Genomic DNA, 286,201 nt, shown 5'->3' on the forward strand with positions numbered 1-286,201 from the left:
TATATTGGATCAATCGTTCACATGTAAACCTCAAGCATACAAAATATTTAGCGAACTCTATTCTTCTATTGAATAATTGAACTACTTATGGCATTCCTGGAGCACAGGTAGTGAGAAACTACCATCGCAATACAAATATTATATTATATTATATAGCCACGGTACAGGTAAATGCTAAAAAGGGCAACCACCTATTGATTTTTAAAAAGATGATAATTATTGTTATTTGTTCTATTTTCGTACCAGTACGACTTTCCACAACAAAAATGATCTGAATTCATTTTTCCATATAGAACAAAAGTAAATACCGGTGAAATTTGAGAATTTCTCGTATTAGACACAATATAATGCAACAGTGTGTTAAGATTTGCAGAATTCCGAAAGTTTATTCACTATATCAGCGTGCAATGTTACTGCCTATTTTCTCATTGACGTAATAAAATATAACATATCAAATTCCCATCGCCGTTGGATCTAATTTTGTGATGAGTTAATGTACCTTCAGTTGAATGTTAAAACCGCCGGCAAGATTTGATTAATTTTCTAATGCCTGACAAATGTATATATCTGGGAGCATTTACATAGGGCTGACAACAGCTTTAATTGTTTATGACCAGGTTGTTTACACAATTTTCCTCTGTTTATAGTGTCTATTTGTGTAATGAGACCTATATTTTAACATATCAGATCATGTCTTTCCGCTGCAACGAGATTTTGCATATCACAGACTTGTCTGGGATCATAAGCAGACAGGTTAATGTTGCCTCTAACCATTTATTGTTCCTACGTGATCCTTGAATACTCTCACGACCTATAACTGTGGATTTAGTTACAAGTGCAGGGAAACGCAAACGCATTTAAACAATTAAAGGAAAGCCGAAAGAATAGATAATAAGCAAAGCAATGGAACAAAAAAGAAACAAAAAACAGCAAACAAAACACGCCAAGAAAAAAATTGTCATAAAACAGTTATAGATTGTTTTAACCTATTAAAATAATCTATGAGCAGTCAAGAAAGCTTGTGCAGTCAAGTTAGCTCAATCGATAAGGCGTTCGACTATGGTGCGAGAGGTTGCAGGTTTGAACCCTGATTGTGGTTTAGTACGCTCTCGTGGAAAATTGAGTTAGCTTGAAATTCCCCTGGACAAGAAACTTCCTGCTAACTGGTTGTAATCTGTACGAAACTCGGGGAGCTGATCCTGGTTGCGATTGTTATGTGTGAAATGTCTAGGGTGTGTGCTCTTGAAGCTGCAAAATCCCTGTGTTGTTGTTAAATGGTTTATGGAATGATGTGGGGCCGTAGTGGTCAGCGACAACCTGTTAAGTGTGCTGAGGCTTGCTGATCAACGTCTAGGCGTTGTGCCTGCACGTAACGCACTATAAAGCACTGCGCTTTTTTTAATCGGTACATTCATATCCATCAGCTTTTGTAAGCTCCATGTGCCAATGGGCTATTCCAATTCAAATCCATACACCCCCTATGGAAGACATGACTTTAATCTTCCACACAGGTAGTGCGAATTTCAAATGAGGTTCCCTAAATGGGTGACTTCATTTCAAATCTACACCACCCCCTGTGTTGGAGATTAAGATCATGTCTTCATAGGGGTGTATGGATCTCAACTCTAATAGCCCAATTCCTAAAACTTCTGATTTCTACAGTTTTATGCCTCCATTTTGTCATTCAAGGATTGTTTGCCTTTTCGATGAAGCTAGTTCTGTTCGATTTCTATCCATTCGGTTTTGAAGAAACTATTATTTCTTATGTTTGACCTCAACTATTTTGTGATGAATTGGAATATGTTGTATCACCTGTTGGGAGTGAAATTGTACAAAATAATGCACGCGTACTGAGATGTTGATGCGTCTAATGCTCGAGCCCCGAAGGGGGAGTGCATTAGACGCATCAACATCTCAGTACAAGTGCATTGTTTTGTACAATTTGTCGAGCAACAAGTGATATGCATTTATTAACCTATTTCATACGTTTTTGCTATTTTTTATAACAAAATAATGGAAAATGCAAGCAAATATAAATGCATCCTCCCTCAAGAAAAATTGAACGCGTCCGAACACACTGCGAGTACTATGCATTTACTTACCTATAACTATGGTCAATATTCCATCAACAGGCAAAGAGCACATCATCATTATCACGGTACACATGGTAGAGGTTTTTCCAGTCCATGGAGCACCATTTTAATTTGTCTAAAGGTTTAACCTTTTAATGATAATTTGAACGCCAACTAACTCGATCAGATGAGCTACAAAAACGCTGGTCTTTACTTTAAAGTTTAAACCAGTTGAAAGTTCGTGACGAACATATTATCATCGAATCGTAATTATGTGTGCATGTTTTGATGCCCCAACCTTGATATTATAGATCTGATCATATTTCGTAATAAAATAGGATAGTGATAACATCAGTAGCAAAATGGAATTATCTGATTCAGTTACGTGACTCCTGACAGGGATTATAACACCTGGTGGAAGACTTATATAATGTTTTATGATATTTCGCTGATTATACACACGGTCCGGGTTATCAGTTTTAAGGGTGACGAATTCGTGCAAGTACCCAAGTTTGAGCGTTTAAACTATTACTACGTTAAGTCAGAAGATGCCAATGACATGCACCCAATATTGTTCTCTCTGGTATTACAAAAACAAAAAGGTTAATTACATTGTACATTTTTAAACAACTCGACTGATTTTCCTTTTCATTAAATAATCTAATGTGCGTAGCCCCTACAAGTGGCTACATTAAGTAACATCGGATGTTTAATTACATTCCCATAGCCAATGTGGTTTCTGACCTTGGTATATCTGCCTACATGTGGCACATACCTTGCATTAGGTTTGTGTGCAAATATCTGGTGCTTTCATCCTTTTATTTAACATTCAAATATATTGAGACTTATGAATATAACTAATGCAGTGGGACATTATGAATGTTTTCTCTAAGAACATCAAATTTAATTTTATAAGTTTTATAAGTCTCGACTATTAGCTCGTTGGCTGCAATTTTAAACTTACCATTAGTGTGTATGGCAACGGGGACTTTTCCTTTAAAATTAGGTTATATTGATCAATCATAGTGCTTTGTAGGAATGTCTTTAAGTCTCCTCTGGTTAAGTAAAGTCTGCATCACCTTTAGTTGCCACCTGCTAACGTTCATAAAACAGATGGTCTTTTTACTACTTTACTTCTGCTGTGATAGAGTGGTTGTATTTCAAATCAATTGTTAGACTATAGAATTAAGCCTTTTACATTCATATCTGAAGTACTGTCTTAGTTATGAAGTATCAACTTAGCAAATATGTAAGCAACAATCAAATCCTATGAAAATGTTTTGCTGCTCCTACTCATGGCTATTATATTACCTGTTTCACCTATTTGGGATACTGTATCTCCATTAAATAGCACAGAGACGCACATGGTGAAACGAAGAAGGCAAGCTTCAGATTTAACGACAATTTGTGGGGTGACCTTGCAAAGGAAACCATAGATTGTGCATTTGACATATAGGAAGTGTGAAATGAATTGAAAGTCATATTGAGCCACTTGTTGCTCAGGGGTTTGTTCCGACGCCGCTTTGCTTCGTCGTTTGTTATATTTACAAGTATGATCGTAATATTCTGATTTAAAAGGGCATTTCGTGATCCACAGCCTCATCCCCCCACTTTTCTCAAAAAAAAAAGTTGAGATTTTTTATATCACTGGAAACCTATGGCTACATAATGTTTATATACAAAAAAATGTCTTGCAGATTATTTCGTTTAGCAAAGATATCGTGAAATTTGAATTTCGTTCTGGTGCACCAGAACGAAATTACAACATTATAACTCGCAAACGCAAACGCAAAATCGGAAACAACTGAAATTGTGGGAATAAGCTTTTTTCGTGGATATCTACTGAAAAATGTCATAAAAAGGATGCTAGGATCACGAAATACTCCTTTAAATTAGAGAGCTGAACATTCTGAATATTGCAGCGTTTCCTGCAAAAACGTTAATTTGATTGCAATATGTAGAAAAAGAAAATCTCTACGTGTTCCAATTGTAGATGAGGAATTTGTTTACCTGCTCCCGCTTCAAGGATTTATAGTAGTTTTCACAGGGCCGAAAACACCAAGTAGAACTAGAAGCATATTCACCCTAATAGTGTGTTTACAAGTAGGCCCTACCTCGTCTACCATACTGGTAAAAACACGGGAAATAAGATTCGTAAGTAACGGTATTAACATTAATGCTGACACCAGAATATTGAAGTGTATAATCGTATCCCGAGATCACCGAAACTAGGTTTTGTAACCTGTTGCTTTAAGCAAGTGATTATATTTTTTCTACTTTTTGCTATGAGCAAGCGATCTGTATACCGTTCTCTGTGACAGATCGTATACAACCTTCCTGTGAAATGTATAGTCAGTGTGAAATTGGAGACAGCATCCAATATGTGGACTCGTATTAAATGAAAAGTTGAAACTGATACAGTTACAAGATCCAATGTAATGTTTATACTATAGGGGCATTTATGACAACATTGTTGTGATTTATGCAGTCTTGTGGTGGACATAAATGGACTTGTTTTGACAAAATGTACGGACATTGACATTCAAGTGTTTCATTTACGTATATAGTTTTTGCCTTGTAATTAAAAAAAGCGCAGTGATTTAGAGTACGCTACGCACATGCACAACGCCTAGACGTTGATCCAAAAGCATCAACACACTTAACAGTTTAATTTAAAAGTGTCTTTTTGATTCAAAGGCTTATTTAAATCATTGCTTTAAGGTTACACGAAGAAACGTATAAAAACGTATAAAAGACGTATAAAGTTGTTCTCTAAAACCGCGTTTTCTCAGCAATCAAATATCGCAGTGAGTCAAATGTTGGTGCATGGATGTATCTTTACATTATTTTTGTGTGTTTATAAAAAATTTAGAATCCGTTTGAAAATCCTTCGTTTAAATCATTTTTACGCACCATGTTCACAAGATCAAAAACACGTTCCATGTCGTTTTTTTTTTCAAATGTGCTCTCCGTATAAAACCACGCCGAGTAATTGTTTTCTTCTTTTTTGTATTGTACTACAAATCGATTAAAGAAATAATGTTGCCATGGGGAAGAACCAAATACAGTACCGATTAAATTTAAAAGCCCGTTTTGGGGAACATTTTCGAGAATCTTGTCTGAGAAAAAACTGTTTTGTGAAATTATCGATATCTTGATAACGGGGCGTTAATTTAGACATCTGAATACCTACATTATTTCTCAACATTCTGCCAATTGCTATCCCATTTGGTTTTCACTACAAATTGAAGCTAGTATTGAAAAAAACGAGGTTTTTCCTCCATCACTTCGTTCAAAATTTCAGCGCCGACATGCGTGTTTATTCTAAGAGCCATTGTGCGGACGCGATTGTAATCATTAAGTAATTGCATCAATAGTTACATATCCGCTTCGAGAACAAGAAATTTCGTAAGTAGATGTATGGTCGAGTGGATAGGGTGTTGGACTGGGAATCTGTTATGAACAATTTTTGTGGGTTCGAGTCCCCGTGTGGCTGAATTTTCTTTCCTTTTTTTTCTCTTTTCTCATTTTTACTTTCTTTCTTTCCTCTTTTCTTTCACTTTTTCTTTTTTCATTTTTTTATTTCTTTCTCTCTTTCTTCCTTTCTTTGTCGTTCTTTTTCTTTCTCTCTCTCTCTTTCTTTCTCTTTTTCACTATTTATTTATTCTTCCTTGCTCCTTTCTTTTTAGTTTTATTTGATTGATTCGCTGACTGCAGTGAATCGTGATTGATTGTTTTTCACTTTATATAATTCAGAAATTTGTAGGCCTGCTAAGTCTGTCTTTTTGAATATTCTTCCCAAATTCGATTTGCAAATAATTGCTTTTTGATACTGTTGTTGATGTTATATTTAAAATTTATAAAATCCTTATGAAAATTGCCGAAAACGGCTTGTGCCCCTCCCTCGGCATCCGACCCGGCATGCCGCCCCTCATGACACCCCCCTGCCCCCCCCGACTCACGAGCTCCGGGCACGAGCTAAGCCAAGTTTCATGTCTTGACCGTGGATCAATATTCTATTGTAAAGTAGGCCTACGTCCCAGTACGCTTGTTCATTTTCTGCATGGCTGTTTCTGTTATGAACTTACGCCCCTCTGAAATCAAGCGCATGAAAAACTCTCGGCTAACCTTAACTGTTGGCTTATACTGTGGATAAATAATTGGTGGAGCTACCTGTTACTAAATAACGCTTGTGGTTTACTTGTCATTGTTATGAGCCAAGAGAATATTTTAAACCAAGATTGAAAGCAATCCCTTTTGTTTAAGGTTAGCAATTATTTTAGACTGTTGCGATTTGGTAGTTCACAGCATCTTGCGAATGGTAGTGAGCTTTGGCAAAATTTGCATTGATCATTTCATAGCGAGCGTGTAGAAGAATTCAAATATCATATCACAGATATACGTTTGTATATAGTTCCTGTTGTTCTTGAGTTATGTTGTAAAGAGGGCTGAAACAACAACACTTTTGTAAAGCGTACATGACTCGTTGAGAACAATAATCAAGCAAGTTTTCAAAGTATAGAGGTTGTGCATATGACGTATCATACCGTAAATATGGCGGACTACTCAAATGCATTCAACAAAAGCATGATGGAATCTACTCTGACAGTTCGTCTCACACACAAATGCATTACGATCAAAATGTTGATGACAACATTTTATTGAATAGACTGCACTGCGCCATGATTACAGTGAAGGACACCGGTTAAAATCCTTTGTTTGGAGCCAATCTATAATTTCACGCACAACCTCTATATGATTTTTTTTTGCTGCTTTGACCAACAATACATAGTCTACCCTTAAGAGTAATGAAGTACAGGGACGTGCAATAGAGCAAAGAATCAATATTCATGTAAGAACCAAGTTGAACTTTCCCATTATTGAAAGTTTTTATAAATGCCACACTCAAGAGTCACCTTCTGTGAAAAAATGAAGTGACTCACTACTACCGATTAATTTTTATGAGTCCTTTTTGCTGCGATACCCAATTTCATTATTTGTCCACGAAGTACCATGTATTTTGAATGAGAGCACATATGCACGATAAAGGCACCAGCTCTGAAACTGACTTTAACTTAAATAAGGTTGTTTTTTGCGTTATTTTTTTTTTTTCCTGTTCAAACAAACTTTCTAACATTACTTTAAGTCCTTCAAACCTCATTCGAATCCAACTCCAGTTTCTTAATCCTAATATGTCTAACTTACTGGATATTTTGTAATTCACTCCACTTCAATTTGCGCGCATTTCATTTCGACATTTGAAAAAACCGCCTACAAATTTATATGTTTTTGATAGAGAATAAACATCTTTAAAGTAAAGGGAAAATGAAAAATAACAACAAATGTTTCTTCTCCTTACACAGGACACTTTTGGTGCTCCATTTTATTTCAATGCCAATGAGGTTAAGAAAATGGCAGTTGTTCCAAATCTACCTTGTGGAGTGGTCCGACATTCAAATTTTACATGTCTCTTGGATAAACATTAAAATTGGGTATCGCTATAAAATGTGTCATAAAAACAAAACAGTAAATGCTAATTCCATGATTTTTACACACAAGATCACCAATGGATATGTTATTTATAAAATGTTTTAAATCCTAAAAGGTTCAACTCGGTTCTTAAATAAAAATGGATTCTTTTCTCTATTGCACTTTTTTTTACTCACCCTGTAGCATAGTTATTTAAGGGCACTTTTCGAGAAAAAAGGTTCCGTCGATCGTGAAAATTAACACGGCGGAATAGTTCATAATGTACACTGTTAAATTGCGGGGTATTCTTTACCCAAAGTTAGACTAACCATGCACACCTGAGATTGAATATAATATAAATACCAACTAGTTTGCACCATACGTTAGGTGAAAATTACCCAACGTTTTAAAAAACGTGTTGGAAAATATTATGTTTCCCCCGCTTATTTTGAGCCCCGATGCTCCATCCTAGCAGGGCAATTTACAATCACTAGGATCCACAACATGCTCATCGTACATGGCACAATTCTTTAACCCCAATACATTTGTACATTCATTGAATGACCTTTGACAATTTGGGTACAAAACTCATACTCTGCAACTTGAGGTCAAATTTTGCACTATGATTATTTAATTGAGGTTATTGAACCATGCCATTGGGATGAGGCCATTGTGGTCCATAGTGAATACAAGACACATAATATGCAACAGTTCTTGACATCTTATAGCGATACGCGATATATGATTTAAAAGATTGAAATCGGTTCTCAAATACCCTCATTGCCCTATATCTTATTCTGCTGAATAATTTCATTCCAAAATTGAAACTGAACTTATGTTTCCTTATCAAGCTATAGTATTGTTTGTTGGCAAAGGATAGAAAATCCCATTGTTAATATCTCCAGTTGTTTGCAATACGCTGCTATGTTTGCTAAATTAAACTAATCAAATGTAACTCTACTATCATTTTAGCTTTGGGGGATTAGTTCCCGATGTTTTGTTTGTTCCACTTTCCTTAGAAATATACGAACCAAGTACAATTTATCTGTCTTTGAATAGCGTACCATGCTGTGTGCTAATATAAATTTTCAATGAAAACAATTCTGTTGAAATATTGGATAAGCTATCGAACTAGCGAAGGGATTGTTATTATAATGAAAGCATGCGTTGGATTATCATAATAATAAAGTGCCTTTTATGTGAATATTAAGATTCCTGCTGCGTGGGATCGTATTAGAGAATATAAGCCGGCTGGTACCAGTTGGGTTAAGACACTATAGTCGTGTTCACACGGTCGGATATAAGTGAGTTAATACCGGTAATAAGCGACTTACAACCGGTAATAGTGACTTATTACCAGTATTAAGTGACTTAAATCCGACCGTGTGAACACGACTTATGGTATATCCTACTATTCCATTGTGGTAAATTCACAATTCTTCATCCTTTTCAGGAATGGGTTGTCATTATTTTTTGTCAAATGTCAATAAAAGTAAACATATTCACGTATCTTCACAGTCTCGACAATGACGAATACCATTGGATGGGCAAATAGGTCCTTGGCGATATGTTTTGCACCGTATTTAAGGGATCCAAAATGAGCGTTTATTGCGTTTCGACAGTATTTTTTGTGGGACATGAGAGCACCTCAGACCTATCGAATTGCATTCTGAATACGAAGCATGTCTTTCTGATATCAAATAATTTTCATTTTTTTAATCACAATATAATACAAATTTTATGACAAATTATAAAATTTGATATTTTCAAATTTTTGATATATAACAGTCCTCGAAGTAAATTATATAAATCTAATGATATATTCTTAAAGTGTATGTAGCAGGGAGGAAAAGCCGACGGTCAATTGAAAATTTTGACCTTTCATATTGAAGATATGGATTTTTTCCCAAAAGACATAATTTTTTTGGTGTTTTGGGAAAAAAAATCCATATCTTCAATACGAAAGGTCAAAATTTTCAATTGATCGTCGGCTTTTCATCCCACCTACATACACTTTAAGTATAAATCATCAGATTTATAAAGTTTACTTCAAGTACTGTTAAATATCAAAATATCAATTTTAATGATTTGCCATAAAATGTGTATTAAATTGCGAATTTCAAAAATCAAAATTATTTGATATCAGAATGACATTCTTCATATTCAGAATGCAATTCGATATGTCTGATATGCTCTAATGTCCCAAAATAAATACTGTCCAAACGTTCATACCCCAGCCCTTAAGCAGTGGGTGATTTTAGTTAAGAGGTCGTTCTATTCTCATTGTGGTCGTGCTTTAAATAATTACTTCCAGTGTAACAAAAGTACTGCCAACCATGTGCGAACGTAATTAGTATTATTTTACTTCCAATGTTCCCAAGGTGCACCTTGCCGTCGTGGGCCGAACAAAAATATTTATATCAATGTCATATAATATTCTGCATGAAATGGATCTGGGTAACATAGCCTGTTAACACATATAATGTGAAACATGCATTCTAATGTAAAAACGATGGATGTTGTAAATAATAAATCTCTTATTATTGTTATTATTAATATTAACTTGAACTGATTGGTTAATTCCAATGTATAAACATCCATTCACGTACAGTAACGCAACCTTCAATATGATAAATTATTATCTATAGTGTAATATAAGTAAAAATATGTCAAATGTGAAATGTCCATGTGATTTTGCCTGCGAACCACATAGTCGTCCATAATGTGATTAGGAAGAATGCTGTCAATAGATTTAATCTTTTCCTTTTCCATCAGTGAACATTAAAATAAATCAATACTGAAAATCACACTGACCTGTTTACAAGTATATTCTGTCTTAGAATTTTATGGAAGAGAAATCCACTTGTGGTTCTTCTTCAAACACAAAAGATTTTACTCGTATCGAATGATACCAAGTAAACATCTCAAAGAAGTAAATACCCCCCTTAAATAATGGCCATTATTCAAAAACTATTGTATTACAAATCTATAAGATGCGTTGGAAGCAGAATTTCGACACCTCATTTGATACTATAGCCCATAAAACAATTAAACACCGGTCAATTTCATGTAGTGAGGTCCAGATTTGAAAGTCGCACCAGGAAAGTTGAGAAAGAACAACTTTCCTGGTTGCACTTAATACCATGCTTACAACCATACAAAAGCACTCAGATATTATTACACAAATTTCCTTCCATAAAATTATACTGACTACAAATCAATAGAATTTACTGCAACCTTCAAATCTTGGGTTACGTTGTTTTAAATGTACGCTGCGGCGTCAATATTTAGTCAATTGCTACAAATTAATTCTGCTTCCTACGCATTTAACAGATTTGTAATACAATCGCCCGTTTTTTTCATAATAGCCATTATTTAAAGGGGCAGTTACGTTTTTTTGAGATGTTTATAAGCATCATGCAGATTATACTGCTCGTGCTATCCCATGGAAGAACGATGTATCTACTTCATTAACTATTTATAAATACAGCGTGCTTCCATAGAAGGACAGCAACACATTGGGTGCATCAGTTTCCGGCTGGATACTGAAATCATACCGCTATGTATTACCGACTTCCGTTTTTTGATTAAAGTAAACATAATCAAAGATGAGATGGTTTTCTAAATGGTAAATAGGTATCAGTTACAAACGTGAAATTGACGCTCTACCGCCATGATTGGGTAAATGATTGTGAGTCGATTTCAAGTTTAAAATAGTCTTGTTGTATTCATGTCCTCAGTAAATTTGTTTTTTGGTGAAGAAGTAGCGCCTGACCCGGTTATCACCTTTATCGCCTTTTAATACCTGTCACAGTCTTGCTCCCGACGACATAGATGTTCCAGAGACAGGACCTTTTCAGTTTTAGTAGATGCACATTTGGCAAATGTGAAATGTTCATGTGTTTTGTGTTTTTGCATGCGAACCCCCCCCTCCCCGTTTGTTACTGGAAATATGCTGTCAATAGAGTTAATCTTTTTCCATCAACGAACATTAAAATAAATCAACACTGAAAACCACACTTACCTATTTACTAGTATATCTGTCTTCGAAGTTTATGGAAGAGAAAGCCACTTGTGGTGCTCCTTCAAACGCAAAACATTTACTCGTACGGAATGATAGGGTGAGGGTTTCACGGGGTGGCAATATCTCATTTCAGATATAAGACGCTTTTATGAAAGGTCGTCTATAATATAACTGGAATGATACCGATTATAAGCATCCATGCAGGATACTGTTCGTGCTATCCCATGGAAGAACGATGTATCTACTTCATTAACTATTTATAGATACATCGTGCTTCCATAGAAGGACAGCAACAGATTGGGTGCATCAGTTTCCGGCTGGATACTGAAATCATACCTCTATGTATTACCGATATCCTTTTTTTGATTAAAGTAAACATAATCAAAGATGAGATGGTTTTCTAAATGGTAAATAGGTATCAGTTACAAACGTGAAATTGACGCTCTACCGCCATGATTGGGTAAATGATTGTGTGTCGATTTCAAGTTTAAAATAGTCTTGTTGTATTCATGTCCCCAGTAAATTTGTTTTTTGGTGAAGAAGTAGAGCCTGATCCGGTTATCACCTTTATCGCCTTTTAATACATGTCACAGTCTTGCTTCTGACGACATAGATATTCCAGAGACAGGACCTTTTCAGTTTTAGTAGATGCACATTTGGCAAATGTGAAATGTTCATGTGTTTTTGCCTGCGAAACACACACTCCCCCGTTTGTGACTGGAAATATGCTGTCAAATAGAGTTAATCTTCTCTGGTCAAGATTAATAGGTAAATTTTTTACGGGAAAAGTTTCTGGACACGTGACCAATGCGTATCAATGTGAGTGTAATCTCGAGCCTGATCTCTGATCCCCGGCGGTGACCTCGCTATTGATACGATATCAAGTTCAAAATCCTCTTTTCAGTGGCTACTACTACTGCCATATGTGACCCGTTACAGCGAAAGGTACCTTATGTCGGCTGCTACAAGTGTCTCTTTTTCCCAATGTTGGCAGAAAATATCAAACAATAATGACAATCTGAAGTGGCGGTCATTTCAAATCATCTACAAGTCAACGAGGTTCAGGAATGTCTTCTCATTGTTAGTGGGTGGCTACATACCTATACAAATACAATACAATGCTTTTGTAACCCACCACTCACGCCACTTGAACAGGGATTAGCCATATCAAATAAAGACTAAAGCTGTATAACAAACAGTTCTATAGACAGGTACAAGCTTATTATCCTCTACAACAATAGGATTAATGATTGGTTTTAATAGAATGCATTTGTTACTAGCAAAATAAGGCATATGTAGCTCCCGACTTAAGGTACCTTTTGCTGTAACGGGTCACATATGGATTCACATAATGCTTCAAGTGCTTCATGATGTTTGATCTTATAATATGAAATTGGTTTTTTTAACTACATTTTTTGGCATGTTTGCATTGATTCACATGAAATCAACCAAATTTGTTGTGTTTGTCAGGTCAATGGAGCAATGTTGACATAAGTCATATTCAGACATTAAGTCCACCATAGCATTCTTTGTTCGTCGGCCATTCTTTGTTATTTCGGATTAAAATGGACATAAACCTATTCTTGACATCTTATTTCTGCATTTTGAGTAGAGAAGAACCAATAAAGATGAATATCGTACATAGTGGCTTTAATTTATTATTTATTTATTTTATTATTTTTTTATTTTTTATTTTTTTTTTTTTTTTTTTTTTATTTTATTTTTTTTATTTTTTTTATATTTTTTTTTTTTTTTTTTTTTTAATTTTTTTATTTTTTTATTTATTTATTTATTTATTTATTTTTTTATTTTTTATTTATTTATTTATTTATTAATTTAACTTTAACTTTCCCTAAAATACAAAATGGACAAAATGGTTTTTCGAAAACAAATAAACACGTTATGTTGTAAATTTAGCGATTCTTACTAACCATGATTTCGTTAACTGTGGAAACCATGGCACCTTCCTGGAGGCTACAATAAATCAAACACGAACAAATGGAAGGATTTTTTTAATGAAGAAAAACAGAAGAATTGTTACAATTCCTAAAACTTCAAAGTGGATAGGGAAAATACTTTTGTTTGCATGATATGATTCAAGTTTAAAACGAATAGACATGATTAATTTGACAAAGTTGCTAGTATCCGAGTTCAGCAACTACTAATGACAATGCCTACTTTCTAGTGAGGTATGATGTTCAACCAGTGCATATAGCTTCAATCCAATAAACAGCGTTTTTTTTACCCTAAGTAAAGACTTAAAACATGTCAGACAAGTAAGCATTATTGTATCTTCATCGGTTACTGACATTATCTTTCCATCGGCCTGCCAACGAGAACATAAAACTAATTTCAGTCGATCGTCGGCACCGACAATTTTAAACCTTTTCGGCAGTTGTAATATGTTCGCTAATATTCTAATATTTCCAACGTTTCCATGGTTTGAGGGAGCCTTCACTTGGCGCGTTTGGTTAAGGGGTGATAGTGTGTTACCTATTTATAGTAAACTGAGGGAGCAATGGAAGATATCCGCTGGTATGAAGTTGGTAGCATCAATAGGCACATCAGTATACATGTTGTACAAGGAAGAGCTGCTAGTTCATTAGTCTTTTGTTATTTTCCGCCATGTACGCTGTCAGCTGACAACTACAGGCTGTATCAAATGATTGGTACCCGTCAGTTTTTAGTGTTTATTGACAAACCTACTTGAAATGCCCAGGATTTACAGTTTTATAACCTTTTTTTATAACATTCATCTATAAAAAAAAAAAAAGGTAGCTCCTATGTTGTATTTTGTTGTGGCAGTCTTGTCCATAATTATCGGAAAGTGATGGGTAGCAATCATTTTGATACACCCTGTATGCACAAAAATGAACGAATACAGCTTGATTATTATAATTGTAATTATTATTAATATTATTAGTAGTACTATAATAATAATAATAATAATAATTATTATTATTATTATTATTATTATTATTATTATTATTATTATTATTATTGTTATTATTATTATTATTATTGTTATTGTTATTGTTATTGTTATTGTTATTATTATTATTAGTATTAGTAGTAGTAATCGTAGTAGTAGTAGTAGTATTGTTATTATTAGTATTATTTTGTTATTAATATTATTTATAATATTATTACTAGTCCTGTTATTTATTAGGTGTACGGTAGAATGGCAGTATACATTACAGAAGCAATAGTACATCTTTAAAATGAACCCAACTTGTATAAATCTTCTTGCTTGATCCATGGCTTATTTGAAGAGGAAGTAGTTTAAATATTTTATTACATATACTCAACGATCTGTAATAGATGACACAGTGTCTTTCAGCTTCAACCCCCGTTTGACAGGTGCTTCATGTTTTATTAAAAGACCAACTGATAGCCTACCTTTTACAATGTATATGCGTTGCACACCATCGACGGAGAAACCAGCCAGATTTCCCTATTTTAACTCACACGCGGCCAGCTTGTTTTTTGCTGTCTAATCACTTATAACTATAAACCGTGTATTTGAATGACCATAGAGGGCGACGCACAGTGTCATCGCCCCGATATCTTCATGGTAGAAATCGCCATGGTAGGTTGAATCCACAGCCACGCATGACCATTTTATTCCGACCTTACGAGCAATGATGAGACGCATAATTAGCCAAGTGACCTGACTAAGGCTACTGACAATAGCCGGGGTAATTGATTTCTCGCTGTGTGAGTAAGCTTGTATACGACATTGCGGTCAATGGTCATACTGCCTCCACTGGAGTAGTGAGTGCAGCTATAGCCTGCGCGCTGTAGTCCATACAGGACCAACGCAATATAAAATTAGAATTTTGGTCAGATTTTGAGTTCAAGACGCACGGCCTTTTCTCAAGACGCAAGCTAACGACTATCATATCTGTACAACACGTATTTTCAAGTGTATGAGACCAGATCTGGTTTCTTGAGACGAAATCATTTACGGGAGATATTCATCATTTTCTACCCCGGTATCCGAAGATTTTCGTCTGATATCAAAATCGTGCATAGCAATTCACGTGTATCGATCCCGGGTATTTATTTTAGTATCTCTGATGCACCAAATAATTATTAGCCAGGCGATGTCGGTGTGCGACGTTATCGACTTGTTCGTCACAAGCCGTTTTTACCCTTGTCGCTTCCCGCGCTCAGCGAATCCTGCAAGATCATTCAAGGGTTGTAATGTATAGAGACGGTTGAATGTGACGTCCCATGTCAAACCCAGACACTTTTGGGCAGGATCCTAAATGGAGAAATAGCCAAAATGCTGCCCGGGGTGATTTTTTGGGTTTGTTGCGAATGTGTAATGTTATTAATGTTTAAAATATTGTCTGATAGTTTCAGATCGGAATATAACTGGCATCTTGTCATTTTTCAGACATTTTTCAAGGTAATTCCTACTCTCAACATTGTTAATAATATTTTCAAAGGCCGTTATCTCAGTTTCCAATTTTATAATACCATAACTTACTAACTCAATATCTTCCCTTAGGAATGTCCGATTTCATTGGGGAAGACGGCGTTGTGGAGCAAAATATCTGTATATTTAAGATATGTAAAAACCTCAAAATTGATAACCTGCCCAAAAGTGTCTGGTTTTGACATGGGACGTCACATATAATAAGCTACCATTCGGCAGTATGTAGGAAGTCATGACGAGTTACACTAAAAGACAGGGTATGTTGCAGACTGTTAGGTTAGCATGGTTAGAACACATGTTTACATCTTTAACCAACTCGTTTTATCTGATGAATGAACCGCGCATTTGTTGGTTAAAATTTTAACCAACCATTTTAACGCACCCCATCAGAAGGTTAAACTTGTTATGATTAATTCCATAATACATTGAAGCGTTGGGGAAAGGTTAAAGAGCAATGGACCTCGACCATTGGTAACGGAATAACTGCATAGTATGGAGTCAGTAAGCCCGTCAATTTGATAACAGTACCTGCCCAAAAATATAAGGTTACTCCAAACAGTTGTGAAACGTATATGTCCTATAAACAGTGTTACGAAGCATATTAGCAGGTTAAAGGCGGGCGATACTATTGACAGACTCGGCATCCCACGTTACCCAATCAAAATTACTACTATTTCACCCAATTGCCATTTCGTTCCATTTCCCTTCGTTCAAGTGAAAAATTGGACAAAATGGCATGTGGATGAAATGACAATTGAACCATATTGCAATTTAACCAAGTGGCAATTCCAAGAAGTATGTATTGCCCAAATGGGATTGAACCAAATGTAATTGGACGAAGTGATAATAGGACGACATGGGTTTGGACATGTGGGCAATAAAACATTTAGGTATACGAACTGAATTTTCATTGTTTTGGCGACATCTTCATTCCGTTTCTTAGTTCAGCTAATGTTAGTATTTAGAAACGCCGTTATATTTTCTTACTGGTTCCTTCCTCACTGGTGTGGCAACGAGTATGGCAAAGACATTCTCGAATATGTACAGTTGACTTAAACATTTACGACGATTTCAATTATTTGAAGAGTGAAGCAAAAGTGATACTCGATCGCTGCGAAGGAGCAACTGAATTCTGACCAATCAGTTTCCTTCACAAAAGAATAAGGAGCACCAATATTGGTGCAAAACTAATCGCTCTTTCCTCAACGACCCGGTATAAAGTCAGCTTTATATGCATACAGATCTTGTGCGATTCCTTGGGTCAATATAGTCTGTGTGACTTGTGAAGATCCTGTTATAAATTCAATAATGCTTAAAAGCTTGATCAAAATGTCATCAATGTAGTCTCAATCCAGAGTGTGAGAGGCAACGAGGAATCTATTCCCTATGTCCCAAGTTGGTTAAGAGTATGCAATGACATACCTAATATGTTGCATGTGAAAAGTGTTGAGCCGGAAAGTAGATGCTAGTGTATAAAAGTAAACAAATTAAATAAAGTGCAGGGTAGAAATAAAGGGACGACTTCCCCCAAAAGTACTTTCTTTGGGAACTGCCATGATTTGAAATTGATACTACTGATTAAAGGCCCATTCAGTGATTTGCTAATCCGGATGATCGTAAAAATCATCAAAATTCAGATTTTGGTACCTTTGTCATTGTCATAGGTGTGCTAACATAGCCTGCGAGTGGTTCAGCCGAAAGCCGTGTATTTAAGACAAAATAAGACATTTTACACGAATCTGTAATTTAGATACTGACAGTATCTAAATTAGCTACATGTATTTGAATGGGGCTTCAACTTCAACAGTACTGCTGTTTTCTTCGTTTTTTGCCAAATTTCAAAAATACCAAATGACATATTTGAATGACTTATCCTTCACTTTGAAGCAATCTATAAACAATTTTAATTTTTTACACTTGCGCTGGGATAACTGAATGGGTCTTTAACCCAACACACACATTATTGATTTGACGACATCCATGGTGAAAACTTTTGTCATCACACAATGTTGGCATAGCCATATTGAATTTCACTAATAAGTTGTCAGTGAAATTCGTTATGACAACATATTGAGCAAATATCTAATGCGGCCCATACACGATCAAAATATTGATCAATATTAGGGACCCTAGATGCAGGAGTGGATAAAAAATCTACCATTGTGCGTGTTCAATGGTAGATTTTGTATCCACTCTTGTATCTAGTCTTTGATATTGATCAATAAGATTGAACGTGTATGGGCCGCATAATGGATGTAACTTTGGATTTATGATAATGTGGGCTATTCCAGTTGAAATCCACACACCATCTATGGAGAACATGACCTTAATCTTCCACACGGGAGTTTGAATTTCAAATGGGTTTACCTGAATGGGCGCCGACGATGTGTTGTGTTTCCTTTATATGTAGCATTAAATGTTGCCGTTATGCAATTATACTTTCGCATTATTTTCCTTTTTGTTTGTCCTCATCAACAACCGTACAAGGACAGTATCGTTCATCACGTTAATAATAGAACACGTTGTTAGAAGACAATTGGGCTATTCAATAAAAACCTTTGGCCTCTTCATCCGTTCTTCGGAGTATAGATCCAATTTCACACAGTCCTATACCTCAATGGCTGCCAAAGTTGGGTCCCCGTCGGCTCAATCTCACCTAAAATTTAAATAATGCGACCTTGGAGGGCATAAAACTGCATTATATCACCCGTGTTACACGTAGACAAAATAATGATGACAGTTTACAACACAAAAGAATGTAACATCGCTTTTTAAGCGGGTTTTTGGTGTTGCGGGGACCCAAAGATGGCCGACCAAATCCTGACCAAGACTTGGCTCGTTGGATTCGTCTATACTGTGCCTCCGTGTGGGTATATGATTCTCATATACCCGGTCGGTCAATGTATCAATTTAGCACAGGTTATTTTTTTGATTGGTTGGCAATAAGAAGATAAATTTTACAGCTTAGATTTTTGCCCCGAAAACGGTGCATATTTCACCTCACGGGACTTGACATTTAGTTCCAATTCAGCCTAAGCTGCAGTTTAAACTTTAATGCACATGCTGTAATGGGTTGTTTTATTCTATCATTTCATCTGTCAAATTCTGGTGAAGCTGCGTTCAATCTCTGTTCAACTTTCTGTCTATCAAAAATACCACTCACGTGTTAAATGAATGGCGTGGATGAACATGGATTGTCAGTTAATTTAACAACTGGGATCTTGATCGATCGAGAACAAAAGCTATACAATAAGGTACAGTATTGCTCCGCTGTCGGGTTATATAAAGGGTATAAAACATTTGAATAACATTGAAAACGTACTCCAAAGTATTCTAACATAATGTTATTTTAGTGTTGACGAAATGACGAAATAGTAGACAAAAACAAAAACATCATCAACACCGACTTATATCAAGATGGGTTCAATTGAGGTTTTATTGCGCGGTCAAATAGATGCGAGGCCCTCACCAGCAGGAATCTTAAATGTATCAAGTATCACCTTAAAACCATGTTAAAACTATGTAATAGTCTTTTATTTGATCAAATCTACACCAGATGTACTACTACTTTATAATCTTCTTTTTCAGCCATGTAAACACCTTGTTTTGGGATTGAATGGTGTGAGGTTGAAAATTGTCTGATTACAACGATAGTTAGATTCAATCACCATGAACATGTTGTTATTGTCGTCGTTATTGTTAACCTAATACAAGATAGAATTTAAAATTTAATCAACTAAAATTTTGAAATAATTGATAACCTGGTTAAAATCAGAAATTTGTTCAGATAAAAGATCTCGTTAGAGTGGGTTCCGATCAGAATAGTAAGCCCGATTGTTAGCTTGCATGTCGTGTTAAAATGCCCCGACCAGCTACTAGTATCTACGGCGGCCCACTTCACCAGGTCACTTGTGCCTGGAAGAAGTTTCGTCAACGTTATGTCCTACATTTCAGCTGTTAATGCCTAGATACCGGTATGTTTGACATTAAAAGATATATATGCAAAGAATTTTTTTTTATATAATATATTTTAAACTAAGTTCAAAAGTTTAAGCCTGTTCATAACGGTAACTAGTATTTGTTATGTTTTACTGTCACTTTGTTTCATCGGATTTCCGTCCTTATGGCGTGTCAGAGTCTTCAGGCCATATTTTTCCAGTTTTTGTTATTTTGCTTAAGGGATGGGATATGGACGTTTGGACAGTGTTTTTTGTGGGACATTAGAGCACATCAGGCATATCGAATTGCATTCTGAATACGAAGAATGTCCTTCTGATATCAAATAATTTAGATTTTTTTAAATTCGCGATTAAATACGCATTTGATGGCAAATGATTAAAAAATGATATTTTTGATATTTAACAGTCCTTGAAGTAAACTTTATAAATCTAATGATATGTACTTAAAGTGTATGTAGCTGGGAAGAAAAGCCGACGATCAATTGAAAATTTTGAACCCTCGTATTGAAAATTTAGGTCTTTGGGGGAAAAAATGTATATCAATAACATGAAAGGTCAAAATTTTCATCCCAGCTACATACACTTTCAGTATATCATTAGATTTATAAAGTTTACTTCGAGGACTGTTAAATATCACAAATTTAAAAATATCAAATTTTAATAATTTGTCATAAAATTTGTATTATATCACGAATTTCAAAAATTAAAATTATTTGATATCAGAAGGACATTCCTCGTATTAAGAATGTAATTCGATAGGTCTCAGCTCCCACAAAAAATACGTGAAAACGTCGCTTCTGCAGAGTAATACATTATACATTGATCTTACGGGAAATGAGTCAAGGAAGCCACTGGTCACATTTAGATTTTCATATGTGTTATTGAGTTTTGACAAATAATAGGTCAAAACAAAAGTTTTCGTTATATCCCCTCTCAGTGAAAATCATGCACATGGGGAAAATAAACCCATTACAATGAGCCTTGGGGTCTCACGTATCGAACCCATAACCTGGGAGTGCGAGCTTTATTTTGCTCAATATCTGAGCACAAACACCGCCAACTCAAACATCACTCCGACCTGCCTCAAAGCTGGCAATCGATTGTTCACTTCTTCCAAATCCCTCTACGGATACTATTGTACTATAATTTTCTATTTAATATATTTCCGAGTTGTATCGAGTGTCTAATATCAGCGATGTGTTATCCGAATGTCTAGTGTGGTACAACGCAACCTCTAGGGGTTCGATATCATCCGTCAGTATCTAGAAGCCACGGGACATCTTCACATCAATAATATTACCTTCCCATGATGCTTTGCTGTAATGCATTGAGCTATAATTGAAGACCGAATTAAAAAAAGACTAGTTTGCGTCTGACGTCAGGGCAAAACGGTGCGTGATTGGTTGCTGACCTGGACTTAATTAACCCTTACATTCTAGGAGCAGTTTAGTCTGCGGTGACATATGTCTTGATCGTCCCAGAGACACTAGGGGAGACGCCCAGGCCTATAATCGGAGACTGAATTTATATTACTCGTTTGCGTAACCTGACAATCCCCGTGATTGGAATTTCTGAACGCAGCGATAAACCAGCATGCCTTATGGTTAATTGTGTACGTTCAAATATACAAACCGTCTCAAAAGTTAGGTCTTAGTAATTGGAAACTTTGCTAGATTAATCAAGCTTTCTTTTACAGACTAATAACCAATCAAGGGGCTGTGAGGAGTTGATCGTCACACGCAAACTAGTCTTTTTGAGGTTTGGAATGGGGCATGATGGGAAGACATGATTTGCTCCTATGAAACAGCTCCGAGGTAATTGTAATGACTGATGGTACACCATAATGTGATTAGCAACGATTGATACTCAGCGTTACAGGTGTATAACCTAATGCTTTAAAAGTCAACATGTCATACGCAGCAAAATGCACAATCTTCCATCTTTGTGCTGTATTTTCTCTATCGTGGTCGACATGATCGATAGATAAATGTAATACACGCAGGGGAGGTGACAAGCATTGGTCGAAATCAAAGTATAATATAATAAGGACATGGGATTTTATAACTCTATCAAAGCAGGTTCTATCGACATTGGACCTGTCCATTACGTAAGATTTGGTTATAAAGGGTTCCAAAACGTAACTCCCCTAAAATTACATAACATTTCTTTAAATACCTTAACATACATTTCGTTGATTTGTCTGTTCGCTGGCGTAGCAACAACATTAAAACAATGATTTAAATCTGTTACTGCAAAAATGTTGTGCCGTGTTGTGCTCTTGAGTAAGGCACTTTATCTCGATTACTCCTCTCCACCCAAGTGTATAAATGGCTACCGGCATTCTTAAATGCTGGGATGTATAGGACTCGCTGTGGAGGAGGTGTAGCGATCCCCCTATAGCAATATTACATGTATGAGTCTGGCCCAATCACCAATGAAAGAGAGATGGGCACTCCGATCACCATGATCACTGTTTATACAGGATCGTCTCCTTTACCTTTACCTTTGGTAAGATGTTTGGCAAGTTTACAACTATCAATAGCAGAACAAAGCAAATATATAAGTCTGTCTTCTTCGATCAGGGTCATTCCAACCATGCCGATTTGGATCGAACGATTATCAACTAAAACCAAAAGTAAAAACACTTTGAAACTTTAATGAAAGTGATAGCGACATTGGGTAAATATGTTACAAAGAGCCGCTGAAGAAAGCCTAATCACAATAATGTACAATCACGTGACCAAAACTAAATTCAATAAATTGAGCATGTCGAGAAGGCCCTTTGTGTCAGTGAAGTCACGTGGATCTTTGATGGGATTGCTGTAGATCATGCCATTTAAATTTCGTTGTATTCAGTTCGCGATTTAGGCTATGATTATGTTGCAAAGGTGTGAGGCGTGTACACACAACAGGTGTATTTACTTATCAAAATACACATGAAATATAGACTAAACAAACAGTTAAGATGTCAATATCCAAGATGACGTCCCGGGGGGGGGGGGGGGAACTCAAGTTTGGTTTTGGTAGGAACGTGCCGCTGAAAATTTGAAAGTGGACCCATAAATATACCAATTTTTTCAAGAAATTTGGACCCATTGATATACCAATAGTCGAAATTTTCGGCCAAATTTAACCCAAATTGTCTTAGTTTTTACAAATTTCCCAAAAAAATTTGGGACAATTTTGACAATTTTGGCTAGATTAAGGAAAAATTGGGCTATTTTCCGAAAAAAGGGCCCATTCATATACCAAACTAGGCTTTGAAAAAGGGGTCATTGATATACCAAAAGGCTGAAAATGCTACCCATATTTGCGGCACGTCCCCGTATGGTTATTTGTACTGAGCCCCCCCGATGACGTCAACATGGTCAAGTGTATAAAAATGTGACTTAAGGTGGGATTTGTCTCCAACAAAGGTTTCTACAATTAATGAAAATAATCTTCTGATACGAAAACAGCTGTTTACCGCTCGGATGTCATTACCCGCTGTATTTAATATAAAATGAAATTACACTGTCCACTTAACCGAAGTTTAATTTCTCATCTATGAGTGATACAGCAAAGGCCATTGACCACCAGAATATGTTTGAATGCTACTTAAATATTGATGTTAATGTCCGGTGAAATTGCAAGTAGCATGAAAATACAACAATAAGTCTCTTTGTCCATTTTGATACGCACAGCTTCTGACATTTATGTAAAAGATTCATCAGAAGTGGTAATCATTTATTTAATAATACTTTTGAACGGTGGTGAATGTATAGTTATAGTTATATGTATACTATAGTTTTCACCACGCTCGTTGACATTGTAACTTAGATAGGGTAACGTTGCACAGTGATGTACTTACAACATCATTTTAACGTACCTGGACATGATTTTAAAAGCCTTTTGAAACATTCGGGTAATGGCGTAGGTATTTACGTCTTAAAAACGTACGAAGTTAACTTTCTGTAATGCATACGTTGTTACAACGTTTCAATCTTAATAGAGACGTTTGAATAATACGTTCACAACTTGACGTCGAAATAACGTCATAATGAAGTAATATCAACGTCCGAAAATCGACGTCCGATATAACGTTATCACAATATGAATACGAGTTCACAAATTTACGTACTTACAATGTTTATACGACGTTGTAATAACGTACAATTGTTTTCTGGGATAGTAGTTGTACTACGACTAACGTCGCAACTTTTGTTACACGTAACCGACGAAGTATACGTGAGAAGAAACTGCAAAAAGTTCAGGTGAAGATAAGATGATATCGGAAAAGTAATCATATGTTTAAATTTTTAATAAAAAATCAAATTTCACTTGAAACTTGCTTATTTAAAATCGCAGCGGACAGAGAATACGTCCAACAAGTTTTAAAATAATTTGCAAGCACAAAGGTAGGACTCTGATTGGTTATTCCAATCATGCCTCGAAAAACTCTCATTGGCTTAAATAAACTCGCCATCGTATGACTTGCCATGCATTCAGGGCAATTAGTGCGCTAGTGTTGAAAACTGGAAAGGATTATGAATGTACTTTAAACGTCATATTAGATTGTAATATCTGTACAAAAATAAGTTCATCAATTACCTGAAGCGCTTTTGTAAATCAGCCACAAAATCTTGTAGTCGCAAAAGTATAAGCGATAAAAGTCTGAAGTTAATGATTCAATATAATGAGATACTAGCCCATAAGTGACCTATTCTTTTGAAGCTCGAGGCAGCGAGATGCTACTAAACTCTTCACAAATCAAACTGTATTTGTAAATTCTCTAATCTGCTAATTACGCTGACAATATAGGATCTTGTAAAACGTCAAATGTAAAGTTTGAAAGCTGTACACATGCTCCCTTGATACAAATAAGTACTCCGTAAAATACCGCGAGTTAAAGGACACGAAGAAAGTGTTATCTTTACGTATTCAATGTGGCAATACAATAGCGTGACTTTGCCGCCATTTCAATGCAATGGTCATCCTCTTCATCGCAAACTGCCAATGGGATCTTAGTTTCCTTTTTCCTTCTTGTTGTTGATATAAACAAGCTTCTTGATATATTGGACGGATTGACTGACGCAATGCATTAAGGCGTTTTTACTGGATATTAAAATCCCATTCAACATTTCCTGACAGACATATACTCTATTCTGCATCACAGGATTTGTTATTATTTCTTCTGGTGTCAAGTATAATAGACCTGAGTAACCAAGGGCTCCGATTTTAGATAACACTTGTTTTGCTAAATTCGTAATGTGTTTGTTGAGATAGTAGTGAGGAGGCATTGCACCTAAATCTGAACGCGGAATGAATGTGGAAAACTTGTTGCGGGCTCGGGATAATAGACAATTTTGATCGAGCGATTGACGTTGCGAAGTTTCTCATTGTGCATGTTGTGTGGAGTTCCATGCAATAATAGATCGATCATACATACTATGTTGTAATTTAGACCTTGATTTATCTAATATTTCCCCTAATTCGTTTGTTTTAAATGCCCTTTCTGTCAATGTTAGACAATAATTTCTTTATATGCTTGTTCCACAATCATTCGTTCATAGCACACTGCTCCTATGGATCACGTGTAGGTTCTATAGTCACAGAACAAACTCTCTCACTTTTGTCAATTTGCTTGTCAAATAACATATGATAAATCAAATGTGAGATGCCACATTTTGGTAATCACTCAACCGATGATCCAAGCAAGTGCCATCCTTACTTTTTAATGTGACTCTGCTCACTACCGATACCCCTACAGATATATTGAACGCAAGTCATTCACTCGCGAGACCCACAAAACCATCTCTCGCGATTGGCAAATCAAGAAAATTATCAATTCCACCCGATGTATAGACTCGGTTAATTCGACACGATTTGAAGTGATCTCCACTCTGCGTTTTTTGCATGTCATATTTTCCCTTTAGTTGCCTAACTGCGCAGATGCATTTTTCACTTGGTTATAATGCTGTTGGAATGAGTTTTTCATCAGGCATCCAGTTTGAGTCCCCGGATTGTGGTGACTAGTTGATTTCTAACTATGCTTAAGGATAGGACGTCGCTAGTGACTATATGTTGGTGTTGTTGAGATTATATTGTGTTATTGTTGTTGTCGTTTCATGAACATTTCTATTTGATTAGCCTTGGGAATTCCTATAAATGACGTCGCTATGATTGGACAGGTGAAAATTGGAATCATGTTCGAAAAGTATGGGGTAAGTTGTCTTCAGCACAATGTAGTTATCATTTAATCATTTTACTTTTATAGGTCTCGTCACAAACTTCTGTTAGCATGGCTAGTATTATGATTGGATCATGTTGCGATCTTGTAGACATTGTGCATATAATTTTGATATTGGCTGTGCATCGCCGGCAATATTATCCATTACACACGCACAACACTATACACTTTTTTCAAGTTGCACTTTAAATTCTGATTTATTTATTCCCTACGGAACTTATCCTGTTTTGATTACTCGTGGGTTTTTGCAAGGATAACATCTTCATACAGCGCGATATTTTTTGTTAATTTTGTTTATAATGGCATGTTCCATGCACGGCCTAATAATACATTATTTTGATACAGACGGTTTGAAAATATTTTAAGCACGTCGCTCACTGCTACTACTGTTTTAATACCATGCAAATGGACACTGTTTAATATCAGATCACTTGCAATTGAATACGTTTAAACGGTATTTGCTCCCCAATACTGTATAAACAATATTACAGGTTGACATACCGGGCGGCTTAATTCCGATTTCAACATATTGTGGGTGAAAATGTAAATGATGGGTAAAATAGATGCACGATTATTAATTTAAACTCCTGGATCTGGCTTTTATATTTGTACTTTGTATATGAGTAATTTGAAACATGTTTTGTTATATGCAAGACGGTGTTTATTAAATAAGTCACCAACAAGTAGGACCACTTTGCAGTAAAGATCACTGTCTACTAAGTCCACTAACCGAGGCGTAGCCGAGGTCTTTACTATAGTGTCAGAGGGCATATGGCATGGTTTTTCATTTTTTCTTTTAATGGAAAATAGGTTGGCTTTGGAGCTAGTATTGGTAATCTCTTAGGTGAAGATAAAGGAACTATGCAAACATGGTTTATCACTCGTCATGATGTAGGGGCTTTCTCTGCTCTGGTCATTACTTCAGTAACTGCTTTACCAAGCGCTCGATGATCATAAATGTTGTTGACTTAAATTAAGGTTTAATGGAAAATGATATGTATGTATAAGAACGGCAGGATATTACATGTACAAGAGGAGTCTTATTCGTGACAATTACGAATAGCAATGAGAAGAATCTAGTAGGCGTGTTGCCTTTCTTTCTATGTATAAGATGCCAATGGATAAAATTCTACACATTCTTAGAAGTAAACAGGTGTTATCAAGATAGATAAATTATTGTCTTTGTTTTAGAATGAGACACTTAATGTATTGAATATATTGCCAGTTTATCACCTGCTCAATGACCCCACTACGTTTTAAGTGATGTTATAGACCATGTGGGGTAATTCAAGACCGCTTGGGTAATACCTAAGATACAGGGTGTCCCAGTATGTTTATTACAATCTATTTGATACTTTTCGTCGTATTTTGAAGTTTGAAATGAAGATTTATTAGACCATCAACATTTTTAAGATGTGTATCTTTTTCTTAACTTAATTTAAGATACCCATATGCTACTATTTAAACAAAATGAATACTGTCACTGATAACATGTCGACTAACCCCCCTTAAATATTGACCATTATTCAAAAACGGGCGATTGTATTACAAATCTGTAAAATGCGTTGGAAGCAGAATTTATTTTTGCGCATTTTGACACCGCATTTGTAGCAATTATCTAAATATTGACGCCGCAGCGTACATTTAAATCAATGTAACCCAAGATTTAAAAGATGCAGTAAATTCTAATGATTTGTATTCAGTATAATGGATGAAAATCTGTATAATGTTATCAGAGTGTTTTTGTATTGTTGTAAGTGCAACTTTCAAATCTGTACTGTATTAACTTGACCGGTATTTTATTAATTTCTGGGCTATCGTGTCAAATGAGGTGTCAAAATGCGCAGAAATAAATTATCTTTCCCACGCATTTTACAGATACAGTAATACAATAGCCCGTTGTTGAATAATGGCCATTATTTAAGGAGGGTTAGTTGCTTTTTTTGAGATGTTTATATGGACTTGTCCAAGTAAAACGTGGTATTCTGGCGTATATCATCATTATTATTTATTAATTAATGGATCATGATAAGGTGGTACTACACCACTTGCCAATTTTGTGCCTATTTTTGCATTTTTCTCAAAAATTATAGCGCATTGGTGACAAGTAAGATATGTATATTATAAGGACTACAACTACTGCACTGGAAATTTTATTTCAACACAGACAACAGTTGTGGAGTTACAGTCAAAAATGAGGGAAACCCAATATTTGATCAATAAATGTTACCAGTGTCTTATTAGTTTTTGAGAAAAATGCAAAAATAGTCACAAATTTATCAAGGGGTGTAGTACCACCTTAATATATTTAAGGGTTAAGGTTAGAGCAAGGGTTAGCTGTCAGACAGGCGTTTTACTTCTCCTTTCAGACAGACAGTCTACGTTCATTACAAGGGCAAGGACACTTCTCCTGAGTGTTAATAAAAACAAAAAATATACTCCGATAATAATCTAATGTGCTTGCTTAAACGAACTTGACTTTATAGATGTTACCCTTCACTATTCATAAATCAAATATTGAAAGCTATATACACACCGTCCCTTGATACAAACTCCCGCGTAAAATACCGCGGGTTAAAAGGCACGAAGAAAGTGTTATCTTTACGTATTCAATGTGGCAACACAATAGCGTGACTTTGCCGCCATTTCAATTCAGTGGTCATCCTCTTCATCACAAACTGCCAATGGGATCTTAGTTTCCTTTTCCTTCCTGTTGTTGATATAAACAAGCTTCTTGATATATTGGACTGATTGACTGACGCGATGCATTAAGGCGTTTATACTGGATACGAAAATCTCATTCAGCGTTTCCTGTCAGACAGACGTTTTACTTTCATCGCAAGATTTGTTGTTATTTTCTCTCAAAAGTTCAGGGTTCGTTTATCTCATTTTGAATAGCTCTAGTTTTATTAAATTCACGATGAGTTTGTTGAGAAAGTAGCGAAGATGTAACTCTAAATCTGTGGGGCGTTCGACCCTTGAACATTGGTTGAAAGTTTATCATTGTAGCATGATTGTAGGGAGGTGCAATAAAAGATCACATATGATGCTTCTAATTTAGACCTCGATTTATCTAATATTGTGTTTGTTTTAATCTGTCCTGTCATAGTTATAGATAATGGTTTTTTGACATTATATCAATCATTCATTCCTAGTAAGCTTTATCACATGTAGATTCTATCGTCACAGAGCAAACTCTCGCACTTTTGTCAATTTGCTTTTCAAATAATAAATGATAAATCAAATATAATATGTCATATTTTGATAATCACCCAACCGATGATCCATGCCAGTGTCATCCCTATTTTTAACGTGACTTTGTTCACTACCCCTACAGATATATTGAATGCAAATCGTTCACTCGCGAGACCCATAACATCGTCTCTCGCGATTCAAATCAAGAAAATTATCAATTCCACCCGATGTATAGACTCGGTTAATTCGACACGATTTGAAGTGATCTCCACTCTGCGTTTTTTGCATGTCATATTTTCCCTTTAGTTGCCTGACTGCGCAGATGCATTTTTCACTTGGTTATAATGCTGTTGGAATGAGTTTTTCATCAGGCATCCAGTTTGAGTCCCCGGATTGTGGTGACTAGTTGATTTCTAACTATGCTTAAGGATAGGACGTCGCTAGTGACTATATGTTGTTGTTGTTGTTGTTGGTGAGATTCCGTTATTGTTGTTCCGTAAACATTTCTACTTGATCATGTTGATTAGCCTTGGGAATTCACTAATAACACTATGATTGGACAGGTGAAAGTAGGAATCATGTTCGCAAAGTATGCGGTAAGTTAATTGTCTAAAACACAATAGCGTTTTATACCAAATAGTTGCTTTTACACGTCTGGTCACAAACTTATGTTAATATTTTGATAGGATCAGGTTCCAATCTTGTGAGCATTGTGCATGTTTGATATTGATATCGTCTGCTACAAGATTTTTATACAATAAAATGCATTTTTGTTAAGTTGAACTGTTTCAATTTATTTTCGACTGGTGTTATCATTTTATTATTATTATTATTATTATTATTATTATTATTATTATTATTATTATTATTATTATTATTATTATTATTATTGTTGTTGTTGTTATTACTATCCATCCTTGCAACTTAATACGTGTAAATGCTTCTCTAGCCTATGTAAACAATTGAAAGTTGACATAGCGGACCGCTTTATTTCGATTATAAAGTATTGTGGATGAAATGCAAATATGGGTGAAACAAATGTACGGTAATTAATAGGAAATTTTAATTTTGTACCTTTTTATTTATACTTTTTACTTACTGTTATATGATGGATTAATAACATATGTTTGCTTTGTTTGTCATCTACATGATAACGAAAAAATAATTAAATCGAAATAATACTTGAGATTCATTTTAGATAGAGTCACAAAACTTTAAAATTAAGTACATATAGTTGTTTCTTTCATGATTTTAGTGTTGATGTGTTTTGAGCGGAAATATTTGTTTTTTATTTCAATTTAATTGTTTTGTAGCAGACGACATCCCGTGTTATGCATTTGCCATCAATGGGTCTCTCTGTTGTGTTAATGTTTTCTCAGTACAATGTGTCTCCCCTAGGAGCTTTATCGATGCATGTTTTTGTACGAGGTTGTAGCTTTCATTATTCATGTCATTAATGATACGTAACTGTTTTGCAATCAACATTAAAAGCTATAATACTTGCGAAATAGTCAAATATAGCTGACGCGTGTTAGTATTTGATTTATTTAATATTGCAAAATATGACAAACTTGACAATCATTTCAATTTCAATTGTGCTTGGCCAAAAGAAGTGAATATATACTATAACGTTCCATCTTTTTCATCGGATGATTTCCTCCGCTATGTTCATCTGATCATATCAAGGCGTGACTCCTTCCTTCCTTCAAGATGCCGGTTATTCCTTCATGTAATTTTACACGAAATTAGGGTTAGGGGTAAGGTTAGGGTTGGTTTAGGGTTAGGATTAGGGTTAGGATTAGGGTTAGGGTTAGGATTAGCTTACACGAAATAATTACATGAAGGATCGACCAAGATGTGCAGATCACTTTCCGGTGTGATTAGTGTCATTTCCAGTCTCGATCCCCTTCTGCTGATTTTCATCGCTTCACCTGCTGTTCACTGCTATGCCGAAAATGATTAAGGGTGTACGAGGTAAATCGATTTTCATTATCTGAATCAATATATTATTGAAAAATAACACTTTGATATTTTGCAAAATTCATGCTACAAATCATATACTTTGAATACTTGCTTAATTTATTGTTGTTAATGAGTTATGTACGTTTTACAAAAGTGTTGTTGTTTCAGCCCTCTTTACAACATAACTCAAGAACCACAGGACCTACAAAAGTATATCTGTGATATTGGAATTCTTCTACACGCTCGCTATGAATTGAGCAATGCAATTTTTACTAAAGCTCACTACCATTCGCAAGATGCTGAGAACTACTTTTTTTCTGCTGTTTCGACCAACAATACATCGTATACCCTTAAGTCCTTCAATTAGGATGGACAAAATGTTTTAGTGAGTTAGCATTCTCTTGATTCAGACTAACAAATTGAAATTTCACTCTTACTTTCATGGGCATTCATGGGATTTGCTCAATAAACCGGACGAATCTCCATTCACCGACTTAATGATTGTTACTTTGATTTGAACGCGTGTGTTAAATGATCGTTCTAAACTGATGTTGCGACCATCGTAAATACCTGTTTTGGTTCAATTTACTGGCTACCTGTAGCGCTGATTTCAACATACACGTTTGAGTGCACCAATTAAGTAAAATTTGTATCATGTATTCCAAGGAAGATGTCACAATAATATTGCCAGATTACGTAACAAAATGAAGCTGTTATGCCCTATGCAAATGAACGCGTTCCATGTGTTCTGGCTAATTTACAGTGTAGCTATCTAAACTTTTAACCATTCGTAACTCAGGTAACCGTTCGTAAATTACGTAAATTTCACTCAACTGTACGAAGCTTAGTAAGTCTCGAAATCGTTCGTAACTTACGACTTTCTAGTATTGGTTATTCGGAACCTTACGAACGGTTACTTGAGTTACGAAGTGTTAAAAAGTTAGCGAAATGGACCCCAGGGCACTTGGACCTGGCCGAAGCTTCGTCAGCGTTATCTTCCAGATTTCAGCTGCTAATGCCTAGATATGCTTGCCATAATAAAATCAATTCGATTTTTACAAGTAAACAACCTGATAGATACTACATTGCTATTTTTGAAGCATAGTCATGAATCAACCTGCTGCAAAGTAACAGGCAGTACCTGCCAGAAACTATCAAAGCAGATACGACATTTTAACACTCTCCACGCGGGTGTCGAATGCAGACGACAAGTTTAATTTTTTTTAATTCAAAAATTATAAATTGTACATTTGTATGACCATCTTTGGAATCGGTGTGAAAAATCGTTTAAAATGAGTACAAACAAGCTTAATATTGGTTCAGTGGTTCTTGAGATAGCTCTTGATATTTTGTAAAATATCTCAAAACATTGGCTAGCAAGTAGAGCATGAAATTGGAGGCTACATTATGCAAACAGCATTTGGGATGGCCAGAGAAGCATTGCTTTTGACTTCCTGGGCTATTAGCCTATACCCGGGCTATATAGTCAGTTAACTTCTTCAGTAACTGACCAAGTGCTTTTACAAGAGTTTATGATCATGAATGGTGTTGAGTTAAATTAGGTATAATGGAAAGTAATATATATGGATACGAACAGCAGGATATGTACATCAGGAGTCTAATTTAGGATAGCAATGAGATGAACCTTGCAAGAACGTAGTAGGCAAGACGCCTTTTTTTTATAACAATGAAGCAAATTCTACTAGTAGTAAACAGGTGTTATCGAGATTATTATCATTGTTTCAGAATGAGAGACTTTAGGCCAAATAAAATAAAAAACATGTTTCACGTCCGGGTGTTTGAAAAAAAGGAGGAAGAGATGGCTTTTTATTTACTATTTTTTATCACAAAATCGGTGTGAATATCCATAAATAGAGCTGTTTTAACGTATACAATAATGCCTGGAAAAAGGAGGAGGCCTCTTTTTATTTCTTATTCTGAGAGATAGGCCCCCCTCTAATTATCACAAAACCTTATCAAAGTGTTTCTTGTATATTAGCAAGGCTATAATCTCAACTTCCCAAACATATTTTTTGAAAAGTTATAACTGAATTTCAAAAAATAAAAATAAAATTGAAGAAACCTCAAAAAAGGAAGCGGGAGGGACGTGAAACATGTTTATTTTTTTATTTGGCCTTATGTATTGAATATATTGCCAGTTTGTCACCTGCTTATTGGCTTCACTAATTAATAAAGTGATGTAACAGAACACGTGGGTTATAAAAGAGCTATTATGTAATGCTGAAATAGAGTCTGATAATTATTATTTAAAAGTAATGATATTTTACATACAGAAAAAATGGCATATCAATGAATATTAGGAAGCGTTTAATAAAAACAAAGTTGCTCACATAATAAGAGGCTTACTAAAATGAACTTGACTTGCAAAAAATGGATTTTGTGTGAATATAGGATGTTTCGAATTATTGTTTATTCAAAAGGCGTCATTGAATCGTCTCGTAAAGAGACAGACATGTGAATGTGTTTGCATTGCATTTGGAAAGTGAATGTTAAATCTGCTTAACATGCTTAAGTCAATTACTTGGGCAGCATTTGTCTGAATTGGTTGTCGCAAATTGGTCTTATTGTTTTGAATAAGTTAAGCAAGCTCAATGCAAATGTTGTTGTATATGAATTAAAAAACATGGTTCCAAAGTTCTGATTCTTTATCGCGGCAATGAGTACTGTTAGAGCTGAAAACATCTGAACAAATAAATAAAGTCCCTCAGCGATGTTTTAAGTGTCAAAAACGTATTACAACAATGATAATAATTCATTCATTATTTTCATTTATTGGCGGAAAATAGAGTTCATGACTTTCAGAGCAATCAACATTAAAACAATGCAATTTTATTTAACATATGTCTCGTCACCTATACATGCAAATAAATTAAAAGCTTGCACTATTATCTAAAATAAACAGACTGCTTTTACCACACTATGCTTGTACATTCATATAATAATCATTGAATATTAGTCCAAATTACCATCGTGCAAAACATGTTAAATTTACCATATCTAGCAGGGATGCAGTATTATAGAGCTGATCAGTATCAGGCTATGGAGGATTTTCAACATGTTCAACAGCACACTGATTTGGTTCGTTGAGCCTTTATACAGGGGTCAAGTTCAAAATTACTGCCGCCTTGGTTAAAAACAACACTAATGTGTATCTCTAATCATACGATGTCAGAAAAGTATAGTTTGACCTATCTATGATATATTTTTCTATGGGGAAAGAGGTAACATTATGACGTCATTGGTCTAATTTTGGCACCACAAGGAGTGAACATGAAAATTGCTCCAATATTTTTGAAAATTGTCTCTCAAACTATTCTTTTTCTGATTTCTTGCAACAGGACAAATAAGTTGACACAATTATTATCAAAATTAGAACAATATTCGCCCACTACATGGCTACAACTAGACGTCACAATATTACTCTTTTGCAAGCTTCATTGGGTAAGCATTTTTGGGACATGCGTTTTGGCGCATTTTGTAATTACGCCTTAAAAGACGTAAGATAAATGTAATTACGCCCTAAAAAGACGTAAGATAAAGAATAGGGTAAACGTTCAATTGTGCAAAATTATCCCGATGAGCATGGCATGTGTAAAGGGAGAAGAAAGATATTTTGGACACGTTGAAAGGGGAGTTGGAATATTTTTCGTACGTTTGGGACTTCCTTGTAAATAAGATCAATTGGGCTTACAGTATTGATGCACAGTACAGTTTTTGCTTTGATGGAAAGCTGTACAAAATGTTTAATGTTTTTAAATACTGTTCAAGTGTATATGATTTCTTTTGAAATTGCTATTTCGTGTCAGCTACTTCTGTTCATACATTTACGGACACGCACAGAGTTTACCTATTTCAACCCCAGGTGTTGCAAATAGTACGTCCAAAAGGTGTCATCAGACACATGACATCCCCAGGTAGTTCACTTGCCATTTTCTATTACACCTTGACGACGCTTCGTATAACCTTGTTTTCAAGCATATTTTCAGTAGCTATCGCTTGCAACATAAAATAAGTGATATAACTTTTCACATCACTTGTAGCCTTGTACGTACACCCCCGTAAACGCACGTGCATACGCACGCAACCTCACACCTATGACGACATTGGTTTAGATTGAGTTCACAGTGCTTCTTGGTTTCTTCTTCAAACGGTCATAAAAGAACTTGCGCGCATACATTCCCTTACGGTCTGAAATAGTTTTTCATATATTTTATTTCATCAAATTACATATGTATTACAGCTTTTTGAAAGGAAATCGGTATATTTATATCAACAGAGCCAAAAAAGGAAAAATATATTTATATGCAGACCAATTTAACTCTACTTCAAAATTCATCTACTCATATATGTACTGATTACCGGGAAAATATGTCATCGTTTCAACCGGGCGTTTCAATATTTCATAACATGCTCTTCGTGCTCTTTGCAAGCCTATTATGGGCGTATTGGTGCCTATCTATATGAAATAGACCATTTGTTTTACAATAAACATCATGACAACATTAATAAAATAAGATAAAGGAGTCCATAGCCATCAGACAGGAGAAACAAGTCAAGCTCAACAGAGACGGGGGCCGGGATCTTCCGATAATTTACGACTGTCTTCTAGAAACACCAACATCATCCAAGTGTGAAGAAGACAGTCAGCCATTCATCATGTTCATTACTGCCTGAGGATGGTAACAATTAGTTACCGAAAATATTATATTTATTTATTTGCCTTCAGTTTCCGTTGAAAGTTTTAAAAGTTTCTTGGTTAAAATATTGTTGTAGTGTTTTTCATATAAAATATTTTGGAAAAGTTTACATGACCTTTACAAAACGCGTCATTTAACGCTTATTAAAATGTTTTGACCAGCATCGTAAAAACGTTTTCGTATCTGGGTTAACAACCATCATGGCCGACTATGTTACGTCCAATATCCAGTATAATATTTTTCAAAAATGTTTAATATTTTCTTCTGAGATACCTTCTTCCATTTTCTTTTCAATCTGATATGGCCAGACTATGCTGATGATTACTCTTTCATTATTTTTGTTATTATTGTTCTCTGCAAAATTGCAAGTAATGAACGGACAGACTCAAACGTAGGATGTGATAGGAATATTCGGTAGTCTGCTATCAGATACATGCTCGCGCGCTAAAACGACTGATTAGAATTGAGGTATTTTACTCGTATAAATATCCGGTCATTGCCAGCAGTAGACATGATAACAAAATAAGATTTGATACAAACACGAAGGCGTGCGCCCAGACAAAACGCAAAGAGAAATAATTACATGATTTCTAGCATTTTCTCCTTTATTTCGATATGAAATACGAAAATAATATGAACCTCAACCGGTAGAAGGAATTACCGGAATTAAAGTAGATTGCCCTGACTTTAAAAGATGGATGAAAAAGGTTTTTAATTTTAAATCAATCAACGTGGTCAGTTTCTTGCATTTGTATCTTTTTCTGTGTCACATCCAGGTGTTACATTTTTGATTACAGTGTTATTTACACCTGAAAACTTCTCTTAAGTGTAACACCTTTTGTTGTGACAGCCAATACGTTACATATTGGTCAGAGAACATCGAACCGTGACTGAAACCAACTTTCTGCAATAAACACAATATAATAACTATGATTCCCCCAAGGGAACGAAGAAACGAAAAGGCAAAGAATATGAACAAAGAAGTCACTTGGTATACCCGCGAGATTAAAACCTTAGACCCCTCGCGTGCCGGGGACTGCTCTATAATCCGACGCTTCTATAATCCGAAGGTTCTTTAGTCCGAAGGTTCGCTAGTCCGAACATGTGTTCATATCATTCGCTAGTCCGAATTTTAAAAGAGGTTCTCTAGTCCGAAAAAAAAATTAAAAAGAGGTTCTTTATTCCGATGGTTCTTTATTTCGAAGGTTCTATAGTCCGAATTTTAAAAAAGGTTCCCTAATCCGAATATTAAAAGAGGTTCTTTAATCCGAATTTTAAAAATGGGTCTCTAGTCCGAATATGAAAATAGGCTCTATAGTCCGAATTTAAAAAGGGTTCTATAGTCCGAAATTGCAAAAGGGTTCTATAGTCCGAAACGGATACCGTGTTCTTTAGTCCGAATCAGTAAAAAGGCTCTATAGTCCGAATTTTTTTATATAACATTAACATTTACTGCGCCCAATAGCTAGATAATAGCAGAGTTTATGGTAAACGGGATGACGCTACTTTTAGACCCCCCTCCCCCTGTCATCAAAAACAAATCCTGCGTACGCGCCTGATATCCCCCAACTTACTGTATACAAAGATCCTAAAAATACGATATTTGCTCCAAAAATGTTGGCATAATTTTTACACCATCAGAAACGAAAAGAAATTAATGAATGGAACGAAAATATTAAAAAAAACCTGAAGAAGTGCAAAAGCACACACACAAACAGAACAAAAGAAGGAAAGACACAATGAAAGAAAATAAACAACTGAATAAAGATTAAAAGGAAGTCCAAATGAAAGAACAATGAATACAAAGATAATGAACAAAATAAATGAACATTACAGGAAGATAAGAATGAAGAAAATACCACCAGAATGAAGATAAACGTCAATGTATGCTACGTAAAATATCCAGAAAAAACAACCATGTTGAACTTCAGTGGATTTGTATTTAACAATTGATTTTTTGACAGTGAAACAAATGATGAAAATAAAATTCGGAGTATAGAACCTGTTTACCAATTCGGACTAAAGAACACGGTATCCGTTTCGGACTATAGAACCCTTTGCAATTTCGGACTATAGAACCTTTTTTTAAATTCGGACTATAGAGCCTATTTCCATATTCGGACTATAGAACCCTTTTTAAAATTCGGACTATAGAGCCTATTTTCATATTCGGACTAAAGAACCGTTTTTAAAATTCGGACTATAGAACCTTCGAAATAAAGAACCATCGGAATAAAGAACCTTCGTAATAAAGAACCGTCGGATTAAAGAACCTTCGGAATAAAGAACCGTCGGAATAAAGAACCGTCGGACTATAGAGCTTCCACCCGCGTGCCAAGGACAGGATCCCAGACCGGTAGACACGGGGGTTTCGCTGGCCCGGCCAGTGACTCCATGCATATTTATGACTTAGGGTTATTGCGCCAAGACATGGCATCACGTGGTATGAATGCGCAGTGGTTTTTCCAGGCGCGACTGTAAGCAAAGTATGGCGAATAACTTTTGCGAATAATTGATCACGTTTATACGCAATATCATTAATAAACATTATGATCTAATTAGCACTTCCTACTAATTTCAAGATGTCTGTTCACGGGAAACAATAATGTAAATTAAATATTTTTTTGTTTAGGACTTTTCCTATGTTTAATGTTTTATTATTGTACTTTTAAGTATTATCTGATTTATTGATTCCGTTCAATTAAATTTCATTTATTTTTATTTCGGCCACATGATACATTCATTGTACATATTATTTTTGTAACGTAAGTTAAATTTCCATCTTGTTCAGATTGGGTGCCACAAGTTTCACGCTCTGCGTCTTTGCGGCATCCACATCTCTTCACTTTTCATGTTCTTATTGTGTTTCTATAAGTTATCTCATTATGTTTTCCTTATCTTTAATTTCCATTTGTATAATTTTGTTGTGAATTGAGATGAAAACAAATAAACTTGAACTTGAACTTGAACTTAATTTAATATTTTTGCTGCGCAGAGCAATAAAACAAGAATAACATAACAATATTTAAGGGTAGCGTTTCAAATAATAGTTTTGATTTCAGCCCAGGCAAAACAAATCCGATGATTTTCCTGATACATATAATAAAGGCATAAACATCAAAAGTTATTTTCAAGATGTCTCCATGAAATCGATTTTGCGATCATGAGCATCTTCGTCAATTCATTCAGTTTCAAAACACGTTATGCCACGAGGAATCACTGCATTCGCTGTGCAAATATGCACATGTAAAGCTTCAATCGTTAGAATCCGTGAATCAATATATTTGAGATTGCTACCAATATTAGTTTTAATAATCGTATGTAACACCCAAGGTTTTTTTGAATAAATTGACTGAAGTTAAACACTCCTACTTCATCATGTCATGTGAGGATTACGCTGCTAAATATTTGAAATATTCGTGATGAAGTCCATGATTTTTATGGAAATTCATTAAATCCGTTCTAATCTCTTCGCATCACTTTAACTTTTCTGATAAAATGTGCATGACGTGACGGAATGTTGTATACGAATTACGATATCCGATTTCCTTCTATATTACATCTCATATTTTCGTCTTTTCCTACAACATGCCAAATATCATATCATTTTACAAACTTTATACATTAAGAAATGTTATTACTTATCCATAAAGATATATTATTACTTATACATACAGAAATATTATTACTTTTGTGGTGAGCGTACCATATGCAATCATTATAAGCTTCAGAAAACGGGAAATGCACATGGTTGTTTGTGAGGGGTATTCTACGATACTTTTTGTTGAAGAGGAAGTAAACTATAAGAATGTTACTTGAAGATACACCCATTAGTTGATCGACCAGATTCATCAGGATCGGTGTAGTAAACTCAGGCTCTTAGTATCTGATCCAGAATGTTCACTTGTGTACGTTTCAACAACACCTGTTGTCTTAATCAACACTTGATGGTTAGTTACTGCTATTGGCAAGCGACGCTAGATGTATATAGTTCCAGCGCTGATCTTAGAGTTGCCCTCTAGTGGAAAGAGGAGGGCCACCACCGTGAATATAGACAGTCCAAATTTTCTCACATATTTGACAAGTTTCTGGAACAGGGATCAAGAAAATCCCTTCAAGAAAACCCAACTGGTAACTCTAAGATTACACAAGTAAGTGAACATTCTGGATCAGATACTAAGAACCTGTCTAATGATCATCCTTTTACTGTTCGTATAATCAGTTATGACCACTCAAGCTAGTAGAGATTTCTTTATGGATGTATTTACTTATTGACCAGTCTGCTGCAAAGTAAGACACGGTATATGTAAACAACATTTAGGATGGCTAGCAGAAGCAATATTGGTCACTTCCACTTTACTCTCGGGCTATAGTCAGGTCACACACCACCACATTGGGTTCGTTACTTTTAATGCACTCGGTGTTTCTACCGTCCCGACTCAAACGATTCTAGAAGTTGTTCTCACAAGCCCCGCCTACTTTCCCTGCCTTCTCGGCAACCCGGAAGTAACTTTTTCCATTGGTTTGTGTGGTGCAAAATGAGGAAAATACCAATATTTGGCAACGAATTACAGGAATTCCAGTCATAGATCTCGACTGAAAATGGATACATTAGGTAAGTAACACTTTCATTTATGTCATATCAAAAAATTGTTGGAGATCTATGACCAGTTTGGTAGATAATCGAGTTGAAATGTGGGCATGTTTTTGGCATGGTCTAGGTGGGAATAACAGGTTCGTACATGTAAACTCAATGGGAATCTCTTACGACTAGGCTAAAATACAACAATATTTTGTAAATTTTCCTCGTAAAGAAAAGATCGGTCAAGGAAACCCATATGAATATGTTGTCAATACTTCACTTGACCCAAATATATGATTTATTTTTGTAATGAGAGAATCGCACATGGAATTTTAGAGGGATTTTGATAGCAGTTCCCGCACCGTAGAAAAGCTGCTCTGTCATGAGCCGGAAATTCCATCATGAGCCTAGATCCTGATTTGTTTTGCCAATTGAAGCTTCTAATGTTGGCTGAATGTTTTTGATGATATCATGAAAGTCAATCTGTGACAAGATGTAATTTTGCTACGGAAAGTGCTATGACAAAACGATTTTCAGTTTTGGCTTTCTTTATAATCAAGGAGTTTAATTTGATATAAAATGATGGCAAAATTTGACTGAATTCACCTTTCAGGGGGATGTAATTTTCTTCGGCAGGGGGTCATGAATATGTCTGTGACTGAAGTCAATTTTTTTTTTTTTTCCTCCATCGCGGATCGCAGGCTAAAATTTTACGACCCCCTATCGTGGGTCAAAAATTTTAGGACCCCCTTCTGTCAAAATTTTAGAGCGGAGTACACGAAACGCGTTAAAATTTTTGACCATAAGCGTAAAGAAGGCGCACGGAGAGCGCAAAAATCTTGCATTGTATAAAGATTGTGTGCACATTTTGTTCAAAAAAGTGTAAGAAAAGTTACACCAGTCGCCAGCCCTTAATAATTCTATAACCCCCTATTTTGATTGCTACAAAATTATAACCCCCTATTTTTGGTCTTAAAATTCTATGACCCCCCAGTATATTCATGACCCCCCTTCTGAAGAAAATGATAGCCCCTTATACCTATAAGGGGCTCAGCTGTGCAATAATTATGAGCCCTGGAAGGAGGGTAAAATTGGGGGGCAAGCAAGCGATCCGAGGGGGGGGGCAAGCAATTTTGGCACACATTCATGGGGTGCCTTTTAAATAAAATGCTCTAAAAAGGCTTAGGAAAACAGTATGGAAACGCTGAAATATGCAAATGTTCATGCTCGCTGTGCTCGCAACATATCTAGACCTTTTAAGGTTTGCAAATTGGGATCCCAAAAATTTGGCATGTGTTGGGGCAAAGATTTTTGGCAGGCCAAAAGAGGGAGGAAAGCGATTATTTTGCAGGCTGAGAGGGGGCAAGCTATTTTTGGTGGGTTGTTCGGACATTTTATTACCCCCGATAATTATTGCACAGCCCCTAATATGGCACATAAATGAACCCTGTGGTGTGCAACCGATGGTGGAGGGGGGATTGGGGGCACCAGTGGCAAAACTACACTTTCATTGCAATCAAGGGAACAGCTAGCTGGGGTAAATCTGCCACCACCGCCAAGGGGGGGGGGGGGGCTGGGGAATACAGATGCATGTGCTCATTTGGGGGAAGTGGGTGGGCAAGGATTTCAAACCAAGCCGCTGTAACAGCCCCATGCGGGGGATTGTGCCACTGTCCCAGCTTTACCCTGACAAATTTTCTAAAATCCTCTTTTTCTTTTTCAGGCCTACTAAAAGGTCAGAGCTACACTGTACAAGTAACAACCAACTGCCAGACACCATTAACCAATGCCACTGTGAGCCATTTCATGTCACATTTTGCAGCGGAGGCAGATGGAAGTCATGGAACAAATGAAATATTAAAAAGGACTGAAATAATGACCGGATTCAGAAACGCACTTCAATCTCACTAATTGAAGAACAATACTTGTGTTGAAAGTCGGGACTCATAAATTAGGTGTAACAGAATGTGTGAAAATTTATTAAGATCTATTAGAAATATTCAATCCAATAGATTAGAATTCAATCTAATTCAATTTTAATATATGGGATTAAAATTGCTTAGATTGATTTTTAACCCTTAGATTAAAATCAAATTAGATGTATTCAAATTAGATTTTTAAAAATCCATCCAAATGTTTTTTAGATTAAAAATCAAATAAGATTGAATTCTAGATTGAATATTTCTAATAGATTAGATCCAATTTTGGATTTGTCCCAGATCACAATCACTTAGAGGGAATATGCTGAATTGTATTATAAAATAAAGACTGCACAAAAAGTAACGCAGTTGTTATAAACATGCCTGTAGCGTTTGAACTAATAATTGTGTTCACAATATTTCAACATAGAAAGAAGGATGATTTATTTACGCGCATTTTGATACCCCATTAGTCCAATCTCGTTCAATAATAACAACACAGCAGTGTTTTTAAAGAAAAATACCCGAATTGAAAGTTGCGGTTATTTGTATTGATATGAAGTCATTGATTGAAACCATTGATTGCTGTAAATGGCAACTATTAAATTTGTGGTTTTTCTTTAAAAGCACTATGTACTGTGTTATCAGTATTGAACGACATTTCACAAATGGGGTATCAAAATGAGCGTAAATAAATCATCCTTCTTTCTATGTAGAAATATTGTGGAAACGATTACTAGTTCTGAACTTATAGGCATATTTCAGCTGTGTTACTTTTTGTGCAGACTTTTTATTGGATATCTTCCATCACACAATAGAGGATACATGTAGTAAAAAAATCCCCATCATTTATTATCTATTAAGTAGGTGTGTTCAACTGTTTTGGTTTGTTGGACTTCCTTCTTCATACTTTTTTAATGAAAAAAATAGTGCTTTTATTTTTTCACTTCCTTACAGATCTCAAAATAAATTAAAACAATGATCAAAGCTACATATTCACCATGCATTTTTGTTTATTTCATGAACTCTTGTCTTTCTAATAATTATGTACCAGAGAAATAGGTGTAAAAATACATTTAGTAATGAAGTATGAGATAATGAGTGAAAAAAGACCATTTATTTACAGTCTATTGGCAGCCACTAGTCTTTTGAGAAGGCTTTTGTTCAGACCTTCATTTGGGGGGGCCCTTTGTCAAGGCCATTTGGCACCACTTGTCAAGAGGAATGAAGAACACCTTGAAGTTAACAAAGATCAGGGGCACAAAGGCCAAAACTGAAAAACTGCAGGCAATGGCCCTGACTGAAATTCGAGTCCAGCTTGTGTGTTAATATGGTGCTTTCACAAAAGACTACATTGTAGCATTGACTGACATCGGCTAGTCTTTCCTGAAGGCTTTGGGTGTGAATGCATTGATGCACAGTCACAGCTTTCATGAAAGAAACAGTGTCTGCCAGTGCCAATAATAAACTATGAACACTTACACTCCTTTAAAAGCATTTATAAGTCAAGGGTTTACATGTAGGACCTTCTTTTATTTTAGTTTTATGTTAAGGGTTTACATGTAGGGTCTTCTTTTATTTATTCAATAAATAACAGACATTAACGAGGCCTTATCTGCAATAGCTGCCAAGTGTCATATTTTAGATAAATTATCAAAATGTCTATGGGGCAGCTATTGCAGTTAGGCCTTCTGGTCCTAAACCCTTGATTAGTGGACTGGATACTCATCATATTTACGGGGATGAAGGTAAACCAGTAGCAGCTACTAAACAATTTGGTCTACAATTACTCTATCCTGCATCCGCTAATCCTAAGGTGCGCTAGTCATAAATGTCACTAGTCCAAGAAAAAAATGGTCGCTAGTCCTAATGGCTGCAGATTTTCCATTGCTAAGGTCTTGTAAACCTTATTTATTTTTGGACTTGTGAACCATTTCCTATTTTTTCGGACTAGCGATCCGTATTTTTGGACTAGGGAACCTTGGCTATACATTGGTTCCCCTCAAGTTCAGTAGTGACGTAGGTGCATATTTTAGTGGGCGCCGTATTGAATCGTGTGCGTATAGTTAATTGTGTAGCAAAAAAGGGTGGTTCGTGTGGCGCAGCCATGAAAAGACATTGACGTCACTGCTGAATTTGAGGCAAACCAAAGAAAAGTGCCTAGAACATTTCCAATAATTCCATGCAACTTTTACAGCCTGTAAGGAACTATGCATTACGATTACATCACATGATGTCAGAGTCATTTGTTGAGGTCCTTATTATTTTAATAATTGGAGCAAACATTTACTAGTTAGTTTATGCACCACATAAATTACTATGCAAGTATTTAAGTTCTCATCAAATGTTCACCCTCCAGAAAAGATTTTCTTCAAAAAATTTAATTGTTGACATAATGTTGGGAAAGTTTTCAATGCATGCGAGTGATAGCCCTACTACGGCCTTTTGACTGTGGTGGTCCAAAACCATGCTATATCGTAAAACCTGGCTATATCCAGAGAACTGCTAAACCCAGACTGCTAATTCCCCCCTTTTGGGTGGAGCGGTTAGTGGGTTTTAGCAGTTCTCGGATATAGTGTGTTTAAAAAGCCCTATAGTACGGCTAGCGAGTGATGCGACAGATAACAGATGCCAGCTGTTGACTTCCAACCCATCATCCTCTTTGTCTTTCACGAAACCAGTATCCTCAGTAGTACTGCTGCACCTGGAAATTGGAATAAAATAAAATAATAGCCAATGATTAATTATTACACATTATTATCAGGATTATGGTATCTAGGTTGTTTGTGTGCCTTATAGGGTACTACACCTGCCCAATTTTGTGCCTATTTGTGCATTTTTCTCAAAATTATAGGGCATTGGGGACAAGTAAGATATGTATATTATAGGGGCAAGGACTACAACTACTGCACTGGAAATTTTATATCAGCACAGACAACAGTTGTGGAGTTACAGTCAAAAATGAGGGAAAACCAATATTTGATCAAAAAATCAATAACTACTTGCTTTGAGTTGCTGAATTTTCAGTACAGTAGTTGGGAGTCCTTGCCCCTATACATATCTTACTTGTCACCAATGTGCTATAATTTTTATGAAAAATGCAAAAATAAGCACAAAATTGGCCAGGGTGTAGTACTCCCTTAAAGCCTTAATGTACTATCTTTTTAAATTTTTAGATTTTCCTTCCAAAATGATAAATTATTGTAGCAGAGTCATGATATGCTATTTCAATAGGTGTGAGGTCAAAGGTCATAAAGTCAAAAGTAGTCACTTGCAATCATTTTGCAATTTTAATTTTTTATTATGAACTGTGAGAGCGGAGACAGATTTAAAGCACTAATCTGTAATTTACTAAGTCTACTAGTCGTGCATAGTTTCATGGGCATAGCCATCTTTTTTAGTAAGGAGGGCAAAATAAAACTTAGGTGGTACACAAAAAAACTCTGCATTGCAAAAAAAGTTGCATCATACAATTATACATAGAGAGGTTGTATGTCTTTGAGCTTCTAAAAAGGCTTTATTGGGACGTAGCACGCAAAAATTTCGTATTTTACACTATTTTCGGTCATGATCAGGTTAATTTCGGTAGAAAAGGGTTCCTTGTCCCTTTTCTTTTCTTTTGCCCTTCTGATTTTCTCTTTTATTTTTTTTTTTTTTTTCACTTTCATTTCATATATACCTGTCGTGCCTGAGAATTAAATATAGGAACACATAGGAATAAGGTATTGGCATTTTGTGTGGTGTGCTGCACCCGCTTGGCTACAACTTTGTAAATGAAATTACTTACATCCTCCTCAATAAGGAAAGCTGTGCTGTTCGGTTGCAGGTGCTTTGCTTCAGCGTGTGTTTATAGTTCAGATTTTTGGAAGATATGCCTTGCTGAATGGACCTTTCGTGTGCCAGTTTCTGGAAAGACAATACAGTATGACATTGTAATTAAAGCCATTGTAACATTTGCTAATATTTTTCAAAATTCTGTTTTTACACGATTGCTTTGTAAACATATAGTAGGCCTACATACTCTGCAAAAATCAAGACTTTATGTTTGCTCACTTGCTGTGGGTTGGGATTGAGACTGAAGATGAAGTCAAAATCATATTTTCCTATAGACGAATCAAATTTCACGCATTCCTGCACCTTAATGGCGGCCATAGCCGCGACGGGGACCAAACTATCTCACCTAAAATGTGAAATGATGCGCCCTTGAAGGATATTTTAAACTGCATTCTACCACCCGTGTTACATGCAGACAAAAGAATGATGACAGTTTACAACACAAAAGAATCTCACATCAAATTTTAAGCGGGTTTAATCCACCCAATTGGGCACTCACAACACCTGTTTGGTGCATGCAGGGACCCTAATAAGGCCAAATAAAAAAATAAACATGTTTCACGTCCCCTCCCGCTTCCTTTTTTGAGGTTTTCTTCAAATATATTTTTATTTTTTGTAATTCGGTTATAACTTTTCAAAATATATGTCTAGGAAGTTAGGATGCTTTCTTTAGCCTTGTTAAGATACAAGAAACACGTTAGGAAGGTTTTGTGATCATTTGAGAGAGTGTAACTCTCCTCCTTTTTCCAGGCATTATTGTATACGCTAAAACACTGAGCTCTAAGTATGGCTATTTACACCAATTTTGTGATAAAAATAGAAAATAAAAAGACCCTCTTCCTCCTTTTTTTCGAAAACCCGGACGTGAAACATGTTTTTATTTTACTTGGCCTAATGGCCGACCAAATCCTGACCATGACTTGGCTCGTTGGATTCGTCTATACTATAGCGAATCCTCACTGCCAGTTAAAATTAATGTTGTGTCGTTTAGTTTTACTTGTGCATTAAAAAAATTAATGAGTTATAAAAAGAAACTCACCTTGCAGAGTCGAGGTACAAACAACACACCCAACATACTCAGCCAGGAGAACGGTATACACATACACGACATAACACTGTATTGCAATGATCATGAATGTACAGTCATGACAGTGCATGAACAACAGATCTGTGTGATGCAGTGGTGAATGGGACAAATCTCGTCATGTTTTCGTGTAGTCCGAGGTGCTCTGACGATAACACTCCGATCGCCAGGCAATCTACGTGTAGTAGGCCAGTGGGACAACGAAAACGCTACGTGAACGAGCTAGTTTTCGTGGTATATTCGATGTCCGTGGCCTTAAACTGTCCTTATCCATCATGTCATTTGCTTCTCTAAATATTCAGTGAATTGAATACTAATATTACTATTGCAAACTAGTCCAAGCACGTCGCTAAAATGAGGCAAATAATTCGATTTTCGCAACTGGATACTTCTGTCAGTGTTATGACTGTCGCAAAAACAGCTGATCGAGGTCAGAGGTGAAATCTGTCAATCAAACTACTTTCGCGCATGCGCAAATGGCACACCTGAACTTAGGGAAATATTTTGCCGAAGGCATTGAGGTGGTGTGGTCAGGTCATTACATTAGTAACTGACCAAGTGCTTTTACAAGAGTTTTATGATCATGAATGGTGTTGATTTAAATTAAGGTTTAATGGAAAGTGATCGTGTATGGATGAGAACAGCGGGATATTACATGTAGGCTACATGGTGACATTAGGAAACGAATTTGGAGAATACCTTCTGTTAATAAAATACTATGCTGAGCCACCAGCCTGGGTGGCTCACGCTCCAGTAATTTCAGATGATTGAGCTCAGTAATACATCAAGGAATGTCTTTCAATTCATGAAAACAAATAGATAATCAGCTTATCGGATTAAAAGCTTAGAGGGAAGGTCTTGCTGCTCAGCGAGTGTTTGTAATTATCAGAAGGTTTTCTCCAAACTCATTCTCTAATGAGTACAAAACTGAACTGAACTAAACTGAACTAATTCGTGACAATTGCGGAAAACAATAAGAAGAATGTAGTAGGCGTTACGTTCTTTCTATAAGATGCCAAACAATGAGCAGTAAACATCCCAGCAAACACAAACACGTTTTTAAAACGTTTTAAATAAGTTATATTTTGGGTTTGGGTTTAGGTAAAAACGTTTTAATAACAATAAAATGTCGGCTTATATAAAGGTCATGAAATAATCGTTTTAAAACGTTTTGTATGAAAACACACTACAACAATATTTTTAATATGTTTTCGAAATGTCAATGTTAATTATTTTTACAAACATTTTTGGCCAAATATTTTGTCAACACTTAAGTAACATTACATTAAAATATTTGCACCCAGCAAACACAGAAATGTTCTTAAAATGTTTTTACAAAACGTTTTAATAACCTATGGTTATATAAAGGTCGTGAAAACATTTTAAAAACGTTATTGTAAATATTTTGGGCAAACTTTTTTTGCAAAATATTTTTTCAACCCCAAAATAACATTCTGTTTAGAATGATTTGTACCAAAAATGTTTTTGGAATGTTATTAAAACGTTTTTATACCCTTTATATAACCCGACATTTAAAAAATTTCTGTAAAACATTTGTGTTTGCTGTGCAGTAAATTACCAACAAATATTATTTAATGTTATAAAAACGTTTTATACCATTAACGTACCCTTTATATAACCCGACATTTAAACGTTTTCTGACAACCTTTTATAACCTTTTGCGAATGATGTCGAAAACGTTTTGTGTTTGCTGGGATGTCCCGGAAACAGGTGTTATCAAGTTAAGTAAATTATTGTCATTGTTTCAGAATGAGACACTTAATGTATTGAATATATTGGTCGTATGTCACCTGCTCATTGACCTCACTACAAATATAAGTAATGTTACAGGGTGCGTGGGGTAATGAACGGGCTATTGTGTAATGCCGAAGATACAAGTTTGGAATAAAATGTTACTAGATCATCTACATGATTCAAAGCAGTATTTTGTGAACCTAGCATCCTCTTTTTATGACATTTTTTCAGTATAGATATCCAAGAAAAAAAGCTTATTCTCAAAATGATAGTTGATTCCGATTTTGCGTTAGCGAGTTATGCATGATTATGTGTATTACATTGCCCCATAGGCCATTGTTGTAATTTCATACACCAGAACGTAATTCAATTTTGCTAAAATATTCATCTGTAAGAAATTTGTATGTATATAAACATTATATAGCCCGAAATTTCCAGTGGTATAAAAATCTTAACTATTTAAGTTGAAAATTACCGCTATTGTTGACACCTAGATACCCAGCAAACACAAAAACGTTTGGGTTTTAGTTTAGATAAAAACGTTTTAATAACATAAAATGTCGGGTTATATAAAGGCCATGGAAATGTTTTAAAACGTTTTGCATGAAAACACACTACAACAATATTTTTTAAATGTTTTTAAAATGTTATTGTAAAATATTTTTGGCATACATTTTTTTGCCAAGTATTTTGTCAACACTTCAATAACATTATGTTAGAATATTTGCAGTAAGTTGTCAACAAATGTTTTTGAATTTTATGAAACCATTTTATACCCTTTGTATGTCTTTTATATAACCCGACATTTAAACGTTTTCTGGCAACCTTTTCTAACCTTTTGCGAATGATTAGAAAACGTTTTGTGTTTGCTGGGATACACTATTATCAAAACTAAACAGAACTTACCGATTTCACCAAGAAAACTTGCTTAAAAAGTTTATGTCTTTCTTTCTGAAAAAAGAAACACACAAAACAAAAACAAACAAAAAAACATGTTGTATTCTGGCCTTTTAAAAGTAACAATACCGTAAAATTCCGTCTACAAGCATATATATGCCTCTAAACGAGGTTTTTTTGACACAAGAGACAAGAGGCAGACACTCTCAACAAAAACGTTATTTGGAGCTATTTTGGAACTATATTACTGATAAAGGCGGCTGTACAAACATGTATATTTGTAAGACCAATCTATTGCAATGTTTTTGAGAAGGGTATTGGTCTTTCATATCTTTCGTTAAAAAAAACCCTCGTTTAGAGGCATATGCTTCTAGACGGAATTCTACGGTATTTCACAAAATATCAATGACCATCAGGAAAGCGATCCATTTAAATACGCTAATGGATCGCTAATCGTCAGCGTTAATAAAAACATAGATGCTCACAAAATGTGAGGCAATGTGCTTAATTAAATTAACTTGACTTGCAAATGTGAATTTTGGTGTGAATTTAGGCTATTTCGAATTATTGATATTCAAAAGGCGTCATTGAATTGTCTCGTAACCAGACATCCATGTGAATGTGTTTGCATTGCACTTGGTAAGTGACTGCTGAGTCTGCTTAAGTCGATTCCTCGAGTAGCATTAGTCTGAATTAGTTGTCGCAAATTGGTCTTATTGTTTTGAATAAGTTATGTAAGCTCTTTGCAGATGTTGCTGTATACGAATTAAAAACATGGTACCATGTAATGTGTAAATTCCTAATGAGTAATGTTGTAGTTACAAATTTTAAAAATAATAAAGTCCTTCGATTACAGTTTTATTAAAGTTTGTTATGATAATGAAAATCATTCATCATCATCAGTCGGCTGCGGAGCAGGCGACTACAAGCTTTCTCCAACTATTGCGATCTTGGGCAAGCGAAACAATTTTGTTTGGCTGCAGCATCCCTTCAGTGTCTGCCAGGAGGTGCTGGACATACTGAAAATCGTTAATCATTTTAATTAAGTACAGTTCTTGACTTTCTGATCCATTTACGTTATGAATGTAGTTCTATTTTGAAAGAGTGCTGGGAGTGTGAGTGATGTCTCGTCATGTATACATGCAAATAAATTAAAAGCTTAATACTGGTATCTAAAACAAGGACACGGGGCTTTTACTACAATATGCTTGTACACTCATATATTAGAATCAGGGCCGGATTGACCTTTTTGGGGGCCCTGGGCCAGGCCAACATTTGGAGGCCCCAAAACTCACCGTGAGAAAGGCGATGATGTGCACTCGAGTCTTAGTATACAAATAGGGGACCTATACTATAAGATCGACTTTGGAGGCAGAAGCATTACAATTAAGAGGTAGACGAGTATATTTTGTTCAGATTTACTAGAATATTTGCTTGTGAAAGGCGCGAAAATGTTTCAATTTCAAACAATGAAGGTGAGTTTTACTTTGGAAAGAAAATTTACCATATTTTGGTCCAAAAGATGGTGTTTTCGGGCTAAAAGGAACATGCATAGGGCAATTTTGGGGGCCCGGGCCCATCTGGCCCAATGGGTAGAGTCGGTCATTATTGGCTATGGTGGTCCATTGGTGGAAGTTCAACAGCACACCCATTTGACGGGAAAAGTCTTTGAACTCTTACGCAGGGGTACAGAATACCGTTCAAGTGTTTATGATTTCTTTTTTAAATTGCCATTACATGTCAGCTATAAGCGTTTCTGTCCATACTGTTTTACAGACACGCACAGAGTTTACGAAATTCAACCCAAGTGTTGAAAATAGCACGTCCGGAAGGCGTCATCAGACACATAACATCTCCAGGTAGCTCACTCGCCATCTTCCTTTACACCTGCAGAACGCTTCGTATGACCTTGTTTTCAAGCACAGACTTACACAAGTATGCTATCACATGCAACATAAAATAAATGATACATTACTTGCAGCCACGGGCGTAAACGCACGTGCATACGCACCCCACACCCATACCAGCATTGCTTTTATTATGATGTTGAGTTGTTATTTAGGTTCTTGCTCTCTTCTGAAAACGGATTTTTAAGTACTTGCGCGCACACGAATGCGCTTGTAATAGGGTCTGAATTTTTTTGTTATCTTATTTCATCAAAACACACATGATTAGCTATATTTTTATCTTAAAATATTTAAAATTTAATAGAAATCATGTCTATGACACACCTTCGTCTGTACTGTACATATTGCACTTTTTGAAACAAAATTTGTATATTTTTATCAGCAGAGCCAACAGGAAAGACATATATGAGGACAAATTCGACACTAAAATTTCATTGACCCATATATGAACTGATTACTTAAAAAGGATGTCATCGTTTTAATATTTCATAGCATGCTCTTTGCGAGGGCGTATTGATGCCTGGCTATTGAAATAAACCCTTAATACAGGTGTTGAGTACCAAGGTAAAAAGTGCAACTCTGATGAGATCGCCATGCCATTCCATGCTATCTAGTCAAATTGTCTCACTGGCACGGTTTTAATATAAAAACATCTCAAATTCTTATTATTTTCTTTATCGATGGTTGAGAGCCAGAAACTAAACCTGATCCTACAAAATGAGAATAAAGTTGCTAGTCCATTAAACATACGATAAAAGATATTCCGGAAAAACATTGAGTTTTGAAGACATATTTGGTATGATTTTAAAAGGTATAAGGATTCAAATCTGGAATATCTCAGAAAGTTATTTCGTCAACTTTATGATCATTTTGTTCGAGCAGTACATTGTGAGCTAAAAGGGCATTTAGTGATCCATACCCACATCCCCACACTTTTCTTTTATGCCGCTGGAAACCTCTGGCTACATAATGTTTATGTAAAAAAAAACCGAAATTACAGCAGTAGCTTAATATGGAGCAGTGTAATACACATAATCGTGCATAACTCGCAAACGCAAAATCGGAATCAACTGAGATTTTGGAAATGAGCTTTTTTTCGTGAATACTAGTATCTACTGAAAAATGTCGTAAAATGAGGATGCTAGTTCTGAGCCCTCGTTATTTATTCTATTTTATTTTATATCTTGAAGAAAAAAACCCAATTTGCCGCAAAGTCCCTCCTTCTGATGTGCTGTATCACACATAAACCTCCATTCAACTGTTATACCTCAAAATTTGGTCACATGTTTTGGGCTACGAGTTTTTTGTAACCAATACATTCAAAAGTCAATTTGAGGTTAAGGAACTGTGTCCTGGCACATTTGAATGTTTTAGATCTTAGTGCATCCTGATTTCCAAAGTTTCAAACAAAGTATCTGTAAATATATTACAGAATAAATACTGTAGTTTTACTTATAGTTTGATCAGCTCATAATCGGCGGGCGGCCTTATAACATCGCGGATTAATATCAATATATCTTGTTTAGAGAATTGTCGTGAGACATGTCGCCAGAAGTATTACAAATTATTATTTGAAGTCATATACTTTGTGCAATTTCTTTAATACACAAAATATAGACCAGGCAGATCAATTATATCCTTCTTAACGTGGGTCTACTTTTCGGCGTAGTGGTAAAAGCCTAATAATTCCCGCCGATTACGAGCTGATCAAAGTATAGTATGTTTTGAATCAGTCTGCTCCTATAGGTCAAATGTCGTATTTACGTAAACAACATTGGGCTATTCCAGTTGAAATCCATACACCCCTATGGAAGACATGACCTTAATCTGCCACAGATGGGTTTTAATTTCAAATGTAATCACCCATTCAGGTAATCCAATTTGAAATTCATACTCCCCGTGTGGAAGATTAAGATCATGTCTTCTTTACGGGGTGTATGGATTTCAAGTGGAATTTTATTGTGTTTTTATTTGGGAACAAGATATTTTGAATGTTCTTGAAGCTGTCTGAGTGCACGGAAAGCAGAAGGCAGTATATACTAGTAGTTAAGGCAAAATAAAAAAAAATAACATGTTTCACGTCCCCTCTCGCTTCCTTTTTTGAGGTTTCCTCAAATATATTTTTATTTTTTGAAATTCAGTTATAACTTTTCAAAAAATATGTCTAGGAAGTTGGAATGCTTTCTATAGCCTTGTTAAGATAAAAGAAACATTTTAGGAAGGTTTTGTGATCATTGGAGGGGGTGTAACTCTCAGAACAACAAATAAAAAATGGCCTCCTTCTTTTTCCAGGCATTATTGTATACGCTAAAACAGCTCTAAGTATGGGTATTTACACCAATTTTGCGATAAAAAATAGAAAATAAAAAGCCCCCTCCTCCTCCTTTTTTTTTTGAAAACCCGGACGTGAAACATGTTTTATTTTTTACTTGGCCTAACAAAGCAAATACCGCAGGCCGGAATTCATCCACACGTTACATTATTGTGCAACTGGTTTTTGCGCGGCCTAGAAAAATATAGATAATCATGTTATGATGGCCGCAAAATATAGGCTAGACTATAATAACTATCACCTAGTTGATTCCTTCAGTGAACATGCCTCTGTCCTTAATCTTAAAATTATCTTCTTCTCTCTGGGGATGTGTTCATGTCAATAAATTCAATTTTAGTTACAAACAGTTCATATAATATGATCTGATTATAACATATTGAATAATATTTATGTTTTTTGAACTGCCATATGTCATGTCTGCTGCATCGTCATGTGATTTTTATCAGCGTGAATATGCTGTAAAGGCGCTATACGCGCTAGACGGTTCTCCCTGGGTAAAGATTTTACTGCTTTAATATTGTTCCAGTCTGCCTGTATGAAACTCGGGAAGCTCATCCTGGTTGCGATGGTTTATTGTGGTGTGTACAGAACGTGCGCTTCGTGATCTCCTGAGTACTTATTATCTTTTGTACATGAAACTAACTTTTTTGGGTCAACAACCATTATGGCCGACTATGACTCGTCCAATATCAAGTATAACGTTTCAAATATTTGTAATATTTTCTTATGAGATACCCGCTTCCAATTCAATCTGATATGGCTAGACTAGTCTGATACACTTTCATTATTTTCGTTATTATTCTTTGCAAGTTATAAACCGACAAAGTCAAACATAGAATGGAATATCCAATAGTCTCCTATATATCGGATGTCGCGCGATGATAAGAAATGTAACATTTTACTCGTAAAAACATCCGGTGATCCAGCAATAAAGTGACAACGAATTAGATTGAGAGAAACCTGAAGTCGTAAACATAACTCAAAAACAAATAATTACATGGCTTTTAGCATTTGTTTTCTCATTTTTTCGACATACGACCAAAAATCTTTATCTAAACCAGTATGAGGAATTACCGTAGAAACTCGATAGTTAGCATATGTGGTTACTATCGAGCGCTTTTAAAACATGCAAACAGGAAGTGCCCCATCCACGAAAGCGTGAAGGGTTTTGAACAAATCATCGATATACACATAGTTATATGCGAACAAGTGAGCCTGCAAATTTGTGTCTCAACCCCATTAACTCAGTTGGTAAAGCGCCGGACTTTGGTACAATTTCATGTTTTCAAGAGCGCTTTGATAGTAAGCACATAATTATTATGTTAACTATCGAGTTTGTACGGTATATAAACATATAAGTTCTTACTGACCTCAGTGCGCAGTCAACTATTTCAGTTTCTTCCAACATTCAGGTGTTACATTTTGTCAGAATTTTCTCACAATTTTGGTTACATGTTATTTACACCTGAAAACCACTGGAAAGTGTAACACCTTTTATTATGACAACCAATATGAATAATTAATGTAATATTAGTCAGAGAACATCGAAGCATGACCGAAACCAACTTACTTGCTCTAACACAATACGGTATATTAAAAGCACATGCCGTAAAATTCCCCAAGTCTATACACTGGGGTAACTTTTGTCTGTTTTACCTTGTCTGATACATCGGGCTTCTTTATTTAATGTGTTTCATTTTGGATGACAACGGGCCTTTTCAAGTTCCTGGTTTTGATTTGAATTAAGCGTCGGTGGGCAGGAAAAACCTCCTTTACTTACTGGGTTTTAACATGTTTAAAACAAAACTCCACGAGGTAATATAGGAAGTTTTGCTTTAAACATGTTCAGGGGCCACTAACACATAGGATGTTTTCCTGCCCGACGACGCACTGGTTGCCCATTGTCATAGTTACACTTCTAGGCGGAAGTTGTTGTGATAGCTTTGTCTCTCTTCTTTGATTCAAATCAAAAACGTGAAAAAAGTGTTTTCGGTTTTCCTTTTAATTTCTTACGTAATCGTCTGACCACATATTCGCGAACAGCGGGGCTGCCAGGTTACAGCTTGGAAGTGTGATATACAATGTTCAAAATAATAGGACTTCTTTCATTATGCGAATAATGTATTGCAGTGAAATATTATTAAGTTGCGATATAAAAGACGTATATAATGAGATGAGGAATTTCGATGTCAAACTATTACGTAATGGATAGGTTAACTATTGTTAATTCTAATATCTTGATCATTGTGTTAATTTTTAGTTTCTGATCAATAAAGAAACTACGACTGAAAACTAGAAAAGGCCCACGATAACAATACCATCATTTTCTGACTTTTGAAGGCCAATAATGTCTCAAAGCGATGCGCATTTGTATCGTAGAAATTTTATCAATTTATTAATTTTTTTGTTCCTGCACGATTTTTTTTAAATAATTATTATTATTATTATTATTTTTATATATATATTTAAGAAAATTGCCAAAATGGTTAAATTGTGTGATTAACGCTCTTTAAATTAGTGAAAGTGTTTCACTATGTATTGTAAGAATGTAAGTTTTGAAAGTTCGGAACATCTGAAGCTTATATTTACTGAGTTTTTACCGGAAAAATGGCCAATCAAAAGCCACTTTATAATGTGAATTACTTTTCCGATAGGCATTTCACACAATTTCCAAAATGTCTGCCAATGACCAAACGTAAGTGTTTAAATCAATCTTTTGCTGTGTTTAATGTTTTAATATAATATTAATAAGCAGGGCCAAACAACATGTTTGTTTTATGTAGCAGTCAAAAGCGAAATGCGGTTTTTTATTTTTATTTTTTTCTATAATCCGTATACCTTTTTTTCTGCAAATTGGAATGGGAATTTACAGTGGGTCTCTCCGACACACACAAAAAATCACATTTCTTCAAATTCAAGAATATTTATGATCCCCTTTCAACCTGCAGTAGTGTTTTATATTATTTTTTGCGATTTTTTCCGCTTTTGGGTTGTTTTTTTGTAAGTGAAAACAAAATTATAATGCGCAAAATAAGCCGTCAAAAACGTAATGTGCGCGCTACAGGAAACAAACTTGTTTTTGTTTTTTTGGCCTAATAACGCCAGAATAACATAAAAATCTATAAGTGTTTTCAGTGTTGAATTCAGTGTTAATTTCAATCCGGGCAAAAACAACGTGAATCGTCTTGTGCTTTTACTAATACTTAATAAAGACATGAACATGAAAAAGTTACTTCCTCACCGTCTTTCGGAAATCGATTTTGATCATGTGTAGTAACATCTTCTTCGATTTATTCAGTTTCAAAACACGTAATGCCACGAGGAATCATTGTATTCGATGTAGAAATAATACACCGGTAAAGCGTAAAATCGTTACAATCCGTAAAGCAATATGTTAGACTTTGCTACCAATATTAGTTTTAATAATCGTACGTTACACTCAAGATTATTTTAATGAATTGGCTGGTTAAGCCCTAGTACTTCAGCATATTATGGTCAGGATTACTCTCTTAAATATTTGAAGTACCCACGATGAAGTTAATGATTATTAAAAATAATTATGGAAATATATTAAATCCGTTCTAAGTTTTCTATTTTTTTCTAATAAATTGTGTATGATTTGACGCAATGTAGATATACGGATTATGATATCCGATTTCCTACTACGTAGAACTTTTATCTCATATTTCCGTCCTTTCCTACAATATGTCAAATATCATACATTAAAAAATGTTATTACTTATACATACATAAGTATGATTACTTTTTTAGTAGCATATCATTTGCAAGTATTATGAGCTGTAGAAGAAGAGAAATGCACATGGCTGGTTGCGATGCTCGTTTTTAAAGGAGTATCGCAGCAAATACAAAAATGTTTTTAACACGTTATAAACGTACTTTTTGTAATGTAAAAAAGAAGTGAATTGTATAGGATATTACTGAAAGATACACCGTTTTACCATATCGTCATCCTACTACGATAACTGCGTAAGTCATTTTTTGTACGAGAACAAAGTTCAAAGTGTTATTCTATCATGTATCAGTTACGTAATCACCCTAATTATTTCGGATTATTCCCCTAAAGTTGTATCATTACCACTTGTTCTCGGGCAGATATTGGTGAATAGATATGTTTAAATGCATGCTTCAACCACATTTTGTACTTTGTTTTCAAAATGATAAAAAATGAGTTATCGTTATGTCAAATGCAGCAAACCTTTGTCGAGCGCGACTCCCGTGATGTTGCAAATTCGGAGTTAACAACGCGTACGGCGCACAGTTCATTCATAAATAATTTCCACTCGGCAACAGCAGATTGCCTCAGCAGCCAATCAGAGACAAGTGTGTCCAACGCAGTAAATACGCGATGTATACTTAAAATACGCGCTCGTCAAAGGTTTACTGAATTTGATTATAGTAGGCTGACGATATCAGTGACGTCATGTTCATTTTAAGTTGCTACTTTTTTAGACAGATATAAACACATCACAGAAAAGATGTGCATCAAATTTTTCAAATGAAATTACAAGGAGAAGCTAAAGTATGGTCTGCTGCTTTTTGATACCTCATGTGTGTCAATAATCCCACAACTGTTGCCACGGCTGTCCTTTGAAAATATTAAATAAAAAGGGGAGCATTTTCAAAAGCTGCACTGAAACTCTACCCAAGCCAATGGTATATGACATCCTCTGATTTGGATGATGATAAAACACTCTAGTAAGAACTAAAGTCACTCTAGTAAGAAGTTTAAATGCAACATCTTTGGAATCTTCTGTTGTTTTCATTCAAAGATTTGTCAGGGCAACAACGCTAGGGCTACTGACACGAATGAGGTAGAACAATATAGAGAAAATAAATGGACTTCCTTTTTCTGATAAATTGAGTTGGAATCATTTTTGTGTCGTTGTATAAAAGGGGACAGTTGCTTTTTGTGATACATTATAAACCACATATCGTTGAGATTATTGTTATGTTAGCCTGGGCTAATGATATAAACAGTCATAGGTTGGATGAAGTTAACATAGAATATGCACCTTTAAGATGTCATTAGAAACCTAATGAAACCCATCAACCATGATGAAATTTTATATACACCAAGGTATCTTATGATTGAAAAAATAAGCCATGTTATCAAGTCAAATCCCGGGTTAACGTAGGAAGAGACAGTCTATCCACGGATATCTATAGCACGGGAACCATTTGTTTATTAGTTTCCGGGATTGATTTCAAACAAACTATAAAACAATATGGCGCAAAGTCTTGTCTGCTCCGAGTGTTGATCATGATGATAATATTATTAGGGTTGATAATCGTTTGGGTTTTAAGTCATGATCATGTCGTGTAGGTAAGTCTTTCGATATTACTATTTAGTCAGGCTGAAGTCTCTTTTCACCCTAGGGATATTGATTACGACATGACGTCAATATTTCGGCAGGTGATTCTGATAGATTTTCTGGCTAACTTAAATACAAGGTGAATAGGTTTTAACTTGTTCTTTTTTCTTAGATCAAATTGTTTTGCCCTTTCCGTGTTACATGTACAGGTGCATTGAAACTAAATTGCGAAGAGAGATAAAGAAATACGTGATATAGGTCTCAATTAGTCAGAATATTGTCCGTGTTCGCGACGTTAAAATGTCGAGGGTTGAGAGCCAGAAAGCCTTAACTCACAACCACCTGCTCCCACAAAATAAGCACGAAGTCGCCGGGATACTATAGAAAATACAGTCCATGAATCATGATAAAATTCAATAGAAAACAAAAGAAAATTTTGGACATATTGATTTTTGAAGAACAATGCAATGAGCAATGCTAACATGTTTGGTATGAATTTAAAGGGTATGAAATAAGAATTTCAAATCTGGAACACCTCGGGTAGTTAGTTTGTCAACTTTTTTGTTCATTTTGTGAGAGCTGGTCATTGTGAGTTGAGGCCTTCTGGTTCTCAACCCTGGATGTACCAAAATTTGAGGGTATTTGAGCGTGCCGCGCTGATTGGTCACAGAAAAATGACATCATATTGACGTCACGTGATACGCATACAAAAGTTTAATCCTCTCAAATTTACCGATTCGTGCTATGAATCTATAATTGAAGCATAATATTATTTTGCAAATACCTGAGGCAAACAATTTGTATTAGCTTTCAATATAGGTATAAAAATGTATAATGTATTTTAAGAAGCCATGTAATTTGATAAACGACGTGATTGTGGTCGTTTGAGTCAAATTGTGCTTGTTACGTTGTTTAAACACTTAGAGATTGACATAAGTAGGGCACTCGCTCGATCCGGTAATTGATATTGGTAGTTGCAGGAATTTGTTACTGGATGCTATACAAATTAAGGGGATGTAACGTATAGCTATCACTCATGAAAATACCAATATATAATGTGTTTTGAACATAATGTCAGAGTATAGTGTAATAGATTTGGCTGTCGGTATGGCAGGCATGAGTTTGATGTGCGAATTGACAATTGTGTGACACTTAAGGTTACACGAAGAAACGTATAAAAAACGTATAAAAGACGTATAAAGTTGTTCTCTAAAACAGAGTTTTCTCAGTAATCAAATATCGCAGCGAGTGAAATGTTGGTGCATTGGATGTAGCTTAACATTTTGTGTGTGTTATATACAAATTTTTAGAATAAGTTTGAAAATCCTTCGTTTAAGGCATTTTTACGCACCATGTTCACAAGATCAAAAACACGTTCCATGACGTTTTTTTCAAATGTGCGCCCCGTATAAATCCACGCCGAGTGATTGTTTTCTTCTTTTTCGTATTGTACTACAAATCGATCAAAGAAATAATGTTGCCATGGGGAAGAACCAAATACAGTACCGATTAAATTTTAAAAGCCCGTTTTTGGGGAAAATTTTGGAGAATTTGCTTGAGAAAAGCTGGTTTGTGAAATTATCGATATCTTGATAACGGGACGTTAATTTAGACACCTACATTATTTCTCAACATTCTGCCAATTGCTATTCCATTTGATTTTCACTCCAAATTGAAGCTAGTTTTGCAAAAAACGAGGTTTTTCTCCATCGGGTTCGTCCAAAATTTCAGCGCCGACATGCGTGTTTATTCTAAGAGCCATTATGTTGACGCAATTGTAATCACGTCATTGCGTCAAATTATAATTATATATCCTCTTCGAGGACAATCAATTGTGTAAGGTGGTGTGTGGCCGAGCGGATAGAGCGTTGGACTTTGAATCTATTATGATTTATTTTTGTGGGTTCGAGTCCCCGTGTGGCTGAAATTTCGGGGTTTTTTCCTCTTTTCATTTTTACTTCTGTTCTTCCCTCTTTTCTTTCTCCTTTTCTTTTTTCTTTTCTTTTCTTTCTTTCTTTCTTTCTTTTTTATTCACTATTTCTTTATTCTTTCTTGCTCCTTTCTTGTATAGTTTTTGTATATTTGATTGATTCGCTGACTACAGTGTTTGATTGTTTTTCACTTAATATAATTCAGAAATTTGTAGGCCTGCTAAGTCTGTCTTGTTGAATATTCCCAAATTCAATTTACAAATAATTGCTTTGTGATGTTGTTGTTGATGTTATTTATTTATTTCATCAAAGATATCAAGACTCTATAAATTTAATATCAACACATTTTCTAGACGGTGGCGTATCTTCATGAGGCGGGCATAGGGGCCAGAGGAAGTACCCCCAATCGATTTTAAAATTTATAAAATCCTCATGAAAGTTGCCGAAAACGGCTTGTGCCCCCCCCCCCCCCGCCGCATCACGAGCTCCGGGCACGAGCTGAGCCAAGTTTCATGTCTTGACCGTGGATCGATATTCTATTATAATTATTAAAGTAGGCTTACCTCCCGTTACGCTTGTTCATTTTCTGCATGGCTGTTTCTGTTATGAACTTACGCCCCTCTGAAATCAAGCGCATGAAAAACCTTTCGACTAACCTTAACAACGAAAGCTGGTGCAGGTTGTTTATAAGAAATCGAATATCACCATCTTATAGTGGTCAAATGTTTAGATTTGGAGTTACAGTTCAAATTACGTAGTCTTTTATTGACCGACAGACCAGCAACACTTCAGATATATCTGAATTCATTGTGCATGCCTCCTTCAATGTCTACGTCCTATAACAGATAACTATGATTCCCATCATGCATTGTGTCTGAATCTTAATAACCGCCAAATAATACAGTATGCTTCGACTTTATTTATAAATACGCACATGAAATCTCCGTGCTGCCATAACAGCTTGTAAACAATAAGTTTCGAAGTGACCTAAATAGCGGTTGGTCTTCCTGTACATTTGAATGCAAAGGCGGTAAAATCGTGAGACTGTGCAGCAAAATTGTCTATTTTGTTCAACTTTGTGATTACTGTTAACGTTTCCGTCGATAATTTTTTTTTCGTTGGAAAATACTTTCAAAATTTTGTTTTTGATATTATTTGATATCAATTAATACTTAAATTTGAAAAGTTCCTATCCTTTTCTGTATAGTGGCCAATGGCATGAGGATTTGGTCACGCTTACTGATCTTGGTATGTCGTGTCCATGGGTCATGTGCGTATAAATATAGACCAAGGTAGCTGGATGTATAACTGACCCTATTGGCAGTTCTATGACCAATGATTACACAATAAAGCAACAAATTATTATGTGACTGATATATGTGGCCTATACTACTTTTTGCAATGGAAATGAACTGTTTGCAATGCATCATGGGAAAACTACTACTATAACCTCTGCTTTGGCAGTATTCTATACAGCTCTTGAATTAAACGAACAATTCTCTATTTTAAGGATGCCTTAAATGTTTTGGATGTTATTCCTCACGAAATTGTTACTTGTGTTGAAGTATGTGTGTGAACTTTGATTGGTGGGTGGTTTTTACTGTTCAATATCTATACAGAATATAAAGGGACGTGGTCTAATATTTTCGCATTCTATTTGTAACTTTTAGACTATTTAAACTAGAATAAGCTTCCAAATTTTGGGTCATATTGCTCCAACTCTTTTGATATGAGAACCAATATGTATATCAGTGCCTTATAGGGTACCACAATTCCATACGTTTTTGTTCACACCAGCTAAACGAAACATAGCCAATCTTGGGCGTTAAATTTTCCTGGGAAAATTAGAAGAAAAAAATGTGAGGTTTCTCCTAATACCAAAACCTGATGAACAAACATAGGGATATTAAATAAAGGCTGTCGATCTGGTCAAGAACCTTTAAACAACGAGACTTATAAGAAAATCTCTATAGTCTATACATGTTATTTTGATTTATATTCACTTATTCGAATGGAAAATACCTTTATCTAAACATTCTCAATGTGAGGCTATACAGTCAACCCAAAGTCAAACTGTCTGGAATGAATTAGAATTCATACATCTGCTTCTTGATCAGACATTGAGTCTATCATCCGGCACCACACTATATGGTCGCATTGCCAATAGCATAGTTCAGTAACACCCATTGAACAATTATGTCCCCAAGAATGACCTTTGGTTGTAGAGTACGAGTTTGTGTACCCAACTCATTCAAAAGTTAACATGTGAATGTGTTAAACCATTGAGGCTAGAGAACTCTGGCCTGTCAGGTGAGCTTGTTTACCATACTAGTGTTAGTATTCGTGGACTTGATCATCGTGCCTCAAGCTTTCACAGAAAATCTATACTTTGCACTTTAAGCAGAAGTAACATAAAAGTTTAATTACGCCATACGACCACAACCCAAAAGAGATGCATTCTGTTTGTTCGGCACTCCTCCTTGTTGGACATGGTTAACCATAGCCCTAACTCTAATCCTTGCCCTAAATCCTAATCCTAACCATAAACATACTAGTGCCCTAACCCTAAATCTACTGAAAGTTATAAGCATGATAAGTAATCCAGTGTTTACTCGTATTCAGACTGGCTGAAAAGTTTTCGAACTTGAGTGTACGCCGCATACGATATAAATGTCCCAACAAAAGTTTTTCCCACAATTCTCAATAAAACAAAAAAAACCCACTTCTGTCTGAAACGGGCTTTAATTAACCCTCAAATATTGCGACACCTCCGTCTGAACACAACTTTTGTTATTGGTTGCGTGTCGGACAAGTGGATGAATGCGCCCAAAAGTTCATTTCGTGTTGCGGGGAACGATTTCGTATTCCCAACACATACCCAACACATGCAAGTACCTTCATATTTAGGCTACAGAACTATTTCATGACATATCTTGGGCATGCCTATCGCGCATCGCATCAAACTTTCACAGGTAGCCAAATGTAGATGAAGTACACTCTAGGAATTGAAACATGACCATCTGTCACGGCACAGTTCCCTAACCCAATATCTTTGTACACTCACAGAATGACCTTTACATTAGTTGGGTACACAATTTCGTGCCTAACGACGTGAGGTCAACTTTTGAGCTATGGTGACTGAACTTTGTAATGACACATGGTGCTGCTAGTTTGGCTTTTAGTGAGAAGTAGATCTGGTGTGATGTTCTCCTTAGTCACTCCAACATTCTCAATCTGACGTCATCGACGAAATATGTCCAGAACTATAGATTTGGCCCACTAAAGTCAATGTGTCGTTCCTTTTTTCTGATTGCTTTTACTCTGCTACACTTCAAGATAAAGTGGAAATAGAAATGTTGTATTGCTTTACCTTTGGAGTCAAGTTTTTAATAAAAACGCAAAGCAGCATGTAATTCGAAATAACTAAGATATTTATTTGCAATTTTCAAACAGGTAAAATTCCTTTTAGTGTAGATAGTACATTCACACAAGTCATCAATAGCAGTTTATCACATGTAATCAATTCTTCTCACTACGACATCCAGGTATACGAAATCTAAGATTGCTATGAATCCATGGTATTTAACGTGCAGGTGGTTCAAGTGAGCGTAGGATGTTACTAATACAAGGGTTTCTGTTGCTACCTGCGTTATGGGTATTTCTCTCTCCATTCAAATTTATCATCTCGACGAGTTTTTTATATACTTATTTTGAGATGATTGTATTTAGTAGATATTCTGCAAGAAAACGCATTTGCTTATAATTATAAATTCCAATGTAAAAAATAGACAGATAATCTTGTTTTAAGAATTGTCTCATGAGAGGTCTCAAAACATTGGCTTACAGCGGTTAGACCGCTTTAAACATGTACAAACATAGCCATACAGGTAGTGATCAGTCACGTATCCCCCTCTGGTTTTCATGTATACAATCGTTGTCTCGCTTACCTGCAGATTGGGAAAAAAGGTTATCGCAGCGGTTGGCGCAGCGGTACGGGCTCTGCCTTGTAATCGGTGGATTGCGAGTTCGAGCCCCGGTGGTGCCATCGTGTTTTAACAAGAGCAAAAAGCTCTTCGGCAAGGCGCTTTACATATACCTTACCTGCCTCTCTCTACCCAGGGGTGAAATGGGGAGCTGTTATGAATATTGTCCATTCAACGCCGCGCAGAGGTATGAGCATGCCTTGGGCATTGTATGGCAGCTGGCATATTCTAACGATAGCGGAATAAATGTAAAGCGCTTAAAGTGCTTTGGTACATGTGCACATGTGAAAGGCGCTGAATAAATACCAACAATTTTATTTAGCTTTTATTCGTCCGGACTGAAAACATCACATAGATAAAATTATACATCTTTCAAACTTGCAATGTATCAGACTCACTGCATTTTGCTATTTATTTTGGATCAGATCAGTAAACCAATAATTACATTGTCAATTTGCAGCTAGTTTCTAGGCAGATTAAAGTAGATTTCATTTTTTTCTTCCTATCATTTTAACATAGATGCGACTGTGCCTGAAGGAGTTAATTACTGACACTGTCAATATCTGTAATCAGTTATAGTTACTATGATTAGGTTATTAGTTTCGCAGCTAGCTCATCGGAAGAAGACGTGTCATAAAACTTCCATATGTAGTCGTAACACGAAAATTTTGGTTAGGTTATGATATATCCATTATAATGTTCTGGAATTGATGCATAATCATGGTAATTATGCATATGTCTATATCATGTATATTGTATGATAGCTGCTAGGAGTGTAGTTTCGGTAAATGTGTCAAATAATGATACCTAATTTTTATCAGGTTGATACAATATGGTAGAGAAACCTTTTGTCATTATAGGTGTGAGTGCAGTGTGATACTTACGTTATCACAAAGATAACGATACACAAAAAGTGACACTTAAAGGCCCTTTCAGTGATTTCACAGGAACATTAAAAAAATGGAAATTTGTCAGAGTTGCTTAGAAATAAAGAATAAGTCTACAGAATTTCATTAAACCACTTTTCCCCTGAATACATCGACAAATTAGTCAAAAAACAGAAGTTTTAGAAAGGTTTTCTACTTCAACTCTGAGAAAATCGAGATTTTCGTACAGTGCGCCACCAATCGACTGGAAAAACTTCCTAGTCCAGTGTTTCTAACACGGGGAAGTAGAGTCTAAATTGATTTAAAACAGACGCTTTTAAGCTACAATTTTGTAGTAGAAAACAAAATAAGCAATTAAAGATCACCGAGGCAAACTAACGGTCAATTCAAATATGAAAACAGTTAAAATTGTGTATTTTGTTTAAAATAGTAGCTACTGATGTAATAAGTAGTAGAAACAATACGCAACGCGTGTTGGTACGTGGAGAGTGAGCTTCTTTCGATCTCGAGTCGGACTTTTGTACTGTCAGTATCAAAAGTCCAGAATCATGCAAATGCTTTATTTTGTCTAAAATACACGGCTTTCGACCGAACCACTAGCAGGCTATGTTAGCACATCTATGCCAATTACAAAGGTACCAAAATCTGAATTTTGATGATTTTTACGATCGTCCGGATGAGCAAATCACTGAATGGGCCTTTAAAGGAGCTCGGTGCATGCATTGTTCTGTCTACTTGCATCGTATAAAAGGGATGAAAGCTCAAGTTCGGTCATTTATTCTTCATTCTCATTACCTTTGAAAGCAATCTGATGATTTCGCATGAGACTATGTCCCTTTTGTCAATTTTCTACAGCTCCTGTTTAAGGATATGACCAATCCTATTAAGCCTCGTAGATGATTTTGCTCATGAAATTGTTTTATGATACACGTACGTACGTTGTGTTGAACGTAAAGGATAGCATTTATTTGATAACTCGCTTTCATCTATTAAACATTAATAACAAAAATATGAATTGATTTATTTTTGATTTGTTCATTTTTTTCTTATTGAAAATTCTGTCATGTTACTAAGAACAAGAACTCAAGTCTATCACACGCCAACAGCAGCCTTTTGAACATACTTAATGCGCAATCGTTCACAGACAGCCACATATAGACGAAGTTGCCACTAGGAATTTATGTCCTCTATCAGGACAAGGGTCCTTAACCCTTTTATTTTTGTACACTACAATGACATATGAATGTGTGGGGTACAATATTACAAGAAATAGTACATGTTGTACAGTACGAGCCTCGTTTGAGGTTATCGTTATTTGATGGAGATACATTGAACTACGAATAAGGTGAGATGTTGTTTTAGCACATAGTGAGAAGCAGATTTGATGTGCTCTTTTCCTTGACACTCCTTTGTCACTTCAACATTCTTACATCATGGACAAAACAGATCGAAAACTATTGATCTCTCTATTCTCTTCATACTCAAAACGTCGTTCCTTGTTCACCCGATTTATATAATTAGGTTGTAACACTTCGAGATTAGGCAGTTAGGGGGACTGTAGAAGTGCTGTATCTTCGTAATTATTCTCTCCCTCTTGTTGCCTACAAGTGTTTGCCATCGACACATGTCTCTTGCCGTGTACCATACTTCCACATGCCATTTTCGCATTATCATCAGTCCGTGATGTTGTTGGACATCATCTCCCAACTTTCCTCAATACATGACTGAACTATCGAAGCTTTCTATATCTAATGGTATTCAATAGCATTAGGTATATTATTACCATTTTTTCCAATACCCAGTTGTTGGTCCTTCTGTCTTTCGAGGACACTCTGAAAAGTCGCATGTAGCATCACATTTAGAGGGCATTGATACGCTTACTCTCATTTTAGTCAACCCAATTTAGGGAGGTAAATAGCAAGTGAAATTCTTTTCATCTGGGTGAGCAGGTTCATTGCTTTTTACCCACGCAGTCGAAAAGATCTCAAGTGCTGTTTACCTGCCTGACGCCCATGACTTGCATCCATAGGCGGCAATCGCAAAATCTGTTGCTGTTAGATATCGTACTTTAAGCTCTGTCGACAGGCCTCTACCCCGGCCTCTACATTTCCAGATGTTGACCTATTTTGGGCAGTACTCCTTCTTATTACCAGTCTTTATATAATTCCGTTGGTACTATCACTCCTGATGTTAATGAGTGCTCCTAGATACTCAAACCCACCCACCTGCTCTATGTTCTGATTTTCCGTATTGAAATCATAATGAAACTTCCGTTTTTGTTGATGACCTTATACGATAGATAGTACATGAATATTCATACAAGTCATCAATATCAGTTTTACTATAAATGTATGCTGCACAAAACTATGTAATCAATTCTCACTACTACATCCAGGTATACGAAATCTAAGATTGCTATGAATCCATGGTATTTAAGGTGCAGGTGGTTCAAGTAAGTGTAGGATGTTAATAATACAAGGGGTTCCTCTGCTACTTATGTTTTAGGTATTTCCCACTTCTTTCACATTTCTCATCTCAATGGGTTGTTTCTACATGTATTGCGAGATGATAGTAGTTATCAGGTGTTCTCGTACAGGAAAGTATCAGTCAACATTGCATATACATCACCACACATGTCTTCTTTTATCATATTACTATAAACAGTATGAATTCCCTGGTAATGTTGACAGACGATAGTCTTGTTTCACGATTGTCTCCGGAGAAGTCTATAAACATTGACGCATAGTCGTGATAATGTAGCTTAAAGCGGTTGGACCGCTTTTAACATGTGCGAACATGGCCATGATGGCAGTGGCTATGTTTTTCCCTATAGATTTCAGATCCTTGTTACTATCCCATCATTGTCTGGCTTACACGTATAGATTGCATAGTAAAAAAGTTTCGAGCGTATATTAGAGCGTATATCAAATATCAAAGATACCTTTTTGAGTTGTTTGTTCAGTTAAAAACGTTGACCGTTGTAGAGAGCAACACCAAATATTTAATAGCATATGCCATTTCTTTAAAAGTTAAAATGAAACAAAACAAAACAAAACGTGCAGAGCAGTGGCATATCCAGGATTATTCCAGGGAGGGGGCAAAAGTGGGCAAGGTGACTGTCAGGAGTTGGTACGGTTTGACCCAAATGGTCATAATAGCCTTAAAATGTATGCATCCAGTGAGGGGCGCTCTGTGAAGTCGCCTGCAGTGCCCAATTTTGAAGGCATCATGCTCCTTGCTATTGCCAGTCTTCACTTTTAGTGGCATTTAACATTAACATCACTTCTGATGTTAATGAGTGATCACATATACTCAAACCAATTCACCTGCTCGATGTTCTGTCCATTCGTTTTTGTTGATGACCTTGTAGGATAACACTACTTGTACATGCAGTCATCAATTGCAGTTTTACTATACTAACTACTACATAAACATAATGTATTATCAATTCTCACTACGACATCCAAGTATACGATATGAATCCATGGTATAACGTGCAGGTGGTTCAAGTAAGCGTAGGATGTTACTAACACAGGGGTTTCCTTTGCTACTTGTGTTGTGGGTATTTCTCTCTTCGTTCAAATGTCTCATCTGAATGTGTTGTTTTAATGTGAAATGACTGTATTTATCAGGTGTTCTCGTCTCTTTTTGGCTTATAAATGGCATGAATTCCCAGGTAGAGTGAACAATCGATAATCTTGTTTGTCTCCAGAGAAGTCCATAGTGTAGTTACAGCGGATGGACTGCTTATAACATGTGCGATCATGGCCCTGATGGCAGTGTCGACTCACAATTTCCTCCTTGGATTCAAGATCAGTTTTGGTCCTATAGCGCTATCGGTGCCCGAAGAGGTACCGATGGCACATTTTATCGTACCCTGAACATTTGTACAGTGCATTTGTTTTTTATTGGTAATTATTATGCTTGACACAATTTATTATATCTCCAGGGAGTGATGTTAAGAGTCATCGGTACCTAACCGGGCACCGATAGTTCTATAGGACCAAGTTGGATGTGGTGCCTAATACTCTATCCCAACAATGCCCTGCTTACTCACAGATCGTATAAAAAATAAAATGACCGCGTACTAGAGGTTCAAATATCAAACATAATTTTTGGAGCTGACAATCAACATCCCGATTTCTTTAATACACAATATTCACAGAATAGTATATTATTGAAGACGTAGAAATTACAAAATACAACATACAGAGCCGGTACATAACCAGGATGTTCCAGAGAGGCGGAAAGGGGCGGGCAAGGTGACGTCACAGCGGCTATCATCCAACATGGTGGCCAAGATGCTCCATATGGGGTGGGAAAGCTTTACCCCTGTCTATGCAGCTGGGTGCAGAGCGTCATACAGTATTGACTATGGCTTGAATCATCAGTAAACCAATTGCACTGTTAAGTTGGAGACAGCTGGTGGGCGGATTAAGAGAGATTTCATTTTTCTTCCTATCACTTCAACTTCATAGATATGACTCTGCCTGAAGGGAGTTAATTACTTACACTGTCAGTATATAAATGCAATTAGTTACGGTTATTATGATAGGTTATCAGCTTCGTAGCTCATCGGAAGAAGATAATGTCATGGAGCTTTCATATCAAAGCAAATATGGATATAAATGCTAAAATACATCCGTTACATGTTATGTGTCAGGTATCTGTATAACAGGTGAAAATGAGTACAATTTAGGTAAATGTGTCAATTATGACTTACTCCTTGTCATATTAGTGCAATGGAGATTATAACTTGTTCTATCAATTTTGAGTTGGTTGAGATAAACTTTATATGACCACAGGGATGACGATAGACAACCGGACTTTATATATGGCACATAAATCTTTTATGGAAGGATTATACAGGTTTATTCGGTTAGCAGCTTTATTCCTCATTGAAGCGTTTAAGTTTACGCTATACTTGTCTTACTCATGAATATCTTGAACCAATGATACACCTAAAAGTGACACTAAAAAGCCGTATTTATGTCTAGTATTACATTTATGCCATTTCTGTTTACCAAGAATAATGTATAAAGTAAGTAATTTGAGCTACTTTAGCTCAAGTTAACTCTGACGATAAAGTTATCACAATGGTTACGCATGAGACTATGTCTCTTTTGATTATGCTAAAAAGTCATAGATGTTATTGCTTACGAAATTTGTTACATTTTGTTTGTGGACTTTGAGGATGCCATATTATATAAGTTCAATAAATATTGTAGCTTTTATTATTAGTGTTATGCGCTTGTGTCTTGTTCTTCAATAACATTGTCAGTCAGTCGATTTCAGGACTATCAGGTCAACCAGAATACTTCAACTTCATAATGTGCTTGAAAGGAGATAATTACCAATACTGTCCGTATATATCTGATTAAAGACTGTTATCTGTTCGGGTTAATATTATGATTAGTTTATCAATCCCTTGGTAATCCCACCAAAGTTGTAGAGATAGAAGCGGGCGATTACTGGATATTTAAATAGATTGAGAAGCACTTACATGAATTCACCGACGCATAATCCGATCCCTCGCTTTGGTCCATGCGAGGCAATTAATAGAACAACAGCTGTAAGTTGCCTTGATGACCACATGGCAGTTCACATTGATGCTACTCCGTATTTACGCCATTTGTATTTTATTTTCCTCATGAATAATTCGTCAATATTGATCACAGAACCTAGAGATGTGTTGGTCATAGAGCCATTAGGACACTTTTTTCCATGATTTGTTTTCGCCCGTGGATTACAGATTTTTCACGGATTTTCAAAAGATTACGGATTTGTGTCTCCTAGTGACATGCGCCAAAAGGTACAATCCTCTTAACTGGACAAAACACCAGGTTGCTCTACCGCTCGTGATTGGACTATAAATACAGCTTTAGATATATTGACACACAATGTCTCTATACTAATCGCATTAGAAACGCTACTGTTCATAAACGTCTGGTACCCTGTGCACATTGCATTCAAGGGCTCTTATCAGGACAATGAAGCTTCATACTACCCTGAGTCAATGACGCTGATATTGGCTACTCTTGACCTGAAGTGATATTTTGTGGATCACTTTTCGCCGTAGAAGTTAGGATGCAACAGAATTAACTACAATAGCAACAGGTTGAAACAATTTTTGAATAATTATATCGCACACTAGTACGTTCACGTGGTACTCTGCATTGAACCATAGATGTCAAAGAACACTAATAGTAGATTTTAAGTTTAGAATGTTAACTTTGCGAAGTTATTCATGTTATTATATTCTTCCCGGTACGTGGTACACTCATAGAAATTGTTCGTTGGCATTACTCAGTAAGTTGATGTAAGTCGTTGCGTCAACTTTCCGAGTAATGCCAACGCGTACAATTTTGAGTAACGCTGACTCGATATCATTATGTTGGTCGCACTCATTTGCACTTACTTTATTGAGTTGTTACAACTCAGAAAATGAAACTAGCCTAGGTTAGCATAATTTTCTAGAGGTGTGCTATAGGAATTTTGCACTGATTACAAAAATAAATATTTGAATACTGCTAATTGTGCAGAAAATGATCCAATTACGTGAATTAAGTAACAAAGTACCAAATTGGAATAACTCAAAACAATAAGTACCAGTAACTTAATATGAACGAGTTACATCAACTTACATGTTGAGTTACAATAACTCAACTAATTGGTTCTTTGAACCTTGTTTATTTTTCTAAGTTCCCTGAACTTGAATTCAGAAGTTGGCATTACTTAAAAAGTTGATGCAACGACTTACATCAACTTTTTAAGTAATGCCAACAAAGTTGATTAGTTGACGGGACTTTTTGAGCTTTTTCAGCATTTTTAAGTTCGGATAACTAAAATGAATTTTGTTTTGGCAACTTTTACACTATTTTTGAGTTGTCCAAACTTACTCCTTTTGAATTGCGCCAACAAGGCGAACAAGTCATTTCTATGAGTGTAAATGTCCAATTCGTCGGGTGTATTACATAGTGACGGATCTGCACTTTACGGTAAAATTCATAGTGACGGATGTTGAGTTCTCAAAAAAAAAATGCGCAAGACATAGTAACGGATAACTGTCAATCTGTTACATATATGAAATGTACGATTTTACTACATTTTAACGTTTTGACAATATCTTTCAAGGGTCTTCTTTTGATAGACGCATGAATTGCTGAACATTAATGGCAAGTTTATAATCTATGGCCAATTCAATTTACCAACTCAACGTTTTCCCGATGTCCATTTTTTGATATATTTGCGATCAACATCCGTCACTTTGTAATACACACTGGGTAACACTTTTCATGTGAACGAATACAGGAAAAATATTATAAGAAGTTACTTGTTAACCAGTTTGTTGTTTTAGGGGTAAGGTTATGATTATTTTAATAGTTATGGACTAATGCATCTGTGATTTCCTCTGTTTAAGATATAGTAAATTGCAATGTATGACGGGATTGTTTTAGTAATTAATTAATGTAATGATTTAAAACACAGGTGGAAGACATATGAATAAACTGCTGATGAGAGAGAACTTTGTTCGAAGCAGAATACTATTGAAACAATTAGAAACAAAAGGCGAAAAGAGCTTATTGTTTTATTGATGAGAATAACCTTTAAAATTGATACATGGTGAAATACCAGCTCTACTATAATAGTAGCTTCAAGCTTTTAATGTTATTTACTCATTAGTGTATGGACTGTGAAAATGCATTTTTTATTTTCAGCAAAGAAAAAAAAAGAGAGAAAAAAATACGTGATCAGAGATACTTTTTTCTAAGTTGCCGCACACTTCTTTTCTCCGTGTTCTCATGCTTTTAACGGATACTACATTTTAAGATAAACTACATTTTCAGATTTTGATTCACGGTGTTCCAGGAAGTGAAAAGACGATGTTCTTTTTCTTCTTGCATCAAATGCATGACACCCACTTAGACTTGCACAATTTAAAATGTGGTTGTTGTGTGTTTGTTCTTGTTGTTGTTGTTCTTGTTGTTGTTCTTGTTCTTGTTGTTAATGAAGATGTTGGTCAGATGATGATGATAACGATAACGACGATGATGACGATGACAATGACGATGATGATGATGATGATGATGATAATGATGATGACGACGATGACGATGATGATGATGATGATGATGATGATGATGTTGATGATGACGACGACGATGACGATAATGATGGTGATGATGACGACGATGACGATGACAATGATGATGATGAGGAGGAGGAGGATATCCGAACTTTAAAGCCCATCACAATGAAGAGACACTTGGTACATCAATCAACAATACGTACAATCTTGATTATTTTTTTATTTACAAAAACTCAAAATGCTAAATATTGCATTATTTCTCCATGATAGAATTTAAAGTAAAGGTGTATTATTAATTGTTTTCCCCTAAGACACGGTAAACAAGTTTCTTATACGATTCCTGTGATGGAATATATAGACTCCTCATATTGCATAGGGTTAACACAGAGAAAATATTGGCGACTTTCTATAAGCAAATAATGCGAGGGTAACCAACTCCTAAGAAAGATAAAGTTACATGTGTTTTGCCTTTGAGTATTTTACGGGAAAACATTTATAAGAGTAATAACCATTAAGCATGTTAACGTATCTATTTGTGGAGGGTCTCATGGATAAACTATGTGAGTCAATAACCTGATCGCATCATTGGATGAGGATATATATATAGTTGGTTGCGTCGCTAGACTGTACATGTAGTCCCTAGATGATGGATATAAATGGTTTAGTGTACAATTTTACAATGGAAATGTAACGTGTGGTATACATTTTAAAGTTTGATTGGTAAAATCGCCACTTACGAAAAAAATTATCAAGCTACAGAAACGTCAGGCATGGCTATAGTTGCTGTGATGTTGAGCAAATGAAATGTTTTAAAACTGTGCATCCATTTATGCTTACCCACAAATAGTTGTTTCGTCTCGCCGCCTAGATTCTATATTCCAAGAAGGTAACACTATCAATACCATTTGTGATAATGACAAATTAACAGTTTCATTGCTACTCAATAATAGGTTAATGAACGCGTATTACTTGTTGGGAGAGATATTAGACAAAATAATGAACGAGCCCCGATTAGATGCATCAGCATCAGCACAAGTGCATTATTTTGTCTAATTTCTTGAGCAACAAGTAATACGCGTTCATTAACCTATTTCATACACGAGAAGAAAAACAACACGAGATTTTTGACGTTTTTATTACAAAATAATCACTAAAAGTGTTGGAAAATAGAACCAAATATTAATGCATTAACCCGCCCGATAAATGAATCAATCCTACGGGACGCGAACGCGTGCGAAAGCACTTCGCGTAGTACGCGGAGTACATTAGACACAATCAATGCATGTTTTGGATTTTTCTAACGCTTGCTCTGATTGGTTCTCGCTATCAAAGAGTGTATGAATTGATGTTAAATTACGCAGCAAACCCTCAAACAAAAGGTCATTTGTTTTAGCTGTTACCAACTGTCAACATTTGGCAACTAATTAACCTTTTCGGTAAATCCTATAAACCTTTACAGGTAAAGGGTACACCTGAGATGTCGTCATTTGACGTCACGCCGAATTGCAATTCGCAGTAACTATGTTCGTTAAACGATGTGCGCGTCGGCATGACGACCCGCAAAGGCTGATGGGATTTACCGAAAAGGTGAAGGTCACTTTCTGGAAAGCTGGACTGAGCAAGGTCACCTGATGTAACTGATCCACCCAATATGGGTTAATGTTGCCATTGGTTTTAAGACAAACTGGTAAACTAGTCATTCCAAGGACAGGGAAAGATATCCTTTATGAAGAAAACCTGTCAAGAGGAATTGCTCAAAAACTACAAGGGGTCTGTAACGTATTGAATAGATATAATTTGAAGATGCTGAATACCTCGAGAGTGTAATTAATTTGTTTCATAACTTTTGTCATTTCAGATGATACTGGTATTATTGTTCGTCTTGGTGTCTTCTCAGACCTTCCCTACAGCAGCTCAAGATGAGTACGGCAGTGAAGAACCTCTTGCAGACGCGTCGTATATGAGCAACTCGGATATTTTACAAGAATTTGTTAACTGCCAAAACCAATACGCTAATTATACATTTAAACCACCGTATGATGCAGACGGTAAGTCTTTTATAATCGATATTTTATTATTCCACTTATCGTGGCCAATCGGCCATATTACATGTAACATTACATATTGCACCTAAAAAACATTCAAATATTTAAGAACTTTTAAAAGACATCAAATAGTGCATCTATTAAATTAGTTGGATGAAATATTACAAAGCAAACACATAGTAACAATACTGTGTGACGCTTTGTTTTCCCAAATGAGAACAATCGTCTGCATATTGTTATGCAGCATTATTATGGTAAATAATAGTACAACTCATTGTTGCTAATGTCAAACTTGTCAAAGTGATTACACAAGTAAATGAGAGCATGATACAGTGTCCGCTTCATTTACTTACGTCATCAGCCGCTGCCTTGAAAATTAATTTTGCTTCAAACTTTACCACACAATTTCTCTTTTTTCAGGAGAAATACGCATAAAAAAATTGCAACGAGTGTCAACTTGTAATGTAATAATTATTCTCTTCGAATAGAGATAAACTTGTTTTTGCAATAGACCTGCCCTTTAACTAAAATGCCTGAATGCCATACAACATTGGCATACTCAAGAATCGGTCTTACATAACTACTGTAAACGACTATCAAATCCAAATCTCCCGAAGGTCATCAGCATAAACAACCTCTTATTGACTTTTTAGCATGTCTTTGTTTATATTTGCAACATAGTGAGCGATTGGATTTTGACCAATAAGGTAGCGAGGTTTTCCCAACGGAACAGAAAGCACTTGACCTCATTGGTTAAAAGCGAATTGCTCACCGCCCAACGCCGGGGTGCAAATTTATAGCTTAACAAAAACAATACGTGTACACTGTAAAAATGTTATCTTAGCAAATAGTGTTTTGTAATTAGACATGTCTTCAACAATAGAGAATACAAGACATAGAGCCATACTTGTGTCTAATCTGAAATGATAATCTGAGACAGTGTTTTGCAATTAGGCAACTCTTCAACAGTAGAGAACATAAGACGTCACGAAGTCATGTCTACACCCAAGACACGTCTAAAATATAAGACATGTCATTCGAAGACAATCTTGAGACGCCGAGTTCATGTATGCCACTTGCTGTAGATTATCATTTTATTTGTTGTTTCTTTCAGCTGCTTTTCCCTTTTGTAGTAAATTGATTCGATATGACAACAGATTTTTAGTATATTAGGTCCAGAATAATACCACAGACCTTTGACTTTGACTGTACCGCAGCGTATGTGATCTAATTGAAAATTGTGTACATCAAGAAATCTTATTTTTCTCAGGAAGGCAAAACCAATATAATTTGGATCCACATAAATGCCTTAAGTTGGTTCTCCTCTTGGATTGGATCAATCTCCCAAAGTAAAGGATAGGGCACGTGTAGTGAATACAATGTGTATATGACCTGTGTGTGCCATGGGGGATATATAATGATATTAAATCAGTGCCTCCATAGGGTAAATGCAATTAATACAATATTATTTATGCCCTCTCCTGGACTTATAAAATCTTACCAAGTACCCACCTTAAATTTCAGAAGGATATTTCAGACCTAAACATTTCTTTTCAAAGCTTATTGAAAGTCCTTGAAACATTAGTATAAGTAAGCAATACATGACCAAGATTTTTGCTTCATTAGTTTGAAAAGCAACTGCAACAACAATACCTTTATGTCGATCGCGAAAAATCCCTACGGTGTCCAATGCTGCAGGTTAATCGCTTGAATGGGTCAGCCAATAGAGTAGAAGAGCTTGTAAAACAATCGTCCACGGAACTTAGTAATATTGAACTATTCCAATAGAAGTCCATACACCCCCTTTTAAAGACATTATTATGATTCCATACAGGTAGTGTGTTTTTCAGATGGGGTTACCTAAATGAGTGATTCCATTTGAAATCTACACCCTCTGTGTGGGAGATTAAGGTCAAGTCTTCCATAAGGGTATATGTGTGTGGATTTCAAATGGAATAGCCGATTGTGAACATGTTGTACTCCAGAGTACAGAATAACCAACGCCCACACCAGTTTATCACCATATTATGATACTGCGTACCTTAGATGAATGAACTGGGAAAGTCCTTGTACCTGCACAACCCTCCCCCCCCCCACACACCCCCAATACCCAAACCCCACCCCACCCCCACACCCACCCCCACACCCCCACACACACACACCCCCACCAACAAAGTTTGTATGCAAAGGCATCCCCACCAATTTAATTCGAAAGAAACCAATTTAGAAGCTTACATTTTACAAAGTTTCTACAGTTACATGATTTTACTCCATATGCAGCTCCCATGCATCCACTTTACTAGAAAGTTGCAAAATTAATAACGCTGGAGATAGAGCATTAAACGGCAAATGCTATTGATTTCGATTACTATACTTTGGACCTGCAGGGAACTTTCATCAAGGCCGTAATTAAATCAGTTTAATACATTTAGGCAAAATCTGCCATGGGAACATATTGGCCATTTTACTTTAATATCAAAGTAACACGTTACCATAACAAAATCAATTCGCGCTATATTATAGTTCTTTCTTTGCTGTATTTTATCTTTTTTTTTTGGAAATAGTGTGTTTGGTTAAGTAACGTGCAATACATGCCCTCTGGCATTTGTACATTTATTCAATATACTTCCAAATTGTTATAGAACGTGTAGTATTTTCTTAAAACTATTTAAAGCCCACTTGTTTTACTTACTTCGCTTTGAAATTAAGGTGCTGGAGCCTGTCAATTCTTAAATCAAGTTAATTGCTAGGAAGCGATAAAACAGCGAGTGTTGTTCACTGTAGCTTGATTTCAGTACCATGTTTTTATTATTCTCCCCCGCAGGGTAAGCTTTCTTTTTAAAAGATATTCATGAACTAGTGAATAAAAAGTTACATAGAAAAAAATATATATCTACAGGTTGAACGTATTATTTACATTTTGTAATAAATGAGTTTACTAAATGAAAATGAAATATTTCTTCACGCTGGATGTTCATGCAGCTCCAGCCTCGCAAAATATACCTGACACGTAGTTTTGGATTTGCTTTTAAGTAGATTCAGGACTACTTTGGAGATGTCTTTCGTAAATACGTGCTGACTTTGTGTCTTACAATACTGGGGAAGTGTCTTACTATTTCAGATTAGACACGTGATTTTATGGCTTATGTTTTTCTATTGCTGAAGACACGTCAAATTGCAAACACTATAAATAAAGACAACGTTTCTACAGTGTACGCGTATTATTTTCCTGAAGCTGAATTTACACTTTGTCGCTGATCGAGGAGCGATTACCTATTAACCAATGAGGTAGAGTGCTCTCAGTTGCGTTGGAAAAAAACGCGCTACCTCATTGGTCAAAAACCAACCGCTGATCGCTCAATACCAATTCAAATTACATTCAATATTTGGTCCTGTAATGTACGAGTTAACTAATAGACATTGCATCACCAGAAAATAAAATAAACACACTTGGGGAACGATTGCTCGCTACAAGAGGAAACTGACTAAAATTAATAAGACAGTTTACCAACACACACACACAAACAAATATGTGATCTTATAGGATAGGATAGTTAAAAGCATTTACAAATCTGGATTTTGCAGAAAACACCATTAGAATTGAACAACCAGTTCCAAAAATATGAGCAATTAAAGAGTTTCCAAAACAACAGGAAACAAAAGGAAATATTTCCTTTGTACGGCTATATCTCAAAATCAATATTTCCGAGTTCCGACTGATTTTGCTTGATTGCATCACATATTATGCAAGTAGATCGTTTCCCAAGCATAATACAAGTAAAGAAGGTAATGGGGCTACGCATCCTGTGCAAGAACAAATAAACTATCATATCCATTAGGCTACCACCTCATGGACCTCCGTAATATCTGTTTGTGTGTATATAATATACCTCGACCGCCTACATTAGTACTCAGTTTTAACCACCGTTTGTCAGTGGGAGTTGGTAGCCTAATGGATAGGATGTCCGTCTAGAGATCGGAAGGTCGTGGGTTCGAATCTCATATCTGCACATTCCCTTGTTGTTGTGGGGTTTTTTTGGGTGTTCTTTTTTTTCAAGTCGGGTTGTGTGCCGGTCGGCCTGGGAATTTGTGTTTATTTTGTTGTTTTGTTTAACTGTAACACTTTGGGTTGGTAAACTGTTCTTTAGTTTTACAAATTTCATTCGGCTAAGCTAATAGTATAGACAGGCTTGCACAGTGTGCTAATACAACACATGTCACCTTTAACAGACAACAACAAAGTACATACCATAGCCATGAGCACATCGTGGATAAGTAAATAATAGAATGTCTGTGTTTTCTTTTGATGTTTAGTTCGTTTGCTGTTTAATATAATGCGTAGACTAAAAGTTTAATAAACCATAAATAAAAAATGAAATAAGCAAAGATCCTCGTGATGATGAATATTTTAACACTTTGTAGGTGACAGTTTCTGGTGGCAGGCTTGCTGAACGATAAAGGTGCCGCACTTTTATCCTATAAGAGCATTGTATGATGCATTGTCGTGGAAAGGCTGAAACAGCTGACCCCAACATTTTACAATTTCACATGAAAATGTAAAACTTAAAACGATTTAGTTGGACATGGTTTATTTTAACTGATTGTTTGTACACTCATATACATTTGGTACTGTTAATATTAGAAAAACTCATGCTCAACAAGACGTAGCTTTCGCTGTTGATTGGAGGCTAATGAACTATGCAATTGGGATGAGGACATTCTGTTTCATGTTATTCTGAAACTCAAGGTGCACTTGTTCCTTCAGTGGTTGCATTATTAAAATATATGTCTTAAGGAGCTATCACTGTGTTAATGCAGTGTTCCGACATTATTTATTCATGTACATCTTCACTAATTTGGTGCGTATTGAATGTTAAAATATTACATGGGGCTTAGGGGTATAATAGTAATGAAGTTATTTCGTGGACACTATGTGAATATGGTCGGTATGTAAATGGGTGGCTGCAATGTAGGAGCGTAACTAGAGAAGGGGTGTGTCCATTGATCCCTGACGACTCCCAACCAACCAGATTTATTCCCCTGTGAGTGGTGTCCCACCTCCCCCCTTGTATCCCCGTCGTTTGCAAAGGGTTAGTTACTACGAATTGTTGGAACGAATTGATTGTTTAAATACTAAACATGCTAAACATGGTTAAATCGGATGACGGAATAAAAATTGCAAGTATTATAACAAACATCAAAACTCAAGTTTGTTTGTTTTTCACATCGATGATGGCTATCCGGGTGGCTATTTATCTGAAGAAAGAGAAATGTATAGAAAAATGTAGGGGACAGGATCAGAAATGAGTTGTGCATGTACGTAACCTTCCCAACTGAAAACATCGTGTAAGCTATATCTTACCGGGACATTATGTGTAAACGACCAGTTATGATCGTCCTCCTAATGGCCATATTAATTTTTAATTATAAAATGAAATGAGCATTCATTATTACCAATAACTAAATTGGTTATTCATTGCTATAAATAAACATGATAGAATATGGTTCATTGTGTCAATTGCTATAAACATGATAAAATATATCGGTTAATTGTGTCACCATAAAGCAGCCCTATAATATTACTGCGTTGATTTCAATATGAAATATTGAATAAAAACTTATTTTGCTATAAACATGATAAAATATATCGGTTAATTGTGTCAATTGCTATATAAACATGATCAAATATATCGGTTAATTGTGTCATCATAAAGCAGCCCGATGATATTATTGCGTTGATTTCAATGTGAAATATTACAATGAAAATATAATATGACATGAAAGAAACTGGAACATTTTAACATGATTAAATAAATATAATGACTGAATCCATGTGTAGTTTCTGTCAGGATACAGCATGGATCAATGATCCTGAATAGAACGCTGTTAAAAAGGCACGACAACAACCGAGGTTAAAAGCTGGTGGTGCGAAACCAGCTCAAATTTCCACCAAGCTATAGTCTAGAGTGTATGCAATAAACCAACCGGAACGGTATAACAATTGAAATGGCAGCCATGCTGGAGGATAGTTTTAAGATAACTTAAGATGACAGAGGGACAGGTCTCTAGATCGATTCCACAACCATTCATACCTATCACACGTTTTATTGTACTATCATGCGAATTGTCCCGTGGCACCTTATGGAGAACAGAATTTTATTTAAATGAGGATGACTCTGTTATGAGTGACGTCGTATTGCATACCCTCTATACTCCCACAAACTCTGTACCGGTTATACGCCGTCGAAGTGATGTAATAATCGGATTAACTACCATAACAATAGATTTTTGACTATATTGCCCTGCACTACAACGTTCACGCGGTACATTTGCATTAAACCATATCATGCTGATCACTCGCACCTGTATTATCTTTGAAAAGAGCGGTATTGTATTCAATCTATGATTGCAGACGTACACAGGTGTAGAGTGCAACCTGCTTTTTTTTTTTTTTTTGCAGGCTGGTATAGTCAAAATTGTATTCATCTATTGTTATGGTAGTTAATCCCATTTATTACGTCACCTCTACAGCGAATAGCGATAAAAGAGGAGTGGTCACTGTATGTTTCAATAGATAATTGAGAACCACTTGAGACGTATTATATTATATTCATTCATCCATGCATAATGTTATCCGTCGATAGGGACCATGCAAGACACACAACAACAACAGATTTAAAGGTGCCCGGATGGCCATATAATGTAGAGCAGTATTAATAGTAGTTATTTACCCATACGATGAGAGATCCTACCCCTATGATCTAACACTAACAGTACACCAACTCTAACTTCATGACCCTGAAATATATATAAATGTATCGTGGCGATTTAATCATTCATCAGTTAGTAGTATAATGGCCTTTCGATACACAAAGAACCATGTAGATAATACTCTGCTGACAAATTCTGAAATTTAGGAATCTAAACTTTTGATCTCAACGCAAAATTGTAGTACCTCACAACTTTGGCCTTCATAGGGAGACTGGCAACCTAGATTAGGCAACACAGACTGGGTTGCCATTCTCCCGATGAAAGTAAAAGTTGTTAATACCGAAACCGACAAGTTTGAGCTACGTCTAACCTTATGTTCTAATTAATGATGTCTACCAACACAGCTGAGCTGCTAAACTGATTCTGGTTAAAAATTTGTTGTATTATTTATGAGACGGCGTCTGAAATGATTGTGAAATAACATCGATAAAGACGCATATTTGGGTTACTATACCAAAGATTACATTGACCATCATATTGATATCCAGATGTACTCTAGTATTCACTGATATAGTCTTTTGTTTACTCACTCAACATGTAAATTATCCGAGATACAAAAGTGCAACCTTTATCTTCGGATCTAGATATGATATTGATATTTTATCATATGGGTATTTCTTAATCAATTCCATTCAGTTATATCTCACATAACAGATGCAATAACAGCGCGTAATTGGCAAAATCCAGTTTCTTTTACAAGGTAATGTAAGCAACCGCATCTTACTTTTCTTTTTCAAGGACACATATGATCTAAGTGTTTTTTTATTTATGTATAAAACATTTGCCATATTGAGTATTTGCAGTAGCGTATCCAGCGGGGGGGGCAGGGGGGACAGACTGCCTCCCAGACACCTAAAATGGGGACGGAGAAGAAGGGGATAAAAGAGGGAAAGAAAGGGAAGGAGAGGGAGAAAGAAAAAGAAAGGAAAGGGGAAGGGAAAATATAGACGATACTGACGTTTGGCCACCCGGACTGACAATCATGACAATGCTGGCTACGCCTGATTTTTTGCATCTGTCTCAAGGTTTATTTTTTTACCATTATAAAGAATTTGATTTTTATGATCATTTTTGAGAATGTTGCTTTAAACATATCCTATATTTGATTATTTTTATTTGTCTCAGCTCAAGCTCCATTTTGCATCATAAGTAAGGGATTCAATTTAGATTACTTCAGAGATAGTAACCTGCTGGATTAGCATCCTCACATCGTCGCCATTAAGAACATTTTCACGCCACGTAATTAAATTTCAGTGATTAATATCATTAATACAGTTATTTTCTTGCTTTGAGAGGATTGTGGAGATTCGAGTATGTGTGTGGAAGATATCATGGATTAAATCAAATCAGATGTATGATTATGTTCATGATACCCCTGTACAACGTCAAAAAACTTTTTTTGGTGTGTAATAAAAAAAAAAGTTGCACACTTTCTACTGGTGTCTACCAGTGATGACACAGACAGTAATGTCCACACATATCATCACACTTCATTTGTTTTCGCACTCAGCGCTCATATCATCGTAAAGACACAAAGTGCATATACATTAGGAAATGAATTTGGAGAAAACCTTCTGACAATAAAATACTATGCTGAGCCATCAGCCTGGGTGGCTCACGCTCCAGTAATTTCAGATGATTGAGCTCAATAACACATCAAAGAATATCTTCCAATTCATGAAAACAATCAGCTTATCGGATTAAAAGCTTAGAGGGAAGGTCTTGCTGCTCAGCGAGTGTTTGTAATTATCAGAAGGTTTTCTCCAAATCCATTCTCTAATGATCTTCGTAAGTGATATTGAAATCGTATTGTATAGATATTTCCATATGGATACTAGTCAGCTATATCACAAATTATGCAATAATACCTCGTATTTGACCAATTCTAGTTTCTCTGCAAACAAAGCGTTAATTTGTAATGCAATCGCACCTTTCCTTCTTCCTTCTAGGGACACATGTTTAGAAGATTTTCATCTTTATACATTAACCATATCCCATATTGATTATTTTCATCAGTCTCAAGCTCCATTTTGCATCATAAGTAAGGGATTAGAATTAGATTATTCAAAGATAGTGGCCTTTTTGGGATTAACGTCGTAGCTGCATATCGCTAAGTGGATTAACATCCGCACAACGTCGCCATCAAGAACAGTTTCACTTCCCGCAATTGAATCAGATGCTTTGATTTATTTATATTAATACAGTACTTGGTATGAAGGTGTGTGTAGATTCAGGAAAGAAAAGAAATCGAGTTCTTCCCAGTATGCAGTCTGCCCTTCAGCCTATTTACCTAGCTCCATATTGAGGGCTGAGAGCCAGAAAGCCGTAGCTCACAATCACCTGCTCCCACAAAATGAGCACAAAGCTGCCAGAGCACTATAGAAGATATAGTCCAATAATCATGACAAAATTCAATAGAAAACAAAAGAAATTCTGAATTAAATATTAAGCAAGGAGCCATCCTAACATACTTGGTATGATTTTAAATGGTATCAAATAATAGACTGTACACGTACAATTCTTACGCTACTGTAAAATACACCGTATAATTACCATCTCATGATTAAGCAGTTTATGTACTGCAAACCTATGTTGTAGAGAATAGCTGCATACCCTTTATTCGTAATTCCACAACCTTTCCATGATGACTGCTGAATTAAAATCCTGGTTTAAAAAACTCATTCAAACAGAACTTTGTTAGCTGAATAAAATTAATCTCAGTCAAAAACCAGAAACCATGACTGATACGAAATACTAAAGAGAATAATGTGATTTATATGTTTGATAAAAGCTTTTATCGTGAAGATTTTTTGATTGAAATTTCAGTCCCTTGTGGAAGTAATCTTGGAATTCTCGTGATTTTGTGAAGTAGCTCTCTATCTACTGCGTATAACTCATTATATACTAGTATTTATTTTTCCCCTTATAAAATTCACTCTTCATAGTTCATGATGTATTCAGGTAGTCATGTTCAAACATCATTTTCCTATGACTTGCCAATTGAATCTTACTATACAGCAGGGGAGTGTAGATTTTCAGTGCTATAATAGCATAACGTCCCTCGTGCTACTCCCTATGTAACAGTCTTTGAACATACGTCTCATTAAAGCAATGCAGTTCATTGTGATATTTTTTATCCATTCAATTCTTGTGTCTGTAAAGCATAATATTGTTTTGTCTCCTCGCGTCTATTTAATATAAATCTGCTATTTTTATCAACTCATTTTGTAAAGACAAAATCAAATTTCAATATACAGCGAGAACAATGCTGCATCAACGACTAAATATTGCTCGATATTGCCCGGGGACAATTGCAGATGATTATTTTAAAAACAATATTTTTTAGAGAAAACTGTCAACCTTTTTCATTAATTTTTTGAACAAAATTGATTTATATATTCACCTATTTATAAACGTTTCTATCCATTTATTTATTTGTATCTTAGAAACGTTATTTGAATATTAATACGACTTTATAATCCCAATGATAACATTAAAGTATTACTATCTATTATAGTGAGTTATGATGTTCAACCAGAGCTGAGCGTCAATCCAATAAACAGCGTTTTCTGACCCTGATGTAAACGAATAGTGACGACTTAAAACATGTCAGTTATAAGTTAGCAATTGTGTCTTGCTCGGTTACTGACATGCCTCCCCTTGGGCCTGACAACAACAACATAAAACTCATTTCAGTCGATCGTCGACGCCGATAGTGTCAACCCTATTGTGCAATTTCAATATGTGCGCTAATATGCTAATATTTCCAAACGTTTACGGGACCTTCATTTGGCGCGTTTGGATGCTAGTGTGTTAAATAAACCGACGTGGCAATAGAATATCGAGGGTTGAGAGCCAGAAGGCCTCAACTCACAATCACCTGCTCCCAGAAAATGACCATAAAGTCGCTTGGGCACTATAGAAGATACAGTCCACTAACCATTACAAAGTTCAATAGAAAAGACATTGTAGAGGAAATATTGATTTTTGAAGACCAAAGCAAGGAGCCAACTTTATTCTCATTTTTGTGAGAGCTGGTCATAGTGAGTTACGGCTTTCTGGTTGTAAACCCTCAAACGTCTATTGGTATGAAGTTGGTGGCATTATTATACATAAGAATATATGTTGTACAAGGAAGGGCCATTTATTGAATACTTCATTAGTGTTTTGTTATTTGCCTCCACGAACGCTGTCACCTAACGCACAAACTATGCACAGACGCGATCGACTAGCCTTAACGATTCATCGGTAGATTTTAAAGGTTCTGTATCCTGCCTGTAGCTGTTCACAATTTGAAGGTCTTAAATGGAATAATCCGGGCTTTGTCAGTTGGGCGTAGGTGTATTTTATTGGCTAAAAGGGAAGAATTTCATATATTAAAGGTCCTAGAAAGGTAATCACGGTTTTGTTAGTTGGGCGTAGGTGTATTTCAACGTCTAAATGGAATAAATGTATGTTGTACATTAATTCAAGTTGGTCCAATTTTATGTATCTTAAGTGGTGAGGAAAATATGAGCTATCTACAGAAGGATGAGGGGATTATTACATTACTGTTGGACTTGTAATTTTTTTTCGCGAAATTTTACATATGGCTTATTGCCATTATTAGATAAATAAATTACATTGCATTTCAAATATCAGGTAAATATCAAAGGCAACAGGTCTCGTGTTTAGAGTGGGGCTTAACGTAATTATACTGTTTGGATATTTCTGGCATCCATCATGTCCATTGGCAGCATACAATGGGGCATCCTTGGCTAACAATGTTAAGAAGTGGAGCAGTATGACACATCAAATTTTAGAATTTAACTGTAGCTGTATGGTCTTTATCTATATGAGATTCCACAAGTTTATAAAACTATTGTTTATCGTAGTAACAATAGCTTTGGATTTAGAAATAAGATTATCATTGCAATTAAACCTTCAAGTCCATAAAATATGTCTTCTTTCACCTGTTATCAAAATGCCCGTTCAAAACTGCGTCGGGAAAATTCGAAATCGATTCACCTCAGCTCATATATGTCAAATTTTAAGAAAACAAAGTAATTTCATGACGTGCTACTTTCCTAGTGACCTTGAATCGCCTCATATCATTACAAACACGAGATTTTGCTTCATTTTTAATGCTTCTTTGACATTTTTTCTTTTGAATGTACGACAACTGCACGGTTGACCAATTAATAATAAATCTCACTATAACTATAGCGGGCAGCTTATTTTCTATCTCAAATATAATTAAGGTTTAAGGTTAGGGTTAGAGTTTAGAGGTAGGGTAAGGTTTAGCATATTGCGGCCCGTTATGGTTGCATAAAATTAACACGCTAGCGAGCATACTATCTGTGAAGTTTGGACTAGTTTACAATCTCATCGCCTTTCACGTTAAAGTTCTTAATTGTGTCAGAATATCAGCACGTTCTTCTTAATGTTCATTCACCTGTGTCAGGAATGCCGTTGCAGGCGTAAAATTTTGAATGACGTTAGCATGAAATAAAGGGGGTAGTTCCCAAATGATGTGTGAATCTTGCAGAACACAACACATTTTGGCGGGTTAATCTCCCTTCCTGACAATTTTATCTTTTGATCAACTCTTGGTTTATAATACCAGAGGTATGACGCTTTAAAATGGTAGAGAAAGTTGAAATGGTAGTTTGAGCATCTTTGAGCATCTCAAAATAAAGATGAAACATCAAAGTTATTGAGATTGCGTTTATGTTTGTGACTACCAACATGGAAGTGTTGTCAAGTTTCACATTTTAACACGCTTTATGAATCAATGAGTAGCTTAATTAGGTTATATATTTGGGTTAAATACGTCGTGGTTGAAGGGAATAATTGGCATACTTTGAAATATGAAATAAATGAAGCATAATTGATAAATCGTAATTTGAGGCAATTGCGTTTTACATACCAATTTACGTTATCGATTGTTAAGTCAAATTATTCGTTGCCAGTAACGGATTTGTAATCATCATGAATTAAATTAAACCCATAAAATCATGTCAGGCGTTAGATCACATTGAAGCGTCTAAGTGGTCGTTGATTTCTATAGGCTTCAAAGAAATTTAATTATTACGCACCCAAGCTTACACATTAATTGCTCGTTCTGCCTCTGGTATTTGCCAATTGGTGACATCGAATGGATTAATCAAGGAATGAAGCTGAGAAGCCTAAAGCTCGTGGAAAAAGCGGCTAGAGTTCAGCCTAAAAAGCGACTAAGCTGGGAATCGCTTATAGTTTGTGTTAAATGATTTCGTCTTTCTTACTTTAATACCATACCTTTATTAGCCGTGTCGCATTCTCTCTAGAATTTAATTGTCGTTCTGTGTTTCCTTTTCACAGCTGTGGTCCCGCCTTTCTTTCATGGGTTTATGTTTGATGCTTTCAGATCAAGACTTTCAGTAAAGCCCAAAATTCAATTTCAATAATTTTTGACAACACTAGGATCAGATTTTAGTATCTTCAATGCTTTCATCTGTCTTACCGTAATACCGTACCATAAGTAGCTGTCTTTCATTCTCTCTGGAGGTAATTGTATTTCTGTGTTTCCTTCTCGAAAGTATTGCACCACCTTTCTTTTAAGGGTTTATGTTTTCATGCTTTCAGATCAAGACTTCGTGTAAAGACCAAAATTCTATTTCAATTTGTGCCAATGATAATACCAGGATCAGATTATTGAACGTTCCCTAGGGATCTCTCTTGTAGAGAATTGACACGCCTTGCATTTTGTTTCAATATACGCTTACTATAAATTCAGGTACCTCAACAGTCGTTTCTTTGTTTTTCTTATTTTTATATATACATTAGTATTTTTTGCTAAGAAAAGAGGTTATTTATGTACTAAATTAAACATTTAAAAAGTTGAAAATGGCAGGGTTATCTATCCCCTTGTTTGATTTAGTTTACTTATCATGCAAGCATATCAAACAAGATGGACAATCACTTGGATGATTCTTTACTTGTATATGAACTGTATGAAAACATCTGCCGGGAATAATATGTATCTTTTATGTGGCTTAGTCTTCGAGGTCCGGCTGTCAAAATGATCGTTGATTTCTATGGGCTTCAAAGAAAATTAATTACTACGCACCCAAGCTTACACATTAATTGCTCGTTCTGCCTCTGGTATTTGCCAATTGGTGTTATCGAATGGATTATTCAAGGAATGAATGCTGGGAAGCCTGAAGCTCGTGGAAAACGCTGTTAGAGTTCAGCCTAAAAAGAGAATCGCTTTCAGTTTGTGTTTAATGATTTCGTTTTTGTTACCTTAACAACACGGTACCATAAGTAGCTGGCTCCCATTATCCCTAGAATGTAATTGTCGTTCTGTGTTTCCTTTTCGAACTGTGGTCCCGCCTTTCTTTCATAGGTTTATGTTTGATGCTTTCAGATCAAGACTTCCTGTTTCAATAATTTGTGTCGATGACAACACTAGGATCAGATTTTAGTATACCGTAACACCGTACCATAAGTAGCTGTCTTTCATTCTCTCTGGAGGTAATTGCCTGTCTGTGTTTCCTTCTCGAAAGTATTGCACCGCCTTTCTTTTAAGGGTTTATGTTTTCATGCTTTCAGATCAAGACTTCGTGTAAAGACCAAAATTCTATTTCAATTTGTGCCAATGACAATACCTGGATAAGATTATTGAACGTTCCCTATGGATCTCTCTTGTAGAGAATTGACACACCTTGCATTTTTTGTCAATATACGCTAGCTATAAATTCAGGTACCTCAACAGTTGTGGTTTTGTTTTTCTTATTTTTATATCTAGTATTTTTTTGCTAAGAAAAGAGGTTATATGCACTAAATTAATCATTTAAAAAGTTGAAAATGTCAGGGTTATCCCCTTGTTTGATCTTAGTCATATTTAGTTTACTTATCATGCACGCATATCAAACAAGATGGACAATCACTTGGATGATTCTTTACTTGTATATGAACTGTATGAAAACATCTGCCGGGAATAATATGTATCTTTTATGTGGCCTAGTCTTCGAGGTCCGGCTGTCAAAATGATCGTTGATTTCTATGGGCTTCAAAGAAATTTAATTATTACGCACCCAAGCTTACACATTAATTGCTCGTTCTGCCTCTGGTATTTGCCAATTGGTGTCATCGAATGGATTAATCAAGGAATGAATGCTGGGAAGCCTGAAGCTCGTGGAAAACGCGGCTAGAGTTCAGCCTAAAAAGCGACATAAGCTGGGAATCGCTTTCAGTTTGTGTTTAATGATTTCGTCTTTGTTACCGTAAGTAGCTGGCTTGAATTTTTCCTAGAATGTAATTGTCTTGCTGTGTTTCCTTCTCGAAAGTATTACACCGCCTTTCTTTCGTGGGTTTATGTTTTAATGCTTTCAGATCAAAACATCCTGTAAAGGCCAACATTCAATTTTCGATCAGATTTTAGTATCTTCTTAATGATTTAGTTTTTTCTACCTTAACAAATTACCATAAGTAGCTGTCTCTCATTCTCTCTATGTAACTGTCTTTCTGTGTTTCCTTTTTGAACTGTTGCAACGCCTTTCTTTCTAAGGTTTATGTTTTAATGCTTTCAGATCAAGACTTCCTGATAAGGCCAAAATTCAATTTAAATTTATAACAAGCTATTGCACTTACCCAGTTCTGGCAATGAGCTTTGCTAGTTTACAGGTACACTCTCATTTCATACTTTTCATTTTTTTAATCCCAACTCATTTACTTTAAATCCTGTTCAATTCGTTTTGACGCGATATACTGTTCATTTTAAAAGATTCTGTTAAGTCGCCCTTTGACAAGACAAACTATTGGATATCTTTATTCAAAAATGAGTTGATTGCTTTAAGAGTATATCTGCCTTTCCAATTATGTCACTGTCCTCCGTATAACCCGAATTGTACCGCCTCTTAAGAAAATATTGCAAGAAGGCCCTATCTGCAATAGCTGCCCTATAGACATTTGACTGTTTCTGCAATCTATATATTGTACACATCTACAAATATGACTTCTAGCAGCTATTTCAGATGCCGCCTTCTTACCAATCCCTCTTTTTATATATATAAATACTGTATTTCAAGTAGCAATAAAAGAATCGTGTTGTAACCGTATATGCATGTCGTGATTTTTCTGGAAGGTAATAGTGAGCTAAAAACCTGATCCTATAAGGCAATAATACAAAATGTCAAGGGCGAAACCCCAAATCGATGTTATTATATAAAGTTGAAAACATAAAACCTTTTTCTTAATCGATGTATTTTACCTTTAGCCTTAAACGAAAACTGAGTTGGAATGGATGGTGGTTAAACCGCTTATAGCGAGAAATTATAGATTTTACTGAAGGGAATATATTGTATTGTCGTATTACTCCTTTACCGTTAGGTGATATTAGAGCGTTACGGTCGATAAGAATATCTCAGTAGCATGCATCTTCAGGAGAGCGGTCTTAAAGTATGACTTCGGCAATCACAACATTATGTCTGATATGTTAGAAAATTAATTATCAAGCACGAATCACGTGGTTTTGTTTGAAACAAACTCATACTGACCATAAAAACGACTTATTACAGCCGTCTCTCAACACGCGATATATTCAAAATTCCCGGGCATCGAAATTGCCAAGTGCAATGACGTCCCAGTAATACAGTGAAGGCTGACAACAATTGAGCACAAATAACCATGACGTCATTGCAGTAGAAAATTTCGGCGCGGGAATTTTGAATATTGCGTGTTGAGAGCCGGCTGTTTTTATTCATTTTTATGGTCAACATAAGTTTGTTTTAAATAAAGCTCTGTGATTCGTGCTTGATATTTGTTTTTCTAAAATATAAGGCATAATGTTGTGATTGCCGGAGACATCATTTAATGCTAAACGTCCGTAATATCATATAATTTCCTGTTAATGGTATTTCTCTCTCTCTCTGTGTCAGGTGGCGCTGTGTAGCGCTGCTGTGGTCTTCACAAGAGTACGCCATCTCACTCGATCCGATGCCAAGTGTGTTGCACCTTGCATTCCCTGGTTAGAAACCAGCTTCACGTCATTAGTCCAAGATGTTGGTGGACGTCCTCTTCCTCGTTTGCCTTCCATGGCCCCTTGCAAAATCTGTTTTTCTACACCTCCATGTTTCCTGACAATATGGCCAAAGTACTTCAGCTTTCTCTCCATTATGCCACTTCTGATGGTTAGACTTGTACCAATCTTGTCAAGGATCCAGGAATTTGTTCTCCTGTCTTTCCATGTCACTCGTAGAAGCCTCCTGTAACACCACATCTCAAAAGCATCTACTCTTTTCCTATCATTCTTGGTCATAGCCCAAGACTCGCATCCATAAGTGGCAATGGAAAACACAGTTGCACGAAGTAGGCGTACCTTGAGGTCAATGGATAGGCCTCTGCTTTTCCATATGCTTGACATGCCCTGCACAGTTGTCCTTGCAATAGCCAGTCTTCTCTTAATTTCAGTTGTGCTGTCACCACTGTTGTTAATCATTGAACCCAGATATTCAAATTGCTTCACCTCCTCAATCTGTTGTCCATCTATCACAAACTCATCACTTTTTCTCTCTCTGTCTACAACCATTATTTTTGTCTTCTTTGTGTTCAGGAGAAGGTGTTTTTCTTCACTGGCCTCTTTGATGCGCTTCAAAAGATCAATCAGCTCTACTCTGCTGCTACAAATAAGAGTGGTATCATCGGCGTACCTCAGGTTAGTAATTCTTGTACCGCCAAACTTCACTCCACCTTCAAACCCCTCCAAAGCTGTTCTCATTATGTCTTCAGAGTAGATGTTAAATAGGTTTGGTGACAGCACACAGCCCTGTCGTAAGCCTCTTCCAATCTTGAACCAATCTGTGTCTCCACTACTTGTTCTGACTGCCGATTCTTGGTCTTCATATAAGCAGCTGATCAGATCCACAAGATGACTTGGAAAACCCATCTTTTCATAGTTTCCCACATCTGAGGGTGGCTAACACAGTCAAAAGCTTTACTGTAATCTATGAAGCACATGTAAAGAGGAAGTCTATGCTCTCTGCATTTCTCAATCACATTCCTGATATTGACAATTTGGTCCCTAGTACCCCTTCCTTCACGAAATCCTGCCTGCTCATCAGATATTTCCTGCTCCATTTTGTTCTTCATTCTCTTGATGATGATCTTCAGAAGCACTTTACTTGCATGACAAATCAGGCTGATGGTCCGGTGATTGGCACACTCTTTCAAATTTCCCTTCTTTGGCAGTGGAATAAATACTGCCCTGCACCAGTCTCTCGGCCATTTCTTCTTTTTCCAGATGATACCACATAGACGCCACATTAGGTCTATCCCTTCTTTCCCAGTTGCCTTCCACAACTCAGAAGCTACATTATCAATGCCAGGTGACTTAGCATTTTTCATTTGTTCCATGGCAAGCTCAACTTCAGATCTCAATGGTGGAGGTTCTTCCTCACTCGTTTCACACTGTACATACACCTTGTCATCTTGTGCCTCAAACAGCTGGGAACTATACTGAACCCATCGCCTTTTGATGTCTACACTTTCGGTAAGAGTGTTACCTTTCTCATCATTTATAACATCCATCCTGGGGTCCACTTCTTGGTAAGTTCTTTGGCAATACCAAAAGCTATTTTTGAGTCACCCTTACATCTTTCCATTTCCACACACTTCCTTTCGATGTAGTTTCTTTTGTCCTCCTTAACACTTTTGGAGACCTCTTTGTTTAAGCGTGCCCATTCTTCCTTTCCTCCATCTGCCTTTGCTCTCTTCCTGTCATCAGCTAGGTTTAAGGTCTGCTGAGAGATCCACGGCTGTTTCCGTTTCATCTTTCTAGGGATGTACTTCTTTGCTGTGCTCTGGACTGCTTCTTTCATGTCTTCCCACAATTCATTTGGGGTCTGCTCCTCTTCATTAACTTTCAGTAACTCATCAAACCTGTTCTTCACATCTACTGAATATTGAGTGGGAATGTTGTCAACATCATACCTGGTAGGTGGTGCATTGTCTCTCTTAGCTCTCAGTTTTAGTTTTACTTTGGCTACAAGTAGCTGATGGTCACTACCACAGTCAGCGCCTGGTCGTGTCCTGACATTTTGGAGTGATGTTCTCCACCTCTTCCTGACCATGATGTAATCGATCTGGTTTCTTGTTCTATCTCCTGGGCTCATCCAAGTCCACAGTCTCCGTGGATGATGCTGAAATAACGTGTTCCCAATGACTAGGTTATTAACTTCACAAAATTCCTCCAGTCTGTATCCACGTTCATTTCTGATCCCAAGTCCATATTGGCCTATACACCCAGTTTTCTCCTTCATTTTGCCAATCTTAGCATTCCAATCCCCCAGTACGATGAGTAAGTCTCTTCTAGGTATACTATCCATAACTCCTTGTACCATCTCATAGAAGTCTGTCATCTCACTCTCTGATGCATCTGATGTTGGTGCATACACTTGTATGATAGATATATTTAAAGGATGTCCTTGCAGTCTTACAGTCATCACTCTTTCATTTATTGGATTATATCCCAAAACGCACTTGGCTGTGGTTCTTTCTATTATGAAACCCACACCTCCACGTTTCCTTCCAGTATCTTTTCCAGAATAGATAAACATACTTCCATCATCTGTAGTGAACCTCCCTTGTCCAAGCCACCACAACTCTGTTACTCCTAGGATCTTAATATTGTTTGCAACCATCTCCTTCTCCACAACTTCAATCTTTCCTCCTGACATACTGCGTACATTCCATGTAGCAATATTTATTGGCTTCCTTAAAGGGGTGCTGTTCCTTTCCTTCCTGGGACCGTCAAGAACAGGACTTCCTGTAGCAGGCTTTAATCCTGATCTGTCATCACCAACAGGTGTACTCTGAGCAGCATCTCTCTCTTCCCCAGTAGCCATTGACGTATCTTCCGGCCTGCGGGTCGCACCTTCCGATACCATCGTTTTCTTTTGACTTTGTACTCTCATGCTTACATTCAAGGCCAAATAGTACGGTGGGTGGCCAGGTCCTTCCGTACCAACAGTAGAGGGCCATTCCTGAGTTCTTACAGTACTAGCCTCCTCTTGACACAAACCATCTCCCTGGATGCCAGATGTGAGCTTTGTGTAATTGTGTTTTGTCGTTGACCATACGGTTGATTCCTCCGGCGCAACACATACATCAATGCTGTTGACCATTGACGACTATTTAAACCATAGCTAGTATGCTAATGGTATTTAGCACATAAGTATTGTATGTTTGATGCAGGTTAAAATTATTAATCATTTATTTATTTATTTATTTATTTATTTATTTATTTATTTATTTATTTATTTATTTATTTATTTATTTATTTATTTATAATCCAATTTCTTGTTTATTTATTTATTTATTTTTTATTTTTTATTTATTATGTATTTATTTATTTATTTTGTTTATATATATTTATTTATTTATTTTATTTATTTATTTATTTATTTATTTATTTATTTATTTATTTATATGTCTAAATATAATTGATTTATTATGTATTTATTTCTCTATAAACAGTAGCGCTTTAACTATACAAAATAATGAATAAATGCTTTGGGTTAGAATACAAATAGATAAATGCATTGCATATAAAACAAAACTAGTTATTTATCTATTTATATTTATTGACTTTCTGAATCTCTCGCCATCTTTAAATCGACCTGTCTCAACAGATACACAAATATTACATCACCTTGGTTTAATTTAAGGACATAAAAACCACGTGAGACGCCAAAGACCTTCCAATTTAGTAATATCCATATACGAAATGCCCATGGCTAGACTTTACTCTGTAGTTTCCTATAGTAGTTGCCTTGTATTGTATTTAGCAAAAGGCGTAACACACCAGGGATACTGTTTGCCCTTGGCTTACCTGTTCAACTAAATGGAAGTTGAAACGGGAATTTCTTTATTGATCGTTATATATACTGAATGCTTTATGGTGGGGTAGTTCATTGGTAGATCGCCAGCGCGGTCATCTTCGGAGTCTAATTTCACCCTTCTGAAGATGAGCACTCCTGGTGTAGTTCTCTCTTGGAAGATGACAAAATTGGAAAAATCACCTTGTTGCATTCTAACTAACAAACAAACAAAATCAGCTTGTTACACTAGCAAGTGCCACATCGTTGCAACGGGGTGATGTAAGGCAGCAGGCAGGACTAGTGTATAGCTATGAAAAGTGTCGTTGAGAAATAGTCGTTGGTAAAACATCAACATTGTCACCATCGAAGCCCATTTTCATAGTATAGTGTGCACTGGGGTCTCTGGACTTAGGACCAGACTTTGGCGGGTTAACCGGTTTATGAGCTCAACCTTCCCCATTCCCTCAGTGCATATCGATGGTGTTGGTATAAACTCTATCTGTCGAAATGCCTTTGTATTTCTGCATAGCCAGATGATGTAGCTGGCTCCCAAAGCTGCTGTTTTGGAGGCAGTGTCTAGGATTGGTTTTATTTTCCCCTTTGGGACTCCTAAGGCAGCTAAACACTTAGTTAGTGATGTGTTATAGAAACCTCTGCTTCCCACTTCTACTATACTGGGAAGTAAAACACAGTCCATCCTCTGTTTTCACATTCGGCTACCAGGTCTTCGTATTTACACTTTTTCCTGGTGTAAGCATAGGCTAGGTTCTCCTACGATGGTACTGTCAATTCTATGATGATTACATGTTCATGATGTTTGGTGATGGCTGAATAGAACGTAATATCATGCCGCTCGGCAGTTTCTGCTATTTCTGGAGGGAACACTATTGGCTTGTGCTCCTCATCCATCAGGAAGGTCCAGTCTCTAGCCTTCTTCAGGATGTTTTTTACTTCTGTCTTTGGAGTGCGTAGAGCTGGGTTCCTGTATGTTGTGCCATCGGCTGTACGGAAAGCAATGGTAGGGATGAAGTCTGGAATATACCCTGTTGTTTTGCTGTTGTTAGCCTCATCAATATGGTGCCAGGCCTGATGCTATTGTTCTTAGTGTTTGGTCATGGCGCCAGTTGTACCTTCCATTCTCAAGCTAGTAACTGCAACAATTCAGGATGTGGAGCAGAATACAGTTACGGTAGTTGCAGAGCTGGCACAGTCCAAGATTGGTTTTCCCCCACAATTTCAGATTAGCAGGTGAAGGAAAGATTGTTTTTTTAATTTAACAGATTAAATATTTAGACTGTACGCTTTTTGTTAAAATAGTGATTCCCGGTGTCAAAATGGTTAATAGTGTCCTTGTTTTTGGAAAACCTTCAATACTAGGAACAGCCAAAGTTCAGAAAAAACTCACTTGTCCATAATTTGTTTATTCCAGAGTCCCAAGTCAATAATTTTGGTCTAGAAATGTCATGATATGTTTACACATGCCATGATAAACACAATCATCAGTCACAGGCAGTAGCAGGAATTGTCCATAAATTCACTGTTTTTTGGACAGGTGGTTTCTGGTGAAAATATATTCTTTTGAATAAAACTTGTAAATTGCAATCTTCATTCTTCGTAACAGAATAATTTAGAAATGCAGGTTATGATACTTGCTATTGTTTTATTATGATATTATATTATGAAATATATAGAACCTTTCTTGCTCCCCAAATGAATGCAGCTACTCTCTCTGTAAATAATGTTCCAAGCTTGCAAAAGAAACCATTCACAAATTTACACATAATTTGGGGACTTACACTGTATGCCACAACGCAATTAGCATTCGAGTCACTTTGATGTGTCTCCGGGAAAGTTACAAGATTAGATAATAATAATAAACTCTTGACAACTGTAATTTTGAACCTGCATATTAATCTTATTTGTGTATATTACAATCAAAAGCATGTTTAATGGAATCTCAGCCTAAAATAAAAGCAATTCGTGTATTGTAAGAGATTAGACTCCGTAATAAGGATCAATAAAGCAGGACGGGGATAAAGCATGGGGAAAAGGGATTGTAATCTGAGCATTAAGGCAAGCAGGCGTATCACGACAAAGCTCACAGCTACATGAAACATTGATGAGTTCTGCTTAGCTTTCCCAATTTGTTCTGTAATATAGCCCCGATATAGGCCTACGTGAAGACTTTAAGCATGGTTGTACGACATGTAGGGATTGAATTCATCTTGGTACTGTATTAACCAATAATTTTTGTGATAAAGATAATGACACTGATATGGACCTAAATGTCTATTAAAACCGTGTTCCTGGCGAGGAAAAGAACATGGAACATGTAGTATTAATTAACTGCCTCGGGTGGTAACTTGTTAGTGTCATGTCTTTCTACCGTATACGACAATAAAAGCGCTGTCAAGACTCACATGGACAAGATGTGGGCGGTCTATAAGACATGTCCCCTCTAGGTTGTGTTTTTACTCATTAACTATTGAAATGGTATTTTGTAGATGAAGAATCCTATTTCAGAACTTTTCAGCTCACTGTTTTTGTTTTTGTTTGTTTGTTTGTTTGTTTGTTTGTTTGTTTTTGCTGTGAGACAGTATGCACAATCAACATAAATTTGGTACCAATAATTATTTGATATAGAATATTTTGCCAAAATGTGACTACATTATTAATATGATTATTACTGATATAGGTTAATTTTTCACGCTATTTAATTGTAGGAATTTGAGTCAATATATTCGAGAAATATCTGAAAATAGTCTGAAAAATTAAGTTGTCATTTCGAATTGCTACCATTGACAGTAGCATTCACAGGCAGTAGCAGGAATTGTCCATTAATTCACTGTCAATAATGGAGTTTTTTGGACAGGTGGTTTCTAGTGAATCTTTTGAATATTTAATTTGTAAACAGCAATCTTCATTCTACGTAACAGTATAAAAAAAGCAGGTTATGATTAATTGCTATTATTTTATGATGATATTATCTATATGTAATATGTGGAATATATGGTACCTTTCTTGCTCCCCAAATGAATACATCTACTCTCTGTATAATGATTCAGGGTGTTCCAAGCTTGAAAAGAAACCATCAACAAGGTACACATAACTTGGGACTTACGCTGTATGACACAACGCAATTAGCATTCAAGTCACTAAGGAGTGTCTCCGGGAAAGTTACAAGATTAGATAATAATAATAAACTCTTGACAACTGTATTTTTGAACCGGCATATGTAATCTTATTTGTGTATATTAGAATCAAAAGCATGTTTAATGGAATATCAGCATAAAATAATAGCAATTCGTGTAATATAAGAGATTAGACTCTGTAATAGGGATCTATAAAGCAGGACCAGGATGAAAAAGGGATTGCAATCTGAGCCATCAAGGCAAGCAGGCGTATCACGACAAAGCTCACAGCTACGTGAAACATTGATGAGTTCTGCTTAGCTTTCCCAATTTGTTCTGTAATATAGCCCTGATATACGTGAAGACTTTAAGCACGGTTGTACGACATGTAGGGATTGAATTCCGCTTGGTACTAAGGTTGCAAGAAGTTAAAAAGAATATTAACCAATAATTTTTGTGATAAAGATAATGACACTGATATGCACGTAAAAGTCTATTAAAACCGTGTTCCCGGCGAGGAAAAGAACATGGAACATGTAGTATTAATTAACAGCCTCGGGTGGTAACTTTTTAGTGTCATGTCTTTCCACCGTATATGACAATAAAAGCGCTGTCAAGACTGTTACTCACAGGGACAAGATGTGGGCTTCATGAGGTCTATAAGACATGTCCCCTCTAGGTTGTGTTTTTACTCATTAACTATTGAAACGGTATTTCGTGGATGGGAATCCTATTTCAGAGCTTTTCAGCTCCATGGCTTGTGCATGGCCTGAGAAACTGTAAACATGTAGTATATGTGGTACCAATAAAAAGGGGCCAGGTTTGTGTGGAACTGTTATAGTTTGGTTTGCTGTAAGGTTGTAATGAATGCCGAGCATAAACTGCAAAAATGTTTTAAACAATTACTATTTAAACAACTCGGGTTGTTTAAGTCCCACGTTTAAACCCATGCCACGAGTTGTTTATTTATTTATTTAATTTATTTATTTATTTATTTATTTATTTATTTATTTATTTATTTATTTATTTATTTATTTATTTGTTTATTTATTTATTTATTTATTTATTTATTTATGCATTTAATTATTTATAATGCAATTTAAATAAATATATAAATAAATAAATAAATATATATGTATATATATTTATTTATTTATTTATTTATGCATTTATTTATATATATAAATAAATAAATAAATAAATAATATATATATATATATATATTTATTTATTTATTTATTTATTTATTTATTTATTTATTTATTTATTTATTTATTTATTTGGTTATGATAATTGCTTGATATAGAATATTTTTTCACGCTATAAAATTGTAGATAATTTGGCAATTGCTGACTCGAAAAAAATATTCGGGGAGGGACTTGCCTTACAGACATCAAGAAACCCACGTCTTGTTCCTGTGGCTGTTTGAGGCTGTTCCATTCTACTCCGGGATTCTACTTTTCAAAATAAATGACGGTTTATTTTTTCATCAAAATATCACTATCAAGTTGGTCTTATGTTTTATGGTTTCGAAATTAAAGGCCCATTCAGTGATTTGCTCATTAGGAGGATCGTAAATATCGTCAAAATTAAGTTTTGGCACCTTTGTTAGTGTCATAGATGTGCTAACATAACCTGCTAGTGGGTAATGTGAAAGCCGTGTATTAAAGACAATAGGTGACATTTTGAGAAATTAACTACATGTATTTGAATGGGGCTTCAACTTTTTTTGTCAATACTGTTGGGTTTTTTTCCGTTGTTTTCTTGCACAATTTTTAAATTTCAAAAATACCTAATAACAATTTGAATGAGTTGTGCTTCACTTTTAGGCAATTTAGAAACAATTGTAATTTTTTACACTTACGCTGGGTGACTGTGTGTCCAATTTAAATGACTTTAAAATAAGTTTGCCAAGCCTTTTATATGCTGAAAAGCAACTGAAACCTAACTCGCTTTTATTACATATGGAAGCTATTGTTTCTGACTTGAATGATCAAATACCTTTTAAAGATATACGAGGGATAAGATGGGAGGCTGTTATCGTGTCTGCAATGTCTAAAATCATTACTTTTGATCTACTAGAAATGTGTCAAAGCTTAGTATCCAATAAGTTAAAGCTTTTTCAGGAACTTCAACTGACTATAGGATTTAAATAATGATTTCAAATACGACAAAAAAGATATCTTCTTCTTCTTTTTCTTCTTCTTCTTCTTCTTCTTCTTCTTCTTCTTCTTCTTCTTCTTCTTCTTCTTCTTCTTCTTCTATCCTCTGTTTTGTTTATAATGAAGTTTTCAATCTACACTTTAAGCATTTTAGCAATTACTAAAATACCCATTTATAATTTCCCTCAGCAAGTTTCTTGACGCTGTATTATTGTGTCCGTATTAGGTTCCCCATGGCCAGATGTCAGAGGACAATGTGATGGTCATTTAATCACCGCATTTTAATGTTTCGATCTCTCTGAAGTGATTCTTGATTATGTCTCAGCTACCTGCTCTCGCCAAAACAAAGTTAAGTACTTTTAGTGCATCCGCTCTGATGACAAAGTCCAGCTCAGTAATCCCAGATATGTACAAAATGAATATTATGTGTCTTCCTTGACTTCCGTAGTTTTGTCCTTTCCATCTCATGTTAATGGAAAGGCTTACAAAAGATTGTATACTTACTTCCACTAAAGTGCTTCGTCAAAGGAAATGAGATCTAATAGAAATGTGCTTAGGACGAAATTTGTATCAAATTGAGGAATAGAATTATTATGAAATGTAAATCCCTGAGATTCTGATAACTTCAATTCAGTTTGGCCAATGAACTTGTTACATCTATTATCTTGGAAGCATCACAGGTTGGACGCGTTATATGAGCCTGAACATGTGGTGAGGCAACAAAATCAATCATCTTTGGGCCCGCATTCAATAGGTAACCCTGAAGTTCTAGCCGTTTTTTTCTTCTTCTTCGCTAACTACTTGCATCATCCGGATGATGAATGTAATGTATATTTGTAATGTCTAATGTAAGGTTATGAAATTATTTATTGTATTAGCATGTTACAACACCTATTCCTTGTGCAGAAACACATCCCATCATAGACCCTCTGAATTCTCAGTTTTCAGACAGTTGCAAAATATTGCTAAACGTCGACGTTGTCATCACCTGTCAATCTTCCATTATACATGTAGTACGGGAACGGGAATGCATAATGCGATATACATTCTATTTTCTTTGCACAATAGAGGCCGTCAGCCTTTCGCCATCTTGTGGGTACAAATGATCTGTGTGTTCATGCGTCGGACACTACGCGCAGGGTGCAGCTTGCCACGCAGCTGTTATCGCGCATCAACGCGGTGATTTTGCTGTTCACGCATGGAGATCGAACGAACATCACAGCGTGTACCCACAAGATGGCGGCATATGACGTCACGCTGACGGCCTCTATATAACGTTTAGAGATATTTATTTCTTCCACTGCACCAAGTGGTCATGCTTTTTCACACTATACAGCAAACGATCCTCTTCTTTTCCATTTTGACTTTGGACACTAGATTTGACTATCTCATTCTATTTTTATAATACTTGAAACTATTTTAACAATAATTCCTTTCACACGGCCATGTGAAACCTCAGTCTCCTTACCGCTTAAGAGGGTGAAGCACTAACTGCAAAGAGAGGAAGTTCAGGATGGTCTTGGCGATGTGACACTCTAGGCGGAACACTCCACTTTGGATCATATACTATTAGCTGTAAGGGCAAGTAACGTAATATTTCTTAAGGATACACTATTCACAGAACGGATCCTTTCAGGAAATGCGGTCCTTTATATGTTTCCTCAAGCTCTCTTGATGTTTAAGGCGATGCTGGTGTCAGCTCTTTTATGAAAGTATTTTTGGTGTGTACTTAAATTAGTGATCAAAGCAATTTATTATTCCCATCTTTGAAAGGCTATAGCAGGTCAAATGTAAGATATTACGGTTTTACCCAACTGCTTCGATTATTATCAACATCATTATTTTTATAAGTGTTATTATTATTGTTATCTTTATTTCAATTAGTGTTATTATTATTATTATTATTATTATTATTATTATTATTATTATTATTATTATTATTATTATTATCATTAGTAGAAGTAGTAGTAGTAGTAGTAGTAGTAGTAGTATCAATAACATTGTTAGTATTATTAGTATTATTATTATTACTTGACCCTTTATTTAAAAAAAAAGGTTAAATAGCAATAGATCTACATCATACGTGGCATAACAGTATTTTAGAAAAAAAAGGCAGAAATGATGTCCGTTCAGTACAATTTTTCACGAGTTTGAGATATCCAAAGCAAATGTGTATACTCCACACTTCAGGGCAAGTCTGGGTCTTATATAATAGTTCAGATATTGTTTTTATTATCCAGAATTTTACTTGGCGTTCCCATCACCCTAGGCTTTTAGTTGCCTTGATGTAAGTAACCTGCCTCCATTTTCAAGTCAGCTTCCTTTATATCCTGTACTAATTCCTGTCATTTCTCATTTGTAGAAATTCTTCTGGATCGAGCTCTCTTGTCCCAAGCCAAGCCTCCTATTATTTCTTGCCACAAGCTTATCGAGGGGTTAGTCACGAAGACCCTAACTGCAATAGCTGCCCTATAGATAATCAACATTGTCTGCATTCAATATTGTACTTGTTTGACACATGGCAGCTATTGCAGATGTCCCCTTCTTGCACTAATTTCGCGTTGTAAGTTGTTAACTAAGATCTCTCATTAGAGAGACATTTGTTTGTGCTACTTATCGTATTTACAGACGGGACTTGAGTAAATAGCAAGTTGTTGTTCAAGCGTTGCTGACAGCCCGTATTTCATTACTTCAACCAGGCTAATGAAAATAAGTACAGGAAGGCTAGTTTGTATAGGGCTGACATTTAATTCTCTTTAATGCCTATGTCTGCTGTTGTTACATCATGGTTAGAAGTAACTGTTATTAACACAATTATCGTACATCGAAATCAAGAGGAGACAAAAGGGGTGTGTTGGTTAAGTTTGGTATAGATTTTTATATAGGCATTGGTCTCAGTGTGGTAAAATATTATAGGTGTTAATGTGGATAAAATGGCAAAGTGGACCCAAAAAATAAAAAGTTCTCTGTTTGTTGGTATGTTGTTGTGCAAAGCCTCGCAGAGTCTAAAATACCGCCAAATCCTGACAAGGTCAACGCACAGATGACATTAGCTATGGAGGCGGCATAAGACCCCATTTCCAATGTTTTCAGAAGACTTACGTTTCTAGTACACTTGTCGTTTCTTTGTCATTCCTTGTATCTGTGTACTATCATTCATCAAGTACTTGGGAATAATAACTTTCTTTTCACATCATGGGTTTTTATACTGCATCATGTCAAAGTACTCTATTTTAGAATCCAATATGAGTTATTCAAATAACACTTTCATGGTGGATTGAACGCACATTTTCTAGTTTAATAGAACACGACCGGACGGAATATATCCTTAAGTCTTCCTTCAGTAAAAGAGTCAGAGACGCAATGCATGGATGCCTTTCCGATTATAATAATTCTTGTCAGCATTAAGCGTATGATATATTATATACACTACTCAAATATTTAAAAGATCATAATCTGACAATCTGGATTTTACCGTATTTTTTGTATGGTGCTAACAAAAGTGTTTGTCAGTGTCACGGGACAGCAGTACTTGGTACCTGTTCTATTGCTTTATCATTGCTGAATGAAATGACACGTATCTGATCTAAAAGGTTAATGTTGTTTTTGCAAAATGCTAATAAATAAGTCTGAGCCTTTGATTTCTTTAAGTAGTGTAGTCTTTTAGGAAAGCTGAATCAATATTCTACTGTCATTATCGTCTGCATTTATTTTTTCACACTTTTTCATTTTACTATTTAATAGCTTGTGCGACCTTTGGGAGATAAAATGTTAGATAAAATGTGTCTCGTGATCCCAAATGATTTTTAGCCTTGCATATTATTTATTTATCTTTTATTGCCAACAATATCATATCAAAAAAAAAAAGTATGTACAAATATTGCCAATTAGTTTTCATATTTATAATGAAAATATTTAGAAACATCGCCGTTCAAGAAAATCAGGGTTGAAGAAATGCCAAAAGGTTTGTAAATCAGACATTCATAATAATATTTTGATGTGAAATTGCTGTTGTAAAATAAATAAATGAATAAAAAGAAAGCAGGACATATTATTACTGGCAAATTGAAAACAATAAGTACGTCAGTATGGGCAACATGCAAAACACACGTCCCTAACCTTACGCCACCTTGGTCACCGTGTAATCCCTATGATCCAGATGCACAAAACAAGTTAGACCAGGTCTAACTTAAGATCTGGACTAAACAATAAGGTAAAGCAAAGAGTACCAACTTCGCCATGTTTTTGTCACTTATGGAGAGCAGAATAGTGCACATAGCGAAATATCCGGTGGTGCACTATTCTGCTCTCCTGTGACAAACAAACATACATGGTTCTAACTTATTTTGTATACATACGAACCAAAGGCGTTTCTTTATGACGGCTTCATTCCACAATGGTATAAGGTCACCTTACGCCACTATGGAATGAAGCGACGGTGTTACGCCATTATGCTGTACAGTGTGTTTTTTGTTTTGTTTTGGGGTTTTTTGTTTTTGTTTTGTTTTTTATTTTGACGATATTTCATGGTTTGTTTACTATTATAAAATGTGTAGAAAAAGTGGCATAAGGTGGATACGCCACTATGGAAAACACAACATTTCACTTTTATAACCATACGACAAATTTAATTAATTGTCAATTAATTAGCTTAATGAAAGAGAGAACATCATTAAAAAACATATGTCCCAATTTATAAAACAAATTACAAAACATCACCTTGGGCCACTATAGAATGAAGCCGACGAATTCGTAAACACAACGCTGTTCTTAAAACTTTTATTTAAAACGTTTTTATAACATTTAAATGTCGGGTTATATATATAAATATCATGAAAACGTTTTAAAATTGTAAAGTTAGACATGTCTTGCATCATGTTTAAAAAAATATTATTTTAATATTAACACGTTTTTATAACCTTTATATAACCCGATATTTAAACCTTTCCTGTAAAATGTTGTGTGTTTGCTGCGATATACCGTAAATGTCTTCTCCCTATAGTATTCTTATGTCATTCTAAACCGGTCCAGTATGTCGAAAAAAACCCTAAAGAATTAAAGACAAACAGAGAATATAATAAAGACCACACAACCTTTTTCCAAAAGGCTATGTCTTGAATAAATAAAATTCATCATAGAGCTAAGTGTTAGAATAGCATTGCTAATTGGCTTGAATACTGTATGCACGATGCTTTGAGTAAAACTTGTTGCCTTCATAAATATTAATTGAACTGGAAAGAGATATTATTAACTATTTGCAAGTGACATTTGATAGATAAGGACTATCATTTAACATTTATTACAAAGAAAAAACACAAGGACTCATCAATAAGATCGCTTTAAATATTACCGTACGTCGATACATTCGCAATATTCCGGTAATATGGGTCAAACCGGTGAATTTAAAAACAATGTGATGGGAGAGTGGAGTTACGTAACTATTCAATTGTCTGTACCTAAGTCTAAACAATAGTCGCCATATTGCATGAAGGGGAAAGGTCATAGGGCGATGTTGATTGATTAGATCATCAGGCATTTCATATAATACAATATCTGATATAATTGGTGCAAAGTTAATTTATCAACATGTTTCCCATCCCTAAATACAAGCGTATGAAGTTTTCTACAGTAAATCGATCAAATATGAAACCGTCACAGACTGTCCGGTCGGTGGAAACTATAACGAACACGTACCATGCGTTAAAATGAACCTTATAAAGAGGGGATGTGGACACTGTCTGTCGTATGTACACCAAGTCCCCATTTCTTGCGATCTATTTGTCCCCACGTTGTCCAAAGCAACACTGATTTTCAGAATGGTCGCACGTTACATCCGTTCGGAACTCATTTTCTTCCCTTTTTACTGTTTAATGTTCACTCACCTGTATAATGCATACCATATGTTACGTTATATTCGGAAAGGCAGCATAACAAAAGAACCAGTATTCGAAATGCAGGACATTCTATGATTTAGATAGCAAATACCATTTTAGCAGGTTAACGCCTCTTTCTGACAATTTTGCGTACGTATGCACGTCATGCCATGCCAATTATATAAATGAAAAACCTCCATGTAGAAGCATTCGTAGTATTGTATCAAGAGACGTATTTTCAATTTGACTCTAATAAGCATGCGACGGACACTTTGAAGTCGTGGACATATCAGTCTAAAAGCATAATGTGATAAGAATGAACAAGTAAGTAGTCTTTCGACATAACCTGTCCATATGGAAGACTGTGCCAACGTATTCTCTCCATATGAAAGAAAATGTCAAAGGGGAAGAGGGAAACAAATTGTGTTAGATAAGAACGCTTTTTATGTTTTTACAATAATAACACCATCTCTATTTTTAGAGCTGCAAAACTTTCGAAACAGGTGTGGTTTAAAGGTGGGTAACCTGATCTACCCCCCCCCCCCCCTCCACTTTACCACATCAAAATGCAGATTTTGGCATCAGGTGAAAGCTCATATTTTTCTCATTAACACATTGAAATTAGGCGTTCGAATTGTAATTTCTAATTTTTATCTGGTATTGAGAAAAATAGAGTCTTTCACTTGAAATCAATATATGACATGATCATGGTGATTATCATTAATAAAACAGTAATGTAGACTATCAATATCACGCTGTATAAATGTCGGTAATTTCATAAGGAATTAGTCACATTAAAAAAAACATTGTTCTTTTTGCATGAGCGCTTGAAAGGGATGACATTTTATTTTATAAGTAAGTTTTAAAGAATTTGATTTTCCAAATATATCAGGTCACCTTCCTTTGATTGTAAATTTTGATGCCGTGTCTAGTTTACACTTTGAATACAGGACTGAATTTTTAACCTGATGTTCTCTTCTCTTCCATTATTCTGTAATAAAATCGACTCTGAATTATTTCGCAATCTTATTCACTGCTGTGAGCTATCTAAAATCAAGAGAAAGACAAATACCAAACAAATATGAGAGACATGTTGCATGCATAACACAGCAATCATACTCCGTCCGCATTCTGATTTCTGTATGAATTTTGTAAGAAGTCGGTCAGTACTGACCTGTGGGTCTTTTTGCACTCATATCTAAAATATTGAGTAAAATTTGGACAAATATTCAACAAACCGATATATGTAATCCTATGTATAATAAGTCATACCCGAGGGGATGGTTTATAATTGTCTGCTTTCCTGGATGTTTACTTCCTTTGTGCAGTATGCTTCGACTATATTTATAAATACGTATTTATACGCACGTGACCACCTCCGCGATACCATAACAGCTTGTAGACAGTAAGTTTCGAACTGACCTTCTATATAGTTTTCCTGTACATTTGAATTCAACAGCTGTAAACAACAGGAGACTACTGTGCAGAAAAATTGTCTATTTTATTCAACTTTGGGATTATATTGTAAACGTTTCCGTAGATATTTTTTCCGTTGGCAAATACTTTCAAAATGTTGTTTTTGATAACATATTACAAATTCGGAATCCCCCATGTGTAATAATTTTGCTATTTAATTAATACTTTGATGGTATTTATCTTAGGAGTTCCAATCCTTTTTTTTAAGCGTGACTCATGACAATTATATGATTCGTACCCACAACTTCCTCATTCACTTGCTTGATGTGATTGACCTCTAGATTGACTGACTTCTAGTATTCCTCTATACCTAATTCACCTGTTGTTCATGCCCTGAAACTGGAAAAATGCCCTGAGTCTACTAGTAAAGTCCTGAGTCTACTAGTAAAGTAGACTAAACTTGTCCGACGGCGAACCCGCTAAAAACCCACTAATTGTCTACTAGTAGGGATGCCCACTCTCAATACAGTTTCCACTAGAACGATTTTTCATTTACTGTGTGCGTGCTCTCACACACGTATTGTCTATGGAGAAACTGATCGATACAAGAAATCCCAGGCCTGTTAAATGGCGTACATACTTGTTTTGATCCAAATGTAGGCCTATATCAGGGTGTTTCAAGAAATTCCTGATTCCACCAGAAAACATTAACCAAACTTTTTCCTGTTTGGTCAGTAAATAGAGAGGACCTTCCTGCATGAAGAGATCAACTTTTTTAATGAAAAATTTAATGAGATGAGAACTACAACAGGTTGAAGTGACACCATTCCGTGCATCAGGTGTTCAAACGCAATTATCTCCGAATTTGGAGTGAATCAGACAAGCAAACTTACATACTCATAAAATTTAACTATTTATGAAGACAAAATGTGTAGGATGTTAAGAAATTTAAGAATGTTTAAGCCTACCGCGGCCCATCTCAAATCATGCACTTTCCCGTGCACTTCTCACTACCATGTCCATTTCATAGGGAGTATAAAAACCGGGGACCATCATGTCTTCCAGGCACACACAGTATTGCTCAATGTAGTAAAGATAACCTTTGAGTTGGAGCAAATTTCTCAAAATTGGTAGTGATTAATGTTACCAAACTTATGCCATGATGAAATATAATAATTTTTGAAGATAAAATGTGCTGACCTTAAAAGATTGAACAATGTTTAAGACTACCGCTTTTCATTTGAAATAATGCACTTATTGTTCATCTCCTCTATGGAGATATTTTCCATGGCGGCCATCTATGATCATGCTTGAGGTTTCACCAAACAAACCATGGGTTTTGAGGTCTTATATTTTTTGTTGTATGTCAACAAAATCGATAAAATTTTCAGGATGATCTTATTTTCATGTTGTTATAAGCAAATATAATGTTCCAGATCAGATAGTTAATAAATACATTAAGAAAAAGTACCTTAAAGTTGCACTTTCTGTTAGTATTCCTTTTTGGACTTTAACTTTTTAACATGTTCTAGCAGCCCTATATAAAACCGTGACACTCGAAAGGCCATATCTCTGGAATGAAACGTCCGATTAAGATTATTTAAACGCCAAAATGTTTCTTTCATCAATTCCCATCCAATAAGTTAGGTCTGAATCAATTTAAAAGTACTTCAATTTTTAGTGGACATGCCTACTACTAGTAACCCCAAGATGGCCACTGGGACGTCAATAAATATAGTCGAAGGTAGCTGTTATGTATAAATACTTGTACATTCTGTACATATTGCATGATTAAGAAAGCGATATGTTATGAGTATCAGTTTCACAACACGTTCCTCATTACGTAATAACAGATTTTTCTTCGTCTTCTCAAATGTCATTTAAAGTCACTCGTAACTCATCTTTATATTGCTTTAGCCGCCAATATCATGTTGTCACCAGGTATTCTACAACGAAAAACAACTTACTGGAGTACAAGACAATAACCTGGTACATTTATCAGTAGATATTTTCTAAATGTCAATGGCGTTTCACATTGGTGTGCCTGATCACGTAATGACAGATACCACTTCACTTCATCTCAAAGGCAATCTTTGTCATAATAAGATACGAAGGACCAACTTCTTTTACATTTTTCACTTGACAGTTTTATATTTTGTTACCTGGTCATTCCACGTAGCGAATAATTCATTTTATGCATTCATCACTCACTGAGCAAAAAGCCATTGAACCGTGTTTACTGAGCACTTTTACTGGCATTCTCAGCCATTAATACGTGACCAATCTCTCAAAACGATACACGATCGAGACCTAACATTTAGGACGGCAGCTTAAAGTTACAAGTCAATTAAAATTCCTATCAAGTGTAGTTTTTTTTCACGGGTTTATTTTGACCTTAAGACTGGAGTTGAAGTGGCAGAGTTGTATCAACGGTGCTGACTGATTACATCTTTGAATGGTTAAAAGTTTGAATTTGTTTTCTTACGTAAGTGTCTTAGAACCTTAATGGATTTTAGTAACTTTATCGCGTGTCTCACTCACTGCCTGCAACTTTTTAAATAACATTAGCGTTTTGTGTCACTTGGAAGTTGACACGTTCAATACTTTTGTTGATATTCAGAAGATATCAATAATATCATCATCAATACTTCTAGCTTTCCTCGCTACTTTTTGGACTTATTATCTTTGTTCCCTCAGTTTTATTGAGTTGACACGGTATCAATAAAAGCCATGGTACTCAAATGATCTCCTAACTGTGTTAAATAATTTGTTTCACTTTGTTGATTGTACGCTTTAATCACGGGTTTAATGTCTTTTAATGCTTTACAAGGGCTTTTTGAGAGTTATTTACCGTTGTAGTGTACTTAAATGTTGACAAATCTTGACAGATTTGAAAAGTTTAAAGGTCTTATCGGGTAAACGTGTCTAGTTCTATTACCTGTTGTTTCCAAGGGTATTTCTAAACAAATTCGAAACGTTCGTTCATCAGATTGTTCCAATATGCGTCCTTTTAATTGAGGAGAGAATTAAATACAAACAAGTGCCTAAGCTATTATAAATGCATCATTGTTTTTTCTTTGTATCCTTCATCTGTTCTTTCGTACCTACCGAAATAGAAATCACCTGAAACAACATTGATTTGTAATATTGTAATAGTTTTGTGCAGAATAGAATTTTGTTTAATTTTGGACTTGACTTACTTGACTTAACCGCACAGGACGTTGTGTCCCTTTGCCCTCTGCCGAGTAAGCCTCCTCCATTTAGTTCTGTATGTTGCTTGTGTCTTTGCTTCATGTGGGCCATTCCCAAGTCCCTCTGAATTTGGTCCTTCCATCTGGTTGGTGGACGACCTGTTGGTCTTTTCTTGCTGAAGTCATTAATGTAGGCTTGGTGGGGAAGCCGATGTTGAGGCATCCTGAAGATATGCCAAGCCCATTTCAAACGTCTCAGGCAGATAATATCGTTGACGGAGCTAGTGCTATTGATACTCTGTCTGATGGAATTGTTGTGGATTTGATCCCTTTCATAACAATTAGTATGGTGGTTTTTTTTTAAATTTTGGAACATTTTAATTTCTTGGAAATAGTCGTGTTCCATATTTTGTACACAAATCAAAACTGGACTGGCGGTTGAACCGCGTTCTATTGTTTCATGATGCAGTCATGTCTACAGTAGAATTCATCTCGACCTTTGCAGGACTTAACCCCATTAAAAGCTATTAAACCAAGATAACACTCATTGAAACAGCTCAACTGATTAAATCGGATCTTCTCTGGTTGTGCACAAGTGTCTGTTTTCATGTGCGATATCGCAATAAAGCTGGTATTATAGCTTCAGTTGGGTAACCGATTATAAAGGAAACGAAAGGAAACAATGGTATGTGTACCTTTGTTCACGAAATGAGACAATGGTCTGCTTTTTGTAAACCAGCATTCTTGAAAATGAGCAACATAATGATTGTTGACTTAACACGGTTTGGAAATAATTTCTTCATATTTTTGGTGTTATCTGTCGTTTACATATCCTTCCTAAAACACAAAAGTGCGACCCTCTCCAAACACCTAAATTAGCTAAAAATTTAGGACATGTTACAAAACTATATTGTCTAGAATTTTAGAAGAGTACTTTTAATATTGGCCGGTTATTTTTCACACAGCGACGTTAACTAGGCAATGTACTATTACGTATAACATTAACTAAAACACCAAAGTACGAATATTTCCAAACATCTAATTTAGCAAAAAATTTAGGACATGTTAAAAACTATATTTTCTAGAACTTTAGAAGAGTACTTTTAATATTGGCCGGTTATTTTTCACACAGCGACGTTAACTAGTCATATCCCCATACTTTTAACGTAGGGCTATTTGTAGAGGTCACGCGTCAATGGGAAAGAGCACTGTGTATTGTGTATATAGAAAACGGACAGTAACTGCAGTATGTAGAACAATAAAACCCGCTGACCGCCCGAAACCGGCGGTCAGCGGGCGGCCGAGTCTTGATTTGATCCCTTTCATAACAATTATATTAATGGCTTTACTCGTTTCCTTTGGGACCACGTTTCCTCCCGGTAAGCTTGCAAAAACAATTTATTTGATTCTTTACTGTGCAAACAAAGATGAGTAGCATGATAAATCAACTATCAACAGGATATTTATTCTCTTTATAAAATGGGTCTAGTTGCCTTGGTTTGATTACCTTAAATTGTTAACTAAACTAGGTAGACTAGGACACCAATTTTACATGAAAGCTTTTAATTAGGGACGGCATTTACAACAATATTGTATAACATGGGGCTCGTAATGACAATACAAAGTGGAAAGCTAGCTTTTCAAATCAAAGTGCATATTTTGATACGACAACGAATGATTCGGCGTCTTTATGCAAATCCATGGTGAACAAATGCTGATCGTAACGAAGCTTTTCGTATTTGCTATGTGGATGTATTGTACAAACTCTTCAATAATTTCAAGGATTCAAATAATTGACATTATGTACTTTGATTACATGCAGCAAGATCAAGCCATAGAGGTTTACGTTCAGGGAAGAAATATCAGTCTATTTCATACTCATGTTGCTCTGAGTTGGTTAAGAATCAATAACCAGCATGAGTAGTAGAAAATCGATTGTATGTTTTGCCCAAATGAAATGTCATGCTTGTCATGTTGTATATCGAGGCATTAGCAATGTGGTTATTGGTGATTCATCTGAGAGCAGTAATACCTTTCACTTATCAGATAGTGAGATAAAATAGTATATTTGGTTATGATACTGTTATATAGGGTCCACAACTTATAAGTTCCCCCCTAATACTTTTTGAAATAAGTGCAAAAATATGTTACGAAATGTAAAAATGTAAAGAGGTATGTATAGCCCTATTTGTTTTACACATGTGGACCAATTTATAGTGTCACACGTCATTGCTTTCAGTCACAATGGTTAATTGTATAAGAAAATAGGCCGTTTTAAAAGTTGCACCTGCGTCCATAGCAGTCAGGTTTTCTTTAACAAACACATGAATAAACCTGGTCTACTGTATTGTTGGACTCATATGCAAATTTTAACACTGTTTAAAACGGTCTCTTTTTTAACATAATGAACCATTGTGACTGAACGCAATGACGTGTGACGCTATAATTGGTCCATTGGTCCATGGGTGTAAAACAAATAAGGCTATCAATACTTTTTTACACGTTTGCATTTCGTCAAATATTTTTCGATTTATTTAAAAAAGTATTTAGGGGGAACTTATAATTACAATGCAATTATCACTTGTCAATAAAACCTGCATGCAATTTCAGTTTTAACTGATTTATCCGATGAAACAGATTCACCTTGTGGTCTTGTGGTTAAACACGATATAATGAAATGCACATTTTGAAATGAACTTCTTCTTTCATCTTCAATTGCAAAAATTGAAATTGAAAGTAAAATTGAAATTAACATAATTAATTTTAATGATTTTAATTAAAATTAGAAATGAAAGTTAGAATTATTGTAAATTGAAACTTGATTTCAATATTGTTTTCAATTAGAAATGTAAAATTGTAAATGAAGATGGGCTATCTTTCTCTTTGAAAAAGTAAACACACTTCATGAAATGACTTTTACAATACAGATTGTGGTCCTTCATCGATTTGAAGGAAATCGTTTCATAATATCTTATATTTGTTATGTCTCTCAAAAAATACAATGTTGTTAATTTCACGGCCGAGGAATGGGCTATTCCAGTTGAAATCCATACACCCCTATAAAAGGCATTACCTTATTCTCCCACACAGGAGATGTAGATTGTAAATAGAGTCATCCATTCAGGTAACCCCATTTGAAGTTCAAACTCCCTGTATGGGAGATTAAGGTCATGTCTTCCATAGGGGGTGTGTGGACTTCAAACAGAATAGCCATGTAATCGACAGATAATATGGCCTTCAGACGAGCACGTTGTGGATTTGTATTAAAGCGATGTAACATTTTCTTGAGCAAAAGGTATTGTGAATGTAAATCATAACGTAGGGAGATTTTTTTTTTTTAAAGCAGAAAGTCTGTCGCTTTTGACGATTGAAAATCCTTGGCTGCGATAGAAAGTCTGTAGCTTTTGACGATTGAAAATCCTTAGCTGCATGGATTATATGTTTGTGTCGCTATACATGTACCTTAAAATATATAGTCTGTTTATCTTCCTCGAAGCAGTAATTTAGATTTTTTCATTGTATCTCTAAACGTATTGATGATAAGTATATAAAAGTATACATTAAATTTTCAGAAAAGAAATAACGCATTAAATCCAACTAGCATAACAGGTTCCTGCTATAATGAGCAGTTTTTGAGAAAATTACAACATTCTATTTTACTTTATTGCCTCGAGGAAGGTATACGGAATATAGTAAGAAGTTTGTAAATTGTTGTGCCTTAGTAAGTATTGTACCCATCCGCCCTCAGATGAGAAGCCTTAACTGATAAAACAACAACACTATGTTCTTGTTTTTAGGTTACGTCAATAAAGGTACGCTAACTTAATGCTTAATACTTCGACAGATTTGCATTTGTGGTAAAAGAAGACCAAGTTTGGCTTATCCATTCCTGACCCAGATAAGCTGTTTAACTTTGTGTGGAGGGTAATTTATAAACACCACAAAGTGGGTTTGATATTCTTTAACACGAGCATGACATTTCGGTATTCTTGAAGTGAGATGATATGGTATCTTCTGGTTTCACGCCGGAGTTGAAATTTAAAGTGTTTTATGAATAACAAGTATATTAACGAATGGTGAATTGAAGTAAAGAGTATTAGTTAAATCGTACCGCCAGTTATAAGTCGTTGATCTCAGGAGCATAGTGGGAAAACTCGTTTACTTAAAATGATGTGAAACACCAACAATGGGAATCGGAGCACAATGGGCAACGTTACAATGCACACATAGTATCCCGTTGCCAAGTGCAAGTCCAAACTTACTATTTTACTTACTATGTTCATTTGATGCTTATAGTAATACAATTACCTTCAAGGTCAATCCATCATCAGGATTAGGCACCAATTAACTACATGGTATCTTATGCGTACAACATCATCACTCGATCAAAAACTCTTTACCGTATGCCGCATTTCGCCTGCTTCATTCGCTTTATGCAATCTGGGTACTCTCCGATAAAAACGTGCCGAAATATTTATGCTATAGTTAAAAGAGCTAGGCAAGACAGACAGACAGACAGCAGCTGGAATGGTAAGCTAATTGAACCAAAGCTAAGGTGTGTTTGCGAGATTCCATTAATGTAATTAATTTTACCCTAGAGTACAACAGCGCCATTAATCCCATTTCGTTTTCAAAAGATACCATAACGGATTTACCTTACAGAATTAGTTCAATTACTATACTCTGTGGAAGGTAAACAGGAAGAGTGCTTTAAGAGTAATTTGTTATGCCTGAGGAAAGTATTATTGTAATTATAGTTGTAGATATTATAAACCATTGTGTTTAAGTTGTTCTGTGATTATGTACACCTGCGTCTGAGCATACTAACTCAGGGAACAGCTGCAATAAATATTTAGGAGAACCAATCGAGATCGGGATGTACCTTAAGTGCCTCATTTCGCAGCTAACGTGTAACAGAAAACTTATTGTGTACAATCACGGGGCCTCCTTGGGCCTTACAGTTAAGAAATCCTGATAGAACGTCTTTGGTTGTGTTAGTGTAACTGAATATATTGAAACTATATATTCGGAAATAAAACAAAATTATTATGCGTGGCATTTATTTGTGTCACATTAAGCATTATTTCTGAAAACAAAGAACAAGTTTATATCAAAACTGTTTTTCTTGATCATTTTAAGTTGGAAATTAAGAAAAATATGAAACTGCGATGATATTCCTTGTGTGCCTAATAAAATTAACAATTTTTAGTTCAAAGATATTCGACGCATCTTGATTGATTCAGTAACTTAATACAATTAGTGATCCACAATTTTCATATAATATACAGATATCAAATGCAGCACACGTATTGCATTTTGGTGCTGCATTTAGCTGTATATGTGGCGACATTGCGATGTTGAACAATAATGATCATTTAGAATCGATCAAGTGGAAGTGCTCCCTACATACATGTGATGCATAATGTTCAGGTGTTACATTCACAAGAAAAGTGTTAGACTTTCATTTTACCCTTCTACTTACATTTACGTGTGTCATACAAACTACATTTACCAATCGTGCTCTTCATTATTTCATTTTGTTATGTGGGTTTTTAACTTTACCTGCGTCAGGAAATCGAGGGCTTAATTTATGAGAAACACTGATTAGTTCTTGCCCTGCGGGCCCATTATATATTGGAACTCCATTAGTTGCAAGTCCTCACTTCGGAGTTTAAGGCCTCATCTTAGACAGCCAAGGTTAGGCGTATCATTTTAGGCGTTTTTTGATGCCAGCGGCCATCTATATGTGGTCAGTGCGAGTGCTATACGCTTGCGTTTATCCGTGTTGCCATGGCAGCTTCGCGTGAGTGCAATGGAAAATAAACTATTGCACTTACTCGGGGTGCAATGGTCTTTTTTGCAATTCACGCTAAAAATAGCAAACATATATAAATAGTCATGAGTTTACAGATTTTCTTGATTCGAATTCCCAACTTTCTAACTTCAATATTTAGTTGAACATGGTTATAAAGTATTCCAGTTTTATGTGTATTTATAGTTGCGTTGTAGTGTGAAATTATTCTATATATGACATAACAATCAACATGAAAGGTTTTGAGTATTATTGTAGACCCATTGGCATTTAAGAGCAATCTAATCTTCAGGTTTGGTAATAACTGCCGCCAACTCTGAAAACTGGATGTAATTTATCTACCTGTTGCGATCGATATTAGATGTGTGGTAAAAGGTCTCGTTGGCACACATTACAAACAGGTGAAGAGACCAACTATACTAGACTGTCGTATGTACACGTTTGACGCATATAAATGAAGGGTAATATAAAGTGATTCTATATAAATGTAAGTGAAAAAAACAGATTAATGTGTTGTGCAAAATTGATAACCAATATAAAATCACATCATCTTCGTATGTGTTGTCCAGTGATATATAGCATCAACAGTTATCTGGTTGTGAATGTAGTCAGCAGTTTAGAACAAAATAAACATTATTTAAATTATTATTATTTTATGTTATGTTTATAGGATATTTCGCGTCTTATACACTATAACGGGCTTGAAACCATTAACCCTAACACCCACAAAAACCACAAAATACCACGATGAAAAATGCTGGGCATGCGTGAATCACAGGGTCTGCGATGACGCAATCACTCTAAATGTTATATGCTCACGGAATTGCTGCCCGGGCAGCGATAACCCGTGTGGCTACCGGTCCGTGATCTTGTGGTTGGCATGCGGGGGGTCAACGGTTCGAATCCCGGGGGTGCTAAGTGACTTCTTTCTTCATCTTCTCTCCTTTTTCGTATCTTCTTTAACTTCCGATATCAAAAAGCAGGTTTCGGTGTTAGGGTTAATAATCATATTCCGAGATACACCAAAAGCATGATGCCAAATGGCTGATGCAGACGCTACTTATACTCCTTGTCGGGGTCTTAGTTTGTTGCCATTAAAAGTCACTCGTAATTCATATTTGCTTTAACTGCCTTGTCCATGTCTATTAAGTAAATCGAGGGTCAAGAACCAGAAAGCCTTAACTCACAATGAAAACCATTGTGAGTTAATTCTTTTTGAACTGAACTCAACTGATACCATTTTGCTCTGTATCTCGTAAGGCAATCTTTGTTATTTAAGATACCAACAACTTACTTTCTTTGCATTTTTCACTTAACAGCTTAATACTTTACACGGTCATCCCACGTAGCGAATAATTCATTTTATCCATTCGTCGCTCACTGAGTAAAACCTATTGAACCATGTTTACTGAGCACTTTTACTAGCATTGGCCATTAATACGTGACCAATCTCTCAAACGATACACGATCGAGACCTAACATATAAGATGGCAACTTAAAGTTACAAGTAAATTAAAATTCCTATCAAGTGTAGTTTCATGCACGGGTTTATTTTGACTTTAAGGTGGGAGTTGATGTGAAGTGGCAGAGTTGTACTCAACGGTGCTGTCTTAATGCGTCTTTGATTGGTTAAAAGTTTGAATAATTTGTTTTCTTACGTAAAATGTCTCTAAAACCTTCATGATTTGTAGTAACTTGATCGCATGCAGCGCACTCTGAAATTTTCTGTTGATTGATAATGGTGTTTTGTTTCAGTGTTGTAAAGTTAAAATGATATCAATAATATTTTCATCAACACGTCTTTCTTCATGATTATTTTTTGCGGTAATTCAAACATTTATTTTCACTCGGTATTGAGTTGAGATTCAAGATATGATAATAGTAGAAGTTCTTCAACTAATATCGTACGTGCTTATTATAATTTGTTTCAATTTCTGGATTTTAATGTTTGCTTTTAAAAACACGAAATACGAGAGCTATTTGTCATTGCAGTGTACTCAACTGTTGACTTTAAATTGCTGGAAGATTTGAAATGCTTTAGGTAACAGTACATTAAGGTATTATCGGGTAGACTTCTCCAGTTCCATTAACTCTTGTTTCCAAGGGTGTTTCCGAACAAATTCGAAACGTCCTAATCCAGTTCACAAGATTGTTCCAATATTGTGCATGTAGAGAAGAGAATTAAATGCAAACAAACTGTCAATTGCCGAAGCTATTAAGTCATTGCCGTTTTGTCTTGTGTCCTTCATACGAACATGCTGAGCAATAAGTACAAGTGCTATAATGTTAAAATGCCTTGGTTTCTTTATTGTTTTGATAGGGAAATAACCTAATACAGTATTAACTTGTTCTATAATGTCCGGATTCGTGACATTTTCTAACATAAATTCATTTTGTTTGGTAAATTTGGATTTCTCCAATATTGGTTTTGTAAATTCGTATTTGTGACTGGACGCGGCGAATCAGCCGTAAAGTCGGCCCCGGTCAATTTTGTTTTATTTCGTGTTTAGAAAATATATACCATAATCTTTAAAATGGTATATCATTTGACTTCAAACGATATCCAAAAGCGGGGTTATGATTTGTTGAACTCTGTTCCTTCGACAAAATTGTATTTTTTATCGGTTCTACATGTGTCTCTTGTTCTACATTTCTGGTAATAAATATCTAACTAGTCATAATTGGCGGTCATTTCAAATCATCCCCAAGTCAACGAGGTTCAGAAATATCCTCTCATTGTTCATTGTTGATTATACATACCTAGACAAAATACAATGCTTTGTTATCTACCACTTGAACAGGATTTAGCCAAAGCAAACAAAGACAAGAACTATTCTATAGAAATAGGTAGAAGCTTATTATCCTCTTCAGCAGTAGTATTATTGATTGATTTAAACAGCGTTTGATAAGATACTTGTCGCAACGAATTGATACACCTATGAATACGACCTTCACATACATTTTACACTTTAACTCATAATACAATTTGCCGAGTTTACGGCTGATTCGCCGCGTCCACTCACATTTTGTTCTGGTAAATTCAGATTTCTCCAAAACTGTTCTACCCTACCTTTAGGAATTCCTTTTTGCACATCCCTTACGCAACAAAACGTGATTCGTACATATGTTAAGCTCATGTTGAATTTTCCTGCACACATTAATCTTAAATATGTTTTGTCATTTCCATTTTGATCTACATATCATATACAAATTGAAAAGGTGTTATTGTGGGGAAGCTTGAGACGGTAGAGGAGGATTATTGCATATTAATAGCTTCCTCGCTTCCTTTGGGCCATATTTCCTGAGATTAACTTTGCAAAAACATTTTCCTAGGTTTTTTTAGTGTGCAAACAAGATGAGTAGCATGATAAATCAACTATCAACAGGATATTCGTTCTATTTATAAATGTGGTGTAATTTTGGCTTAGTTTGATTACCGACAACTGTTGCCTAAATTAGGTATGCTAAAACCAAAATCTGTTGATTAGGGACGGCATTTAGAACAAACCTGAACAACGTGGGAATAGTAATGGCAATTCAAAGGTGAAACCATGCTAAGTTTCAAATCAAAATGCACACTCTGCAGTATTTTTCAAGGAACGTTATGAACTTTGATTTCAGCAAAATCAAGCCATAGGTTTTTACGTTCAAGAAAGAAATATCAGTATATTCATGTTGCTTTGAGTTGGTTAAGAATCAATAACCAGCATGAGTAGTAGAAAATCGATTGTATGTTTTGCCCAAATGAAATGCCATGCTTGTCATGTTGTATATCGAGGCATTAGCAATGTGGTTATTGGTGTTACATCTGAAAGTTGTAATACCTTTCACTTATCAGATAGTGAGATAAAATAGTATACCGTAAAACCTCGTCTACAAGCATATAGAGTGCTTCTGGTGAAAGCTAAATTAATCCCGGTGCCATTATGGAGTTTGAGCAATTATTGTAAGACTAATATTTTGTATTGGTATATTTACGTTAGTTTTGTATGAACTTAGCTTTCATCAAAAACACTATATATGCTTGTAGACGAGGTTTTACGGTATTTGGTTATGGTATTATTTATTTATTTATTTATTTATTTATTTATTTATTTATTTATTTATTTATTTATTAAACAATGTAGAAAGCAGGTTACAGAATTGATGTATAAAATCAACTGACAATACAACAACAAAATGCATACAATAGCAAAACATTCAAAGACAAAAAAAGAAATCACAGATTATTAAGACGCTGAACAACTTGAGGAATGGTATATTGCATGTACCTGGTTCGCTTACAGCGAGGGGGATCAATCTGTTGGGCATACCTAAGATTCCTACCGTGCCGATCACCTTTGGATTTAGGTCGTATTTGAGCAGACGCTTGAAAACCCTGGCCGAATCACACCAACAGCTGATCTCTCCTCTCATATAAGGAAACCAAACCTAGTTTCTCCAAAGCAGCCCGATAAGATGTGTAGCTCTGATGGCCCAGGATGATACGACGCGCCCGCTTCTGGACGAGCTCCATCTGCTCAGACTGTGCCCTGGAGATACTAGTATGCCATAAAGGGCTGACATATTCCGTGATAGGCCGAATATACGTTTGATAAACGGAAGATAAATCATCCCACGAAGCATTGAAGCATCTCAAAACATAAAGCATATACATTCGTCTAATACCAAGAAATTTCATATTGAGTGACAACTAAAACAGATCCATTGAGAGTCAAAGGATTGAAGGAATGTTCTCTTTTCAAAAAACCCATCCAAGATCTTTTTGCAGTTGTGAACAACCACCTGTCTTAGTATTTACAACTTCACCAAACGTCAGGTTATCAACATAATTCCATCTCAGGGGGCTGAGTACGATACTATTATATGAGTCGTGCCCGATTTGTGGCTGTGTTTTGGTCGTTAAACTGTTATCACTTGTCTGTCACGGCAATGCAGACATTTTGCCACCTTCAATTATAATTATAGTGACGCTAGTGGCTTCATTGTCAGTTAAACACTAATTTATCCGCTGAAACAGATTCATACTGCTGTCTTGTGTTATACAACAAAATATAATGAAATACATATTTCGTTTTTCGCATCGTGAATTGCAAAGGTTAAATTTCAAAGTGAAATTGCAATTAATATAATTGATATAAATAATTATTATTAAAATTAGAAATTGAGTTGAATTGAAAGTTATAGTTATTGTTAATTGAAATTTAATTTTAATAATATTTTCAATTTGAAATATAAATTTGTAAAGAAATATGCTATCCATTTCTTTCTGAACAAATAAGCACATCCATGAATTGATTGTCACAACATCGTAAATTTGTAGCCGTTTCATAATATCTTATACTTTATCTCTGAGAAACATACCAATTGCTAATTTCACAGCCGAGGAAAGTAATCGGGGGTGGGGGGGGGGGGGGGGTAATATGGCCTTCAGACAAACACGTTGTGGACAAACACTTTCTTGCAAAGGCTACTGTGACCTTAAACCTTGACGTATTGAAAAGCTTTTTACAGGCAGAAATTCTGTCACTTTTGGAGTTTGAAGAGCCTTCTCTGCATGGATTATATATTTGTTTCGCCTTACCTTAATATGAAGTTTTTAGCCTTTTGAACATTCCGCCCTCGGATGAAAGGCCTTGTCTAAAAAAAAATAACCAACACTGTACATTTTACATTACATCAGTAAAGTTATGAAACGTAATAAACGTATTCTACCATCACCATGATCGCCACTATCCACGACAATTCATGGACAGATTTGCATTTATTGCAAAAGAAGACCGAGTTTTGCTTTTTTATCCCTGACCCAGATAAGCTGATGTATAACTTGAGTTGAGTAATTTATAAATAACTTTAGCGTGTATAATATACTTTGATATGAGCATGACGAGCGTGACATTTCGTTCGGTGTTGCCTGGCGTGAAATGATATGGGTCATTCTGTGTCATCAGCTGGTGTATTGTGCTTCTGCATACTGGAGAAAGCGTATCTCCAGGTTTCACGCCGGAGTTGAAATTAGTGAATTCGAAGTGTTGTATGAATAACAAGTATATAAACGTAGTGTGTATCAAAGTAAGGAGTAGTTAAATCGTGCCCCAAATGATAAGGACGTTGATCTCAGGAGGAAACTTAAAAGAATGAGGTGACGTTTTAAGAAATCGATATTCTGTGGATCGGTGCCACGTCACTTCCGGTTGATGATGCGACTCACGGTCGAGTGAAAACAAATCCTCGATTCGATTTGTTGTTGATGATTGCAGTTATTGCTCTTGTGGACATTTCAATCACAAATAGTCCATGGAATCAAACAAGTTTCTAAGTCTGCAGAGTGGAAGTTACTTTCTTGATTTACCGTCAAATATACTGACAAACTTCAACTTAAATCAGTGTTGGTTTTTCCGGAATTGAATTTGGAGTGAACAACATCGCTATATAACCTCCTTCACAGCCGGTTTCAGTCGTTCATAACAAACCATGAGCCATGTGAAGCGTAGGCCCGAGACTAGAAATAGCCCGGATATCGGACCGACAGAAATTAAAATTTTGTATAAATCCCTTAGAAGTGAAGGATAAGTCGTTAATTGTCATTAGGTATTTCTGAAATGAAAAATGTGTGCAAAAACACAAGGAAACAGCATTATTGACAAAGTTGAAGCCCAATTGAAATACATGTAGCTAATTTATATACTGTTAGTATATAAATTACAGATTCATGAAAAATGTCTTATTTTGTCTTTCATAGATTACACAGCTTTCGGCTGAACTACTAGCAGAGTATGTTAGCACATTTATGACAATGACAAAGGTACCAAAATCTGAGAGAGATGATTTTTACGATTATCCAGATGAGCAAATCACTGAATGGGCCTATAAATAAATAAGCACTATCTTTGAACACATGCAATTTTACTGTTCCCTGCACAATATCGTTAAATTGAAATTTGTAAAATGCACATGGGAGGTTTTGTTGTCCAGAGACTCTACTTATCTTCCGTCTTTTTTCAGTCGACTACAGCATCACCTCCACTAATACTATCATTTACGCCTTCTACTGCTGCTACTACCAGGTGCTACCGACGTCTGACGTGTTGATAAATGTTAAGAGCACAGACAGACTACGAAACAGTTTGGGGAGGGCATTTAAATATGAGGTCCAGTCCATACAGGTGAAAGGCTAAGACTTTTGCACTAAGGGATATTCGGTGAGAGAGAAATGTAAACAAATATTGGGTATTTGGGTGAGACTTTTTAGACCTAAATTAAGAGGCATTGCGTGAGACACATTTTATTTATTTTAAATGGGGCCTTTTGGTGACACTCAAAACAGAAGTCATCCAGAAGTCTTGCATTGTAATTCCAAGTGGGTGAGACGGACAATGAAAGCGCGGGCTCGGAGAGAGGAAGAGGAATGGAACGAGACTCTGACGAGAAAGAGAACTCAAGTAGTTATAAATTGTAGGAGGAGCTGGAAATCGCCAGCCCGGGAGAAAGCATGTTGTTGTAACTCTTTCATGTGTTCATGTCAACAAAAGTGGGAGACCAGTTACCTAACTCAGTATCTTATCGATACAACGACATCACTTGATCAAGCACTCTTGCCCGTTTCCCGCATTTCGCCTCTTTCTTTCGCTTCTTAATTTCTGAGTACTCTCTGTTGAAACACGTTCTGAAATATTTGACTGTAGTAAAAAGAGCTAGGAAAGACAGAAAATAAGCCAGAATGTGTTAGTGGGAATCCATTAATATAATTAATTTCACCCTAGAGTACAACAGCGCCATTAATGCTATTTCGTTTTCGAAAGATACCATAACAGTTTTACCATACATAATTAGTTCAATTACTACTGCAGGAAGGAAGACAGGAAGAGTATCTTTAAGAGTAATTTGTATTGCCAAAGGGAACTGTAATTATAGTTGTAAATATTGTAAACCATGATTGTATTGAGCTTGTTCTATGATGATGTATACCTGCGTCTGAGTATACCAAGTCAGGGATCTGGAACAGCTGCAATTTAGGAGAAACAATCGAGATAGGGATGCACCTAAGTGCCTCATTCCGCGACTTACAGTTAAAGCCTTACAGTTAAGACATCCTGATAGAACGTCTTTTTTTTTGTGCTTGTTTTGAAACTTTATTGCGAAATACAGTACAACAAATCAATGTTACATCAACCATTTTTTTTCTAAAAACAAAGAACACGGTTATATCAAAACCGTTCGTCTTGTTCATTTTGGCAAATATGAACCTGAGATTTTTTTGTTTGACTAAGAAAATGAAACATTTTTAGTTGTATCATGTTCGACGTACCGTGATGGATTCGGGAACTTTATACAAGTAGTGATCCACAGGCTTCCTAATAATATACAAATAGTTTACATCAAATACAACACACGTATCGCATTTAGGTGCTGCATTTAGTTGTATAGGTAGACATTGCATTGTTGAACAATAAGAATCATTTAGAATCGATCAGGTTGAAGTGTTCCCTATATACATGTGATGCATAATGTTGAGGTGTTACATTCACAAGAAAAGTGCTAGACGTTTTTGACCTTCTTCTTCACATTTGATACTTGCATTACCTTTTTCATACAAACTATATTTAGCAATCGTGCTCTTTTTGTGTTGTTATTATGTGCTTAGAATTTACCTGCTTTAGGAAATCAAGAGCTTATTCGGCGAGAAACACTGAGGAGCTTAAAATATAAACTTTCTGAAAATCTGAAATTCTAGCAAAAATGTTGCTCTTTTTAATCAAGTACATGCTACAACGTGGACTTCAAAATAGGTAGCCTTAAATATCCAGTTCTAGTTCTAAGCCCACGAAGCTCATGTGTTTAGGATTGATACACGGTTGTTTGATGGTATGTAAAACTGAGTCGTTTTTAAGAAAAGTTGAACAATGAGGGAGCTATTTATCTTAAATCTCGTTTGCATCTTTACAAGGAGTAGACACTTGCATAATGGTATTAGAACATCAGCAAAATGACTAATGACAAGAAAACTTTCAACAAACTTTTTATCGTGAAATATAAGGTCAACTCATATTATTTGGCAAATTTGAATTTAAAATGTATTTAAATTGCGCCCTCAATTTGCACACAAATGTACAGTTTATAGACTAGAAATTACCACCAAAAAAACCCAGAAAATGATGAATAGTTTGATACAGAAACGAAAATTGCTACAAAATATGTGCATATAAAGTTTTAGTGTGGCAGCTGTTGGTATTATTCAGGTCTAGACTTGAACACTATATAATAATGTTTTGTTAGAAAAATTAATAAATGATCACATCAAACAACTGTGGATAAATATGGTATATCCCTTGTTGACCGTATCCGTGAATTATATAAGCATTATTGTGTTCACGGCCTTTCTGTATTAAAGCCATATTATAACATTTGCTGAGGAGGACGCCCTCACTGAATTTTTCAAATTCCTTTTTTACACGATTAAATTGTACTTTATTAAACCAATATACCCTGCAAAAATCAAGACTCTAGGTGCTGTAGTTTTGACAAAATCCGAGATTTTGAATAAAACGCCGGAATTCGCGCTTTATTATTACGATGGAATTATTAGTCGAACGCATACACGATGTTCATAACACACAGTACGTACACGGCATGCGGGACGGTGATATACACAACAAAAAGTCGTACTATAACATGACCGAAGGAGTGGTACGTATTGGCGACATGTGCGCTGGTAGTAAATTCCAATTTTCTTTGCTTTGCCGTAGTTGTTCGGCTCAAAAATAAAAGGGGATATATCTGACAGTAAAAGCTAACATTTTATGGCAAAGAAATGCTAATCTATTTTGTTTGAAAATGTTATAATATGGCTTTAAGCAAAGTGGATTAGTTATGATATTATTCTAGCATTGCCATTAAAATCTTTGGGGATGTTTTTGAGTATTATTTTACACCTACCGGCATTTATGAGCATCGTAATACACTTTTATGGTAGTAAATTGCAATTGAATTTCCAGGTTTTTTAATAACTGCCACCAACTCTGAAGACTCTTATGTAATTTATCTACCTGTTGCGATCGATATTAGATGTGTGGTAAAAAGGTCTCGTTGACACACATTACAAACATGTGAAGAGACCAACCATCGGGGCTTAAGATTGGAATTCCAATTTCCTTTCTCACGACGTAATGGCTAAGAGTAAAATCGTACAATTGTGTTTGGGAATGGCCTTCTCTCCTTTCTCCTTTTCCTTTCTATTTTCGTCCATTTCTTGCTTTGTTTATTGAAGCTATCTGGACCAGCATGCATCTTATTAGCCCACATTGTCCAGGCTTGTGCATTTTTATTGTATGAGCTTGGAACGGTCCACGGATTTCCAATGGATTAGCATATGTCCCTCACGGACCAACCTGGGTAAACAAACAAACAAACAAACAATTAAACTAGACTATCGTATTTACGCGTTTTAAGGGATCTAAAATGAGCGTTTATTGAGTTTCGACAGTATTTTTGTGGGACATGAGAGCACCTCGGACCTATCGAATTGTATTCTGAATACGAAGCATGTCTTTCTGATATCAAATAATTTTCATTTTTGAAAATCACAATATAATACAAATTTTATGACAAATTATAAAAATTTGATATTTTTCAAATTTTGATATATAACAGTCCTCGAAGTAAATTATATAAATCTAATGATATATTCTTAAAGTGTATGTAGCAGGGAGGAAAAAGCCGACGGTCAATTGAAAATTTTGACCTTTCATATTGAAGATATGGATTTTTTTCCCAAAAGACCTATTTTTTTGGTGTTTTGGGGAAAAAATCCATATCTTCAATACGAAAGGTCAACATTTTCAATTGATCGTCGGCTTTTCATCCCACCTACATACACTTTAAGTATAAATCATCAGATTTATAAAGTTTACTTCAAGTACTGTTAAATATCAAAAATATCAATGTTTAATGATTTGCCATAAAATGTGTATTAAATTGCGAATTTCAAAAATCAAAATTATTTGATATCAGAATGACATTCTTCGTATTCAGAATGCAATTCGATATGTCTGATGTGCTCTGATGTCCCAAAATAAATACTGTCCAAACGTTCATACCCCAGCCCTTAAGCTAATGGTGGTGCATTTAAATGAAAGGCAATATAAAGTGATTCCATATAAGAATATTAAAGTGAAAATGTGTTATGCAAATTTATAATCAATTATGAATTATCTCATCTCCATGTGTCGTGTCTAGTGCTATATTGCAAAAACACCAGCTTGTTGTAAAAGTAGCCGACAGTTGGAAACAAAATAAACATTATAATTACTTAAATTTTATATTAATATTTTTTATTTTAAATTAACAATGTATTTTATGTTATGTTTGGATGGAATATTTCGTATTTGATATACTCGACCTACATTGTAATGTATATATAACGGGCTTGATACACTTGATAACAACCATATTCCGATACTACTGAGATGCATCACAATCGTGATGCCAAAGGGCAGCGGCCGATGATACGTATTCTCCTCCCGTTTAGGCAATCATTAAAGAGTCACTCGTAACTCATAATTACTTTAATCGCATTTCCACGTCCATCTTCCACCCTAATGTAACAGTGATGTCAGTGTGTATTCCATTGGTCGCAGCTACAAATCGCTAGTGTTCGCTCAACTCGCACGCGCTTAAAAACGCCACATAGATGTGCGCGCGAAACAGCTGCCTGAACGCTTTGACATCACTGCCACATCAGGGTGGAAAATGCTTTAGTAAATCTTTAGTTTAAAACATTATCACCAGATATGCTACATTAGAAAACAACTTACGGGAGTACAAGACAATTAGCTAGGATATCTATCACACATTGGTGTGCCGCTCACGTAATTACATATACCACTTCACTCTGTATCACGTAAGGCAATCTTTGTCATTTAAGATACCAGGAACTTACTACTTTAGCCTTTCGACTTGGCAGTTTTATTTTATTTAGCCTGGACACACCACGTAGCGAATAATTAATTTTACACATTCACCATTGAGTAAAAGTGAGCTATGTTTACTAAGCACTTTTACTGGCATTCTTGACCAGCAATACGTGACCAATCTCCCAAACTGATACACGATCGGGATCTAATACTTAAAGTTACAACTAAATTAAAATTCCTATCAAGTGTAGTTTTTCGTACGGGTATAAATTGACCTTAAGACAGGAGTTGAGTTGAAGTGGCAGAGTTGTATCAACGGTGCTGTCTTAACACGTCTTTGAATGGTTGAAAGTTTGAATAAATTGTTTTCTTACGTGTCTCTAGGATCTTAATGGATTTTAGTAACTTTATCGCGTGTCACACTCTCTGCAACTTTTGTTAAACAACAAGTGTTTTGTGTCACGTGAAATGATGTTATTGATATTCAAATGATATCAATACTTTCATCATTAGTACTTCTTTCCCCATACTTTTTTGAGTTAAACAACAAGTGTTCTGTGTCACGTCAGAGTTGGTAAAGTCAATGATGTTATTGATATTCAAATGATATCAATACTTTCATCATTAGTACTTCTTTCCCCATACTTTTTTTAATTAAACAACAAGTGTTCTGTGTCACGTGAAAGTTGGCAAGGTCAATGATATTATTGATATTCAAATGATATCAATACTTTCATCATTAGTACTACTTTCCCCATACTTTTTTGAGTTAATCATCTTTTGTTCACTCGAAGGAAATCGCAATTTGTTTGAATTTGTGGATTGAAATGTTCCTTTAAACACGCTTCACGAGAGCTATTTGTCGTTGCAAAGTACTTAACGGTTGACAATTGCTGGCAGATTTGAAATGCTTTAGGTAACAGTGCATCAAAGGCCATATCGGGTCTAGACGTCTCCAATTCTATTAACTCTTGTTTCCAAGGGTGTTTCTAAACAAAATCGAAACGTCCTAATCCAGTTCACAAGATTGTTCCAATATTGTGCAGTGCATGTAGAGAAGAGAATTAAATACAAACAAACTGTCAATTGCCGACGCTATTAGATTCAATGTCGTTTCGTCATGTGTACTTCATAGTACTTATTATGTGGTGCAATAAGTACAAGTGTTATGACGTAAAAAGAGTTTGGTTTCATTTGTAGGTAGAGAAATAACCTAATTACTGTATTAATTTGTTCAAATTTGTCCGGATTTGTGACATTTTCTAACAAGAATTCATTGGGTTTGGTAAATTCGGATTGCTCAAAAATAGTTTCGTTCCCACTTAAAACAAAACCAATCCTATTTGCACACACCTTTACCAACATCGCTTGCATCTTGTATGTTTTAGGCTGTTCGTGAACTTTCTTGCACACATTAATTAACCTTAAATATACTTGTCATTTCCATTTCTATCGTACACAATATTTAATGTGTTGTGTCTCCTGCAGCCGGAATTTTGCGTATTAATGGCACAATTTATTCCCATCTCTCGTGGCCATGTAAAGCTTATCTTTATAGAAACATTTTTTCCGATTCTTTACCTTGCATATAAGATGAGTAGAACGATAAGTCATCTATCAACGGGATATGTATTATTGTTACAAAACGGTTGTAACGTTGCATTGGTTTGATTACTGTATTTGTAAGCTAAACGAGGTAACCAAATCGGTTGATTAGGAGCGGTATTTAGATCAACACAAGGCTCATAATGGCAAATCAAAGTTGAAAGCATGTTTTTCAAATCCAAATATGTATTTCAATACAAAAGAATACAAACAAATGACTCGGCATCTTTATACAAATACATGGTGAACAATCGCTGAAGATATCGTAACCAAGCTAAGGTATTTGATATTTTATATTGTACACACTATTCAATAGTTATCAAATGAATCATAAAATATCATTGACATGATGTACTTTGATTACAACAATATCAAGCCATAAGTGTTTACGTTCAGGGAAGAAAAATCAGTATACTTCATGAGTGGTTAAGAATCAATACCAGCATGAGAAGTGAAAAATCGATTGTATGTTTTGCCCAAGTGAAATGTCATGCTTGTCATGTTGTGGATCGAGGCATTCGTAATGTGGTTATTGGAGATACATCTGAAAACCGTAATACCTTTCACTTATCAGATAGTGAGGTTAAAATAGTATACTTGGTTATGATGCTATCGTATTATGATTGTGATACAAATCAAAGTCGTGTCCGATTTGTGGCTGTGTTTTGATCGTTGAACTTTGATATCACTTGTTTTGTCAAGCAAATACAGATGCTTTACCACCATCAACCGTAAAACTCGTGGATTAAGTTTCAATGTTCACTGATTATTCGATGAAACTTATTAAATCTGTTTTGTGCTATAAACAACAATTGAATGAAATAACATTTTTGAAACTCTTTTTTGTCGCTTATTAAATTCAACGTAATGTAACATTTAAATTTGATTGTAATTAATTTCACAAGTTGAATGTTTGATTTTTTTGCTCTGTGAACAATTACTAAACTGTTTTATAATTCACATTCTGGTTCTTCCACGGTTGTTTGATAGCATGTAAAACTACGTCATTTTTAAGAAAGGGTGAACACTGATGGCGCTATTTATCTTAAATCATGTTTTCATCTTTACAAGGGGTAGACAATGGTATAATGGCATTAAAACATCAGAAAAAGAGTAACAAATAACAACGAAATTATTTTAAAACTTTTTATCATGAAATGTTAGGAATAACTTATATTATTTGGCTAAATTAAATTTAAAATATATGTAAATAGCGCCCTCAATTATAGAATAAAAAATACCACATAAAAGCAAAAAAAGATGAATAAGTTAAGTTGGAAAAGAAACGAAAATCTATGTTAAAAAGAGCTGGAAATATATACATATTAGTGTGATAGTTGTTGGTATTGTCCAGGCCTAGAATTGAACATTATAAAATGTTTTGTTAGAAAATTTAATAAATGATCACATCATTCATTGATTTGAAGCTGTTTCATCGTATCGTATGTAAAATTTATCTCTAGGTAAAAAAAAGAAAACATCTTGCACCAATTGCTGCTAATTTTACATTCGCAAAAGGTAATCGGTATGTAATTTGGCCTTCAGTGAAACACGTTCGGATTTGTATCGTTAAAGTCATGAAATGTTATATGGTAAAGCTTTTGTTTTTTAAGCAGAAAGTCTACCTTTTGGTATAAGGATTATAAGGGTGGTATTTCGTCATACGTTGAAATGCGTCTTAAAGAAAATCTCGTTTTCAAGCTGATGGTCTTGTTCATATACGCCCTCCGATAAACAGCCTTGACTGGTGTAACATTATATTTTCTTGTTTTTAGATTACGTCAATAAATGACTACTAACGTAACGCATCCAGATCTACCATCACCACTAACCATGGCAATTCATTACGCGTGTGTCGACAGATTTGCATTTCATAGTAAAAGAATAGCGGGTTTGGCTTTACCATCCCTGACCTAGATAAACTGTTTGACTTTGTGTGCTGAGTAATTTATAAATACCGTACATACATGCCGTAAGTAGGGTTTAATATTCTTTAACACGAGCGAGGAATCTCCGTTCGGTATTCCTGACGTGACATGATATGGTTCATTCCGTGTCATCAGCTGGTGTATTGTGCTTCTGCATACTGGAGTAAGTGTATCTCCAGTTTTCACACCGGAGTTGAAATCAAGTGTTTATGAATAACAACTAAACTTAAGGCTGAATCGAAGCAAGGAGGTTAGTAAAATCGTACGGTGGCAAGGACGTTGATCTCTTGGTGTCATAAAACGTTTACCTAAATAAAAGAACGAAAAATCGGCATCGGGGTATAATGAGCAACGTTACAATGCATGTACGTGTAGTATCTGTTGCCAAATTCACCTCTTTTTCTGCTGCTGCTCCCCATTCTCCTTCTCTACTATATAATAGCAGCCATAGCTACTACCTTTTCTCCTTTTATACTCCTTCTCATTCCGCCTTACACTCCTCCTTCTCATCATCTCGCTCCTCCCCTCCTTCTACTATGCCACCAATACTACTACCACAACTACTGTATTACTCCCTCCTCATCCTGATCAATTTCTCCTGCTATTAACTAACACTACTACTGCATTACTCCTTCAACTCCTCCTTCTCATGCACCTGCTCCTCTCTCCTATTACTTTATACCACCAACACTACTACCACTACTACCACTACTACTGCACCACTCCTTCCATTTCAAACTTATTCATTGCAATTTTACATGCATACTGAATTATACGGACACTCTTATTTTCATCATGATCAATATTTCTTCTCATCTAGATTCTGGTACTTTACTGATTAAAGGTGCCCACTCTTTCTAATTATGCAAGAAGCAAATCTTTTGACAATTCTAAGCCTTTGTCTTCCAATGAAAATAATAATAAATTTACTATGTTGGTATGCCTCATTTCCGCAGTATAAAAAATGGTGTCCGCTTTGAGATAATGCCACAAAGCTTTTTGGTACGGTATATAAATCAAAAAATTATAAGCATTTAGTTTTAAGTTTGTGGTGTTAATAAGAAAGTTTGAAAAACTGAATATGAACAATAAAGCTCGTCCTTCCATTAATTTCAACCTATCTCCATTGCATCTATAAGACAGGATTAAGCGTAAGACCATTCTCTTTAAATATAACACTATGTTTAGTGTAGCTCAGTGTGAATGAACATTTGACTACTTTCTCTAAACCACTGAACTGGAAAACTGTGCAATGTGACCCATAGAATAAGTTTCTTATGCAACACATCCTACCCATCCTTTCCTACTAGTACATACCACAAACATTACTACCGCTACTACTGTATTCCTCCCTCATCTCCTCCTTCTCATCATTCAGCTCCTCCCCTCTTACTTAATATACCACCAACACTACTACTGCATTCCTCCCTCGTCTCCTCCTTCTCATCATTCAGCTCCACCCCCTCTTACTATTATACCACCAACACTACTACTGCATTCTTCCCTCATCTCCTCCTTCTCATCATTCAGCTCCTCCCCTCCTACTTAATATACCACCAACACTATTACCACTACTACCGCTGTTTCATTAAACGTTAAGAAAACAGCAAGATAAATAGAGAAAAGGAGATAAATAAGGAGACAGACAAATGAAAACAGAAGAGAGCGATAGAGTGAGAAAGAAATCGAGATGGGACAAGGACGGCGAAGGGAGGTTCAAGTAGTTGCAGGAGTAGCAGGAAATCACCAACCCGAGGGAGGAAGCCAACGCTTGTTATTTTAACTCTTACGTTTGTTCTTTAGGTACTTATATATAGTAATACAATCACCTTCTAGGTCAACCCGTCAACAAAAGTGGGGGAGAAGTTGACAAACTCAGTATCTTACGGGCACAACGTGATCAATCGATCAAGCACTCTTGCCCGTTTCCCTCATTTCGCCTGCTTCTTTCGCCTCATGAGTTCTGAGTACCCTCCGATAAAACACGTTCTGAAATATTTAGGTACTGTGGATAAAAGAGATAGAAAAAACAGATATGATTGGAGAATCCGGAATGGTAAGCTAATTGAATCAAAGCCAAGGTGTGTTAGTGGGATTCCATTACTATAATTAATTTTACCCTGGAGTACAACAGCACCATTAATCCTATTTCGTATTCGAAAGATACCATAACAGTTTTACCATACATAATTAGTTCAATTACTACTGCGTTGTACGTAAACAGGAAGAGTGCGTTAAGAGTAATTTGTCTTGCCCGAGGAAAGTATAACTGTAATTATAGTTGTCGATATAAACCATTGTGTTTAATTTGTTCTGTGATGATGCATACCTGCGTTGAGTATACCAAGTCAGGGATCCGTGGAACAGCTGCAATTTAGTAGAAACAATCGAGATCGGGATGTACCTTAAGTGCCTCATTCCGCAAATAACGTGTAACATACACTAATTGTGTACGATCGCGAGGCCTCCTTAGGCCTTATAGTCAAGAGAGCTTGAAAAAAATACTTTGCTTGTCAGTGTAACTGAATATATTGGAATGTTTTGGAAATACAAGAAATATTATGTGTAGCATTTATTAGTCTTAAGGGGGTACTACACCCCTGGCCAATTTTGTGCCTATTTTTGCATTTTGCTCAAAAATTATAGCGCATTGGTGACAAGTAAGATATGTATATTATAGGGGCAAGGACTACAACTACTCACTGGAAATTTTATTTCAATACAGACTACAGTTGCGGAGTTACAGTCAAAAATGAGGGAAAACCAATATTTGATCAATAAATCAATAACTACTTGCCTTGAGTTGCTGAATTTTCAGTGCAGTAGTTGTAGTCCTTGCCCTATAATATACATATCTTACTTGTCACCAATGTGCTATAATTTGTGAGAAAAATGCAAAAATAGGCACAAAATTGGCCAGGGTGTAGTACTTTAAATTATCCAATATCCTTGAAAACAAAGAACAGTTATTATCTGAGGGAAAAAATAATACGTAGATATTCTTTTGCTTGTTTCAAGAAACTTGAATATTTTTTGGTTAAATCGTATTCGATGTGCTCGTATAAATGGATTCGGAAACTTGAATTAATGGAAGCAGTGATCGTCAACTTACAAGTGATACTGTACAAAAAGTTTACACCAAATGCAATGCATGTATCGTATTTAAAGCCACAGCTCGAAACAACAGATGTGGAAATGAGAGAATAAACTGACCAGTAGATATCAGTTTTAGTGCTACTAATTCATGGCACATTGGATGGCCAAGGGGAAAGATGAAAACCCATATTTGCAAGACTATATCCATGCCTTCAAGGTGAAAAAACCTACTCATGAATACTGTCTGGCCTGCCATGGTCTGGTCTGCTGTCTGATCTTTTCCAATTTGGGGCTTTAAGTGCTTCATTTAGCTCTAAAGGTAGACATTGCGATGTTGGACAAAATGTTTCCCTCCATACACTTTATGCATGATGTTGAGGTGTTAATGTGCTATATACATTCACAGGACAAATGCTAAGGCTTTATTTTGCCCTGCTACTTCACATTGAAATCTTACATTCAAATGTCAAAGTACTTTACTCAATCGAGCCTTTCCAGCTTCAAAAATCTAGGACTGCTTTTAGAGATGTAGGAGTTTAACAAATGCGTATGTTTGAGAAATCATAAAAATGGTTGTCTTCGTAATACATGTGTATCTTTTTAAACATGTTTAATTATCAATTATTCTGAAACATATCATTTATAATTATGTAAATTTAAGGTGGGTAGTACACCCCCTGATAAATTTTTTGACTAATTTTGCATTTTTCGCAAAAAAAAACTACACACTGGTAACAAAAGTTATGTATATTATAGGGGCAAGGATCCAATAATATTTCACTGAAATTTCAGTGATTCAAGACAAGTTGTTCATTATATATGTTAAGAAATGAGGTACATTCTAGCGATACCTCTTTTCTTATCATAAATAAGTACCGCTTGTCTTCAGTCACTGAAATTCCAGTGTAGTAACTGGATTCCTTACCCCTATAATATACATAACTTTTGTTACCAAAAAAATGCAAAAATAGTCACAAATTTATCAAGGGGTGTAGTACCACCTTAAAATTGTGGATTTAAAAATTTCAGTTCCAGTATTAAATTTAATTTACAAAATAATATGTTTAAATACTGTTTGTTGGCAATAATTATTATACTTCGCATGCTTAGTAGACATAGGTCGCGTCTTGCTTTAATCAAATAATTCACGTGTCTTACTTCCATAGCTGAACATACCTGCTTTCTGTACTGAAAATGGGTTGTGTTATGATATTATTCTACCGATGCTATAAAAATCAACATATTTGGAGATATTTTTGGGTATTATTTTCCACCTACCGGCATTTATGAGCATCGTAATACATTTTTATGGTAGTGAATTGCAATTGAATCTCCAGGTTTTTTAATAACTGGCACCAACTCGGAAGACTCTATGTAATTTATCTACCTGTTGCGATCGATATGAGATGTGTGGTAAAAGGTCTCGTTGGCACACATTACAAACAGGTGAAGAGACCAACCTGACTAGACTGTCGTATGTACACGTTTACCGCTAAGGGTGGTGCATGTAAATGGAAGGCAGTGAAAAGTGCAAAGTGATTCCATATAAGAATAAAGGGAGCAAACCAATTAAAGTGTTGTGAAATTCATTGTCTCAATTCAGAAGGGAAATTGATAATCAATATACCATATCTCACTTCTATGTAACGTGTCCAGTAATATATAGACCGCAAAAGAATTAAGGTACCATTTATTTTCACACAAAGAAAAATATGTCAAAATTAAAACCATCTGCCAATATCTGTACCTTTTAGCTGTAATTTAAGACCTCGTTTGTTGAAATCAGTTAAGAATTAAAGAAACGGTGATCTAAAACCCAAGAAAGGAACGAAATCAAAAGTTGCATTTTAATGTTAAAGAACGCTTTATGTACAAAGCAATAGAGCATCCAATGGAGCAAACTGCCTCTTGATTGGGATTTTTGATCATCCTATATTTCTTGACCGGTTTCAACGATTGAGGTCTGAATCCGAGCTAAAAGATGCAGCTATTAGCTGCTGGTTCTAATTATCAAAAATACCTGTCTTTGGGGGATATACAGGGGTGAAAATAACTTATTTATTTTGCTCTATGTATTTCAAAACAATATGTTAATCCCCGCCTCGGTGTAAAAGTAGCCGAGATTTGAAAACGAAGTAACCATTTCATTCGTTTCAGTCACATTAATTTGGAATCACCTGGGTGTTATTTCCTATTAATGGAATTGAATTCCACGCTGCCAATAAATAAATAAATAAATAAATAAATAAATAAATAAATAAATAAATAAATAAATAAATAAATAAATAAATAAATAAATAAATAAATAAATAAATAAATACCAATCCCTGCAGCATAAGATAAGTCGCATTATTATGCTTATGTTAATTAAAATCTCTATTTTGGGTATTGGTCGAGGTCCAATAATTGGAGTATTTGAAGGACAATTATAAGTTCCTGGCTTAAAATGGGGGAGGGGGTCACAGGACGGAAACAAGTTAAGAACAGGAGCTTGAAAAGAGAGTACTGAGGGCATCTCGTAGTGAAAGGTATGCGGAGTAACCCCCCCACCACCACCACCACCACCGCAGTGCAAGGTATACGGGGTAACGCCCCTCGACCTATTTCGCCTCTTTATACCCCGCAGAATTTCTAGCCTGCTGTATAGTTAATCTTAATTTGATAAATAAACCTCATAAGCTGATGCTGTACAAAGTTGAACAACATTTGGTGTTTAGTTTCCTCACCAGGGCATCCATTATGGACGAGTATGCAATGGTCATAATGATCAATGGGTTGTAGAACCCATTTGAATTAGACCGCTATGGCAATTAGCCTCCAGATGACGCTTTGATGTAGTCGCAGCTCTTGATGTTAGCATTTTGTTTGTGTACTCTAGATACCGAATAGCTGCGAAGTTAAGAATTATTGCAATGGACTGTTAAGCAGTATGCAGACTTTTTATTGTACGTAAAATATTGTATGCAACATATCTACGTTATTTAATCTATTGCCATTCTATTTCCAGTAATGTTTAAGTTCTAACGAATGTTTGAACGTAAAATCGATAATATATTTCTGCTAGATATTATATGTAACATATTATCGATTTTTCGTCATCAAACATTCGTTAGAATTTAAACATTACTGGAAATAGAATGGCAATATATTAAATAACGTAGATATGTTACATACAATATTGTACGTCTAATACTCGGAGTCTGTGGAGCGCTTTATAGTATGAATGATCGTTCTGTGAGCAGTTAATGAGTTAGTTATAGATAATGTGATTAAAAACTTAACGTTTATTCAGTTTGTTGAATGTTGTTTCATGGAATCAAGAAGTGCTTTTTAGTCAACTGAACAGTACATGCCGTTACATGCCGTATGATTTAAACAGTCTTACTTAAAAAGACAATCAGCGATCAGTTGATCAAAATCCAGATTTTGACCATTTTTGAACTAGGATAAATGTATAAACAAACCAAGCAAGTGCGAATAAATCAATGTAATAAAGAACGCATCTGCTATATTGGACATTAAGGTATGATAAATTGTAAATGAGGTTGCCGAATTCGGAAGCCATGGTAAATAAGAACGTGGACAATCGACGCAAAGGACACTAATTGTTATGATACTCGGATTAGTTATTTGCAAAGCCTTATGAAATGAGCATGACATATCAATTTGTAAGCGCTCTTTAGCGAAATCATAGTTCATTGAATTTACAACCGTATGACAAAACAGGCGAAAATAGTAACTTTTTGCACAAGATTTGGAATTTAAAGAGAATTGGCCATTGTTCATTGAAATAAAGCTAGGACAATATGAGAGTGCTTTTTCATTGGACATAAAACTTGAACAATATTGTAAGTATCACTTGAGGTTCTGACTTTAAAAACATTAAAATAATAGGTTATTTTTAACAGATATACCACATTCGCCTTGCAATTGCGTCTGTTGACCTACTGACAAAAAGTATTTTTAGTGGGAAATGTTAGCTTTCGTTCGATGATGGATGAAGGCAACGCTTGAGGTTTTGACAAAAACAACCACAGATGCCTATTTTCCAGCTAGAAGCTCACGCAGCTCTTATGATGCTATGCACTCAACCGTGTAGAGTAAACACAGACTGTGTTCTCTACAATATACTGCTGCTTGGACGAAATTGTGTGCTCAGGTGTATCGAGGTGGAAACTGCGCATAGATGCGTTTATACGAGACTCGTTTTGTAGCCAAACCTTTCTATATGTCTGAATAAGTATTTTGATCACAAGGTGGAGTAGTAAATCAAAATATTTTGTACAGAAATCTCCGATAGTTGCTTTCTTAACCATTGAGACATCAGAATCATGATGCCAAGGGGCAGCTACAAACGATGTAAGCCTACTTATTCAGCGAGACTTTCAATTCCTTACCAAATATGATTGATTTCAAATCTACTAGCCCTCTCACTTGAGGCAGTTCAGGCCATGCCTGATCACTCTTGCTTGTTTGCACAGGAATTTACTCAGTACCCGGCTTGAAATGGCAGCTTGGAGGAGACACATATATGCCACTCAATGAAACTCATCATTTAGTAATGTCTATGTGCTTCATGTGATTAGATTAGAAAAGGATGATGCAAATTGCTCGCTGTTATACTGCGAAGGAATGAAAAGTGTATTGATTAAAAATGTTTTTCAATTATGTTGATATCTTGGTAGAGATAGTTTGTTTTGAATGTATGTAATATAAAACTTACCCCAAGGCGTGAGCAATGTTGAATTTCCGATGTAAACTGCGATAGGCTATTGGATATGCCCAATATTTTCGTAAAACGCTACCTTTATATGTATAAAACGGCGATGTATTAGCTATAATGTATGTAGTGTTTTTGTTATTCAGGCTTGATCAAATAACGTCGTTTAAGTATAACAACAGAATTTTCGTATCAATCACTGCAATGTTATCATATCCTCAAGACAGCTATGTAGTCTGCCACATTCTTTGCCGCTTAAAGGGACATTCGTTGATTATTAGGCACTTGATCGACCTTATTTTGAGGAATTATCATTTCAGCATATTACGCGGATCAGTTTCCCATTCTTGTATCCTTCCACACCCCTACTGTTCTTTATGAATACTATACTATATATTAATTTCCAAAAGTTGCAATGATGTTTACGGTGAAATATTATTTTAAAAAATGCAGATAAGCGCCATACTTGCTGCGATACGAAACCATACTTTAATTCTTCAATTCACAGATATCCTCAACGTTGTAAGCAAACCTAACCAAATAGGGTACACAATACACTTGAGATAAATGATAGCCTTAACCTCGATATTTCAAATTCCATTAAGTGTTACATGCCCTCATCATGCCTTAAGAAATGTTACACACAAGGGGATCTCGTCTTTAACATTCTACATGATACATGTATATGTCTTTGTTAATTCCATTAACACAACCAGCTGACGGGGTTTTTACTCGTATCAACAAGACTGATTTAGTTGTAAAATAAGCACAACATTGTGAAACACGCAACAGACTCATTCCTCGAGTATGTCGAGAGAAGCACAACATGAAAGAATTTCCTCAACATTAAAACATCCTACAGCAAACTTTTCCATTGACAGTTTACAAACAAAATACTCTTTCTCTTACTTGAAATATTACAACATTTTTTATTCTATATAAAGATGTGTTGCTTTACGCCCCTCTTACGGAAAAACCAGAATTTTTTATGTCTTGTTAAATTACAACAAGAGTTTTGTTTCAGGTTAATTTGAAAATGAAATCTGACACAAACTGTAAAGATGCACCGTTGTGAAATTACAACACAAAGTTTCACCACGGAGTTCTTCCCTGATTCGCCGCGATGTCTTAATGAATCTTTAATGCAGCAATTATTCTTTACATTGAATTTATATCGAATTTACTCGGAATAATTGCAAGACTACACAAGAACATGCAAATGTCAGGTGAATTCAGATCCCACGAAATGTTGCGTCTCTGTAGACTAGCTTCGTTTTTCAATGTCTGCGCTAGTCGATAAACATGAATTCGTTGGTTGTGTTATGATGTGCGCTGTAAGAAGTCGTGATTGCCACACCTTTTATATGCTTAAGTGATACAATGGATTGGCATAGATGGCTATAAACTCGACGCATAATCCATCAAATCTGAAGATAGATCAACACAATCATTTGCAAAAGCTGTCCGGCCTCTGTTCTGATTTCTTAAATAGTCTTGTATGATCCAGACTAGTGGTTTTGTATGTTATGTTGGTGAAAACCTTAAGTGACATTATTGTAACATTACGTCGATAAACGTTTTCTGGCCGTGCCAGAATAGACATGATAAACACTCACAAACAGCGTTGTTTAATGCAAAATCTTGTCGATAAAAGGTGCTAAGTGGATCATGTGATGTCACGTTAAACCTCGTAGGTTTAAAGTTTACAAGTTTCAGTTAGTGATGTAACTACGGTCCATGCAATGCAGATAAAGCAATGTCTGACAACAAACTCGCGAAGGTCTGAGGTAAAGAACACGCTGATACAGTTTGAAATTAGAACTAGTTCTAGTTCCTCGAGGGGGTGCGCGCAAAGCGGCCAACGAGGCGCTTGCGCCGGACTGGTGGATTTTGTAATGTCAGAGAGGGTTTGTCATGCTCCCATACAGGCACTGAACAAGTGCTAGTTGAAATAACAGGTCTGTAGGGAGACATATACAATAACAAGAATTCAAACAGGGTGTCTTTTGTCTTAAAGCAGGTTAAAAATGGATTTAAGATTAGTAACCAATAATCAGCTATTCAAATGTAAGCCTTTCCTAATTTTTTTCCAGCATTTTTGAAAAAGCATATGCCACTTTTACCTGTTTTCTTTAACTTGAGCAATCTTGAATTAGATTTCAGCGAGTGCAGAGGATTTTCTTTGACAATTGGGCTAAAACAGCGTAATTGATATAGCTGTTATCTATAGTTTGTGTTATTGCCGTTTTAACTGTTATTCAATACTCTTTCTCTTACTTGGAATATTACAACATTTTTTATTCTATATAAAGATGTATTGCTTTACGCCCCTCTTACGGAAAAACCAGACATTTTTATGTCTTGTTAAATTACAACAAGAGTTTTGTTTCAGGTTAATTTGAAAATGAAATCTGACACAAACTGTAAAGATGCACCGTTGTGAAATAACAACACAAAGTTTCACCACGGAGTTCTTCCCTGATTCGCCGCGATGTCTTAATGAATCTTTAATGCAGCAATTATTCTTTACATTGAATTTATATCGAATTTACTCGGAATAATTGCAAGCTACACAAGAACATGCAAATGTCAGGTGAATTCAGATCCCACGAAATGTTGCGTCTCTGTAGACTAGCTTCGTTTTTCAATGTCTGCGCTAGTCGATAAACATGAATTCGTTGGTTGTGTTATGATGTGCGCTGTAAGAAGTCGTGATTGCCACACCTTTTATATGCTTAAGTGATAAAATGGATTATGAATTCGTATTTATTTGGCATAGATGGCTATAAACACGACGCATAATCCATCAAATCTGAAGATAGATCAACACAATCATTTGCAAAAGCTGTCCGGCCTCTGTTCTGATTTCTTAAATAGTCTTGTATGATCCAGACTAGTGGTTTTGTATGTTATGTTGGTGAAAACCTTAAGTGACATTATTGTAACATTACGTCGATAAACGTTTTCTGGCCGTGTCAGAATAGACATGATAAACACTCACATACAGCGTTGTTTAATGCAAAATCTTGTCGATAAAAGGTGCTAAGTGGATCATGTGATGTCACGTTAAACCTCGTAGGTTTAAAGTTTACAAGTTTCAGTTAGTGATGTAACTACGGTCCATGCAATGCAGATAAAGCAATGTCTGACAACAAACTCGCGAAGGTCTGAGGTAAAGAACACGCTGATACAGTTTGAAATTAGAACTAGTTCTAGTTCCTCGAGGGGGTGCGCGCAAAGCGGCCAACGAGGCGCTTGCGCCGGACTGGTGGATTTTGTAATGTCAGAGAGGGTTTGTCATGCTCCCATGCAGGCACTGAACAAGTGCTAGTTGAAATAACAGGTCTGTAGGGAGACATATACAATAACAAGAATTCAAACAGGGTGTCTTTTGTCTTAAAGCAGGTTAAAAATGGATTTAAGATTAGTAACCAATAATCAGCTATTCAAATGTAAGCCTTTCCTAATTTTTTTCCAGCATTTTTGAAAAAGCATATGCCACTTTTACCTGTTTTCTTTTACCTTGAGCAATCTTGAATTAGATTTCAGCGAGTGCAGAGGATTTTCTTTGACAATTGGGCTAAAACAGCGTAATTGATATAACTGTTATCTGTGTTATCTGTGTTATATGTGTTATTGCCGTTTTAACTGTTATTGCAGTTTTAACCATTTAAAAATGGTTGAAAAGCATTATGTAATCCACTGCAAATGTTCGCCACAATTTTCGATCTTAATTTGAACAAAATTCATTTCAACATGTTGTATGGATAATTCTGGCATTTGATATCCTCCCACACACCTGCTGACAAGGCGTTACGATAATGGGTTAGGATTAAGAGGCTAGTGTTTGGATTATACTATTACTATTAAGCTTCTCGAGCTTTCCTTTTACTGAAAACCCCCTCTGTACAGATTAAGGTTAGCAGCTATTTTAAACTGTTGCGATTTGGTAGTTCACAGCATCTTGCGAATGGTATTGAGCTTTGGCAAAAATTGCATTGATCATTTCATAGCAAGTGTGTAGAAGAATTCAATATCACAGATACTGTATACTTTTGTAGGTCCTGTGGTTCTAGAGTTATATTGTAGAGGGCTGAATAAACAACAATAAATCAAGCAAGGTTTCAAAGTATATGATTTGTACAATGAAGTTTTGCAAAACATGAAACTGTTATTTTTCAAAAATCTACCCTTAAGGATAAGCGAGTAGACACAATCTACACATATTCATAAAGTAGCCGGCCACAACCATAAAATCGTCCTTATCCGTCAAAACTCTGAACGCCTCTTTAATCGCTAACACAGTGTTTCTCCTTTTAGGATAGCGAAGCATGGTATTCCAGGAAATGAAAAGATGACAGTGTATTTATTCTTATAATCAAATAAGAGTCCATTCCACACCACTCCAGACTTGCACAATTTAAAACGTTGTTGTTGTTGTTGTGGTTGTTGTTGATTGTTGTTGTTAATGGTGTGATGCTGGTGTGGTTGTGGTGGTGGTGGTGGTAGTAGTGGTGGTGGTGTTGTTGGTTTCGGTGGTGGTGGTGTCGGAGAAGAAGAAGAAGATTGTACGTTGTAGATTAAGAATTCTTAGTCAGTAGGAGTGGTCTAGTTCGTAGACACATTTCTGATTGGATAATCGCATGATTTCGGGTGCCGTCTATCAGGCCGTAGACGACCCCACGTCATCATGCGTCTTGATAATGCGTAACACTTTTGTAGAGGTGCGCTGTATGCGTAGACAAGTGCGGAATACGCAAACGCGCTAGCAGTACGCGCAACAGAATATGTGAAGTTGTAAACAAGTTTCGTTCATTTGATAATGAGGGGAGTTTTTATGACGATAACTTAGTTTTTGCTTTAAAAAATAGTTTACAGTTATTAAAATAGTATTTAACTGACTAAGAATGAGAATAAAAGATAGGAAATTTTATTTTGCCTTTCCTCTACCGTGTGATAGACGACAGGCAGGTCCAATATTTTGAGTAGTGGATGCCGGCGCAAATTGTTTTGGTTTATTAAAGCAAAATTCCTATCGTTTATTCTCTAATTATCAACACCTATACCTTAATTTTAAAAGGTTCAGATGCAGTGACGGTGAATTATTATAAGGATGATTGAGTGATTTAATGTTGTATAACAAAAACAACGCAGACATTAGAGCTTGTTTTTAATAATCTTTCAGTTGCTTATTTCGTTAATGTTATATGGAAACCCACCCGACAGGGTACACATTCACTTGAAATAAATGATCGCCTTAACCTCGACATTTCCAATTCCATTAAGTGTTACATACCCTCATCTTGCCTTAAGAAATGTTGCACACAAGTGGATTTCGTCTTTTACATGTGTGTCTTTGTCAAGGCCATTAACAAAACTAGCTGACGGGGTTTTTGATCGTATCAACAGGACTAAAGCCGAATTTCTACTCGATCGCCGAGCGATTGCGATACACCGCTTTTGAAAAGCGATTGGCAATCGCCGAATTTTGCGATACATTGCTCGTCACTTTTACATTTATACTTAATGGCAATCGCGATTGCAGACGACAATTAATATATTCAAGTGGCCACAAAATACATTTTTAGAACAATCATTGCTGAAAGATAATGATCGAGAAAGGTAAATTGATTAGCAAAATAATTGTCCAGTTGGAAGGCGATGATTGGTTGAGGCATTCACGTGTCAAGCGAGGACGCTCGGGAGTTGAAATTTCCTCAAAAACGACGTTATTTTTGCCTCAGCGATTTGTATCGATTGATCGGCTTGACACTCTGAAAACGTAAGTAAGCACTGAGCATGCGTGAGAATCGCTTTTCTGCAAAAGCGATTGAGTATAAATCCAGCTCAATCAAGATGTAAAATAAGTATACCATTGTGAAACAAGCAACAGATTCAATGATTGAGTTTAACGAACACAGCAAAGTATTTCCTCATCACGAAAACACCCTACAGCAAAGTTTTCCATTGACATTCTACAAACAAAATACTCCTCTTATAAAATTACAACATTATTTTATTCTATATAAAGATAGATTGCATTACATTTCTAAAAGAAAAACAGAAATTGGTATTTTCTTGTTAAATTACAAAAAGAGTTTTGTTTCAGAGTTTAATTTGAAAATGAAATCTGACACATATTGTTAAGATGTACCGTTGTATTAATATCAACAAAAAGGTTTCAGCACGGAGTTCTTCCCTGATTCGCCACGATGTCTTAATGAATCTTTAATGCAGCAATTATTTTTTTACATTGAATCTATATCGAATTTACTTCAAAACGTTGTAAGACTACATACACAAATGCAATCACCTTCACAAGGACCTCAAGCATGATCATCTCCGAGAACACAATTATCTGGTCCAATGTATGAACATTATCAGAACTGCCTTTAGATGTTTTGGGTACAAAAACTCATACTCCACAACTTGAGATCAAATTTTGAGCTATGATTATTGAATGAAGGACACTGAACTGTGTCTTTAAAATGCGGCTATTTTGAAAACGTGCAAACGTGAAGTGAATTCAGATCTCACGAAATGTTGCGTCTCTATAGACTACCTAGACTAGCTTCGTTTTTCAATGTCTGCGCTAGTCGATAAACATGAATGCATTGGCTGTGTTTTGGTGCGTGCAGTAAGAAGTCGTGATTGCAACACCTTTTATATGCTTGAGTGATAAAATGGATTATGAATTCGTATTTATATGGCATATATGGCTATAAACCTGACGCATAATCAATCAAATCTGAAGGTAGATCATCACAATCATTGTAGAAACTTTCCTGTTTGTGTTCTGATTTTTAAATTGTCTTGTTTTGGGTAAGGTACAGATCGTTGTGTTTATATTTTATATTCGTGAAAACCTGTTAGCGACATTATGATAATAGTGTGTCGATAACAATTTTTGCAACTACTGACTTTAAAATGTGCTGTCCGTGTCAGAATAGATCAAATTTAGTCTATAGACGAATCCAACGAGCCAAGTCATGGTCAGGATTAGGTCGGCCATTTTCGGGTCCCCGCTAGCACCAACCTGGTGTTTTGAGCACCCAATTGTGCAAATAAAAGCCGCCTAACACCTAGAGAAGATGCAAGGACGAGGAGAGTTAATAGAAGCAGGTTGCACTCATCACTTGTGTATGTCTGCAATCATAGATTGAATACAATACCGCTTTTTTCAAAGATACTTATCGTACAGGTGCGAGTGATCAGAATGATATGGTTCAATGCATAGATACCGCCTGTAGTTAATCCGATTATTATGTCACTTCAACAGCGAATAGAGAAGCTGTGTGTTTTGCCGAAGGGAACTGTATTGTGTTGTAAACTTTAATCATTCTTTTGTCTACCTACCTGTGTTTTCGCGGAAGGTGTAAAACGGGTGATGGAATGCAGTTTAAAATTAAAGCCAGGGCCGAATCATTTCACATTTTTGGTGCATTGTAGCCGACGGGGACCCAACTAAAGGCTGCTAGTCAGGTGTAGGAATGCGTGAATTTGGATTCGTCTATAGATCTGGAAGCGATTTGCAGTAGGGACGCAATTTGGTATATCACACAATGGCACAAATTTTCATGTTTTGTACTGTCTTTTAAACAGTCTTGAAGTAGATTATTGCGATATCAGTGAAGTCTCACTAAATTAATTGCCTTTGATAAATAAATAGACCGAAACAGATTATTTAATATCGCGCTTATATTAATAGGTTGTGTATTGAATGTTATTAGAGTTTATGGCTTTATTTCTTTTGCCGCATATTCATGTCATCTACTGCAACGGAAATGGTTGATTCCTAATCATTACAACTATTATGGCGGAATAATTGGTATATAATTGGTACCGCTTATATTAATAAGTTGTGTATTGAATGTTATTAGAGTTTATGGCTTTATTTCTTTTGCCGCATATTCATGTCATCTACTGCAACGGAAATGGTTGATTCCTAATCAATACAACTATTATGGCGGAATAATTGGTAAGAATCTTACATGTACATGACTGTAAATGTCTCCCGAACATAAATCGTCATTAAGCTGCGATATTAATTGGCAGATGTAGACAGGTTATCAGGGACACCAGGAGCAACCAGTCCTATAGCTTGGATGTTGAACATTATAGTAAAAAAAGGTTATTGTACTTTACCTGATGTGGTTTCTCAAATCATCTGTCTAGGCAAAGTGTGTCTAGGTGGATGACTGTCTTTAACACGCAGGATCACTTAAAGTGGGGCAATGTAGGCATTGTTTTGTATAGTATCTTTAAAAGTAATGATGATAAGTACATAAAAGTTTACTTTTTCAGAAAGGAAACGATGCAAGGAATCTTACTATTACAGTAGATTTCTGCATAAATGAGCAGTTTTTGAGAAGAGAAAAACGCCAAATTTCATGCCACATTTTTTTCGGTCCACCCTAACAACTAACCCCAAATATCCAAATCGACAAAAAGTGCATATTTGTGTTCTAACGACACACAATTATTAACGGGTTTTTGTTTCTACGTTTTAAAAATATATAGGCTTACCTTAAAATATTTTTTGGTCAAAATTTTAGAAAAAAAGGCAAATTTAGATTCTTTCTGTCGAATATCCTGCGTGTGCCCTTAAAGGATTCCAATATTACAATCTAGCAAGGCCCGGATCATTGAAGCACAAAATTCAGTCAACATTAATAGGTACATTTTCACGGGAAAATTTTCTGGACACGTGACCAATGCGTATCAATGTGAGTGTCTCGAGCCTGATCTCTGACCCCCGGCGGTGACCTCGCTATTCAAGTCTTAGTAATTTTGAATTGGAATAGTATTTTGACCGCAATTTTGATAGAAATTTGTGCATTGCAAATTTATTGAATATTATGTTATCTTAATTTTTTCACAATATCATCAAAACGTAATTTCAAAAATATCTATCTACGGAAAAAATATTTATCTACGGAAACTCTTACCATAACATTATTAACTTGCGACAAGTAACTTATTTTGCCTCAAAGGAAGAATTCTTCCTATTCAAATACATTGGAAGAACACCCGCTGTGCTCGGGGTCACATTCCATAATGCTAATATGTCTGCGCCCATGGGTGTCACGTGTCCAGAAAATTTTTCCGTGAAAATTTACCTATTAATTCTGACTGAAATTATGCTAGTACTCTCTTACACTTTGTGCATTTCGTACAGACACTCGTAATGTACAACATAAGGGAAATTTCTTAGGCGAGATTATTGAAAGAGTCAATTATTTTGTGGCATTATAGTGTTGATATTAAAGTGTTTGAATCGGGACTAATGTATATTTTGAGATTGAATTGCTATTCTGTCGTCAAAAATAAATGTTAAATAAAAATAAATGTTGGTATTTATACAGAGCCTTTCACATGTGAACATGTACTAAAGCGCTTTACATAATACTCCGCTGTCGTTAGAATATGTCAGCTGCCATACACTGCCCAATGCATGTTCATACCTTTGGACGGCGCTCTATGGACAATATTCATAACAGCTCCCCATTTCACACCTAGAGTAGAGAGAGGCAAGTAAGATAAAGTGCCTTGCCCAAGAGCACAACACGGTGGCACCGCCGCGGCGGGGCTCGAAATCGGAATCCACCGATTGCAAGGCAGAACCCTACCTCTGCGCCACCGAATGTAATGTAAATATGCCTGTCGCTTTGCTGGGACGTTACAATGGTCATGTCGATGATTTAGATTAACCTTTTTCAGTAACATGTACATGTAAGTAAGATGCCGGAAGCTTTATCACACTTGTTCAAGTTAGATGTACTCGCATGTGCAAACGTTGCACATCACGATGTTGAGAAATGTGTTAGTTCTTTAGACAAACGTGAGTTGTAACAAAATGAACCGATAACACTCTTCACGCGGGTGTCGACTGCAGACGACATATTTAAAAAAAAAATTCAAAATTCAAAAATTTCAGAAATGTAAATTTTCATGACCATATTTGGAATCAGCATGAAAAATGCATGAAAATGAGTACAATCAAGCCTAGTATTGGTTCAGTGGTTCTTGAGATAGCTCTCGATAGAGAAAATATCTCAAAACTTGGGACTTCTTATGTTGAAGCATATGGCTAGCAGGCAGAGCGATAAGGTCTACCCGTATCAAACTGCAACTGTTTTTCAAAAAGTTTTCATAATAAGCTATAATAGGTAGCAAGTAGAATATATATAAAGCTAGTAAAATAATTTTCTTTTGCACAAAACCAAAATATTTTACTCACTTGACGGTTTCGCCTATCATGGTCGATAGGCATCATCAGAATGATGTTGGATGATCCTTACTTCCGGTAGGACGTATCCCGACTGTAGAGGGTGTATTTACAGCCAGGAGAGGATCATACACGTGACTGAGGTAGTGGGCCCCCTCGTCTCTATTCATGACATTGGGTCCTCGTCTCCTGATCCATATAGATTCTTTGACATATCTGGCATTTGCATCACACTCCTTGCTAAGAATTTTGGCATTGTCCCAATTGATGATATATAAAGCTAGTTAAAATAAATACGTGTCTTTAGACCGATTTATAACTCCGGCATGCTATGACCTGATATACTGCAACAAAACGGAACTTTACACACAGCGTATTAAAGCGGCTCATTGGTAGCAGGAAAATACAGCTCCTTTCCGTAAAGTACCATCAACAACAGGACGTGTAAAGAGTGTGGAATTATTTGAAGTCAGCTGTGTATGGCTATGTATGCAAGCAATACCATGGACCATCTGGCAGTCCGATGATCGAACTGCATGTTCTGATATTGTGGTCACGTCGGCGATACTGACACGCAAAGCCTGATTATTGTTTTAGAACTTGCCACACGACGACTTGTTATTGTGGCGATTATTTGGATTAGAGCATGGCCTCTTGTATACTTGCTTGGATATTTATCCAACAAACACAAAAATGTTCTAACAGCATTATAAACGTGTAATAAACGCGTTTTGGTCAACACGTTTTAACATCGTCACCATTTTATCATCATCACCACCACTATCATCCTCACCATCATCAACACCATCATTATCATCGGCATCAACATCATTATAACAATCACCGCCATCATCATCACCTTCATCCTTACCAGCACCGTCACCACAACCGATAATCATCATCATCATCATCATCATCATCATCATCATCATCATCATCATCATCATCATCATCATCATCGCAATTACTATCAACATCACCGCCATTTGCCACCATCATCATCATCATAATCCTCATGATCATTGTTATCATCATTTTTGCATCAGGCGTTGTTTCTTATCGTTCTTTTCATTTCTTTTCATTTCTAAACAACACACACATCGAAAATGGCGTCACTCTTAACTTGCAGCTGTGCAGATGATAGCCGCCAAATAGCAGATGATAATTGTGTGGCGTGCTCATTTTATCATTATAGAAAGTATAATTTGTCAAAACATCATAAACTGGTATTTCCTAAATGCTAGACAAGAAAGTTACATTTCCGGCAAAGTCGTTAACATGATTAATGCGGATCAGTTTGAAGGTCAAGCAGGAAAAGTTTACATTGTAGCAATGAAGCACTACACGAAAAGAAACCCAAGGAATATGCTTAATATTATAATTAATTTAAAAAGATCAAATTCAATATTTCAATAAAGTTTACATTATAGACGAATCCAACGAGCCAAGTCATGGTCAGGATTTGGTCGGCCATTATTGGGTCCCCGCAGCACCAAACTGGTGTCGTGACTACCCAATTGGGTGAATTAAAGCCGCTTAAAATTCGATGTTGTAAACTGTCATCATTCTTTTGTCTACGTGTAACACGGGTGATAGAATGCAGTTTAAAATACCCTTCAAGGCCGCATCATTTCACATTTTAGGTGAGATAGCTGGATCCCCGTCGCGGCTATGGCTGTCATTAAGGTGTAGGAATGCGTGAAATTGGATTCGTCTATAGCAATGAAGCACAACACGAAAAAAACAAGGAATATGCTTATAATTAATTTAAAAATATCAAATTCAATATTTCAATACTGGCTAGCATAGTAACATCTGCATCCATGCAAGAAGGTGCCAATCAATAATTGTGTCAATCACGGACAGCTTTGCTAAAAACAACAGAAAATAGGGAATGTGTCAAAAGATTTCAAGAAAACGTGCGCTGTTTGATCCGACGGCTATTATTATACACGGGTCAAAATGCCTCGAACCAGAAGACCCAGTTCGCTGCAAAAGATGCATATAATTGTTCATCTCGTGTAATGAGTGTGTTCTAGTTTCATTTTGTTTGTTTACTCATTCTTATAACTTATCTTCACGTTGTGCCTCTTACTAAATAGGTTATTGACATGATGTAACCCATTCATGACTTTAAAGCATAGATTACACCGTGTTACGACATCGACATTTACCAATTACCCATTTGCTCGCTATTGATTTTTAAAACCAGGAGCAACGATTGTAGAATAATGTTGAATTATCAATCGTGTTCATGCATAGTAATACCATCGTGATATTTTATGTCATAAATAGCGTTTACGTCGTGTACTTTAAAATACATTTACGCCTTGTGCTCTTGAAAAGGGTTTGTGGGGCAAAATTTGTGTACTTATAAATTACAGACATCAAACATAATTTTAATTGATCTTATAGCCGAATCCGGTTAATGAAGCGCTCGGAGTAGATCGCTCGAATCTATCAAGGCACAGTTCTTTGACTACCACTATGTTTGTATATTCTTCTAATGATATTTGAATGCATTGATTACAAAAACGTATACTACAAAAGTTGAGGCCAACTTCTGCTTGTTGTCTGGAGGTTATTCAACGTCGCCTCTGGAAATGAGATTATTTGGCTAATAGTGGATGTATGATAAACAAGCACACTTCTGTTGTGTTTTTGAATAGCTATTACCACCAAACACAAGGAAGTGGTATTTTCTCGGAGAACTTTGCTACAAGTGCTATCCATTCCTCCTGGGGATGCTCCACTGGGTCTCTCCTGCAGATGGAACCAAAGCGGTTTAGGAACCACTTTGTTTACTTCTCTGTTGTATAAACGCACGAAAGTCTGTCCGTACCACGTTCAGATTACCTCTCGCTTTTTGCTTTCAAAATAAATATTGAGTTACATACTACGCTTATAGGATTACCAAATACCCACTTTGTTAAAATTGGCTATTGTCATTGAGGTGTATCCATGTAAATTTAATACGTTTAGGAAAGGGAATGATGTTGCTTCTCCATCGGTCGAGTCTGACAACCGGAAATGGAATACATTACCATTACGCAAACACCAATCGAGGTTGGCGTTGATCTCCCTCATTTCTCGCTCTTCATTATGTTCAATATCCGGGCTTGTTACTGTAATAAAAACTTCAGCGCATATGATATATCCCAATATCATCCGAGCTTCTTTTGAAATTGATTACAAATGGCATATTTTATACACTAAGCCAAATAGAAACTGTCAGTAACCAAGCAGTTGTCCAACTGACTCTCACAGATTTCATGTGCTGGGTGCCAATTATTGGACTGTGAATGTGGTCCAGGAAGCTGTTCCATGTCAGTGCATTTTGCTGTTGTGTCAATTGGACAACTGCTTGGTTACTGGCATGTGTTTGGAGTATTGATGTAATTGTGCGTAATTTGGTTCATTTGGATGGACAGGATTTTAAGATATGACCTTGTGAAAAATTTTCTTTTTTGGCTTAGTGTATTAGAAGTGGTGACCAATGGATGTTGGCATTAAGTGGCATTAAGTGATTATATCTTTTCATTTAAAGTGTTTGCATAATTCCATCACTAACTTCCAAGAATGAAAACATGGGCCGAACTTGCCCGCAAATGGCAACGGCAAACATTTAGTTCAGAATATAGTCATTCTACTCTAATATAATTGTTTTGCTTTAATGTATAAATCTTTTTTCTGTTACATTCCTAGTATTACAAAAGCACTCAATTCCTCTGAAGCTGTCATTTTGTGTGTAAATGTTGCCAGATGAATTGGGTTCATGTGATTGTCTTGACTTAACTCGTTGACATATTATGTTTATACGCTTTTGTACAATATTAATGCGGCAGGTCCGTAAACATGTAAATGCATTCATTTGTGTTGATATGAACATGGTGAATTTCTAATACTCCCCATTAAACAGAAAAGTATTAAAATCAAATTACTTTAAAATAACTTTATCTCTTGTAGTATGTGCAAAAACGCTAGACAACCTGAGATAATATTACCATTAACATACATAAGGACACAGCCCCTCCTGGGTCTGTGCTCAGGACATAATCCTAACAAGTGTAGACACTGATATTGGTTCATCCACTACCTATCGCGTTAACATTAGATGTTTGACTGTAGCAGAGGCCTGTCTTTCATCAAGTCAAAACCAAACCACAATACTCCAAGGCCAATACTAGTAGTCGATGGTTTGCCAGGAAGTCAGAGGTAACCCCCTTAATAGGCCAGCGTGTGTAATATGGTATGTGTTTATATGTTTTGCGTTTCACAGATACAGCGTGTCTTGTCTTTACTGCAAGGTATTGCCGATGTTGATGCTGAGTAGTGATTTCTTGTCCAGTCGAAACGTGATATTATAAAAACATACGAGACATGTCCTTATAAACATGAGCATTCGATGTATTTAGTACTGCAGATTAGCAAATCAATTGAGCCCAAAGTCATACAAACAACAAAATCAATATAAACTCTCATTAGAAAAAAGTATGTTACCCAACGTTAGCCATCAAAGTTTATACAGGGGTCAAATTTATCTTTTTAAAGTTGCTCAAATTATGTTAATACCAATTCCAATTTGTTTCCGTGGATGAGAAAATACATATAGTTTGACATATCTACGACTTTAGTTCCGGAGTTATGAGCAAAAAGGTTGAACGTCAATATTTGGGCTCCACATCAGTCAAAACAGAAAATTTCCTCCGAGTTTGATGAAAATGGTCTCAAACTGTTCGACTTGTTATAACAATTTCAATAAGAAATGGTTTGTAATATCTGAGATGCTTTGTTACCTAGGTAACATATTGAAACGGGTTAACATCGATAAGTCCTATGTGTTGTGACCTATTTTGCTATTTTCCTATGACACCAAATGCCCCAGATAGGGCAAACTATTCTCTCGGAATTATGGGTTTACTAAAATGGCTAACGTTGGCTGACGTACTTTTTATAGTACGTGACCCATAAGGAGAGCCAATTCTATTGCCTGTATGACCTGGGGCTCAATTATGGCACCAAAATTGATTAATCGGCAGTACAAATTAGGGATATGGGGCAGGTTATGTCGCAAAAAAGTATCCCACCCCTTTTTTTAATAGCTTAGAATATTTCGATATAAGAAGATTATGCATGCCAAAACCAAATTGTACTCATAGACTTTGGATATGTGGTCTGCTCCATTGCTTTTACCGCAGTACTTGCTGCTGGTAGTCTCTTTCCAGTCGGTGGAAGAATGTTTTACCTATTTTGTTTATCCACCGAGTCCATCAAACCACTTATAAACACCCTACAGGAAGAAGACACCTCTACATACATATTAACTACAATAGAAGGCCTTTCAAAAAATAAAGCAAGAATAATGATTTACTTATCATGTTTATTCATAGTGTCCATCTATACCCTTCGTAAACACCCCGCAGAAAGAATATACCTACATACATATCGACTACAACAGAAGGTCATATACAATAAAACAGAAATAACTAGTATGATGAATGATAAGACTGATTGCCAAAACAACAACAGGATGAAAGAAGTAAGATGAGACGAGTCTGGAAATATAGAAATGAATGAATTAGTAAACAACATAGAAAGGGATATGTATAACCACTTAACTGCTAAAGTGAACAGTGGCTGACAAAGTGCTTGCAAAGTTCAATTAAAGGAACAAAGACACATCCGTGAAGATAAATAGGAACAAAACAGGCTAATGACGAAACGCCGCGGAAATAATACGCCGGTCTTTGTTTACAATATTTATACGAGCACATTTGATGTGTATACTCTAGTACCAACTTGAAAATTACTGCTGCGCACCTCTTCATCAGAGTGGCAACAAAGTTTCTTCTTCTTCACTGAAGTTACTACCGTTAGTAGCGACAGTAGCTGATCAAGTGTGTTCGCTGTGACGTGGTTCCCCACATCTCTACTCATGACGTCTCCATCTCTCATCCCAAGTTCAAACGTAACATTTGATTGATTTATTACAAGCCTATTTTGCATTTCAATTTTTAAGCATACTCATTCACAAATGCCTCCTTTTCGAATCAAAACACTGTACTCTGTTATATATATTACATAATTACAAGATTATGTTGGCACGTATGTATCTGTCTGGATAAATGCAGAGATGTCATGTATGATAAACAATTACTTCTGTTATAACGAGCTACATTCCGGCTTCATTTTTGTGGATATCATTCAGGTGTATTCCCCGTAGATTTAGTATTTTAGGAAAAGGGAATGATAATGCGTCTCCATCGGTCGAGGCTTACGCTTCGGAATAGAATACATTTACGGAAAGCAATCAAGATTGTCGTTGATCCCTGCTTTTCTCGCTCTCCAATATCCGGGCTTGCTACTGTAATAAAACCTAAGACGCATACGTTATATTCCTAGATTATCCACTATTCCTTTCAAATCGATTATCAATGTCATGTTTTAAAGTAAAAGTGGTGACCGATGGATATGATGTTTGTAGTAAAACACTGCCATTAATCGAATATAGTTTTTCATTTAAAGTTCTGAAATTACATTACACTTTTTTACAAAAGCTTTCATCAATTTTCGGCAACCATTGAAGTATCTTCGTCATTCCTCTCTACTATAGTTGTTGTATACGGAACAATTCCGAGAGCCTGCGGGGAAAATAGGAATGGAAGTTCAGACTGTAGTTATTCCAATTACTTCGTCTTTTTCCATTGATTTCAATGTTACTAATAAGGTTTATCTTTGCGAAGTAGGTCGCTCCGAAAGTAGATCAACCTGTAACGGTTTGTATTACTCCATCTGTTTATTGTATAAACTCCATTCTTATGTCTTCGTTATCAAACTGCCATTTCTTGGCTTAATTCTTTGACATACTGTACGTGTTTGTATAAAGACATATTAAACAAATGTAATAACATGGAGTTAACCTAAATTTCTTACATGTATCGAATGTATTAGTGTGTATTGCATTTGTTTACATTCCCCAAATAAACAATCATAGCGCGTGTATAGTGTTGCATCTTGTTGATTCACATATTATCCTTATCGTCAAAAGAGATTTTTCCAGTAAGGTTATGTTTCAAGCAGTACGCAAATTGGATTTACAAAATAATGCACCTTACATTCTCTCATATTTTTACTTTTGTGGACTGAGCGACTTCGTACAAATCCTGTTATCCGGTGTCATGACACATGGCCTTCTTTTTGGATGTAACTTTTGTGTTATGTGAAAGGAACTATATTTGATGCAACGGTATATTGACATGTTGCTCCAAAGCCAACCTATTTTCCATCCAATTGAAAGAAAAAATGAAAAACCATGCCATATGCCCTCTGACACTATAGTAAAAACCAGCTGTAGTTGCTCCAAAGCCAACCTATTTTCCATCCAATTGAAAGAAAAAATGAAAAACCACGCCATATGCCCTCTGACACTATAGTAAAGACCATTATTCGTCATTAAAGATGCTGCTACATATGATCATTTGTGACGTGGTATATCAAAATGAGGCACTTTTGGACAGGTTATCAATTTTGAGTGTTTTATATATCTTTTATATAAAGATATTTTGCTCCACGTCGCTGTTTTCTCCAATGAAATCGGACATTCGCAAGCGAAAATATTGAGTTCGTAAGTTATTGTATTATAAAATAGGAAATTGAGATATAGGCCTTTAAATATATTATTGACAATGTTGACAGTAGAAATGATCTTGAAAATGTCTGATAAAATACAATATAGTTATATTCCGGTCTGAAACTATCAGACAATATTATTAACATCACCAATTTGCAACAAACCCAAATTATGAAAAAATCACCCCGGACAGATATTTTGCTATTTCTCCATTGATGATCCGGCCCAAAAGTGTCTCCTTTCGATATACCACGTCACATTTGTGTTATATGAGCTTACATAAACACGACAAAAATTACGACAATTAAACCAGTTAATATTTACTCTTGTAGTCTGTGAATATTTACTCTGCTAGTCTCTGCAATATAGAAGGTAGACAATTTTCGATAATATTACCACTGACATACCTCACTACCTTAAGATGTAAGTCACAGTAAGTGTGGACTCTGATATCAGGTCTTTGACTATCTATTGCGTTAACATTAGACGTTAACCTTGACTGTAGCAGAGGCCTGTCTTTCAAGTTGAAAACCAAACCGCAATACCCCAAGGCCAATAGATTTCTTGTCGGGAAGTCACAGGTAAACCCCTCAAGGCCAATGTGTGTAATATTGTGTGCAAAATATGTTTGTTGTTTCGTGGATGCTGCAAGTTGTTGACTATAATGGTGGTTTCTTGTCCAGTCGAGTCCAGTCCAGTATTAGGGTGAAGGAGTCGAGTAGATTATGTCGCCAGAAAAGGAGCTAATTCAAGAGAAATAAAAAGGAATATTTGAATCATTACATATCTTGTTTATCCACCACAAAGTACATCAACATCTTTCCTGCTATGTTGCCAAATGTGCAATCCGCGAGTACTATTCCATTTCCATGGCAACAGTCACCCTATTGAGGAACTTTTGGTAGCAGATCAAAAGTATTCCCGTCATCACTATTCAAGACATGTCCCTTTATCTGCTCTCCAAAGTAAAAACTCATTCTCAAATGCCTGCTTTCTGAATCAAAACAATGAGAAGTTGTGTATGATAAACAATTACCTCTATTATCATGCTCTACAATTCGAATACTTTTTTTATCAAAACAAAATGGATATTATTCGGTGTATTCCCCGTAGATTTAGTATGTTTAGGAAAGGGAAAGGATAATATGTCTCCGTCAGTCGAGGCTGACGACCCGATATTGAATACATTACGAAAAGCAATCGAGATTGTAGTTGATCCCTCCATTTCTCGCTCGCCAATATCCAACCGGGCTTGCTACTTTAACGACAATTAAAAGGCATATGCTATTTCCCCAGGATTATCTGAGCTTCGCTTGAAATTGATTACCAATGCTATGTTTTTATATTAGAACTGACCGATAGGTATGTTGTTTGTCGTGTTTGGTGTAAAACATTGGCATTAAATTAATATAGCTTTTCATTAATGTTCTGAAATTAAAACGTCGAGATATATCTATAATAAACTTTATGCATAAGAGTTTACTGAAGCTTCAAGTTCATCAACATCATTCCATGTAATCATGGAATGTAATGAATACACGTGCCGGGCATTTACCATTTATGACAATCGCCAACCGTTGAAGTAGTTTCTTGATACGGACCGGACATTTACCATGTGTGGCAAACGGCAACCATTGAAGTAGCTTCTTCATTTCGCTCTCCCATGGTTGTTGTAGGCGGAACAATGGCTAGAGCCTGCGGGGAAATTAGGAATGGACGTTCAGACAGACTGTAGCTATTCCAATAATTATTGTTATGCCATTTTCCATTGATTTCAATAGTACTAATAAGGTTTATTTTGTGAAGTAGGTCACCCCGACACTAGACTAACCTGTAACGGTTTATATTATCCCAACTGTTTATTGCATGAACCTTTTATGTTGTATTCCTAGTGTGAAATTCCCCTGGACAAGGAACTTACTGATAATTTATCTCGTTGTAACCCGTACGAAACTCGGGGAGCCGATCCTGGTTGCGAAGGTTATTTGTGGAATGTCTAGGGTGTGCGCTCTTGAAACAGCAAAGTCTCTGAATTGTTGTTTAATGGTTTGTGGAATGATGTGGGCCGTAGTGGTCAGCGACAACCTGTAAAGTGTGCTGCGGCTTGTGGATCAACATCTAGGCGTTGTGCCTGTGCGTAGCGCACTATAAATCACTGCGCTTTTTTTTAACAACACTAAATGTTTCTTCCTGACTGGTCTGCATTGTCAAGCTATCATTTCGTGTGTAAATGTTGCGGGGGAAATCGTTTCATGTGATTTTCTTGACTTAATTCTTTGACATATTTAGACGCTTTTGTTCAAAGACACATAAGGTAATAACCCATGTGTAATGTATGTAACGTATATGTATTAGTCTGTCAAGACAAACGTGTGTTTATTCCCTGAATAAACAATCTAAGAGTCCTCTAAAATGTTCTATTTTTGTTAAATCTCATATTATCCTAGTCGGCAAAAGGATTTTTTCTGGTAAGGTCATGTTTAAGTAGTATGAAAATTGGATTTACAAATCTACGTTTCATTCACTAAACATAAGTGTACTTAATCCATTATTCGATTTGTTCGAATGCTGGCCTTGGATATGTTTACTTTGTTGAATGTTGTACTGGGCGACTTTCTATAAATCTACAAATCATGTACTTTTACATAATGGCATTAGCCTTCTTTTAGGATGTCACTATTTTATTATGCGAAAGGAATTACATTAATTGATGCAAATTTATCAGGACAGCGTGTTTTTAAAACTCCCGCCACATCACAATAAGACTATTGAACAGTATAGTGGTTGCATGAGGTTCACTCAAGCATAAAGATATACCAGTCCCTGCCTTTGTTGATAAACATTGAGGTCAACTCATCTATACGGCAGATCCGTAAACCATGTGATGCTACTGTAAAGTTCCAAGATCATTCGTGTTAGTTGCACCAAGATGCCTACGATACTCCACATAAACAAAAATTGATTCCTGTGGTATATGTGCATTATAAGCTAGACAACCTCAGATAATATTACAATTAACATACTTCACTACCTACTTTTAACATATAAGTATGGACTCTGATGTCAGATCATTGAGTTAACATTAGAAGTTTGCCTTGACTGTAACAGAGACATGCACTTTCAAGTTGAAAATAAAACCGCGCTACCCCAAGGCCCGTAGATAGTTTGTTGTAGAAGTCAGAGGTAACCCCTTTAGGACAGCGTGTGTAATATGGTGTATGTAATATTTTTTGGCGTTTCACGGATGCAGCATGTCTCTTCACTGCTAGTTGTTCACGATATTGATTCTAAGATAGTGATTTCTTGTCCAGTCGAAACATGAGATTATGAAAACATACGAGGCATGTCCTTACAAACACGAACATTCGATGTATTAGGGCAGAGGAGCTAGATTATGTCGCCAAGAAAGGATTACACCCTAGCTGCTTCAAAAGGAAAACAAGAATATTGAAGTCAAGTTATACTTATCTTGTTTATCCACAGTGTCCATCAACCCACTTGTAAACACCTTACAGGAAGAATATATCTGCATACATATTGACTACAACAGAAGGCCCTATGCAATAAAATAGAAATAGCTGGTAGAGTAAATAATAATATCGTCTGCCAGTCTTGTAATAAACAAAACAAGACAAATACGAAGATATGATTCTGGAAATATAGAAATAAATAAATAGAGCAAACAACATAGTAAAAAATCCGAAAGAGGTCTTGTCTTGAGAAGTTCAACTGAAAAAACAACACATTCGTACAGATCTATATACACGACAAAAGCTAATATCCGTAGGAAATAACAATATTGTAAAATTTGGATCAACTCTCTATTATACCAAACAGCAAGTGAAATACTAATCCCAAGATTGGTAATAAATTTTCTACTCATTTCCTGTAGTTACCACCATTAGTACTACCCTTCTATGATTAACCTTAACTCTCTTCACGTGAGTGTCGACTGCAGACGACAAGTTAAAAAAAAATTCAAAAATTTCAGAAATGTAAATTTCCATGACCATATTTGGAATCAGCATGAAAAATGCATTCAAATGATTACAAACAACTCTTGATATTTTGAGAAAAATTTTTTTCCATTGAAGCGCATGGCTAGCACACAGAGCATGCCAAGTAAATAACATATAAGATACTGCGATCTTTCGTAGGACCGCAGAGTAGCGCCAGATGCTAATCGTTCGCGTGTAATTCCCTTCATCTCTATTCATGTACATTAGGAGAAATCAAAGTCCAGATACTAGTATTATATTTTGTCCATAAATCTATACAGTACATATTCATCAAAAAGCCAAACTAGGGCTCAATAGTTCTGTCAACAATGTCTTGATTGACACGACCAATCAGAAACCGAAAACCATTCAAGTCTGTCTATTAAGAAATTACTCCAACCTGTGTATGGAGAAGCAATCAACATAATTGACTTGTATTAATAAGTAGTGTATAGAAAACAACAACTAGTCATTAGTGCAACTGGGTAACTTCAAACAAGTTTAATATAAGGTCATGTACTGAGCATCACCCAACCCACTACGCTACGGGACTTTGAATTTATATTCCCAACGCAATAAAAGCGACCTCATTGGCTAAAACCAATCGCTATTGTTCAGCGATGTAGCATAAATTTAGCTTAATCTTGAAGCAACTCTTCTCCTTTATGTAATTTTTCTTGACACTTTTAGTTCACAAATGAACTCTTTCACAGTCCTTGAGAAACCAATTTATCAGACACGCAGATGACATCCATACATATCCATAAATTACCAAAAGCCAAATTAAAGCTAAATAGCCTGCTTTCCAGAAAATATAGTAACATTCGCCTGAAGCAATTGGTAGAATAATGTTGATGGTTGGTAACAGGTGTCATGCTGGAATGATAGTTTGGAATGCGTTATTATTCCCTTTTCAGCAAAAACGCTGGTAAAATAGAACCGTTTTGTTAGGGGATCTATAACGTAATATATACAATATACCCATCATAGCACGTACTTGGTAAACCAAATGTTATACCAATTCCCATATCTACCTATAACGTAATACGATGTACCCATCACAGCATGTACTTGGTAAACCAAATGGTCATGGTTCTACCATATCTACCTGATCGTGAAAACAATCACTAACATTGTTCCGGGAAATAGGATGTGGAGATCATAGCAATACAGGCATTCGATTGACTAAAACATAATATTGCTATGACATGTCAATTGATGTAGAGCTGTTAGTGTATTTTCTTTCCTATTTAACGATGTAAGCCCCGAACTAAGTTAATAAAGTACTGTCACTAAGCATCCCATTCACAATGAAATTTAATGATCTCGAACCATTTATTACATTTTTGTAGCATGCTTTGATAGTAGTAGAGTCAGAATGATTAAAACGTCGGGTAGAGACAAAAAAGTGAATTTGTTTTTATGCCTCTGGGTATTTTGACAAAGGACTACAAGAGATTCGTCAATGCAGAGTTAATTTTACCATGGAATGGACCACTAAATATGGATATAACTGTTGTAACATTTTAAATTATGATACACATTTAAACTTAATTTCCATGTAATTGTTAGTAAATTTGTTAATGCTTACTTTATAATTTTAACTTTGTCATAAACATACATAATTGTTTGCAATCTACACCGATTGAATGTTAAGGTAATATCACACAATTTTGTGTTGATCCTCGAATGTTAAAATGCATAGTGTAATAATCTCGACAATACTATGTGGGATGAACATTCGCCTTAACAATAAAACGGCACTTTATTGCTTTTTTCATGTTTTAGCTTTTATTTTAGCTTCAAGTTAAACAAATTATAGATTAAAATTTCTTTTATCTAGTGTTTTAGCTTTTATTTATTTTAACTTCGAATTGAACACATTATAGATTTGGATTCCTTTTTTATTTAATATTTTGGCTTTTATTTTAACCTCGAGTTAAGCAAATTATAGATTGGGTATATTGAAATGGGATTTATGCTCAATACATTCAAGGATAAATAGATTTGTGTGTAAATGATTGCGTACAAATATTTATTGCGTTGGCAGGTGCTATACACAATAGATTTTTCTTCTTCTTTTTTTTTCCTACATATATTTATTTATCCATTATTTTTAATACCAAGGTTATTGTAATCGTAATTGTTAAATGTACATACAATTGTTAAACGTAATTGACCTTTTCGATAAGCCCCATAAGCCTTTGCGAGTAGAGCTGACAACTCGTCATATGACGTCATTTGACGATAAACATGTTCGCATCGGCGCAGATCGGCGTATTTACAAACGTAAATAGTTTAAAATTATCTCTTGATAGTATGAGCCCTATTTGAGCTATTTTGTCTCAAAATAGTTAGTCAAAATACGGGTAACTTGCGAAAACGTTAAGGCACTTAAAAACAGCACTTGAAAAACGGGATGTAGAAGTTTAACTGAGCAGTTGTGGTCCAACAGTTGTGGTCCAACTATGTAGGGCATATTGGCGGGCATGTGGGAAATCGTACCCTAATTTTAAGACTACACTCTTAAAAATATTTTACTCAACTTGAGTAAAAAGTTCACAACTCAACAAAATGAGTAAAAAATTACTCATATTTAGTAAATAAAATAAATATAAATAGTACCCAACATTGAGGGTATTAATATGAACTCAATGTTGGGTATTATTTACTCAATTTGAGTAATTGCTTACTCAATTTGTTGAGTTGTGACCGTTTTACTCAAGTTGAGTAAAATGTTTTAAGAGTGTATCCATGTGCTCAAGTTACTCATGTTACTATCTGACCATGTTCCTGGGAAATGAAGAATTTCAATATGTGGCTTTATGACAATTTTTTTTTGTTAATTATGCCATACAATCACGATACAGAGACATCTTCCCAAAGGAAATTATTAAACTATTCATATTGAACTTGATAGCTGTAAAATGAGTTGGAAAGTACAGAGCACAATTCATATAAACCATAGATTATCTTTGTATAAACTCATCCCAAAATGAAAGTATCCAGTTTAATGTTGGCCCATACGTCAAAGAAGGGGTGTAAAATCAAGATATGTCAAAAGTATATTACAGATAGATATATTCCGTACAGTTCTGGCACAGAGCCAGAACTAGCTATGTCCATATGTTTTCTCAATTACATGTTACTCATTTCGGTAACAAATAGACGGTTAATTCTGCCCTCCATAAGAACATGTAAGTGACTTTGGGGTATATGCAAGGTCACTTGCGTCTAACTAACTGTTCAAGTGACTATGCATATACCCCAAAGTCACTTGCATTTAGTATGTAGGGCATAATTAACACCTACATTTGTTGCCAAAATGAGTAACATGTAATTGAGAAAAACAAATGGACATAGCTAGTTCTGGCTCTAAGCCCTCGATTTGTCCAAATCGATGCAGAATTGATGACAAAAATGACCTTTTGAATGCAATCACCTCAATTTTAAAAGTTGCAGTAATTGCTATTGATTTGGTCCTGCTGCTCATATTCATTTTGTTTCACTGAGAGCATGCGGTCTGGCTGTCATTGATTCAGCAGGAGGACATACCAGATATTGATTGTGAGTAGAAGAGTATCTGTATTCAATAAAGGTCATGAAGTGAAATCAAACAGTGTCTTAGTCCGTCTCTGTTATGATGTACCTTTATGAAGAATCTTGAGAAGCAGGAAGACCACATCAATAAGAATTACTACAACTTTAAAATCCTGGGTAGATGCATTCAAATCGTGTCATCAATTCTGCATAGATTTGGACATGGGATTTTTGGGATGGGTTTACATTTGATATGGTCAGGTGCGTATCAGGAAAATGTACCCATTTACGCCTCTTGGATTCGTATCTAAATATCAACACTTACTGTAATTTTCACTTGGCGTAAGCTGTACAGTTATTATCATAAAAATAGCAAAGCAAAAACCAGGTTGCAGCGTGCGTTAATGCACATGGTAACTCAGACCAGTGCCCTTGTCGAACTGAAGTCTGAAGACACCATTAGATAAATCATAGGTGACCGTTTTACTGACAGGTGATATCTTTAACATTCCTTGGGCATTATTTTCTGGCTGGTGGCATTATTTCTTAAGAATGTGTCTGCTTTCCCTCATGAGTGTTTCTGATAGTGACTGCAGATCGTTTCTATCGTCCGCATCACGTCAGTTAACGCATGCAATATGACATGTGTTGTATTTGGTGATTTCTCAGGCTGTTGGCTTCACGTTTTTGACAATCGTTGACTGTGATGTTATTGATCGTTAAATAAGGTGAATACACACACCTTTTCAAGGAAATTTCAACTGAACATACGGTTTGAAGGGTATTGGTTTACGACGAGGAATAAGCTGTAATAAGCAATGGTATAGCGTTAGGGTTATTACAACGCCGATATATTAATTCACAATATTTTAAATGTATCTCTGCCCAATACTTTTATTTTCCACGGTTATAATACTATGTATATACAGGGAAGTAGAATCACGCATCTCACACTATCACACTTAAACATGACATTACAATGGAAACATGGCATGCATAGGCAGACAAACCCAGAGAAAAAACTCCGGATATATCTGTCTGTGCGGGGACTTGAACCCCAGACCTTACACTTACTACTATAGTTCCTAAAAGTTTAGATTGACTTTGAACTAACCTTGAATTTTCGATGTATGACACACATCTGCATCAGAGGAAGTCCTATGATGTTGTGTTGGACTTGCCCTTTTGATCGAATGGGGGCGTTGCCATGAACAACACGATGGTGCCGTCGGGATTCAAACCCGCAATCTCACCCGCAAGTCATAAGAATAATTTCTTTGTCGTTTTAGTATTTTTGTCTGATATTCTTTTGCAATGCGCCAAAGGTGTGATTCAATCATTTCAGAGATTTTTGTTTGTTTGTTCCAAAAAATGCAGATGTAGTACCCACGCTCCGCATTTTATCCTTATAAGTCATGGCTGAAAGATTATACATAACCGTAATTATAATGTACTCTTTAGAATACACGATAATGGCCCCTTTTTGTGTTACCTTATATCCTTTCTATAATGATGTTCTCAACATTTACACCGTATAGCTTTCATGGAATAAGCTGTCAATAAATTATTAATATTAATTGGTACTCCAGGTTGCAAACACGTATACTTACTACGTCATTGCAGATCCGTGTCTTTGTTTAAGTAATGACCCTATTAAATAAATAGGTAACCGTATCGGCGGCAGGTGACAGCAAGACATTCCTGGGGCATCTTTTATGTGTGTAGTGGCATCATTTCTTTACAAGATGACTGTTTACATGTTGATGTTGCCTGTTTACACGTCTATTGTACACATCTTGATGTTTTCTAATAACAGGTCTTTCACATCGTCCGTGTCATATTAGTTAACAAATACAATGTGACACATGGCTGATGTTGTGGTTTTGTAACAACATGTGCCAGATTTTGACAACATTTTGACAACCGTTGTTTGTGATTTACTCAGTGTCATATATTAAGGTGAATGCACCAGTTCTTTTAGAAACTGCACTGAATACACAGTTTAAGGCCGGGTTTGATGTAGAAGGTTGTAAATAAATTTGCTCATCAAATAACCGGCTACAAATACTTACTTTGTAAATTAATGATGGTGCTAAGGTTACTATTGCCTCGGTAGATGGCTTTTCGAGGCATTCTTAGAGTCTCTTTTCGACTTCACTTTGTTAAGGTATTAATTTGAATTGGAAAGACCTAGGAGGGACGTCTTTACGTCAGAGGAATTTGATTATTACCTTTAAAATAATAGCAATATAATATGAACACCTTTACAACTGAACGGAATTATTGTACCATCAATTTTCGAAATCCTATAAGATTGGAGGTAATTTGTTCTTTAAAATACCTGAAGGTCTCTCTTTATGAAATCTATCTAAAGTGTCCATGTTAGGTTACTGGTCAGTATGGCGTTGTGGACAGAAGTTTCACATAACAGAAAAAGGTTTGGATTTGTTATGTAATTGGCCTTAATTGAATGCGTCATGTGAAACTTTTTGAGCATTTTGGGTCGGGATATAAGTTGAGTTTGTTCGTTTTAAAATCGACATTATAGTGTCATAAACCTGAAAATGTATTAAATGTGACACATGACTTATCAAATGCTTTAATATTAACAATATTATGTCAGGTTTGCTGAGTCACTTTTGACTACATTTCGACAGTCATTAAATGTAATTAGTATCAAGTATTGAGGTGAAGAAACTGGTAACACAAAGAGAGGATTTTTAAGAGAGGAACTCAAGTTCTGGTTAATAACCTTTTTATTTTTGTAACCGACGAAGAATACTTACTTTGTAAATTAATGAAAGTGCTAAGGTAACTATTACGTGGTGGCGTTCCATAAAATTCCATAACTCTTCAGTGGTAATATTACGTTGACACTATGCAATAATGAAATGAAAATAATATTACAATTATGACTTCAATCGCTTCAAGGGACATTTTTTCGACAAAGTACGTCAAATTACTAAACTAAGAGCTGTAAAAGCGGTGTCTTTGTTTCACGGCATCATCGTGTATTCGATTTCAAAAGGTGTAATTTGGGAAACACTTGATTGTGTCTCTTTATAAAAAATGTAGCGATGGCATCCTTGCCTAGTGACAGGTCAGAATTGTGAAGCTGAGTTTATACTCGATCGCCGAGCGATTGCGATGCACCGCTTTTGGAAAGCGATGGGCAATCGCCGAATTTTGCGATGCATCGCTCGCCGTTTTTGCATTTATACTTATCACGGCGATAGCGATTGCAGACAACAATTAAAATATTCTAAATGCGACATTTTTAGAACATCCATTGCTCTCAATAATTATTGCTTTGGAATAATTCATCACCGAAAGTTAATAATCGAGAAAGGTAAATAATAGATCCAGTTGATAGGAAATGATTGGTTGATGCAATCACGTGTCGAGCGATATCGCTCGAAAGTTAAGATTTCGTCAACTTGCAAAAACGACGTCGTTTTTGCCTCGGCGATTTGTATCGATTGATCGGCTTGACGCTCTGAACACGGAAGTAAACACTGAGCATGCGTGAGAATCGCTTTTCTGTAAAGGCGATTGAGTATAAATTCAGGTTAACTGTATGTGGGTGGACGGCTTACTATTTCAATCAATTTAGAATTAGGATTACTTACGTTATATATTTTATATGTGATGCGATGAAGCAATATCAGTCAGAAGTCGGAAATATTGATTTTGAGATATAGCCAAACAAAGGAAGTATTTCCTTTTGTTTCCTATTGTTTTGGAAACTCTTTAACTGCTCATATCTTTTGAAATGGTTGTATAAATACAATCGAGGTTTCTGCAAAATTTAGCTTTGCAAATGCTGTTTACAATCCTATAAGAAATTGAAAATTGAATATGTTCGACTTCAGAATGATTTTGCTTGATCACACCACATATGATTTTGAGCATAGGCTACACTGTTAAAAAATTTTGAGTTGTTCATAGTTGAAGCAACATTAGTTATAGAATTAGTCAACATTTTGACAGTGTAGTGTTTTGGTCATTGTAGATTTGCCGTTCATAAATCTACACGGTGGTTGTTTTCATAGTTGTAGATGTTTGTTGTAGATGTAGCCTCAATTCGGTCTCAAATGAAAGCTTTTTTGGGGGGAAGCATCCACATGTATGTTTGCACTCTTTTCTTGCAAAGGCGTATTCCCAAAATGTCAGTTGATTCCGATTTTGCGTTTGCCAGTTATGCATGATTATGTGTATTACATTGCTCTATAGGCCACTGTGTTGTAATTTCATTCTGATAACAGAACCTAAATACAAATTTGACGATATTTTTGCCAAACGACTGAATCTACAGATTTTGCACACGACAATATTATGCAGCCATAGGTTTCTGATGGCATCAAAATCTCAACTTTTTTTTACATTTGTGGGGGGGGGTTGATGTTCTGGATCACAATATCCCCCTTTAAATATTATTTTGACACTGAGTAAATCACATTCTACGATTGTCAAAATGCAGTCGTGGCTTCGTTATGTTGTAGCAACTCGCATAATAAGTTATGTGTCACAATTTATAAATCGACTGATTTGGCGCGGACGATCGAAAAGATCAGCATGTTCAGTTAACATAAAAATGTGTTTGATATGCATGTAAACAGGTTTATTATCTAGATATGATGCCATGTACAACAATGCTCTGCGTGCTAGCCATATGCTTGAAGTTTTGAAATATTATCTGAAGAACCTCTGAACCGATACTAGGCTGATTTGTACTCATGTTAATGTATTTTTTCATGCTGATTCCAATGGTCATGAAAATGTACAATTCAATTTTTGTTAAAGATTCGACACCCACGTGGGGTGGGGGAGAGATAAACATGACATATTAGGGGATTTTCAAAAGCGCGATAATGCAGATTGCACTATAGGCCCTAAATGCTAAATATTAATGATATTGCACTGTTTAGTCAGGGAGACTGTGGTATGATATATTGTGCCGTGCATTTTTAATGATTAAAACATCCCACCTATTTAGATACCTTTTATATGTCCCAAAGAGCAAGAAAAGTCTTGATGGAAAAATCTGAGGTGTGGCAGAGGGCGGCCATCTTGGTTTTCAAAATGCCCGCCGTTTTGATATTTATTTTTATTATAACCTGAGTTGTGAATATCCTGTGAGGCTAGTTTTGGTGGCAATATTCACATTTCCAATACCTATGAGTCCAATAAACGTGGTGCTAAATTGCTAGAGGAACAATAAGACTGGCAGCCATCTTGATTTTCAAAATGGCTGCCATTTTAACATTTTTACTATAACTTGTGTTGTGAATATCCTATGAGTCTCATTTTAGCGGTAATACCCACATTGTCAATACCAAGAAGTTCAAAAAACATGGTGCCAGATTGCTAGGGGTACAATGAGTCTGGCAGCCATCTTTATTTTCAAAATAGCTGCCATTTTAACCTTTTTTGCTATAACTGGAGTTGTGAATATCATATAGTTTATAAATACAGAGTTTTTAAGGAGACGTTGTGAGGGTCACTATACTGATTTTCAAAAAAGTTTAAGCATAGTTCGATCTTTGTACATCGAAACTCCGTGCATGTATGATCACTTTTGGTATTCCGGGTCTTTTCAATCGTCTTGTAAAAGCGTATGTCACGTTTTGACTATAGATATACGTCATAACAATCATTGGATGTGATTTTAATGAATAGTGAAGGCATATGTTCTTATAAAGAACGCCGAAATTCACAGTTTTATTCTTAAAAGGAAAGGCTAAATTCAGTTTTAAACTATGTTAGGTATAGTATCAATTGGGCTAAGCTACTCTTTTAAATTAGGTTAGGTATAGTATAAATTGGGCTAAGCTATACACTTTAAATCCTTAAACGATATATTGCTAAATCGTATGTAAGTTAATCGTTTTTAAATAATACTATAGCGTACATAATTATCTTTCACAATTTGCTCAAAGACAACCTGTAGACGAATAAAAACTGTGGAAGAAAAGGTCAAAATCAGTCAAATGTCGTCATATATCTCGCAGCTTTACTTATAGGATGACTTGTTGACTTGTCTGGATGTAGATTATTGCCCTATGAAAGCTGACGGTTGTCTATGGTATAACAATTTGTAAACGAATCTTTAGCATTAAAGCACGAAGGAATCGAAACATTTTGTTTTTTTAGATTTTTCAAAATGTCAGGTTGCTATCAACAAAATAAAATCATCGACACTTTAAAAGCGCTTTAAGTGATTGAAAGCAATTTTTATTGATCGAAGTCTGAGACAAGATAGCATGCATTTGGGCATTTTTTACTCAAATGTAGGACATTATATAATGACTTCGAGGAACTTGGTCATATCTCGTTCGTTAATATTAAATGATTTGTAACATGATTAAAAAATATCGGTATCGGAAGTTGTATGGCATGGATTGGACATTATTATCAAATGTTTTGCATAATATTACTCAAGTTTGGCCTCAGTCGATGATTGGAATTTATTAAATTGGTCCAAGCAGTCTTCCTATTTTGTTAAGCTGGTGTCTAGTACACCTACAGATATAGATAATACCTAGATGTGCGAAGGCCAATCACACGGACGAGCAAGCTGGAGGAATACCAGCTATATGCAAGTTTACATAGGAGATTGATGTCTATTTATGTCCGTGATGTCATTTTTGACCAAATTATTTGTGCCGAAAAATGCCAAACATTTGCACCCCATCTTTCCGTGACTGTTATATCGTAAATAACCATATAGCCGTGGTATTTGTCCAATATGTTTGTAAATTATTTAAACCGATGACACCATATTTACAAAGGCTATTATAAGCTGTATTTTCACTCATAAGGGTGACAAGCACTGACAGTTCTGGTCGCAATTTCCCGTTTTTAATTTTCAAGGACGACTTGACCTTTTGAGGTCATTTAGTAAATTCATTTACCCGTCTTCTTGTTCTCGTATAACAACAGTTCGCCCTTTAAAAAATGCGAAACTTGCTTGCCACCAGCCGTTTCTTCTAATCGTGTGGTTCGGCAGTGCCTGAAAACCGGAGGGCTCAGGACACACGGCATTAGTTTAACTGCCTTGAGTGCACCGGCTGATACAGGTTTAATAAAACCGTGTCCCTTTCTCTCTGATTTTGTATGTAATATCGCTATCATCCGATAATCTGGGAATCTTCTTTTCCCTATACTCATCTATCAAGGAGTTACATTATAAACCCATCCCAAAAAGTAAATATCCAGTTTAATTTTTGGTCCATAAATCAAAGAAGAGGTGTTAAATCAAAACCTACCTAAAGTATGTTACAGATAAATTTATTCCGCACAGATTGATACAACACAATGACCTTTTGAATGCAATCAACTCAATTTTAAAAGTTGCAGTAATTCCTGATTTCGTCCTGCTACTCAATATTCATGATTAATGTATACAATAGTGAAGAGAGGCTCCTGCAAAATTAATGCACCTGATGTCTGACAGTCATGCAGCAGGAGGACAAAAACATTGAGGAAGGAGTAAAAGAGTATCTGTATTCAATAAAACACATGAAGTGAAGTCATTAGACCGTCTCTGTTATTGTGTACCTTTATGAAGAATCTTGATAAGCAGGAAAACCACATCAATAAGAATTACTATAACTTTAAAATCCTGGGTAGGTGCATTTTTTTAAAAGACCATTCTGTAATCAATTCTGCATCGATTTGAACAAAATAATGAGGTATCAAACTGTGCGGAATAAATTTATCTGTAACATACTTTCGGTAGGTCTTGATTTACAGCAGTACTCGCCGTACGCGAATGTTTCTAGAATGCTAATTTATTGCACATTCTAGGGAAGCGTGGTTACCTTTTTGAAATCGCCGAGTGGGAGGGGTTTCAATGAAATATTTTTTGTTTTAAAACTGAAGCATCCTATGTATAAAATAAGATATAAATATGAATATTAACTGCACATCATATATAACGATTCGTGATACCCAATCGTGCTCAAATTTATGTGGTTTAGGAGTCAGAGAATTTTATTTCAAAAATATTTTCTGAATTTAGTCAAGATTAACACTCAATTGATGGTAAAAATTTCATGTAAATTTTACGTAGGTCCCGACTAAAGATTTATTTATTTATTTATTTATTTATTAAGGTATAAAACAATCCAGAAAGCAGGTCACAGACCTGATACGCCTGGGTAACAATTAGAAACATGCATAAAACAACATACAAAGCAACAACAAAATGCATACAATAGCATAACATTCATAGGCAAAAATCACAGATTATTAAGACGCTGAACAACTTGAGGAATGGTAGATTGCATGTACCTGGTTCGCTTACAGCGAGGAGGATCAATCTGCTGGGCATACCTAAGATTCCTACCGTGCCGATCACCTTTGGATTTAGGCAGCATTTGAGAATGTCTAGCAGACGCTTGCAAACCTTGGGGCAAATCGCACCAACAGCTGATCTCTCACATAAGGAAACCAAACCTAGTTTCTCCAAAGCAGCCCGATAAGATGTGTAGCTCTGGCCCAGGATGATACGACACGCCCGCTTCTGGACGAGCTCCATCTGCTCAGACTGTGCTCTGGAGATACTAGTATGCCATAAAGGGCTGGCATATTCCATGATAGGCCGAATGTACATTTGATAAACGGAAGATAAATCATACCACGAAGCATTGAAGCGTCTCAAAACATAAAGCATATACATTCGTCTAGAGGCGCGAGATATCATTGAATTGACTTGAGTAGTCCAACTAAGATCACTTTCTAAGGTGATACCAAGAAGTTTCATATTCTGAGTGACATCTAAAACAGATCCATTGAGAGTCAAAGGATTGAAGGAATGCTCCCTTTTCAAAAAACTGATGTGCATAATATGACATTTGGAAGGTTTTGGTAGCATGCCATTTTTGTTGCACCACTCACCTAAACCATCAAGATCTTTTTGCAGTTGTGAACAACCACCTGTCTTAGCATTTACAACTTCACCAAACGTAAGGTCATCAACATATTTCCATTTCAGTGGGGCTTCGGATGCAGCATCATTGACCATGGCGGAAAAAATAATCGGACCAAATTTAGTGCCCTGAGGCACTCCTCCCCAAATAGATTGACATGCTGATGACCTGCCTTTGATTCTAACAGATTGGGTGCGATTACACAAAAAGCTACTAATGACAGGAATAATACTTGGGCGAATACCTATATCGCCCGATTACTGTTTCGTCTTTATGGGGATCTAATCTCCAATATCTGGAAGAACCTTTTGAGGACCTACGTGGAATTCTCCTATAAATTGCAAAAATCTAGACCGTGTATACACGTAAACTCGAAAAATGGCATACTGAACCACATGTATATAACCGGTATAATATAGGAGTATAGCATATGCAGCCGGAACAGCCCAGCGAGTTCAAATCGATAATGTATTGTGCATGTATAGCTGCCCATTTATTGTCGGATTTCTGTATGTAGAATACGCAGTTATCAACAATTGAGTGCTATTAACACATATTAATGTTTTTAAACAAACAAAATTCCAAAATATGGTACGTTTTCTGTCTTTGCTTGTCACGTGGTATGTTGAAGTAATGAAGTTGTGATTATATGTTTAAATTTTCACGATGACACCAACAAGTCCTTGTGGCCGAGCGGGCGAAGGCGCTGGTGATATGTCGGTACTGTATAGGCCTACATGATAGCGGCGCAGTGCAGCGTGGGTTCAAGCCCCGCCGGCGCCTCTGCCGAACTAAATTTCCTTTTTCTTTTTAATTTCATATTATGTTAGGGAAATGTGGCTGGGAGAATGTATGTATGGCGAAGAGTGGTGTGGTCTTGATTTAAGACCCCATCTTTGACAATGTTTGACTTATGAACCAAAATCAAAGTGGATACTTTCTTTTTGGGATGAGTTTAGAACTTTTGTTGGGCAATACTTAGAAAGTCGGTGGTCTTTGGTACTTTCTGGCATACGACCCTGTTTTACGTCAAACCAATCAATATTAATTATGTTTAAGGGGTACTACACCCCTGCCTAATTTTGTGCCTATTTTTGCATTTTTCTCAAAAATTATAGTGCATTGGTGACAAGTAAGATATGTGTATTATAGGGACAAGGACTACAACTACTGCACTGGAAATTTTATTTCAGCACAGACAAAAGTTGTGAAGTTACAGTCAAAAATGAGGGAAACCAATATTTGATCAATAAATCAATAACTACTTGTTTTGAATTGCTGAATTTTCAGTACAGTAGTTGTAGTCCTTGCCCCTATAATATACATATCTAACTTGTCACCAATCTGCTATAATTTTGGAGAAAAATGCAAAAATAGGCATAAAATTGGCCAGGGGTGTAGTACCCCCTTAAGTTTCTGTGCCTTCAAATTGCGAAATTAAATCAACGGCATGTTTGTCATATTCTGTTGAAAAATAAAGCAAAGCTATAAAAGCTTACACGTTTTACAGTCAGCTACCTGCACAACCGATTCTTTTGTTCTGCAAGGCTCACTCAGTCATTTAATGAGGCAATACAAACGATCAAAATTGGTGTTGAAATGAGCAAAATTTTGAGTTACACCTTTTCAGTGTAAACATTTTTTTCTCAGCCAAATGAAAAGCAATAATTTTCATTTTTTCAGTAAATGGCTGGAAAAACTATAATGCTTGATACTGATTTTTTTTAAAATCCTGGTGTTAAACTTAGGCCTGAAATTCAGTCATTTAGTGTAAGATATTCGATTTTTATAGGCTTCAGCTCGGCCCGCGAGCTTTTTCTTGGATCAACCTTTTAGCTTTTCAAAGTAATATAGTTCGCTAATGAAGGATTTTCCCCAACTTTCTAAAGCACATCACCGTGAGCTATATATCATAGTTTTGTCAGAATTTCCGTTTTGATTTCACCATCTTTCACTGTCGGCTGAAAATTTCTAAATCAACACGTGAAATCTAAAGGCTAGTACTAGCATTGTGGATCGATATCCCTGGGTTTAATAGGAATACCGGCATGGCTATAGTGTTGCCAGAACTTCAATATAGCAAAGAAATTCCCAGACCTATAGCGCTCCTACTGATCATGTTTAACCAGAACACCCAATTGGGGATTTAATCGCTGGTCGGGCAATTTGCTTTCAATGAAAAATTGACCTGGATAACAACAAAGGAAATATCGACTATTTCTGCTGGTTGCTCTCGAGATAAAAGTACTCACCATTGCCTACTTTTACTTAGTTTGACATTTTCGGAGACTGAATGGAAAAAGGGTAAAACAAAAACGGAAATTCTGACAAAACTATAACATATAGACCCACACGATGTGCTTTACAGAGGTGGGAAATATCTTTCTTTAGCAAACTATGTTAGTTTGAGACGCTAAAACATGAATTCCGTAAAAAAGCTCGCAGGCGAATTCAAGGCCTATAAAATCAAAATATCACACTAAAAGACACAATTTGATGCTTAATTTTAACACCAGGATTTTAAAAAAATGTATATCCAAGCACCAAGTTTTTAACTGACATTACTGAAGAAAAAAAAATATTGCTTTATATTTGACCGAGAAAATTAATTTCATAGCAAAAAGGTGTATCTCTGAATTGTGCTGATTTTTTACATGTATCGATCGACTTTTAGCGCGACTAAGCATTTCTAAAGAATTGGTTGTCCAGGCGGCAGACTGTTTAACACATGAATTCACATTTTGTTTCTTACCAAAAGCTGAAAATCTATAGAAACTAAGGACGAATGTAACACTTCACTCTATCAATATTAAATGTTGCTATTTATGTATCAACTTTCATTTGCTTATGAATTCTTAACGATTTAACAAAATGACTTTATTGAAATCAATACTTTAAATCCAGTATTAAGAGTTCCATTGTGTTTACTTTGTTTTTTGTGGTAATAGATAGATTTTTGCAAAAGATTTCTTATAATCAATGCGTTGAACTTCGATCAGATTACACGTATTTGTTCACTCTGTGTTTGCACATAATGAAATCTTAGAGAAAATGCATAAAAGTTCCTAAACTCAAGTATTGAGTGTTAGTACAGTATTAAATGTTACATTAATGTACTTCATGTTTGATTATGTTGAAGTATTAAAGAAATTGCAAAAGATTTCCTTATAAATCAAAGCGTTCCATTTATTTGTTCATTTCGTGTTTGCTTGTGATGAATTCTTTTAGAATTGGCAAAAATCAATGCGTTCAGTATACGACTAGCTTACGATTCGCAGTCACTGTCAACACCTGCAAATTATTACATCTTCATCAAATTACTCGCAGCTTGGAGTGAAACACACTAGATTGGAAATGCGTGCAGCATGCCGAAAACTTGTGAATGAAAATCAAATGTATATAACTAGTAGTCTTCCCTTATAAACGAGATAGAGAGAGAGACGACGAGGTCGTGGTAGGGACCTACTTTCTGTAATTTGTTACGTGATCGAGTTGGTCGTAAATTGAATTTACTCTCATTTATGTGTTAACATGTATTTGCCTTCACTTATTCAAGCCAATACAACACAAAACAGACGATTTCCATCATCTTTACTAATCGAATTTCAGCAAGATCAAAATTGTAAATTTTGTACATGGCTTTACATATTTGAATAACTCTTCCGTCGCACAGCGGAAATAAATTGATAATGAAATTATGGAATCAAAGACTATGCAAATGCATAGTTTGATGTTTAGAATAATAAGGATTGTGGACAATTATATTTCATATTGAATGAGAACAAAAATGCATTATCAATGATATGTCAAAGCTTCTTCCCTCATGCTTAATTTGATTGTCTGTTTTCTTCATGGATTATAAAATAATACTGTCAAAGAACTACTGAAGGGTATGATAATGTACTTCTTCTTGTCATAGTTATAGAAAGAGTCATATCGTCACCCAGATAAACTGCCTTACTGATTTTTTGTAGTTTTGAGAAAAGGTGCAAAATATGGTTCAAGCATGCAAATGAACATATTTATTCGCCAATCTTTGGAAAAGAACAAATGATAAAGACAAATTTGCCGAGGAAGAAGAGTTTCAATCATTGGTCAGGAAGCTAATAACATCAGTGTCATAGCACGTAAATGCTGCAGTTGTCTCAAGCAAGTTAGATATGAAACTTTGAAAATACTTTCTGGCATAGTTCAGTAAACTTTGAAACACAGCACTCTTTTACGTCAAATCAATGAATCGTTCCTGCAAGCGTTTTTGTGTTTTCATCTTTTAAAATAAAGTCTACATATTTCACAAATCTGCTGAGAAAAAAGTATTGTTTTGTGATCAGCATGCAGGTTTTACAAGAAGTTGAAAATCCATAGAACGCAATAACGAATGTAACACTTCACTTTATCAATATTAGATGTTACTGTATCAATTTTCATTTGCTCATGAATTCTTAACGATTTGGCAAAATGACTTTATTGAAATCAATACTTCAAAATACAGTATTAAGTTTTCCAGATTGTTTACTTTCTTCTTTGCAGTAATATGTATTAAACATTATGCCAAAGATATCCTATGTGTTGAATTTCTATTAACCCATGAGAACTACCTGCCGATTGGCCAAAAAGAAGTTTTCATTATAAAGTGGACCAATCAGCAACATTGTTAGAATAATTTCACCACGCAAAAAAATTGCGGTGAATTATTTGCAAAGCTCCATTCTGATTGGTGATTAAAATGAAGATATCATATAATTCACCAATCAGAGGCAATGTTAGATCGGCAGGTAGTGCTCAGGGGGTTAAATTACATGTATTTGCTTACTCTGTGTTTGCCCATGATTAATTCGCAGAGAAAACGTAAAAGATTCCCTAAACTCAAGCAATGAATATTAATGCGGTATTAAATGTTACATTTATTTGTTTCCTTTATGTTTGCTTATGATGAAGTGTTAAAATATTTGCTTAATTTAAAGCGTTGAGTGAAGTATAAAATGTTCTACCGGTATGTATTTGTTCATTTCGTATTTGCTTATGGTGAATTGTTTTAGAATTAACAAAAGCACTTATCAAAAACAATGCATTCGACTACGACTAGTATATGATTCGCAGTTACTATCATTTGCACATAATCATCTTCATCAAATTACTGGAATAACTTACACAAGATTGGATATTGCCAAAAAGTTCCAAATGCGTGCAGTATGCCGAAAACTTGTGAATGAAATTAAATGTATACAAGTAGTAGTCTTCACTCAGTAGCAAGATAGAGAGAGATGACGAGGTCGTGGTAGGGACCTACTTTCTGTAATTTGTTACGTGATCGAGTTGGTCGTGAATTGAATATACTCGCATTTATGTGTTAACATGTATCTGCCCTAACCTACTCAAGCCAATACAGCACAAAACAATCAATTTCCATCATATTTACTAATCGAATCTCGGTAAGATCAAAATTGTAAATTTTGTACATGGCTTTACATATTTGAATAACTCTTTCTTTGATAGACGCAGCGGAAATAAATGAAATTATGGAATCAAAAACTATTCATATAGTTTGATGTTTAGAATAACGAGGATTTTGAAAATTCAATTGCATATTGAACATGTTGAATGAGAATAAATGCATTGTCAATGATCTGCCACAGCCTCAAAAACGTTCTCTTTCCTCATTCTATTTGATTAGCTCTTTTCTTCATGGATTACAAAATAATAATTTCAATAACACCATGAACACTGTCAACTTAAGCTTCAATCGAACATGTTATTCTTGTCGTAGTTATAAAAGAATCCTACTCATCAAGAGATAATTTTTTTATTTCATTTGATGTATAAAATAACATTTACATAGCATACTACAATGAGAGATTGGTGATCATTCAATACGAGACGCCCCTCGACAGAGGACACAAGTAGAAGGATAGCATAATCCGTGATTGCTTCTATTTGCTAAGTAATGATCGTCAAGGACATGTCTGCTGTAAGCAGTGGCGTAGCCAAGGGGTAGTCTGTATAGCACGTTGTTCTTCTGTAGCTTCATTATCAGCCATATTTTGTTTTACATTTCAGTGTAGATGCAATTCAGATATAATACATACATTGGTTGTTTTAAATTAAACCACTGAGATGCCGTTGGCTCATTCTCCTCTGACATTGTGTTCAATTATGTTGTAACTGTTGCAGAACATATTGCAGCCGCTCAATTAAAATAGATAGCAGTACACAAACTTCTAACGAATTACTTTAATGGGTCACAAACTAGTTATTCAATTGGTCTCCAACTTAAAGAAAACTCCCATTCTCTCTTCGCTGCCTGCATGGGCCATTCTCTCTGAAGATATGATACGTGAGTGTCCTGTAGATATACGGCGTATGTGCCATGAATACTTTATTGAATGGTCATTATACATTGCAAGTGCTGGTTGCGGATCACTTAATGTCCTGTACGTGAATGGAAAAACAAATAATAGAAAAAACCTATCCACATGATGAAAGTATCCACAAATGTCATGAACTAACTTATTACTAGGTAGCTTTGTTTAATTCTATAATGCCATAAGTCCCCTTAAGCAATGATCACCAACCAGCATTTGGCATGTTTTAACACGACCGTTACAAGCAGCATCGCGGCAACCGAAGGGGTTTTATGTATCAAATGTAAAATTAGTACCAGTTCCTGAGGCGATTGATATAATTGCCATTGTAAAGGATTGGTTTACAGATTTTTGTACGTAACATAGTAGACACCAATTCTTCATATGAACTGATACATAATGGTAAGAGATTCAATGGCGACCGATTTAGTACCAAAACCAAAAACATGTTTTTTTATTACTATTATATGCCAACCAATGTATGAAGGTATCAACATGTCACAAAAAGTAATTACCCCCATCTTCTTCTTCTTAGCGTGTCCACGGCACAAGATTTTATGTTTCAGCCAGTGCTGCACACATTTTTCAGCATTCTCATTGTAAACTGTCAGCAGTTGAGGGCAACACAGTAGGTGATCCATTGTTTGTGGCTCTGTTCCACAATCTCAGGTTACAACTGCATTCTTTCGATATTCCCATTTGCTGAGGTTGACTTTACATCTTCCTACACCAGGCATTTCCATTCAGCCCAATATGCATCTGCGCCAGGTGGTAGTTCCACCCCCTTTATAACGAGACAATAACTCATGAAACAAAAAAATCTATGCATCTAATTTTAAAACTGAAATAACAAAAAGAAAAATTATTTTCTTCTACAAATTTTAGTACCTCGTTGTCTAGATAGCTCAAAATTTGTAGCCATGGTGACGCCCGGAATGAAGCAAAATGCAGGTTCAAATAGCTACTCAAGTCAGAGTCGCATTACATTCTCTACATGACGACCGGGCACTCTAGCAGCAAACGCAACATTTGAATGGGTTTAGGAGTAACTTTTGAATCTGCATGGCAACAACCAGAGAAACCCTAATACAATTTATTAATTATTTTATATTGACACTTGTATTATATCAAGTTGGACGATAAAAGAATTTACTTTTACTATACATATCTCCTTTAAAGCTAGGTGCAATTAACTTAATAATCCAAATAGAAACAAAATATTCAAAAGACACAATTAAGAGAATCATTACACAAGCACACCCTCTCGCATCCACACTCTATGAACAAAAATCTAGAAACAAAATTACATGTTTGTCCGTAAATAGTTGTAAATGTCCAGAAAACCCATTGATTCTGCCCATCCACATCCATTCATCCATCCACCCATTGACTATCCACAAATGTCTTCATTAATTAACAAAATCAAACAGACGCTGGTAAGAAAACGTTAATAAAAAAAGTCCAGAAAAGTTACCAACATTTCTAGATTCATTCCACAATGTCTAACATACACTTTATACGAAAATTCATATCTTCACCTTTTCACCTTGAATTAACCGTTGCTTGTTTTCTGTTATATTTGTAATTTCAGAACCCGCCTGCGATGCTGAATTTGACTTTCTCTTATGCTGGCCAAAATCGAGGGCAGGACAGACGGTGACCTTGAGATGTCCTGACGTGGTGGATCATTATGGGACTTCAGAAGGTGAGATACCTGCATTGAATATACACCAGGCACAAAAAGAAACTCGTCAGTTATATTCATCCTTGCTGTTCAATAACTTGATAATTTTGGATTATTCTGAAATATACATTTTGTTAATTAGACTTTGCTTTCTCATTTGACACCCTGTTCATGAAAAACGAACAAGAATTGACCAAGATATGCGCCTCCAAAGCCTCAAATCCCAAAATCAAAAGTTGCATTTTCAACGATTTTCAATGGGAACGCATCGTTGTATTGCACATAAGCACCACGGCGTACGGGCCAATCAATAAAGCACACAGTGTAACAGGCACAATATTGAATCGTTGAAATTGCAACTTTTCATTTTGGGGTTTGAGAGTTTGGAGGCGCATCTCTTGGTCAATTCTTGCTCAATGTTCACGAACAGGGTATCAAATGAGAAAGAAAAGTCCAATTAACAAAATGTATATTTCAGAATAATCCAAAATTATAATTACTGAACAGCAAGGATGAATATAACTGACGAGTTTCTTTTTGTGCCTGGTGTAGATTCCTCCATGAGACGGTTTTGACAAGTTAACCTCAACCATGGCAAAGGCAAAAAGAAAGTAAATTGTCATTATATTATGGCCGAATAGGTATTATCAGTATAAGATGGGAATGGCTCAGATCTTTGATAATTTGCCTCATTAAACAACATAATATTGATATGTGTGACCTTGTGTTTTTGTTATAAATATGCAGTTCTGATGCCTTCCGCTAGGAATGCGACGAACATCATTCGAACCTAATACCTATAGATTTATATCTCCCGCTCTTCTCCAGCGTGCCTCTGTGGCTCAGTTGGTTAGAGCGTCGTGCTAGTATAACGAAGGTCTCCGGTTCGAATCTTGCCAGATGCACTGTTTTATTTCAACGTTCATGTGCGCTGGCTGCTCATGTGCGCTGGCTGCTGTATAACTTTGGAATCGTTTTTTACCCATTTACAAGCTAATTGTGAAATGAAAATAGTACAAGGAGGAGCTTTGAACACTCCGGTGAACACTGAGGAACAGTTTCATACTGTGAATTCGAAATCAGTGCAAAAACAACAACAAAACTCGATTTCTCCGAAATGCACTTTACAGTTTTCCTTACGATACGTGACTATTTGATAAACTCACGAATTGATATCGTCGGCAGAGTGCTACACTATCGTAAGTGCAGTTTGGACAGTTTTACAGGAGGAGCATATTTGTGTTTTGTGTAGCCGTTTGGTTTCAAGTAGCCATAAAATGACATGGGAATGTAAAGCAATTTGATTTTAATAATATAAACTATATAAATGCTGTTAAAGTTAATAAATCATGAATTATTTACTGATATTTTAGTGCAACACTATCGTAAGTGTCACATACGACAGTGTTGCACTCAAATAGAAATGTGTGTAGAGTGCAACATAGACTATGCCATAGTCGAATTTTAGTAAAAATATGTTATTATTAGTCATGATGAACCCATTTCGTTGAAATCAAAATTATACTGATGTTTATTAAAATTAAAGTATTCAATAGTAAAATGGTCATAAAGAGTTAAAAATATCAGATGATTAGTGACAATAAAAGTAATTGAATGCAACATTATCTTGCATAATTATAATGGCTCCCCTTAACACTGAACAATTCTGATTTTGGAATCTACCAGTTTATTGATAGCGAACCCCGAAAATCCGACTATGGACTTTGAATTTTAAGCAGAACTTTACCCCGGGACTTTGCTCTCTAAAAACACACTGTCAAGCATACTTGTTTATTAGTCTATTAACCACAAGTACTAAGCATGGTATAGTACAAGACGCGCTAGATGTTTGATAAGAGATTAACTTTCGCGTCAACACAAAAGCGCCGCAAATACCACAGATAGTTGTGCACGGTGTAGTTAATGGTAATGGCGCGGCCCCGGAAGATTTAAACCATAGCGAGATATGGGCGACCAATCACAAGGCAGATCCATTTAAAGATGCATTACATCATGGCCAATTTTAGTTAGGCCAGAAATTGGCCTAACTCTCCATAGAGTCCCGTGTTAAAAATATTAACCGCAAGGCAAAGTCAGTAGTCCACTTGGGAAGCTAACAAACAGAGGGAGTGCGGTGACTGAAAAGATCAGATACAGATGTGAAAATCTATCAGTTGCACACAAATCAATATAAATCAGAGTTTTATGCTTAAATGTAATAGCCAGAGTATGCAAAATGGGCAAGTGGACTACGGAGAAGTCTACATACGACAGTGTAGCATTCATTGCTAAATTAGGATATGCGTAATATCGGCTCAAATGTCCAATATTTTGTCATTTTATGTTTCTTAACAAGTGTTAATTTATTTTGGCACATAATATTTACATTAGCAAGACACCTTTTGCCGTAATATTATCTATCAAGATTTATTACTGAATCTAAAAATAAAAACACCGGGTTTATCGTCTCTATTATCAGTCATGTGAGTTATGAACTTAGCTGGCATGATGACAATGCATACAGCCGTCAGTGTCACAGCCAGTGATGTGTTAGAGACTGTTTTGCACTTACGATGGTGTAGCATTCCGTGATTTTGTTGTTTAGGCCCAATAAAGTAGCGTATGTGGCACATACGATGGTCTTGCAGCAAATGAAAAACAAAATTAGCGTGCAAGACTATCGTAAGTGGCACATACGATAGTCTTGCATATTTTATTTTATTAATTAAAAATAATTAAGCAATTTTGAAACTTAAAACCTGGTTTAAAATGTTTGTTTTTATATGGCATTCCGTAATGTCACTTACGATAGTGTAGCACTCTGCCGAATATGTTTCGCGCATCCAAGCACTTCATTTGGGCACGTCTGAAAACTAACACTGGGAATAACAAAATCTGATAAAAAAAATGCATTACGAAATATTTGAAACGATCCACTCAATAAATTTTGAAACTAATACGAGAATATTGTTTCATTCCATTTTGTCAGTGTCACGTGTGTGCAATGAGAATGGGACATGGGCCGAACTTGATGCGGAAGAAGTTTATTTTAGTGGCACCGTTTGCTATTGTCGACACTGTAAGGTAACTATATATCGCTATGAACACGACATAGTGCCGAATAACGGTTTACTATCAGCCGCCCCATCTAACACGTGAAGCGCTTCAGGCGATTCGCCGAGCGCGAGTAGCGATTAAGCTTTTGTATTATTAGTATATTAATTTGTTAGTAGAGGGCGATGTTACTGTTTGTTTAGAAGTAAAAGGTTTATACTTGAGTTCAATTCGGCAATATGCCGAATTGTGAACACAACGAATGAAAGAGCTTAGAGATATCAATGACCTGTCAGCAACTACGACACCAAATTTGAAATGTTTGAATTTGAAGTATTAGTATCTATAAGCAATGGTTATGAAGCGGATTATTCAGGTGGACATACAGTGCGCAAAAGAATTAAGGTACTAGTTATGCCCATCGCTGTATATCCTTAACGAAGGCACATTATGTCAAAATTAAAACAAGCAGCCAACACCTTGATTTAAGACCTCATTTGTTGAAATTGGTTGAGAATTGAAGAAACGGTGATCTAAAACCTAAGGAAGGAACGAATTCAAAAGTTGCACTTTTATGTGCTAATCAATGAAAGCATGACGCTACATGTAGTTGTCTTGTTCGAAAACGCTTTGTGTACAAATCAATAAGGCATGCAATGGAGCAAACTGCAACTTTTGAACTTGCATCGTCCTGAGGTTTTTGGATCATCGTGTCATTATTTCTTGAACGAATTCAACGAATGAGATCTTAAATCCGAGCTAAAAGATGCGGCTATTGACCGCTGCTTCCAATTATGACACATCTGTCTTTGTTTATGATATATAGGGATTAATATAAGTGGTACCTTAGTTTGCGTACTGTATTAATGTATATAGGAATGATATTACTGATTTCATTACTGCCAGCTAGCAGAGTTTTCGAAGTATTGAATACTCGTAGAGTTCTTATCACATTTTTCATCATAACAACAATTTTATTACTCTACTACTAAAAGTTCAGAATAATGTCGAAATTATTATAAACAATAATGATTATAAACAATAATGATTATTTAATGGAATTTGGATCAAAGGGAATCGAAATTTAATAATTGGCAAAATTCATTTTAAACATTAAGAAAAGGCAAATAATGAAATACTCAAGTAAGTAACGTATAGTTGCCTACAATACAAATTCAATCTAATTGCTCTTTCTTTTCAGCCCGTTCTAACCATTAACATGCTTGGATTCAGTGCGTCACTACTTGCCTGCATTGTTGCATCAATAATATTCCTTGTCTCAAGGTAAGTTTGTTCAAGTACAAGACGAACGTAAACTTTTATTTACTCTACATACAGCTTCAGTATCCGACTTCAGTAAGATGAAACGTTCATCCAACTTTGGTTTGTCACAACATATGATTGAGTTTTCTGAAGTTATAGAGTCATTCCGAGATGGTATTACAAAGATTGCATCGGGGACGAGTATGTTTTTAATGTCAAGTGAAAATGAGCAAAAGATCGAGGGCATGATAACGTAAATACCACAAAATGTTGATCCTCTCAACTAACACGGTGTGGGAGGATGGGAGGGAATAGGATGTAGATTCAATGCGGGTACGATTCGAAATGTGTTGATTCATAAGACAGTAAACAAGTGTTAAGACGGATTGGTGATTTTGATTGTTCACCCGCCAACAATCACAATGTAGTGATTTTATAACATCAAAGTAAAATACGTTACAAACCTGATCCGCGATAACACTCACAATTTTGATGCGAATAATCGGAATCATGGTATAGCGTATTATTGTATCATTAAAAGATGTCCCAAAACCCCGGAGGCCGTCCAAAACGCCGCCGGCCCGGATTCAACCATGTAAATATGAACGATTTAGAGGGAAATAAGACCAGTTATCAGAGAAGATGAGATATTCTCATCTTCTCTGTAGTTATAAATTGGATCAATGTTCATACTAATGCTGCTTGTGTTCTATAAGTACTTATTAAACCCTGTGGTTAGGTACCATGAGATAACTATCTTTCGATAATATAATCAAGGTCATTGCCCATCTCCTCGATGGTTAAAGGCCCATTCAGTGATTTGCTCATCCGGACGATCGTAAAAATCATCAAAATTCAGATTTTAGTACCTTTGTTATTGTCATAGATGTGCTAACATAGCCTGCGAGTGGTTCAGCCGAAAGCCGTGTATTTAAGACAAAATGAGACATTTTACACGAATCTGTAATTTAGATACTGACAGTATCTAAATTAGCTACATGTATTTGAATGGGGCTTCAACTTCGTCAGTAATACTGTTTTCTTCGTTTTTTGTCAAATTTGTTATTTCAAAATGACAATTTGAAAGACTTATCCTTCACTTTTAAGCAATTTATAAACAATTTTATTTTTTACACTTGCGTTAGGATCACTGAATGGGTCTTTAAATGGATGTTTGCTTGTGGTATTGAAATCTAAACCAGAAGTAAAGTATCCCTTGTGATGTTCATGAACTGTGGTTGTGAAATAATAATGCTAAATCATACATTCATTGTAGCAAAACGAATGTGCCACCGACTCACGGATCTTTAATATCTTATCAATTCTCCGGTGGTTTAAAGTGGTTAACCACGATTTGTTTCTGCTACTGGGAGCATACGTGTAGTCTGACTCTATGTACCACGAAATAAAGTTCCCTTTAGTCAGTTCATTATTTACAGCTGTTATTACCAAGTCTCGTTGCTTTTCTGGCTCTTTAATTAAATTGGTGTTGCGAGAGAAACAGAATTGCATCTTAAAATCAAGGGAAAAGAAGGCCCACTCTAAAGAAAGCAAGTGGACAACTTACTATGAGCCTTTATGCCAGGGGCGTAGCCAGCTTTCTTGGTCAGGGGGGGGCAAAATAAAATTTTTGGGGCACAGACGAAAAAAATTGCAGTTGCATCATACAATACATAGAGACTGTATGTCTTCGAGCTTCCCGAAAAGGGCCTTATTGGGATAATGTGCGCATGTAGCGCGAAAAAAATGGTATTTTACACTATTTTCGCCCATTATCCGGCTAAAAAAGGGCTTTATTGTTACAATTTGCGCGCGTAGCGCGGAAAATTTTGTATTTTACACTATTTTGGCCCTGAATTTTGCTAGAAAAGGGCTCCTTGCCCTTTTCTTTTCCTTTGCCCTCCTGATTTTCTCTCTCATTTTTTGTCAGAGGGGCACTTTTTCTTTCATTTTTTGTCAGGGGGGGCACTCTGCCCCACCTGCCCCCCCGCTGGCTACGCTACTGCTTTATGCCAAGAGAAAGGGAATTCTTAATCGAATCTCAACATTCACAAATTGTCTCTGTATTTATTCCGTATTATTGTCTTTTTTCAGGAGTTTATGGTGCACCCGGAATCTTATACACTGGCATCTTATTACATCTTTTATGATCAAATATATTATATTCATTATAACGGCCGTCGTCGGTAGTGAGGACCCGCCTATTGTAAGTATCATGAAGTAAAGATTTTTTTATTAACTACGCTTCAGTGCCCTTAAAACTTTATTCTTCTTGACATCTTTAGTCTCCAAAGGATTTCTGGCCCTGTGCCTAAGATGACCAGTTTACCAGTTTTCATACAGCCAAGGACAATATATCGAGGGCTGATAACCAGAAAACATTAACTTACAATGGTTTTATTGTAAAAATATGACAAGAAAGTTGTCCAGCTTTCCAGAAAGTGACCTTTCATCTGAGGCAATTGGTCTTCAAATGTTGACAGTTGGTATTACGTAGGGTATTACGCAGGTGTCATACTGGAAGGATATTTTATATTACCGTCTTTTTCATTCAGCTAAAACGTTCGATAAATTTATTTAAAGAGCCTGTGGTGCAACATTTATTTATCTACATTAGGTGCGTATTAATATATTGCGCAGAGATCTACCAGAAAATAAAAAAAGAGTCAAAGGCCCACTTTCTAAGGACATTTTTCTTATACATACCTTGTTTTATGATGTTTTCTATTGCAACATTCCCATCCCAAAACATCCCTTATATCTCCATCTCTCATATCTCTCCCTCACTCTCATCGTCCATCCGGGGCTCCACACAGCCACTCATTACGAGCATCCTCTATCGTTGGTGTGGACAAAAAGATGGATTTATTACATGTATTTAAGCTTAATACATGTCTTCAAGACACGATTGCTCTCAATTATGTCTAACCATTTTAAGCAGACCGTTGACTCTGCTTTATTTGGTATATAATCAGTATTGCCGTACCGAGGCCGAACCAGAAATACCAATTTAGCTCGCGAGATTCCCATGTGTGATTGATGAAAAATTCATGAGAATTAGATAGGATCAATTTCCAATCGGATTACATACCAGCATCAAATTTGATTAATCACTAGAATATTCCAGTTGATATCCATACACCTTCTGTAGAAGGCATGACCTTATTCTCCTATACAGGGGGTGTATGTTTCAAATGGAGCCACCCATTTAGGTAGCCTCATTTATAACTTACACTCCCTGTATGAAACATTAAGGTAATGTATTCCATAGGGGTGTATGCATTTCGACTGGAATTACCCATTTCTCTTCCTGTATAGTATTGATGCAATGTGGCTTTTCAGCGAGTTGGCATTAAAACTTGTCAAACCGCATTCTGTCATAAAAGTTTTACCTAACTTCTTTTACAGGTTATAAAAACAAGCTTCTACATCAAAATAATAACAGGTTAAGGGTCTTATGAATCAGAAATTGCGAAGTCGATTGCTTACATTTGTATTCAAGACATGTTTTCGTGCCAATCACCATAATCACCTCTGAATTTCATAAGGAGATGTTTATAACATGGTTGATACTTGTTTGTCAATATAGTTGACGGGTAATTTAAATAAAAGCCAAAGATTCTAGGGTAACTAAATAAAATTAGCATTAATTACAATAGAATGACTACAGATACGAAAGAAAACCTGCTCAAGTGTTAATTACCATTCGAATTATACATGTCTCTACTTACACGAACAAAACAGGAATTTCTGGTCGCTGAAAACATATTAATAATTAATTATTGCTCATTTAATTTATTTCAGTAAACAACACACATTCTTAGTTAAAGAGTGTAGGCAAACATTTCAGAATCTTAAGAGGATCCATGCAGTCGTTTAAATTAATAATTTGCTACTTGTTTCGAACGATTATTCATTATTTGATCTATTTAGTTAATTGAAGACCGCTCTTTTGCATGAATAGTAGACTTTTCAGGGAGCACATAAGTTTACCATAAGTTATTGGTGACAAATAGGTGGCAAAAAATCGGCTATTCCATTTAATATACATACACCTTCAATGGAAGACATTAATCTCCCACACAATGGATACAGATTTCAAATGGAAGCACCCATTCAGGTAACCCCATTTGAAATTCACACTCCCTGTGTGGAAGATTAAAGTCCTGTCTCGATATGGGGCGTTTGGTTTTCAACTAGAATTGGCCAATGTAGATGGAAGCAGCTCTTGAAATCATTAACCTCAATTCATGTAATTATACAAAGTGTCGATATTCATTAATTTCATTCTAATAAATTAATCCAATTCATTCTACTATTTCTAGGCTTGTTGAATAGGGTCATCCAATTCAGATCTACCTGACTCGTGATATATTGCAAAACGTTTTGCGAACCAAAAACCCCTACGCTGTACAAAATTTGTGGTTTTGTGGAGATGTATGGAGATTGTGTGCATAAAATAACTCATTAAATCCTGTTTTAAGTACTTTGTTTGAAGTAAATCCTTTTAACATGTTTAAAAAAGCTCTCACAGCTTTTAAAACAAATATGCTTTAAAAACAATTAAAGAACACGTTCTACATTAACAGTTTTTGAATTTGAAAGCAGGACTTCCAAAAAACTAAACCAAACATTAACAAATGTAAAAGATGAATGAATGCACTCAAAAGAGGCGCATAGTAGGCGTTTCACTTGTGGTCATCCTTCTAGCGCACAACATACCGTTTCTTCAATTCCTTGGGTTATCAACCTATTCTGAACGCATCCTTCCTTTCCATTCCTTTGCAAAGATTTCTCCTTCAATAGGCGATAGGACTAGGCTGTCAATTCTTTGTTTCTACACTCAGTACCACACTCAAAATAATTTGTTGAACGTCTTGCTTTAATTTTCTGAGCTTGTTGTACTAATAAGATTTGCTTTGTTCGGCTATTGATTGTATCAAGTTGTATACTCACTACATGTCATTGCTTGTTTGGTTAACTTACTTATTTTAGCTATTACTCAGTGCAACAACAAGTTACTTATTTTAATCCAGTCTCTGAATTTGATACTGAAATACCATAGAATTCCGTCGCACAAGCATTCCTCCAAGTTTTTAATTTATTTATTTATTTATTCGTTATTTATTCAGGAAAATTCCATCAATACAAGTACTGGTCTCCCTGGAAGCCCTGATAACATACATACAAATAACATTATAAGAATATGAATGAATAATATACAAACATGGAAATACAGAACAAGTTCAAATTAACAAATTAATGAGGAGGGGTTATAATAAGTTCCTTATTAACTTAAATAAATACATAATTATAAGGCATTCTTGAACTCATTCAAGCTTAGTGAATCCAAATTGGCACAGAGATTAAAAGGAAGTCTATTCCACGAAGTGGCAGCTCTATAATGAAATGTTCCCTGCCCAGAAGATAATTTCCACCTTGGAACAACCAATTTGTTATGAGATTGGCTTCGACTGTTCTTAAAATGAGTAGAGGAAGTGAAGGTAAATTGAGATGACAAATAATGTGGAGCAATGTTCTTTATAGACATTTAAAAACAAAAATAAGTAACTGATTCTCCCACCTACTATCAAGTTTAACCCAGTCCAGCCTATTCTGCAGAATCTGAAGCTCATTTTTGTGGCAGAGGATGATTTAAGGAAGCCCCATCATGCACTGTAAAAGTGTTATCGCTCGAGTTTCAACTGCCAGTTTACTTTTCAAATCCCATTGAATTCTGTGCAAAAGATGTTGTTTTAAAATTGTGTGTGTGTCATTATTACTTGGTCGATTTCAGATCTAAAGTGATGTATGCATGAAGGATAATTCACACCTTCTGTAGATAACATAAAATGTGAAATCGACCAACTTTTTGAAGGTGTTTTTATTGTAAATATATCTGTCCAAATTCAAATTTAACCATGCACGTGTGTATGCAGTGGGCGGGCAGTGGTGTCATGTTCACTCACTATGCTAACCGCAAGACTTGCTGGGTAGTGCTTAAATCATCCTCTGTTTTTGTGGCAGCACTATTTTTTTACAAGCAGAGCTGCAGTAGTCAACATGAGAAAAGACAAGGGCTGCTTGGGCAAGTGTTTTAACATATGGAAAGGTTTTTCTATACAAAAACTTCAGTTTCCACCTCGATACACCTGAGCACACATTTTCGTCCTAGAGCTTCCAAGCAGAGAACAAGCAGTGAATGTCTCCACCGCAGTCTTTGATTACACTACACGGTTGAGTGCATAGCAGTGTGAGAGCTGTGGAGCTTCTAGCCGAAAAATGGGCCTCTTTGATTGTTTTTTGTCGAAACCTCAAGTGTTCCCTTCATCCAATCAGAATTTTTTTTATATCAAACGAAAGCTTACACTTCCCCCTAAAAACAAATTTTCGTCACTAGGTCAACAGATAACGCAATTCAATGTTATAGCAAGGCGAATGTGGAAAATCTGTTGAAAACTACCTATCCAAGCACATTTTTTTGACCAAAATGTAGGTGTAAATGTCAAAACCTCAAGTGTTTCTTACAATACTTTTCAAATTTTATGTCATTAAATTAAAAAAGAACACTTATATTGTTCATATACTAGAGTCACTAGAATGAGCAATGGTCTCTTTAAATTGCAAGTATTGTGCAAAAAGTTACTATTTTCGCCTGTTTTGTCATACGGTTGTAAATTCAGTGAACTATGACTTTTAAAAAAGAGCGCTTACAAATAACACCAATACGTTTTGATAGTCGCGCTTGATGACGTCATGGAAAAGATTTTAGCCAATGGAAATGGATCATGATGTTATCATTGGCAGATGGTTTGAGCGGAGAGCGAGCAGAATCAAACCAGTAGTGGAGGAGACTATAGTATAAAAGTGGTCACAAGTTGTCCTACATTACTTTAAATGCTATTTTTATCGGAATTTAGATCTGATTTTACCAATTTTACTACAGTCATCCATTGTTTGATTTCGAAAGCATGACTGTAAACACGTTTTGTTTAACCCCCTTGAGATATTGTTGGTTTTTTTTACAGCTTTTCTGATTGGTTACGTGATATATCATGTATATTAATCTCAGTGACCAATTGAAATACAGCTACTAAGTATTCAAGCCTCTTCAGATGTACAACTGATTCTTATCTTGTTGCTGATTGGCTCAATAAGTCATATATTGCCTTATTGTAATCAATCAGTAGGATGTATCTATAATAATTATATTTTAGATCACTATTCTTGAAGCTTTGAACATAAGCAAAGAAAGCACAAACCGGAAATTAAAATTCGTATTCGAGGGAAAAATTAGTTTCCAATTGCCTTGATTTGATCAAAGAAAAAGTTTGGGGATCGGTTATTCGTGCCTCAATAGTGACCTTGCACAAACTTTTTGGTATGAAGGTAATACGCGTGTGAAGTACGAGTTATTTGTGGCTCGTTATCTGGAAAGTGCATTCAATTAATTTGTAACATCTCCTGAACTCAGAGTTCATTTTAGGTTTGTTCTAATACTGAAATAATTGAAGCCAACAAACTAATGTATATTATACTTGCATAAACTATGTGTTATATTTATAGGGACTGGCTTCAACCCCATTTACCGGTCGACCGCCGGCGCCAGCAGGACCGGCAGTTTAACTGCGTTCTTTGTTCAGAACAATAGTCAATAGAAACCAGATCCACTCACCGATTCTGGCAGGGTACCGGCGGTTGTCCCATCCTTTAAACTCATCTTTGGCTTACTTCGTTGCTGTATAGTGTTGAACCAAAATATATGCATGTACATGACATTGAATAATATCGTGAATATATTATTCCCATTGCAGTGGATTTCCCGAATTCTAGACACGATGTTCTGGTATGCAGAGATGACCAATTACTTCTGGATGTTTGTGGAAGGATTATTTTTACACACTCTGGTGGTTTTTGCCCTTAAAATTGACGCTGACAGAATACAATTTTGGATATATTGCGTTATAGGATGGGGTGAGTAAACAGTTTGTAACAGCTGTGTAATGGTGGTCATCGTAGATTAAAGTGTAACATATTATTATTGACATGTTAACAGAACCAGGAACAAGTCGGTGAACCTACTCCCGAACCTAATTTGAGAAAGTCTTATAACAGGTTCCCCACTGTAAAAAACGGACCTGCCAAATTTGCACGCTACAGAGCCTGAAAATAAAATCCGGCGAACCACACGTATGGGAGCTGCCATAGGGTGCTAACGGGTGCTAACGGCAACGCGGGGGTCGCCGGAGTGCTAACGAACGCGTCGCCAGCACAAGCGTCCTACACGATCAATAACGCGTATAGGGCGCATTCAAGTTCGCCGTACGCGACCGGTAGTTCCTGATACGCGATGACAGGGTCAATGGCCGCTTCCACGCAGTAACGTACTTCTGAACTCACTGTCAGGGTCCTGCTTATAAGTTATAAAAGGCACTTTATTTCATGCCCACGTGACCAGATACATGGCGTTGACATTACAGCTTTAGACAGGAAGTCTGGCAAAGTGACCTTTGGCACAGCTGGTGGTCTTCCTGTATATTTCAATGCAAATTTTCAGCTATTTTTTTTTGCAACTATGTAGTATTGATTTTTAAAACTTTTTTCCCGATGGTAAATACTTTCAAAATTTAGTTCTTGAAAACACAATTTATGAAAAATTCAGAATCTTCCAGTCAGGGTGAATGAGGTAGCTCACCCCAGAAAAATATTATTTAAGAAGTATTTAGGGGAACTTATAAGTTGTGGACCCTATATTTACTTGGTGGTCCTGGTATGGCGGCGCCCATGGGTCACATTGTCATTAAATAAAGTGCCTTTTATAAAATAGCCTAAGCTTGCTGTTTAAGATACGTTCAATGACAATTTGTCAAATACCTGAAATTAATTTTTACCCATATTAAGTATTCAAAAATAAAGAGGATACGAAACTATTACTTCCCTGCAATCTTAGTTAATCCCCCGTTAGGTGAGGAAAAAATTGTTGTATTTCTCAGGAAAAAAAATACAGTGACACTAAAGTAAAAGTCTAAAGAATCTCTTTTTCTCTATTCATTGTCTTAGGCCCCTCCTTCTGGTTTCATATTTTTTTTTTTTTCAACCTGAGCACTTATACAGGGTGAGTCAAAAAAAGTGCAATAGAGCAAAGAATCGATATTTATGCAAGAACCAAGTCAAACTTTCCCATTATTGAAAATTTTTATAAATGCCACACTCAAACGTCAGCTTCTGTGAAAATATGAAGTGAATCGCGACTACCGTTTAATTTTAATTAAGTCCTTTTGCTGCGATACCCAATTTCGTTATTTGTCCACGAGATACCATGTATTTTGAATGAGAGCACACAATGCGCGGTAAAGGCATTAGCTCTGAAACTGACATCAACTTAAAAAGGTTGATTTTTGCGTTATTATAATTTCTTTTTCTGTTCAAACAAACTTTCTAACATTACTTTAAGTCTTTGATACCTCACTCGACTCCAACTCCAGTTTTTTAATCCCAATATGTCCAAATTCACTCCACTTCAATTTGCGCGCATTTTATTTTGACATTTGAAAAAACCCGCCTACAAATGTGTATGTTTTTGATTGAGAATAAACATCTTTAAAGTAAAGGTAAAATGAAAATAACAACAAATAATGTTTCTTTTCCTTAAAAAAGACCAAGGGCAATAACACTTTGGGTGCTCCGTTTAATTTCAATGCCAATGAAGTTAAGAAAATGTAAGTTGTTTTAAATCTACCTTACACAGAGTGCGCTGACATTCAAATTTTAGATGTCTCTTGGACAAACATTAAAATTGGGTATCGCTATCAAATGTGTCATAAAAACAAAACGGTAAATGCTAATTCCTTTATTTCTTCACACAAGGTTGCTGATGAATATATCATATATAAAATGTTTTCAAACCTAAAAGGTTCAACTCGGTTCTTTAATGAAAATGGATTCTTTTCTCTATTGCACTTTTTTTGACTCACCCTGTATTATATTTGTGTTTTATTTCTTGTTTAAAACATAATTATTTCTTTTTTTTTACAGGTAAACCATTGGTGTTTGTTGGCATTTGGGCAACAATTTGTAAAATCAAGTACCCACCCGAAAAGTAAGTTTTCTTATTTAAAACTATATGGACTTGCTATGAAAAGTATAAGAATATCAAATCCAAAAAATACTAGTGACATACATTTAACTTCAATACAATACAAAAATTATTATACATTTTTAGCATCTTGAAATCCGTATTCTGCGGTTTTAAGCGTTGTTCATTAATTTGTAATGCAGATATTCAAATAGAAATAATAGTGTAAAATTTACACAGTGTTTTAAGATAAATCTCCATAATCTTCTTGTAAAACTTTTCATAGAAGTTTTGTAAACATTTCACACAACTTTTGTATTATTTACACATGTTTTATGTATTTTTTATGATGATTAAGGAGTTCTAATTTCACATAAAAATGTGTTAAGAGTTTATGAATATGGAACCAGTTTGTGAAATGTTACTTAATTATAAGGTGCTCTATTTTTGAACATTTTTTTTCTCTATCAACGGAACATGAAACAAGTGTGTTATTACAGAATTTTCCGAGTTATGAATATTTTAGTTTTTGATTAAGTCTTCATCGATCACTCCGATAACGAATGACAGTAGTGTTTTAATCTGATTCCATGCTAATTGCCCTACGGTAATTTTAATTATTGATGATGTGGCTTGTACGCAAAATATTTTTATCTTTTAAATTGTTAATCACAGATACATCATTAACCCAAATATGCATAAAAACATCCTTAAAGTCTGAGAATCGGGTTACTCGAAGATCAATCGTGAAATGATTTTTTTTTTCATACTTTTTACCGCAAAAGTCAGCCAGATTCTAATTTTGACATAGAAGTAAGGCATGATATTTCGAAATATATATCTATTTAAATTGCTTTGAACTTCCTATAATTACACAACGAACTCTATGCTCAAAAACGGAAATAAAGTTCTCTAGTGCTTTGCCTGCTTGTCACAGGCCTCAACATGAAAAGTCCAAGTTTTGAGATATTTTCTCAACATATAAAGAGCTATCTCAAGAACCCTTGAAACAATACTGGGCTTGTTTGTACTCATTTTAATGCATTTTTCATGCTGATTCCAAATATGTTCATGACAATGTACAATTCTGAAATTTTTGAATTTTTAAAGAAAATTTTGAACTTGTCGTCTGCAGTCGACAAACGCGTGGAGGGTTAAAATTCAACCGAGAAACGTTTGTTTTAAATATGCATTATTGTAATGGCAGGTGATAGAGTTTTGGCTTCTAGAAAATTAATACTTGGTAATATTTAGAAGCTAATGCACTCGAACTTGAAAAAGAGAAACCGCAGCACAATGTTCCGATTACAATCATTACCTTGCTCAAATCAGTTTAGATTTCACAAAAACAAGGTACTGCTTTTATGTTTTGTACCCAACAGCAACAATATTTATGTTGCCGAATGAATAACCTTTCGTATAGCATACAATTTTTGTTCCCGTAAGTTTTCAAAATATTTATATTGAAATTGCTAATACAGTGTATGATCATCAATTCTGAGCAATAGTAAACGGATTATATTAATCAAAATACTACTGTCTGTTTCGCAAATTGATTGCATTTATTTATTTGATTAATCATCAATAATGTATATGCCGGCAGCAGGCGAGTCGCTTTATTCTGTTATATAATAAGTGGAACATATATTGTGAAGAACTACGATGACACGCAATTACAACGGAGTAATAACAAACGCTGCATGTTAGTAACATCTGGAATATACAGGGTGTATCATAATAAAGTATACAGAGGCATTTGGTCAAAATGCGTTAGTTGATAGCTGAATCAACATCTTGTCCTCCCACAGCTGTAAAATCACTGGTGTGTGACAATTAATAAGGACTTAGTTGCTATTTTGTGAGCCGTGTCACAATGCAGTTGCTCGAAGTCAATTAATAAATAACATGAAAATTACAGTTTCACCACTTTCATTACTAGAGAGATTGCGGAGAGGCGTTCACTGCAAACGCCATACGGGTTACGGATTTCTGCATTTTGCGGTAGAACGTCATAGTCCCGTTCACATCCAAAATAGCCTTCTACACAGCCAGTTTGTGTCGGTCCTAACGCTCGTCGTTCCTAGTATGTTCGTGATAGCCGCATAGAGTCTGAACCAAGACTACGTGTAAACTCAATTGCAATCATGATGGCGCTATGCTGAGACAAATAATCTAAAGGTAATAGGAAGCACCCATTGATTCACCTTGGGTGCATCGAACCAGAGAAGATTATCTTCTTTCATCGAACTACTTTCCTCGGTATTGATATGCAAATACGACTGGCTGTATCTATAATGCTCTAAGCATTCAGTCCAGTTTGCGGGCTATTGGAAAATGAGTATAGGCCTATGTTCACACGTGTATGCTATTTGTCTAAATAATCTAAACAGAGTTTGGTTTTGGATGCCTAGGAAGTCTTGGTTAGGTGTATATTATTCGAATAACAAGAAACAAACTCCATTATCATATAAATAATACCCTGTTTACTTTCTAAAGCAAAATGAAAATAGATAATCTAATATGCCTAGTTCGATTACTACCCAGCAAACACAAATATATTACAGAAAACGTTAAATGTCGGGTTAAAGGTTATGTGAGGGTCAAGGGCATTAAAAGTTTTAATAACATTCAAAAAACCCTTTGTTCTAAACTTGCTGATAAACGTTCTAACACAATAGACACTTACGAGGGCCGGTCAAAAAGTTCGTAGAACTCGGTATGTTACTTTGTCGCACGGCATTGAATTTGGTCTCATTTGAAAGCTTGTTCCTTCAAAACATGACTGCAAAGATAATATATTTTTGCATCACTGTATATGAGCAGGACACTCTTCAGAGGAAGCCTACCTCCATGAATTCACAGGTACTACCAGAAGTGAATACATGGTCATCATGGAAATTTCTCCCGACGGTGGTGAAAACTTAAATAAATTTTAACAATGTACAGTTGTTGTAAATGGCAATGAAGTCCTTGGTTTTAACAGCAACGAAATGGCTCTTAGAGTTCAAGAATGGAATAAGCGTCCTTGAAGATCATCCAAGGTCCAAAAGACTTGCTGACGTCACCACTATTGATATACGCGCTGATACAGTGGCATTGATAATGAATAAAGAGCCAAATAAGAAAAATGTGATAGCCACAAAATATGACAACTCTGATGAATGTGTTTTCAATATTAATCCATTAACATTTGGGTATCCCAGGATGTATTCTAGATGGGGTCCCAGAATCTTCTTGTACAAAATTGATACCAGTTGACATATTAAGGTCCACACCTTCTATACACTTAGAATGAGGACCAAGGCAAGTTTAATCTATATGTGGCTATTGATAAGGCATACATTAATCACTGGAATTATGAGTGAATTTAGTGGAAGCACCTGGATCTCACACCCCTAAGAAGATCATCACTCGGTCACCATAGTGCAAGGTCTTCGTCGCTGTTTCTGAGATCCAGGGATAGTCTTGATGACAGACCATTTGCCAAATGAAAGTACAATTATAGGCATATATCATACAATTTTTATAGCAAAATTGAGGCAAGCCATCGTGTGAAGAAGGTTGATGGTAGAAATGTGGCTGTTCTCGGATTGTGTCCTGTACGCTATTCTTAGTTTGTCAAGCTGCCATTCACGATAGAGGGGTCAGTTAATTAAACTAACCATATTGTGGTTCAGGCATGGCCTTCAGTTAGTGAAACCTATTTTAGAATTTTAAGTCCTACCTTCATAATACCAGGTTTGCTGGTGATCAATGCTGGTGAGCCTTCACTGAAGAGTGGCTCAAGGAGCTATCGGAAGACTTCCATTTTGTTGACATAGAAGGTTTCAAGAAAAATTGCGACGGGTACATTAAGGTATGTATTGACCATGCTCAAGGGAGAGATAGAAAGAAATTGGCTAGCACTCTTTCAAATACCTTGTTCTACGAACTTATTGACCGCCCCTCGTAAATATGTTTGCCAAATGATATTTTACTATAGCATTTCGAATTTTGGCTTAAAATGTTGTTGTATTATTTTTTCAGTATAACACGAGTTTTCATGATTTTTATATAAACATACATCGATATGTTATCAAAACGTTTTAACTAAATCCAAAAACACATGCATTATCATGTTTTAAAAACATTTTGGAGTTTGCTGAATAGTATCCATAAGCAAAACACTTTGACAGCTGTTTAATGCACAACGTAAAAGCAAGGCGAAAAATAGCGTTGCACGAACTTCTGTTCCCCGTCCCAAACAGACAATTATACCGCATTAAAGCCGTAACACGACACAATCTTGCCTAAAACGCCTCTTCGCAAGCTGATTTTTGGACGGCATTTTCCACACACAAATGAATAGGCAATCTGCCCGTTCGAATTCGCGTCGAAAAAAAATCGAAATTAGTTCACTTCTTCTTGTCTATACGAGATCAAATTTTAACCCCCCAAATGGATTTTATTACATGTCGGACTCTACTTGTTCTATTAGGATACTTTGATTCGTTTCATAACATGATAAACATAACATTTTTCTGCATTTCATAATGCGTTTTTTTGTCATTTTGGAACGTCATTTTTTGCTACCAACCGCAACGTAATCGCCTTACGGTAATTCCACGATTGACCAATTCACAATAGATTTCACCCTCTAGAGGGCATAATAACCGATTTTTGACTAATGTAGCTTGCCGTTCGCGTTCCCGTGTCACGTTTCACGTAAATTTCGCAATCTCTCTAGTGTAATTGACAGCACGCCTTGTAGAATTGTTTGGCAATCGTGATTGCTTTAAAGCACTAAGTGGAATGGCCCCTAAAATATCCTGATCTTACACCTCTGGATATCTTATTGTGGGGCTATTTGAAATCAAAGGTTTTCACAGGTCCTCCTGCCGACCTTGATGAACTCAGAGACACATAATTGCACAAGTTAACACCCAGGCAGGACAGATCCGTTGATAAGACGTGGTGTATATGCCATGTTGAGGAGAGCTGATACCTGCATACAGGACTTTACTCGGCTCACAAAAATAGCCACCGAGTCGTTATTAATGGCCACACGTCAGTGATTTTACAGTTGTAAGAGGACAAGATGTTAATTCAGCTATCAACTATAGCATTTTGACCAAATGCCTCCTACTTTTTAACCTAGTGGCATTAATTTCAAACTATAACTGGATACACGAGGCACTGGAGGTACTGTAAGAGATTGTAACTATACCGACAGTACTTCCAAGGCTAGATATTGTGTCAGATGCCTTGAACGGCGTATACACTACACTGTAAATCTCTAGATGTAATACTTTTTTTAACACGTTAGGCGTTTGGCGAAATTTTTCTTATTATCTACATGTACCTTTTTAGAAAAAGGTTACATATTTTGAAACCTTTATTCTCCTACACATCACAAATAAAATCCAAAATAAAATCAACACCGTCCCTTTGGTTTACAAGTTATCACACTTTGAATTTGTATCTAAATGCATCCTAAACATTTATCCGTCCAAAACACTACTACCGTTTAGCTACGCGACATGTTTGTAGATATCAAACATCAACCTGTATTATCTAAACACAAGTTATACAGTTAAACAATGGTGTTTTGATTGTGTTTAAATTAAATACAGGTTCATGTTTGATATCTAAACATATATAATGTAAACACGGGCTAAACATGGTGTTTAGGATGGGGCATAAGTGTTAAGGATGCGTTTAGATAAGTGTGATAAGTTGTAGAGTTTTGGAATTAAATCTAATACTGAAACTTAGTTTTTGCAGCGATTGCAACGTTGCGTCTGGTCACGTGCAAAAAGTAGTAGCATATGTTCCAGTATTAGATTTAATTCCAAAACTCTGTTTAAAACTACTGGATGACTAAGAACATCCACTCATTTTTGATAACTTGTAAACCAAAGGGACGGAGTTGATTTTATTTTGGATTTGGTGATGCGTAGGAGAATAGGTTTCAAAATATGAAGCCCTTTTCTGAAAAAGTGTATATAGATATACATAGATACTAATAAAAAATTACTCAACTCCTATCGTGTTTAAGTAGTGTTACAGCTAGGGATTTATAGTGTAGGAGCATAATATACCACTGTGTACATGTATCCTTTAGATGGAAAAGTAGAACAATTGTCTTCACGTCATGACAAAGACTGCAGTTAGCTGGAGATCGTTCCCGGGACCATAATAGAGGTTATCCACGTTACTCATGTGTGACTTCTAACAAAAGGCGCTGGTTCCCGTAGTATTCCTCATTCAAACCAATTCAATGCACGACCTCGGAGTTACTTGCATGACTTTGGCGGGCTATTTTGAAACAGGTTGCACATGAAGGTACTTCTTTTCAAAATCCTAAACAAGGTATAGCAGTCGCTGATAGGATATGCAGCTTATAGAATAACCTCTATTATATTCTCCAAATATTTATATACACTTCAATGGTGCGGTCTGCTTTAGCATCTTCCCTGGCTTTAGATATTATATTCTAATCAAAAATATCAACACGAAATGGTTGTACGCTCATATGTGGGTTAATCTAGATAGCGTTCATATTATGCTGGATTCTATTACGTCCAGTATCTCTAAATCCTTGCGCAATATGAAATATATCATAACAAACCGTACAGTCTTACAGCCAGTAGATATTTAAATAAAGTCAGACCGATGTTGAATGGGAAAATATAACGCTTATTTCTTGTTATATCATTGTCCTTAACTTAAGAAAAGCAAAACCAATGGAAATATAAATGCGATTATTGGCTTCCTTAAGGGCTGGGGTATGAACGTTTGGAGAGTATTTATTTTGGGACATTAGAGCACATCAGACATATCGAATTGCATTCTGAAAACGAAGAAAGTCATTCTGATATCAAATAATTTTGATTTTTTGAAATTCGCAATTTAATACACATTTTATGGCAAATCATTAAAAATTGATATTTTTGATATTTAACAGTACTTGAAATAAACTTTATAAATCTGATGATTTATACTTAAAGTGTATGTAGGTGGGATGAAAAGCCGACGATCAATTGAAAATTTTGACCTTTCGTATTGAAGATATGGATTTTTTTCCCAAAACACCAAAAAAAAATTAGGTCTTTTTGGGAAAAAAATCCATATCTTCAATATGAAAGGTCAAAATTTTCAATTGACCGTCGGCTTTTCCTCCCTGCTACATACACTTTAAGAATATATCATTAGATTTATATAATTTACTTCGAGGACTGTTATATATCAAAATTTGAAAAATATCAAATTTTTATAATTTGTCATAAAATTTGTATTATATTGTGATTTTCAAAAATGAAAATTATTTGATATCAGAAAGACATGCTTCGTATTCAGAATGCAATTCGATAGATCTGAGGTGCTCTCATGTCCCACAAAAAATACTATCGAAACGCAATAAACGCTCATTTTAGATCCCTTAACTCACCAATGTATTACTATTAAGAAAGACACAGTAGTTGTTTAGTTAAATGAGGTCAGCTTAAATAGCTAAAACTGAACAAATATACGTGACCTTTTATCACGAAATGAGCGTTAAGTCGCCAGTTAGCAGTTTCGAGACGTCCTGGCTGCTGCGTTGTGTTCTTTGTTTCACCGCACCTGTTCAATAGTATGTCTGTATGTCCTTCGTGAATTGGAGCACAGTGGGCCATTCACGAAGGACATACTACTGGCTTGTATAACGAACATCAACTTAGCAGCCAGGATGTCTTGAAACTACGAACTAACGACTTTACGCTCATTTCGTGATAGCAGGTCATATAATTATGTCATATCATCCCACTCGCCTTTACCTACTTGTGATTGTCAAACGCTGTCGTGTTGAATTTCGACTGTGACTCTGGCAAGCATTGATATTATTTCCATGGGTGATCTAGTTCATATACATGTAATACGGTGTAATTATGATAGGTCGTATCCTGTATAGTATTGTATACGACAGCGAGCAATCAATTTCAATTTATTTGGTAGTATTCCGTTCTCTGTATCCCTATCAGCTATTATGTCAAGGTATCAATGGAATCAACTTAAAGTTTAAAAAAGAAGCGTCCATACAATTCATATCCTCACAGTAATACACTGGGTTTTTTTACTCTTTTTTCCTCTCTGTTAGTTTTTTTTTCTTATCAACACCATCATCAATCATCAGTAGCCTTTTGTCATTGTTATTGTAGTTGTTGTTCTTCTTCATCTTGTTTTCTCAATTACCTGACATACAAATGTTATTAAATGTTTTCAATAAACGTTTTAAGAACATTTTTGTGTTTGCTGGGGGCTTCCTCTTTTTCCTAATTTTTCTCTGCAGCTAGCTACTCGTCATCTTATCCTCCTTTCCTCCTCTTTTAATGTGACTTTTCGTTGTTGTTAATGTAAGAATCACCTTCTACTTTAAAAAGAAATATTTCCAACAATTTTCTAACTGACATGTTCATTAAGTTCTATTCGTAAAAGTACATAAACACGATAACGTGACGATGAATATCACCGTCTAACCCTGAAGAAGTGAATTTCCTGTTGAAAATACATCTCACTCACTCACAGAAAATCATGAACTTTGAAAACAACATCGGATAAAGCATAGAATAGCTCTCAATCTGTATATAATCCGGTTTCATATTTCCAATAAACATTCATTTCACACAAATTTCACACCAAATTATTCCTGCCTATTCCACCGTATTTAATGAAAGATGGTTTTATTTTTATCAGATTTCGTATCCAAACATAGTTTACAATTTTGTAGCAAATACACAATTTTACTGTTTATATAAATAAGATGTCTTCCAACTGCATGTCTCAGAGGAATTATTTCAAAGACTTTGATTAAATACGTCCCGTTTTAAAGGAAATTGAGTCGAAATATTAGCAAATCTATTCTGTGTTTGTGCTGCTACAGGGTGTCCCTAAAAGAAAACTACCCACATGCCTCAGAAACTTTAATTGTCCGTTATTTTAATGCCCCGTACAACAGAACTACATATTTGGTGTTGTTGATGATGACTAAACCAGCGATCACATTTTTTTAAAATATTGACAAATGTAGTGTGATCAAGCAAAACCAGTCTGAAGTCCGGCATATTCATATTTGCAGAAAACCCCATTGAATTTGGACAACCAGTTCAAATTAAACATGAGAAGCTTTAGTTTCAAAACAATAGGAAACAAAAGGAAATACTTCCTTTGTTTGGCTATATCTCAAAATCAATATTTCCGACTTCCGACTGATTTTGTTTGATCACATCACAAATAACCGCTCTGTTCTTGAATTATAACAAATTCTGCATATCACACCTCATTTGAATCCATTTCATAAGTTAAACATAAACTATATAATTCATTGAACGATAGAAGCTTAATGGTTAGTACGTGGTACTCCCGATATAGATCATTGATTAATATTTGAATCCATGGAACGGATCATAAATGACCTATTTTCATAACCTTCTTATTAGGCACGAAATGATACATTTTCACAATTTAAGAAACGTCATGTACAGGGTGTCCCAAAAAAAAGAGGCCCCCATTGCGCCCTCTTTTTCTCCTATTTCTGAAAAGTTGATTAAATATATTTTGGTATGTAAATGTATTTGATCAACTTTTCAGAAATAGGAGAAAAAGAGGGCGCAATGAGGGGCCTCTTTTTTTTGGGACACCCTGTATGATTCGGGCATAAAATACCCACAAATTAAATGCATTAAGTATTCGGCCATGTTTAATTCGGGTATAAAATAACCAAACATTAATGTTTCTGACGGTACAGTTTTTTCAGGGAAATCCTACACTTCCTGTGTATTTTTACTAAATGTCTTAGATGAAGCGCATACAGTATGGAAGTTATAACGCGTCCCTCGAGTGACATTAAAGAAGCGAAAAAATGAAGAATCCTAACTTTTTCCTGATAGCAAAATAGATGATTGTTTTTGGGCAAATTTAGAGTTTCAAAAACCCTATACACATTATGAAAATAATCATGAAATGAAGCAGCTACAGGTACAATGTAATTTGCACTATTCATTTGCAAACGCAGTGCTGTATGTTTAATTTCTAAGAAAAAGATATTGTACGATCACGTTACAGGTACTGCCATTTCGATACAATTTGTATTGCTTACTTAGAATGCAATTAACCGAAAAGATGTGTTTTTTAATTAAAGTGGTAGCGTAAAAGGCTCTTAATTACAAGTATAATTTGTCCCACGCTTCTCTTGTACAAACCATTACGACAAATATTATTAATTTTGATGAATTAATTACAGTTACGGTTTCTTTTTCATCGAGGACAAAGAACTATAAATTAATATTTTTAATTCTTTTTTAAGACATGTTATCCATCAATAATATGAGTTTTACATTAAAGGTTATTCATTCTAAAAAAAAAGGAACACGACTTGCAGATACAACTGTTTATAATTGTTCCAACATGATGATACCATATTGATAACATGAAGAATATCTTGCTAATTGATGCCTATCCTGGAGTAACACGGAACTATTATTACAAAGTTTTGAAGGAAAAAATGCTCGCCGTTTTCATACGGACATCACCAAATGAAACATTTAACATGTTTAAACAGCTTGCTTAAAATTAATGATGTAATATTAAAAAATCCTTTGAAAACACATAAGCCATCACTTACGCAAAAGTTCTTGGTAAGTGGTATTATAGAAGTAATACAATTGTGCCCTAGTTCCGAGGATACAATATTTGAATGTTGTCTGCATCGCCGCAAATCTCCATCAGAGCTCCTCCAAGACTTAACTTAGCAATCTTTTATGAAATTAGTTTGATGGTGGATCATGTTAACATTCGAGTTGAAGTCTAAATGATAGCGAGTTATTTCATCGCAGGTTAATTGAAATCGACATCGCCCTAGAATCCTTGTCTTGTTTAACAAGAAGAACTGATCGCACCAGTTGAACAAAATAAAAAGAGGCTACATGGAGTGAATTGCACTGTTGTTAGACAGAAATTCTTTGTATCTGATCCAGAATGTTCACTTACTTGTGTACGTTTCAACAATCAACTGGCAACTCCAAGATCAACGCTGGAACTACTTCTAGCGTCGGTTGTCAGTAGCAGTCACTACCCATCAAGTGTTGATAAAGACAACAGGTGGTGTAACATTATGACGTAAAATATGCAGAAAGACAAATATTATGATTAGTCATAAAATCATGCTATCCGCCTAAAATGATTTTGTGCTTAACATTACAGACGTCTTTTATTGGACTTGGGTGAAAATTGGGATTATCTGGTACATTTTTCCACATAAAACCTGGGGACTTAACCAATTTCCGTTTTGTTTTCTGAAGTGACATAGACTTCGCGTGTTTGAACTGCTTTAAGGCATTATAACTATGCACGACTCATATTAAACACAAATAATATGCAACATTTTAACGAAGTTGTTGCCCATGTGTGTTTAAAGATTCAGATCTCTAAATCTCAAATTTGTTTTCGCCAGCCCATTCGGGGCTGGTACCTGTTTCAGGTTTGGGGTCAGTTTACTCAAGAGATTATATTTTAGTGGTATTGGAATGACTTTTGTTTAAAACTTTTTGTGGTTGAATTTTTTTGAAATATTTTAATTCGATTTGTAAGGAAAAGTAAGTATGTTTTGCAGTTTCAACGAACGAAAACGAGTGAGTATTACCAAAGTTATGTTTGAACTAATTAATTATGACTTTAAAAGTTTAAAGGCCTAAATGTAACAATAATAGTTAATATATATAGCATCATATGGTCAGCAGAAGAAAATCTGACATCACCTATGATGTCATATCAGTGTCCTTGACCGGGGTCCTTACTCCTTGACCACTGAACAGCGTGATATCATGTTGATAACAGATCTATAGAATCAAAATCTTCATCATATCCCCGGATCATATCACAGATTCTCAACAATCTGTGATCATATGGACCATATTGATGTGAAAGTAGTTATCTATCATATCCTGTGTCGTTTTATGGATAAAAATGACTCAAAATGTTATTGATGAAATGGTTGCTATCATAAACATCAGTTTTGTCTTTTCAACAGGAAAAATCCGATGCAAAATAAAGTTTTTAGGGCCTAGCTATAATATGGGCATAATTTATGCATATAGTATTGAACAATGTACCCCATTTGACATGCACTTATAGATAAATAAATTGTCTTACTTTATTAATTTAATAACTTCTTTATTATAAATAAAATGACACATAACTATTTGATTCATAAAATTACATTCAACAAAATGATTGAAGAGAAAACACACAAGGCACTAGGCAGACTGTTATAGAATGGAGTATGTAAGATGCCATGTCCATAGCTTCGCAGGAGTTTCCGACTAGCAATCAACATGATCAGCACATTCAGAAAAACACAGTTTAAGAGTGAAGATTGTAGTGAGTAACCAGTCCTTTATAAATGTGCTGGCCACTATCTATTATAATATAGTAGGCTTAAACTATACATTGCGAATTAATTAAGTTATTTTAAAATAAAATGTACATGTAAGTTAACTCAAACCGGCAGTGTATATATCGAAAGCAGTGAAATCGGACATTCCTAAGCGAAGATATTGAGTTCGTAAGTTCTGGTATTACAAAATTGGAAATTGAGATATCGTGGGTAAAAAGCTGAAAAGACAAAAAAACCAACGACAACAACGACAACAACAACAACAAAACAAACAGACCAGAACAATTTGGAGTACATGTAATGAATTAAAAGAGTTGACATGAGATTAGGAATTAATGTTTTCTGCTGTTTCAGTGTGCATGTTCTCATCGTTGATGGTTTGGTGGACTGTCATGTAGATGTAAGCGTGATCCTAAAAATGCCTTTCACATTGACCAAAACTAATTACAAGACCTCTTCTACATTGAGGCTGGCTTTCCCTTTTAAAGGAATTTTTATTCTAATCATAATCTTTATACTTTGAACATGGAAGAGTCTGATTTGACTTTCTCCCAGAAGTATTACGTTAAAACCGTTATAACATAATTTCAATATTTTATGTAGTGTGGCTCCGCCAGGTGTTTCATGGCAACATTTTAATACTCGTATGTTTTATTACCTGTCTTAAGGTGGTACTACCCTCTCCCCGATAACTTTTGTGATTAATTTTGCATTTTTCTCCAAAAATAACTACACACTGGTTACAAAAGTTATCATGTATATTATAGGGGTAAGGAACCCAATTACTCCACCGAAATTTCAGTGATTCAGGACAAGTGGTTCATTATATATGTTAAGAAATGAGGTACATTCTAGTGTAGACTATGCCATAGTCTATTTTTGATAAATAAAAGCATGTTAATCATGATGAAAGCATTCAGTTGAACTCGAAATTATACTGATATTTAATACATCAAAATACTAGTATAAAATTGTTATGAAAAAGTTAATATAATTATATTAGTGACAGTAAAAGTAAAGTGGCTTATATTATTGAATGCAACATATCATAATGTCATAATTGTATTGGCACTTCAGTACTGAACAATTCTGATTTTAGAATCTGCCAGTTTATTAATCGCGAAATTCCAGGTTAAAAATACACTATGGACATTCAATTAAAAACGTGATTTTGAACAGGCAAAGTCCCTAACACTCACACTGTCAATCATACTTGTTTATCAATCAAATTTAACCGCAAGCAAATACAAGACGCGCTCATTGACTTACTGACGCGTTCATGCAATTACACAACACAAAGGCGGCGTAGGCCACATACTTGTGTACCATGTAGTTATTAATGGTAATGACAGGTACCGGAGGATTTAAACCATAACGAGATCTGGGCGACCAATCACAAGCCAGATCCATTTAAAGATGCATTACATCATCGCCAATTTTAGTAGGCCAGATTTCCGACAATCTCATCCATAGAAGCTCATAGACAGCCGTGTTAAGCATGTAAACCGCAATCCAATGTCAGTAGTCCACTTGGGAAGCTAACAAACAGAGGGAGTAGGGTGACTGAAAAGATCAGATGTGAAAATCTATCAATTGTGCACACATTAATTAAATCAGAGTTTTAAGCTTAAATACAATATCCAGAGTATGCACAATGGGCAAGTGGACTACGGGGTAGTCTAATTCTAGTGGTACCTCTTAGATAAATAACGTACCACTGGTCTTGAGTCACTGAAATTCCAATGTAGTAACTGGATTCCTTGCCCCTATGATATACATAACTTCTGTTACCAGTGTGTTATTATTTTTTGAGAAAAATGCCAAAATAGTCATAAATTTGTCAAGGGGTGTAGTACCACCTTAAACTTTTGTAAGCACCGGCTCGATGGGTTTATTCCGGTCTATTCTTTTGTTTCGTTCTCTCATCGTTATCACCATAGTCATCATCAGTGGCAGCTTCTTGTCCTTTTTAATTCGGTTCTTCTTCTTCGTCACCTTCCTCTTTTTATTATTATTTCTTCACTGCAGTTGTCCAGTCTTCTTCGTCCTCTCCTCCTCCTCCTTTAATTCGACTTATCATGTTTTTATTTTTGTTATGCAATAATAACATTCTACGTTGAAAATTATGTGCATTTGCTATCTGGCATGCTCATTCTCTTCATAAAATATAGAGAAATGCGATAACTTGACGACGAATATGTATACACTAAAGTTACGTATAGTTTCTTAGGGTTTTATAATGTTCAATACATGTTCCAGGGTGAAAACCTCATGAAAGGTTGTGAAAGATTTGTTTTGGCCCCTGAACCTGTATAAAACATTACCAAACTATACGAAACTATACGCAACTTTAGTGTATACATGTTGAGGGGCCAAGTGGACTTACGGCCTTCTTGCGCTCAGGTCTTCAATTGAAGACTACAATTATTATATAAGAAGACGATTTCCAGTTGGAAATACATCTCACTTACAGAAAATCATGAATTTGAAAACATTATCAGATAAAGCAGAGAATAGATCTCCATCTGTATATAATCCGGTTTCATATTTCCAATTTTTATTCATTTCAAACAAACGTATTGCTGCCTATTCAAACATATTTAATGAAAGATGGTTTCGCGTTGTATGATTTTATATCCAAATATAGCGCACAAAGTTGTAATAAATACAATCGCTGTTTGATCGCTGCAATGTCTCAATGGACTTATTTCACGGATTTTGAGGAAATTGAGTATAAAAATATTAGTAAACCTACTCTGTGCTTATGCTGCGAAGTTAGCAACACTATACGTGAAGTGCATTTGACTAAAGTAAGACATCTAATTGGGTGCGCTAAAGTTAAAGCCGGGAGTTAAAGGTATAGACGAATCCAATTTCACGCATTCCTACACCTCAATGGCAGCCAAAGCTGGGTCCCCGTCGGCTCCATCTCACCTAAAATGTGAAATGATACGGCCTTGAGGGTATTTTAAACTGCATTCTATCACCCATGTTACACGTAGACAAAAGAATGATGACAGTTTACAACACAAAAGAATCTAACATCGATTTTTAAGCGGCTTTAATCCACCCAACTGGGCAGTTACGACACCAGTTTGGTGCTGCGGGGACCCAATAATGGCTGACCAAATCCTGACCATGACTTGGCTCGTTGGATTCGTCTATACTCTGGAGACGATAGTTTGTTAATAGGAGACCAATCAAACCAGAGGGTGTACATCATATCTTCTGATCAGTTTAATCTCATTTTGAGTTCTTTTGCTTCGCTAGGTCTACAATTAAAAATGTTCGTTCCCAACGGTGCATCAATATCTTAATCCCGCTTAATGCCTTAATGAAGCGCAAAACAATGTTTAAGATATATCGCGTTCCTCGACAGACATTAAGAAGGGACGAATGAAGACACCAACTAAATCATAGTTGATTGTGACTTGCGCAAATTTAAAACTTTATCATGTTTATAGTTACTAAAACAGGTGAAGAGATACCTACAATCCAGGAAAAAAAGGTTGGCACACTTTGCCTGTCTTTTGGTATATCCCCCCGCTCCCCCAATTCAATGTTGGACCAAGCCATGTTGTCAAGAGGCCCGTGAGACCCTCCAACATTGAAAGATGGGGAGTGGGGAAGGGTGAGATATAGGGGGTAGTCTGTACTTCACATAATACTACATGTATGTTTCACTCGCCTCTCCAATTTTGATAGGGCACGCATTTCAATTGTTTAGTGCAAGTGTGCCAACTATTTTTTTCCTGGATTGTAGCTACAGCATTACTGGTTTAATCCAATTTGCAATAAGATAAATATTTATTTGCGAGCGCCGTATTTATGTTATTGTAATATCTAACAAAAAGGCATTGTGCTATCAAGTTACAATCACCTCGATACAGCTGTTATATATAGTTTAAATACAATGTACTGAAAATTAAAGTTGTTGTTGTTGTTTTTAATGAAAGTGGCAGCGTCTAAAAGCTCTAAAATAATGTGTATTATGAGTTCCCGCCTCACTAGCTAAAAGAATTACCAAAATATTATGTAGTATTTATTACATTGAATTAATTACAGAAAGCGTTGATTACGGGTTTATTGTCAATGAGGATAATAAACTTTTTCTAATATTTTTTCAATACTGTTTTTCAGAAATATTAACCATCATTAAAATGAGTTTTACATCCAAATTCATTCATTCAAATAAAGAAAGGAACACGCCCGCCAGATATTGCTTTTATTGTTGTATTTTTATGAGTTGCGACGATACCACTTAAAAGCCATATTATAACATTTGCTGAGGAGAACGTCCTCAAAAAGTTTTTTAAATTCTGGTTTTTACACGATTGTAATGTACTTAATAAAGATACTCTGCAAAAATCAAGACTTTAGGTGCTGTAGTTTTGTCAAAATCCGAGATTTTGAATAAAACGATGGAACCGGCGTTTTATTATTACGATGGAAATATTAGTCGAACACGTATACACAGTACGTACACGGCGTGCGGGATACACATACACACACACCCCGAGGATCGTACCGTATTACAACCGCGGGAGTAACATGCATGGACGCTAGTAGTAAATTCCAATTCTCTATGCTTTACCTCACTTGTTCGGCTCAAAATTAAAAGGGGACATATCTGACAGTAAAAGCTAACATTTTATGGAAAATAAATACTAATCTATTTTTGCAGAAATTTTATAATATGGCTTTAAATAACATAAAGAACACCTTGTATATTGATGACTATCCAGTATTGTTGCATCGTTTTGAAAAAGAAAAAAAATCCTCATATTTTCATACAACCATTACGAAATCAAACGTAAATATTATATTACCTCAAATGTTCTCCAAACAAGCTACATGTACCGCCAACACTTAAAACGCCAAGTTGAAATCGTGTAACTATAGAATTAATATAATTGTGCCCTAGTTCTGAAGGCATATAATCTGATTGGTACCTAAATAGCGACGCGAATCTGTATTACAGCCTCTCTAAGAGTCAACTTGGCAATATGTTATGTCATTATTTTGACGGTGGTGCATGTTAACATTCGAGTTGAAATCTAAAGGATAATAAGTTATATCATCGCAGGTTAATTTAAGTCGGCATCGCCCTAGTATCCTCCTGCGAGATAGTCTCTGCGGCTTTCTCTCCACGGATGGGAAGCAATATAAACGGCATTCTTTTACGAAACACGCTACAGAGATGCAGAGTTTTATGTGAATAACTCTGTACACCAACAGTGGGCGCACTATCGCCCAGAAGAGGACCGTATACGTGACTAAGATATTGTTCGCGAAAAGTCTGTTTAACAAATAAAGAGTGATCAACCCAGTTGAGGGTAATAAAAAAGATTCTGCTTGGAGTAAATTGCACACTTTTTTTTATTGTGAAATGTACTAAAGGAGTGAAATAAGAGTAAAATTACCAATGATGTGATTACTTTAAAGCTCAGTGATTTGCAGTGCGCTGCGCACAGGTACAACGCCTGGACGTTGATCCACAAGCCTCAGCACACTTTACAGGTTGTCGCTGACCACTGCGGCCCATATCATTCCATAACCATTAAACAATTACGCAGGGACTAGCTAAGAAGCGCACATCCTAGACATTCCACAATACTGACCATTGCAGCCAGGATCGTACGGGTTACACCGGGGTTCGAACCCGCAACCTCTCGCACCAGGGTCGAACGCCTTATCGATTGAGGTAACTTGACAATAGAGGAGCAGCTTTTAAATCAATAACGATGCTCTCGAATTGAGTGAGGTCATCTGACAAATTTATGACAATTCTTAGACAGAAAAAGTCCAATTTTTTGATATTTTCATCAAAACCCTTTCACCATTTTCACGTGTTCATAGTGTTAGGCCTACCGAATTCAGTTGAAGTGTCAATGCCCTTTGTAACATGTCATAAAACTAAATTATGACGTAAAAATGCAGGAAGACAAATATTATGATTAGGCCTGCAACCATGTTATCGGGCTTTTTTCTTATCATTACTAACATATCTTATTGACTTGGGTAAAAATTGGGATTACCTGGTACATTTTTTTCACATCAAACTGAGAAACTTAACAAATCTCCGTCTGTCTTCTGAAGTGACTTAGACTTCGCTTGTTTGAACTGCTTTAAGGCATCATAACTATGTACGACTCATATTAAACGCAAATACTATGCAACATTTTAACGAAGTTATTGCTCATGTGTGTTTGAATTTAGAGATCTCTGAAGGCCAAATTTGTTTTTATAATCTTATAATCATAACCTTTATCTTCAGAACGTAAAAGAGTCTGATTTGAGTTTCTCCCAGAAGTATTACGTTATTAAGCCTTCTAACATCCTTTCAATATCGTACGACATGTGGCTCCTCAAGCGATATCATGAAAAATTACACATGTATGCATTTTAATACCTATCAAAACCCTTTCTAAGCACCGACTTCGCTGTTTTCTTTCATATCTTCACTAATTGTCTTTCCAAAACACACCTGTAATTCGAATAATTCGATTCATGCAAAATAATCTTTTTGTACATTAATTAACGATTCAAAACAATTTCGGAAGTATAATTCCAATACTATTTCAAACTTTTCTTTTCTTTTCTTGCAGTACATTTATAGGTACAACTGACTCCGTACCGCCTCATGAATATGCATGTATAATTGGACCTATACTTCTCGTTCTATTGGTAAGTTAATGATTAGTGATCTGTTCAGTTTGTTTTTTCGTTTGTTTGTTTCAATCCCTATATTGAAACCCGCTTGACACGTCATGATTAAACTCTGATCATTCTTCAATCGAACTATCGATTGCAAGTCGTAATACAATTATTCACAAGTTATACTTTTCACATACGGGCGAATACCAGTGAACTAAAAACTTATTTAACACCTTGATAGCCTTATGCGATTCGCCAAGCGTCAAACGAACCATGACAAAATTGACTTTGCACGGAAAACACTTATCGAAAACGTCGCCCTCTACCGTCAGTATAATACAATTGGCAGGTTTATAGTTATCTGCGTTTCATCAGTATACGAAATAACCATAACGATAATTGAACTGAATTTGGTTTGAAACTTTACATTTAAAAAAAAAAGAAGAAAGAAAGAAAATTGTCTTTTAGTTAAGATATTTCGGCTGGGAGTCGGGCGATTGTAAATCTTTCAAAGGTTTACGAGAATGACTGATCATTTCAACCTCTTTTAATGACATTCCGCGGAGCTTTACTTTGAAATAAATGCCATTTTCGTAAATTGGATCACAGCATCACATTTTCAATCGTTTTATGCTAACAATAAGGAGACTCGATCACGACTTGCGATTTTTCGTATTGAGTTCAAATTGCTCTCCTACGGATAACTTAATTGCAATTTGGGCAACCACGATGGTGTCATTTAGTCTCACTTGTCTCTAGCTCTACCATCCCAAGTAGGAACGCAGTATATGTACATATATTACGACATAGATACTGCCTTTTGACTTGGAAAACAGGTCTGATCATAAAGTTAATATACAGTAGGGCCCGATGCTGCGATTTTATTTGTGAGGCACAATTTTGATTTTTTTTTATCAGAATGTAAAAAAGCAACGTGTCTACATGTGCTATACAAGGCAGGTACGCCGTTCTTGCAAGGGACAAAAAACTGCTTCAAGAAAAAAGGCCCAGGTACCATTTTGTCACCTGTTACATGGGGAACCAATTCATCTGATTAAACACTGTTAGGGCGTTACATTGGCCCCATTTCAGTTGCGTTTTAATATTTCATAAAGCAGCCATTAGCAAATAGAACTCATCTCAATCTTTTAAAGTTCACCGCAATACATCTCAGAGTATAATCAACGACATTTGAAGTCCCCAAGGCGTCAATAGAGATCTGCATAGCCTGCTGCTTCCCGGGTGCTTCTTCAGCTGGGAAATATTGCTATATTGTAGAATCCATTTAAAAAGATGCAACACAAGTTACTTCTTTCCTAATAACGCGGCTTTGGTATGTTAAAAGGGTTCATCTTCTAGCTATATCGCTAATAATTTACTTCTTTTTGCCATGGTCGAGGTTAACTTTTCAATTTTGCTCAAATGGAAAAAGCTTGTAATGGTGTATCATAAAGTATACAGTTTGAAAAATTTCACTGGGTTGAAAAGTATGAGGCATTTGGTCAAAATGCTTTAGTTGATAGCTGTATCAACATCTTGTCCTCCCACAACTGAATAATCACTGGCGTGTGACCATTAATAAAGACTCGGTAGCTATTTTTGTGAGTCGGGTAAAAATGCAGTTGCGCGAGGTCAATTAAAATAACATGAAAATCGCAGTTTCACCACTTTCTTTACAGTAATTGACAGAACGTCTTACATAATTGTTTGGCAATGGGTTGATTGCTTTAACGCACCAAGTGGAATGGCCCCAAAGGTCTCCTGATCTTACACCTCTGGATTTCTTCTTGTGGAGCTATCTGAAATCAAAGGTTTTAACAAGTCCTCCTGCAGACCTTGATGAACTCCGGAAACACATAATTGACATACGTTGACATCAAGGCAGGACAGACTTCTCAAAAGACGTGGTGTGAATGCCATGTTGAGGAGAGCTGATATCTGCATACAGAGGAATGGTGGCCATGCCCTGGTGGCCATTTGGAAGACAAAGACTGTCAATTACTGTAAAGAAAGTAGTCAAACATGTGATATTCGTGTTGCTTTGATTTTAATTGACTTTGCGCAACTGCATTTTTACTCAGCTTACAAAAGTAGCCACTGAGTCCTTATTAAATTATCACACGCCACTGATTTTACAGTTGTGGGAGGACAAGGTGTTGATTCAGCTACCAACTACAGCATTTTGACCAAATGCCTCATACCTTTGAATCTAGTGGCATTTTTCAAATTGTATACTTTCTTTTCATACACCCTGTATAATGAGATTAAATCATTGTTACTCTCTTTTGTCATTTCTTCCCTTTATTGTCTTTACATGGTACATCATTTTACCATGTGAAAAGGTTTTAAACCAACGCGATGGCAAAAAATAACATGTTAGTAAAGATACGATACACCCTTTATTGGTGTCGTTCGACGCTATATCTACTACCTTAATTTCCAGATGGATTTTAGAATCACCTTTTCCTGCAGTTGGCTTTAATGGAGTTATATCTGGTCATTATGGTGATGGTATTGCTAGCTTTACTTAATTATGGAGAATTTGTAAAGCCGCTGTTACCCAGGGAAATCAAATAATACCTTGCATAAGAACACCTGTATATATTGATTATTTTAGATATCAAAACACCTAAAGTTGCATGTATTCTTTAATCAAGTCAATGACACCTGTGGCTTGATTTATTTATTTATTTGGTAGTTCGTTCTGTCAGTTGAAACGTCGTTGTTGGGTGAAAAAGTGCATTTGTAGGATTAATTGAAGAAATGATATGAAATTTGATTATGTTAGTCAAATCCAATATAAAATTCACTCGCAAATTCTTTACTTTCGCCATTTTGTCTGATGGCTTGATCACTTATGGTACGGTACACTGTTTTCCGGAACACAAGGCTGCATATGCTGTTAAGATTCGCGGGAAGAGCAGTGGACCGCACCATGTGTGATCAAGCCATCAGACAAGATGTTGAAAGCTAAGAATTTATGAGTGAATTTTATAATTGGATTTGACTAAACATTAATCATTATTTCTCGTCGTTGTTTGGTGTTTGGAAATTAAGTCAAGCTCTCAATTTGGTCGTTGCCCGTGGATTGATGAATGAGTGAGGAGTGGCATTGACTTAATCGGTTGCAGGTCTATTCTTCTTCCGAAGTTTTCTTGTTCCCAACGGGGTTTTTATTTCACTTTATTTCGAACGTTCTTTGTTCCGAACAGTCATTTTTCCCGACAGGTTTTACTTCGAAAGATTGTTATTCCAAAGGGTCGTTTATCCGAAAATATCTTTCGGGAGGGCTTTTAACATTTAACCTTTAACATTTAACTTTTAACATGGTCGGACTGATGCCCTTCAGAATCAACACCTTTCAGAGTAACGACCGTTGTGCGCGTTTTGGAGTAATGCCCTTCGTAATAAAACCCTTTCGGAGTAACGAACATTCAGAGATATAATCTTTCGGAACAATAACCAGTCACAGTAAGGGCCGACATTTTCGGACACGCGACCTTCGGAGCAAAAACCTTTCGGGTTTAAGATTGCATAGGAAAGCATGTTCGGACAAACGAACCTTCGGAATAAAAGCCATTAGGAACAAAAACACTTCGGATAATCGCCCTGTTCCCGATTTAACCATATAGGTTTCTATAGGTGGGATTGAACATCCTCAGTTAGGACTTTAGAACCCTGACGTGGTAAATGAGTGTTGCTTTGTTTATTGGCGCCTTTGTGTGGGGGGGTTGAACAAGTGACGGGTAGGTATGAGTATCGGATACGTGTTTGGGTTTGCGTGTTGTGCAGACTTGACTTAAAAGATTTTGATTATAGTGTTGTCATTGAAGTTTGTATTTACTAAACCGTATAACCTAGTTTCGATGATTGTTTTACAATGCCGTAAGACAATGAGATAGGAAAGCAGTTCCGCTCTCTTAAGCTACAACTTTCACTTGTTTTATTCGTTTATTTATTTCAGTTTTGAAAAGCAACTCTGAAATCCACATCAATTTTAAAACAATACAAGGCCCGTATAACCCCTCGCTAACGCACTACATCAGCTAGCACTCAAGCTTGAGATTTAAGCGATTTGCGAGATAATTGAATGAAAGTGAGCCCTGTGGATGATAAAGTACGCTTTAATATCTGTGTCATCGTCAAGATAGAAAGCAGCATTCTGATCGATTTCACGCCAATAATGTTAGAGAAGAATTATATATACATCTGTTACTATTTCTAGCAAGTGTGGGTGGAATCTCATGGTTATCTTTATGCTTTTGAGATATTTACTCAAAATATCAAAAGCTATCTCCAATACTAGGCTTGTTTGTACTCATTTCAACGCATTTTTCTTGCTGATTCCAAATATGGTCATGTCAATTTATATTTCTAAAAATTTTAAATTTATAAAACAAAATTTGAAACTTGTCGTCTGCAGTCGTCGATGTGGAGAGCATTAATGAAATGCCGATGTACAGGTTAACTGATATTACCTTGGAGATAATTATGTAGTATTTTTGGTATCTTTTATGAACTCATTTAGAGTCAAATGTTGGAATTATTCTAAGAAATTATTTACTATTGAATTCAACGTTAATAGGCTTGCTGTAAACTGTGTAAATAAGTAAAGAAGAGGTTGACAAAAACTTTAAAATTTAAAAAAAAACACATACAAGAAATTTCATGTTACAACTTCATACACCCATGAAAAGTGTTTGAAATAATGTTATAGAAACGTTAGATTATATTTGACATGTTCACTGTCTTAAAATTGTCTTCATAGTTAAGTTTTCTCCCTCTGTGTTACATCAAATAGACAAAGAACAAAAGAAGACCGTAATTCCACTTGACCCCTCAACATGTATACACTAAAGTATAGTTTCTTAGGGTTCCAAGGTGAAAACATCATGAAAGGTTGTGAAAGATTTGTTTTGGCCCCTGAACATGTATAAAACATTACCAAACTATACGAAACTATACGCAACTTTAGTGTATACATGTTGAGGGGCCATGTGGACTTACGGTCTTCTTGCGCTCAGGTCATCAAATGATACTGTGCAGGAAGGTTAATAAGTAGCCGGCGGTACAAGATCGAGTAGTCGGTGTTTGTCAAGTTGTCAAGATGTCTTGAAAATAATTGTGAATTCCAATTTCTGTTACATTTTCTTCCACTAGCACTCGTATGTGTCATCATCTCTAAAGGGGACGTACAAAGACTTTTAAATAGCTTGGGATAACTGCGTTTCAAATATTTGTTCGTTGCCGTTAGAGGTGATGGTACAATGCAATGCGCTATTCCAGTTGAAATCCATAAGCCCCATATGGAAGACATGACCTTAATCTCCCACACAGGGAGTGTAGATTTCAAATGGAGTCACCCATTCAGGTATTCCTTCTTTTGAAATTCACGTTCCCTGTGTGGAAGATTAAAGTCATGTATTCCACAGGAAGTGTATGGATTTCAACTGGAATAGCCGTTTTTTCGGACATCCCTACTAAAGAATTTCATTTCGTTTGTGTCCTTTATAGGTAAACTGCATATTCTTATTAAATATAGTGAGAGTTCTAATGAGTAAGCTACGAGGAGGTGGCAGTGGTGGACACGGCGATTTAGAACAGTATCGGTAAGTGCCTAGTTTTCCCATTCAAAGAAATATAAATAGGCCCTATATTATATATTTTTACAATTGTGGTGTGATCAAGCAAAATCATTCTGAAGTCGGACAAAAATCAGCTTCTTTAGGATTGTAAACAGAATTTTGCAAAGCTACATTTTGCAGAAAGCCCCATTGAATTTGGACAACCAGTTGAAAAGATATGAGAAGTTAAAGAGTTTTCAAAACAACAGGAAACAAAAGGAAATACTTCCTTTGATTGGCTATATCTCAAAATCAATATTTCCGACTTCCGACTGATCTTGCTTGATCGCATCACAATTGTCTTTAAAATTTAACTGCCAATTCGGCACACAGGCGTTAAAATTGAGTAAAGTGTGTCGTTCTAAGCTGGCTGGTGATAAGCGTTACCTCAGATCAGTACGTTACAGTTTATTTGATCTATTTGTCATATCTCACCAACCTTTTAGCTAAAAAGGGCAGTAATAACTCATTATAGAGTTTCCATCAAGACACCAGTTTTCAACTGTTTTAACATTTAATAAAGGCGAGCTCACTTTCTGGAAAGCTAGACCGAACAAGGTCAACTGACTCCACATCTGATGACCTTCTACCCCTATGCCTGTATAGAGTTTTCTGAAATTCTTGAAGGTCATTCCAAAGGGTATATAACCTGGTGTCTTGGCTCATTTATTGAGGCAAAATTAACCTTTTTTTACTTTACATCACTATTTTTGGGACTAATATTTAAAGCTTCAACATTCTATTCGTGTGATGGTGAGTTTCTACACAGATCTTGGAATTTTCCAGGATCTGTGGTTCCTATAAGAACAAGTAAATGAATATATGAATACAAAAGCCACCTAAGTCCATACTTTGGCCAAATTGAGTTAAGCATGGGAAATTGTTGCTATACATAGGCCTGTCATATGCATGAAAGAACAACTCAAATTCATTCTCTGTGTCTATTGGGCAGTGAAAAATAGCATGTATGAAAGAATCACCCAATTCCATGATTTGAGTCTTGTAACACATTGATTGAAATCCAGTATGTATAAAAGTCCACTTGTAACACATTCATTGCTAGAGAATGACTTTTGAACAAAAAATGGGTTTAATAAAGGAAAGTGTGTGGTTTATATTACATGGCAGAATGCTTATCATTATTATACATACCTGTGTGCTTTATTTTGTATTATCTTACTAGTGGTAATCTCATTCTAACATTGTTGTCTTTGTATATGATTCAAAAACCACCTAAGTCCAAAATTTAAAATGAACCCCACGAAGTCAATGAAATGCTAATCGTCATACCTAATACAGGTTAATCCACTCATTTGCACGTAAAACTTACCATATTGACCAGGTAAATCTAACTGAAGGAATTAAAATGATACACGGGTTTTTCTCTCAAAATAACTTCGCATGGACTTAGGTGGCTTTTGTATTCATGTATTCAAATGTTTATATCAAATTGAATATTCATACGTAGTAGTATATACTAAATTAGAAGAATTGTTTACCTTCAACACTGCTTAAATTTGATCGCTTACCGGGAGCGCTTTCACAGTACCAACTGCGTCCTCAGCGGGATGTTATCAGTTTATGGCTCTGGCGATTTATGGCTTGACAACCTTGGATGACGTCACACTTGTAGATGCCGTCAAAGGTATAATAAATTCAGGTCAATGAACGATGCCATTGGAATTGCGACCATTGGGCTATTCCAGAAAATAAGTTCATACCCCCTAACTTTTCAATGAAAAAAATGTCTGGATTTCAAGTTTGTTTCCTGACAACGACAGGAATTCCAGTTGTCAATATTACTGGGAAAGGCTTGGAAATGCAATTAAATAAATGAAAAATTGTGTAATTTTCCAAAATAAGCTCTCAAATTGAGGATTTCGGATTTTGAACTATTTTTATGCTGGATTTTTTCGCCTTTGGACACTTTAAAGGTCTGGATTTCCATCAATCACCACTGGACAAAAAGTCCGGAAATTCGAACTCCTCTATGGGGGGTGTGTGTCTATTTTCCGGAATACCCAATTTTGGCTGGTTCATAGTGAGCGCAACTGTGTTCATGTGAAGTAAGAACTCATCAGATAAAAATCGTTTCTCAACGCAGCCTTTGTATTATTTGCGATCAAGGAATCCTTATTATTAGAAATTAAAGGAGTTATTAACTGCCTTAGTACAAAAGTACTTATACAAATAAGATTTCAATTCCGAAACCATAATATTCCCTTCTTTTTTGTCATTCTCACAGGAGAGCAGCTAAAGCTACGTTGGTACTGGTGGTATTACTTGGTGTCACCTATGTTATATTTATATGTCTACTTTTTTTATAAAACCAGCTATCAACAAATGGTCGAATGGCGCTTACGTATATCAACGCCATTTTGTCTTCAACACAGGGTTTAGCCGTAGCTACAATATATGTATTTTGTAACAGCGAGGTAAGTTTATAGATGGTGAAATATTAGTAGCTACAACTATGGGTTAATATTACTTTGCCTTTGTCAAATGTAATTCTTAATGAAGCAATATGACGAAAAAAGAAACGATGTAGATGTGGTAGAAGTTAAGGGGTTAATGCAACTGGTTAACTGAGCAGGCCCCTATCTGCGATAGCTGCCCTGTACAAATATGACAATTTCTGCATTCTATATTCGACTACTCAGTGCCAGAAGTAGGTGCAATAACTCCCCTGTGAACATTTGGCAATTTACACACAGTATATTGTACTCCTCTACATATGGCAGCTATTGCACTTACCCACTTCTGGCACTGAGCAGTCGTATTGTGCACATCTCAAAATATTACACTGGCAGCTATTCTGCCCACCATAGCAAAAGGGCATAACTGACATGGGGTGTGTGGGTGTGTGTTGGGGTGTGTATGTGAAATGGAAGATCAATGAATCTGATATCTGCCTATGACAAATAAAATTTAATAATATTTTAATCCACACACACTTATAAAGCATGTTGGGGTAATTACCATGTACATGACCATGCAGGATGAGCACGGTTTGAATTAAGTATCTCAACAAACCAATATGTCAGTTATTCCCTTTTGCATTGCAAATGTGTATATTAATGTGTGGTTCCTCATACAGACGAACATCATATAACTATGGATAGTTTCTATATAGTATGCCAACTCTAGCTAGAGGGCGATGATTTTATCTATTTTTGTTGCAGTGCAAAGCCGTATTTGCCATGATCACTACCTGCACTTGGCGAATCACATACGCCACTTTTGGCTTATTTCATGCATGCATATGATTTATAGTAATCAGGGACCAAATTCTAGTAATGGTAATATCCTAATTTATATCCTAGAGGGCGTGATAGTGTGTATCACCATCCATGTACTCTGTGACCACGTTGCCGTTGTGTGGAACTATACTGTACTGTATGCCAAGGCCACTCGACACATGCGATTATCAGCTACCGCGGTGTCGCCGACGGATTTACATAGATTTAAGAGCATCTGCTACCTCCATGGTCAATGTAGCTAACCGCATCGTAATAATCATGTGGTTTTACACAATGATGAGCACGATGCGGTTAGCTACATTGACCATGGAGGTAGCAGAATTCAGCCCCTGGTATTCATCAGTATGTGGAAATCACCACAATTTATAATCGGAGTCCGATTTTTAAAGACTAGTTTGCGTCTGGCGTCACCTGCCAATCAAACTCAGAAACAATTTGTTTAAATGAGTTTTTGTGATGGTTGAGTTCCTGAACGCGGCGGTAAAACAGCGTGCGTGCCTTATGGTTAATTTAGCACATGCCGCGTTCAGGAACTCAAGCATCACAAAAACTCATTTAAACAAATTGTTTCTGAGTTTGATTAGCACATACGAACCGTTTCAAATGTCTCAGGTCCGAGTTATAGGAAAATTTCTTTCCTGAAGGCACCATGTCAACAATACTTACAAAAAAGGCTTTCTTTGTAAAAGTACCGTAATTTTTCCGCCATTTTCTGCGATTCCTTTTCTCCGATGAAGGCACCAGTGAGGTCAGACGCAAACTAGTCATTTTAATTCTGTCTCAGATTATAATATCATACAAGAGACATTTGTTTCACGTTTTGATGAAATATATAATTCTACACCTTTATCCTTTAGTTCTTTTCTCTGTTTCTATGTAAAAATGCCTGCCATCACTTTCCACTGCCATTGCATCTTTTCTGTTCTTTTTACTTTCTTCTTTTTTTCTATCTCCTTCTCACTGTTCATTTTATTTTCGTCCTATTTATTTTCATCCTATGTTTCATCTTTGTTTCTCACATATAGTCTTTGTATAATATTATTAGTTTTGTTATTCATTCACACTTTTTGTTGTAGTTTATATTTAAACGGTAATGAGGAACTTTTACGCCTTTCATTCCACTTTATATAAAAAAAAGTCGGACATGGGTAGTTTATATTTCCCTACAATAAATTTAGTTACTCATTTACTTTAAATTTGTTTCCATAGACAACCGTTGTTTCCTTTGTCATTAATTTTCACCTTTGGATTTTTCAATCAAATTTCTCCGTTCCATCCATACTGTTTTGTGTCTCTTTGTACAGCACAACATGACAACCGTTTCCATTTTTTCCATATTCCCTGTTTTTGCAACTGTCCGTGAATTTATTTGCTTGGTGTGTTTCAACCTGTCTGGTTACCTGTCTCTTACAACGACAAAATTTGTTATCGTTACACCACCCCCTTCTTATAAAAGCACCGTCCCAACGTCATATAGTCAGTCGTATATATCCGTGTGTAATTCTGTCCTGTTGACGTATGTCGTACGTCAGTCACCTGATTGGACGTTTAACATTTTGTGCCCCCTTCTCCAGGTTCAAGAAGTTGTAGGGCGGAACATGAGGAATTCATGGAGAAGATTGGATCTTTCGTCTTCAAAGAACCATCTAACCCACCATTCGTTTCCTACAAGAAATCATGTATCCCAACTCAACCATACTGAAAACTGTGAAAATAGGTAGCATTCATTATATTGATTCAACCTTGTTCGTTGTCTTATATACCGCGCCAAAAAAGGATCCAAACACTTGGAACAAAAATCCTTATTTTAAAACTATACCATATTTGGGTAGATTAATTTTGAATTTTGAATCCAATGTGACCTCAAGATGTAAAGTTACAAGCATTTGATTAGAGGATGGTCCCGTTTTAAAAGTGACAAACTGGCCTTTACAAAAGTCGACTAGACTTCTCGTTTGAGAGTGGTGGATGGCTAATTTATGCCTGACTTTTATTTTATTGAAATTAAAAACAAAAGGAAAACTGAAACAAAAGAAATGAAAAATAAATTAAAAGTTGTGAAAAGTACAGAGAAGAAAAAAATTAAATAAAACTTACACCTTTAAATAAAGCTTGACTGACGAAACTGTGTTGTCTCTTTGTTGCGCTTGTTAGAATCTTTTCGCCGTGTACAGGCAACTTTGTCACTTTTAAAACTGGACCTTCGTTGACTCAAATGCTTGTAACTTTACTTCTTCAGGTCACATTAGATTCAATGTGGTGTCATAATGTGCAGGATTAGATCTTATAAATTTACTCAAATATGGTTTAATTTTTTAATTTGGATTTTCCTTCCATGTGCTCGGATACTTTTATGGCGCAGTATATTATTATATCTCATCATTATCCACCCTGTTTCATTATTTTTATTCATTCAATTAAAACTTATGTTAAATGTAAAACTTTTTGTCCCTTTATATACATAGAAATAATAATAATGAATTTGCTAAAATAGGAAATATCGAAAAAATGGAAACGTTGTAAATGATCAAATGTTATTAAATATTATAAAAAGATAGCGTTATGTAATGTTAAATCTAAGTGGAATATGCTAGTGCGTCATTAATATCGGAAGACAGTAGCTCGTAAAAATGTTTGAAAAAGTATTTTTATAGAGTATTTATTTTTTCAACTTTCTCCCCGCATTCCACACCAATCTACTGGGCGCTCATTGTAGATTGAGTTCTCACTCCTTAATACTTTCCCATCGCATAATTTCTCTGTCTTTCCTTTCATTCTTTATCGTCATCTATTTTTCTAATCAACTGCTTCATTTTAACCGCCCTTCCTCAAAATGCAATACTGCTACTCCGTAATCTAATATTTACCTTCATTGCTTTTAATTTTAGGTCCGTAGCGTGTTAAGGCGAAAGTTTCGGCGAAATTGTCCCGGTTTAACGATTCCCTGTGGTTCCCGAGGCGGCTCTCCTCGTCGCTCGTCTTACAGGTACGACCAAACTACAACAACTGTCATGAGTGTTTCCACAACAGATGCTTGGGAAAGTGAACCACCCAGGAAAGGTAACGGGAAATTGGATGGCAAACCCAGGATGACCCCGCTTAATGAGGAAAGTAGTGGGGAAAATGAAAAGAAAGAAGTTATCGAGATGACGACAGTCAATGAGAATAACAGTGCTAATACAGCTCCTACGCAAGGGAGTCGAACTGGAGACTCATTAACAATTGACGAGGTTGAACCTTTGTTGATAAGTAGAATCGGAGATAGTGGTCAAGGTCATGGCGCTGTATCAGGAGGTGTGCAACAATAGAAAAAGCAAAACACAAACTTATATCCAGCTGTGATATTTTGAACAAATGATGTGCTGTTGCTGTGTTTTATATATGTGCGCTTATCATCAACTTTCTCCGTTAAGATATTTTACCGATTTGACATATGGTCGGTTTATCTTGTTCGTGTCTAACTTCGTTACATTTTTTGTCCTGCCGAAGATTTCAAGTGTATTCTGCATTGATTGTGGTTTCTACGGTCGATGACATCACAACTTACAAATCAAAAGAAAACTGAAACGAATACGCCTAAGCTGATCTCCTCGCGCACATTCTCGAACTAGCCAATAGGACTAACCGAACATGGGAAGTAACAATAGGAGACTAGGAAACTAGAACTGAAAGCATTGTTATGTGACACGAAAAAGATAACGACCCATGGTATAATTGAGTTTGATACATCAACCATGTTTTATTGGAATTCATCTCTCGGTGAAAGGCATTTTTGTACAATCTGTGTTCACATATTTTACCATTCTGATGATTCTATTATACGAACTATCTTTCCATAGTGTGTGTACATCAGCTAGCTGTGTCTTCTCTCTTTTGGCGCCAAAATGACGGAATATTATTGAGTGGAATTCAGCGCGACGTATAAACTGGACTCTTACAAGGAATTATACAGCAAGAGTGTTCTTACACAAACATATTGGAGTTAATGCGTCTTAGCAGACAATGATATAGTTTTATCGCTTGCCAAGAACCACATTCCATCCGCTGTTAGTTATACCTATTATCATTTGGAAAGAATGAAATAATATTTTGGTAGTCTTTCTGGTGTCGAATATACATATAAGGAATATTGACAACACAGGGTAAGCCTATGCGAGAAACAATTGTCATCGCGAAATTGTTGACGTTGATGTGTGTCACATTTTAAGTAAGATTTGTGCAGACGTTGAGATGGACTTGAACCTCTTTGATCAAGACTCAAGGAATATAATTGTTGTATTTGTTGGAGTTGCGATAATCGTTAACTTTTAGTACCTCTAGTCTCCTTAACGCCAATGTTCGGAATCGGAATACGGCGAGCGAGGAGTGACAAACATACGGTAATATGTGTCCTCAGGTCTGCGATCATTACTACCGTGTTATTGACTGAGGTGTCCGTGGTCTTCATTTTGGGTCCAGTAAAAGAAATACTGTTGCTGATGACATGTAAACGTTTCCAGATTTACCTTCGGAATCATCTTAATCATCCATTGATCATGTTGATAGATATACGATGTTTTTGAGCACCTTCTCAAATCAAAAACAGCTTCATCTAGATGCCAAAGTTAATAGTTTATTTTGAAAACTTGCATCACTGTGATGTTTTGGTCAACGTATTTTAGTGATACACGTATATCAAGAGCCGATTGAAAATGTTGTGATCTGGACTTCAACATGTTAAAGTTATAAAAGGTGTTTTTCTACATGTACTTTGTATTGCAAATCCTAGTTATATCGCTTATACGATGAGCCTGCTGTCATGCATGATCATGTTGATTCGCAAATTACTTCCGACTATCTTTCCTTCTGAACTTCAGCGATAAAGAGAGGAGGACCCAGTCCAACAATTTTAATATTCGTCATGAAGATATAATTGACTTGTTTATTAGCTGTATGTATACACGAACGAACATTTTATGGTTATTCCCTGCTTGTTCACTCTTGGTTTGCACACATGTTAGTAACCCAGTGGGGTTTGTGTTACGATCGTTTTAATTATGGTTCGAACCAGACGTACCTGATGCTTGAAGGAGAAACATTTTACACTGTAGCTTTAAAATTAGTTGGCCACAATGGGCTGGTCCGGTTGAAATCCATACACTCCCTATGGAAGACATGACCTTAATCTTCCACACAGGGAGTGTGTGTTTCAAAAAGGGGTCACATTTCAAATATACACCTTCTGTGGAAGAATAAGGTCATGTCTTCCATAGAGGTGTATGGATTTCAACTGGAATAACCCATTAAACCATCGTTTTAGTTACAGTGTGCCTAACTCATAATAATTATGTGATGTGATCAAGCAAAATCAGTTGGAGGTCGGAAATATTAAATTTTGAGATATAGCCAAACAAATGTAGTATTTCCTTTTGTCTCCTATTGTTTTGGACACTTTTTAACTGCTCATATCTTTTGAACTGGTTGTCCAAATTTAATGGGATTTCCTGCAAAATGTAGCTTTGTAAATGCTGTTTACAATATCTTATAAGAAACTGAAAATAGAATATGCCCGACATCAAACTGATTTTACTTGATCACATAATAGTGAATGTTTTGTCGAATTTACAGCAATGTAGAACAAAATTAAACCGAACTGTACTAGGTTTGAAATCCAAATTAAAAAGTAAATAGTAGAAATACATATAAATTGCTATTTTATTGCCGATATCATCGGTCTTCCTCATGCTCATGATTGATGACGGGCTGTGTTTAACAAATGGAACCCGTATTTGTTCTGTCATATCATCAATCAGGAGCTTAAAAGAATGGCAAGGGCCTCTAGTATTGGCTGTTCACGTAGGGTGATCAGTCAAATACAAGTTCGTTTCCAGCACATCTTGTTCACAGCTTGTTAACGGTGTACAAGGATAGAGCTCCGTTATCGTGGTTATATGTGACATGTCATGTCAAAAGTAGACACTTTTGGGCAGGTTATCAATTGTGAGGTTTTTACATAATCTTAAATATAGATTTATTTTGCTCCACAACGCTGTTTTCCCCAATGAAATTGGACATTCCTAAGCGAAGATATTGAGTTCGTAAGTTATGGTATTATAAAATTGGAAATTGAGATATTGGCCTTTAAAAATATTTTTGACAATGTTGAGAGTAGGAATTACCTTGTGAAAATGTCTCAAAAAATACAAGATGCCATTTATATTCCGGTCTGAGACTATCAGACAATATTTTTAACATTAATAACATCACAAATTCACAACAAACCCAAATTGTGAAAAAAATCACCCCGGGCAGATTTTTGGCTATTTCTCCATTTACGACCCTGCCCAAAAGTGTCTCCTTTTGACATGACACGTCACATATGTAAAGTGCTAACGGATTCCGAATGCCATAGACACTAACTGCCGTCCACTACACCCTTACGTATCGCCATTGAAAGAGCGTCTGTCAAAAACTAGTACGTGTAGAAGCCCTTCCGCTTGTCACGCTTAACTCGGGTAGTTGACCTTCTGGTATGTAGCAAAACCAAAAGCGTGGACCAACTTATCAAAAATAAGAGCATATTGTTTCTGAGAATACATTTTCTGGGAATACATAATTATTTGCTTCACAAAGCTAATTCTGCTGATAACACGTTCAAAATGATACTCATTCGTTCAAAGAAGGACGAACTGGTATTCAAGTTACAGTGACCGTGATGTAAATCTGGTTTCATAATTTTGGTCACAATATAATGTCAATAATTGTAATAAATACTGTATTGCAGACGTGTAGTATTGGGACCCGCCATGAGTACGGATACGGGTCCCGAGCCATCAGTACGGGTACGGGACTCATGTCATGAGTACGGGAACAGGTCCCAGGCCATGAGTACAGGTGATGGGTACGGGTACAAGTCCATGAGTACGGGTACGGGTCCGAAGCCAAAATAGGGCGTGAGTATGGGTACGGGTCCGGAGCCATGGGTACGGGTACGAGTACGGGTACGGGTACTACACGTCTGCTGTATTGTGACTTATAATTGAAATAAATTGTAAATACCTTTTTGACAAAAATGAATAATCTTGGTCGAATTGATGTCTGCTCAATCGACCACCGATTCAAACTCTCAAACACGTAATACGTAGTTGTTAATCCGACTTGTTATGTGTGCGTTTGTTACAAGCCGTTTGTGTATCATTATATCCAAACGGTGTGGCTCCGTCTAGGTATCACCCATTGTGTTGGTTCAACGGAATAAACCACTAGTCATCCATGCATGATCGCAGTGTAGTCTGTAAACACAGTGAGTGATACCTAAACGGGCCGATACGTTTATTGTGTCAGCAACACGTTTTCCCCATTTGAACAAGCTTATCTTTTCAGCGGCTTAAAATTCTTTTCATCAGAAAGTCGCACGCAAAACGTCGGGATAGAACCCCCCTAAAACTATGATATCGCTCAGTGAAGGATACAAAAATCATGGTTATAGTATAATTCGTAGTGATTCTCATAGTGGCGAATCACAGATAAGTAGAAACCGCCCAGCAAACACAAAACGTTTTCGACATCATTCGCAAAAGGTTATAAAAGGTTATCAGAAAACGTTTAAATGTCGGGTTATATAAAGGGTATATTAAGAGTATAAAACGTTTTCATAACCTTAAGGGATCTGGAATGAGCGTTTATGGCGTTTCGACAGTATTTTTTGTGGGACATGAGAGCACATCAGACATATCGAATTGCATTCTGAATACGAAGAATGTCTTTCTGATATCAAATAATTTTCATTTTTGAAATTCACGATATAATACAAATGTTATGACAAATTATAAAAAATTGATATTTTTCACATTTTTGATATATAACAGTCCTCGAAGTAAATTATATAAATCTAATGACATATTCTAAAAGTGTATGTAGCTGGGAGGAAAAATGACGATCAATTCAAAATTGTGACATTTCATATTAAAGATATGGATTTTTTTCCCAAAAAAGACTTTTTTTTTTTGGTGTTTTGGGAAAAAAAATCCATATCTTTAATACGAAAGGTCAAAATTTTTAATTGATCGTCGGCTTTTCATCCCACCTACATACACTTTATTTATAAAGTTTACTTCGAGTGCTGCTAAATATCAAAAATATCAATTTTAATCATTTGCCATAAAATGTGTATTACATTGCGAATTTCAAAAATCAAAATTATTTGATATCAGAAGGACATTCTTCGTATTCAGAATGCAATTCGATATGTCTGGTGTGCTCTAATGTCCCACAATAAATACTGTTCAAACGTTCATACCCCAGCCCTTAGAAAACATTTTGTGATAATCTACTGCTCAGCAAACAAAATGTTTTACAGAAAACGTTTAAATGTCGGGTTATATAAAGGGTATAAAAACGTTTTAATAACATTCCAAAAACATTCTTGAAAACTTGATACAAAACATTCTAAACAGAATGTTATTTTGAGGTTGACAAAAAATTAAGAAAAAAATGTTTGCCCAAAATATTTGCAATAACGTTTTAAAAATGTTTTCATGACCTTTATATAACCCGACATTTAAATGTTATTAAAAGGTTTTGAAAAAAACATTTTAAGAACATTTTTGTATTTGCTGGGGTCAAATATTTTAACATAATGTTATTTAAGGAGTGACACAATATTTGGCAAAAATGTTTGCAAAAATAGTTTACAATAACATTTTTTGAAAACATTTAAAAATATTGTTGTAGTGTGTTTTCATACAAAACGTTTTAAAACGTTATCATGACCTTTATATAACCCGACATTTTAATGTTATTAAAACGTTTTACCTAAACCAAAAGCCAAAATATAACTTATTTAAAATGTTTTAAAAACGTTTTTGTGTTTGCTGGGCAGACCCTTTGTAGTATACTACATGCAGAGGGCGACGTTATCGAATTGTTAGCAGTGTAAATTCATTTTATTGCCATGGTGGTCGCTACTAGCCTTGCTCGGCGTATCAACGAAAGGTACTTCGCGGATTATTATTGATTATAAAGTCAGAAATAAAGAAACTAGCTCACGTTTGACGGTTCTGTCAAAAAAGCAAAAAAGCAACTTTTCTAGGCATTGTTGCTATGGCGCCTTTAGGAAAGAAAGTTTCCTATTGCTACAAATCATGACCAGAGGCGTAGCGTGGGTCATCCTGGGGGGCATCGACAATGATGGGGTACACCGACCCTGGTTGGGGGGCAGAAGCCATTTTTCGGCAATTTTCCTAATTTTTTTCACTTTTCAAATCGATTGCGAAGGCACATGCCCAGACCACTGATCAGGTGACGTCAGACACAAACTAGTATCTTTCTTTCTGACTTTAATTATAACGGGCCTCTCTTGAAAATCTTGTATACGACAGTGTACGGAAATCACTAGGTTTAGTCAGAACACGGACAGGTTTTATGCGGAAATCACTAGGTTTAATCAGAACACGAACAGGTTGAGTTCGGGCACAACCCCTAATGCAAAATGTTCTTGCATGCTACTAATTCTTGTTTTCTGCATCATTTTATGACATGTAAAGAGAAGAAATATTTTGTATTTTATTTATTTTTAAAATATACTCGCCATACTATGTACAGTTTAAATGCATGTGTGAAAATATACCTATAATATAGGTTTCTTTATTATTTCTTACTACAATTTGTTCCTTCTTCCAACTGTTTTTACGGGTTATAAAAGCATGTGTTATTGTGGCCATTCCGCTTGTGTATAGATTGATCAATGTTTTATCCCCCGGCAAGGCTTATTAAGCAGCAAGGGTGATTCTTTCGCAGTTTGTATCTGTCCCCATGCAACATGATTCCGCGCCAACCAAAAAGCACGGGCGATTTTATTCGAGGATCTCCGGGTTCTAAGCCTCCATATTATCATCCAGATACGTGTGTGATATCTACAGGGTGTCCCTGAAAGAACTGTATCGTCGCCACAACCTAACATTACTAAATAATCGGGCTAAATTAACTCAGCTATCATATCCCTTCTCAATGTCGACAGTTGGCCCTACCGTTCCTGACGACACTCCCTCGTTTTCAAACCTTTCCACGAATTCAATATCAATCGATATTAACTTTTTTTCTGGTGACTTGGATTTAAGAGTTGTTTTTAACTAATTTGGGGTCGCTGATTTCAAATATGGCATCAATTTTTCCCTATCAGGTCAAGTTTTTTTCTATGACAAATGGTGAAATTTCATGAATTACTATTTAGAACACATATGTTTAATAAGCAAGGACAGGATGAGTTATACTTTTTGCCTTTGTCTTACAAATATTGTACATTAAGTGGAATTGGACTGATAAATACAGCTTAATAACAGACAATCATACCTTCCCATGATGCTTTGCACCACATAATGGAGCTCTGAAACACATGGAATCTTGTATATTTCTACATGATTTATAGTCATGCATTTAATTGTTATACAATCAGATTTCAAAACATCAATTAGAAAACTTACAGGTATACAAAATATTATATATTATTATTATTATGTCAATATTTATGCATTTACCTTTTGACTTTGAATTGGGTTCATGTGATTTAGTAACTTTATGGACCCGGGCAATACACACTCTCATATAAGCGGGGGTATACCATAGAGTGAAAAATTGACGTGATATGCAAAAACTAATGCTATATTTGAAATCAGCGACCCAAAATTACCTAAAAACAACTCTCAAACCAAAGTCACCAAAAACTGTGTTGGGCAGTAATAATCTGTATTCGGCGTGCTAATCACTGTGCATCATCAGCACATGAGGAGTCTATTGTCATTGATAGATATTTGACTCTGTGAAACGGATTGAAAATGAGGTAGTTTCGTGAACTTCTTTTATTTCAAAAAGAGAGCATTAATTGACAAATCACATCGGTTATTTAGTTATGTTTGGTATACCCAGCAAATTCAGTCCCCAACTATACAGTTCTTTCAGGGACGTCTTGTAGGTATCAGTCCGTTTAGGTATCACCTTTTGCGTTTATGGATTAAAATTGTATCATTAATATTTGACTTCCAAGCGGCTTTAATATTCCGTTGAAATACGCAGCGACACCGTTTGGATATAATACCCAAACGACCGTACGGGAGGTTGTAACACAATGTGGATGAACCACTAGTCGAGGGACGAGATTTAAATTCCCCCCGACTGATACCAGCAACTGAATCCAATCCGTGCCTCCCCCATTGCGCACTTATGATCCCATATGTTCGGATCACATGTTTGTTTTAAGTTATCTCCCTGTTTTATGTAAATTATAACCCTTTATATGAAGTTTCTTCTGAATGTATTCTGCTCTAAAACTCCAATGTGGAATAGTTATGAAATTAGATAATTAAACACGTAAGCCATCACGTTCGAGTGACGGGTTTAATAATAAGTCAAAGGTTTTAAGGATGTGTTGACCTATGACATTTTCTTATTTCCATCGGTAAATTTTAAGTTTTAATTTTAATTATTATTTATTTATTTTAATTTATTTAAATATTTTTATTTTTCATCTTTACTTGCACCTGAGCTTCCAATATGTTCATGTCATTACCGTGATTGGTCTTCCCGGAACTCCGTGATGACCATGAGGCGGATTGGTGTGTTTCGAGAACCGCTGTATCTATTTTTTAAAGTATTTTCGCGGGTAAAGCAAACCCAGTATGTTTGATCGATTTACAATAACACAGGGTAGTTACTGTATATTATAATTTAAAATGGAAACAGTCAGTGGTAAACATGGTAAATGATTAACATTGTGGTTTCTTATACTGACGAATCTCATATAACAATAAGCCGTCCCTTTGTATTATTCTGACAATAGAGGGCGCTAAGTTCTGAAATGCAGAAAGACATTTTTAACATTGTCGCTACCCACCCTCGGCGAATCGGGCTATTTATAATATAAGGACGGTTTATAGTAATTTAGTATTAGTCAGTATGCAGAAAACGCGACGAGTAAGTATTTTACGTATTTTACTCCGATCTAAATGGACTACGCTACGGTTTATTGTAAGACAGTCCTGTATTATACCACGCGTGTGTGCTGCTATACACCGAAAGTTGGTTGTAGTTTTAAGCATTGTATGGTTACTTTCTTGGGGTTCATTTAGCGCTTAATTGTTTCTTTTTAAAGTTTTATTCGCTCATTTTCCCCAGCTGTGTGTAATGTAAAAAATAAGTTCATTTTATTATTACAAAACATTATAATCGTTTTAGACATTGAAACTGTTAAGGATTGTTTCACCAGTTGAACTGAAAACCAGTCATAACTTTGAATGTCATAATCATGATGATTAAACAATGTGAAAGAGTGCGAATAAATCGGTAAGAAATACAGCACAAATTTATATAGGATTGAACAGGGCAAAAAGATGAATTCTGTTTTTTATTCGTTTGGGTCAAATGGGTCACAAAATGTACTATAATAAGCTGAGGAAGGATTAGTGTAATTAGTTAATGTAAATATTGTACAGTAATAGTATGTATATTGTTGGGATATATTAAGGAGTAAGCCACACTCAAAGGACTTTTTTAGGGTTTTTATAGACCCTTTTTAGGCAAAGCGTGTATTAGTATTCAGATTTAAGGCATAACTTTAGAATCGGGTACGACACGCCAGTCTTAGACCCGGTAATTATTTTGCGAATGCATGCCCATTGTAAGCACTGCCCTCGAGTGTCGTGTCTTAATGTACAACATAGCCAAATTGAAATACGCGGTTTATTCTTAGCATTACTCTTGCTCGTCATTTCAAAAATGTGACACGAGTTGAGACAGTAAGTTTAGGTTAAATGTTAACACCATTAGAAGTTGTGTTGTACCCCAAAATGTTAACCCTAGAACTACGAAGGGGGGTTGTACCACCCCGAAGAGTTTGTATTCGTCAGAAAAAAACGCACGCGTTGACACCCAAACGACCTAGACTAATCGTAGATCCATCTTTTGCTCTCATTTTAGTGATAAGATCTTTACCCTAGCACCTTACACCCAGGGGTAGGACCGGCCGTCAAAAATTACCATAGAGGGGAGTTGGTGAGGCCCACCATTGGTTTCTACAGTAAATATTCCAAGAGCTACTGACTTTTTACTTTTGTCATTTCCTTTGTTATTGAGGAGACAATTCTGTGAAAATCACATTTTTGTAGAATTTTTAGCCGAAAATCAATTTTGCCTATTTTGTACATAGTCAGAATTTCCCAAATTTGCATGGGCGCCCTCAAATTATGACGTCATAGCGACATTATGTGGAGAATGTTTGTACTTATTTTGGTATTTGAAAATTAGGTATTGCACCCCCCGGTCCTCGTTACAAAATATGGCTCAGTAGTTCTAGGGTTAAATCTAGACCTCTACTTAGGCACACAGAAATAGTAAGTCTCCGAAACATACTATTTTTTGTTGAATAGAAACGTGTTTTTATATAACACTGCATTTATACGACAAATAAAAATTAATGAGATTTGTTTTGTTTCAAACGTCGTTTAAAATTTTAGGCACGATACTTTTTAATTACTATCCTGTTCCAGCGGGAGTTCTTCTGTCTTTTTGCTGAAGATCCTGGCTCATTTTCATTCCTTATCATTAATCTATTATTCCCATTTAGCTGAATTTATACTCCATTGCTGAGCTCCGAGCGATTGGTATTTGACTAATGAGGTTACCGTGCTTTTCCCAACGCAATCTCATTGGCTAGAATCCAATCGCTTGTCGCTCAGCGATGGAGTATAAATTCAGCTTTTCCGGTTCCAGCGGGAGTTCTTCTGTCTTTTTGCCGAAGATACCGGCTCGTTTTCATTCCTTATTATAAATCTATTATTCCCATTAAGCTGAATTAATATTCAATCTCTCAGCGGCGAGTGATTGGTATTTGACCAATGAGATAGCGCGCTTTTTCCAACGCTACAAACAACTCTCTCATTGGCTAAAATCTAATCGCTATCGCTCAGCAATGTAGTATAAATTCAGCTATACTCTCAGAAAAATGATTCATATCATTCCTTTTTGTATGACGAATTATTAAATGTTAAGATTGTATTGAGTACACATGCCTGTTGTCTATAATTGTCAGTAAGATTGTTTATGCTGTATTTAAGAGCATATGAAATTTTTGACAAGCTGAGTGACAAATAAACAAGTTCTTTTTTAATTATTTTGTGTTTGTGTTTTATTTATAGGTTTGTTTACTGTTGGCAGCTTTGTTCATAAAAGATTAACAAAATTAACTTCCCTAACTTCATGCACATTTCGACGGTTTGAGAAATTCAAAAATCTGTTAAAAGGGAAACATTTAGACTACCCAACCAAAACAATCACATTTTCAAAACATTAATGTTTTTTTTTATAAAAGTGCACTTTTCAGCGTCCAACCTCTTAATGCAATCAATTTATAATGATAATTTGGTTTTTGTTTAATTGAGTCATTTTCAATTTTTTCTAAATTAATTTAACTGAAGAAAATCAAATCGCACATTTGGTAAATGAAAGTTCATTTTGTTTTTGCTTTAAGAATTTTCATTTCACAACGATTGCACAGTGTCTTTGTGGAACCTGAGAGCACATCAGACACACCAAATTGCATCCTGAATACGAGGAATATAATTCTGATATCAAATAAATTTTGATTTTTTTTTTTTTTTTTTTTTTTTTTTTTTTTTTTTTTAAATTCGCGATATAATACAAATTCCATGATACAGTATTAAAGTAAATTTTATAAATCAAATGATATGTAGGGCCTACTTAAAGTGTAATGTAGCTGGGAGGAAAAACCGTCCATCATATGAAATATTTGACCTTTCGTATACCTTATTGACCTAAATATCAAAAATATAAAAATATACATTTTTAATAACTTCACGAATTTAAACAAAAATCGAAATAATTTGATATCAGAAGGCCATTCCTCGTATTCAGAATGCAATTTGGTGTGTCTGATGTGCTCTCAGGCCCCACAAAAAATACTGTGCAAAGGTGGGCATGGTGGGGAACCGACCCGGGGGAACCGACACCGTAAAATGTAGAAAAAGTTTTATCTATTCCAGCTCCAGTGACACCTCTTTAATTTCCCTGGACCATTGAATCCATTGAAATAAGTATTGGCAGTTTAATTTGAAAAATCATTATAAATAGCTGCAGTCCTAGTTTTCATGCCCCTCCAGTAAACATTTGCCTAATCCTACTTAGGAAAATATGCAGTTTTAACACATAACACATCTTCATCTAACATTTTAAAAATAATACAATCCAAAACCCAGTCATCATTGATAAATTTATTGCATTAAGGGGTGTAAAGAGGGCGGGAACGTGGTTTGGATTCCAGAGGGAGGGTGCCTATAAGAGACACAGCCATCAGAGAAGGACTAGCTCAGATCGCGCGCCAAATTAGTTAACAGTTCAGAAATTGCAATTTCCCAGCCTTGGAAAAAAATAGGCAGAACTTGGAATCGAACCTGAAAACCTCCCGGTTTTAAAACTCAGTGCATTACCACTAAGCCAACTAACTATTAGCTGCGAGAAGTTTGATTGATATATAGTAATCCTTGATATTGCTTAATAGAATAAAACAATACTGATATGTATCTAATGTACGATGCTATTCGCCATAGAAGTGACGTAATAATCGGATTAACTACCATAGCAATAGAGGAATACAATTTTGAGTAGATCGCCCTTCACTACAAGCAGATTGCACTAATCACATGTGTATGTCAGCAAACACACGAAGCGACCTCTTAAACAAACAAACATAGATTGAATACAATACCACTCTTTTAAAAGATACTAATCTTACAGGTGCGAGTGATCAGCGATTCTTTGACATCTATGGTTCAATGCATAGGTTCCGTGAGAACGTTGTAGTGCAGGGCGATATATTCAAAATTGTATTCCTCTATGCTGGCACAGATATTAATTACGTCACTTCTACGGCGAATTCAAATAGAAGTTCCACAGAAACTAGGAATATGTGAAATAGCTATAAATCGATCAATCAATCAAGTGTTCAAGTTATCAACAATCAATAATAAACCGATGAATATTACTAATTACTAGTAAGAAAGATATTTAATACACATTTTGCAGAATCAATTTAGTATTTTAGTTATAAAATTCCAAACATTCTATTATTCATAATTTTTTGCTATACACGCAAAGGAGCTGTACTTTTAATATCTGCGCCTGATCAATAATGGGTCTTTCACTCCATTGTCAAACTACTATGGCCCCTGTATGATTATGTATTGACCAGGTCCTAAACAGCTCAGTCTTAACCTGGATGCTTTATAGCAGATGACATTGCCCAATGAAGCCTATAACAATGCCAGTCATTAGCCAGCTTGCTGAATGGTAGGGCATAATCACGTGACAAAGAGATATCTCATGCAGGTGCCAATCACAGCACAGATATGATAACAGTTTGGTATAAATCAAAATAATGGACAACCAACGTATCCAAAGCAGTATAGTATAGACGTAGACGCAAGCTTTCATGCGGGAAATATAACACATACTCGCTGGTCGTGCCCTTTTTTTGAGATATTGATACGGTGCCGAAAACTACAGCTTTTCCGAACAGAGAAAAATCTGAAAAATGAATTCAAAGTAATCATATCGTCAAGAGACACACATAGAGGAATCTATCAATCTGCATTCTGTTGACTACAATAGCCGACATAAATTCTAAAAGGAGCATGTCCAGATATCAGCGTTAATTTCATGGTAAGCTTAAAGAGTTAACATGACATCTCAATTTCAGGTCGTTAATTTGTTTTTTTATCTTGTATCATAAATATAGTCACTTTTCTAAATCAGTGATCCCCGGTTTTATTCACAAACTTTTTAATTTGACTGTAATTAAAGCATTTCAGGCTTATAGTCTTTCACACAATCGTATAAAAAGTAGAAATTTAAAACATATTTAAATTGTGAGCAAATCACACATTAATGCTTTTAGCAACAATTGTATGTATCTGGTTACAAAGAAGTCACAAAAATGAGTATTTCATATGGATATGAAAGTACCAGTGAGGCAATATTGTAACATTTGCTGATATGACCAGAAGAGACGTCAATTTTCAAAGTTCTGATTAAAAGACCATCAAAGAATCAACATAAAATAAGTTATAATAGTTTTGCCGTCAGAAATGAATAAATACGGTAGGTATAGCTTGGCTCACTGCCGGGGCTCACTGCGAATCTGCGAATCAAAGTGTCAGACAAAAACATTTAGTGAAAAATTACTCGATCGAGAGCGCCATCTGACTTACCAAATCGTTTTATTCATTTTGAGAGTGCGCCATCGAGAAAGGCCCTCCACTAACAACAGCAGGACCAGTGAACTAGTTCTCTATATAAACCAGCAGGGCAAGTGAACTAGTGTTCTATTAAACCAACGTGCTATCTACTGAAGACGTAAGTAATTTTGTAAGAAAAATAATAATCACTAAAGAATAAATTCAGCGCAGAATTTTTATAATCGTAAATGTTATCAATATATTGAAAACAATCATTGATGAAAACTTGTAGCCATCATTAATTTAAAAAAATACAAATAAGTCATATTATAGCTTTAACTGAACGACACTGGCGTTCAATAGTATATATGCATCAATGGTGTACATGTTGAAAAATACGAAAAAGGAATTTTAATTATACCATTGCACCAAGTGACCCGTACCATTAAGGTATTGTCTGGTAATTAATCGACTGTGATATTGTCAATGTCAAAAATAACTTTTTGTTTTGTTACGATACTTGTTCTAGGCGGGGTTCTAGGTATACATCTAGACCCCCGCGTAGACGTCGTCGATGTTTACAACAGGTTTCTCAGACAAATATTCTCTGCTTACGATACGCATTGAAATATTATAGGTAAGACCATCCCAGCAAACACAAAACATTTTAAACGGGTTATATTTTGGGTATTGGTTTTGGTAAAAAAAAGTGTCGGGTTATAAAAAGGTTGTGAACACGTTTTAAAACGTTTCTTATGAAAACACACTACAGCAACATTTTTAAAATGTTGTCGGAATATTATTGTAAAAATATTTTCCAAACATTTTTGCCAATTATATCATCAACACTTCAATAACATTATGTTATAATATTCTACAGTAAGTGTTCAGAAACGCTTTTGAATGAAAGAAAGAAAGAAAGAAAGAAAGAAAGAAAGAAAGAAAGAAAGAAAGAAAGAAAGAAAGAAAGAAAGAAAGAAAGAAAGAAAGAAAGAAAGAAAGAAAGAAAGAAAGAAAGAAAGAAAGAAAGAAAGAAAGAAAGAAAGAAAGAAAGAAAGAAAGAAAGAAAGAAAGAAAGAAAGAAAGAAAGAAAGACAAATGATAAATAAATAATTTGCCATAAAATTTGTTTTATATCGCCAATTTCAAAAAATCAAAATTACTTGATATCTGAAGGTCATTCCTCGTATTCAGAATGCAATTCGATATGTCTGATGCGCTCTCATGTCCCACAAAAATACTGTGCAAACGATGTTATCCGATCCCGTAACGTATTCAATTTGCAATTAGCATGATTGTATAGGTAGGCTATGAATTAAAATCTTCTGCAGTAATCTCATTGTGACTGTGCAAGCTGTGCAAGCTGAATTACCATGATTACCATAACAAGGTGTTTACATTTTGTAAAGAAAACAGCCAAATAATAACAAGGTCAAAGGCAATATACTGGTTCTTTTGAAACATTTACTTTGGTTTCGGATGTTTGCATTGATGTTAATTACTCATGGTATCACATAAATTGGATATGACAATTAACATTTTAAGTAATATTAATACATAGCCTAATAAATAATAACAATAACAGATAATAATAAATAATAAATTGATAATAAATAATAATAAATAAATAATAAATAAATGATAAATAAATAATAAATAAATGATAGATAAATAATAAATGAATAATAAATAAATGAATAAATAATAAATAGATAATAAACAATTAATAATAATCAATAATAAACGAATAATAGGTCAATAATAAATAAATAATAAATAACAATAATTATAAACAAAATAATAAAAATAACAATAATAAAAACAATAATATAAACAATAAAAATAAAAATAATATCGATGTATTACACACAAAAAGCAAAAATTATGCAGACAGAGAGGAAGATGGCACAACTGGAAATGGAATAATAAATAGGCTTACAAGAGTAAAAACACACCAAGAAACAGATCGTGATTTATCCGGTGGTCATAGTATGGTGTAAAGCATCAAAATATCACTTGGGAAAACTAGACATACAAGCTGTTGAACCAGATTAGACTTTTTAAAAAATTGGAAAAAACATTCATAAATTTAATTGCAGACGTTAAGTCAGCAGCTAATACAGAAGTATTTAGGTCTAATTTCTATTATATTCTGAACAAAACCCTCAGCAGACTGGTATCGATCATTAACATGATTAACATATTAATTTCAATATTCGTATTATGCCTACGCTGTTCCTGCTGTCGTTTATATGTGGTGTGATCAAGTAAAATCAGTCTGAAATCGGGCATATTTGATTTTTAGTTTTCTATATGATTGCACCAATCATTTGGAAAGCTACATTTTGCAGGAAAAATCCATTGGATTTGCAAAGATAAGCAGACTGATTGAAAATAAATACTATAAAATGGATGTTGTGTTTTGGAATTGATAGCTGTAAAGTGTGCTGAGGCTTGTGAACCAACGTCTAGACATTGTGTCTTGCTATAAATCACTGCTCTTTTCTTCTTTTTTTATTGACGATATGTGTTCAGTTGTTCTATACTAATGCTTCTGCTAATCATGCTATTAATAGCTTTACATTTACTTTCACCACAGAATTATGTCAAGACAGAGGAAACATAAAACCTAGAATCGTTATGGAAATCAAACCGAAGATGTCCAACATACAGTGATCAGCGATGGTTTCAGGTGACGTTATTCCAAAAATTCAATTTAACCGTTAATCATTGCAGCCAATTTTGACTGACTATATTTTGCCGCCATGTTTGCCAAAATTTGTCGTGTCTCACGAACATCTTTACTTGTGTTGGTGGCATTAGTTGCATTGTATGCCGTGTTTTTAATAGCAGGAAACTTTCACAATAGTCTGTCGATTAGGACTTCGTGGAAGGACAGATTGGACTCTTTTGTAGATGTCCCACAAAAAGATGGCAAAGAAGAGAGCGGTTGGAATGGTGTTGATAACGGGAAAAGTAGATTACGCGAAATCGAAGTGCTGCTTCGTGAACTTAATGAAAAATTCAACCTCAAAAGTCAATCCAGTGACAATAAAAACAATACAGATGATGCAAGAACTAAAAGTCGTGTTGACAAAGAGGGATCCGACAAAGATGAGCCAGCAACAGATTTAATATTGCCGTTGGATTTTTCTAAAGTTCCGACCAAAACACCGGGAAATTTGACGGTATTATTAGAAAGACCAGATATACTTCCTGCTCAACCACACGGGGTACCAATGGATAAGATGTCGTACATGGTGGATCTAAACTATAAAGCGTCTGTAAGTATTACACATGCCAAAAATATGTATCGATTATTACTAGTTTTATATCATGCACTCTAATAATTGTTTTACTCAGTGTGCGGAGTAAAGCGTGTTGAGTAATACGTTGAGTAAAGATTTAGTCAACAAAGTGCAAAACCGAATTTCCGTAGTATAATACACCATGATACACGCTGAATCTGGGTGAACTGGGTATCTTTTGGCGGGAAAAGGTCATCGAACTTTACACAGGGTCAAATTTCAAAGTTGCTCAAATTGTGTTAAAAACCATTCCAATGTATTTCTCTAGTCAAGAGGATTCAGAAAATGTATGGTTTGACCTATACAGGACGTATCGTTCTTGAGTTATAGCCGAAAAGGTCACGTTTTTGGCTCTATGGTGTTCAAAAACATCAAAGTGCTCCGATTTTGCCAAAAGAGGTGTCAAATGGTTCGTTTTAATAAAACAATTCAAATAAGGATAGGATTGCACCATATAGGTAACACAGAAAAATAGGTCAAGTACCACTGAGGCCTATTGACCTGGTTATTGATCTGGTTAACACCCTTTGTAGCTATACGCGTTTGCCAGCTGGTGTAATCAACACCTTTGTTGCATGTTTTTGTCACTCTCCGAAACAGGGAGTGTTTTTTGGTTTTGGCCCATACGGTTAAATACCACTAATTATGTATTATATTACACGGGTTTCAATGGGAAAATGGCTAATTTTGGGTGGAATTTTCTCATATTCAGAACTCTCACAGTTATATGCCACTAATATCAGGTGAAACTATATGATTTAGATGCCAAATGATCAAAAACTCAACATGGTTTGACCTGAGACTTTTCTTGTTTTAACGCACTGAACCGTAAACACCTTAAAATGGCAGTGCGCCCTCGAAGCTGAAAGTTACAATATGGTAGGGCGAATATTTACTAAAACCTGAAGCCGTGCGTATGAATGTTGGTACTATTACAACAAAAATGTCATATAATGAGAGAAAATATACCATTTTAAAGCATCAAACCCTAAAAAGTACTTTTTTAGCTATGATCAATTTCAGAGATTTTAATGCAGCCTTTTCAGATGCCATGCAAACAAATAGTTACTCGTCGTATTTCCATGTATCGCCCAGGCCTATTAGTGGTATGTAACCATACACGACCAATTAATATGCAGATAAAATAGGTACATTTTGAAACATAAGCATTACAAAGTATAATACCTGAACGCAATAAAAGTAAAGATTCGTGGTTCGAGTGGTTGTGCACAACTTGGGCTGAAGTGTGAGAGATTGCGACACGTCCTAAAAATATTCATGCACATACTAAATACGGCTAAAGACATGGGACAAAGGTGTTGACAATTAGCGGCTGGCGAAAGCTTAACCCAAAACAAGACGACAACCAAGAACAAAAAGAGGGTGCTCTTAATAATTATATTACTTGAATTTCACATCGTTATATTTTTTATTAAACAGAACTGTCCTAAAACATTAGGTACCATTGCAAGATACTCATCGTGGTTCAAAGAGCGATTTAAACCTGGCCTTAAGATGTACCTGGATGAGAAAGACATCTACAACTTTGACAATTATTTCAAAATTTCCCATTATGGAATGCCATTTGGGTATGCTGCCGTGGACAGAAACAGTTGAGTATAATCAGCTACCTTCTACTATATTTATAAATACACACGTGACCCATGGGCACGACATATCAAGACCAGCAAGCGCGACCAAATCCTCATTGAAAAGGATAGGAACTCTTTAAATAAATATCATCAAACTTAAGTATTCAATGAATAGCAAATTTATTACACATGGGGGATTCCGAATTTGAAAGAATTTTTTCCGACGGAAGAAAAAATATTTATGGACGGAAACGTTTACAATAATAATCGCAGAGTTAAACAAAATAGACAATGCTGTACAGTAGTCTCGTGTTATTTACCATCTTTGCATTCAAATGTACATGATACCACCCGCTATGTAGAAGGTCACTTCGAGATTTAAATGTCTACAAGCTGTTATGGCAGCGCGGAGGTGGTCACGTGCGTATTTATAAATACGTATTTATAAATATAGTCGAAGCATACTGATAATAAAGTCCAGTTTATAGTACGACTTTTTTTCCTCGTGATTTTCCGTTGCGACAACCTTTTCAATTTCGGTTTTCAGATGAGATTTAGGTTCTCCGGTGCGATTTACCGCTTAATATCTGAAAATAGTCCGACGTCTTGCGGGCGTTTTGCCGTTGCGACAGTCGCAGCGGCTAATATTTCAATAACTGATCATTTCAACGGAAATAACAGTCGCGGTGGACACCAAAAATCGCTGCGGAGATCAGAAAACGTGACGTCTTTTGCAACGGCAAAAAGCCTGCAAAAATGCCAGACTATATAATGGCCTTAATTTTGTTCTTTTAGACGTTGAGCCGCACCGGCAACAAGCATGGAATATATCGAACTGTAATCTGGCCTTACATCGGATTTGACAATTGCCATAAAATATGTGACGTAATGCATATTAAAAAAAATATAGAGATTGCGATGTTCCATATACCTTGCACACGGGCTTACTCGCGGCCCGTGCGCTCATACGGCTATATATACTGTCGTACGTACATATTGCTAGTCTCGGATTCATGCTTTCGATTTTGACTATATCCAGAGCTATCATGCTGCTTAAAATTATTTCAGTGCTTCCCGAATATTATGGTCGCGAGTCATCACAAGGGGCACCGACCATGATTGAGGGGGCACCGGGTGTGATTGGGGAGGGGGGCACAAGCCGTTTTTCGGCAATTTTCCCATGGGATTTAACAAAATTTCAGATCGATTGGGGCACGTGACGCTACGCCACTGACGGTTTGTGGAAATCGCAACCTCACTAAATTGACATCTTTTGACCCTACTTACCAAAAGTGACTTCTACACGCAACATTAAGTCAAATCAATGTTATTAATTTATCAAAAATAATATTGTTTTCACAGTTCTTGGATTAATAATGAACAATGCAAACTTCAGCAATGCGCCTATTACGGAGTTGAGCGACAAGTGTGTTCGGTGTGCCGTAGTCGGATGTGGTGGGATTCTCAATGGTTCTAATGCGGGACAGGAAATAGACAGTCATGATTTTGTTTTCAGGTAGGTCAACTGTCAAATAGGGACCTATAGCTACAAATTTATAAGTGCCCATCTTGGACAGCAGGTGTCATGGGGTGTTGATCAGTCATCAAATTCCATTAAATGGGCATTTCGTGATTTTAGCATCCTCTTTCAGCTTCTTTCTTTTAGGATATTGTTCCAATACATATCAACGAAAAATGCTTATTTCCAAAATTTTAGTTCAATGATTCGCTTAATTATATGTATTACAGTGCCAATGTGTTGTCATTTGCGACTGTCGATACACATATAAATTGGACAATGCCTGTGTCAAATGACCGAATCTACATGAAAGGTTTGCACACACACACTATGGGTTTACACTGTTAGAACTCGGGGTAAAATGTTATAATGGGTCAAATTTGGTTGGATAAACTTTGCCCAACATTGGATAAATATCCACGGGTTGGGAAAAGTGACGTTACCCAGTGGTTGGGTAAATATTTCGTCTCTCTGTTTACCTATTAGTTTGTATGTTTCTTTTGTTTGTTTTACTTAATTGCATTGCATACAGGGTAAATCGTGCAGTTACGACGGGCAGGTTTGCTCAAGATGTCGGGAGGAAAACCAGTTTCTATGAATTCTTTCCGGAATCTCAACATGTCTCGACTGTTCAAGATCCGGTAGGTTTGATATTCCTAACCCCATGAGTACTACATGCTGATTGGTTACTATTATGATTAAGCAGTATGTCGATTGTTGACAACATATTTCGCCAAAAAAAGGGGGAAAGATATAAAAGAAAATTCTTTGTATAGGCTTAAACTTGGTAAAATGTCATTCTTTTTAAAATAACGAATGTTTTAATACATTTCGTTTTGACTCTCACTCCTGAAATCCATTTTAAAATGGGATAAATGAACCGTCCGAGTTCCTTAGGAGGGGATGAAAGATGATAGTATCTTGTAGATCCATACATCGATGATAGTAATGATGAGGATGAAGTTGACCGTCGATGACGGCGACGACGAAGTCGATGTGGTGGATAACGACGACACCGATAATAATGAAGATGATTTTGATATACATGTAATATTATTTCTTATTATTTCAGAATGCTGCTTACCTTTTTACTCCTTTCAAGAAAATAGATCTTTATTATGCCGAGAGCATGTTACGTAGAGATGTTAGTAGCCGTGATTTTAATGTTGAAGGCGAAATGAAGTGAGTAGAATGACTATAATAGTGCATGTTGTTACGAGTCGTACTGAATGAAGGCCAAAACCATCTTTTACCCAAATTCACACGAATGCACAACACGCTAATAAAATCTAAGTCTTTAATTGAAAGTAAAATATGATTGGTACAACATATGACAACAAATGCACATAATCATACAATCACAGTTTTAATTAATCGGTACTTCACCAGTAGTCTTCTTGTTGGTGATCATAGAGTTCTTGCAATGTTCTGGACGGCTGATGTATCCTTATTCACTTGTCCTGCGAAAATCAGCGAAGTCCGTTGTACACTTGCATTTATAAATATCAGTCTTCATGTTGGTGATCATAGAGTTCTTGCAATGTTCTGGACGGCTGATGTATCCTTATTCACTTGTCCTGCGAAAATCAGCGAAGTCCGTTGTACACTTGCATTTATAAATATCCTTGCGAATAAAATCCTCACGTGTTGCTTACTCTAAATCTCCTTGCGTTGCTTTCTCCAAACATGGTGCTTCTTTCACCAATCATTCTTTCGCCAGGAAACAGGCTTCTTTCGGCACTGCTCCACCGTATTTGACAGATGTGTTGTTTTATAAACCAGACTCCAGCAATCCTTTGATGAGGAGGAGCACATTCGTGTACTCAAAAATCTTCTTCGTTGCTGCATTAACATTAGCACATTATTGACTATGTAAACTGGTTAAAATGTACCTCCATTTGAAGCACAATGACGACCAACACATACATGTAGAGTTTACCATCTCTCATGTTACTCTGTAAAGTGCAAACTCAAAGCATCATCTTTTTATGCTCCCAAAACCCATGATCTATTAATAGACCATTCTGTCATATTACAACACTTCCTGTGGGTGATTCCCAAATCTTATCCATTTCAAAATCCAAGGGATTTTCCCAAGATTATTAATACAGAGAATCTTCTAGAGAAGAAGAGGGGTTTCCCCCAAACAATCTAAAATTAGATATGATTCAATTTGATTTGATCACTTGATGAATGAAAGGGAATTCCCCTAAAACATGCCATAACACACAAACTCTTGCATGATTACTTCCAAGGGTTTTCCCCTTATCTTACATTTTCTCATGACATACTTTCAGCTGGTAAACAAAGCTAAATAATTAAATCAAATTACTGAGGGCACATCACAATGTTAATTGGCCATAGTTTCGTAAAATACTCCCATATTAAATGTCTTTGTTATTCTCTCATACTGACAAACCACGCTTAACTATAAACCGTCCTTTTGTTTTATACTAACTGTAGTGGGCGATTGTGTCGAACTTTTTCCCAATAAAAAGCCGCACTTTGCCATGGTCGCTGCTCGCGCTCGGCGAAAGACACTCCAAGGGTTATATAGGAGCTTATAGGGACGGTTTATACTAATTTTGTATTTGTTGGTATGCTGAAATTACTACAAAATAATCCAGGGCGATTCGAATCTGCTACTGCGAAATCCATGCACCAGTATTTCACAGTTACTCTCAACTTGAGACAGAACACACTATAGTGTAACACGTACATGTAATTATAACATGATATAGCAGATATGACCTTAATCTCCCACACAGGAGGCGTAGATTTTAAATTGAGTCACTTATTCAGATAACCCCATTTGAAATTCACACCCCTTGTGTTGAGGATTATGGTCATGTCTTCCATACTGGGTGTATGGATTTCAACTGGAATAGCCCATGTAAAGATTAGAGAGAAAGTCCCTGATTGTTGTGAAATAGTTCTATGAACGAAATGTACGGTCCTATATTTTGACAAATTAGTAAATAATATGCAATTAATTTGAATTTTCAATACGTTTTTACTCCACTTTTAGAAACTTCTTCAGACCCCCGATACTGGATCCCAGCAGAGTCAAGATCACCCATCCAGACTTCTTTCGTTACGTTTTCACTCATTTTATGGACCTGAAAGGTTACAGACCCACCACTGGTAAGAAAGCTTCCTCTTTGGGTCTATATTAATAAAAACTACTTAAAGGAAAAATAATTATCAAGTACGAATCAGGTGGTTGTATTTAAAACAAACGCATGGTGACCATAAAACGAATAAAAACAGTCGTCTCTCAACACGCGATATTTAAAATTCCCGGGCGCCGAAATTGTCGAGTGCAATGACGTCCCAGTATTACAATGAAGGCTGACGACAATTGAGCACAAATAGCCATTACGTCATTGCACTTAGTTAATTTCGGCGCGGGAATTTTGAATATCGCGTGTTGAGAGCTGACTGTTTTATTCGTTTTTATGGTCAATGTGAGTTTGTTTCAAATAAAACCACGTGACAATTGTTTTTTCTAACATATAAGGCATAATGTTGTGTTTGCCGCAGTCATCTTTTAAGGGCCTGGATAGCGACGTTTTCACTTAGGTTTTGTGGAACCTGAGAGCACATCAGACATATTGAATTGCATTTTCAATACGAGGAATGTCCTTCTGATATCAAATAAATTTGATTTATTTATTTTAAATTTGGGATATAATACATATTTTATGGCAAATGATTTTTAAAAATTTGATATTTTTGAAATTCATTTCTTCTTTTTATGTTTTTATTTTTCTTAGGTGCCTTGGTAGTGTTCACTGCCATCTATATGTGTGATGAAGTAACCATCTACGGGTTTGGTTATGACCCACGATTCACAGTACATTACTACGATAATCAATTTATCAAAGTATCCGACGAACCAACAGGTGCACACGATATTGACAATGAAAAGAAACTGTGGGACAAACTTCACACCGAAGGTGTTATAAAACTGTTCAAAAGAGATTTTTGAAATGATATTACGCTGATTGGTACCAAATGGGTTGATTTATAGGCTGTGCAATAATGAGTGCTTTTTTGCGGATTTGTGAGAGTTAGAAATGTACATTATTATTATTTAATTATTATATTGCATTTAAATTAATATTATAATATTAGGGAGATGAAAAGCAGATAGAGATCAAATTTATGTGGATCAAAACAGAGCAGCAATGCACATGTCAGCAGCTAAGGTTTCAGACTCTGGTAAAAGAGGTCACGGGGACGATCCCGTTGGAGGCAAAATTCATTACTGCGTTTGTTTTGTATGGCATGATGCAGTCATGTCTACAGTAGAATTCACCACGACCTTTGCAGGACTTAAACCCCATTAAAAGCTATTAAACCAAGATAACACTCATTGAAAACAGCTCAACTATGTTACATCAGATCTTCTCTGGTTAAATCCACACTACACATGTTTCTGTTTTACCTGTGCAATGAGCTGGTATTATAGTCTCAGTTGGGTGAACGATTATAAAGCAAACAATACTGTGTGGGCCTTTGTTCACGAAATGAGACAATAGTGTGCATATTGTTAACCAAAATTCTTGAAAATGAGAAACATAATGGCTGTGGACTGTAACTTGGTTTGGAAATAATTTCTTCATATTTTTTTGGTGTTATCTGTCGTTTACATATCCTTCCTAAAACGCCAAAGTGCGAATATTTCCAAACACCTAAATTAGCTAAAAATTTAGGACATGTTACACAACTATATTTTCTAGAATTTCAGAAGAGTACTTTAAATATTGACCGGTTATTTTTCACACAGTGACGTTAACAAGGCAATGTCCTATTACCTATAACATACACTAAAACACCAAACTGCCAATATTTCCAAACATCTAAATTAGCTAAAAATTTAGGACATGTTACAAAACTATATTTTCTAGAATTTCAGAAGAGTACTTTAAATATTGGCCGGTTATTTTTCACACAGCGACGTTAACTAGGCAATTGCCTATACTTCTAACATACACTATTTGTAGAGGTTACGCGTCAATGGTGAGAGCAATGTGTATAGGAAAACGGACAGTAACTGCAGTATGGTAGATGATCATGATGATGTAGATGACAAAAGACAGCAGCTGCCGAGTCTTTAAATGAGTCAGTATACCCGCATAACACATTGTTCCTTTGATGCCGATTTGCCGACATGCTATTCATAAAAGGGGTACCATTGTTTCGAACAAAAGGGTTCTGGCATTAAATTGGTAGCTTACCCGAGGGTATATAACGCCTTACCTGACAGGTGACTGTCAATGAGTGGTGAATAGAAAGGTATGTGTAAGCGCACCAGTTGCATGACTTGACAACGTTGACACCCCAGCAAACACAAAAACGTTTTTAAAACGTTTAAAATAAGTTATATTTTGGGTTTGGGTTTAGGTAAAAACGTTTTAATAACATTAAAATGTCTGGTTATGAAATCGTTTTAAAACGTTTTGTATGAAAACACACTTCAACAATATTTTTAAAATGTTTTCGAAATGTCATTGTAAACTATTTTTGTAAACTTATTTTTGGCCAAATATTTTGTCAACACTTAAATAACATTATGTTAAAATATTTGCACCCAGCAAACACAGAAATGTTCTTAAAATGTTTTTTACAAAACGTTTTAATAACATTTAAATGTCGGATTATATAAAGGTCGTGAAAACATTTTAAAAACGTTATTGTAAATATTTTGGGCAAACATTTTTTGCAAAATATTTTTCAACCCCAAAATAACATTCTGTTTAGAATGATTTATACCAAGTTTTCACAAATGTTTTTGGAATGTTATTAAAACGTTTTTATACCCTTTATATAACCCGACATTTAAATGTTTTCTGTAAAACATTTGTGTTTGCTGTGCAGTAAATTGCCAACAAATGTTATTTAATGTTATGAAAAGTTTTATACCATTAATGTACCCTTTATATAACCCGGCTGAAGAAAATTCAATTTTGCCGCCCCTTCCTCAACAGCCCGAAAAGGTTGACTGGCTGGCGCCCCCAAAGCCCCCAAATACGCGCATGTTTATAGGCACTTCATTTAAATACTAGTAAATAGAATGCACTTGCTGATCTATAACACATCAGAATGTATTATAAAAGCTGCCAGGTCCGTATGTCTATAGTACTGTATAATGATAATCGCTGCGTCTATGGAACATGTACAATAGGAGTTTTTTTCACGAATTTCAGTGCAGCTCCCTAGATCGATTCTGTGTCCCTCTAGCGGCGAAAGTCAAAATTGTCACTCGCTTCTCGCATTTCAACACAAATAGTAAGACCGTTTTAAGGCAAAAATTCATCTTGATTTAAAGACATTATTATAACATTCCCATAGATGTAGAATATAATTGTATAAAACATGTAAAATGTTAGTTTCACTGTCAGATATGTCCTCTTTTAATATGGGCCCAAACAGACGAAACAATACAAAGAAAATCGCTATTTAATACCAGCTCATATGTCGCCAATGCGAGCCATTCATTTGAACGTGAGTCGCGTCAGTTCTTTTGATATGTCACGACTGCCCGCACGCCATGTACGTACTGTGTTATGCACATCGTGTACGAGTTCGACTAATATTTCCATCGTAATAGTAAAACAACGGTTCCTGTGTTTTATTCCAAATCTCGAATTTAAACAAAACTACAGCAACTAAAGTTTTTTGCAGGGTATGTTAGTTTACTAAAGTACATAACAATCGTGTAAAAAACAGAATTTAGAAAAATATTGAGGGCGTCGTCCTCCTCAGCAAATGTTATGATATTGCTTTAACCAAATTAGGTGCACATTTTCGCGCGCGATGTACTAATTAGTCAGAATGTGGAAAGTATAGCGATACAAAGCAATACCATTAAGGTGTAGAAGCTACGGAATCGTAAATTGTCTCATTTATACCGGGTTTCTCATAATTTCATTCGTAGTAAAACAGCATTACTGTCATACATGTATGTACAGAAATCAACAACAATATAGAGGATTTATATTAGATTATTAGTACTCATTCCTTAGTTCAATACCACACAAACTTTATTTCACAGCTTTTCAAATTCATCCGTATACTTTTTGAAAAATGCCTGTATCCGAAAATACCACTTTCTTTGAATACCTTTTGCCATTGCCTTCGATTATTATACAATTATTTGCCCACCTCAATGAATTCCAATGTAATCTTCTGTTATCATAATTATTGTGGGTTTTTTTTACAGAGCATGTACACGTGGCCAGCTTCTGATCATCGGCAATCTCATCAAAACACAAACAATATTTTAAAATAGACAGAGTTTATTTTACCATATAAAAAAACTCAATGTCTTAACTCTCAAAAGCGCCGTAAACCTTATTTTAAAACACTCAAGATTATTTTAAAACCAGTCTGTGAGAAAATACGCACATGTTATGCGATAAAATACCAACGCAAGTATATAAATATCATGTTATGCTGACGCCATACGAAACAGATTTTTTTTTTACTTTTACTTTTTAAGTTGTAAATTTTTTTAAATTTATTTAATGTTTGGGTTTTTGCGCCAAAAAAGTCTAGGGTCGGGCCTACTTTTAGAGCCGGTCGGGTTTTAGGCCTAATACTCTACCCTGTACCGCTGGACACTTTCTAACCGAATATTTTGATATGATAATAGTTCTCATGGCAAAAAATAAAATAAATTGGTTGCATTAAAAGCTTGAAAGAGTACTTTTCATTAACTAAATAGCGCCACCAATTTTGTCATAAATAGATACATTTTATATCCGAAAAACTTTTAAAAATGCTGTAAATGTGAATAATTTTGTAAAAGAGGACAAATTTAAAGTTGAAAATGACTCAAAAGCATCTGTATACATTAGTATGATCTCGCCTTTAGCTGTTTTAGCCTAAAATTGGGTTGTACAGGATGTTTTGTTTGAAAAACTATTAAATGATCACATCAAACAGCCGTGATACGCGTAGGTATATAATATTATGTTACGTGAGCGTTATCGGAGTAATCGGACCCGTTTTTTTGCCCCTAGCTCATAGCCTGCTACACTGTTATGAGTTTGATATTTAATAGCTGAATTATTTTTTCTTTAGTGTCCATGTCTTTCTTTTACTTTCCCCTTTATGAGATGAAGCCATAGTTTGTAATATTTGTTGGTTCTTTAGCAATTCAGATCTGAAAAAGAAAATAGACATACGAATGATTACTTTAAGTGTTCAAATGAGAAAGGATCCAAAGATCTTACTGATGTTTTCAACAGAGGGGCAAATTTGATATCAACTGCTCTTAACTTCATGGTCAATTGAAAGTGCAACACTCAAAGATCTCTTTATAACAGCTGTACAGGTGATTCATAATATAACGCATTGTTCCTTTGTGCCACATTGATTTGCCGACAAGCTATTTTAATATAAAATCGGTACCATTGTTTTGGACAAAAGGCACCCGCCATTAAATTAGTAACTACACCAACGAAAGGTACTGTGACAGGTACAAGAGTATCAAGTAATCAAAAGGAAGTCTTTTGTAAAGCAAGAATTCAACAAATTGTTGTCTCACATCCAAAAAGTGTAATAGGGTGGTCGCCAGCCCATAAAGCAGACTCACCCCTTCAACGTATGGTTTGTTAAATACCGCTCGTTTACTTTTAGATTAAGGTTGGTCTGAACCCTGGAATTATGGAAACTTTCGGGCCTCATAACTTCTAAATTGTTGGTCTAAAGTATATAAAAGTATACATATTTAGAATGGCAAAGACTTGATAAGTTCATCTGTGAGGTCAAATTTGGGCCAAAATGCTAATTTTTGGCCCAAAATCCAAAAAAACTTCTTTTTTGTACATCCTACCAAAAAAATTCTTGGGCCAAATTTTTTTTTTTTATTAATTTTTAAAAACTAGATAAAAATATCTAGGAGCAACTTTTTTATTTTTTTGAATTTTGACCAACTTCACCAAAAAATATTAGAAATTTGGGCGAAAATCGGGCTTTTTAATGATTTTTTTGAAAATTCAACTTTTTTTAACCATTTTTGGTGCAAATTTTGAAAGTTGGTCGAAATTCAAAAAAATGAAAAAATGGCTCCTAGATATTTTTATCTAGTTTTTAAAAAATTAATAAAAAAACAGTTTTTTGGGATTTGGGGCCAAAAATGAGCATTTTGGCCCAAATTTGACCTCACAGATGAACTTATCAAGTCTTTGCCATTCTAAATATGTATACTTTTATGTACTTTAGACCAACAATTTAGCAGTTATGAGGCCCGAAAGTTTCCATAATTGCAGGGTTCAGACCAACCTTAATTCAAAACACTGACTGTATTCACTAATCAGAAATCCTTTAATTAGCACTCACTTCATTTAAGATGTCAGCCTTGACACCTAACAAAAGAAAGCATTAATGTATATGCAAATATTCATTATTATGTTCGATACAATTTACTACTTCTCCCGGGTACGATAGAATGAACCATCGGTATAATTGAAGACCGAATTAAAACAAAGACTAGTTTGCGTATGACGTCCTGTCAACCAGACCGAAAAATGCCGTACTGCGCAGATCATTAACCAATCACCAATCAATTTGCCTTGACGTCAGACGCAAACTAGTCTTTTGAGTTCGGTCTTCAATTATACCTATCGGGGAACCGATAGCGCTATAGGACCAAAGTTAACGTCGTGCCTAATCTATTTTACATATTTTCTCTTACTGTATTCCCTGTAGTGCCTCTTTCAGAAGTGCTACTTCTGATTTCAATTGTTGAATTTCTAGCGTCTGTGTTAAGTCATCAGAGTCCTTGGTTTCAAAATGAAGGCTCGCATAACGATCACTTATCCTCTTAATAAAAGTCTGAAAATTATAAATTAAAAAAATATAGGTGTGCATAATAAATAACGTTCTTCTGTTCTAATCTAATCTAATTAAATATAATGCTATGGTCCAATGTATATAAATTCATGTTAAATGTACTAGTATAACATACTAGTATAATGTCGGCCGTGGTTAGCACGCACTCGTGTAAGAAAAATGAGCTTGAAATTCCCCTAGACAAGTGACTTACTGCTAATTGTCTCGTTGTAACCCGTACGAAACTCGGGGAGCTGATCCTGGCTGCGAAGGTATATTGTGGAATGTCTAGGGTGTGCGCTTCTTAGCTGCAATTCCCTGTGTTGTTGTTTTATGGTTTATGGAATGATATGGGGCCGTAGTGGTCAGCGACAACCTGTAAAGCGTGCTAAAGCTTGTGAATCAATGTCTAGGTGTTATGTCTGTGCGTAGCGCACTATAAATTACTGCGCTGTTTTGTGGGTTGTTTGTTTTTGTTTGTTTTTTGGTGTGTTTTTTTATGTGTAATGAAAGAGAGGATATGTGCGACATAAATGAGAGAGGTGGCGAGAGAAAGGGGAGGGAGAGAACGACAGTACAAGTGAGGATTACAGGAATATGTATTCCCAAAAAACGAATTATGCGAATATTTCCACAAAATGCACATGACTTACTTCATAATTCTTATTTTGTCGATCTAGAGTTGTTCGCATTTCAACTTCCTGTGGATAGAAAAAATAGAGTAATGAAAACAATGAAACATTTCTGTATTTTTATAGATGTATTCAGTATTATTCCTATGGCAGATTAACAAAGAGTCACTTAAAATATTGAAAAATTATATATAACGTGAACGAAAGGGTGTTCACACATCTGTAACCGCGGAGCCACGTCCAACCGTGGAAATGCAGTTAACTAGAAATTATGAATTTTCTATAGCCCATACCTCTATTTGGTCTACTTCTGTTTTGCTCCTATTCCTTCTCCACGGCCAAGATAAAACTTTGATGATCGTATTAACGGTTGGGATGACATTAAAAGGTGGTGGGAGTGTAGTGGTTTTATGCATGTAGTATGCCATCAACTTGGTCCTTTCTACCTTCCACTCTGTTTCGCGATTTTCCTGCGGAAGAAGAAAGTACCGTAAATTCTCGTTTACAAGCATATAGAGTGTTTTATATCAATTTGTAAGCGCTCTTTAGCAAAGTCATAGTTCATTGAATTTACAACCGTGTTTACAACTTTTCTTTTAAAACCTACATTTTGGTCAAAAAATGTGCTTGGATAGGTAGTTTTCAACAGATTTACCACATTTGCCTTGCTATGACATTGAATTGCGTTAACTGTTGACCTAGTGACGAAAAGTGTTTTTAGGGGGAAGTGTTGGCTTTCGTTTGATATTTTTTTTAATCTGATTTGATGAAGGGAACACTTGAGGTTTAGACAAAAGCCAATCAAAGAGGCCCGTTTTTCAGCTAGAAACTCCACAGCTCTTACGATGATATGTACTTTACCGTGTAGTGGAATTAAAGACTATGTGGAGACAATTCACTGCCTGCTTGAGAGCTCTTGGACGAAAATGTGTGCTCAGATGTATCGAGGTGGAAACTGTGCGCATGATGGTTTATAAGATAATCGTTTTTGTATAGAAACCTTTCCATATGTTGATGAAAGCTAAATACGAAACAGAAGTAAATGCCGATACAATAGATTGGTCTTACAAAAGTACTAGTACTTGTTTGTATATGCCTGTATCGGAAATTTATTTGCTCAAATACCGTTATGTTATTGTCGATGGATGGCGTCTGGATTAATTTAGCTAAATATGATTCTAACATGCTTTCAGCCCAAAAACTGAAAATTCAAGTCCTGAAGTCCTAAGACTTGATTCAAATAGAAGTACATGTCTCACACGTTGAAAGTTCCAGGTTGATTGCTGAAAGTCAGTTTGAACTATCTTCGGATTTAATTAACAATATCGGTATCAAAGTGAAATTATTACGCAATTGATCTCATAATAAATCCCATAAGCCGTTGCATGTAGACCTGTGATGTCATCACGCTCATGCGCACATCGTTACTGCGCACTTCACGGCTTCACGGCTTTGAAACGCGCGAAGTAACGATGTTCGCTAAACGATGTGCCCCATTCGGCGTGATGTCAAATGACGACACCAGGTGTACCCACCCACAAAGGCTTATAGGATTTACCGAAATGGTCAATAAAGAAGACAGTAACATCCGCCCACCTTTATGAAAGCATAATGAGCCAATGTAACAACTGTAATATTACCGTCTTTAGAAATTTGATTGGTTTGCTGGCTAGTTAGTTGGTTGGTTAATTGACTATATTTAACCAACTGAGCGAAACGTTTCGCCCACTTACCGCGATTCTTTCGTAAGTATCTGCCATCATTGCTATGAGCGCATTCAACATGACAACCACCACGACAACCATGTAGATGGCGTAGAGAATCTCTCCAATAATCCCTATAATGACAAGATCTTCATTCACGTGAAGTTGAGATGTATCGATTGGATTAAAAATAGACCAGAACAGTGCTTCCATTGTGCTAATTAATCTACAAAGACAATTCAACAATAAGCATTTGTATTGTTAGCAAATATGGTTGGTTCTGCGACGGTAAAACACCAAATGTTGTCGACGGTTGTCAGACTCTTCGCGTGTTGTAGAATGTGGACAATGACGCATTACAGAGTCGACGACGACAACGTTTGGTGTATTGCTAGCAAATATGGTTGGTTCTGCGATGGTAAAACACCAAACGTTGTCGACGGGTGTCAGACTCTTCGCGTGATGTAGAATTTAGACAATGACGCATTACAAAGTCGACGACGACAAACGTTTGGTGTTTTACCGTCACAGAACCAACCATATTTGCTAACAATCGAAAACTCCCTAGTAGCTCCTAGTATCAAATAAGTACAGATTAGGTTAGCTGTACAAATGGATAGTTTTAGGAAAATTATAGATTCATTTGCGATCAAGCTCTTTGTGTTGTCTTATCTGTCAACAGATGGTGACGCGTACTGTTTATTTACCATGTTTTATACTATGGTAAACTTTGGATTCAATTCAACGACAGTAGTCAGCACGGGAAGGGATGCAGAGCTATGCAGAGTGACGCCCTAACAGAAAAATGAAAGAGAAAAGTGCCCCTTCTGCCAAAAAATGAAAGAGAAACTAGGACAGGAAATGAAAAGGGGAAATGAACCTGTTTCACGCCAAATTTTACCCCGATCATGGGCAAAAATAATGTAAAATACCAATTTACCCTCAAAAGCCCTCTAGGAAGCTCGAAGACTTTATGCATGTACATTCTCTATAAAAAAAAATTAACAAACCGGTATATGATAAGCCTACATCCCACCGATAATACCGGGTCAACATGGCCCGGCCCCCGACCACGAAAGCTGGCTACATCCCTGCAGAACAATAATTATGTATATAATAAGTATACGAATCCAAGTAAGTATTATTTTCTCACCCTGCGAAGGGTGCCATTTCACATCCATCAGGGTTATTACAGTGAAGAGCCGTCACGATGTTGTAAGATTGGTACAACTGCCTCATGCCCATTGCAAATGATATCCATACAAACATAAAGATAATTGCAAAGCGTATGATATCAGTGATCATTCCTCCTAAGGAGACGCGTAAAGGACCAACGAAGAAATTGATTACCAACTCACGAAAAATGGTCAGGAATGATAAAATGGTAGCTATAGCAAAAAACACTTCTGACAGAATAAGTGGGTTCAGATCATCATTAATCAGGTTCGATACAGTGAAGTTCTTGTCTCTCGGGCTGTTATATCTGTAGTAAAACAAAAAATTGATTATGACAAAATATGTTAAGATCGCACCTTCCAGCGCCATTCCTGGGCAAATTGATAACACAACCCATTACACCTTAGATTCAAAGTGAAGGTAATGATAATATAACGAACGAAAGGCTCCAATGCAGTCACGTTAGCTCAATCGATATGACGAATACATGACACACAGTGTCGACACCCTATATTATAAATGAATACCTGAGTGGAAGAAGGGCCCAACTCCATTTTTTTACAAAATGCGTTTCAAAGCCGTTAACTCCATGGAGTTGGGCCCTTCTTCCACAAATATTGTGTTAAAGAGGAATTTTGTTCATCCATGAAATCTGCTTTTCACTACAATAAACTTTCTTGCTAACATATTGCATGCTTCTACTTGTGCAATTAATTGATTTCTGTAGCTATTTATAACACATCTGCTTACGCAACTGGTACTTGCAGTATATTAGTGGAAGAAGGGCCCAACTCCAGCTCGTATTAAGACCTGTACCGTTGCCATGAAAACATCATATATAATTTCGAATGTATGTAATATTGTATGTTCATGTATTGAAGGTCCCCTGAAGATGAAAACATTCTGTCTATAAAACTTTTCAAAATATTAAGTTTTTTCTTAATATCTCAAAAACAGTTTTGATGGAGTTGGGCCCTTCTTCCACTCAGGTATTCAAATATAAACTTAATACTGCGTTGGTGAGCGACAGGCGAGTGGTATTTCACCGAACGCAAGAAAAGGAGTTCTATCTGATTGGCTAGCAATCGATCGCTAGATCGCTCAGTGGTGAACTACAAACTCAAAATGGAGCGATGTATTCAATTCGATTGAAATCAATATTCTATTATTGACGCAGATAAAGAAAGTGGCATAGTGTGTATTGTATAGACGTTTTTAATTTTCTAATACAGGTGTCCCTTCATAGAATTGGAATTCTTAAACAGTTGAATATATCACAATTTTTATTTTGATGATCAAAATCTTTACTTATAAAATGCAGTAAAATATATCCACAGCAAAATACCGGTCCCCGCTAATTAGTGTATTTAATTTCCAGTTAGTGTATTAAAAATAAAACCTGGGATTTACCTGACAACAAATCAAATTTTCTTGTAATAGAAATATCATATGGGATACTGATCATGCGCAAATCGTAAAAACATAGAATAGAAACTCTGTGGCAGGGTCTGTGGAATCTCATATCGTGTGAAAATGGTATGCTTAGCCTGAGTCGCTCGGCCTATCTCGAACATAGGAGACATGCGTATCTGTTGAAAAACGAGAGGATTCATCGTACTATCACGGCAATTTTTGACACGAAGATATAGGGATGATGACGCTGTGCGACATATCCCATATTGCTTCTTGCATGTTTTATAATTTACTTTACATACCCTATAGGTGGTCCTGTGGTATAATTGTCTTCTAAAACTGACGTCTCAAGGACAACACCCGTGTCTTTCATGTGACGGCAATCAATTGTCCCGTCGCTCAAATGTCGGATGTATCTGTCCCATGCGTCCAAAATCTCAGGACTGTTTTGCTACATAAAGAGGGGGACGGAAATATATCGTAAACAATCCATTGTACATGTACTATAATTGAAGACAGAGATAAAAAAAAAAAAGAGACTAGTTTGCGTCTGACGTCATCCGTCAATCAAACTCGAGCACGGTTTGTTTACAAGTGTCGTATGATGATAAGCTGCTGAACGCGGCGGTAAAACTGTGCGCCTTATTGTTAATTTTGCACCTTCAAACACACAAACCATCTCAAAAGTTAGGTCTTTATTGTATATAGGAAACTTTTTTCCCGAAGGCACCATGTCAATAATGCCTAGAAAAGGTGCTTTTTGCCTTGTAAAAGTACATAATTTTCGCCATTTTCTGCTATTCCTTTTCTCCGATCGGCACCAGATAAAGCGACCATCCTATATCAACCAATCAAGGATCGTAAGGAATTTGATTGACAGTGGCGTCAGAGTCTTTTTTATCTCTGTCTTCTATAATAGACGGAGCACACCACTATAAAATAAACATTCATCAGTAGAAGTGACAACTTAACACACTTGAATGACATCTTATTTAAAATATTTCACCAGGAGAAAGAACATAAACACATACCCATCTTCTCTGATATACCTTACAACAGTCCCACACACCCCCACATACTCTACACATCCACACACTTCCACAACACCGCATACCCCACCCCACTTACAAATCTGTAAGAAAACCAAAATAATGCTATCGATATCCAATAGAGAATCAGTTGTAACGAATCGGTCCAGTTCAAAGCATTCGACCAAAATCTACAGAAACCTCCAGTTATCATGTCCTTCACTGTCTTCCACGTCATTCCTAAGCAACAACAAAATAGCAAGTTCCCAGTAATGTCAAATAAGAAACCATCGATTATAGTTTTCAGCACAGTACTTCAGAGGTCTGGCAATTTTGCGCAGTTTATGGCGTATACGGAAGAGGGGTTATATCACATCGGCACCTCATTCGCTATTCAAACTGCGTAGCATCGCGTGACCTAGTTCTTTTTACGCGGTAATCAGACAGAGCAGACGAACACCGCTGAAGTAATTTGCTGAATAGTGTAGTAAACATTGCATTAATTGTATGAGGCCAAATGAAATAAATAAATATGTTTCACGTCCCCTCCCACTCCCCTTTTTGAGGTTTCTTCAATGATATTCTTATTTATGAAATTCAGTTATAATGTTTCAAAAAATAGTGTAGGAAGTTGAAATGCTTTCTATAAGCTTGTTCATTATACAAGAAACGCTTTTGGAAGGTTTTGTGATCATTAGAGGGGTCTACCTCTCAGAACAACAAAATAAAAAATGCCTCCTTTTTCAGGGCATTATTACATACGCTAAAACAGCTCTAAAGTATGGGTATTACACTGATTTTGCGACAAAAATAGAAAATAAATTTTGCTACAATTAATATGGCTAAAATGAAATCGGTTTGAATCAAAAACATACAGCGAATTGAACACCATTCAATGTGTAGTATAACATCAACATATCCAGCAAACACAAAAACGTTTTTAAAACGTTTTAAATAAGTTATATTTTGGGTTTTGGTTTAGGTAAAAACGTTTTAATAACATTAAAATGTCGGGTTGTATAAAGGTCATGAAATCGTTTTAGTATGAAAACACACTACAACAATATTTTTTAAATGTTTTCGAAATGTCATTGTAAACTATTTTTGCAAACATTTTTGGAAAATATTTTTTCAACACTTAAATAACATTATGTTAAAATATTTGCACCCAGCAAAAACAGAAATGTTCTTAAAATGTTTTTTACAAAACGTTTTAATAACATTTAAATGTCGGGTTATATAAAGGTCGTGAAAACATTATAAAAACGTTATTGTAAATATTTTGGGCAAACATTTTTTGCAAAATATTTTTTCAACCCCAGAATAACATTCTGTTTAGACTGATTTGTACCAAGTTTTCAAAAATGTTTTTGGAATGTTATTAAAACGTTTTTATACCCTTTATATAACCCGACATTTAAATGTTTTCTGTAAAACATTTGTGTTTGCTGTGCAGTAAATTACCAACATATGTTTTTTAATGTTATGAAAACGTTTTATACCATTAATGTACCCTTTATATAACCCGACATTTAAACGTTTTCTGACAACCTATTATAACCTTTTGCGAATGATGTCGGAAACGTTTTGTGTTTGCTGGGTATTTACTTTTGGTGAGAAATTAGCATAAGGTAAACATATACTTACCAAACAGCCAAGTATAGAAAATATAGAACCCGATAAGGGGAGCCCCAGTAAACCAGAATTTGAGCTGACAATACTTGAGGAAATCGGTAGCTACAACAAATACCCAGGAAATGTTGAGATATAAAAGAAAACTGATGAAGTACAGTTTGGACACACAGTGGAGAAGAAAACGCACATATCTGAAAAAAAAGGATAAAATTATATAAATGTATTAGGTTATTTGTAATTGAAATATGAAAATATGAGTTATTGCAACAACCAATGCCAATTATACGATTGGGACAACGTAACAAGTTACAAGTGGTACACCCAATATGAAGTGAAGGCGTCTCATTTCAAAAACTTCTATTATTTGCTTGGTAGGTCTTGTTCAGTTCTAGTAGTCTGTCCATGTCGCAATAATTGATAGGATAAGAGACTTGTAGATCAGTTTTATCTTTTGCATATATAAAACACAGAATTTGGTGAATAGATTACGCGGAAACTTTATGAGCTATATTCCGTGATCTTTTGTTAATCGTTATACATTACGAATACAGATCCTGCATTTGATCTTGAGGTAGGTTCAACAATTAGAGGCTGAGAGGCACATAATTGAACAGATTCAGAGGCACAGTGTCATCGGCCCGATATCTTCATGGCAGAAATCGCCATGGTAGGTTGAATCCACAGCCACGCATGGCCATTTTGTTCCGACCTGTTTGATAGTTTTGAGACGCATAATGAGCCGAGGGACATCTGACTAACGCTACTGATAATAGCCTGGTAATTGACCTCTCTGTGTGTGAGTGAGCATGTATACGCCATGGGGTCATCTGCTTTTAGACTGCCTCCACGAGTGAGTGCAGCTAGCCTACTCTGCGCTATAGTTATTCGGCACATATAAAATCAGAATTTTGGTCAGTTTTTGAGCTCAAGACGCACGCTTCTTTCTCAATACACAAGCTAATCTATCATGGTCTATACCAAACATCATCAAGTATGTGGATGATAACACCCTTCTTGACGTTGTGTTTCCATCACGATCAACTCAGCCAAACACAGGATAATGACAGATGACCCACGGAATATGTAATCCTCAGGATCCTCAAACACGCACCAATTAGAAATTGCGTAAATGGAACATTAACAGTTTGTATTCCTCCGAACAATGTCCCATTTTTGGAAGAAGAACCAGAGTAAAATATAATTATCGTAAAATCCGTAAGATCATCCTCTACAACATTTCACTATAAGATCTTCTCCCACAGTTCAAACATTCAAACACTGTCTTAAAACATTATTTGCTATATCATGATAATATATTTTGTTGCTAATGTATTCTTTGTTATTTTTGTAAAGCGTAACTTTCATATTCCTTGGAAAACTATGATATGCGCCGTTGTTATGCTATTATTACATATTTATAAAACTTAACTTACGGTGTTTTGACCAGCCCACGTTTACTGTGAAACGGCAGCAATATGTAGATGAGACAAATGATAGGTTGGGCGACTAACACAAATAACGTCCAAAGTAGAAAAGATGTCTGCGATAGTCCTCTCCAAGTACCGTACCACTGCTCTCTTACAAAATGGCTGCAAGTTTGCCCAGACACGAACTGAAAATAAAATAAAAATGTGTCAGCATCCTTTAGACAATGTTGGGTTCACATGATTAAAGAGATTAATATTTGTTTAATAGTTAACAAACTAAAGACAGTACCATGAACATAATGAATAAGAAGGAAGAGAACAGAACACAGACTGAGAAATAAACAGGATTGTTCCAAGATCCATTTACAGAGATCAATGATCATGCCTTAACCCTAACCAGGACCGCGACACTCCGGAGGACAGCAGAGGACAGAAAAATGTGACTCTCCTGCTAGTCTCCTACACAACCAGTTAATTATGTTTTTGTTCATACCGCATACAGTCTGGCCCGCGCCCGGACTAGCAGGAGAGTCACATTTTCTGTCCTCACATCGGTATAGGCCGTCTGCACGTTAATTGTACGGAGTGTCGCTTCTCTACCTTTATTTTCTCTGCCCTAACCCTCCTGAATACTACAAAATACTACTTGATACATGCGCTGTTCGTGCATGCATCCCACGTGGTGTGATGACGCAATCGCCCTAAGTGATATATAGGCACGGTTTCGCTGGCCAGCGAAGCCCAAGACCCGTGGCAAAGTGTCGCCGACCGAGTGCTTGGCACATACTGCAGTTACTGTCCGTTTTCCTATACACAATACACAGTGCTCTCACCATTGACGCGTGACCTCTACAAATGATGTATGTTGGAAGAATGGGCACTTGCCTAGTTAACATCACTGTGTGAAAAATAACCAGCCAATATTTAACTTATTCTCCAAACTTCTAGCAAATATATTTCTCTAACATGACCTAAAATTACAGCTAGGTTAGATGTTCAGAAATAGTCGCACTTTTGTCAAATATGAGTGAGGGCAAGGCATAGCTAGCCAACTCCCCGTGTTAATTGAATGGAGATTTGACCGAAAATATTGGTATCGGACCGCTCACTTCTGAAGGATGCCACAAAAAAACGGTACAAGCTACATTTAAACTATTCTCTGGCAATCATCATGATGAGTTTCTTATATAGTATGCCGAAATTGGGTACTGTAGGTGATTGACAAAGGGTCGCACTTTTGTGTTTTAGGAAGGATATGTAAACGACAGATAACACCAAAAATATGAAGAAATTATTTCCAAACCGTGTTAAGTCAACAATCATTATGTTGCTCATTTTCAAGAATGCTGGTTAACAAAAAGCAGGCCATTGTCTCATTTCGTGAACAAAGGTCCACTACCATTGTTTCCTTTCGTTTCCTTTATAATCGGTTACCCAACTGAAGCTGTATTATAGCAGCTCATTGCTATATCGCACATATAAAACAGACACATGTGCACAGCCAGAGAAGATCCGATTTAATCAGTTGAGCTGTTTCAATGAGTGTTATCTTGGTTTAATAGCTTTTAATGGGGTTTAAGTCCTGCAAAGGTCGAGGTGAATTCTACTGTAGACATGACTGCATCATGATGCGAGGGGTCTCGGGTTCGAATCCCACCCAGAGCAAACAACTTCTTTCCTTCTTTTCTCTCTTTATTCTTTCCTTCTTTCCCTTCCCGTCGCCAAAAAGCCCTTAGGCGGTTAGGGTTAATCATGTTAACACTAAAGTGGAAGTGCGATGGCAGTGCTATCGCCAGGTCTGAGATGCTCATATCAGTGATTTTGCAATTGAATACATGAATACAAAAGCCACCTAAGTCCATGCGAAGTTATTTTGAAAGAAAAACCTGTGTATCATTTTAATTCCTTCAGTTAGATTTACCTGGTCAATATGGTAAGTTTTACGTGCAAATGAGTGGATTAACCTGTATTAGGTATGACGATTAGCATTTCAGGGACTTCGTGGGGTTCATTTTAAATTTTGGACTTTGGTGGTTTTTTGAATCATATACAAAGACAACAATGTTAGAATGAGATTACCACAAGTAAGATAATACAAAATAAAGCACACAGGTTTGTATAATGTTGATAAGCATTCTGCCATGTAATATAACCCACACACTTTCCTTTATTAAACCCATTTTTGTTCAAAAGTCATTCTCCAGCAATGAATGTGTTACAAGTGGACTTTTATACATACTGGATTTCAATCAATGTGTTACAAGACTCAAATCATGGAATTGGGTGATTCTTTCATACATGCTATTTTTCACATGCCCAATAGACACAGAGGATGAATTTGAGTTGTTCTTTCATGCATATAACAGGCCTATGTATAGCAACAATTTCCCATGCTTAACTCAATTTGGCCAAAGTATGGACTTAGGTGGCTTTTGTATTCATATATTCAATTGTCAAGTATTCACAAAAAGAAGGACAATCTACCAAAAAATGTAAGAAGAATAAACGAATCGACAATAAGTTGAAAGCAAAAAATATTAGCAAACAAAATATTGATAAATGTATATAACACACATTCATAAATGAATTGATTATGCAGTAGTAATTGTTTATACTGGAAGGGTAATAATTATTCACAATGAGATTATTACCGAACATAATTCTGAGGATTTCATTTCCAATATTTCCAATATTTGCATTGGTATTACTTTTTTTCACGTACTTCTTTAAAATCTAACTCCAGTGCATCTCTGACGCGTCTTGGTAATACGCCTTTTCCTCCTGCCTTTTTTGTTCCTCCTGGCACATCCTTCCAAATCAGATCTTCAATCTCTTCTCCATCCGTTGCCATCCCTACATACGTTGCTAGAAACTGATCTAAGTTATTCATAATCTCCTGGTATTCTGTTTTTCGATGTTCAAGTAGTGTTTGTTGGTGGTTTTGTAAAAGTTTTGCAGCGTCGATGGCAGCCTGGATCGGGTCGTCCGTGGCATAGACGAGGTACGCTTCACTGGTAACGGCTTGGTGCCAGTGAAGACAAGCGTTTGCATCTTTGTATTTTTCTCGTTTTGTACTGTTTAGAACTTCCTCGAGATCAGGAATTACTGCACCATATTCAACAAGAAGCTGTGAAATTGGAATAAAAAACAAAGGGAAGAAATAGCAGGGACCTGGCACAGAGATTCCACTTGCTTGTTGAAAAAAATCAGGAAGTTGCAAAGCGTAGTCACTCATTCATTGCCAAAAAATCCTGAATTCATGTCTAAAAATGGCAAAAATCAGGAATTCCTGATAAATAAAGGAAAAGTGGCATCTCTGCTGACAATAGCAAAACGGTACAGTAGTCATCATCAGTGGCATATCACATGTGCTCACACCAAAGAAAAACCCTGTCCGTATTAATATTGTCAGAAACGCTTCACATGTCATAAGTCACATCACAAAGGCAAACCCCATTGTGTGTGATATTTGTCAGAACATTAATAATTTGAGAAATCACCAAATGTCAGACTGGTGGCGTAATCAATTGCCAAAAAAGGTATAAAATCTTGTAATTACGAAGTGTTAAAGTATCCAATTTGTTCCTGAACATGATATAAAACCTGGATATTTCCTGTTCATACAGACGCGAGTGCCTGCACCACCCCCCCCCCCCCCCCCACCTATAATTATTACTACACCCCACACGTACCTTGCCAATGTCATGATACTTGTGGCTCACTACATACATCAGTGGCGACTAATCTTTGCCTTACCACACACCCACTCCCACACCCCACAAGTCCAACCCGCACATTCACACGTACCTTGCCGATCTCATGCCCGCTGCATACATCAATGGCATAATGGGGGTCAGATAGTCTTTGTCTTACAACACACCAACACCCCACACAAACCCACACCACCCCCACACACAAACACCCACCCTACGTACCTTGTGGTAGCATGGTACTTGTGTCTCGCTGCATACATCAATATACATACATCAATAGGCGTAGTAGGGTCAGATAATCTTTGTCTTACAACACACAAACACCCCACAACCACACACACCCACCCCTATGCCCCACGTACCTTGACGATAGCGTGATACTTCTGTCTCGCTGCATACATCAATGGCGCAGTGGGGGTCAGATAATCTTTGTCTTACAACACACCAACACCCCCCCCCACCCCACACCACACACACACCCCCACACACACCCCATACACCCACACCCCAATACCCACACCCCAATACCCAACGTACCTTGACGATAGCATGATACTTCTGTCTCGCTGCATATATCAATGGCGTAGTGGGGTCAGATAATCTTTGTCTTACAATACACCAACACCCCCAACCCACACCACACCACACCCCCACACCCACCCCTATGCCCCACGTACCTTGACGATGTCATGATACTTATGTCTCGCTGCGTACATCAATGGTGTAGTGGGGGTCAGATAATCTTTGTCTTCTTCAAATGCGTCAACTGTGGTCTGCAATGTTGTATGTCAAAGTAAACGACACCAAGAACTGATTACTTTACTTAAGGGGGTACTACACCCCTGCCCAATTTTGTGCCTATTTTTGCATTTTTCTCAAAAATTATAGAGCATTGGTGACAAGTAAGATATGTATATTATAGGGGCAAGGACTACAACTGCTACACTGGACATTTTATTTCAGCACAGACAACAGTTGTGGAGTTACAGCCAAAAATCAGGGAAAATCAATATTTGATCAATAAATCAATAACTACTTGCGTTGAGTTGCTGAATTTTCAGTGCGGTAGGTGTAGTCCTTGCCCATATGTGAGTGGACGCGGCGAATCAGCCGTAAACTCGGCAAATTGTATTCTGAGTTAAAGTGTAAAATGTATGTGAAGGTCGTATTCATAGGTGTATCAATTCGTTGCGACAAGTATCTTATCAAACGCTGTTTAAATCAATCAATAATACTACTGCTGAAGAGGATAATAAGCTTCTACCTATTTCTATAGAATAGTTCTTGTCTTTGTTTGCTTTGGCTAAATCCTGTTCAAGTGGTAGATAACAAAGCATTGTATTTTGTCTAGGCATGTATAATCAACAATGAACAATGAGAGGATATTTCTGAACCTCGTTGACTTGGGGATGATTTGAAATGACCGCCAATTATGACTGTTGGATATTTATTACCAGAAATGTAGAAAAAATGTAGAACCGATACAAAATACAATTTTGTCGAAGGAACAGAGTTCAACAAACCATAACCCCGCTTTTGGATATCGTTTGAAGTCAAATGATATACCATTTTAAAGCTTATGGTATATATTTTCTAAACACGAAATAAAACAAAATTGACCGGGGCCGACTTTACGGCTGATTCGCCGCGTCCAGTCACATATAATATACATATCTTACTTGTCACCAATGCGCTATAATTTTTGAGAAAAATACAATAAGCAAAAAATTGGTACCCCCTTAAGGATACAGATCCATTCGGTTATATTTTGTCGTCGTCACCTGATATCACGCCAATGTGCACATCGTTAGCGAACATCGTTACTGCGTATTTCATTGCCGTGAACTCCGGAGGGTGAAAGTGCACAATTCGCCAGCGAAGTGTTGCGTGTAATCCGATTATCACTGTGTCAACAGGATCACGTTCTGCACCACGATCGAAATGATCGCAACACAAAGTCTATGGCATGTACTACCAATTCCAAAAGGTGCGTGATCCAGTTACCAATGAGTTATGAAACTACTATGCTGGCGAATGGCAATGTCGGAACACAGGACAGTAATGATTGCAATACCTTTCTTTCTATTATCTTCCTAGATTGTCCATATCATTATGATCAATACAATTTTCACTAAACTTAGGCGATGTGCAATAATTAATTATGTGTACCGTACCCCGGTATGGTGAATACACAAAACGCTTGCCCCCTCCACTTCCATCTTTCCTAGAGCACACATAATTACTGCATCACCCCATACCTCTTTCTCCTTGAGATGTTCTAGTATCATTCGCACCATCGGTTCATGCTCTGTTTCCACCGCTGTTAGCAATCCTCGGCGAACATTAGCACCGCATTTCAGCAGAAGAGACACCATTTCTGACGTATTAAAAAATAAAAGGTAAAGATGACAAAGATTGAAAAAGATTATAGTATAGAGTGTATAATTGATTCCATATTATTTTAGGAGGTTTGGGAAATGGTTCAACAGCATTAGACACGACCATTGCCCAAATAGGTTCTTTTTAAACTGCGAATAAAGAAATTCTTTATCATATGTGGAGTCAGTGAGCCTCTAAAAAGTGAACATAAGGAGCTATGAGGTATACCTTATTTGATCAGCATTAGACTCACCAAGATCCTTTGCTTTAATAGCAATTGAAAGCGCAGTTTCGTTGCTTTCGTTGGCTGCATTGATATCTGGCGATGATGACCAAGGATCATATTCAAGCAGGTCATCCGCCAGCAGCATTGCACGCACTGCTTCTACATCACCTCTTCTAATGGCGTCAAAGAACACCTTTTGGTTTTCAGCAGACTTGTGGACACTCGACATTGTTGTACTGATCATGAAATGGTAACAAAGAGTGTTGTATTACTTTTGCAAGTTGTCCTGTTAAAAAGTCTTATTTTAAAGATTAGTCCAGATAGTCATGGTAGTACCAGTCCATTATTCATTAATTTTATTCATCATTGTATACTTCCATAAAAAAATCATTACAATAAAAGACGTCAAATAAAATTTGATACAAAATTATACAAACGCCTTATGGAGGAAAAGGCAAGACCAAAAAGGCCTGAGATTAAGCAATTCCATACAAATCAAATGAAGTTTCCAAAATAATGCAACTTGACATACCATAACCAAAAGAAGACAGTACAAGTTAGTTCTGGTGGCATTGATTCACTATTTTAGCTTTAAACCAATTGCTTATACTTCCTTTATACTTCATGGACTCAGGTGTTCAACGTTTTTATGTGAGTACAAAATGGTGGTATCGTCTGCAAAGAGGATGAACTCGAGTACTTTAGAAACATTTATTATATCATTGAAATCATTGAGTATCAATAGAAATGGACCCAGTTTTGATCCTTGCGGAACACCGCATGTATTCTCTTTCGATTCTGATGCACAAGAATTATAATTTAGCAATTGTTTTTTGTTGCTTAAATAGAAATAGTTTCTGAAACAGTCTAACAAAATACCACGAAAAGCATGTTCTAATATTATGTGGAAGTATATTATGATCAATTGTATCAAAGGCTTTTGACAAGTCCGGTAATATTCCAATAATCGTTTCATTTCTTTCCAATGCGACCTTAATTTTATCTATGCCATTTGCTCTTTATCAACAAGGACACTATATACTCGGAAAAGTGCTTAAAAAACTACTATTTAAAAACTCGTCACAGTTAACAAACTTACCAGTCTTCTTCTTAGGGTGGTCAGGTTTTCTGTTATCTCAGTCTGCAAAATGTCACCTGATAACTGTAGTGGTATTACTGCTACAATCAATTCATAACAAGAATAACTACATTGCTTTATTTTGGGCAGAATCTGGCGTCAGCGCTTCAAAAGAGAAATGGGCATTCCAACATTACAGGCATGAGCCTTTCACCTTTATCTACTATGTTGCTTTAATATATCATCCAATTATCGTTGAAAAGTCTTGAACAACTGCAAAATTATGATATGTTAACACATGACACAGCGACATGAAATACTACCATACCAACTCGGATTAGATTAAAACTATATTCACTCAAACATAACAATATAACGGTCATAATAATGCAGTTTTGGTTATGACCTATAAGCAGCTTGTTGAACCGTGCGAAAACCGATAATTAAACCAAAATATTGAAAAGATTCTTTTCTCAAACCTTGGCACACGGTTCTGAATAATCACAATAATAGGTTCTGTCAAAATGGTGTATGTACATATTCAATCATTTCTATACAAGTTATCACGTGTATATACTTGGACTACAGGTACAAAATTTTAGCTATGTTGATGTTAAATCATTTTACGTTGCCTGTTTGTCATAATTAATCACAATCAGACAGGTTCATACGTACGGAAAAACCTCAAGAGTACACCGACTTTAGCGGTCCAAGTTGTGATAATCCAGCCAAACACCAAGATACGCTAATACGCGAGAGATTCTACCAAATTTGCGTCACGTTGATAAAGTTTTCTTATATATAAAATATCATTGCAACAAAAACATGTTTGTAAAATGACATCTAAGGGGGGAATAAAACGGTAGAATAGGACTATGCAACGATGAGATTGAAAAAGTTTTCTTTTTCTGGTGTTAAAAAGAAACACGGCACGTACACGCCGGATAAAAATCTCCTAAAAGGGGGGCTATTAACTTGAAGTAATCAAAATGAAACGAAATACTCAAGAGACACAATAGCCATGTGAATATTACACAGATACACACGTACTCATCTTACACCCACACAATGGGAACAACAAACTAATTGTTTGCGTGTAAAAAACAATTAAAGGTCAATACTTCTGGCCATTATGAAGTCTTCATCTCACAGTGGCAGAAATCGCCATGAAGGTAGACCGAATCCACTTGTTCTTCAATAGCCACGCACTTTGTTCCGACCTGTTTAATAGTTTGAGACGCATAATGGGCCGAGGGAAGGCTATTGACAATAGTCCGGTGACTGACCTCTATAGATCTCAGTGAGCCTGTTACGTCATCTGCAATAGACTGCCTCCACCAGTGGTCCACATTGCGTTTGTAATGTGATATGTTTCATTACCCCGATTGTTTACAAATGAGCGCAGCTGTCATTTTTGTCTGTTTTGCACATATAAAATCTGAATTTTTGTCAGTTTTTGAGTTCAAAACGCACGGTTCTTTGTCAATACGCTTGCTAACGATTATCATGTTCTTTCAACACATATATTCAAGTGCAAGCCTTAAAATCGGCTTCTTTAGAAAGCAAAATTACGGGAGATATTCATCATTTTCTACCCCGGTATCCAAAGATTTATCGTCTGAATACCAAATCGTGCATAGCACATACACGTGTATTGATCCCGGGTATTGATTTTAGTTTCCCTGCTGTACAATGGAATTATTTACCAGGCGATGTTGGTGTGCATCTGTCCACAAATATCATCAGCCAGTAGCAGCATGCATATTGTCTAGAAATGCTACCAAAACTTGCTTCATGCAATGGGAACAGATCGATCGTTATTACGAAGAACCGTTGTTCCGATGGGTTGTTAGTACGAAGGTTCATTACTCCGAAGGTTCATTACTCCGAAGGGTCATTACTCCGAATTTACAACAATATTCGTTATTCCGAAGGGTCTGTATACTCCGAAGGCTCGTTACTCGTTACTCCCAAATTCGGAGTAATGACCCTTCGACTAAGTTCTTTAAACATGTTAAAAATTCGTATAGAGTGTATGCAATAAACCAACCGGAACGGTATAACACTTGAAATGGCAGCCATGTTGGGGGCAGTTCCAACAGAGGGACACTTGGAGTGTTTAGTCGTCGTATGGGAGTCACCGGCCTCTGGCCTGCTGGCCCTGCGGCCTTGATGTTTTTTGTTGATCCTGAAAGCATCAAGGTCGCAGGGCCGACAGGCCTGATAATTATTAAAACACTAATGTTATTGCTGGACGGCACACTGATGTTATGACTGATGTTAATCATTAACACGTTCATGTGTTAATGGATTATCGCCGATGTTAATCATTAACACGTTCATGTGTTAATGGATTATCGCCGATGTTAATCATTAACACGTTCATGTGTTAATGGATTATCGCCGATGTTAATCATTAACACGTTCATGTGTTAATGAATTATCACTGATGTTAATCATTAACACGTTCATGTGTTAATGGATTATCGCCGATGTTAATCATTAACACGTTCATGTGTTAATGAATTATCACTGATGTTAATCATTAACACGTTCATGTGTTAATGGATTATCGCCGATGTTAATCATTAACACGTTCATGTGTTAATGAATTATCACTGATGTTAATCATTAACACGTTCATGTGTTAATGGATTACCGCCGATGTTAATCATTAACACGTTCATGTGTTAATGAATTATCACTGATGTTAATCATTAACACGTTCATGTGTTAATGGATTATCGCCGATGTTAATCATTAACACGTTCATGTGTTAATGAATTATCGCTGATGTTAATCATTAACACGTTCATGTGTTAATGAATTATCGCTGATGTTAATCATTAACACGTTCATGTGTTAATGGATTATCGCTGATGTTAATCATTAACACGTTCATGTGTTAATGAATTATCGCTGATGTTAATCATCGCTGATGTTAATCATTAACACGTTCATGTGTTAATGGATTATCGCTGATGTTAATCATTAACACGTTCATGTGTTAATGAATTATCGCTGATGTTAATCATCGCTGATGTTAATCATTAACACGTTTATGTGTTAATGGATTATCACTGATCATTAACCCAAGAACGTGTTCATTATTAATATTAACACATGGACACGTTTATTAAGTGTTACTCTAAGGCATTAAGTTAATAAATGTGTTCAATTATTAACACTTGGTTTTGCAGTGCATGTTTTGTCTTTTCCTCTGCAACAGAGAATTTATGTTATGTCATCCTTTGTCAGTCGTAAAAATAATAGTTTTCTCCAACCCCAAGAAATGTTACGCCTGAACACTGGGTGTCTAGCCGGGGGGTATATACGTCATAAATTTTTGGTGAGTATGTTCCCCCGGAATTTTGAGTTGGTGCGTCTTTGAGAGCAGACAGCGTACCAGTAAATGGGGTCTTTTGAGCTACGAACAGGTAAAAGGAGTGTCTTTTGGAGCTGAAAACAGTCAAAATCAAGAGTCTTTCTTGATTTTCTGGTTGAAATGTGCGGAATGAACAATTTAGGGGTCTTTTCGAGCTGAGTATCAAAATCAAGGGTCTTTCGGAGCTTTATTTTGGTTAAATTTAGGGGTCAAACTCTTTCTTTCCGGGGGAACATACCCGCATGGTCATTTGTGTTAAGTGCCCCCCCGGTGTCTAGGTCACGATGGGGTCTAGAAAACTGCTGTGTATAGGGGGGAACCTCACATAGCAAAATGAGTGAGTCGGCCTATCCTATATTTTAGCATGAAAGCATACCACCAAACCTTTTCCCCGTTGATCCCCGATCGACGTCTTTGCACTATAGAATCAACACGATCACAGAAGAATAAGGCCCAGAAGACTGCCCAACTGTGTTTTAATTAAATTGTGAAACTCGTGGCTTTTGGCAAACTGACGTATTTAAAAAAACACGTGTAGTTTTGATAGAAATATGTGCGTTAATCCTGGGTGACACGGGGGGGGGTGTCTCTTTCCCCACCTTTTCATGCTTTTGGTAAAATGACACTAGTTTTCCCACCACTTTTGACAATTCAAGCCAAATGTACCCGGCACGTTCAAGACGGATTGAAAGCACTGCAGAAAGCCCACAATAATAGGCATATTATACTAAATTGTATATACATCTCATCCGCTGCAAAACAGGTGTGGAGAATAAACACCTTTCTTGTGATCGATTTGTAAACGCATTTCAAACTTAAATATAAATAATGTAAATATGTTTTTAAAAGCCCTAACGCAGATTACACAAATTACCAGTCATCATATAGGCCTATTTAACACTTATGTAACCACCAAAACGAATTTCAACTTGCAAAACGACACCAAGAAAAGTATTATTCTTGGTTTATATACATGTTTGGCATTAGATTCAAATGGCTCCGATATCCAATGTTGTAAACAGACATAGCCTATATACGACCCTTGAATACGTAACTTTATTTTTTATTTGTTTTATTTGCAAATATAAATCCGATTATTTATAAATAATTTTAAAACATGTAAAAAAATGCATGTAACCTATAACAACAATATTAATTGTAATGATTCATCAGGATTGGTAGAAAAAGTCAGTTAACAACTTCATTGTTTCTGATCCAAATAAATGCACTTTGACGTTTCGGCATCACATGTTGCCTTTGTCAACACTTGATGAGAAGTGACTGTAGTGGTGTCCCTTAGCGGTTTCTTACCTCTATATAACTCCATTACCCCTCTTGCTTTGTGCCATGTCATCGGTTATGAGAGCTCATAGACACAGAGAATGACATATACAAAACGTCATGGACGGGCTTTAGAGATAAGACATAGGAGGAGGGGCACCACTGTGAATTGAGATGAAGGAAAATACCAACTTATCAAATATTACCACATGAAGAAAATCAACTGGCAACACCAAAACGGCGGCTTGCGGCAGGATTGCCAGTTCACAGTATAGCAGTCACTTCTCATTAAATGTTGACAAAGTTAGTGTAGCTTAAACATGTAAAACAACAATATGCCTACCATGCATTGGCCTAATATTTTCACGACATCAAAAAACAGGGTGTATCAAAAATTACTGTATCACCTGCCTGCATGCTATACACCCAATGTATACATTTTAGCTGATCGGGCCACCCTGGGTAAATATGATGCAATAAATAAATTTTAAAAGATATTTCGGTGTCATTAAAGTATTAAAGTTTATCTAAAGCTTATCACAACCTGAAGATTAATCTTGTGTAATACACAATGTATAATGGCTTTGTAAACATTAGAATACGATGGAAACTGACGCATGGAATTGGATAATCATTTATATGGGACACCCTGTATAAACCATGTAAACGTCGCTTCATCTTCCATTTCTAATGTACATCAACATTTAAGTTTATTCGAATTTTTTTAGTTTTCTGTTTATGCGCATGCGCATTATAACGATAATAAATTAAAATTACAAAATATTGTTTGTTAAACAACACACATGGTGCCATAAATAAAATCCGCCGATAGTTATAGCAGCCCACAATATGTAAGCAGGGACGAAGGCTACCACAATTTGACATCTGTCTACGATGCCCTCATTGTCACGTGATGCTCGTACATGATTATAACTCTGTTGGTTCCGTGCCATCTTATCCATGCAGTCTCCAACTCTTGATTATGTTGCATGCAATTTTACAAAGCCAAGACGGCCCATACTAAAAACTCCATTTTTCTGCCGAAAGCAGTATGTATTCGAATTGGAACATGAAACACGACTATTGGGCGAAATAATGGCCGGATTGCCATGACAAATCATTCTGTCAAGTACATTTGGGCTACGTTTTCCATGTTGCCACGAAGTTCTTACAGTACAAAATGCTCAATAAGTCTGCATTTCGGGCTAATGAATTATGCATTAGAAAAAAAAATGGCAGGGACGGTCATAAATTCTTTATACGGGGTTGTAGTAAAATGTTTGCCTTGAAGAGTGATTATAAAAATGTTTGACTTGATTCTGGACTTTGAAAAGAATATAAAGCTTTGAATGTGTGAAGTTTTTATTGTTTTAAAGAAGTTAATCTGAAATAAGGTATGTGAAGGATTTTACGGATATTTAGAGGGCCTGCACCCCCCGTCTTACAAAAATGTCGAATTATTTTGTGAACGGCACCTAAATAGTTCAGCCTGATACGAATATTTAGGGGAGACCGGGGCAAAGTGGAACACGGGGCAAAGCGGAATCATCAGTCGGCTGCGGAGCAGGTGACTACAAGCTCCTATTTTTTGGCTGCATCCTTTTTTGTACTTTGTGTACTTAACCCTCTATCTTTTTAACCAAATATCCCACAGAGTCGTGCGATATGTCAAACTTTTCCTCTGGTCATAAGGAACAAAAAAGTCAGTGGTCGCATCTCTGTAGGATCATTGGTTAATGAGATATAGTCACTTTTTTGTACTTTGTGTACTTAACCCTCTATCTTTTTAACCAAATATTCCACAGAGTCGTGCGGTATGTCAAACTTTTCCTCTGGTCATAAGGAACAAAAAAGTCAGTGGTCGCATCTCTGTAGGATCATTGGTTAATGAGATATAGTCACTTTTTTCTACTTTCTGTACTTAACCCTCTATCTTTTTAACCAAATATTCCACAGAGTCGTGCGATATGTCAAACTTTTCCTCTGGTCATAAGGAACAAAAAAGTCAGTGGTCACATCTCTGTAGGATCATTGGTTAATGAGATATAGTCACTTTTTTGTACTTTGTGTACTTAACCCTCTATCTTTTTAACCAAATATCCCACAGAGTCGTGCGATATGTCAAACTTTTCCTCTGGTCATAAGGAACAAAAAAAGTCAGTGGTCACATCTCTGTAGGATCATTGGTTAATGAGATATAGTCACTTGTTTGTACTTTGTGTACTTAACCCTCTATCTTTTAACCAAATATCCCACAGAGTCGTGCGATATGTCAAACTTTTCCTCTGGTCATAAGGAACAAAAAGTCAGTGGTCACATCTCTGTAGGATCATTGGTTAATGAGATATAGTCACTTTTTCTACTTTCTGTACTTAACTCTCTATCTTTTTAACCAAATATCCCACAGAGTCGTGCGATATGTCAAACTTTTCCTCTGGTCATAAGGAACAAAAAAGTCAGTGGTCACATCTCTGTAGGATCATTGGTTAATGAGATATAGTCACTTTTTTTGTACTTTGTGTACTTAACCCTCTATCTTTTTAACCAAATATCCCACAGAGTCGTGCGATATGTCAAACTTTTCCTCTGGTCATAAGGAACAAAAAGTCAGTGTTCACATCTCTGTAGGATCATTGGTTAATGAGATATAGTCACTTTTTCTACTTTGTGTACTTAACCCTCTATCTTTTTAACCAAATATCCCACAGAGTCGTGCGATATGTCAAACTTTTCCTCTGGCCATAAGGAACAAAGAAGTCAGCGGTGGCATATCTGTAGGATCATTGGTTAATGAGATAGAGTTACTTTTCCAATTTTGTGCATTTAACCCTCTATCTTTTTAACCAAATATTCTAGAGAGTCGTGCGATATGTCAAACTTTTCGTCTGGTCATAAGGAACAAAAAATTCAGTGGTCGCGTATCTGTACGATCATTGGTTAATGAGATATAGTCACTTATTGTACTTTGTGCACTTAACTCTGTATCTTTTTAATCAAATATCCTACAGAGTCGTGCGATATGTCGAACTTTTCCTCCGGTCATAAGGAACAAAAAGGTTGATTGGCGCGAGGTTCATATTGGTGCGTATGCACCAAATATGTATCTTGTAAACCTTACGTTTTGCCTTGCTTGCTTCGTAATCCTGTTTGGGCTGGAAAAAATATGTTCCACTTTCCCCCGATCTCCCCTAGGTACGGTAATATTCGTCTTAAGCTTACTGATTTTCTTTATTTTATTACTAGTATATTGTGAAAAACCATGTAGCTGTGGTGTTAGCTCAATATGCTAGGAAAATATTATAACCGATGACCCCATGTTGAATTTGGCTAAATCAGCTGTATTTTTGCTGATAAAATAGCATGTACTCGATCGACATCCGCCATCTTGTATTTAAAATGCCTAGCAACTGTCACTCAAACTTACGATGTGTCAACTGCCGTTCACTTTTATACAGGGATTGAATACGAGTGTCACGGCCCGGGGTTTAGTGTGCATTCAAATCCTTACTAGCCGTCGGAAATGATTGCAAATTACACATTTGTAATCATTTTGACCACAAAATATGATGTGAAACACAGGTAAGCAATGAGAACAAGTCCTACATTTGAAATATGTAGCATACTACAACCTGAGACTAGCATTGACTAGTCTCAGCTGCATGTACTCATCTGAATTCCTACTGACTGAAGACAGCCTGAAGACATAATCATAATTCATATACATGTCAGATGTATAATTGTATTGGCAAATATCCACAAAAGCGTTCATTATCAATTTATTTTGATAAATTGTCACATTTTATGCCATGTATTATATTCTTAAAACTAACTGGTGGATTTGCGAACAATTTGTCGCAATAAATGACGTTCGCGGTGAAACGGTGGGCCAAAATGGGTTATATTTGGTAATATGCACACGAATGGTCAAATTAATAGAAAAATACCTGTGATAAATTTATCTGTACACATTGTCGCACTCCGAGTGACGTATGGTATATTTGCAACCCTGTGGTGGATTTGCGAACAATTTGTCGACATAAATAACGTTCGTGGAGAAACGGTCGCCCAAAATGCATTATTTTTGGTAATATGCAGACGAATGGCCAAATTAATAGAAAAATACCTGTGATAAATTTATCTGTACAAATTGTCGCACTCCGAGTGACATATGGTATATTTGCAACCCTGCTGTGGATTTGCGAACAATTTGTTGACATAAATGACGCTTGCGGAGAAATTATTAGAAAAAAAGCTTTTATTTTGCCTAGGCCTGTCCTCCATGCTAGGCAGGGTCTTAGGCAGGATCAGAAGGTTTGGGTGTGTAAATTTAAAAACTGGGTGTGTAAATTTAAAATTTATGTACAAAGTGGGCAAAACTGGGTGTGTATATTCCTGCATTAAATACATCAGAATTATTACCATTGCAAGATGGCTTAAATAAAGCTAGTTCACCACGTAAACTTGTATGGCTCAAAATTCGGACCGCTCGCCATTAAGTTTACTGTCATTGCGTATTTTGAAATTGTTGACGTTTTAATGGTCCCCGATTTCCGGTTGATTATTTTAGCTGTGTCACGTCACGCGCATGACGCTGGTGGTAACCAGCCTAGCCTAACTTCAGTAAAAAAAATACGATCGCCGATATCGATGTGATGGATGTGATGTGGGACTTGCATAGGATTACACAGAGATATTTCGTGCCAAAATTTGACCATTTGTAGGCAAGTTGGCCTTACTTTGTAGCGTTGTGTGAAAAAGGACAGTCTTAAGTAAGTATACGTGCAACGCTTTTGATGTTTTGGGAGACAGTGAGGGATCCGAA

At 35.9% G+C, this 286,201-nt stretch overlaps 2 protein-coding genes, 1 long non-coding RNA gene and 1 pseudogene across 3 annotated transcripts; 2 read left to right on the plus strand and 2 right to left on the minus strand.

The window, feature by feature from the left end:
- The first annotated feature begins 29,795 nt into the window (after positions 1-29,795).
- On the plus strand, positions 29,796-232,321 carry LOC140150867 (corticotropin-releasing factor receptor 2-like; annotated as a pseudogene).
- On the minus strand, positions 43,563-48,017 carry LOC140150866 (uncharacterized). The gene is made up of 3 exons (XR_011858859.1): positions 47,447-48,017; positions 46,361-46,479; positions 43,563-45,277 (listed from the first exon to the last, which is right to left on the minus strand). It is a non-coding gene; the product is annotated as an uncharacterized lncRNA (long non-coding RNA).
- A 14,337-nt stretch (positions 232,322-246,658) lies between the features above and the next one.
- Positions 246,659-254,743, plus strand: LOC140149829 (CMP-N-acetylneuraminate-beta-galactosamide-alpha-2,3-sialyltransferase 1-like). The gene is made up of 7 exons (XM_072171865.1): positions 246,659-247,325; positions 248,790-248,961; positions 250,304-250,457; positions 250,993-251,101; positions 251,533-251,642; positions 253,489-253,604; positions 254,237-254,743. The coding sequence occupies exons 1-7, from the start codon at positions 246,807-246,809 to the stop codon at positions 254,449-254,451; spliced, it is 1,395 nt and encodes a 464-aa protein (XP_072027966.1). The 5' UTR covers positions 246,659-246,806; the 3' UTR covers positions 254,452-254,743.
- A 2,413-nt stretch (positions 254,744-257,156) lies between these two features.
- Positions 257,157-277,085, minus strand: LOC140150868 (transient receptor potential-gamma protein-like). Its single transcript, XM_072173014.1, has 15 exons — positions 276,735-277,085; positions 275,663-275,871; positions 275,289-275,407; positions 273,708-273,815; positions 272,040-272,444; positions 269,324-269,502; positions 267,903-268,081; positions 266,356-266,495; positions 265,530-265,678; positions 263,792-264,121; positions 262,669-262,864; positions 261,229-261,405; positions 260,957-261,004; positions 260,167-260,306; positions 257,157-258,633 (listed from the first exon to the last, which is right to left on the minus strand). Exons 2-15 carry the CDS (start codon positions 275,862-275,864, stop codon positions 258,537-258,539), a joined length of 2,469 nt encoding a protein of 822 aa, XP_072029115.1. The 5' UTR covers positions 275,865-275,871; positions 276,735-277,085; the 3' UTR covers positions 257,157-258,536.
- Between the last annotated feature and the right edge of the window lie 9,116 nt (positions 277,086-286,201).

Source organism: Amphiura filiformis, chromosome 4, assembly GCF_039555335.1.
Source record: "Amphiura filiformis chromosome 4, Afil_fr2py, whole genome shotgun sequence".
In the NCBI taxonomy this organism is placed as follows: domain Eukaryota; kingdom Metazoa; phylum Echinodermata; class Ophiuroidea; order Amphilepidida; family Amphiuridae; genus Amphiura; species Amphiura filiformis.

What these genes read in the sequence shown, in the direction of transcription:
- LOC140150868 (XM_072173014.1), bottom strand. Translation starts at nt 275,864, where the DNA reads ATGTCGAGTGTCCACAAGTCTGCTGAAAACCAAAAGGTGTTCTTTGAC. An exon ending in TGGAGTTAGATTTTAAAGAA is followed by an intron (nt 269,503 to 272,039) that starts GTACGTGAAAAA and finishes TTTTATTTTCAG; the next exon opens with TTCGTGTCTGGGCAAACTTG. An exon ending in TTTCTATACTTGGCTGTTTG is followed by an intron (nt 266,496 to 267,902) that starts GTAAGTATATGT and finishes GTTGTTGCTTAG; the next exon opens with GAATGACGTGGAAGACAGTG.
- LOC140149829 (XM_072171865.1), top strand. Translation starts at nt 246,807, where the DNA reads ATGTTTGCCAAAATTTGTCGTGTCTCACGAACATCTTTACTTGTGTTG. An exon ending in AATGTTGAAGGCGAAATGAA is followed by an intron (nt 251,643 to 253,488) that starts GTGAGTAGAATG and finishes CTCCACTTTTAG; the next exon opens with AAACTTCTTCAGACCCCCGA. An exon ending in AGGTTACAGACCCACCACTG is followed by an intron (nt 253,605 to 254,236) that starts GTAAGAAAGCTT and finishes TATTTTTCTTAG; the next exon opens with GTGCCTTGGTAGTGTTCACT.